General features: G+C 39.8%; 3 protein-coding genes and 2 pseudogenes across 25 annotated transcripts; 2 read left to right on the forward strand and 3 right to left on the reverse strand.

Moving 5' to 3' along the window:
• Window positions 1–11,781: 11,781 nt before the first annotated feature.
• DPY19L4 (dpy-19 like 4) lies at window positions 11,782–82,332 on the reverse strand. 4 transcript variants are annotated; one of them, XM_047726165.1, is made up of 21 exons: window positions 81,879–82,332; window positions 74,639–74,749; window positions 73,976–73,997; window positions 73,723–73,772; window positions 67,874–67,998; window positions 64,799–64,889; window positions 63,866–63,987; window positions 63,616–63,761; window positions 53,984–54,107; window positions 51,155–51,289; window positions 48,238–48,369; window positions 48,044–48,142; window positions 47,436–47,509; window positions 43,068–43,226; window positions 41,789–41,908; window positions 35,783–35,903; window positions 33,678–33,734; window positions 29,362–29,444; window positions 26,252–26,384; window positions 18,794–18,952; window positions 11,782–16,151 (listed from the first exon to the last, which is right to left on the reverse strand). In XM_047726165.1, the coding sequence occupies exons 1-21, from the start codon at window positions 82,315–82,317 to the stop codon at window positions 15,987–15,989; spliced, it is 2,667 nt and encodes an 888-aa protein (XP_047582121.1). In that variant the 5' UTR covers window positions 82,318–82,332; the 3' UTR covers window positions 11,782–15,986. The 4 variants fall into 4 exon arrangements, with proteins under 4 accessions (XP_047582121.1, XP_047582123.1, XP_047582124.1 ...); XM_047726167.1 differs by lacking the exon at window positions 51,155–51,289; XM_047726168.1 differs by lacking the exon at window positions 18,794–18,952.
• A 7,756-nt stretch (window positions 82,333–90,088) lies between these two features.
• On the reverse strand, window positions 90,089–90,265 carry LOC125099356 (uncharacterized; annotated as a pseudogene).
• Window positions 90,266–94,862: 4,597 nt separating this feature from the next.
• Window positions 94,863–153,861, reverse strand: ESRP1 (epithelial splicing regulatory protein 1). 6 transcript variants are annotated; one of them, XM_047727444.1, is made up of 18 exons: window positions 153,726–153,861; window positions 153,110–153,185; window positions 151,916–152,118; window positions 151,275–151,403; window positions 149,915–150,028; window positions 146,553–146,667; window positions 133,123–133,221; window positions 132,931–132,985; window positions 131,552–131,662; window positions 131,306–131,438; window positions 131,169–131,211; window positions 128,906–129,207; window positions 125,226–125,444; window positions 122,854–123,052; window positions 119,114–119,282; window positions 105,265–105,415; window positions 100,488–100,597; window positions 94,863–96,321 (listed from the first exon to the last, which is right to left on the reverse strand). In XM_047727444.1, exons 3-17 carry the CDS (start codon window positions 152,045–152,047, stop codon window positions 100,523–100,525), a joined length of 2,046 nt encoding a protein of 681 aa, XP_047583400.1. In that variant the 5' UTR covers window positions 152,048–152,118; window positions 153,110–153,185; window positions 153,726–153,861; the 3' UTR covers window positions 94,863–96,321; window positions 100,488–100,522. The 6 variants fall into 6 exon arrangements, with proteins under 6 accessions (XP_047583400.1, XP_047583401.1, XP_047583403.1 ...); XM_047727445.1 differs by lacking the exons at window positions 153,110–153,185; window positions 153,726–153,861 and having other exon boundaries at window positions 122,866–123,052; window positions 151,916–152,896; XM_047727447.1 differs by lacking the exons at window positions 100,488–100,597; window positions 153,110–153,185; window positions 153,726–153,861 and having other exon boundaries at window positions 122,866–123,052; window positions 151,916–152,896.
• Window positions 151,469–183,225, forward strand: LOC125098548 (uncharacterized). 15 transcript variants are annotated; one of them, XR_007126869.1, is made up of 7 exons: window positions 151,469–152,055; window positions 154,837–154,904; window positions 156,250–156,313; window positions 157,620–157,678; window positions 165,919–166,125; window positions 177,392–177,530; window positions 178,418–178,567. XR_007126869.1 is itself a non-coding variant. In XM_047727454.1 (4 exons), exons 1-3 carry the CDS (start codon window positions 154,073–154,075, stop codon window positions 157,958–157,960), a joined length of 507 nt encoding a protein of 168 aa, XP_047583410.1. In that variant the 5' UTR covers window positions 154,055–154,072; the 3' UTR covers window positions 157,961–157,964; window positions 158,175–158,628. The 15 variants fall into 15 exon arrangements, 6 of the variants coding, with proteins under 6 accessions (XP_047583410.1, XP_047583411.1, XP_047583406.1 ...); XR_007126866.1 differs by lacking the exon at window positions 156,250–156,313; XR_007126867.1 differs by lacking the exons at window positions 151,469–152,055; window positions 156,250–156,313 and adding an exon at window positions 154,246–154,308.
• LOC125098549 (small nuclear ribonucleoprotein G-like) lies at window positions 156,340–157,466 on the forward strand (annotated as a pseudogene).
• Window positions 183,226–216,777: the final 33,552 nt, after the last annotated feature.

Consider the following 216,777-nt stretch of genomic DNA (forward strand, 5'->3'; position numbering starts at 1 on the left):
CCCCTTGCTTGTGTGCTCTCTCTCTGAAAAATAAATAAATAAAATCTTAAAAATGAAACAAACAAAAACAAAACAGATGTTTCAAGAAAGATAATGAATCCTGTAGCTATCAGACTTAACTTCCTGGGGCATCTGGCTGGCTCAAGCCAGTAAAGCATGCTAACTCCTGATCTCGGGGTCATGAGTTTGAGCTTCCTGTTGGGTGTAGAGTTTACTAAAAAAAAGAAATAATAATAATAAAGATACTTCCAAACTTAAAAAAAAAATTGCTTCCGGGGCGCCTGGGTGGCTCAGTGGGTTAAGCCGCTGCCTTCGGCTCAGGTCATGATCTCAGGGTCCTGGGATCGGGCCCCGCATCGGGCTCTCTGCTCAGCAGGGAGCCTGCTTCCTCCTCTCTCTCTGCCTGCCTCTCTGCCTGCTTGTGATCTCTCTCTGTCAAATAAATGAATAAAAAAAAAAAAGTTTAAAAAAAAATTGCTTCCTTACACATATATTTAATTTCTCCAGGGCCTTCCCTTGACTCCTTGAACTGATAGGCACCCTGTTACATGCTGCCATAGCACTCAGCATCAGCATCCAGGCCCTCACCTCACCTGCTTGCAATTAATTAGCAGCCTAACTTCCCTGCTAGACTCCAAGCTCTTAGGTGTGTGGTGGGGAGGAGCAGGATAGTGGTTGTATTGTTTACCTAGTACAGTCCTTGGTACATAAGAGGCACCCAATAAATATTTGCTAACTCAATAAATTGTTTGATTGAACATGTAGTACCTACATGCAAACAGTAGAAACCAGAGCTACAAACCTTAATCTCTCCTTTATCTGACCTACACCTTTACTAAATTGCTCCTAAAATGATTCACTGATGTGTTCCAGGCTTTACAAGCAGCAATGAACTTAAAGCTCATATAAGGCAGTGTTCATGTTGTAAACTTCTGTCTTTGTATTACTCCTACGTAATTTCTAGTTGAATGGATAGCTGCCTGTGTGCCCTATTTACTTAAGAAAGGGAACAGGCAGGGCTGCCTGGGTAGCTCAGTGGGTTAAGCCTCTGCCTTCAGCTCAGGTTATGATCTCAGGATCCTCGGATCGAGTCCCACATGGGGCTCTCTGCTAGGCCGGGAGCCTGCTTCCTTCTCTCTCTTTCTCTACTTGTGATCTCTCTCTGTCAAATAAATAAAATCTTAAAAAAAAAAAAAAAAAAGGGAACAGGCATATGCTGGCCACAACGAAGCCAGAGCTGAGTTCCCCCAAGGTCTTTCCGCCTTCACCTGGCCTGCTTCTCCCTCTCCCACTCCCCCTGCTTGTGTTCCCTCTCTCGCTGTGTCTCTGTCAAATAAACAAATAAAATCTTTAAAAAAACAACAACAAAACCAGTCCTTCACTGCAGATGGTTCGAGAAGCACTGTGCCAGCACTCACATGAAAGGTATTCTCGGCCACAGTTAACAAGCTTGAAGTTCAGCTGTGGCCAATAAACAACAAAATCCACAAAGGACTTCTACGGAAGAAGAGTAATTCAGTTTGTTATTCTGGCCAACCCAGAACAGACACTGTTCCTTCAGACGCTTCTACTACTTTAAAAAAATATATTTTATTAATATTTTTTAATATTTTATTTTTTTAATATTTTATTTATTTGACAGAGAGATCACAAGTAGGCAGAGAGGCAGGCCGGGGGGCGGGGGCTCGCTGCTGAGCAGAGAGCACTGAGCCATCCAGGTGCCCCAATTTTTCTACTTTTTAAAGCAAGCTCTGCTCCTTCAACCACTTCTTTGGGAGCCACATTGCCTGGGGCTGGAGGCAGGGTTAGCAGGGCTGTGGGAAAGAGGAGAGCTCTGCGCCGCATGCTGGAGCTTTCTCCACAAGGCCGCAGAGGGAAGGGGATTTGGTGGGGCCCACGGAGGCGCAGCAGCCTGTGTGACGTCCGCCGGCCCATGGCGACAGCAAACCCCAAATTCTTACTGTCCAGAGGCAAGCTCTTCCATGGAGCTGCCCACCAAGCTGAAACCTAGGTGACAGGAGAAAAACATGGGACTAGGGAGGAGGAGCCACCAGCCAGCCTGTCTCAGGGAACGGGAAACCGACATGCTAGAATGATGCCAGCCCAGCAGCACTATCACCAAGAGCCACGTCTCCTGGGCAAACATGCAGGGAGCCCAGCTCTTGGCTCCAACTAGGAATGAAGCCCTCGCTCTTTTGGTGGCTTCATCTGTTCTGAGAAGGGAAGGGGTCATTTCTGGGACGCTGCTACCCTCTACTGGGATAGCTGCAGTGGTGGACCGCCTCCCGAGAGCTCCCAGGAGAGCAGGAACCATGGGCTCCTCAAAGGCAAACAGCCCATTGGCCCTGCCCGAAGGCCGTGACTTCTGCCACATGCCTTCCATGGACACCCTACGAGGCTCAGAGACTAATGCCAGCTTGTGGAGGGCATTGAACCTGGAGGATCGTAAGGACTAGGGCTTGGAAGCAGTCATCTGTAGGCAGAAGAAGCGGGTCCACAGAGGTAAAAGAAGGGAGCAGACATGGTAAGAGAAGCAGAGATAAGGGACCAAGTTTAGCTCCAGTGAGACAGAGAGCAGCTAACTGCTCGAAGATTTTTTTTTAAGTTTAAGTAATGTCTACACCCAACATGGGGCTTGAACTCACAATCCCAGGATCAAGAGTCACCTGCTCTTTCAAGTGAGCCAGCCAGGCGCCCCTTGAAGATTTTGTTAGTATCTGTTTCAGGCCTGTTGCTGGGCACAGAATTAGAGATTCTAAGCAGTGTTGTTCCTATCCCGAGTTTCCTGTTTTCAGATTCCTGGCGATTTGTTTCTGTCCATGACCATGACCATTTCTTTATAATCCCTAAAACTTGGCATACCTCACTGTTGCCAACTGCCAGCGTGGGAAACTGCCTCACGAGAACACTTTGTCCCTGTAATATGTCAGTCATCCATTTCCACAAGGCGTTCATTGCACAATGCTGCATGCCACAGTGCCCCTCAGCACAACATGTCCCAGCCCATGGACTGGATGGTCTTGCCTCTGAGGACTGAAAAGAAACATTTCTGGCTTTCAAGAGTCTATTTTTTCACTGAACACAAGGCTCATCTTATTGCCACAACATAATTTCGGTTTCTAAATGATTATATATTGAACTTAATTAGATAGTATTAACATTACAACAACAAAATTCCCGTAGAAATTCCTAGAACAACATAGTGGAGTGCCTAATTTTTTTTTACTTAAAGATTTTATTTATTTATTTATTTGATGGAGGGAGAGAGATCACAAGCAGGCAGAGCAGCAGGCAGAGAGAGGGGGGAAGCAGGCTCCCTCCTGAGCAGAGAGCCCGATTCGGGACTTGACCCCAGGACCCTGAGATCATGACCTGAGCCAAAGGCAGTGGCCTAACCCACTGAGCCATCCAGGCGCCCAAAGGAGTGCCTAATCTTGACCAAAGGAAAATTCACAGTACAATTTACAATTCTACCATAGAAAGAGAAAGACATTTTTTTTAAGAATTTATTTGAAAAAAAAAAAAAAAGAATTTATTTGCGAGAGAGAGAGGAAGAGAGAGCACAAGCGGCGGGGCGGGGCGGGGGCGGATAGGGGGAGGAGAACCAGACTCCCCACTAAGCATGGAGCCCGATGTGGTCATTCCCAGGACCCTGGGATCATGACCTGAGCTGAAGGCAGGTTAACGACTGAGCCACCTAGGTGCCCTTAATGGGGATTTTCAAATATTTATAACTATAGCAAATTGTACAGTTTTATTCTTCTAAAATATTTATACTGTTTTGTTGCTTTTTAAATTACATAATCCATGTTTATGAAATTAAATTTAGGAAATACAAAAAGAATAAATTACAAATTGCCAATAATTCTACCACCTTACCATTATCAATATTTTGGTATATAAGCAGTCTTTGCTTTGTATAGTAGTGCAGAACCATAGACATGACCATGCAAGCTGAAATGATGCAAAAATGATCTTGATCATCAATGGAAACTATTACTATTGTTCCATGATTTTTAAATTAAAAAAAATTTTTTTTTAAAGATTTTATTTATTTGACAGAGAGAGAGAGAGAGATCACAAGTAGGCAGAGAGGCAGGGAGAGAGAAGGGGGAAAGCAGGCTCCCTCTTGAACAGAAAGCCTGATGCGGGGCTTGATCCCAAGACTCTGAGATCATGACCTGAGCAGAGGCTTAACCCACTGAGCCATCCAGGTGCCCCTAAATTAAAAAAAAAATTTTTTTTAAAGATTTGATTTATTTGGGCGCCTGGGTGGCTCAGTGGTTAAAGCCTCTGCCTTCGGCCCAGGTCATGATCTCAGGGTCCTGGGATCGAGTCCCGCATCGGGCTCTCTGCTCAGCAGGGAGCCTGCCTCCTCCTCCTGTCTCTCTCTGCCTGCCTCTCTGCCTACTTGTAATCTGTCTGTCAAATAAATTTTTAAAAAAATCTTAAAAAAAAAAGATTTTATTTATTTGACAGACAGAGATCACAAGTAGGCAGAGAGGCAGGCAGAGAGAGAGGTGGAGGCAGGCTTCCTGCAGAGCAGAGAGCCCGATGCGGGGCTCGATCCCAGGACCCTGGGATCATGACCTGAGATGAAGGCAGAGGCTTAACCCACTGAGCCACCCAGGCGCCCCTAAATTTTAAAAATTTTAAAAAAATATTTGAGAGAGAGAGGGTGTGTGCGTGCAAGAGTTGGGGGAGAGACTCTTCAAAGAGACTCCCTGCTGAGCATAGAGCCCGACGTGGGTCTTAATCTCACAACCCGTGAGATCATAACCGGAGCTTAAGAGTCAGAAGCTTAACCAACTGAGTCCCCCAGGCACCTCTAAATTTTAAAACTTTGAAAAATTTTGTCAAAACATTACATAACTCTTTAACTGGCAGTTATAAGTGAACATGGAAGTAAAAGAATGGAAGAAGTGATATTTAGTATAATTTAAACACTAAAAACTTGGGGTATTAAAGTATTTTATTTCTCCATAAAAAACTTATTAAAAGTAGTTTCAACAGTGCTTGACGTCTTCTCCTCATATAACTCGTGATACAGAGCAAGCATGTGTTCTCTGTTTTGGCAAATTCTCATAACCCTTTCTAAGCTCAGATCAGCTTTCATAATTTTATCTTTTGTGTTTTCAATGTCATGAAATATCTCTGAGAATTCCTTTAATCCTAAGTTTTTTTGTTTGTGTGACTTCCTCTGGGACATCTTTTATCTTTTCTCATATCAGTACATTCACACGGCTCCTTTGAAGGCATCTCTAGAATCTCCCAGCAGTGGCAGTGTTGATATATATCCCCATCAGGTATTCATTGTCTAACTTTATTTACATTTGGTTCAACATTCATTCAAACATTATCACTTTTTTTTTTCCCCCTTGGTGTACTTTTATCTTTGTTTGGCTAATTCCCTCTTTCAGTTCACCCATTTTTGTAAAATGTCACTCAGGTTTATCACTCACTGGGAGACACGGAGGTGACATCACCACCTGCTTTGCGGTCTGTGAACTGGAAAACAGATGTGCAGTTAGTTACCAATCACAAATTGCGAAAGAGGTGCAGGACATGTATCTGTTACGTGCATCGTCCCTTGTGCACTGAAGAGCTGACAGTGAAGCTTGTACTTGTGAGTACAGTTACTACTGTACGATGGTAACTGAAATTTGAACTGTGCTGCTGGAGGACTGCTGTTTACTAACCCATGGTAGCTGACGTCAGTGTATGTCGAAGCAAGGAAAGCCTACATATCCTTCCGGTCTTTTTTCTATTCAACTGTTATGCATAATTTTTAAAAACTGGATCATCCTTGTGGCGTATATAATAAACTGGCTCATCATCACTCATTCCAGTGGTTTCTTTTCTGCAGGAAAGCTGAAGTCTACATTCTCCGATTCCCATCTAGAGCTCTGCAGGTGACTTAAGGTAGTAAGATTTGTTCTAAGTAGGTTCAGGGTGTGATTCTTGTTTTTCCTGGCTATTTTTCTCAGTCTTCCTGAAAGCCCCTTAAACTATAAAGCTACAGTAGTTAAGAGAGGTTGGTATTGATCAAAGAATAGATGAATAGATCAATGGGATAGAATGGAGACCCACATGTATACAGTCAACTGATCTTTGACAAAGGAGCAAAGACAATTCAATAGAGCAGAGACAGTTCATCAAATGGTGCTGGAACATTCACATGCAACAAACCAACAAAAACCCAAGTCTACACATTGAACTTACATACTTCACAAAAATTAACTTGAAATGGATCATAGGCCCACGTGTAAAACACAAAATTATAAAACATCTAGAAGATAACATAGGATACTATCTAGATGACCTTGGATATGACTTTTTAGATAAAATACCAAAGGCATGATCCATGAAAGTAATAGCTGATAAGGTGAACTTCACCGAAATTAAAAACTTTTGTTCTGTGAAAGGCAATGCCAAGAAAATGAGAAGACAAGCCACAGACTGGGAGAAAATATTTGCAAAAGCTGTGATGGATGAAGCACTGCTATCCAACATTATACAAAGAATTCTGCCCTAAAGAGAAACTATTTAACTAGAGCTTAACAGCTAGGGCTTCATCAGAGCCTAACTACCTAGGAGAAGGTAAATATTCAACACTAGCCCATGCTAGCCATCCTGTCCCACCTACAGGGAGAAGAATGAGGAGACTTGTGAAGTTCACAGTCTAGAGGTACGGGCTAAGAGTGCAGGCCCCGATCACAGCACTATAGCATGTTTCTCCTTCCTCCACGCCTTACCACTACATTACTAAAAGCCTATTTATAGCAATTCCTTTAACCCAGAGTATGCCTGCCTCTCAAGAAAAAATCACATACTAAAAGGCAAACGACACAATTTGAAGAGACAGAGCAAGCATCAGAACCAGACATAGCAGGGATATTGGAATTATCTATAATTTAAAGGAATTTAAAACAACTATGATTAATATGCTAAGGGCTCTAATGGATAGATCGCATGCAAGAAAAGATGAGCTATGTAAGCAGAGATGGAAATCCTAAGAAAAAAAAACAAAAGAAGTACTAGAGATAAAAAATACTGTAACAAAAATGGAGAATGTCTTTGATGGATTATTTTTGCTATTTTGTCCAATATACTTAGATTTCACTTAATAAGCCGACCCTTGGGTAACTCTTTTGCAGAATTAGTTTCTTATGTAATAGTCAATGATCTTATTTTATTTTCAAAAAGATTTTATTTGAGAGAGAGGACGAGCAGGGGAAGGGGCAGAGGGAGAAGCAGACTCGCCACCCACCCACCCTCGAGCCAGGAGCCCAACATGAGGCTCGATCCTAGGACCCAGAGATCATGACCTGAGCCAAAGGCAGACGCTTAACCCACTGAGCCACCCAGGCACCCCTAGTGATTTTAGAAGATAACACTTAATAGGAGCTGTGAAAGTGCTAACATTGCTATGTACCAGGCATCAGACCAGAACTTGGTATTTGGATAATAAAAGCTTAAATTTACAAAACACTTGCTTCCTGGTAGGAATTGAAAATGTTTTACTTAGTATCAAATTTTTATTTCTCACCAATTACACTATGGGGTAAACATTATCTTAATTTCACTGTATTTTATCACTGTGGTTATAAAAAACACAAAACAGGATTATAACTGAATATTTGCAGCAGTTTCTTGAGCCTATTTTTCATTGCTTTGACATTTAGTTTATCAGGTTGACAAATAGCCAGTCCTTCATTTCGATAGCCCTAGTCATAATTTTTCAGGTAAGTAATAACTGTTGATTAATTTTATTTCCTTACCAATGATACTAGCAAAAAGAGAGCCAATTAGGAACTACTGTAAATGATCTGCTACGTTTTTCTCCAGTCATCAACAGCCGTGAAGTCCGTGTGGGCAGTCCCACATCTGGAACGGCAGTGTGAGAAGCTCCCATGAAACAAGCCTAACTGGTGACGATTATTTTTTTTTTTTAAACCACCATTTAAAAATATCTGGGAATTGACCTAAGGTCATATGGTGAGTGAAGAAATATTTATTCAAAGAAATCTACTAAAACTCGGGGAGAACAGCCACAGTCTGTAGCACTTGAACCCATGTGGCACTGGAACCACTATCCACCCCGTTGCCCCCCACCCCAGCTCAGCATGATGGCAAATTCACTTCAGGTAGGTACAGCTACAAATGTAGCTGTTGAGGGCTACGGTACCTTCCTGGGAGAGGCAGGCCACCAGAATTTCCCATTTCTGCTAGCCATGTGTTGCGAAGGCTAAAATCCCAAGCAAGTGAGGCCAAGAGGTGAGAGGTTACCTTTTTTCACCTGTCAACACAATTTGAACAAACCTCTCAGAATCTCTAACAGGAAAAAAGAGAGTTCTATTAGAGCCCAAGTTAGGACAGCTGCCCAGGAAACACTCTTCACAGAGAAAAATTGTGTGCTGGGGGGCACCTGGCTGTTCAGTCAGTGGAATGTGCAACTCTTGATCATCCGGGTTGTGGATTCGAGCCCCAAGCTGGGTGTAGAAATTACTTAAATTCTTAAAAAAAAAAAAAAAAAAGTGTTCTTGAAATGAACAATTTTCACAGGGTTATACACTTCTTTACATCTTATAAAAGCTGAAAAGATGATAGATTCCCATATGGTCAGGAATCACAAGTTTTATCATAAAGGAATGCAGGGACTATAAACATTGATCAGTAGATTATCTCAAGAACAAGGTGGTTTTCCTTTATGCTACTCATTCACAAAGCAGATGTACAATGCATATGTACTGGGTGACAAATCAGGCTTTTGGTTTGAACAAAGTTTATATACAGTCACGTTGACTTAGAAAGAAATCTGAAATCATTTCCCGTGTGTACTTTAAAGAGTTTTTCTCTCTTTAAAGTGTTTTTCTCTCATCACAACCAGCTCCCACTATTAAAAGGAGAGACTCTATCTCAGGCATGGCACATGGGTAATTCTTATCCCAGCTAATTTGTAGAGGGAAGGTGGCAAATTGAGAGAGCCATGGCAGAGGCTTTCATCTCTACCCAGAAGCCTGCTCCTAACACAGAAGGACCACTTAGACACATAACTCTGCCTCTACTTCCAGCTCCAGAGGTATGGCTCAGTGATTTTTGCCTACAGAGAAAACCAGGATGTAAAACAAAGAGCTCCACAGCTATCTCCAAAAGAATTGCCTTCATTTGAAACAGAGTGTAAGGAAGTTCAAGCTTAAGAGTACTCAAAACAACAAAGATTTTGGTGGAAAGCAATTATGAAAAAGCTGGTAACTTCATAGAAGATGCAAGCTAAATGATAGCCCACATAGTTTACCAGAGGCAAGCTGGGAAAGAGACAGCAAAAAAGAGCCCTCTTGGCACTGGAACAAACCACAATCATTGCCCCCACCCCTACCCACATACCAATACCCATTCAAAGTAGACAGAATTTAATTGGATCAGGTTGTGGAGCAATTTATGCTCAGGGGATTGCTGACTAGTAGAGTTTCACAGCTGAGTAAGATCAAGGAAAGACAGTAGTTAAAACTGCAGTCTTCTGGGAACCTCTGTGAAACACAAGGACAAGCTGTCCTTTTTAAAGTCATTGTCTACTGGACTTCTCCATAGTGTAAGTGGTCAAAGAAACTACGAACTCCTTTTCTTAAGAAAGAGCAATAGGATCACTTCCAGGATTTGGTCTTTTAAGAGAAGAGATGAACAAAAAAGAACGTCAAGGCTCTAGCTAGAAGCCAAAGCATTTGCTCTTCATTGCATCAAACTGTGCCTTCATGATTTGTATCTGAGTGTGGGCAACGCCTTTCAACACCCCTTTTCACTTGTATGCCAATGTTAAAACGTTTTTTATAAAATTACAATGTGTGTCATTACTTCTAGATTTTAATTTTCTAAGTATTTATTTCACTTTTCTGTGACTACTGGAACAATTACCACAAATTAGGTGGGTTAAAACAACAGAAATCTGTTCTTAGAAAAAAAAAAAAAAAATGTGCTAAAACCCACTGTCACCCCAGGGTGTCTGTGTACATGCTCAAGGGAGTGATGTCTGAGGACCAACATCAGAGGCTCCATAATGTGGAGGAAACAGACATCACTACAATAGTCCAGACAAAACTAAGGAAATAAACAAGCCAACTATAATAACAAGCTCCAGGGAATGGGAGGGAGACCAATATCCAGTTACTATAAACAGAGAGTATCAATAGAGATAAAAATGGTACAGGCACACACACACACACACACACATACAAATGGAAATTCAGAAAGGCTCAAAAGAAGATTTGGACTGACAAAATTAGCAAACTTGAAGACAGACTGAGATTATGCAATTCAAAGAACAAAGAAAAAAAATGAAGAAAATTAGAGCCTCAGAGAAATGTGAGTCACCATTAAACACACCAACATACAGGTGTGGATAGGAATACAAGGAGTTGCAAATTTGATTTAAAGAAAATTCTTAATGTGTATAACTAGGCAGCTCAACAAACTCCAAGTAGGATACATGTCAATCTATTCAAACACATCATAGTAAAAATGCTGTATCGGGGAGCCTGGGTGGCTCAGTCAGTTGAGCATCCAACTCTTGATTTCAGCTCAGGTCATTATCTCAGGGTCCTGAGGTCAAGCCCTGCATTGGGCTGTGCTCAGCAGACAGTCTGCACGAGATCTTCTCTCTCTCCCCCTCTCTCTTGGCCCCTCCTCCTCTGCTCTCTAAAATAAATATTTTTTTAAAACTAAATATTTTTTTAAATCAATAACATCAAGTACAATCAAAATTAAAAGCATTTGTGCTTCAAAGGACACTATCAAGGAAATGAAGCAAACCCAAAGAATGGAAGGAAATATTTTCAAATCATATATCTTATGAGTGACTTATAGCTAGAATCTACAATCTTATATCAAGAATATACAAAGACCTTTACAATTCAATAGTAAAAAGACAACACAATTTTTTTAAATAGACAAAGAATTTGAATGAACATTATTCCAAAGAAAATACACAAATAAAATACACATAAAAAGATGTTCCACATCATTAGCCATAATGGAAATGTGGATTAAAACCACAATAATATACCACTCACATCCACTAGGATGGCTACAATCAAGAAGCAAGGTAATAAGCAAGTGCTGACAAGGACAGGGAGAAATTGGAAACCTCATACACTGTTGCACGAATTGTTAAAGTGGTACAGAAAAAAAAAAAGATACATACAACAACATGAATGAACTTTAAAAGCATCATGCTAAATGAAAAAAAAAACAGTCACAAAAGACCATATATCATGATTCCATCTATGTGAAATGTCCAGAATAGGCAAATAGAGACACAGAACTATATTAGTAAGAGTTGCCTAAGGATATAGTGGTTATGGATGACAGCCAAAAGGTATGGGGTTTCTTTTCCCCTTTTTTAGTATTTTATTTATTTATTTATCTGACAGAGAGAGAGAGAGAGAGAGAGAGTGAGTGGGTGAAAGGGAACACAAGCAGAGGGAGTGGGAGAGGAAGCAGGAGGTTTCCTGCTGAGCAGGGAGCCTGATGCGGGGCTCCATGCCTAGACCCTGGGATCATGACCTGAGCCGAAGGCAGACACTTAATGACTGAGCCCTCCAGGCACCCCAGATATGGGGTTTCTTTCTGGGGTGATAAAAATTTTCTAAAATTAATCTAAAATGTGATAACTGCATAACTCAATATACTAAAAACTGTCAAACTGTACACTTTAAATGGGTAAACTGAATGTATAGAAATTATGTCTCATTAACAAAAAAGATACATATATAAATAAAAGACAACTTAAAATTCTAAAAAGTTTTATTATAGAAACAAAACAAGGAGTGTCATTAAGCATTAAATAAATAATTTCATTCTTGATAAAAGTACATTTAATGTTACAAAATCTGAAGTAAACTAGTTTATAACCCAACTCTTAAAGGATTTCTATTTCTTCAAATTAACTTTTATTCTTTTGCAAAGATGTAACTTTAGTACAGGAGAAACACATTTAATTTGTTATGCATTGTTACAGATACAATTCAGAAGTCAACATACATAAAAGCAGCTATATTATTCATTTTTGCTAAATAGCTGTACAAAGCTATTAACTTACAATATAAAAAAAGTTGTTCATGAGATATTTCAAACTAGAAGTTTGGAATGCATGTTTCTATCTGATACCATTAATCCACTAACTAACTAACTGCCAGATGTTCAGTGTATTTCTCATAGAACTGCACGTAAAATTACAGAAGTCAGGTAAAATGTTGCAAATTTTAAGGGACATAAGCAAATAATCAAAGATGATTTTATGGTAAATTTGGCAAATCTGGGCTTAAATGTCCCTTTTTATTACAGAAAACAAGGAAGTCTAATGTTTAGAAACCTTAATGGATGGAAAATAGTTGAGTCAAATATATTCTCTGCAAGTTCCACATCTAATTTTATTTAAAGTGTTAACTCTGAACAATGAAAAAGTTAATGAGTTATTATTTTAATAAGAAATTGACCAATTTTACTTGCAACTTTTCAAAAGTATAATTTTAATACATATTGGGATCTAAAACAACTAGTAAATAGCAACAACAGAGACTATATATTTTAAAAAGTGGACAAATGAAGAGAGAATATATTGGGATGTAAATCAGGAATTAGTTATTTGCTTTACAAAAGGTTCTTAAATATACACAGTAATTCATAACACGTGATCTTTAAGTATTCATGCATTTAAAATAAACTTAGCAGAAAGATCGACTTACAAGTTTTAGAAACCCCATGAATTTATAAAGAGAGGCACTACTTTTTATCTATTCACTAAAGGCAATAAAATGTTTTAAACAGTTCAAAAATAGAAAGGGCCAAAAAAAGGTGATTTTTCAAAAACAAAACAGTTTAGTAAGATGGCTATTCACCGTGCCCTTCAAGAAATTCATAACCTACTTTTATAAAGCATATTTTTGAGCCTCAACTTGTGACACACTTTGACCACCATTTCTGCTTCTCCTTGAATCGATCTGGAGTATATGGAAGAGGGCCACAACAGTGAGGCTACTGGAGGTTTAGGTTAACGTCCTGAAAAAACATGCTGTCTATATACACAAAAAGTAATGAAAAAAAAAAAGTTAGTTCTGAAGTACAACGCCTATTCCCTAGGCTGTAAAACCCTACTAGTCTAACAAAAAGCACCAAGTTATAGGCGCCAAAGTTGGAAAAAAAATAGAGTCACTATCATACACCTTATCAATTAAGTTTTATTTATTGGTCTGTTTGGCATTTGGAAAGCTAAATAATTTAGCAGGCTAGAAATCCCATTAGTACCCTTGCCAAAGACTTGCTTATTAACGAATTAAAGTTAATACTGAAAACAGCATAGTGAGGAGTCTTCCTCTGTGCTTAATGACGTGGAAAGATACTAAAATCTTCTTACAGAAAGGAAAAAGGTCCATAATATTTTTTGAAAAATAAAAAGTAAATGGAAGTTAAGGCACTTATTTCAATGGTTCTGCAACATCAAGGGCAAAGTATGTTTTGTATTTCTTTGAGAAATTCCTTCCATCCTAAAACCATATCTTTGCTCCTTTCATAGATTTTTATTGTCAAATCTAACAACTGTAAGTTACCCAAATGGAATTACTTACAGAATTTTTAATCACTTGTTTTTCTACAAATAAGCAAGAAAATCAATTGTTCCTCAAAGTTTTCTACTACTTCTGTTTTAACTGTAGTTAAAACAGAAGCAAGTAAGCTAATCTCTCATATCCAATATTACTACTTCTGTAATAAAGCTTACATTTTCCTTTTCAACTGATGCTGACTGAAAAATTTATCATTTAAAGAATTAAAAGTTTCTCCAAATCTATTTAAGAAATAAGCTGACAGAAGCAAAAGCAACTAATACGTATATGTTAAAAGCTAAAAACAAAAAACACACATCAAAACTAATTCAGCATATGTGATAATATAAATCAGTAAAAAGTGAATTAAATATTTCATGCTACACAGATTATTCTATTTTCCTTTCAAAATATGCAAGCTGACTTTGAAATTGCATTGTTTTACATGCTCTGATCACAAGGACTACCAGGTGACTATTTGTTGTATACTTAGGTAACCACAGTAATATATTCTTTTAAGATTTTATTTATTTATTTGAGAGAGAGCACAAGCAGGGGGAGAGGCACAGGGAGATGGAACAGACTCCCCGCTGAGCAAGGAGACCCATGAACGGCTTGATCCCAAGACCCTGGGGTCATGACCTGAGCCGAAGGCAGACGCTTAACCACCCAGGTGCTCCCACAGGAATATTTTCTTAAGGCTTGAAGCTAAATACTAGTGATTCACTAATTAAGATGTATAGAGAACCTGAAATGCCCTGTCTTTAACTATGTTAATTGTTAAAACTATATAAAAAGCATGAAATGAGAACCAATAAAACTAGTGCATCAGATATGTGACACTGCCATCAAACAATTATTCTGAAGCTCCAAAAAACCAAAACATCCTAGAGCTAGTATAAGAATGCATGTGCTTTTGTACTTAAAAAAAAAAACAAACTATATATATATATTTTTATATATATATATATATCTTATATATATATATATAAAACAGAAAATAAAGTTAATGAAAAGATGCTCCCTTCTAATGTAGTAATTCAGAGTACTGAAATTGTACTTTTTACAGCACTCTAACAAGTGAAAATTTTAAAGATCTGTTCACTAAACATGTGTAAGGTAAAACTAAACATGCATCCTGTCTTATTAAAATGATACATCTATCCCAAATCTCTTTATACAGCCCAACTAATCATTTAAGAACATCTTTTCATAAATGATTAAAAATATGAAAACACTTAACCTAAAGGAGCGTAGCATTTAGGTTGTGAAACTGTGTTGTGAATTTTATAAGAATTGTCATTTTGTTCTTAACGTTGAAGACTATACCATAGTTTCATAAATAACAGCATTTGTGTTTTATAACAAACATACCTGTATACAGAATTGTTTTTAATAGCATCTGCCCCATCTCCAGAAATTGTTCATTTTAGTGTTATGTCATTTTAGTCATTAATGTCAGAATATTCTTGTTCTGATAAAGATTTAATTTTTCACTTAATACTTCAGTAGAAAATATGTGAATAGACTGTATACCCCATTCCATATATTTTAAAAACCTGAACAACATTCTTTTTAAATATCTGTTTTAAAAAATATTTAGGTAACAAGAGTGACTGTTTTATCATGATTAAACTGGTATTAAATTTACAGGCATAAGTAAAAAAAGTTAATCACTTAATATTGTAAAATAATAAAATGCAACATCATGTATGTATTTTACTAAGAAAGTGCACAGTTATACAAGCAGCAGATGATGAGAGCCGTATCATGGAACATCTGGATATATCTCTATGTATATCCTTCAAAATCACATTCCTTTATACAATTTACAAATTTTAATTTAAATGTCACATATTCTCAGCTAACATTTAAATTAGTTTTTACTGTACTATTTCAATTCTATTATAAACCGTGAAATACCTTCAGAAACTGCCGTGAGGGTAAGAAGAGTTCCCTTCTTTTGAGTCTATAATTATATGACATTAAATGAAATATTTATTAAATGTTCTATTTGAGAAATATACTCTCACCTTGAACATTTTCAAATTCAAGACCTATGTCACTACAGAATGAAGATTTATGAGGACAATTTTATAATAGTTGAGAAGATAATGAGAAGATAAAGTTTGTAAAGACCATGTAATAATGTTAAGGAAAACACCTGACCAGAATATGACAGACTGGTAGATTTGACATTTTACCAAAGGACAGTAATGTTTGATGTTCTATTCCCTATAGAACTCTGAATCCAGTTAACAGCAGGAGGGAAAAAGCAGCAGCATTTCAAATATCCATACTCTGATTTCTAAAAGACACCGTGTAGGTAAGAAGAAAATCACATTTTCCTTCAAGTGATATAAGTCTTTGAAATGAAGGCTCCGCTATCTTTCAAGACTGAAAGGATATCACAGTGTTGATTTTATATACAAAGTAGGATCTGTTCCAGTATACTCTAGTGAAATAATTCACATATGGAGAATAGTTAATTTTGACCTCATGACAAAATCGCCCATATTTTGAGTAGGTTAACTTGTCACCTTCTTCGCAAACCACCTATCAAAAGATACGAAACAGTATTCAAAAGGTTATGAAGTTTATAGGAAAAATACAATCAATGTACAAGTGACTATTTATATAAAAAATACATTATTGCTATACAAGGACTATCTCACATTGATTAGCAAATCTAGAACCCTCTTTATAAGAGAATCACCATCTCCATTAAGCTCTTCAGCTTCTCCTAGAGATTGAGACTAGTATAAAGTGTTTCCGATTTTTTCTTTTGTTTTTTAAAAGATTTTATTTTATTTTAAAAGATTTTATTTCAGAGAGAGACCTAGCAAGCGAGGGAACATAAGTAGGGGGAGTGGGAGAGGGAGAAATAGGCTTCCTGCCAAGCAGGGAGCCCCACACAGGGCTCGATCCCAGCACCCTGGGATCATACCCTGAGCCGAAGGCAGGCACCTAATGACTGAACCACCCAGGCACTGTTTCTGATTTTCAGAAAGATTTTAAAATCCTCAAATATAGAAGACTGTCTCCTCAGTTAATTATCATTCCTCTGACTTATCTACTGAGAAATGGACATATTTTTTTTTAAAGATTTTATTTATTTATCTGACAGAGAGATCACAAGCAGGCAGAGAGGCAGACAGAGAGAGAGGAGGAAGCAGGCTCCCTGCTGAGCAGAGAGCCCAATGTGGGGCTCGATCCCAGGATCCTGAGATCATGACCTGAGCCGAAGGCAGCGGCTTAACCCACTGAGCCACCCAGGCGCCCCTGGACATATTTTTAATATATGTTCAAATTCTTTTCCTTATATAGAAATGACTCACAATTATCTAATAAGCAAGTTTTTGTGACTTATCCAGTGCAAACCTTTACATTCTCATCTTAATGATGTTCAGTAAGATAGCTTAACTAGCTTGAAGGGTTTTCTACACTAAAACATTAAACATTCTTCTAATGCTTGGAAAGATGTCAGAGACCCAACTTTTAGAGTGAAAGGATGGAGTAGCTTTAAGTCCATGCCTGGTTATTACATGAAAGAAGAAATAATCTGATCTTCAAAATGGAGCAGAAAGATGGCCAAGATCAGAATTAACAGGCTCCAGATAGCAGGCAGCAACACAGCAGTAATTACTGAATACCTGATATTTAATAAAATCCCATTTTGTCACCAATTAAGCCGAAGATCACAGATATCAAGTACCAACAGAGAAATTCAAAATACATGCAGCAGAACACAGAATACATTTATATTGCAGTTATGGGGTCATGATGAAAGACAAAAGTGGAAATCATAAAAACTAATTTCTCACCTCCAAACTGGTCTGGGACAATAAGAGAAAGAACTTATCATTTATGAAAAGACAGAAGAAATCTTGGCTGCAACCCATATAGAACACGCATGTCAATTCAGAATTGGCAACTGAAATTCTTCTAAGGTCCCTCAAACCCAACTTTCCAAGGAGTAAAGACACCCATTCCAGACAACACCCATTCCAGACAACACTAATTACCAGATATACAAACTCCTGTCTTTCTTTTAGTTGTCAGATATATAAGATACATACTGCAGGCTGAGAAGTAAGAAAGCTTGGTAAAACAGCCAAAGGCAATGAAAAATTAAAATACAGCTATAGCTAAATCCTTAAAACCGAGGTAGCTCTGAATACACTGAATACACAGTCAGGGACTGTGATAATTTAGCAAGTGATTTTTCTAGCTATGAATCAAATTATCAGAAAATTCTCAACATAATAATGTAACAACACAACCAGCTGCTCTTTAGATTATAAGTTAAAATAAAATCATCATTCAAATCAAATTATGCCATCTTACTTTTTTTTAAGATTTTATTTATTTATTTGACAGAGCGAGAGAGATAGCGAGAGAGGGAACACAAGCCGAGGAGTGGAAGAGGGAGAAGCAGACTTCCCACTGAGCAGGGAGCCTGATGCAGGGCTTGATCCCAGGACCCTGGGATCATGACCTGAGCCGAAGGCAGATGCTTAACGACTGAGCCACCCAGGTGCCCAAATTATGCCATCTTTTGTATATAAATGTGGAACATAAACAAATACAGGCAATGAATAAGGAATCCAGGTATTGGTAAAATTATTTTTTTCTGCAAACTGCCCAAATTTTCTTTTGTACATTGGAAAAAATGGGGCACCTGGGTGGCTCAGTCATTAGGCGTCTGCCTTTGGCTCAAGTCATGATCCCAGGGTCCTGGGATCAAGTTGCTCACGGAGCTCCCTGCTCAGTGGGTAGTCTGCTTCTCTCTGCCCCTCCCCCTGCTCTCTCTCTCACAAAAATAAAATCTTAAAAAAAAAAAAACAAAACACTTCAAAGTACTTTTAATGTACTCTCCCACTATTAAAGAACTTTTTTTTTTAAAGATTTTATTTATTATTTGAGAGACAGTGAGAGAGAACATGAAAGGGGAGAAGGTTAGAGGGAGAAGCAGACTCCCCATGGAGCTGGGAGCCCGATGAGGGACTCAATCCCGGAACTCCGGGATCATGACTTGAGCCAAAGGCAGTTGCTTAACCAACTGAGCCACCCAGGCGCCCCTGTTAAAGAACTTCTAATTATATTCTTACTTCAGGTCTAGAAATAAAGTTTGATGAGTAAAAGTTTAAAAAGTCAATTTTTCTCAAAAAGATTTAACTTCTCAAATGGTTACTTACGTGGCCATTTGCAATGTCTAATAAATCTTTAACCCTACAGCCTCTCGTGGTTCCCACCTCATTGCAGATAGCATCCTCTACAATTAGGTAATTAGCCTTGTAGGATGTCAGTATTTTATAAATATCCTCAGCAGATCGCTTTGAATAGATTTGATAGATCTGAAAGAATATAATTAAAACAGTAATTTTAAAACATTTAAAACTTGTTATTTGAAACTATACATTGAGCATCTACTATGACTTAGTATTCGGCACTATCTCTGGAAAATAAGGATATTCACTAAGACTTGATTCCTGCCCTTAAGAACCTTATGGTCATAATTCATTCATTGTCCATTCTGTATCTTCTTTGGAGAAATGTCATTCAAGTCCTTTGGCCATTTCCTCCCCAGATTTGTTGAGATATAATCGACATATAACGTTTTGCAAGTTTAAGGTGTATAATGTACTGATTTGACACACTTAAATGTGTTTTTTGTTTTTTTAAGATTTTATTTATTTATTTGACAGAGAGAGAGAGACATCACAAATAGGCAGAGAGGCAGGCAGGGAGAGAGGGGGAAGCAGGCTCCCCTCTGAGCAGAGAGCCCGATGTGGGGCTCGATCCCAAAACCCTGAGATCATGACCTGAGCCGAAGGCAGAGGCTTAACCCGAGCCACCGAGGCGCCCCGACACACTTAAATGTTGCAAAATGATTACCACCATAACATTAGCTGGCATCTCCTTTGTGTCACATAATTACCATTTTTTTTAATGAAAACATTTAAGATTTACTCTCTTAGCAACTTTCAAGTATATAATACAGTACTGTTAACTATAATCACCATACTAACATTATCCCCAGAACTTATTCATCTGATACCTTGAAGTTTGTATACTTTGATTAATATCTCCCCATTCCCCTACCCTCCAGCCCTTGGTAATCACCACTCTATTCTCTGCTTCTATGAGTTTGGCTTCTTCATACCTTTTTTATATCTTCCATATATAAGGGGTATCATATAGTTATTTGTCTTTATCTGACTTCTTTCACTTAGCATAATGCCTTGAAGATTCATCCACATTGCTGCAAATGTGCTTTGCTCAATTCCTAATTGGCCTTTTTATTATTGAGTTATGACAGTTCATATGAGTTTTACTACCATGTACAGAGTATTTTATACTCATTTATACATGAGATAAAATCAGCAAGGTTAAAACATTATTTGACCACTGTCACAAAATACTGAGTGAATAAGAATGCTTAAAACTCATGTCTTGGGGGGCGCCTGGGTGGCTCAGTGGGTTAAAGCCTCTGCCTTCAGCTCAGGTCATGATCCCAGGGTCCTGGGATCGAGCCCCACATCGGGCTCTCTGCTCCGCAGGGAGCCTGCTTCCTCCTCTCTCTCTCTCTGCCTGCCTCTCTGCCTGCTTGTGATCTCTGTCTGTCAAATAAATAAATAAAATCTTAAAAAAAAAAAAAAAAAAAAAAAAAAAAAACTCATGTCTTGGGGCGCCTGGGTGGCTCAGTCAGTTAAGTGTCTGCCTTTGGCTCAGGTCATGATCCCGGGGTCCTGGGACCCAGTCCCATATCCGGCTACCTGCTCAGCAGAGAGCCTGCTTCTCTCTCTCCCTCTGCTGCTCTCCTGCTTGTGCTCTGTCAAATAAATAAATAAAATCTTTATTAAAAACAAATAAATAATCAGGGTGCCTGGGTCACTTAGTTGGTTAAGTGTCTGCTTTCGGCTCGGCTGGTGATCCCACCATCCTAGGATCAGGCCCTGCAATGGGTTCCCTGCTCCTCGGGGACCCTGCTTCTCCTTCTCCTGCCTGCCATGCCCCCTGTTTGTGCTCTCTTTCTCTCCATCACATAAACAAATAAAATCTTTAAAATAAATAAAATAAAATAAAATATTCATGTCTTGGTTCCCTGGTGTTTTTCATTACAATTCTGCTGCTCTTGTAAGATCGTAAGTTCTAGATCTTATTAAATAATAAGGTTTTTCAGTTTTTCTGAAATGCTAACATTGGACTAGCTCTTGCTACCCTTCAGAAAATAATAAAATCACAAATGTTAAGCCCAAAGTACCACATACTATATGCCCTAGAAATACCGAGATTTGAAATCTAGACTGGACAACATCCCAACCTAATTTGATACTCAGCAGCGCCTACTCCATGTTATGGTTGCCGTTCACCCAGCACCTTCAAGTCCAATGTCCACCAACGTGAGAGAGATACTCAACTGAATATTCTGTGATAAACAGAAAGCTAATAAACCAAGAGGAAGTTTCTCCCTCATTTTAATTTTTTTTTTTTAAAGATTTTATTTATTTATTTGACAGACAGAGATCACAAGTAGGCAGAGCAGCAGGCAGAGAGAGAAGGGGAAGCAGGCTCCCTGCTGAGCAGAGAGCCCGATGTGGGGCTCGATCCCAGCACCCTGGGATCATGACCCGAGCAGAAAGCAGAGGCTTTAACCCACTGAGCCACCCAGGCGCCCCTCCCTCATTTTACTTTTATATACATTCCAATGGGAATAGTTCTATCCAGTCTATATCTATTTATTGTTTTTCACATACATTTTTATTTATTTTTAAATTTTGAGAAGCTGTAACATACTCATGGCACATTAAAAGAAAAAAAACACCACCTCTCTGCAATGGCAATAATATTACCGATAGATAGGGTTTCTCGATCTCAGCACTACTGACATTTTACACTAAATAATTCATTGCTGGGACAGAGGAAAACAGTTCTGTGTATTGCTGGATGTTCAGCAGTATCCCTGATTCACCACCCACTAGATGGCTATAGAATTCCTTCTATACTTTTGACAATCAAAATGTCTTCAGACATTGCTGAATGTCCCCCAGGGGCATAAAAGTCCCAGGTTTGAGAATCACTGGCCTAGGAAATTATACAAAGATTAGTCATATGTCATGAGTTATAGATAGCATTTAATTCAAATTATATGGTCTTATTTACAGAGTTTGATTTGAATTTTAATTTAACAACAAATTTATTCAGCAATTACTATGTACTAGACACCATAGAGAAAGACAAAGATTTGAAAAAAAAAAACATGGTTCCTATCCTCATAGTCAAGTCACATAAAACATAAACTCTAAAATGTTTAAATTTAATTAGAACCCAATTAAAAGTCTGACCTAATTATAGGTGATTCTGAAATTCTATATTAGGAAAAGACCAATCATAAGATAACAAAGAAATCCACAAAAAATAAAGTTCAGAAATATGCTACATCCATTCTGTTTAAGTGACTCCACCCTTTCAAAGTACAGCAAATACTAGTCAAAGGCAGCTGCTGTCTCTAAGGTAAATCACTGCCAGGTAGATCTCCTCATCTCTGACCTCTCCCTGCTTCAATCTGTTTTCTGCTCTGACCATAATTAACTCTCTCAAACAGATCTAAGCATTCCATTCCCAGGCTTATTAAAGGTCTTTGATAATTCCCAAATGCCTCAAGGGTGAGGCTAAATTCTTCAGCATGACAGTCTAGGCCCTTCAGAATTTGGCCTCGTATTTTCTAGTTTCATGGCTATACAAATTTCATAGCTCATGTTACTTTTTCAGCCTGAAATCATATGCATTCTTTTTCCAAACAAGTTTCTACTAGTCCTTCAAAGCCCAGATCAGTGGAATGCCCTTTATGAAGACTTGGATTTTTGTAGCCAGAATTGACTGTTCCTCCTTTTGAGCTCTTCTTTGTATATTCTATGTTTCTGTGTGTGTGTGTGTGTGTGTGTGTGTGTGTGTGTGTGTGTGTATGTACAATATTTAGTATTTAAATAACTATTATCTAAGGTCTACTATGTTTTAGGCATGGTGTATTATCTGTAATTCTCACAACTAGGACTAAGAACTTCCTAGATTCAGATTCAGAAACTTCTCAAAATTAAAGAAATCAGGGCGCCTGGGTGGCTCGGTCGTTGAGTGTCTGGCATTGGCTCAGGTCATGATCCCAGGGTCCTGGGACTGAGCCCTGCATCAGGTTCCCTGCTTGGCAGGAAGCCTGCTTTTCCCTCTCCCACTCCCCCTGCTTGTGTTCCCTCACTCGCTGTGCCTCTCTCTGTCAAAAACATAAGTAAGATCTTTTAAAAAAAAATTAAAGAAGACACAGATAAAAGGAAAGATATTCTATGCTCATGGATTCAAAGAATTAATATTGTTTAAATGTACATACTACCTAAAGCAATCTACAGATTCAATGCAATCCCTATCAAAATTCCAATGGCATTATTCACAACAAACAATCCTAATGTTGTATGGAACCACAAAAGACCCTGAAGAGAGAGCAATCTTGAGAAAGAACAAAGCTGGAGGAATCATGCTATCTAACTGCACACTATATTACAAAGCTATATTAATCCAAACAGTAGGGTTTCAGGATAAACAGACACAAAGATAAATGGAACAAAACAGAGAGCCCAGAAATAAACTCACATATACATGTATAGAAAATACATGGTAAATCAATTTACAACAGAGGAGTCAAAAAATACACTTCGAAAAGGACAATCTCTTCAATAAACAATGCTGGGAAAACTGCAAAGCCATATGCAAAAAGAATGGAACTGAACCCCTATCATACACAATACACAAAAATTAACTCAAATGGATTAAAGTCTTGAATGTAAGACCTGAAACCAAAAAACATCTACAAGTAAACATAGGTGGCAAGTTCTCTCTTTTTTTTTTAAGATTTATTTATTTGAGAGAGAAAGAGAAAGAGCAAGGAGAGGGGCAGAAGGAGAGGGAGAAGAGGATCCTCAAGCGGATTCCCCACTGAGCTCGGAACCCACTGCAGGGCTCAATCCCAGGACCTTGAAATCACAACCCCAGCCTAAACCAGGAGCCAGACCCTCAAATGACTGAGCTGCCCAGGTACTCCAGGTGGTAAGCTCTTTGACGTTATTCTTGGCAATGATTTTTTTCAGATTTGACAGCAAAAGTAAAGGCAACAAAAGCAAAAATAAACAAGTGGGACTATATCAAACTAAAAAGCTTCTGCATAGCAAAGAAAACCATCAACAAAATGAAAGGCATCCTAATGAATGAGAGAAAATATCTGCAAATCATATATGTGATCAGAGGTTAATACCTAAAATATATAAAGAACTCATACAGCTCAATTAAAAAAAAAATCTGTGGGGTGGCTCAGTTGGTTGGCCATCTGCCTTCGGCTCGGGTCATGATTCCAGGGTTCTGGGATCGAGCCCTGTGTCATGCTTTTCCCTCTCCCTCTCTCCCTCCCCAATGTTCATACCCCCCCCAAAAATAAATAAAATCTTTAAAAAATCTCATTAAAAAATAGCAAAAGACCTAAGTAGACATTTTTCCAAAGAAGACATACGGATGGCAAACAGGTACACGAAAGGGGGCTCAACATCATTTATCATCAGAGATACACAAATCAAAACCATAATGAGATACTACCTCACATCTGTCAGAATATCAAGTATCAAGAAGGCAAGAAATAAGAAGTGTTGGCGAGACTGTGGAGAAAAGGGAACCCTTGCATTGTGGGAAGGTAAAGTAGTGCAGCCACTAATGGAAAACAGTATGAAGTTTCTTCAAAAAAATTAAAATATATAACTGCCATATCATCCAACAATTCCACTTCTGGGTATTTATCCAAAGGAAATGAAAACACTAATCCAAAAAGATACATGCAAACCCATGTTCACTGCAGCAGTATTTACAATAGCCAAGATATAGAAACAACCTAAATGTCCATCAATGAATGAAGAAAATGTAGTATATATGTGTGTGTATTTATAAATAGGAAATTATTCAGCCACAAAAAAGAAAAAAATTTTGCCATTTACAACAATACGGATGGACCTTGAGGGTATTATGCTAAGTCAAATAAGTCAGAAAGACAAATACTATATAATCTCACTTGTATGTGGAATTTATAAACAAAAACAAAAACATCCAAGCTCACGGATACAGAGAACAAATAGGTGGTTGCAGAGATAAGGGGTTAAATGGGTGAAGGGAGTCTACAAACGTCCAGTTACAAAATAAATGTAAAGCATAATGACTATAGTTAATAACACTGTATTGCACATTTAAAAGTCGCTAAGAGAGTGTATCTTAAAAGTTCTCATTATGGGGCGCCTGGGTGGCTCAGTGGGTTAAGCCTCTGCCTTCGGCTCGGGTCGTGATCCCAGGGTCCTGGGATCGAGCCCCGCATCGGGCTCCCTGCTCAGCGGGGAGCCTGCTTCCTCCTCTTTCTGCCTGCCTCTCTGCCTACTGTGATCTCTGTCTGTCAAATAAATAAATAAAATCTTTAAAAAAAAAAAAAAGTTCTCATTATAAGAAAAAACTTTTTTTATAACTGTACGGTAATGGATGTTAACTAGACTTGTTGTGGTAACCATTTTGAAATATATATAAATACCAAATCATTATATTGTACACATGAAACTAATATACTGTTACATGTCAATTATACCTCCATTTAAAAAAAAAAAAAAAAGAGCTATTGTGGAAATGAAAAAAAAAAGAAAGAAAGAAAGAAAGAAAAGAAAAGCATTCTGGCTGGCTCGGTCAGTAGAGCCTGTGATTTTTGATTTCTTGATCTTGGGGTTGTAAATTTGAGCCCCATGTTGGGTGTAGATATTAGAAGTGCTCAATCACTATATTATACACCTGAAACTGAAACTGGTATTACACTATATGTTAATTAAGAGAATGTAAATAAAAACTTTAAAAAAATCTTAAAAAAAAAAAAAGAAACTTGTTCAAAATCACAGAGCTAGCACATGGCAGAAGTAGCATTTGAGTCCAGGTATTCTAATTCCATAGTCTGCATTCTTACAGTCTAAATTCTATATTACTATACTACCTCCTTAGCTTAGAGCTTGATTAAAAACCATATAAAATTCTCTCCAACTGAAAAACAGAATATTTGGAATTCAGGTTCAGTTAGTCACTGCTCTCAGATATGAAGTTACCATTTATATCCAGACTAAACATTCAAATATATTCTCTGAATAGTAAAAAATTAGATTATCATCCTAATATTATACTAAGTTATTAGTAACAGCCCATACCAAAAAATAAACCACAATGAGATAGAATTTTAGCTTGGAAATACAAAATGCATCAAGATATTAACTGACAGCCTGACTTCCTTCAATAATTTGATTGAGAACAAAGATATTTTTGAAAGAGGACACATTAGTGTCCTCTTGAAACTTTGTGGAAAATTAAAGGTTTCTCCTAGAAACATCAATACAATTCATAAAATAAAGAAATCATTATTTGAATTTTGGTTCTCCTCTTGCTTAAACATACTACACAGCTTTTTAAAAACTAAAGCAAATTAACTCTTTCTAAAATTGTTTGGATATTCCTAGCTAACCAAGAACATATACATCATTACAGAGCTACACTGAAAATAAAGAGCAATGTTAGATCCAAACGTATAATCTAAAATGACTTACGTTTTCATTTCTTTTGAGAAGATCATCATCATTGTAAAGAGGCAAGCTGGTCACCATCCATCCAGTGCATAATTTAATGGCGCCCATTAACTGTGGACTCCCTGCAAACACGGCTGCAACTGGAGCTTGCCTTCTGTAAAGAGACACACAGATTTACACACTATTTAGATCACTGATTTATACCAACTCTGATATAGCATGCAACTCAACAATGTATTGTACATTTGAGTTTCAATATCAGCTTTTACTTCATTTACAAATTCCTTAAAAAAAAAAACTGCGCACTTACTATGTGCCAGGAACTATTTTGAATGCTGAAAATACAGAAATTTTTTTAAAGCAGGGATAAAGATGAGGTCCCTGTTTTTGAGAGAGACTGTAAGGACAATAAACATATAGGCCAGGTGGTAATAATACCACTAAAAAATATGCAGGGTATATATAATGACAGGAATTGACTACTTTATATAGTGTGGTCAATTCACTGGTGATAATGTGAAATCTCAAATTTATCGTTCTGCGAATATTAACTACCACAGCCCAAATTCTTCCCAATCCATCCACCTTCCTGCTTCTTCCCTACCTTTACCATATACCTGTCTTCAGATAACACATGTAGTTCTCCACTTTGAACCACGATCCAAAGTCCCAGACAGATGCCACTTACAAAACTAAAAGCAGATCCTGAAGGATTGCTCCAATGTCTTTACTTATTTAATCACTTCCTATATTCAACATTAACCTACACAGTATAGGAACAATGCCAAGCTCTGGAAATAAAAGGCAGCATATAACCATTGTCCTCAGGGCATACCCAGTAATAGGGAAACAAACATGAAACAGGATAATTACACCATGGTAATATATATGTCTGACTGCCTGATGCACAATGTTCAATGTTCAGGACCCTGTGCTGGTTTTGAAAATATTGTGATAAATCACAAACCCAGAATCAATTTCCTCTTTTGTTAATAACAATGCAAAGCTATACAGTCAGTGTTCCACAATGGTAAATACAATTCACAGAAAATATTAACGGGCAATAGTTAAGAGTGATCAAAAGAAAACAATTTTTAGACATATGAAGGGTGTATTTACAGCAACAAGACTTTATGATAAGACCAATTCTCATTTCTATAAATCTATTCCTCATTCTAGAAACATTTTTGTCTCCCCCCCATATTTTCCTGGCTATTTTTGATAGTGTTTCATTTTTTTTTTCATGTTTTAGTTTCTTCTTCTATGTCTTAAATAATTTACAATGTAGTTCATTTTATAATGTCTATCCATGGGGTAGACTAGTCACAAAACGCCTGCAATGATTCTTCTCCCATACCTATGCTCTCGGAGCAAATGCTGGTCTTGGTCATGTGACCTGCTTTGGCCAACAGAACAACATAAAGTGAGCAGAGACTTTAAAAATGCTTGACATTGGGGCTCCTGGGTGGCTCAGTGGGTTAAAACCTCTGCCTTTGGCTCAGGTCATGATCCCAGGGTCCTGGGATCGAGCCCTACACCGGGCTCTCTGCTTAGCAGGGAGCCTGCTTCTTCCTCTCTCTCTCTCTGCCTACTTGTGATCTCTGTCTGTCAAATAAATAAATAAAATTTAAAAAAAAAAAATGCTTGACATTGGCATCTGTGTTCTCCTGCTGCTCTCTTGGGAACTTTACAACCACTACCTTGTGAATGAACCCAGGCTACATGGCTGTATGATGAGAGACCCATGACCAAGTCAATTCCATCCCTTCAGCCGATACCTTTAGACACATGAGAGGCCATGCCAGGCTACCCATTCCTAGATCAGCTGGCCCAGACCAGAAGAATCCTCCCCACTTCCCTGACTCAGCTGACTGTCAAAATGGTGCAAAATTACAAATGTTTATCATTTATAGCCACTAAATTTTGTGATAGTCTATTATGCATCAAAAACTGACATAAACAAGTTTTATTATCAGAAATTGCTACAGGTCTGGGGGATCTGGCTGGTGCAGTCAGAAGAGCATGCAACTCTTGATCTCCGGGTCTCATTGTGTGTAGAGATTACTCAAGTAAATACATAAATAAACAAAAAAAATGGCTAGAGGTCTAATTCTGTTGTTGATCTCAAACAACAGCTAATTTTTACTGTATTAGACTGTTTCCTCATGTGTTTTATAATTTGAGAGCTCATCTTCATGAAGTCTTATTTGTAGAAACCTGTGTAGCCTGGGTTGAGAACATTAACAGATACTCCAAACCACCCCAGGACCACTTTTTATGATACTTTCTTGACTGGGGGTTTCCTGGATTAAACAAGTATAACTTCAAACTGCAAACCCATGCGAATTCAGATCCAGTGCTACAAATTCAAAGGAAAAACTTTTTTTGACCAAAAGCTGAAGCCAAGGAAGACAAGCTTTCTAATCATCTGCTTCTAGCACTCCTGTTAGGTTGTTAGTCTATCCTTTCCCTGATACTGTAACCCTCTGAGGGTCCCTTAGTTATGTGCATGTGTTGGGAGAGGGAAAAAGGTGTCTCAATTACAGTTCCCTGTATCCACATATCCACTGGCCCAAGACCACATCTCTGGTCCTATGTGGGCATTAAAATGTGCATGGGTATTAAAACTAAAATTTTAAGTTTTGGTAAAGTTGGTTACCAAGACTAGCAATCCACCACTCATCCACTTCCAACCCAGGGCAAAAGAAGCATCATCTTGACTATTCAAAGGAATATTTGTTCATTTATACTCCACATTTCTAGGTGTTTGATGGCAAGATCTCAAATTTCAAACTTACAATGCTATATTTTCTTTTTTAAGTTTTTTATTTATTTAAGTAATCTCTATACCCAACATGAGGGTTGAACTCACCACCAAGAGATCAAGATTCACATGCTCTTCTGACTGAGTCAGCCAGGTGCCTCACAATGCTGTATTTTCAGTGAAGAATTCAATTAGAAAATTTGAATTATAAGTCAATAAAAAACTAAATATCCCTAAAAGCATGGAGGTAAAATTCTGAGTTTTATGAGAATGGAAAAGCATTAATTTATTATTTCCTCCGAATCAATTAGATAGCATGCAACAATTATTAGTTTAACAACAGTCTTAAAAGCAGTTCAATTCTTACTTTATCCAGGTCATAAGTTCCACTGTATCTGGGTCATAAAATTCTTGTAGTTCCATTAATTCTGTCATTAATCTTGGAAAAAACTAAAATGCAAAACAAAATTTCCAAAATGTATAGATGTATATAATCATGTATATATGCAGAAAGTTTAAAACTGTTACACAGTATTTCAAAAGACTAAGAGACTAACATAAGACAAACAGTATTTAAACATTTTTCCGAGGGGAAAAATGTCATGGATCTTTTTACTTCCTTTCAGTGAGCTGCTCTTCCCTCTCAGTTACAAATAATCTAAATAATCTATTTTAGGGGCATCTGGGTAGTTCAGTCGGTTAAGCATCTGCCTTCGGCTCAGGTCATGATCTCAGGGTCCTGGGATCGAGCCCCGCATCTGGCTCCCTGCTCAGTGAGGAGTCTGCTCCTCCGCCTCCCTCTCCTCTACCCCTGCCCCCCAACTCAGGCTCGCTCTCTCTCAAATAAATAAATTCTTAAAAATAATCTATTTTATGTTTAATTTAATGCCTAGACTCAATAAATAATTTTCTCATTACCAATCATCAGCTATATCTTTCATGCACACACAATTAATTTCAATTAGCTTCATGTTACATTACAATAAACTAAAGGATTTAAAATATTTTATAAATATTTAAATTTGGAGTTGCCAAAATATTTGTTTAAAAATTCCAGTGTAGTTAACATACAGTGTTATATTCATTTCAGGTGTACAATATAGTGATTCAGCAATTTCATATATTACTCAGTGCTCATCAAGTTAAGTATATTCTTAATCCCTTTCACCTATTTCAACCATTCCCTCACCCACCTCCCCTCTGGCAACTGTTCGTTTGTTCTCTATAGTTGAGAATCTGTTTTGTTCTGGTTTCTCTCTTTTCTCTTCCTTTGTTTTATTTCTTAAATTCCACGTATGAATGAAATCATATGGTATTTGTCTTTCTCTGGTTGACTTATTTCACTTACCATTATACTCTCTAGATCCATCAATGTTGTTGAAAATGGCATGATTCCATTCTTTTTATGGCTACATATTATTCCATTGTAAGTGTATGTGTATATGTATATGTATGTGTGTGCATGTATATACATACATGCACCACATTTTCTTTATCCATTCATCTGTCAATGGACCCTTGGGCTGTTTCCATAATTTGGCTATTGTAAATAATGCTGCAATAAACATAGGAGTGCATGTATCCCTTTAAATTAGTGTTTTTGTATTCTTTGGGTAAATACCCAGTAGTCCAACTGCCGGCTCATAACATAGTTCCATTTTTCATTTTTTGAAGAAGCTCCATATTGTCTTCCACAGTGGCTGCACCTGTTTGCATTTTTCTTTTTTTTTAAGTTTTTTTTTTTTTTTTTTTTATTTGACAGAGAGAGAGAGAGCACAAGCAGGGGGAAGAGTAGGCAGAAGGACAGGGAGAAGCAGGCTCCCTACTGAGAAGGGAGCCCAATGTGGGGCCCAATGCCTCAATCCTGGGATCAGGGACCCAGTCAAAAGTAGATGCTCAACCGACTGAGCCACCCAGGTGCCCCACCAGTTTGCATTTCTACTAACAGTGTACAAGAGATTCTATTGAGGGATTCTATTTTTTCACATACTTGCCAACACTTATTTCCTGTGTTTCTGATTTCAGCTCTTCTGACAGGTGTGAGGTGATATCTCCTTATGGTTTTGATTTGCATTTCCCTGATGATGAGTGATGTTGAGCATCTTTTCATGTGTCTGTTGGCCATCTGTACATCCTCTTGGACAATTATGTCTTCTGCCTATCTTTATTAATTTTTAATTTTTTTATTTTAAAGATTTTATTTATTTATTTGACAGGGAGAGAGATCACAAGTAGGCAGAGAGGCAGGCAGACAGAGAGGTGGAAGCAGGCTCCCTGCTGAGCAGAGAGCTCAATGCGGGGCTCGATCCCAGGACCCTGAGATCATGACCTAAGCCGAAGGCAGAGGCTTTAACCCACTGAGCCACCCAGGCGCCTCATATCTTTATTTTTTTTTTAAAGACTTGTTTTTTTAGAGATTGAGCGAGCAAGAGTACAGCGGGGGAGGGGCAGAGGGAGAGAGAGACTCTCAAGCAGACTCCCTACTGAGCTTGGAGCCTGACACAGACTCAATCCCAGGACCCTGAGATCATGACCTGAATTGAAATCAAGAGTCAGATGCTTAACCAACTGAGCCACCCAGGTGCCCCAGTTCTTATATATTTTAGATACTAACCCCTTATCAGATACATCATTTGCAAACATCTTCTCCCATTCAGCAGGCTCTCTTTTTGTTTTGTTGACTGTTTCCTTTGCTGCTCGGAGCGTTTTATTTTGATGTAGTCCCAATAGTTTATTTTTGGTTTTGTTTCCCCTCTCTCAGGAGACATATCTAGAAAAAAGTTGCTATGGCCAATGTCAGAGAAATTACTGCCTGTGTTCTCTTCTAGGATTTTTATGTTTCAGGTCTCACATTTAGGTCCTTAATCCATTTTGTGTTTATTTTTGTGTATGATATAAGAAAGTGCTCCACATTCATTCTTTTAGCTGTCCTGTTTTCTCAACATCATTTGTTGAAGAGACTTTTTCCCATTGCATCTTTTTACCTCTTTTGTTGAAGATTGACTGACCATATAATTTATAATTGTGGGTTTATTTTTGGGCTTCCTATTCTGTTCCATTGGTCTATGTGTCTATTTTTGTGCTAGTGCCATACTGTTTTGATTACTACAGCTTTGTAACATAACGTGAAGTCTGGAATTGTAAGACCGCCAATCTTGTTTTTCAAGATTGCTTTGGCTATTTGGGGTCATTTGCAGTTCCATATAAATTTTAGGATTGTTTGTTCTAATTCTGTTGGTATTTTGGGAAAATGCTGTTGGTATTTTAATAGAGATTGCATTAAATGTGTAGATTATTTTGGGTAGTATAAACATTTTAACAATATTTGTTTTTCCAACCCATGAGCAAGGAAAGTCTTTCCATTTCTTTGCATCATCTTCAATTTCTTTCATCATTGTTTTATAGTTTTCAGAGTACAGGTCTTTCACCTCTTTGGTTAGGCTTATTCCTAGGTATCTTGTTATTTTTGGTGTAATTGTACATGGGACTGTTTTCTTAATTTCTCTTTCTGAGGCTTCATTCATTATTGGTGTATAGAAATGCAATGGATTTCTGTATAGAGATTTTGTAGTCTATGATCTTATTGAATTCAATTATCGGTTCTAGTAGGTTTTTTTATTTTTTTAAGATTTTATTTATTTGAGACAGAGAGAGAGCAAGCATGAGCAGGGGAAGGGTAAAGTGGAGAGGGAGGGAAAGTAGACTCCCTGCTGAGCACAAAGCCATACACAGGACTCAATCCCAGGACCCTCGGATCATGACCTGAGCTGAAGGCAGAGGCTTAACCAACTAAGCCACCCAAGCACCCCAGTTCTAGTAGTTTTTTGGTGGAGTTTTTAGAGTTTTCTATATATACTATCGTGTCATCTGCAAACAGTAAAAATTTTACTTCTTCCTTACCAATTTGGATGTTTTTTTAATTCCTTTCTCTGGTCTGACTGCTATGGCTAGGACTTCCAACTTCCAGGACTATGTTGAATATAAATGGAGAGAGTGGACATCCTTATCTTTTTCCTGATTTTAGAGGAAAACCTCTCAGTTTTTCATCATTGAGTATGATATTAGCTGTGGGTTTTTCATGCCAAAATACTTTTTTTTTTAATTTTTAATTTTTTATAAACATATATTTTTATCCCCAGGGGTACAGGTCTGTGAATCGCCAGGCTTACACACTTCACAGCACTCACCATAGCATATACCCTCTCCTGCCAAAATACTTCTTAATAATATCACCTATTTATTCAGTAATTTCCTTTGACAATTATAAACTGAATTTTAAAAGCATTGGACTACATGCATCACATGGCATTCTAAAAATGTCTTGGCAGGGCACCTGGGTGGCTCAATGGGTTAAAGCCTCTGCCTTCAGCTCAGGTCATGATCCTAGGGTCCTGGGATCGAGCCCCACATCAGGCTCTCTACTCGGTGGGGGGCCTGCTTCCTCCTCTCTCTCTGCCTGCCTCTCTGCCTACTTGTGATCTCTGTCTGTCAAATAAATAAATAAAATCTTTAAAAAAAAGTCTTAGCTCTCTTTTTAAATGTTCCTACTGATAAAAAACTAAGCATACTAATAGCACATTTTATGTTGTTAGAGTAGTGTCTCAATATAAATATGCTACATAGACATAAACTTATCAATACCTTGAAGTACATATTAATAATACAAAAATCTGATTTTCTTACCTCTTTCCATAAGCTGAGACCTATTATAGTGGGAACAGCCATACTCAGAATAAGAGCCTAAAATATTGAAAGAAAAATGATTATGGATAAATACATTTCAGAATGTACTAGAAGTCTTAGACATTGACTCTATGACCAATCACAGATTCTTACAGTTGTAAAAATTTCAGTCAGAGAAATTGAAGTCAGTGTGGAACCTAGTTCACAGAGTGAGAATAGTGAAGACTAATGAATTTAAGACATAAAGTGAGACATACATGTTTACTATATAAAGGCAGAACATAAAAAAGAGTAACATTTATACTATATTTCAAATAACAAATCAAGGGGCGCCTGGGAGGCTCAGTGATTAAAGCCTCTGCCTTCAGCTCAGGTTATGATCTCAGGGTCCTGGGATCGAGCCCCACATTGGGCTTTCTGCTCAGCAGGAAGCCTGCTTCCCCTTCTCTTTCTCTGCCTGCCTCTCTGCCTACCTGTGATCTTTGTCTGTCAAAAAAATAAATAAAATCTTAAAAAAAAAAAAAAAAATCAGGGGCGCCTGGGTGGCTCAGTGGATTAAGCTGCTGCCTTCGGCTTAGGTCATGATCTCAGGGTCCTGAGATTGAGCCCCGAATCGGGCTCTTTGCTCAGCAGGGAGCCTCCTTCCTCCTCTCTCTCTGCCTGACTCTCTGCCTACTTGTGATCTCTCTTTCTCTGTCAAATAAATAAATAAAATCTTTAAAAATATATAAAAATTTTAAAAAAATAAATCAATATTTGACACAGGAATTTAAATTTTAAGAGTTTACAAAGGACACTTAACTGTGCTACCTAAAAAGCTAACAACAAAAAGATAATGAATTAACACAAGAAAAATAGCCAGTATATATCAATAATTATGCTAAAATAAGAACATACAGGGGCGCCTGGGTGACTCAGCAGGTTAAAGCCTCTACCTTTAGCTCAGGTCATGATCCCAGGATCCTGGGATTGAGCCCGGCATTGGGCTCTCTGCTCAGCGGAGAGTCTGTTCCCCCCCACCTCTGCTTCCCTCTCTGCCTGCTTGTGATCTCTGTCTGTCAAATAAATAAATAAAATCTTTAAAAAAAATAAATAAGAACATATAAACTCCTCTGGAAAAAGACTGGCAAAACACAATATGACTATTACAGAAGATTATTATTCATCACCTCCCTGTCAAAACCTGTTCTTTTTTTTTTTTTTTAAAGATTTTATTTATTTGACAGAGATCACAAGTAGGCAGAGAGACAGGCAGAGAGAGAGGAGGAAGCAGGCTCCCTACTGAGCAGAGAGCCCGATGTGGGGCTCGATCCCAAGACCCTGAGATCATGACCTGAGCCGAAGGCAGAGGCTTAACCCTCTGAGCCACCCAGGCGCCCAAAAACCTGTTCTTCTTCCATCGTCTCATGACAACCCCACAATCCGTAGTCAAACAAACTAGAGACCTAGGAAATATCTATGATTTCTCCTTCTTCTTTAGTCTCCATATTTAATGAAGCACCAAGTAACCTTCTTTTGCTATTTTTTTTCACTCCAGTACAGCATAGTATTAAGTAAACGGTCTCTGGAGTCAGAAAAACCTAGGTATAAATCATGGTTTCCACATTTATAAGCCATGAGATCTTAGGCAAGTTATTTAACCAGTTTAAGCCTTAATTTCTTCATCTACAAAATACAGATAATAAAACTTGGCCATTAGGGTCTCTGTAAGCACTGAGTAGCACATGAAATGTTTTATTTCATTGAGTGAACACTCAATATATTGAAGCTTTTATCACTTCCATCCACCATGTCCAGTACCTGGACAACAGCCTCCTTCTTGGCCTGTTTGTCACCCTTAAGTCTATCCTTCAAGAACTAAAAGCATGAACTGAGAGAAAATCTAAGTCTGACTCTCTAATGAGAGAGATGTATTTTACCTGTCTGCATTTAAATGCATTTCCTTTATAATCAGAAATTATATTAAAAAAGAGTTTTTTCACAAGATCTTTTTACCTCAAGTCATAATATGATTTACTCGTGGTATTTCAATTATATACAATGTGCTTTCCACTTATATAACTGAAAGAGAAGCAAGTACTTAACCCAAAGTAACAATGACTCACCAACAATACTGGGTGTACAGTTCGTAATCGAAGCCACTTGAAAAGTGTCATCCAAAGTTCAGGAGAACATACACCAAATGCTGCTAACATGCATACATATGGAGTCCAGAGGTATTTCAAGCTAGAAAAGACAAAAGGAGTAACATATGAAATATCCTGTGAACGTCATTACTATGTCATTTCTTTTTTTTTTTTAGAGATTTTATTTTTTGAATTCATTTCTACACCCAACAATGGGCTCAAACCCTCACCCCCCAAGATCAAGAGCCACAAGCTCCACCGACTGAGCCAGCCATGTGCCCCCAATTTCTCTTTTCTGAGTTCTTTCCTGCTACCTGTGAAAATACCACAATGTTAAAGGAAAATGAAAATCTTAGCCTCTAAGTTTCAGCAACAAACTGTTATTCATTTCTTAAATAATTAAGAAGACATATGGGGGGGGCGCCCGGGTGGCTCAGAGGGTTAAGCCTCTGCCTTCGGCTCAGGTCATGATCTCAGGGTCCTGGGATCGAGCCCTGCATCGGGATCTCTGCTTGGCAGGGAGCCTGCTTCTCCCTCTGTCTGCCTACTTGTGATTTCTGTCAAATAAATAAATAAAATCTTAAAAAAAAAAAAAAGGGGGGCACCTGGGTGGCTCAGTGGGTTAAAGCCTCTGCCTTCGGCTCGGGTCGTGGTCCCAGTGTCCTGGGATCGAGCCCCACATCGGGCTCTCTGCTCTGCAGGGAGCCTGCTTCCACCTCTCTCTCTATCTGTCTGCCTCTCTGCCTACTTGTTATCTCTGTCTGTCAAATAAATAAATAAAATCTTAAAAAAAAAAAAAAAAGACAGGTGGGTTACTAAAATGAGAATGAAATAAGAACACTGATATAGATGAGGGTGTAATAAAATTGTACTCTTGGACAGAATATAAACTGCTACTGTCCAATTTCAGAAGGTGATTGGGCAGAACCTGTAAAAGTTTTAAATACCCCAAAGACACTCCCATTTTTAGTAAGCTAGCCTACAGATATACTAGCGTGTAAGTGTATAAAGATATAAATACAAAAGTTTTAAGTGCAATATGTTGTTTTAATAGCAAGAAAATTAGAAACCTGGCTGTCCTTCAGTAGGTATTAATTAAATAATTATTATTAACAATAATTAATTAATAATTAATTAATTATATAAAGCAAGGAAATGCCAAATTTCAGGTAGTATATACTGTTACACTAGTTTCTTGGTGACTTAAAAAAATGTAGGAGTGGGGCGCCTGGGTGGCTCAGTGGGTTAAAGCCTCTGCCTTCGGCTCAGGTCATGATCCCAGGGTTGTGGGATTGAGCCCCACATTGGGCTCTCTGCTCTGCAGGGAGCCTTGCTTTCTCCTTTCTCTCTCTGCCTGCCTCTCTGCCTACTTGCGATCTCTGACAAATAAATAAATAAAATCTTTAAAAAAAAAAAAAAAAGGTAGGGGTACCTGGCTGGCTCAATCAGAGGAACATGAGGTTCTTAATCACAGGGTTTTAAGTTTGAGCCCCATGTTGGGTGTAGAGATTACTTCAAAATAAATCTTTACGGGTGCCTGGGTGGCATAGTTCATTAAGCATCTGGTTAAGTGTCTGACTCTTGGTTTTGGCTTGGGTTGTGATCTCAGGGTTGTGACACTGAGCCCTACATCAGGCTCCACTCATTGTGGAGTCTGCTTGAGATTCTCTCTCCCTCTGCCCCTCCCGCTCATGCTCACACTCATGCTCGCTCTCTTTCAAACAAATCTTTAAAATATAAAAAATAAAATAAATAAATCTCTTAAAAAATGAATACTACCTTGGACTTTGAGAGAAGTAGTGGCTGTATATAGAACACATGTCGCTAAGACAAAGAAACTACATTAGTTTTCTCTGGTCAACTAGTATCTCCTCCTAACTTCCTCATGGCTGCTATTCTTCAAGTCAGCCAGAATCAAAACTAGAGTCTGGCTTATAACTCTAAGAGACACCATTCACACTGAATTATACATATATAATATGTCCTGGAATATCAACTTTGTGTTCTAGAAATTGGACCATTATGTCCAATCCACTGATTTCTCTGTATCCATCTCATTTTATTGCAATAGCTGCTAATTAACATCTCTATCTTTTAAGTTTGTTTATTTTTTTAGTAATCTCTACACCCAAGTGAGGCTCAAACTTATGACCCTGAGATCAAAAGTCACATATTCTTCCAACTGAGCCAATCAGACACCCTCTACCTTTAAACTCTCCTTCAACCAAAGTCAAATGAATCTTCTTCAAACATAATTACAAAACACGTTCTGTTAAAAAAAATCTTTACTGGTTCCCCAGCATGTGCTGAAATAAATGAAAACTCGTCTAAATGGGTGTCAGGGCCCTCAAAAAACACGGTCTTGATTCACCTTTTCAGTTTTCCCCTATGACTTCCTGAAATATGATTAGTGTTCTAGCCAAAGTTTGCAGAACAAACTGTGTTCCATTCCATAATGCACATAGGCTTCTCCCTCCTGACACAAGGGCGCCCCTGTCCAGTGCTGCCTAACCATTTATACCCCTTTAAAAACTTCTCTTTTGGCTTATGAGTTGCAACTTCTCCTAGAGTCCCTCCATCACAGTCCTTACTGCTACTTATTCAGTTTCCAATTACCAAATATTTTAGTTTTGGCCCTTTCCTCCATCTCCACTGCTACTCCCCCCTCTAGATTCTATTACAATTCTTAACTGGCTTATCTTCCTTAAATCTTTTTTCTGAAAACTTTCTCAATCACTGTTGCCAGAGAGACCTTACTAAAAAGCAAATCTGATATAAAATTTCTACATAAACACTTCACTGGTCCCTGCTTATTTTCCTACACATATTTCTTCCTTCCTTTCTTTCTTTTTTTTTTGAGACACAGAGAGAGAGAGAGACCCAGTGAGGGTGGGAGAGGGGCACAGGGAGGGAAATAAGCAAACTCCCCACTGAGCAGGGAGCCCAAAATGGGGCTCAATCCCAGGACCCTGAGATCATAACATGAGCCAAAAGCAGACACTTTGACTGACTGAGCCACCCAGATGCCCCCAGATGTATCTCTCACACTGACTTCACATTCATTTCACATTATTAGTTCCCAAAGAATACTGTTCTGTCTAGATTATTACACACACACACACACACAAAGGCACATGAGAAAGTGGACAGCCTGGCCAGTCTCTATCTCTGAAGGCTGTCGCCCCATTTAGGAAATCTTCCTTAGGGGCACCTGGGTGGTTCAGTCGTTGGGTATCTGCCTTCGGCCTGGGTCATGATCCCAGGGTGCTGCAATCGAGCCCAGCATCAGGCTCCCTGCTTGGCAGGAAGCCTGCTTCTCCCTCTCCCACGCCCTCTACTTGTGTTCCCTCTCTTGCTGTGTCTCTCTCTGTCAAATAAATAAAACCTTAAAAAATAAATAAATAAATAAATAAATAAAGAGGAAATCTTCCTTAAACTGACTTCCTCTACCCACCCTCTACAATTGAGTTAGTACCTCTCCTCTGAATGACCAAAACACCCTTTGTATACCTTTCTCATAGTACTTCACTTTGCTCTAACTCTTGGTTCACTTATCTATGACAGGAACTCTTCGAAAAGAAAGAGTAGATTTTATATATCTTTAATCCCTACTCTCTACTTAGTAGAGTGCCTGGCACCTTCTGGGTGACTGTGCATCTTATTTGCATGTATAGGTGATCTACAGCATTATAAGCCTAGTGAGTAAATTAAAGAAGGGTGAGGGGGCACCTGGGTGGCTCAGGGGGGGTTAAAGAAGGGTGAATAACAGAATAATGCAGATTACATGTTCAGAAAAAGGATTTTGAATCTAAAATAGTAGACCCAACAATAAAAATGGTGGCAATAACAAAAAGTTTTTCTGCAGAAAGAAATAAAACTGACAGAGTACAATGGGAGAAAAAAAAAGGCAAACTATGGGCCAAAATTCTAACACTACCAGGCAATGAAATGAAAATCAAAGCATGAATCACTTAGAATATTCATGGCTTAATACATTTCTTCATACCACTTATTAGGCATTATGGAATGCTAATTACTAGAGTGAACAACCACTCTTGCTTCACGTTTCAATAAAGAGATTCCCACTAGTCATGGGTTTGGCAGACTGATAAAGTCTTATGTTGTCTTATAAGAAAATGTAAGTGCATAAAATATATAGGCTTACAAAGGAAACCAATTACATTGAAATACTGATATCAAATAATAAAAATAAATTCCTATATAGTACTACTTAATACATTAAATGCAGCTCTAATAAAAACTGTAACTTTGAAGTTGTGATGTGTAAAAACAGTATTTCAAAATAAAAAATTAACAAAATAGCTAAGCTTTCTGTTGAGGAAACACCAACAGAACACCATGGGTGCTATAATGACTGAGATTCAGTATCTATATTCACAATTAATGGAAATTTAACTTGTGAAATCTTATAATAGGATCAATCCTCTTCATCTCTCCCTACTTCTCCTCCTGTCCCTTCACCTCAGTACCTTAATAGCTCCTCCTCATGGCAGTGATTTATCTGATTTGTGTGCAAGAGAAAGAGTTGAGCATACCCAGCTCAAACATTTCTAGGCTTCCACATTTTCTATCTTCCTTTTGCAAGGTGGGTGTAGATAGGGGCATAAACTTACCAAGGCTCTGCCCATTGAAAAGAGATGGCCTGAAGTTTGAGGACCAAGCTCAGTTTGGGGTGGAAAATAGAGCCCTTGGTCACACATGAAGTGTTTGCCAATGCAACCTTTATCAAAATCAGAATCATGAAGATGATCAAATATATTTCTCACATATATCTGGTCTTTGTAAGGCTACTGGCTCACAGCTCCCCAAACTCTTGGAATTCCTAAGTGATGAAATTGGGAAGATGGCTTTTGTTGTTAATGGTAACTTTTGGAAGGTACCAAAGGATGGGGTCAGTTGCCAGTGGAGCCCACCATGTGATTAGGGGGTTGAAACTCTCAGTCCCACCCCAAACCTCTGGGGAGGGAAGAGGGCCTAAAGTTTGAGTTTAATCAGCAATGGTCAATGATTTAATCAATTGTGCCTATGTAATGAGGCTTCCATAAAAACCCAAAAGGACAGCGTTTGGAGAACTTCTGGGTTGGTGACCACATGGAGAGCGGGAGAGAGTGGCATGCGTAGAGAGGTAAAGGGAGCTCCGTAACCGTTCCTACAAACCTTGCCCTATGCCTATCTTCCATCTGGCTATTCTTGAGTTCTATCTTTTTATAAAAAATTGGTGATCTTACTAGTAAGTAAAATATTTCTTTGAGTTCTGTGAGTCGCTCTAGCAAATTAATTGAACCCAAGGAGAGGGTCTTGGGAAGTTCTGATTTGGTCTGAAGCACAAGTAATAACCTGGGTTTGCAACTGGAACCTGAAGGTGGGGTATAGAATCTTGTAGTACTGAACCCTTGGACTGTGGAATCTGATGCTATGTCCAGGTGGAGAGTGCCAGAATTAAGTCAAACTGTAGGACACTCAGCTGGTGCCTGAACGAGGGCTTGTTGTTGGTGTGGGGAAAGCCCTTTCTCCAACTGAAACTGGGTGTTCAAAATCATTTTATACTCATGTCTTATTTTTCATCTGAGTCCAAACTTCAAGAAAAAGGGTATCATTTATTGAACCCTTAGCCTCACAGCATCATTTATTCTACTTCACTTATCAAAGCTGTATTTTTATTTTTGTGTGATTAGTATTTGTTACTTTCATTAGGCCATAAGTCACATAAGGGTCACCACAGTACCTCCAATGCCTAGTACAATGCCTGGCCCTTGGAAGACATTCAATAGTTTTTGAACAAATGAGTAAGTAAATGTCAGTTCATTGTACTATAACAACCTCCATAAACTCCAGTTAGGTTAAGAAAGTCTGTAGATTTTGAGTTTTTATAGTTTCATAAATAAATTCTTGAAAGTTCAACTTACTAGCATTAGAAAGAATAAAAGGTTGTAAAAACAAATAGATCCAATAAAGTACACTTACCCTTCTATAACCATTGCAAGAGAGCCCAATAAAATAGTGTGAATCACATGATAAATTATTTCTGGCCTTCCTCCAATTCGTTCATCTTCAAGAGTAATAGTTTCTTTCAAGGACTTACCACTACACAAAGGAAATATGTTTTTTTACTATTTTGAAAATATATATTTGAAAAATCAAAGATCTTAAGTTTCTTCATAAAAAAATATAGGTGGTCCTTGAAATTTCAAAGTATATTCTTTCAGTCAAATATCTAACTTACACATCTCCAAGTCTCTGAAATGGTTTCTAGAACATAAAGATAATGGACTCTGTGAAGACTAAACATGAAAAGTTCAGGAAATATGACAAAAAAGATTTTTAAGGGGTTCCTGGGTGGCTCTGTCAATTAAGCAGCCGACTCTTGATTTCAACTCAGGTCATGATCTCAGGGTCTTGGGATCAAGCCCAGCCTGGGCGGCTCCATGCTCAGAGGGGAGTCTGTTTTAAGACTATATCTCCCTCTGCCTCCGCTCATTTGTGCTCTCTCTCTCAAATAAATAAATCCTTTTTTTTTTTTTAAGATTTTATCTATTTATTTGAGAGAGAGAGACAGCAAGAGAGGGAACACAAACAGGGGGAGTGGGAGAGGGAGAAGTAGGCTTCCCACAAAGCAGGGAGCAGGAAGCCCAGCACAGGGCTCGATCCCAGGACCCTGGGATCACAACCTGAACCAAAGGCAGACACCCAACAACTGAGCCAGGCGTCCCTCAAATAATAAATCTTAAAAAAAAAAAAAAGATTTTTAGGTTCCTTTTCCAAGATCAATTATCACTCAACTAGTGGTTACTAAATCAATACATTTAAATCATAACTTGAATAGCTAAGTTCTCAAAATTAAAATACTACATACAACCTACTTTTAAACATGACAGAAATATTTTGGAATTCTTCATAATTTAAAATCACTTATACTACTAGCTTCATTTAAGTTATACACAAGAAAATTATTCTTTTTTTTTTTAAGAAAATTATTCTTACATTAAATAAAACTATGACTGAATTAGTAAACAAGTCTGTAATAATTTAACTGAGTATAAATCCTACATTAAATTTGGACATTATATATTTAGATGTATAAATAAATTTGAATTTTATCTGGATGATATTTTAGATGTTGATAACAAGAGAATGACTCTAGAAATTCTAAAACAAATACAAATATTGGAAGGATATTAAAAATTATTTATTTATTTCCATAATGTATTAGTTAGCAATGTGATTGATTCTCATTGGTACTTACCCAATTCTCCTAAAAATAACTTGCATCATAGAAAGAAAACAAATAATTAACACTAAAATATAGAAAGGTAATAAAGAAGACTGTGTCAATCGCAAAAAAAAATCCTGAGATGGTGCCTGCAGGGATTCTTGACATAGGAGCCAATTCATTGTAAAATTCCTACAGAAAACAAAAAGCATGGTATTAAAATCACAGATGATATACCCATAAAAGTATTTTTTATCTCAATAAAAACTAAGACAAAACAAGACACATTTCTTAATCTATTCACTTGTGACAGCAAAGTGTGACTCTCTATAAAGATAATAGCATCAGCAATGCTCCTCAACAAATTGCCCCAATAAATGTAAAACTGCTACTTCTTATTACCCAGTAATATGACCATCTCTAGAACCCAAAATGGTTTCAGTAAGTTTAACTTTCTATTTTTATCTGTAAGACAACAAAAAATTCAGCTGTCCAACCTCCATATCTGCAGTGTCCAATACGGTAGCTACTAGGTACAATGTAGCTATTAGCACTTGAAATGTGGCCAGTACAAATCGATATACTTTAAATACAAAAAACACCCTGGATTTCAAACATAAAAAAGAATGAAATGGACTAAAGAATATAAAATAGCTCATTAATAAATTTTATACTGTTTATATATTAAAATAATATTTTAATATATTGGATTAAATAAAATGTATTATTTAAATTAAATTCCTTTTTTTTTTACTTTTATAAATGTGGCTACTAGAAAATTACACATGTGACTCATGTTATATTATTACTAAACAGTCCTGTTTTATATGGATGAAAGTAATTCAACTAGGACCCATTTTAAAGAGTAATTTAATTATTAAGACAGAAATCATAAAACTCTAAACAAAGATTTTGAGTTATAAGACTCAGGATACACTTTTTTTAAAGCTAAGCTGAAGGTGATCAACAAGACTCTTAGTTATATGTGATTTTATCTGCATTTTCACACCTGATCCATCTCCAACATCCATTTTATCCTTAATCCCTAGCCTGAGAAGGGAGATTAGATCTGGAATGATCTCCAGAAGAGCTCTGGATGGACTATGAATGCCTGCATCCCAGACCACTTTTAGAAAAAAGTTAAAGTTTCACAATGTGTCAAGCAGTAATACAGCTATATCAAAGAAGCTGCCTTCAAAATGTTTTGTACATATGATCATATGATGAATCACATCTTTTTTGTCTACCTACTAAAGTTACCAGTTCTGTAAGATCTAATTCAAATCTCAATTTAATGAATATTCTTCCCATATCCCCCAGTCTCAATCGTTCCTTCCCCGTATCCCCATGGCACTTTACTTATCCCTCTGTTATAGTGCTTAATGCAACTTGCTAGTTTAAGATTATAGTCATTTTTGTATCTCCCAGAATACCTGGCCTAGTATTCTGCACATCCAATAAATACGTACTAACATTTCTTTTTTTTTTTTTTTTAAGATTTTATTTATTTATTTGTCAGAAAGAGAGAGAGAGAAAGCACACAAGCAGGCAGAGAGGCAGGCAGAGGCGGAGAGAGAGGCAGGCTCCCTGCTGAGCAAGGAGCCCGATGCGGGACTCGATCCCAGGAACCTGGGATCATGACCTGAGCCGAAGGCAGCGGCTTAATCCACTGAGCCACCCAGGCGTCCCCGTACTAACATTTCTTTAGTGGTTCTTTTTTTTTAAAGATTTTACTTATTTGTCATAGAGAGAGAAGCGAGAGTGAGCACAGGCAGACAGAGTGGCAGGCAGAGGCAGAGGGAGAAGCAGGCTCGCTGCCAAGCAAGGAGCCCGATGTGGGACTCGATCCCAGGACGCTGGGATCATGACCTGAGCCGAAGGCAGCTGCTTAACCAACTGAGCCACCCAGGCGTCCCTCTTTAGTGGTTCTTGAAAGTCTGTCTCAACAGAAATGTTTCCTGAGATTCTGGTGAACTACAGATCCTAATATCCAGCAGGCACATTTGAACATAAGGCATTAACTGTTTATACCACTCATGCCATTAACAGTATAAAAACTAACTAATGAGGGCACCTGGATGGCTCAGCGGGTTGGGCCTCTGTCTTTGGCTCGGGTTAGATCTCAGGGTCCTGGGATCGAGTCCTGCATCAAGCTCTCTGCTCAGCGGAGAGCCTGCTTCCCCCCTCCCTCTGCCTGCCTGTCTGCCTACTTGTGATTTATTTGTGTGTCAAATAAATAAATGAAATCTAAAAAAAAAAACCACCAAACTAACTAATGAGATGTCAATATTCTTAAGGACAGACATGCCTTATTCTTAAAACACCTAGTGTATTACACTGTGAGGCAAATCTAGTACCTGACATGCTGAGCAAAGGGGCACAACATAACATCAACTAAGAAACGCTAGACAAAAGCAGCCCTTACTCCTATGTGCATTCTAGATAGAGTCTTAAAGATTAAAGAGAAAGTCAGGGGCGCCTGGGTGGCTCAGTGGGTTAAGCCGCTGCCTTCGGCTCAGGTCATGATCTCAGGGTCCTGGGATCGAGCCCCGCATTGGGCTCTCTGCTCAGCAGGGAGCCTGCTTCCTTCTCTCTCTCTGCCTGCCTCTCTGCCTGCTTGTGATCTCTCTCTGTCAAATAAATAAATAAAATCTTTAAAAAAAAAAAAAGATTAAAGAGAAAGTCAGGGGAAAGGCCATCAATTATGGAGTTCTATTACCAATTTTTCTTACTTGCCTGGTAAATACCAGGCCTATATATACACCCGAAAAAGACATGGTCCCTGTCCTTTTGGAACACGTGGCCTCCTAAAGGATCCTTTTACCCAGTAGATATCTATATATGACTTATACTTCAGAAGATTTCTCCAGTGTTTAAACACATTGTTGTGATACATCACAACATGAAATTCCATGCACAGCATCAAAAATCCCATGTAATCACAGCAAATGACAATAAGGTTCTAAGGTATATTATATGAACCAGAAAAATGTGTTTAAATATATATTTTGTTATGTAAGTGGACATTATCACACATAAGTCATTTATTTCACTTTAGATTTAATTATTATTTTTTAAGATATTTATTTATTTATTTGACAGAGAGAGAGAGTGAGTGAGTGAGAGAGAGCACACACAGGCAGAGAGGGAGAAACAGATTCTCCACTGAGCAGGAGCCCGATATGGGGCTTGACCCCAGTACCCTGGGATTAGGACCCAGGCTGAAGGCAAATGCTTAACTGACTAAGCCACCCAGGGGCCCCTCACTTCCGATTTAAAAAGTGCATTTAACTAACAAAAAGCACAACATTACTCGAATTTCAAAAGTCAGCTTCCAGGGGTGCCTGAGTGGCTCAGTTGGTTAAAAAGTCAGCTTCCAATGTAATCCACTGTTATGACCCCAAAATGAGATTCTTTACTATGGAATAGATATCTTACTGCCCACCCCTTTTTAATGCAAGCATTTTGCTGATGTAGTGGTAAAAATTACATTGGTTTTGGGGTGCGTGGGTGGCTCAGTCAGCTAAGCATCTGCCTTGGGCTCAGGGTCCTGGGATTGAGTCCCACATTGGGCTCTCCACTCTGCAGCAAGTCTGCTTCTTCCTCTCCCCCTGTGATCTCTCACTTTCGCTCACTCTTTCAAATAAATAAATAAAATCTTTTTAAAAAAATTACATTGGTTTTTAAATTCATTTAAATCTTTAATTTATTCTGACTTTAGATTGTATCATTGTTCCACATCAAGGGAGAAAGTAACCTTAAAACACTGTGATACTATTAAGGCATCTAATTCATAAATTTATAATTTATTAATTTATAATTTATAAAACACCTAAATGAGATTTTATTTATTTATTTGAGAGAGAGAATGAGAAGGGGAGAAGGTCAGAGGGAGAAGCAGACTCCCCATGGAGCTGGGAGCCCGATGTGGGACTCGATCCCAGGACTCGAGGATCATGACCTGAGCCAAAGGCATTTGCTGCCCCAACTGAGCCACCCAGGCACCCCTAAGTGAAATTTTCTTAAAAAGAGAAAACATATTAATGCTATATTTCTTCTACATATTGTAATATGCTAAATTATTTATTTTCTAAGTGGTAGGTAATTAGGTGTTTACTATTCCTTGGATTTTTTTTTGCTCCTTATCTTTTTTTTTTTTAAGATTTTATTTATTTATTTGACAGAGAGAGATCACAAGTAGGCAGAGAGGCAGGCAGAGAGAGAGAGAGGGAAGCAGGCTCCCTGCTGAGCAGAGCCCGATGAGGGACTCGATCCCAGGACCCTGAGATCATGACCTGAGCCAAAGGCAGAGGCTTAACCCACTGAGCCACCCAGGCACCCTGCTCTTTATCCTCTATGTCATACAGAGTTAGGTAAGTTTATATATAATCTAAAACTTACTTAGTCATATTTAGTCCAAATTTTACTTCAAGGAATTTCAGCATGTGCCCATTTTCTTTGTGTGGGACAAACATCTGGAAGAAAAAAGGACAGTTACAGCAAAGAACTATTAGCTAGGCTCACAGCAATATGTTTCTACCTAGAAATAGGAAACACAGCAAGACTATAAAATAAAAACTACAAACTAAAAATGAATTAAATAATACTTGGTATAACAACTAAGCCAGGAGATCTAGTGACCTAAGTCAATCAAATTACTTTATAGTTAATCATAAAACTATAATGGGGTAGTAAGATTTCCACCTATCCTGCATGACTTAAGTAACTTACCCACTCTTTTCAAAACTTTTACTCATCTCAATTTACTTAATTACTTAATGTTAATTAGGTAATGATGACATTTTAAATGGAAAATAGTGTATCTTTTAAGTATATCTAGAAAAGAATTAGAATCCTATTTTTCCTATAAATATGATCATTGTTCAACTCAAAATTTTACTGTACGAACTCTATTATTATGCTATCTCATTATTCTTATTAAAATTTAGCCCAGTATATTTCATTATTCAACTTGACCTACTACATGAATCTCACATGCAGTTATTTACCTTCATTATAATGTTCAGTGTCACTGTCAGAGTACACACCAAGTAAAAATTAATCACTTTCATTATTTTAGCTATAAAAGTTCCTTTCTTCACATTCAGCTGTGGGGGAGAAATCATGAACAAAGAAGTGAGGTATGAAAAATTAATAATTAAAAGATTCACTGCAAGAATGATAAAAAGGCAATTCTCTTTACCTGAAGGCACTTAGCAAGCATTAAGGCTACTACTAAACTCAATAAAGGAGACACCAATAAAGCTGAATTCTCAAACTGCAGTAAATATCCCAGAAAGAGAGAAAATATATAGATTTTATAAACTTCATGAACCTGTTGGGAGAAAATAAGATAAATGAGAATAAAATGAATTTTATTATACATCTCATTTGTTTCATTTAGAAGATTTGACTCCAATTATAAAATAAATGCTCAATTATAATTTAGGATAGTATCCTACAAACGTTCAACCTGTATTTCTTTAATGTTATAGCATATAATGAATTTATTATTTCTCAGAAATAACTCTCATAAACAAAGTAAAAAGTTTTAAAACCACGGACATCTTAATCATCCTGAATGAACCTGCTTTCACCTTGATTTAATTTTACTTTGCTTGCCCTGTTATTAAAATCCATCTATACAACATCAAACTGCAAAAATCAAAAGTCACAATCTTTAGAAGCAGTTCTGAAAACCTACCTAATGAAAACCTACCGCCATGAAATCTAACACCAGAGACAAGTATTTTTAGATTTGGTCCATTTAACAATAAGCATAAGAAAGTTAAATTCAATGTCCTAATAGAAGATCTCCCAGGAAAGTCACATGTCTTAGAAAGTATCTTTTCTAAAATTCAGTAATATAGTAATTTAACCTCTCATAAGATTAATTCCTTTTGGAAAAGGAAAACTAAGACAAAATATAGGCATTAGTTGGGGGGGGGGGGGAATCGAAGGCAGAGTGCTAAAGAAAAAAAAAAAAAAAAGGAAAGGAAAACAGAATGAACAATATCCCTGAGGCCAGAGCCATTAAGAAAAGAAATACCTTACTGCTGGAAGGCTGAAGCAATGACTGGGAGAGGCCACAATGGGATCTTCTGAGTGCTGAAAATTTTCTTTTTTTAAATATTTTTTTTCAGAGAGAGAAAGAGAAAGAGAGCGAGAGCACACACAAGCAGGGGGAGCGGAGGCAGAGGGAGAAGCAGTTTCCCCACTGAGCAAGTAAGTAGCCCAAAGCAGGACTTGATCCCAGGACCCCAGGATCATGACCTGAGCGGAAGACAGAAGCTTAACCGACTGAGCCACCCAGGTGTCCCTGAAATTTTTCTACTTCCTGATTTTGGATGCTGGCTCTGTGGATACACATATGTGCCAGTTAATGAAGGACTGTCTCTTAGCTCCCAACCTATCCCTCCACCGCCTGCCTTGTAATGCTGGGGCTAGAGACTCTGCAATCTATGTTTCTGCTTTTCCAGCTGGCTCCCTATTAAACTCTCCCCTTGTGGAACGCTCGAGACAGATTACAAGGCTGGAGGAGAATGCGGGAGCTAGTGGCTTCCTGTCTGCTTTGCAGCTCCTGTGAATATCCTATTGGCAGTAATTCTTCACTCCAACAGAGCCATTCCTTCTAGCTGAAGCAGCTGAATGCAGGTGCAGTCTGTCCAGCACTTGAAGAACCAGCTTTGTCACATTCTCTTGCCCCCGTGACCCCAGGGCCAGTTAGCCAGAGCCCCATTCACAGAGGTCTGCGTTGCATTTCCATGGGGCCCTTCCTTCCAGTTTAGAGACACCAGCAAAGCCAGGCAGTGGCCCCTCATTAGCAGCCTGAGTTTCAGCTCCACAGATGTCCCTCTTCTAAGTTTTGAAGTTTTAATTAATTCCAAATTCTCCCCTTTGCTTCCTCAGCTCTGGTAGTGGTACCTGCTTCCTACAAACTGCTACCTCTATGATACTTTCAGGTTCTTACTACCCTTTCAATTAACAAGATAATGACATTATATTTTATATAATTAACAAGATAATGACATTATATTAATGATTCTTTATCTTAAATTCTCTCTATTCAGTTAATCTAAGTGTTTGTATTCATCAGGATTCTGGATCATCTAAACATACAGGATTAAGAAAAGAAAGAGCAAGAAGATCCCCAAATTTCTGTCTTGGACAACATATTAAATACTTAATAAATGTTTATAAATAAAAGAAAGATGAGAAAGGGGTAAAAAAGAAAAAGATAAAGAAAGGAACCAAATGCTGATGGGAACATTTAACCATGGCAGGCACTTACATAAACTGCTATAACCATTCTGGACAAAGGCTTAGTATTTAATTAGGTTGAATATTCACGTATCCTTTGACTTGTAATTCCACTATGAGGTATATACTCGAGAAAAATCTTGCACTTATGTGCCAGGTAAAAACTTTTACAGCAGCACTGGTTATATGGACAATAAACTGGAAAAAAATGAAATGTCCATCAACAATAAAATGTATAAATAAATAAAAATGAATGAAATCTAGCTCTGCACATCATCTCGGGTGAATCTCAAAAGCAAATCAGATAAAAGTAAATAATACATTGTTTACAGTGTATTTTTAAAGGACCAGCTAGATAGGTGATAAAACCCATAAGGAATCAGGGGAAAGGATTAACAAAATCAGGACATCAGCCTCTGTTAGGGAGGGAGCAGGGTGTGACTGGAAACATGAAGAGAGGGACTTCTGGGTATTTCAGTGTTCCATTTCTTGGCCTGGATGGTCAAATACTCATAATTTATTCTATACAGTATATTTACACTGCATAGGTATACTCTTTTGTGCATGTTCTATATGCCACTCTTTTTCTTTTTCAAAGAAATATAAAGGGAAGGCAAAAGGGCTGGAAATAGAGAAGCAGTACATGGTTGACTGGTTAAGTAGACCTTCTTTAAGGGAATTTCACAGTGCTTCTAAAAAGGTGGGAAGAATGAGTTTAGCAATCTTTTGAGTAGAATTATAAATCAGAGCCTACTAAAACATTTCAAAATAAAGCTTACAAGCTAAATGATCTTAAGATACAGCACTATAAAAACATTTATTCTCTGGATTTAAAATCACAATTTCAAAATTCAAAATACCTTGTCACTTTGCTCCAGTGAAAAACTATCTAGCAAGAAAAGAGATATTGCTTGAAGAAATAAGAGATAGTGGCTGTACTCCCACATCATCATAAATGTGTAAGTTGAAGCACTCATCAATAAGTAGCAAAATCTCTAGGGAAAACAAAGAAAGAAACTAAGTATCAGTAGCCTTATTACTATAAAAATCTATGAGGTTGTTACCTCAAAGTTGCAGCTCTATCGCTGGTTATACTTTAAGCTATTTAATTCTAGAAACTTTGTTTTTAAAAGTTGCATAAGTATTACTAAATCCTTATATAAACAGTAAGATCTTAAGTAGAGCACACAGACAGAAATCAACGACTTGTCCTTCAAAGTTCAACATCATATTGAGAATTTCAGGATGACAAAGGGAAAAAATGCAGTACACTTTCAACTCAAAAGAGGTGAAGTAATAAATCTAAGATAATGGTGGCTTTACTAGACTTGGCTGATGGGCTTTTGTTACTGTGAAGGTAACTCCATTCACCCTAGAAAATATGTTCACTTCTGTAGTGCTTCATATTTCCCTAAGAGTTTCCATTTAAATAGTCTGTTTGCATCTCAGCCTATTACACAGTCATGGAAAAAAGCCCATTGCTTTTTTTTTTATTGCTTCTTAGCAGAAGTGTGCCCTTACCTTTCCCCAGTGCTTGTACTGTCAACCACATAAAACTCTCTCTTCCTTTCCTATGGTACTAAACACAAAGATTTCTTGACTGAAAAATACCTGGGTAAAATAATTTCTGTCCTTCCAAATGTCATCTCTCAAATGATCCCTTAGTGGGAAACCAAGTCTGACAAATCCACTGTTTCTCAGCATATTTCTAACAACCTCTACTTGCTCCAGGGACCTACATTTTTATTCCCAATTTCCCCACCAGCCATGGTGTCAAATGACTTGGTTCTGATAAGAACAGCAAAGGAGAAGGGTAATAAGGGTCTAGTCAAACCTGAGAAAACAACCATACTCTCTAAAACTTAATCTTTCAGACTCAGCTGACTATACTCAATGATAAATTTTGGAGTCAGAAATACCTCAGGCCATCAGCAGATACAAGGATTCTTGAGCATCCTGAATAAGATTAAGACCAGAGAACAAAATGTAAGAGATGGAAGAAATCTACCAGTTGGTCAAAGAATAAATACCAACTACCAGGCCCAGAAGAGCTTAGCACTGACAGAACACATAAGCATCTGCTCCTCATATCACCACAGCTATAAGAGAAAGTGTTCTGGAAACTTCTAATGTAGAACAACCAGAACTGTAATAACAAGGCCTGAAATCATCATCCCCAGAGAAACCAGTTCCAGAAATCGATGAAGGCTCAGCTCTAGATCCAGCCTAATTAATCTACTAGACATGTGGATGTTACTTCAAGCATAATAGGAAAAAACTACAGTATAATGAAGCAAATTGCTAATTCCAAGGGTTTATTCTTAAACTATTCTAAAGAAAATGCAGCAAAATAAAAGAAATGTATGTCAAACACAATCTGGATAATTAGCTATGTTTTTCCTTTCTCTGAACATTTTCAAAATTCTGTGCACTCTGGTCTACCCCTTACCTTGTTCACTTCATTTTCAACTATGTCTTTATTGTGAACTATTTTATTATACATATTACTTGACACATTGTGTTTCAGTAATCAACCACAGATGTCTCTAGATAGCTCCAGATAATTGCACAAAATATCTGAGATGCAACTGGGACCACAAGCTCTAGCCTCAACAATGGGAAGCAAACTACAAAATATGTGATTAAAATATACATATTGCTGTAATCCTACTCAGTAATGAAAACAAGCAAACTATTGACAGAATGCAACAACTCACATGGATGTCAAGGGCATTAGGCTAAATGAAAAAAGCCAGTCTTGAAGGAAAACATACTATATAATTCCATTTGTATAAACTTTCAAAATGGCAAAATCATAATGATAGAGAACAGAGCAATGGTTACCAGAAAAATAGAAAATAGGAAGCGCTACCATAAAAGTTACATTTGTAGTCATTCGTGGTTTTTTTTTTAAAGATTTTATTTATTTATTTGACAGAGAGAAAGACAGTGAAAAAGGGAACACAAGCGGGGGGAGTGGGGGAGGGAGAAGCAGGCTTCCCGCTGAACAGGGAGCCTGATGTGGGGCTTGATCCCAGGACCCTGAGATCATGACCTGAGCCAAAGGCAGACACCTAACAACAACTCAGGCGCCCCTGTAGTCACTCTTTGTATCTTCATTAATATTTCCTTAACTTGCAAAGACTAAAAGCCACCAATATTATAGAAAATGGTAAATTAATGAGACAAATTAATTTTCTTTTTTTTTGAGACAAATTAATTTTCAAAATAATATATTCTTCATATATTTGTCAAATAACTGCACCGAAACAATGTATCATCTCCTTTTTCCTTAAAATAATTTACCATCTATCAGACTAGACTAACAGCATTATATAATAGGACTACCTAAATATATTCTTTTTTATGTAGTAATTAGGCTTCACTAATGATTATAACTTAACTGTTAATATGATTAACTTTAGAATTTTACCTGACAGGGGCACCTGGGTGGCTCAGTGGGTTAAGCCTCTGCCTTCCGCTCAGGTCATGATCTCAGGGTCCTGGAATCGAGTTCTTTATCGGGCTCTCTGCTTGGCAGGGAGCCCGCTTCCCTCTTTCGCTCTGCCTGCCTCTCTGCCTACTTGTGATCTCTGTGTCGAATAATAAAATCTTTTTAATAAAATAAAATTTTGTACCACATTTGCAATACACCAAAATTAATTGTGACAAATAAATTTGTACCTTACCTCTCCATAAGTATTTAAGTTGCTTTTTAAATAGCCTGTAAGTGCAGCAATTTGGCATGCGAAATATGGTAGTGCCCAGTTTTCTCTTAAAGGAATGGAGTATTCAATTCTTGTTGTATCTACCCTAAAGTAAGCCATAAATGAAGAGCAAGATAGCAAGATATTATATTTGTGTAACACAGAACTTTTCAAAGCACTTTCACACAATCTCATTGTTCTCTATACCAATCCTGTGAGTTAGGTAGGAACAGACAAAGCCACCACTGTCTATACAGCATCTTTGAGCAAATTAAGCATCTCATCCAGCCCCCATACTCTCCCTTCCAGGAAGACTCAGTGCTGCCATGTACTGCTTGGGGGAGAGATGGGCTTCTAGAAAAATTGAAAAAGACACCCCTGCTCTGAGCAGATAGGCCTCATGCTAAGGCAACATAGCTTGTTGCAGAAGACACTGGATTTCAGCTCCCACGCTCTCTTCCCTTAATGAGATGGCTACCCTTCTCTAGAGTACAATCTGCATTACATAATTAGTAGGCCTGACAAACCCAAAGTTCTTATCCTCCCTTATTTAAAGAATATGAAGCTCAGAGAGGTGATATGACCTAATCAAGGTCATACAGCTAATAGGTGATGCAACTGGGATTACAGTGCATATCTTCTGATATCTTATTTAATAATCTTTTCAATCAGCAGGTTACCTGGAATTACCATTACAGTAGTCCTTCATGTGATATAACCAGAAACTTTTAAAAATTCCCACAATCACAAATATAGCATGTCTTTCCATGCTCTTCCTAAGTTTCTTCTCAATTTGCACTGACAGCAGGTTGTCTCCTGTACATATCCTCACAAGACCTTTCCAATAATCATTAAATTTGGAATTCATACACCCAATGGCTCTTTTCCACACAGAAACAAAGTCTGCTTAAAAATTTTATGAAAATTGCTGTATAACTCTCCTAAACAATGGAGGGGGATATATTTGCATACAATTTAGTTCAATTGAATTATGGTATAGGATATTACATAACAATGAAAATGAATAAACTATTGATATGCCCAACATACATGAATCTCAAAGTAATTATGTTGAGTGGAAAAAAAAAAACAAAAAAGCATATGCTGTATGACTCCATTACATAAAATTCTAGGAAACTAATTATAATGATAGAAACTAGATCATTTCGTTTCCTGAAGACAATGGGACAGTTAATAGAGGTGGGGTAAGAAGAGTAAAGAAGGAAGCATTACCAGGGGAGAACAAAGAAACTTTTGGGATGACAGATGTTTATTGTATTGATTTTGTTGATGGTTTCATGAGTGTGTCTAAATGCCCGAACTGATCAAACCGTATACTTTAAATATACATTTTATGTCAGTTATACCTCAATAAAACTGTTAAAAAGTATTTTAAGAAAACTTGTCTTCTACAAATGTATATGTGATTGAATATATATATATGAAAAAACAGGATCATATGTGAAGATCAAATGAAATAAAAGCTGTAAAGAACTTAGCAGTGTGTCTACAACCTAGTAAACGATATTAGACTGGCTCTTTTATAATTCTGTAATGAACTACTTTCACTTAATGATATATTATGATCATCTTTCCATAACTTATGTATCATTAAGTACACTTAAAGAATATTTAATGGTCATGACACATCATTATATAGATTAATGATAATCTAACCAATTTCTATTGTTATATACTTATACTGTTTCTGATACTACGTTTTACAAAGATTTTCAAAACATGAACCAATGTTTGCAGCTCCTTCCGCCCACAGGTCCTGTCCCTGTGCTTTAATAAAAACACTTTTTTTTAAAAGATTTTATTTGTTTATTTAACAGAGAGGGAACACAAGCAGGGGGAGTGGGACAGGGAGAAGCAGGCTTCCTGCTGAGCAGGGAGCCCGATGCAGGGAGCCCGATCCCAGGACCCCAGGATCATGACCTGAGCTGAAGGCAGCCGCTTAACAACTGAGCCCCCCAGGCGCCCCTATAAAAACACCTTTTGCACCAAAAACACCACAAAAAACATGAACCAATGTTTCTGTATAGTAATTACTGGTTTCACTGTTTACTTTTAATGTTAATCCATTTGGAGTTTATTTTAGTATCTGTATTTTCCAGATGATTGTTCCAATACTATCAACTGAACATCATTTATCCTAAAGACCATCTATTTTCATATAATATCCTTGAAAAATTTATGAAAGTTAACTCTCTACAGACAAATAGGAGATTTCTCGTGTCATGAGGCAGGAAGTAGGGAGGAAGGAGAGAATTATCTATTCTCAATCAGGATTCCACAAGCCACTCCATCAGCCCAGAATTGGGGAAATAGACCTGGCACTCACCTCTCTGAAGGTTCACTCACTACCCTTGTCCAGGTCACAGATCACTGCAAGGAAACTTTTAAAACTCTGCACTGGAGAAAGGAAGTCATTGCAACAAAAACTGAGTAAGATCTCTGTCAGTTATTCTCTTCACCTGGACAGGCCTTCCCAATGCTACTTTCTGAACACCTGAGCTACTCTCTTGCCTTCACCATACTTGGCGGTTGTGAGGACCGGAAGGCTAACAGTAGGAAGCAAGTCAAATTGGGTCAAATGAGACCCAATTTTTCTCCCCAGTGGCAGAGTCTAACAGCAGCACAAACCAGCAGTTCAAGTAACTAAAATCACCTAGGGTTCATAGGCCTATGGATACATTCACAGAGATTAGCAAGCTCTGAGTTTAATTTTGAGGTGTTTTTGTTTTTGTTTTTGTTTTAAAGTAATCTCTACACCCAACATGGGGCTTGAACTCACGACCCCAAGATCAAGAGTCACAGGCTCTACTGAGCAGCCAGGAGCCCCCTGAGCTTTCATTTTAGACACATCATAGTATAAGCATAATCTGGATCATCTGGATGACTACCTTGTAATTCAGTATTGCCAAAAGATTTCAGTGTTCACTTCCATGTCTGTGTTAACAATCTAGCTGGCAACGCAGGACTACTTCAATTGGCTTGAGTTAATCAGGAAAAATAAAGTGATGATTATAATACTAAATGATGTATTGCCAAATAAAAACAAAATGATGTCTTGATCACTGTGGTAAAAAAAGATTTTAGTGGACTGAGGAGAGCAACAGGATGAAAAGTGAGTCCTCTCACAGTACCCACCTGTGCAGGCTTGCCACACTCAAAAGAACCTCCTGGAAGGGTAGCTTATTTATGCTGAGAGTAGAAATCTGGTTCTAGCAAAATATTATTTTCACATTAATCTTTTCAGTTACTATTTTCCTGATTGATTATTTCATTAGTAAATTGTTTTCGGTATTATAATACCATAAGCAGCGTAAGCATTCAGAGAATTACCTAGTTTTATATATAAACAGCATTATAATTCAAATTATTTAAGTAAATACATGGAACCCATGAAAATACAGAACTGAAGTTTGAGAAATGTTGAGTTGGATAACATATAAAACAGTTTGGCATATCAATGCATAACGTGTGAAAGTTAAAAACCATTTACATAGGGGCACCTCGGTGGCTTAGTGGGTTAAGCCTCTGCCTTCAGCTCAGGTCATGATCTCAGGGTCCTGGGATAGAGCCCCGCATCAGGTTCTCTGCTCAGGAGGGAGCCTGCTTCCCCCTCTCTTTCTGCCTGCCTCTCTGCCTACTTGTGATTTCTTTCTCTGTGTAAAATAAATAAATAAAAATCTTAAAAAAAAGGGCGCCTGGGTGGCTCAGTGGGTTAAGCCGCTGCCTTCGGCTCAGGTCATGATCTCAGGGTCCTGGGATCGAGGCCCGCATCGGGCTCTCTGCTCAGCAGGGAGCCTGCTTCCCTCTCTCTCTCTCTCTGCCTGCCTCTCCATCTACTTGTGATCTCTCTCTGTCAAATAAATAAATAAAATCTTTAAAAAAAAAAAAATTTACACAGTATAACTTCTGATGACAGCATATTGCCTTGCACTGATGTATCACAATTTACCTAACCATTCTCTTCTATTTAGATGGTTTTCTAATTTTTTGTATTATTGTCCTTTTCCGGATTACTGCCTTGCAATAAGATAGAATTCCTGGGAAAGACTATCACCTATATTGAAAAAGCTTACGCATGCCTGAGTATTCTGAGTATACCAATAGCATCACAACAGAACCAGCACGGTATGTCACCATTATTTTGTTAGCTATACCTTTAGAACATGTGCATTTCCTCGCATCTTACCTCTTTATTATTACTAACGAAAATTATTTTGGGGTGGGGGCCAAAGACTAACTTTATTTTTTTTTTAAAGATTTTATGTATTTGAGAGAAAGCAGAGGCAGGAGGAGGGGGTAGAGGGAGAGGGAGAAGTAGGCTCCCCACTGAACAGGGTGCCTGATGTGGGGCTTGACCCCAGGACTCTGAGATCATGACCTGAGCAGAAGGCAGACTCTTTACTGACCCAGCTACCCAGGTGCCCCCAAAGACCAACTTTAATATACACTTTTAATCACGCGCTTTTTATCTTTGCCCTTCAAATACAAAGATGTTTCCACTGAAATGATACCCAGATATATATTTGTAGATTAGGAGATCAGCAGGGACTGTTCCATATTGTTCATATGTGAAGCCAGGTCTCAGGTGAGCCCATTGTTGTGATATATCTGTTATAAGGGAGTAAGCTGCTCTTGATTTTTCCCCCCACTACTGTCTACACAGTGTGGTCTCCTAAAATTTCCTCAAATTTTCTAGTATGCCTACATCTTTTGGTTTTACAATCCTGTCCCCTTCTGGTATTAAGGAACATGTAACACAAAATACAATTACCAACACCCATAATATGACGGAATGACTAATATCTTTTTATACTCTTCTAGACATTCGTATATAAACTCTAAAGCTGGTGCATAGGGGTGCCTGGGTGGCTCAGCTCAGGACGTGACCTCAGGGTGTAAGATCAAATCCTGTATTGGGCTCCACACTTAGTGTGGAGTCTGCTTGGGACTCTGTCCCTCTCCCTCTCCACCGTCCCCCAACCTCATTCACATGCATGCACTCTGTCTCTCTCAAATAAATAAATAAATAATCTTAAACAAGAGCTGGTGAATAGAAAAAGCATATCCTCTTCCATAGCATCAAAATATATTTTGCAGCATAAAATATATACCAATGAAAAATGAACAAAGAGCAAAACAAATAAAAACTACTTGCTAAGAATGTTTTAATTGCCAAAGGATACATTTTAGTAGGACATATCAGGTTAATTTTTCTACCTAACTCCAGCTCCAGCTCCCCAGGATACACACTGTACAATGAAATAAGGCAATTTCCTTCTAATTCTAAGTGTCTCTAAAATACTCTATTTGGCAAGGACTCCTATTATTCTTTAATGCTGTTATTCTTACACGGAAAAGTTGCCTGGGCTTCCTCTTCAAACTTCTGATAAAGATAAGTCTAGAAATTAAACAAAATGAACATTAAAAATTCACTACTAGGGTGCCTGGCTGGCTCAGTTGGAAGAGCATGTGACTCTCCATCTCAGGGTCCTCAGTTTAAGCCCCACATGGAGGACATGAAGCCCACCTAAAGAAAAAGAAAGTCTGCTGCCTGTAGTAGCCAGTTTCCAAGATGGTCTGCAACGTTTTAAAATCCTGTGTAGTTACTTCCCACAATGCACCAAAGTCAGTGCATGATCAATAGAACATGGCAGAGTAATGTCCTAACATTTCTGGTATTAGGTTATAAAAAAGATCTCACTTCCATGATGGCACACTCACTCCATACTCTTTTGGATCACTCATGCTAAAGAAAGCCAGTAGCCAAATTGTGAGCAGCTCTATGGTGAGGCTCATGTGATGAGAAACTAAGGCCTTCCAGGCCAACAATCAGCAAGTTACTGAGGCTTCTGGTAAAAAAGTCACATGAATGAGCTTGGAAGTAGACAGTTCAGGCCAGTCAAGCCTTCAGATGACTATAACCCTAAACAACTTTTTTTTTTTTTTAAAGATTTTTTTTTTGAAGATTTTATTTACTTTTTTGGCAGAGAGCAGAAGAGCACAAGCAGAGGGAACAGCAGAGGAAGAGGGAGAAGCAGGCTCCCAGTTGAGCAGGGAGCCCTCTGCAGGGCTTGATCCCAGGACTCGGAGATCAAGTGAAGGCAGACGCTTAACCATCTGAGCCACCCAGGTGCCCCATCCTAAACAACTCTTCACTGTACCCTCAAAAACGGGTCCTGAAACAGGACCACCCAGTTAAGCCACTGTGGATTCCTGACCATCAGAAACTGACATAATAGTTATTGTTTTAAGCTGTTAAGTTTTAGGCTGATGTGATATGCAGCAATAACTAACACATCACATAATCAAGAAAGCAATCCTTCAATTATTGTAAATGCCAGTTTTGTACTAAATAAATTTCATTCTAAAAAGCAAGACTTCCTAGACCTAGTCTATGAGTTCTGAAATACTTTGAGTGGACTATTAAATTTCTAACAATGAATCCTAATAGAATTTTAGAAAAATGCACAGCAACTTAAAATATTCTCTAACAAGCATTTTTCTGATGTAACAAGAAATCATCTTATCCTTGTAGCATCTACACGAGATTCTCTAATATTAGTCTATACTAAAAGGAACTAAAGCTCCGCAGAGAAGTGACTAACTCCAAATCTTTCACAGGGAATGTATAAGCTGATCCTGCTTACCTTGTTGAGCCAGAAAACAATAGAGCTTTCAAAAATTAATGAAGATGTGTTAAAAGAACAGCAGTTAGCCTGAAAGGACTTGTATTAACCAAAGTTGTAACAACTTGAACAACAAAAACAACGGTGGTAATGGATTTAGCACTACTCAATCAATGAAAATCCCAACATAGAAAAACATGCTTAAAAAAGAGAATACCAATGCTCAAAAAAAAAGAAGACACACTGGCTCAGTCAGTAGAGCACACAACTCTAAATCTCAAGGTTGTGAGTTCAAGCCACATGTTGAGGGTAGAGCCTACTTTAAAATATATATATATACACACACACACATATATACATGTATATATATATATAACTTATTAAATATATAACTATATTAAAAATATATTTTTTAAAGAATACCAGAAAGTTTGCTTTATCACTATATGAGGCAGCCATTAAACAATTTCCTAGAAATGGGTAAAGTGAAATTAAGCATTTTTATGACTTTCTAATAGTAACTGAATTTAAAGGTAACCAAAGAACCCTGGTTAATTAAGAAATACTCTAGGGATGAATACTCTAGGGACACCCGGGTGGCTCAGTCAGTAGAGCATCCAACTTTTTTTTTTTTTTTTTTAAAGATTTTATTTATTTGACAGACAGAGATCACAAGTAGGTGGAGAGGCAGGCAGAGAGAGAGGAGGAAACAGGCTCCCGGCTGAGCAGCGAGCCCGATGCGGAACTCGATCCCAGGACCCTGAGATCATGACCTGAGCCAGAGGCAGAGACTTTAACCCACTGAGCCACCCAGGCGCCCCGAGCATCCAACTCTTGATCTTAGGATTGTGAGTTCATGCCGTGTTCTGGGGATGGAGCCTACTTAAAAAAAAAAAAAGAAAAAAGAAAATAAAGAAAAACTCTACCTTTTAAGAATGAAGAATATAGCTAATGAAAACAGAAAAATGTAATTTAAGGGGCACCTGGTTGGCTCAGTTGGTTAAGCATCCAACTCTTGTTTTTGGCTCAGGTCATGATCTTGGGGTCCTGGAATTGAGCCCTAAGTTGGGCTCCCTGCTCGGCAGGGAGTCTGCTTCCCCTCTCTCTCTCCCCCCTCCCCCTCTTATTTGCACTCTCTCTCTCTAAAATAAATAAATCTTTAAAAAAAGAAAAATATAATTCAATAAACCCTGATGTAATCACTTATTTCAGCAAAGATTAGCAACTGGAGTTACAACTCTTAGGTAAATGGTTAATGTTAAAAAGGACATTCATGTGGTACCCCAAAGCACCATACAAATTATATTCTAGTCATGAAGAGATCTGTCATCCCCCAAACCAGCAGTCAATCTCAGACTCTCTAGAAGTAGGCCACATAAATACCATGTAACTTTTAATATCATGGAACATGAAAAACCCATCATCTATGATTTTTTTTATCTATGATACATTCTAACTAGAATTGTTCTCTTGAATTCATCAAGCCTTTGATATAACTTCCAGATTATAGAAACACAAAGAGGAAAGAGCTAGGTGACACCACAAGAAAGCAAAAAGAGAAATCCCTAAGGTGGGACATTCTGTAGGACAACTAACTGGTCTCTTCAATTAAAAAAAAAAAAAAAAGGATTATGGAGGGCTTAAAGAGAATTAAGGAGGGGCACCTGCTGGCTCAGTCAATAGAGCACTGGATTCTTGATCACAGTCTTGAGTTCAAGTCTCACATTGGGCATACAGCTTACTTAAAAAAAATTGGGCAGGAGCACAGTCTGAAGCAGGGCTCAATCTCATGACCCTGAAATCACGACCTGAGCTGAAATCAAGAGTCAGACGATTAACCGACTGAGCCATCCCGGTGCCCTTAAAGATTTTTTAAAAATCCTTTATATCAAATTACTGGCAACATGTGACTCTAAATATAAACAAAGCCCAGTAAGAGCTATAGATCTTAATGCTGAGTCTCAATAATTTGAAAAAAGTGTATTTATTATTTAGCAATTGCCAAAAGAAAATGTTGTAACGGAATGTTTCATTTTTAAAAATTTAGTCATGATAAGTATTAGGGGAGAAAAGTATAATGGAAAGAAAGAATATCCATCCTTTAAAACTAAACTTTGGACACTGACCAATGCCAAGAAAATTTTTATGTCTCAAATCAGCCCTCCATTTCTAAACACCCACTGCCTACTCTCTTTTTATTCACAATTAAAGAAAGGGGGATGCTTTGATTACCAAAAGGGATGGGTTTATTCATTCAGAGTACTCTGTGATAGATTAATATAGAATCCTTATCTGTGGTGATTAACTTAATAGTGATATATGTGATGTCTCTCCTTTTCACAAAATCATGTCATCAGTTTTAAATAAAAGAGGAAAGAAAAGGCACATCCATGTATACCAATGTCACTATGTCTGATAAAAGAGAGATGTAAAGTAGATGTATTATACTTCAGTTGTTGCATGACAAATGACCACACAAGTATAGACTTAAAACAACATAAATTTATTAGCTCACAAACCTATCCCAGTATTTCTGAATATTCTGCTCAGGGTCTCCCTAAGCTAAAATCAAAACATCAGTCAGGGCTGCTGTTCTCATCCCAGGGCTCGTGGTCCTTCCCAGGGTCACTGGTTATTAGCAAAATTCATTTCCTCCTCACTTCACAGCAACAGCGCAGCAATCCATCTCATGCTTCAAATATCTCTGACTTGCCCTTCGGCACCAGATGTAAAAAGATCTCCACTTTAAGGGCTCATATGGTTGATTAGATCAGGTCCACTAGGAAATCTTCCTACCTTAAGATCAACTGTGCCATTTAACATAACAATCACAGGAATGATATCTCATCTTATGCACAGGTGGGGATTAGGGTGTGGAATATTTGGGGGGGGTGACATTTTTAGAACCAAATACCACAGCCATAAAAAAATAAAACTGTAAAACTTAATTTAAAAACCATTTCTTACCTGTTAATAATGAACCATGCAACAGTAAGCATTCCTGCTAGCCATGTTCCACTCATAAGCCAACTTGTAACAAATAAAGCAGTAACATATATTCCTTGCAATCCAAAAACAATGCCAATATAGAAATAAACTGGCTCAATAATCTCCTAATTGGGGGGGAAAAAAGAGGAGATAATACAGTGACATTACATAATTTTAATTATTTGCAAATATGTAAGAAAATAAATATTAAAGTCAAAAGAAAACATACATTGCTACCAGTTGCTTGATATAAAACACTGGCAATAAGTTCTGGATACAGAGACATTTGCTGCACTGCATTTATAGTCTTCAGAGATACAGTTTTGTTATTGTGTGTCAATTCATAAACACCTAAAGACAGAAAAATTTTTCTCCAGATTATTTATTCTGTTTTACAATAATTAAACATGTCATTCAGAGATCATTAAATATTTTAAATATTTAATAATTACCAATAAAAATCTCAAAGTAAAGTACACTTGAGTGTGCCTCATTTTTCCAATGCTTTTATTAAGTATAAGAAAGAATAATACTTGTACTCTAATACAAATCTCCAAATTCAAGGGTTCCCACATAGTAGAACAATGTTTTATTTTAGAGAAGTGTTGTTAATAAAAATATAAATGTGTAGGGGGCGCCTGGGTGGCTCAATGGGTTAAAGCCGCTGCCTTCGGCTCAGGTCATGATCCCAGGGTCCTGGGATCGATCCCGCATTGGGCTCTCTGCTCAGCGGGGAGCCTGCTTCCTCCTCTCTCTCTGCATACTTGTGATCTCTGTCTGCCATATAAATAAATAAAATCTTTAAAAAAAAAAAAAATATATATATATATATATATATAAATAAAAATGTGTAGGGGCACCTGAGTGGCTCAGCTGGTTAAGTGACTGCCTTCAGCTCAGGTCATGATCCTGGAGTCCCAGGATGGAGTCCAGAAATTGTACCCCTGCTCAGCAGAGAAGTCTGCCTCTCCCTCCAACCCACTCCCATCCTGTGCTCTCTCTCTCTAAAATAAAATAAAATCTTAAAAAAAAAAAAAAAAATGTCGGGGGTACATAGCTGGTTCAGTCGGTAGAACATGAGACTCTTGACCTCAGGGTCCTGAGCTTAAGCCCCATGTTGGTACAGTTAAAAAAAAAAAAAATACAAATGTGGTTATCATACCTCTTTCAAATGAGGGCGCTTTTAACATATCTTTATAATAAGAGTAATAAATGGCACTGTCACCTTGAAATGTGATTTCTCGTTCAAGTTCCTAAAAGAAAATGAAATGATTATTTAAATACCAGTATCCTAAATTTCACCTGCAATCTTCTTTCTCTTCATCTTCTAAATTAATGCTATTTATTTATCCTTTTATTCAAAGAAACATGCTTGAATTTTCCTTTAATCACTAGTGGCCACATTAAGGAGTTAAACTTTTCAATAATTTTTGACAATTATTTTAATGAAACACCTAAGGTTTGGGGCACCTGGGTGGCTCAGTCAGTTAAGTGTCCAACTCTTGATTTGGGCTTGGGTCATGATCTCAGAATCCTGAGACTAAGCCCTGCATCAGGCTCTGTGCTCAGAGCCTGAGCTCTTTGCCCTCTCTTTGCCCTTCTCCCTGCTCACATGCTCTCTCTCAAATAAACCAATCTTTAAAAAAAAAAAAAAAAAGAAAGAAACACCTAAGGTTTAAAATGGATTGTAGCTCATAAGGCATTTACCTTATTATATATAAGGAAAATCTAGAAGGAAAACCAGAAAAAATGCCCTAAGGACAGCAAGAATAGTAAGGCAGGTAATACAAAATGATGGTTGAGGGGCGCCTGGGTAGCTCAGTGGGTTGGACCCTCTGCCTTCCGCTCAGGTCATGGTCCCGGGGTCCTGGGATCAAGCCCCGAATCAGGCTCTCCGCTCAGCGGGGAGCCTGCTTCCTCCTGTCTCTCTCTCTGCCTGCCTCTCTGCCTACTTGAGATCTCTGTCAAATAAATAAATAAAATCCTAAAAAAAAAAAAAAAAAAGATGGTTGAAGTGTTAAAGTCCATAATAAAAAAGAAAAATTTAAGAAGAAATCAGTATTTTCTATTGCTTTTCCACTTCCTTAAATATCCAGAACAATAAGCCCTTAACTCTTTTCTACAGCAAGAACTAATCAGTGCTTTTCAAAAGAAATGCCAGAAATAGAGGCAAATCTTAAGTTCCTATAATTGAGTTACACAGGGTGCCAGAGTGGCTTGGTCAGTTAAGCATCTGAATCTTGATTTCAGCCAAGGTCCTGAGAAGGCTCATGACCTCTTAGGGTCGTGAGATTGAGCCCAGCTCCACATCAGACTCCACGCTCGGCAGGGAGTCTGTGATTCTCACCCTTGCCCCATCCCCCAACTCATGTTCTCTCTTGCTCTCTAAAAATAAATAAACCTTTTAAAAACTTATTATTAAAAAATTGGGCTATATAGGTAATTCAAAAACCATGAAAAACCTTGTGCATTTCATGATAAATCAAGCTTTTGTAAATCTATAGTCTCTAAAATGAAACTCCTTTATTTTCATGCATAACATTTATCAATTAATGTAAAAGATATCAGAGCAGTTTTCTCTAAGTTTGGCTAACAGAATTTCCTGAGATATAAATGGGTATTACCCAAAGAGTTCTATAGTTAAATAAGTTGTGCAAAGGCAGCATTCAAGAAAATGGGTTTCTTTAAGACTTCCCAGAGTATCAGTATACCTTATGCAACTGTGAATCTCTAGGAAGAAATCTTTTCTAGATCTATTTGACCAGTGACTTTTTTCCCCATTTAGAACTTATTAATCAAAATAAATTTCCTTAACAACAAAAATCAGATAAATTTCCTTAAAATGATTCTTTATGAATGGAAACAGATTTGTTTCTAAGATTTCAAAGATATAAACTTTAGATCACTGCTTCTCAAATTTAATGTGCATATGAGTTTCAGATATCTTATTAAAAGATCTCCGATTAGCGGCGACTGGGTTGCTTTGTGGGTTAAGTGGCTGCCTTCGGCTTGGGTCATGATCCTGGGGTCCTGGGATCGAGCCCCGCATGGTGCTCCCTGCTCAGTGGAGAGCCTGCTTCTCCCTCTCCCTCACCACTCTGCATGCTTGTGCTCTGTCGCTACCTCTCTGCTAAATAAAAAAAATCTTTAAAAAAAAAAAAAAAGTCTCCGATTAGATTTTGATTCTAAAGTGGGGCCTGAGAATCTACAATTCTAAAAAAGCTCCCAGGTAAAGTCAATGTTCCTAACTCATACAGTCTTATAAAAAAAACACAGTATTTTTTGATGCATGCCTTCTATATTTTCAAATCTTTGGTTGTTCTCAATGCTGCTTACCCAATAGAATTGCTTGGACATATTTTAAAACACTGATCCTAGACACTTCCTGCTACCCCACCTAAGAATATGTGAACTTTTTAAAAGCTCATCAGATGGTTCTATTGTACGTCCAGTATTATCAAGGAAATAGGATATGCTACAGTAATAGCTTTTGTCAAATCAATACAGGCAATTATTCAGCTAAATGTTTTGGTGGGATGAGGTCAATGGCTGCTCAAAAATAAGAACAACAACAAAATAGTTTGGACGAAAAAAGAAAACAAAACTCTTTAGAGTCAAGTGGTAACTCTGTGAACCTTATCAATCCATGAAAGGTATACCTGATTGTGAAGGAAAGTCTGAGAACAAATTTACTCAAAGGCTAAATTATGAATTATGTAAGTAATTACAGTGACTAAAGGGTCTGTGGAATACACATGATTTAAAACCAGACATTAAACATACTAATATGAAGAGACATCTTAATAAATACTGTCATGCATGTTAATTATTTCCACGCCCCCAAAACATTCTAAACATGTAATCTAAAAATTAAAATATTTTACTGCTGAAATGTTTTTGAAATGTAAACTACCAAAACTAGTAAAAGTATGACTAAACTTGGTAACATTTCACTGTCATTAAAAGCCCCTGATAGATTAGTAGCACGATAAATAAAAAGCATCCTCATAGTTTTTATTCCATGGCCTGGAAACACATTGTATTACATTTTTCAAGGTTGATGTTTTGACTGTGTTCTCAAAATAGCTCCTACACCATTTTGTGTCTAATGACTGTACATAAGAAAGCACTTGTCATACTTATCACACATATAGTTTGGCTCCCTGAAAAACACAATATTTAGATTAAAGTTAAATACTCAAACAACTTCCATATGCTCAAAATTCTTTCTTCTTACCTGCCTGTTGGAAAACCAGAATTTCCGTTCATGGTATGCTGATAAATAGAGAGCATACATCATACCACTAGTAACTGCTGCAAGACAGCCAATGAAAATCTTTGCAAAGCGCTGAAATAATACATCTGAAAAAGCATATTAAAAGTAATCAGATGTAGATGATATTTATATTAATGCACTTCTATTTTTAAAAAGTAATTAAAAGGTAGTATGTACCACCCTTGATGTGAGGAAAATGGCATTCTAACTCTGTGTTCTTCCTCCCCAAAACCTATATCCCCAGTTTAATGAGAAAAAAAAACAGACAAATTCCAAAAGAAAGACATCCTAAATATACCTGACCAGTATTCCTCAAAACTGTCAAGGTCACTGAAAACAAGGAAAACCTAAAAAACTGCCCCACCCAAAAGAGTCTAAGGAGACATGCAGACTAAATGTCATGTGGGATCCTGGAACTGCAAAAGGACATTTGGTAATTAAGCAAATCTGAATAAAGTATGGATCTTTTTTAAAAATAGTGTATTATGGAATACTATGCAGCCATCAAGAGATAGGAAATCTTGCCATTTGCAATTACATGGATAGAACTAGAGGGTATTATGCTAAGTGAAATAAGTCAATCAGAGAAAGACAACTATCATATGATCTCTCTGATATGAGGAATTTGAGAGGCAGGGTGGGGGGTCATGGGGGTTAGGGAGGGAAAAAATGAAAAAACATGGGTTGGGAGGGAGACAATCCATAAGAGACTCAATCTCATGAAACAAACTGAGGGTTGCTGGAGGGTAGGGCGGTAGGGACAGGGTGGGTGGCTGGGTAATGGACATTGAGGAGGGGGATGTGCTATGGTGAGTGCGTTGCAATGTGTAAGCCTGATGAGTCACAGACCTGAACCCCTGGGGAAATAATACATTATATGTTAATAAAAAAAATAAAAAATAAAAATAGTGTTTTAATACTGGTTCCTTAACTGTACCAAAAATACCACACTAATACAAAATGTTAATAAAAGGGCATGTGTGGGCATATAATAAATTATATTTATTATACGTTAATAAAATGTTAATATTATACATGTTATATACATGTATATACATGTTATATACATGTTATTAAATGTTATATGTTAATAAAAGGGCATATGTGTGGGCAGAGGGAGGGTGTAAGAAGGGAACTCTGCACTATCTGTCCAGTTCTATAAACCAAAAAAGATTTCAAAAATTAAAGCCTATTACTCAAGGAAAATAATAAAAGGTATGTACTACCAAACATCTAAAGAAAAAAATACAGGTTCATTCAGAATTACTATCAATAGCTGTTTCCTTATCAAGGAATTTTTTTCTTTCCTGAGGAATAACTTACATACTACAGATTACAGCCATTTAAAATATATGTAATTCAATCATTTTTAATGTTTATATATTTAAAACATCATATGCAACTATTATATATATATGTAACTATTTCTTGATGAATTAACATAAGACACATGTGAATTTTCTACACACAGGACGATTTAATCCTGCTCTACCCTAGCTTTTAGGTATAACAAGCACAGGCCTAAGGGCCCAAAGCCCAATGTTTGATTACTAAATGACTGACAGATCTGTAAAACTCAACTTGCTGATTTATGAAGTTAACTAAACTAAAATCTTAGCCATTTTCAAAATATTATTTAATAAATATTAGTTTTCATGGAACACTAGAGACATTAATAGACAAAGCGGTTAGATATGACTAAGTCAATAAGAATTACTCTCAAGGGCGCCTGGGTGGCTCAGAGGGTTGAGCCTCTGCCTTCGGCTCAGGTCATGGTCTCAGGGTCTTGGGATCGAGCCCCACATCAGGCTCTCTGCTCAGCAGGGAGCCTGCTTCCTCCTCTCTCTCTGCCTGTCTCTCTGCCTACTTGTGATCTCTGTCTGTCAAATAAATAAATAAAATCTTAAAAAAAAAAAAAAAGAATTACTCTCAAAATGCTTGAAAAACACTACCCAATAAATCAAATATTAGTATCAATAGGATACAATTGTTTTAAAATTACTGATTTCAAAAGCATGTGTAAGACATTTGGCCTAGCACATAGTAAGAGCTCAGCAAATACTACTATTGTTGAGATACAGAAGTATACATGCAAAAATATATAAGATGGTTAATTAAAGCAATGTTAACACAATATGAACTATAAAAAGCTGGTTAAAAAAAACATCAATGGTGGAAGTTTGGAAAAAGTGCTTCAAAGCTTCTGAACATATGTCCTGGTTTGGTTTTTTTTCCCCCCATTAATTCTTTGGAATAATTTTTTGCTCATTAATTCTTTAGATAATGGCAAGTTAATCCTAATTGTCAGGGGTTATTATAAAAAGTATGCAAACCATATCCTACATATAAATGCCTTACCTTAATACTAAATATGGTGTTTTCAAAGTTTATTGTGAAGAGTCAAATATGGAATAAGAAAAAAAGAGCACTAAATAAACATCAGTATCAACAATACAGGGCATAGTTAGGTAACATTTAAAGCAAAGGAAAAAGCTAAGGACATGTTAGGAAAAGAAATGTAGGATTCCATTTCACAAAAAGTAAAAAAAAAAAAAAAAAAAGAAGAAAAGTATAAGGGCACAGAAAAAAATGTAAGTAATATGCCAAAACTTTTGTTCTATCTACTGGAATTATTTATACATTTTATTTTATAACACATTTCTCTATTTTCCACATCTCTAGAAATAAAAAAATATGTTTTTGTATTCAGGGGGAAAATACTATTTTACGGTAGTTAGCTCTAGATTGTTTAATTATCTTTCTTGTATTTTCCAAAATGTTTTAAATGACCGCTCTATTAGTAAGCTTTTCTATGATTTAAAAAAAATTTTTTTTACCCCAAACCACTAGTGGCTTACAAAATACAGGTTTATTTCTCACTTATGCTACTTGTGGGTTTGGGGCCCATAGTGACTCTCCACCCAATTCCACACTTTAGATTAGCTGTGGCTCTTCTTGTATCTTCTTCAGAGTCCCAGATTGGGGTCAGTGGCTATTCACATGAAAGAGGGTAAGAGCAGGAGAACTGGACGCCTGGATGGCCCATTCATTTAAGCATCTGCCTTCAGCTTAGGTAATAATCCCAGGGTCCTGGGATGGAGCCCCACATCAGGCTCCCTGCTCTGCGGGGAGCCTGCTTCTCTCTCTCCCTCTGCCTGCCACTCCCCTTGCTTCAGCTCTCTCTCTCTCTCTCTCTTTTTCAGTCAAATGAATAAATAAAATCTTAAAAAAAAAAAAAAGAGCAGGAAAACAGGCAGAGAATACAATGCCTCTTACAGTTTCTGGTCAAAACTAAAACATGCTACTTCCACAGACAGTCCATTGGTCCAGGCGAGTCACATCAGTAAGCCTGACAACGAGGGAACAAAGTATACACTGCCTCAGAGATGCACTCCAAATGACATGGCAATGGGAAGAAATGGATAATTCACTTTAGGAAAAGGAGAAAACACTTGCAAATAAAAGAGTCTATCAGGGTCTGCCCCATTTGTCACAAATAATCACTCCCCTCCAAAGGCAAACCACTCACTCCTTCTCAAGAAAGACACCCTAAGAACAGCTTATTCAGCCTGTTTCCTGCATGTATATATCATTTTAAGACCTCAATAGTTATATCCTTTTTAATCCAGGCTGAGAGTTCTTTTAACGGTACATCTCTCCCAAAAGCTTAGCAGGCAATTCTCTTCAATATTCACTTAACAGAAATAAAAACAAACGCCCACAAAATGATCTGTAGAATTGTGGTCACAGAAGCCTTATTCTTAATAGCTAAATACTGAAAATTAGGGCACCTGGGTGGCTCAGTCGTTAAGCGTCTGCCTTCGGCTCAGGTCATGATTCCAGGGTCCTCGGATCAAGTCCCACATCATGCTCATTGCTCAGCAAGAGCCTGCTTCTCCCTCTGCCTGCTGCTCCCCCTACGTGTCTGCCCTCTTTCTCTCTCTCTGACAAATAAAATCCTCAAAAAATTTAAAAATTTTTTTAAAAAATGGGCCTTCAACTCTCTACTCAGCGGGAAGCATGAGAAGGCTTTCAGCCTCTAAGGATGGCATGTTCTCCAGAGCCATCTTCATACACAGTTCAGTTGTTTAATAGAAAAGGAAGGACCGGGATGCCTGGGTGGCTCAGTGGGTTGAAGCCTCTGCCCTTGGCTCAGGTCATGATCTCAGGGTCCTGAGATCGAGCCCCGCATGGGACTCTCTGCTCAGCAGGGAGCCTGCTTCCTCCTCTCTTGCTCTCTCTGCCTGCCTCTCTGCCTACTTGTGATCTCTGTCAAATAAATAAAATAAATAAATAAATAAAAATCTAAAAAAAAAAAAAAAAAAAAGAAAAGGAAGGACCTCCAGAGGGTGGAGTCAAGGACCACAGAGAACACTGAACTAGGAAGCTACTTCCAAGGAAAACAACCAGGGCTTAATAAAGAAACATCCCTAGGGGCGCCTGGGTGGCTCAGTGGGTTAAAGCCTCTGCCTTCAGCTCAGGTCATGATCCCAGGGTCCTGGGATCAAGCCCCGCATCGGGCTCTCTGCTCAGCGGAGAGCCTGCTTCCCTTCCTCTTTGCCTACTTGTGATCTCTGTCTGTCAAATAAATAAAATCTTAAAAATAAAGAAAGAAAGGAAGAAAGAAAGAAAAACATCCCTACCCCGGGATAAGGAGCCCTCATATTTATCCATAGCAGTTATGAAATTTCGTAACTGCTATAGACCAGTGACTGATATCTCTCTCACTCTTCTTCTTTCTGAATGGAAGCATTTATTTTGCTTATCCTGTCCCTGTCCAACAATATATCCTGGGAGGGGGACATGTGCAGAAAAGCTAACACAGCAGCCCTGCAACTGCCTTATGGAGAAAGGCCTGCTTGCAAGGTAGGGCCTTTGTTGGAATCTGGGAACTTGGACTTCAGGAAGGTTCCCACCATTCTCTTATCAGTTAGTTTACTGTACCTGACCTATCTGTACAAACGATGTGGTTTATGCTGGCTACTTTCCTTCTGGGAATCCAGTTTTGGTATGTGGTAGGTAAAGGGTACATGACCAGCCACCAATAAAAACTCTGTGCAGGGGGTGCCTAGGTCGCTCAGCGGGTTAAAGCCTCTGCCTTCAGCTCAGGTCATGGTCTCAGGGTCCTGGGATTAAGCCCTGCATCGGGCTCTCTGTTGAGCAGGGAGCCTGCTTCCTCCTCTCTCTCTGCCTACTTGTGATTTCTGTCTGTCAAATAAATTAATAAAATCTTAAGAAAAAAAAACAAACAACTCTGTGCAGGGGTGCCTGGGTGGCTCAGATGGTTCAGTCTCTGCCTTCAGCTCATGTCGTGATCTCAGCGTCCTAGGATCAAGCCCTGCATTGGGTCCCCGACTCAGTGGGGAGTCTACTTCTCAGTCTCCCTCTCCCTCTGCATCTCCGCCAGCTCATGCTCTCTCTCACTAAATGAATAAATAAAATCTTAAAAACAAACAAACAAACAAAAAAACAACTCCGTGCCGTCATTAATAAGCTTCCCTGGTAGACAAAACTTGACAAATGTCCCAATTTGACGCTGAAGGAGTTAAGTACAACCTGTGTGAATCCATTAGTAAAATAATCAGTGAAGCTTATGCCTACTTTCTTACAGACTTTAGCCCTAGGCTTTTTCCTTTTGCTGATTTTCTTTTATAATGTTCACTGTAATAAATCATAGCTGTAACTATTCTGAGACCTATGAGTCCTTCTAGCTAATCACCAAACATGGGGGGTGGTCTTGGAGACCCCTCACACAGAGCACATAACTTACCTTTTTAATTCATAGATATCTGGATCAGAATGATTGATACCTGGCCCTGATGTAGATAGGATGACCTTGGGCCTCAAGACTGCTTCCAGGGGACACCTAGGTGGCTCAGTTGGTTAAGCAGCTGCCTTCGGCTCAGGTCATGATCCCAGCGTCCTGGGATTGAGTCCCACATCGGGCTCCTTGCTTGGCGGGGAGCCTGCTTCTCCCTCTGCCTCTGCCTGCCATTCTGTCTGCCTGTGCTTGCTCTCTCTTCCTCTCTCTCTGACAAAAAAAAAAAAAAGACTGCTTCCAGGACTAGTAAGACTGAGTATCTTCCTTGGGGTCAGAGAGGTAGTGAGTGTATTTTGTTTGAGGGAGAAAAGTAAATATTTATGACCAAAAGAAAAGAATGTGATAGTTATATTATTATTCCTACTTATTTTGTCCTTTCTTACAAAATGATTATTGATCTCTCTCCCCACTACCATGTGACTTGCAATGCCTCCCTGTAGTCAGGGTATACTTCTCCATCTCTTTCCTGTAGTCAGGGTATACTTCTCCATTTCACTGTCTGGATTGTTTATATGCTTCCTTGGGTCAACAGAATCTGAGTACAAGTGACTGAATGTCAGTTCAGTAGAAAATTTAAGAGACATTGCATGACTCTACCTATTCTCCTGCTCTTTTCCTCTGTCTTAAAAAAAATATTCCAACTAGGGGCTGTTCCTTCACGACACATGAAGCTACACCAGCCAACCTGAAGCCACAACATGGAACATTAGTCAGAAATAAGCATTTTTTGTAAACCAGTGAGATTTAGGGTTTGTTCTACAGCAAAACCAAAGTTGACTAATAATACCATGTAATTAATCTCAAAACAGGTATACACATTTAAAATATTAATATAAAATATAATACCTAGCATACAAAAAGCCATTGTTATGGTAGCACAAAAACTCCAAATTTATCTAACTTACGTTTTGGAGCTCTTTCAGGAATTGGAGTGTCACTGATTTTCTCTTCTTTGACAGATTCCTTATTTTCTGAAGACTTCAGCTTTTTTCTTTGGCGCAGTTCTACTGTTGGTCCTTAAAAAATTTAAGATGTTATTGCAAAATGTGTACCAAGTTGTTCTAATCTATAACCCAAACCAATCCACTTTTATTATACTAAGGCAAAAGTCACATGGAGACCTTTTAGTACCAAAGATAACTTTTTTCACAATTAAATAAATTATTCATTTAGACAGACTGTCTTTCATACAGAAAGAAATTTAGGTTCTGCCTTCCACCTGAGCCTTCAGAGTCCTACTGATAAATCAACAAGCTCTAATAATGTTATTTTCAAAATATTCCAAAATAAGTAAACCCCCTTCCAGAATGACTAGGGAACATGATGTTATTTAACATATTAACATAGGGGTGCCTGGGTGGCTCAGTTGTTAAGCATCTGCCTTGGGCTCAGGTTGTGATCCAAGGATCCTGGGATCAAGTCCCAAGTCAGGATCCCTGCTTGGCGGGGCGCCTGCTTTTCCCTTCCCACTCCCCCTGCTTGTATTCCCTCTCTGACTGTCTCTCTATAAAATAAATAAATAAAATATTTTGAAAAAATACATTAGCATATTATTCTAGTTACCTGAGTACCACACTCATCATTCAAGGATTAACAATTTTTTTTAAATCTGAATATAACAAAATATATTGATCATAAAACTATACTTCATTTTTAAAACAATCCTGCAAAGGGGTGCCAGGGTGGCTTAGTCGTTGGGCATCTGCCCTTGGCTCAGGTCATGATCCCAGGATCCTGGGATTGAGTCCGTATGCAGGAAGCCTGCTTCTCCCTCTTCCATTCCCCCTACTTGTGTTCCCTCTCTCACTGTGTCTCTCTGTCAGATAAATAAACAAAATCTTAAAAAAATAAAGTAAAATGAAAAAAAAAAAAGTCTTGCAAATTCTGCAGAATTTCACAGTGCTGTAGTTTTATCACTGTATAGTCTTATAGATTTAGATATTTGAAATAGGCATATCCTTATATGTGGAAAACTGTCAGAAAATTTCCCAGTATTAGACTATCATTTTATGTCTGATAAAAAATATAAAAGCAGAAAGTAGCTCCAAACCAGTAAACTAAATTCCAAATGAAACAGAAATTTATATATTCGGGCACCTGGGTGGCTCAGTGGGTTAAGCCTCTGCTTTCAGCTCAGGTCATGATCTCAGAGTCCTGGGATCGAGTCCCCCATCAGGCTCTCTGCTCAGCGGAGAGCCTGCTTCCCCCCTCTCTCTGCCTGCCTCTCTGCCTAGCTGTGATTTCTCTCTCTGTGTGTCAAATAAATAAATAAAAATCTTTTTAAAAAATTTATATATTCACGGGACTGGAAGAGATTATGCTGAGTGAAATAAGTCAAGCAGAGAGAGTCAATTATCATATGGTTTCACTTATTTGTGGAGCATAACAAATAGCATGGAGGACAAGGGGAGATGGAGAGGAGAAGGGAGTTGAGGGAAATTGGAAGGGGAGGTGAACCATGAGAGACTATGGACTCTGAAAAACGATCTGAGAATTTTGAAGGGGTGGGGGGTGAGAGGTTGGGGGCACCAGGTGGTGGGTATTGTAGAGGGCATGGATTGCATGGAGCACTGGGTGTGGTGCAAAAATAATGAATACTGTTATGCTGAAAAAATAAAAAATTAATTAAAAAAATTATATATTCAACCTAACTACTTTTCTTTCCTAGAGTTAATTATCTCTTTTTAAAAAAATATTTTATTTATTTATTTGACAGAGAGAGAAAGCAGAAGCAGGGAGAGCAGCAGAGGGAGAAGCAGGCTCCCCACTAAGCAGGAAGCCCAATGTGGGGCTCAATCCCAGGACCCCAGGATCATAACCTGAGCCAAAGGCAGATGCTTAACCAACTGAGCCACCCAGGTGCTCCCTCTTTTTATTTTTTTTATTTTTTTTAATTAATTTTTTATTTTTTCAGCATAACAGTATTCATTATTTTTGCACCACACCCAGTGCTCCATGCAATCCGTGCCCTCTACAATACCCACCACCTGGTGCCCCCAACCTCCCACCCCCCCCTCTTTTTATTTTTAAGTAGACTCCACACCCATCATGAAGCCCAATACAGGGGCTGAACTCATGACCCCGAAATTAATACCTGAGCTGAGATCAAGAGTCAGATGCTTAACCAACTGAGCCACCCAGGTGCCCCCAGAATTAATTATTTTATAAGGTAGACTATGACTGTCTTGTTGATACAAACTGTCCAACCAAGCTTATAAGGTGGTTCAAGAATTTATTTCCTCCTTACTAGAGTGGTGGAGAGTTTTCTTTTTTCTCTTAGGGATGACCTTAGGCTATGAATTGAGTCTAAAAAGAGGAGTCAATAAAGGAGAATGAACCTGCTGCTGCTGATCAGATGAAGGATTCTAGGTTTATTGTGGAAAATGAAAAACAAATATATATTTTTTTAATTTTTTTTGTAATATCTACAACCAGTGTGGGGCTCAAACTCATGACTATCAAGAACAAGAGTCACATGTTCTTTCAACTGAGCCAGCCAGGCTCCCCCCGCAAAAGTATATATTTTTAAATAGCTTCAAAGCAAATTCAAGTTTGCTAAAGTATCTTTAAAACTGGCATCAAGGTTTTAAAAAAAAAAAACTGTATATTTAGTGGATTCCATACATTTCTATAATATCATTTATTTTGTACTTAAGTACTAAAGCCAGGGAACAGATTAGAAAAATGACATTATTATTAGAAGAGCCATACCTCAGATTTTGAGGGTTTTTTAACTTCAGAGAGAGAGAGAGAGAGAGCGTATGCACACACATTGGGGGACTGGCAGTGAATCTCAAGCGGACTCCATGTTGAATATGACTCAATTCCATGACCCTGAGATCACAACCCCAGCCAAAACCAAGAGTTGGACGCCCAACTGACTGTGCCATCCAAACGCCCCAGATTTTCAGTATTTCTGCACATAAATCTGGGTCAATTAATAGATATTACTATATTTCTTTTTCATGACACTTTTTAACTTTTCTCTGCTTTGGAATAAAGCAAAAGTTAAAAGTACCCAACAGGGGCGCCTGGGTGGCTCAGTGGGTTAAGCCGCTGCCTTCGGCTCAGGTCGTGATCTCAGAGTCCTGGGATCAAGCCCCGCATCAGGCTCTCTGCTCGGCGGGGAGCCTGTTTCCTCCTCTCTCTCTGCCTGCCTCTCTGCCTGCTTGTGATCTCTCTGTCAAATAAATAAAAATTAAAAAAATAAAAAATAAATAAAAAATAAAAATAAAAGTACCCAACAAAAATGAAGATTTAGGGGCACATGCATCCCAATAATTATCACAGCAATGTCTACAACAGCCAAAATATGGAAAAAGCCCAGATATCCATTTATGGATGGATAAAGAAGATGTGGTATATATATATACACAATGGAGTATCACTCAACTATTAAAAGAATGAAATCTTGCCATTTGCAATGACATGAACAGAATGACAGGGTATTATGCTAAGCAAAATAAGTCAGTCAGGGAAAGACAAATATCATATGATTTCACTCACATGTGGAATTTAAGAAACAAGAGATGAACACAGGGGAATGGAAGGAAAAAATAAGATGAAATCAGACAGGGAGATACATCTTAGACTCTTAACTACAGGAAACTAACTGAGGATTGCTGGAAGGGAGATGGGAGGAAGGATACAGTAACTGCGTGATATAACTCCAAGTTTATTTAGTTATTACACTTGTAAGATAAACACATTGACAGTATTAAATTTTTTCTGAAAATTTAAATGGATAATTTCAGAAAACAAGCTAACAAATCTATTAAGGTAGTTTACAAATGGGTTAGGTAGGTCTTTTTTATTAGAGGAAGGCTAAAAGCACACATTTAAGATAAAGATAGACTGGGAGGGGGTATCACACAAAAAGTGACCTTTATAAAAAGTTATCATTTTCCTTTTTAAAAAATTTCCTCATAAATAACCACTTTACAGAGACATTAAATTAGTCTTAGTACATATAAATGGATTTTATTTACAGTAGAGCTTATACAAAAATTTTGCACAGATTCCCAAATGATGCATAAAGTCATTTTTTTAAGAATCTGTATTAGGAACAACAAAGGGCCATACAAATAAATTATCTATAAAGGATCTATAACACTATAACTTCTTGGTTCTAAGATGGTATACGTTTTAAGATACTGAGCAGGTACCTTGGGAGTTTTGGTTTGTTTATTTGTTTGTTTTTAAAGATTTTATTTATTTGAGAGAGAGAGAACAAGCAGGAAGGGAGGGCAGAGGGAAAGGAAGAAGCAGACTCCCTGCTTGATCCTAAGACCCTGAGATCATGACCTGAGCAGAAGGCAACACCTCAATGAACTAAGCCACCCAGGCACCATTTGTTTGTTTTTTTAAGTAGGATCCATGTCCAGTGTGATAGGAAAACTCTAGGATAGAATTTAAGTTTCCTTTTCTTTCTTACATCTTTAGCATTATAAAGAAAAAGTCAAACTAAATGAAAATGATAACATAGCCACAAAAATAACCTGCCATTTCAGGCTCTGGTCCAGTGATCTTCACATGAGATAGCTAGCAGAGCTACAAAGAGGCCTGCAAATGTCCATCCAGACAACACACAGCAATTTCCAAATGAAGTATTAATGCTGCTCTACTCAAAGTTGTCACTTCTCTCTGCTCTAACATTTATTTCAAGAAGGATAAGTATGAAAAACCTGACCCTCTGCTGCAACAATGAAGACACTTTTTGTAAGATGAGATTCTCAAAAAATTATTTACCTGGGGCAACAGCAGGACAATGAAAAGGACCCAAGTGAATGTGAATGGTGAGCAAAAAGGGGGTATAGGGAACATCTAGATACAACTAAAATACACCATTTAGTCTAATTTTAAGATAATATGTATTTTGTGGGTTTTTTTTTTAAGCTTTTATTTATTTATTTGACAGAGGGAGAGAGCACATGTGTACAGGCAGGGGGAACAGCAGGCAGAGGGAGAGGGGAAATTGGGCTTCCCGCTGAGCAAGGAGCCCGATGCAGGGCTGTCTTCCAGGACCCTGGAATGGTGACCTGAGCCAAAGGCAGACGCTTAACTGACTGAGCCACCCAGGAGCCCCGGATAATATGTATTTTAAAAAAAATTTATAGAGTGCCAAATAAATGCAAAGCATTCAGAATCGTGCCTAGTACACAGATATGTTTGCTATAAATATTATTACTAGCATTATTATAATAAGTAAGACTATAATTACTCATTTATTGTTGATTATTATATCCCAGCACCTAATACAGCAGGCACCCAAATGTTTATGGAATTAAAAAGCTGCCAAATGAAACTATATTTTAACAAAACTTCAATACATTAATTGTTCCATATAAGATATATTTGCTTTTGGATTATCAGTAATTCTACAACCAAAAATCACTTTTCATTTTATACCCCATCAATAAATTTTACAAAATGGTATGGCCTTTTTAATTAGTTCCACATCACACTAATTTAATTAAGTGTAACAATAATCTCCTAAAACAATCTCTCATTTTGCATGATGTACAATATTAAAGACTTTTAGTATCGCGCTATTAATTTTTCATGCTTTAGCTTAAGCGTGAAAGTGTTCATGCAAACACACAAGCTAGTTTATCAACCTACTCCACAGATTTGCAACTACTCAGAAAAAGAAAAAATATAAAGAAATGTCTTAAACTACTGCAACAGAAGATAAAACCAAGGTAACAAGTGGAATTACACTCTTCCTTACCAACTAAAAACAGCGTTGTTTTGACCTTTTTAGGTAGAGTGTCTTTAGATAGACTTTAACACTCTGAAAACTCAAGAAAGAGGAGTCAAATATGAAACCAGTGTGAGCATAGGGACAAGGCAGCAAACCAAAGAGCAGAAAACAGTTTTTAAAAAATTGCTTTCCACTGCATTCTTGAAATTCCCTCTTTGCATTCTTGGTTCAATAAGATTTAAATCTAGGGTCGCCAGGGTGGCTCAGTCCTTAAGCATCTGCCTTCAGCTCAGGTCACGGTCCCCGGTTCCTGGGCTGGAGCCCCACCCCCATCGGGGCTCGCAGGTTGGCAGGAAGCCTACTTCTCCCTTTCCCACTCCCCCTCTTGTGCTCCCTCTCTCACTGTGTCTCTCTCTGTCAAATAAATAAAATCTTAAAAAAAAAAAAAAGGTTTAAATCTAAATGAGATCACATTCACAACTGCACTCAAGAAGGTAAAAAGTTATTTTTCCCACCAGAATTCAAAATCTAACTGCTCTGTCAAGCAACACTACCATATATATCTGTTCCTAAAACTAGCACGGGTATCAATGATGAAGTTATTATGCCATGAATGTTTCCTGTAATATCTACCATTAGCTGCTAAGTTCCTACAACTCCCCATTTTTCTCTCATACCTATCATTTTCTATGAATAAATATTACCGAAGAAATTAATTTTCTTAGCACGGGCCGTGTGCGGGCATGGGAAGCTTTCTCCAGCTCACCCACTTTCACTCTCAAAGCACTCCTGGCTTCCTAATCCTCCCAAACTTCCTACATCGCTCAGCCCTTTGCCATCTCCTCCTAACCTATAAACGAACTGGCCTTCTTCAGTTTCCCCTCCCAATTCATCTTACCTCGTTAACCCCAAATTCCTGCCTCTTTCCATACCTTCCGCGTGAGGCTGCTCCCCCCACCCCACCCCCGGACCTCGTATTTGTCAGTATCCCCAGACCCCTGAAGAAGGCACTCAGAGTGAGGGCATTTGGTTAAACACTATCACTTTCAAATATGCACTCCAGCACCTAAGCCTCCATCTTCTAACCCAAACTGCGCCTCCCACCCCATTGACTGTCTGCTAGAAGCCCTCCCCCTCGGGAGTACCCCCTTCCCTCCGCAACACACGAACACAGCTTTTTCTCTCCCTACCTCATTCCCAACTTTAAGCTCCACCTTTGCTTCCCACTGAGGCGGACAAAACTTCGGGCCATTCACTCCGCTCCCAAATGTCCCCGCGCCGCCCCCGCCCCGCTCCTTCACCGCCCCCACGCAGCCACCCCTCGCGCAGCCGCGGCCACTGACCGTCCGCAGCCCAGGCCTCTGGGCCCCTCGCGCCCCCGCCTCCCTTTCCCGAGACCACGAGCGACAGTTGGCGTCCCTCCCTTTCCCGAGAGCCCTCACCTTCTTCCTCCGCCATGGTCTCCGCGGAGGCCCGGGTGCCCCTCCGGGTCCCGCGCGGCCCGGAGTCTCCGGCCCTCCGCGTCGCCGAACCCCTCCGCAGCCCCAAGACCGCTCCCGGCCGCCGCGCCCCCACTTCCTGACCCGCCCCCCTTCGGTGTCGCGGCCAACCGCGTCCCGCCCGGCGGCCCAGGAACCAGAGAGCCGGGAGCGGAGGGCGGCCGGAGCGTTTTGCTGGCGCGCCCAGGCCTGCCTGGGCAGGAAGACAACTCGACTGCGCGGGTGGCCCCGCCCACGGCCGGCACTCCCGGCCTCCTCTTCCCCGCCTCCTCCTCCCGGCTCCCGGCACCCTCCCCCTTCGTCCGACCCTTCCGAAGGCTGGGCGCCCAGCGGGGGTTCCGCGGCGTTCGTCCTTCGACTCAGAGAAAATCATCAGTTTCATCTTCCAGACCCAGACCACATCCACGCCCCGTTTGACCGAGAGGAAGCTAAGGTCTGGCGAGGTGTCAGACACAAAGCTGGCGCGAGCTAGCGCTGGAGCGCACGGCTCGGGGCTCCCCTCGGTGCTTGCGCGCTCGGCGGTTTCACGGAGCGGCGGAATGCTCGCGGTTGGCGCTGTGGTTTAGTGGGCCACCTTAGATGACACAAGCATTCCACGAAGGAAGCTTCTACTTGGCACTCAGTGTTTATAACGTCCCAGACTGGTTAAACACAGACATTCGCATTTCGTGATACTATTTTTAAAAAAGATTAAAATGCGGGAGCGGAATGTATTTAGATATTCCACGGTGGCCGACCATAGTTTCCACTTACTGCGCTATGTGTACCCGATCTTGTGCTATTACATCGGGCATTCTCCAACAAACACCAGAACTTTCCCCCAACAGTATTCGGAAGTAGATTTAGGAACTGACAAAATGCTCATGTTATTTTATTTTTTTTTAAGGTTTTATTTATTTGACAGAGATCACAAGTAGGCAGAGAGGCAGGCAGAGAGAGAGGGAGGTGAAGCAGGCTCCCCGCCGAACAGAGAGCCCCATGTGGGGCTCGATCCCAGGACCTTGGGATCATGACCCGAGCGGAAGGCAGAGGCTTTAACCCACTGAGCCACCCAGGCGCCCCCAAAATGCTCATTTTAGAGAGAGAGAAAAAAAGCACCAGAACTCGCTGAAGTCATGGGGTAATTATGGACGTCCCATTCTTAGCAGGCAGCAAGATTCTCCTAATAGCACCTTTGTCAAGTTAGGATATTTGGAGAGAAGCTATCGCTTTTCAGTGCTGCGCAAAAAACAGTTCAAGGAATGCTTTTTATGCCTTTGATTGCCTGTAACTATGTCTCACCCTTAAACAACACTGCACCCGGAGTTAGAAACACAGTGGAGGTTGCCAGTAGACCAGAAAAGACCCGGATCAACGCAGAGCAGGAACAGAATGTGTGGACCTTGAAAACCACAAGATATGCGAGGACCCAGTGTAATGGGCAGTAGATAGCAGAGTATCCTTATCAGATGACCCTTACTGCAAGGGCCCCACCTCCTGGGGAACAATACAGTGGCCACTGAGGCCCACTGTTTTCCTACTCAAGAGTCTTAAGGTGATGCCCACTCCTCCTATAGTTCCTTCATTATCACCTCAGGGTGACTGATGGGCTTAATTGCCAATGTGCCTGCTCTAATGGGCAGAGAGGAAAAACAGCCTCTTAAACTGTAAAGGGAATCATGAAAAGAGAAAGATCGTTATTCAATCTTTACATAGAAATCAATGGAATCATGATTGTGTTCCATAGTAGAAACACTGTTCTTCCCTTGAACCCTGAACACTCCACATAAGGATAATGAGAGTGGAACATTTTATTTCCCCTCAATCTCTCATTTTGCTCTGAGAGAAATAGGCCCTTTTTTTCTTTTCCAAAATGTATACATGATCTCAAAAGATAGAATCCTAAGTGCTCAAGATGTTGCCTTGCAGCAGGCATTATACCTGAGTTTTCAGTTTCCATAATTCCCTAATGATGGTCCAAATGCATGGTCCAAAGATCACTTCTGATGATAACTTGATTATTTTACCACTGCAGTCATGGACTGCTAGTTTCCAGTCCAAAATCTGAAGGTTTGTTTCATCGAAGTTTGCCTCACCTTGACCTAAAGACCTCTTATTTTCTTAAATGGTCTCTCTCTCTTTTTTTTTAAGATTTTATTTATTTATTTGACAAAGAGAGATCACAAGTAGGCATAGAGGCAGGCAGAGAGAGAGCAAGGGAAGCAGGCTCCCTGCCGAGAAGAGAGCCCGATTCGGGGCTCCATCCCAGGACCCTGGGATCATGACCTGAGCCGAAGACAGGCGCCCCTCTTAAATGGTCTTTTACTTGCAATATGCTCCCAAAGAAACAGTATGATTTTCTGCCACCTCTGGAAGTTTGAGGATCCCTTCTGTATGCAATGGATGTTAGGGAGTGATATAAAATGTTCTTTGTTTTAAGAAGTTAAGTCATGGAAATGGAGCTTAGGAGGCTACAGTAGTAAATTGGGTGAGGAATAAAGACTTGGAATAAGGGCATGGAAATAAAAATGTTCAAGAAGAATGGACTCAAAGGATGCTGGAGAGAAAATCTATAGCACCTGGTGACAAATTGGATGTGATACATGATGAGCTGAAGATGATTCCTGAGATTTCTATCTTGAAATTAATCATGTGCTTTTTATATGCTGCCAAGGTATGAGAAGAATAGAAGATAAAAGCCCCTGATGACTTACGTACTTGAAATAAAATGCAGGCAAAGTCTATTTTTAAAAAATTCTATCAAATCTTTCATCTTATTATTAGTAACAGAACAGAATTAGTAAATCTTTGCATCAGTTCAGCTTTTCTTCTATTAAATATTGGGAATTTTAAAAAAGTGATTTATTTATTTTTTAAATTTATTTGACAGAGAGAGAGATCACAACTAAGCAGAGCAACAAGCAGAGAGAGGGGAGAAGCAGGCCCCCTGCTGAACAGAGAGCCCAATGTGGGGCTCCATCCCAGGACCCTGAGATCATGACCTGGGCTGAAGGCAGAGGCTTAACCCACTGAGCCACCCAGGTGCCCCTAAAGGTAGGGAATTTTTTATCTTCATTATGTAATAAAGCCTTAGTTATCCATTGGTTAAAAACACATTTATAGGGGTGCCTGGGTGACTCAGTGGGTTAAAGTGCTGAGCAGAGAGCCTGCTTCCCCTCCTCTCTCTGCCTACTTGTGATCTCTGTCAAATAAATAAATAAAATCTTTTAAAAAAAACATATTTATATTATTCTCAAACACCATCTCCTTTGTGAAGTCCAAACCATATATGATCAATTTGTTTTTGAAAACATGTGACGCACTTACTGCCATTATATTCTGGCTTGTATTTTGGTCATGTTTGATCCTCACACTTTCAAGTCTTTGAAAACAGACAAACACTGTAGACAGATATTTTGAGAATTGACTTAAAAGTTGATGATAATAGCAAGTATTAGCTGTAGGTGGGACTTAGAAGACCAACATAAATCTTATATTCTGTACTACCATCAGAACTATCCCTTGATTTGAAGCTATTTTGTTCACTAATTCTGGTTGTGATTTTGGATTAATGTGGGATTTTCTTCCCTTTACCTTTTCTTTAAAAGAGGAATCAAGGTTTAGACTGTCAGTTGCAACTGCAGTTGCTTCTCAACTTGTTCCTCACTGTTCCTCATTGTTTGAAGCTGAGCTTCCATGCCTACTGAATACATTTTCCCTATTGTCACTCATCGTAAGGACTTACTGTCCTTTTCCACTGACTGGGAGAGCAACAATCATGCAAACCAACAAGGTCAAACTGTGAAATGTATAATCCTCCCAAGTGGGATAGACTAAACAATGTATGTTCTAGTTAGGGGCTCTTGGGTGGCTCAGTTAAGCATCTGTCTTTGACTCAGATCATGATCCCAGGGTCCTGTGATCAAGCCCCACAGTTGAGCTCCATGTTGGGGCCTCCCCGCTTAGCAGGGAGCCTGCTTCTCCCTCTCCCCCTCCACCTGTTTTTGCTCTCTCCCTCTCTCTCTAATAGATACAATCTTTTTTTAAAAAAATGTATTCTAGGGGCGCCTGGGTGGCCCAGTGGATTAAAGCCTCTGCCTTTGGCTCAGGTCATGATCTCAGGGTCCTGGGATGGAGCCCCGAATTGGGCTCTCTGCTCAGTGGGGAGCCTGCTTCCCCCTTTCTCTCTGCTTGCCTCTCTGTCTGCTTGTGATCTCTGTCAAATAAATAAATAATATCTTTTTTAAAAAATGTGTTCTATTTAAATATTTTTAAAATTGAACATATTAGACATCTTAGGAGATTTTCTTTTTTTTTTTTCTTTAAAGATTTTATTTATTTATTTGACAGAGATCACAAGCAGGCAGAGAGGCAGGGAGAGAGAGAGGAAGGGAAGATGGCTCCCTGCTGAGCAGAGAGCCCAATGCAGGGCTCCATCCCAGGACCCTGGGATCATGACCTGAGCTGAAGGCAGAGGCTTTAACCCACTGGGCCACCCAGGTGCCCCTAGGTGCCCCTAGGAGATTTTCTAAAGTTCAGTTCTTTTCTAGAGTTAAAACTCCTCTAGAAAGAGATGTTTGACCTAATGGGTCATGTGAGACAATATACTCATTAATAAAAGCAAAATGGGTGTCTGGGTGGCTAGATCGGTTGAGTGGCTGCCTTCAGTTGAGGTCATGATCCTGGGGGTCCTAGGATGAAGCCCGGCATGCGGGTCCCTGCTCCGTGGAGAGTCTACTTCTTCTTCTCCCTCTACCTCTTCCCACTCCCCCACCCCCCATGTAAAATCTTAAGAAAAATAAAAGCAAAACTTTATTGGAACATAGTGGTCTATTATCGAGATTTTCCCAGCAAAGAGATTTTAGTAAAGACACAGGTTGCTGACGTTGTCCCAAGATTGTTTCCTCTCTTCTTTCAGATAGTAAGCCCTCTAAATATTTGTGAAGTTGAATTGATTTGAATTACATTAGAGTTGCCAGATAAAATACAGGACGCTTTAGTATAACTATGTCCCATATAATATTCAGCCATATTTAATACTAAAAATTATCTGTTGTTTGCCTGAAATTTCCATTTAATTGAGTATTTGTTTTATTCTTCAGTTTGGCTTAGTGTTTTGTTCATTTTTGCTAACTCTGGCAGCTCTATTTATATGAATTCAGACTGCCTCATTCAAAGCCACCCAACACTGATTGCTTTCAAGCCTTCTGGGAACATGTAATTAACACATTAAATTCTTTCTTATGATAGAGGGGAGGCTGTTAGATAGCAGGCAGACTCTGAGTACATCAGTTGCACAAATTCAGGAACAAAATCTGTCATTTCTAAAACCCTAATGTATGAAGTTGTTTCTGCTGTTTTGCCATGCTGTAAAGGGCTCGGGCCAGACCTGCATTGGCCCAGTACAGCCTCGGAGTGACCACTGAATAACTTCTCAAATCATAATTTATCAGACAGGGGCGCCTGGGTGGCTCAGTGGGTTAAAGCCTTTGCCATTGGCAAGGTCATGATCCCAGGGTCCTGGGATCGAGCCCCGCATCAGGCTCTCTGCTCAGCAGGGAGCCTGCTTCCTCCTCTCTCTCTGCCTGCTTCTCTGCCTACTTGTGATCTCCGTCTGTCAAATAAATAAATAAAATCTTTAAAAAATAATAATAATAACTTATCAGACATATCTAGACCTGCCATGTTGAGAACTAATCACACTTGCAAATTATAGGGATCTTAAAACCAAAAGAGCATAATGATTTGGGTGGGGGGGGATTGTTTCCCACCAAAATTGTGACTTAGCAATGTAACAATTTATGTGTAATAGGGGAATTGGCATAACATTTATTTTTAAAAATACAGTAAAAAATCAATTATGACATGACTTAGATATAGATAAAATTTTAAAATCCTATTGGAATTTTAGATATCTAATCTAAGCTGGAATCTTAGAATAGGACCCTGATGAGCCAGTAGCACTACATGCCCAGTAGATGGCAGAAGCAGCCAAAATCGTGATGCGTAGGTAAATTTTATACCAAACTGTCTCCTTGGATGTGTTTTTCAGTGTAAAAAGCATACCATTAATAACTGCACTAATGCATTTTAACATCTTTAAAATATTTTTATTTATTTGAGAGAGAGAGCAAGCACAAGGTGGGCGCACAGGGAAAAGCAGACTTCCCAATGAGCAGGTAGCCCAATGCAGGGCTTGATCCCACCACCCTAAGATCATGACCCTAGCCAAAGGCAGACGCTTAATTAACTTAGCCACCCAGGTGCTCCTCATTTTAACATTTTTAATGGTGTTAAAGAAAAACAATTTTTTCTGTTTAGCAACATTAAAATTTATGAAAATTCTGAAAGCTGTATGTAATTACTTTTTTTTTTTTTAGAATCACATTAGTTTTCCCCTTCAGGAATGAACATAAACTTGTTCATTCAACAAACAGGTATTATGTATATATATCCCAAGCAGGGGCTAGTCACTAAGGATACAGTGGGGAAGGAGTTACACATTGCTCTGATGAAAGTTAGAATAGCTAGGAAGCTGATTATAGGGAGATCTAGGGAATCGGAAAGACCTTCCTCAGGCAATTATTTCTGTGTAGCAATTGGTCAGTGAAGAGAGGAATAAGAGGGGAAAAAAAGTTGTTTCAGACAAAGATGGCAAAGGACTAGAAAAAGTACAACAAAATGTAGTATATGAGATGAGTGTCTTGGAAAAAGCTCAGCAAGTAGTGGGAGGCAGTCCATGTAGTATCACGTGGCCATACGTGGGAGGGGTTTTTCCTGCAGCAAATGGGAACCTTCAAAAGATTTTTTTTTCCTTCAAAAAGATTTTTAAGAACATGTAATCATTATGTGTGTTATTAACGCACACATATGAAAAACAAAGAGGCCAGGAGGAAACTTTTGGAGGGGATGAATGTTTGTGGCATTGATTGTGGTGATGGTTTTCACCTGTGTAAACTTAACTCAAACTTACCGAGTTGTATATGTTAAATATGTGCCTCTTTTTGTATTTCAGTCAGACCTCAATAACTTTTTTTTTTTTTAAGAACATACAGGGGTGCCTGGGTGGCTCAGTCGTTGAGCATCGGCCTTCCACTCAGGTCAAGCCTGGGATCGAGCCCTGCTTTGGGCTCCCAGCTGGGCAGGAAGCCTGCTTCTCCCTCTCCCCCTCCCCCTCCTTGCTATCTCTCGCTGTCAAATAAACAAATAAATAAAATCATTTAAAAAAAAAAAGAAAGAACAGGGCACCTGGGTGCCTCAGTTGTTGAGTGTCTGCCTTGGGCTCAGGTTGTGATCCCAGGGTCTCGAGATCGAGTCCCACATCGGGTTCCCTGCTCAGCAGGAAGCCTGCTTCTCCCTCCCCCACTCTCCCTGCTGTGCTCCCTCTCTCGCTGTCTCTCACTCTGTCAAATAAATAAATTCTTAAAAAAATAAAATAAAATAAAAAAAGAAAGAACATAATTGGGGGCTCCTGGGTGGTTCAGTTGATTCGATGTCTCACTCTTGATTTCGATTCAAGTCATGATCTCATGGTCATGGAATTGAGCCCCACGTCTGGCTCCATGAACAGTGCAAGTCTGCTTGAAATCTTCTGTTTCTCCCTCTATCCCTCCCTGTCGTCCCCTCACCCTGCACAGCTCGCACTCTGTCTCTCTCTCTAAAATAAATAAATAAAATCCTTAAAGACCATGTAATCAGATCTGTGGTAATTAAAAAAGGGTTTTTAAAAAGCATTTTGGCAAGAGAAGAAAGCAGAATTTGATAAAGAGTCCAGCATTGAGGCAAAAACATGTGAAAGAGGAAGTTAAAGAATGACTTTCTTAACTTTGGCATCCAGGGGTATGTGGCACTGCTTCCTGAAGTAAACGGAACACAAGGAGTAGCAGATCACAGAGATCATAGAGAAGTTCTATTTTAAGCATGTTGAATTTGAATTGCCAGGGGAGATGTCCAGTTGGAAATGTCCATTCTAGTGTTAGGTACGGAAGTCTGTAGCTCCAGCAGAGGAGTGTGGAAGGAAATGAGTTTGTCCAGAGACTGAAAAGAAGTAAAAGGTAGCTGAAGAAGGAACTGGGAGAAATAACATCAAGTAGGGAAGATGACTCACCAGGGAGGCTAGAAGCAGAAAAACTAAGAATTTCACATGGATTTTTTTTTTCCTACTGTCGCCCTAGAGGGGGTGTACGGTTCCTAGAAGTGCTGCAGTACCAGGCTGATGTGTGGAGTGGATGGAACAAACTATTGCCTTCTCTGAAAGTCCGTTTAACATTGTCCTTGGACAAAGACAGCAGATATTAAACTGATAGGAGCAGATACTATGCTTGATCTTAGCCAAATGGCTGAGAAGCGGTTCACACTGATTTTAATTTTTTAAAAAAGATTTTATTATTTATTTGACAGAGAGAGATCACAAGTAGCCAGAGAGGCAGGCAGAGAGAGACAGAGAGCAGGCTCCCCAAGGAGCAGAGAGCCTGATGCGGGGCTCGATCCCAGGACCCTGAGATCATGACCTGAGACGAAGGCAGAGGTTTAACACACTGAGCCACCCAGGTGCCCCTGGTTTTAATTTTTTAAAGATTTTATTTAGTTATTTGAGAGAGAGGGAAGAGAGGAAGAGAGAGAGAGAGAGGGAGAGAGAATCTCATGCAGACTCCACACTGAGTGCAGAGCCATCTCAGCGGGGCTCGATCTCACAACCCATGAGATCATGACCTGAGCCAAAATCAAGACTTGGACACAACCAACTGAGCCATCCAGGTGGCCCCACATTGATTTTTTTTTTTTAAGTTTATTTATTTAAGAAATCTCTGCACCCAGAGGCTTGAACTCCACTGGGTGGAGTTCGCGGAACTTGCAAGTTCGAACTTGCACATTCCACTGACTGAGCCAAACAGGAGCCCCTATGTTAATTTTTTAAAATGTGTTTTTGGTGGGGGCGCCTGGGTGGCTCAGTGGGTTAAAGCCTCTGCCTTCAGCTCAGGTCGTGATCTCAGGTCCTGGGATCGAGTCCTACATTGGGTTCCCTGCTGAGCGGGGAGCCTGCTTCCTCCTCTCTTTCTGCCTGCCTCTCTGCCTACTTGTGATCTCTCTCTCTATGACATATAAATAAAATCTTTTAAAAAATGTGTTTTTGGTGTTTAATTCTACTATCATACAGGTTTGGGTTATAAAACATTGGCTCAAATTCAAATGTGTAGCCAGAAGCTTTGTTACCCATTTATCTACATTCACTTTTTTTTTTTTAAAGATTTTATTTATTTATTTGACAGAAAGAAATCACAAGTAGGCAGAGAGGCAGGCAGAGAGAGAGGAGGAGGCAGGCTCCCTGCTGAGCAGAAAGCCCGATGCGGGGCTTGAACCCAGGACCTGGGATCATGACCTGAGCCGAAGGCAGCGGCTTAACCCACTGAGCCACCCAGGCGCCCCTCTACATTCACTTTTAGAACAGAAACAATATGCAGCTACTGAATAATTCAGGGGCTGAATTAGAGGCATGCTGGCAATAAAGTAGAAAGGCAGACCCAAGCAACACTCTGAAGCCCTACTTTGTGACATTGTAAACAACAAACAGTATTTGTGCTGTGCTCAGAAAAAGAGCCAAGTGGATAAAGGAGCAACTAGGAGAGTATCAACCACATCACCCAGTCTCCGAATCTTATTTTCCAGGTCCCTCCCTTTACTTTCTGTGCAGCTGTGTTTTGTTTTTTTTTTTAAGATTTTATTTATTTATTTGACAGACAGAGATCACAAGTAGGCAGAGAGGCAGGCAGAGAGAGAGGGAGGAGGAAGCAGGCTCCCTGCAGAGCAGAGAGCCCGATGTGGGGCTCGATCCCAGGACCCTGGGATCATGACCCGAGCCGAAGGCAGAGGCTTTAACCCACTGAGCCACCCAGGCGCCCCCAGCTGTGAGGTTTTACTTGACCGATGCTTCCATTTTCTAGTCATAATGGCAGTACCTACTATATAATAGGTTGTTGTGACGATTCATTTAACCAATATAATGCTTATTACTGTTGGACATACATGTTCTCGGTGGTGGTTTTGTTGTCGTTCACAGTATATTCTTCCCATGTAATGAGTTCCAGCTTGGTTTTTGGCTCCACATATCTCTCCACATTCCACATAATGGAATTGTGTTGGACTACAGTGAAATTAGGACAAAATTTAAGTCTAAGATAGGGGCAAGTCAAGTAATTTGCTTCTGAACCTTTTTTCCCTAGGCCCACACATTGGGGTCTTGGCTTTTACTATGTCACTCAGCACAAAGGAAGCAGTGTAGAAAAAAGTTTTCTATTTTTTTCACTTTTCTATTTTTTTCAGTGTAGAAAAAAGTTTTCTCCCTAAGGCACCCACGTAGTGCACTTATTCCTGAATTTCATCCTGATGGCCTTTGGTTTTCGAAGTTTTCTTATTTATTTGTTAGAAACAGAGAGAGAGAGAGAGAGAGCACAAGCAGGGGGAGCAACAGGCAGAGGGAGAGGCAAGCTCCCCACTGAGAAAGAAGTCCAATGCAGGACTTGATTCCAGGGTCTCGGGATCAGGACCTGAGCGAAAGGCAGATGCTTAACTAATTGAGCCACCCAGGCGTCCCTGGTCTTCAAAGTTTGGATCATCTCCTGCCTAGTCTGTGTTTCCTTGCATTAGCACATAAGACTACAGCATGAACAGATCAGATTTAACCTTGAACTAAAAGCATCCATAGACAGAGAATTTCCAATAGTCCATTTTTTTTTTTTTTACTTGGGACTCAATCCCAGGACCCTGGGATCATGACCTCAACAGAAGGCAGGGGCTTAATCAACTGTACCACCCAAGCACCCTTACCAATTTAGTTTTATTCTTCTACTCTTCTCAAGAACATCACCTACTATAGTGGCCTAATTTTTTTTAAAGATTTTATTTATTTGACAGACACCAAGAAAGGGAATACAAGCAGGGGGAATGGGAGAGGGAGAAGCAGGCTTCCCACTTAGCAGGCAGCCGGATGTGGGGCTCGATCCCAACACCCTGGGATCTTGACCTGAGCTGAAGGCAGAGGCTTAATGACTGAGCCACCCAGGCGCCCTAGTGGTTTAATTTTAAACTTGGAGATCTCTTTATTTGTTTTATTTAGTCATATCTACACCTAACACAAGGCTCAAACTCACGACCAAGATTGAGCGTCTCACGCTCTTCAGACTGAGCCAGCCAAGCACCGGAGGATCCATTTTAGACTTGACCCGAAGGATTTGGTTCAAAATAATACAATGGGGAAAATGTTAAGAGATATAAAGCAAGATGGGCCTGGAGTTCATCATTGTTGAAGCTAGGTAAAGGGTGCAAAGTGTTCATCATTCTACTTTCATATGTCCCCAATAGCTGGGGAAAGTAGGGCAAAGAGAAATTGTGCAATCAGCTATAAACCTGAGAGACGGAACTTTAATGTCTTATACATATTCTGGTCCTCTTTGTGCTCATTTTTTTCCCTTCCTTTACTCCACACCCAGTTTTTTTTTCTGCCATGAGATCAGCTACATGTGCACCATCTCAGGGAGGTAAATAGAAAAACGAGTTTAGCACGGGCAACTTTTTGGTTACAGCAAGGAATAGCCCGGGCAATGTTAAAAGCCTGCCAGGGACAGAATGGGGGTCAGAATCTCAGTTTGCCAGAGATCTCTGCCAGCTCCTTGCAGATGATAGCAGACACCCTAAGGTGAAGTACAAACCGCAAAGGACTGCATTTTTGTAAATGACATTAAGGACTGGGACTGAAAGAATTTCCCAGGTGAATTAAACTTCCTATCCCATGAATGCTTCACAAGGGCTGAGTGACTGCAAATGTGCTGGACAGAGAAAATACAGGTATACTTCTTATCCGTGAGGTTATAATCCAAATTCAGAATTGACATACTCGAGCTCTGTAACAAGATTATGTATGCCAAGTGATCCTGACAATATAGGACAGCTCTGAAATAGAACTCAGCCAAGCCTTGACTGTACTCCTGAGGAACAGATAAAATTCAGATTTGAGGATATTGTGGAAATCCATATGGGCAAAGAGCAATTGGAATAGAAGACTGTGTGGAATTCAGAAACAGAATGCTCCATCTTCTCAGTTTTCTGTGGCTTATGCAGGTTTTTAGATTGTCAAGTAGAGCACCAGTAATAAAATGCAAGGACAGGGGCGCCTGGGTGGCTCAGTGGGTTAAGCCGCTGCCTTCATCTCAGGTCATGATCTCAGGGTCCTCGGATCGAGCCCCGCATCGGGCTCTCTGCTCAGCAAGGAGCCTGCTTCCTCCTCTCTCTCTGCCTGCTTGTGATCTGTCTGTCAAATAAATAAATAAAATCTTAAAAAAAAAAATGCAAGGACAAAATGATCTCACTGCTGTCACAGTTAAACATTTCAGAACGAAAGTTTCAGTGATTAATGCTTTAAAGGATGGCTGTTTGGGAGGCACCTGGGTGGCTCAATCAGTTAAGCAGCTGCCTTCAGTTCAGGTCATGATCCCAGGGTCCTGGGATGGAGCTTGCTTCTCCCTCTCCCTTTCCCTGCTGCCAAATAAGTAAGTAAATAAATAAATAAATAAGATTTTTAAAAGATTTTATTTATTTGACAGAGATCACAAGTAGGCAGAGAGGCAGGCAGAGCAAGAGAGAGAGAGAGGGAAGCAGGCTCCCCACCAAGCAGAGAGCCCAATGCGGGACTCGATCCCAGGACCCCTGAGATCATCACCTGAGCCGAAGGCAGGGGCTTAACCCACTGAGCCACCCAGGCACCCAATAAATAAATCTTTTTAAAAAGGGAGTAGGGTTGTTTGACCTGTACCTGGAGTGCACTTATCCTTGGTGGCTTTTACAAACCCTTATGGCAACCAGGGAAAAAACTTACCACTTTGGAAAAACCTGGCTTACCCATGCTCTCCCATCACGACCCTAACTCTTCCAGGAATAAAAAAAAAGCACACATGCTTTGAGATTAAACAGGCGAGTTTTATTATCAAATGTAACAATTCTACGAAAACTCTAGTACCGTGGTTAAGTATTACTTTCTATCTTAAAGACTCTCAGAACTTTGGGCCGACAGCATCTTAAGGCATCAAGTATAAACAACTCTTTTTCTGATCTTAAGTGCCAGTTGTCACCAATTTTCAGACCAAATGTTGTGTTTTGTTTTTTCCTACTGCAGTTAGAGGGCCATTGCTGGTCAGATGAAGAGGGAATGTTTGGCTCTCCATTCAAGGTGTTAATCAAAATAATGCAAAGGAAATAAAAATAGCAGCCACAGAAGCCTGCAGGGCACCGCATCCGAACCAAGGACAATAGGAGTAACTTAAAGACACATGAGCACTTAATCAAATCCTGTTTTCCTCTTTGGAGTTGCACAAGGCAGCAGTACTAGCTAGCTAGTGTCTAATATTGCACTTTTTAGCATAAACACAGCTAAACACACAGTGCTAAACACTGACAGCATCAGTACCTGCTCTAGTGGCTTCAGTGTTTACCTCTCAGTCCAGCATGCTGACTATAATCCTAGGCTTTTAAAAAGTTTTAATTATTTGACAGTTAAGGCATTAGAGAGAAAGTTTTAAGGCTCTATCTTAATATATACAAGCATTCACTTCAGTTAGTATATTGCTTTCTAGAATACACTGTTCAAATATTCTCATTTTACGATATTAAAAACTATGGAATTTCTCTTATTAAAGTCCAAACCATCAGTAATGGGCAAAGTACAATATAAAATAATACATATGAAGCCACAATGTTCAGTTACAATTTAAACTAGAAATTACTAACTACAGATAGCTGCTTCATTTTTGGTTTCGCATTTTGGCCCCTAGTTCATTCTTATTTACAACTGGTACCTGCTGAGAAAAAAAGGTGAAACTTTGAAGCTAGGAGTGTTTGGTGGTGGGTGCAAGAGGTCTTCTGATTTATCCCAAGGTGTTTAAAAAGGCAGTTGCGTTGGTTTAACAGTAAGACTTAAGGATTCCAAGACCTTATTCTTGAATTAGTAAGAGGGCACACTTGTGCAGAAGACATGGAGAAAGAGAATGAAAAATAGAAACAGCTTCCATGACACAGTTCCTGATGGAGATGGTAGACACTAGTAATTTTTGTCCAAGACTTAAAACTTAGGAAACACTTACGATGCCACATTAGCTGGAAGTAATGGAGTCACCTGATTTCAAATTCACATTTTAAATGCCTATTTGCAATCAGCAAGGAGCCAGGCGTGCTGCTTGCTATAAGGATTTGGCTTCACTGGCTCAAGTTTTTTTTTACTCTACCAAATGATTGGGCAAAAGCCCACTGTCCAATCATGTTTGCTGAAAATACTGCAGCCTGAGCGTAGACAAACTTCCCCTGAAGTTGCTAGAAGTTGTCATATCTGACGGCTTCAGGATCACCATACATCTTTTAAACACTGAAACAAACAAACAAAAAACAATGAAAGGAAATATTATAGTCTCCAAATTTTTCAATTATTGGCAGCTATAAAAAATTATTTTGAATGACACAAGGTCTTAAATTTAAAAAAAGCCTTAAGGTAGTCCAAATTTTTATTTTACACAAACATAGCTGGCTTTTACATGGCAAGTTTTCAGGGAATACAATGCTGGCAAATGAAGTGTCTGTGGTAACTGGCATTTCCACAACTCCCTGCCCTGTGTATTACGATGCATGATCATGTGCGTGCTGTCACCTCCACACTTCACTCAGCTCCCTTGTGGAGAGTCCGTTTTACAATGCCAATAAGCACACTGTCATTCCTTAGTCTGGGTTCCCAAGTTACCACAGCATTCTTCTGATATTAGAGGCTCAATACCATTGTTAAAACCATGAAGACAATTTTTAAAAATTAAATTCTAACATAAGAAATTTCAAATAAGGTGAAGCAAAAATATCCGAGTAAGAAGCAATGAGGCATGACATTATAGGAAACATGAACCCTACATGTCAGTGACTAGCTGATGAACAACCTTGATGTGGATTAATTCATTTATCCACACAACCATCCTGTAAGATTACCATGTTATCCCCATTATACAGATAGGGAAATGGAGGCATAGAGCAATTAAACCAGTAATAAGCAGGTCCAAAATTTGAACACAGATTGGTACTACTATGCTATTTCACTTAATTTCACTTATACACCATACTTGGGCTCCATGCTCAGTGGGAAGTCTGCTTGAGATTCTCCCTCTCCCGCTTCCCCTGCTTATGGAGAGCGCTTTCTCTCTCTCTCTCTCTCTCTCTCTCTCTCTCAAATAAATAAATAAAACTTAAAAAATGACTACGGGATGCCTGGGTGGCTCAGTTGGTTAAATATCTGCTTTTGGCTCAGGTCATGGTCCCACGTTGCTGGGATCAAGTCCTGCTTTGGGCTCCTTGCTCAGTATGGAGCTTGCTTCTCTATCTGCCTTTCCCTCTGCTTGTGCTCTCTCTCTGACAAATAAGTAAATAAAATCTTTAAAAAAAAATTACGACAATTTGAAAAAAAAATTACAACCATATGAGAAAAAATTACAATTTGGTGGCTTAAAACAACAGAAACTTATTCTCTCACAATTCTAGCAGCCACAAGTCAGAAATCAAGGTTATCATCCAGGATGCACACTCTCCAGAGGCTCTTGGGAACACTCTTTGCCTCTTCCAGCTCCTGATGGCTGCAGGTGCTCCTTGGCTTATGTTGGCATCATTCCAGTCTCTGCCTCCATGCCTGTACCGCCCCCTCTCCTTCTGCCTCTTTTGTAACTGCTGTAAGGGCCCACCCAGATAATCCAGGATAAACTCCTTCTCTCAAGATCCTTAATTTACATTTTTGGCCAGGTAAGGTAATAGTCACCGGTTCCAGGGATTGGGACACATATTTCGGACCACCATTCAGCCTACTACAAGTACTTACTCTGCCATGCTCTTATTTGCTCAATGGAAAAGAGTATGAAGATTGAAACTAGAAGTGATGAATCTTTTGTTCAGCCTGGTCATAAGCTGTAGGACTCTGAAAATTACCCAGCTTCCTGGGTTTCATTTTCTTATCTGTCAGATGGAGCCATGGGGACACCCACCCCGATGCCCCACAGTGCTGTGAGAAGACTCACATGGCATTGGAGGTATAAAATGCTTAAACAGCATAAGGTCATCTACAGGTGTAAGAGATGACTGGTTTTGATAAATCCGACTAGTAATATAGATGAGCTGAAAACAATATATAGTCACACTATAAGGTTAAGGGGAAAAGAAACTAGGTCCAAACTGCATGAGGGCATACACAAAAGAAGCTGAAAGGAGACATTCGTTGTGGTTATTTCTGGAGGGTGGAATTACTAGAGACTTCTTTGTACCTGTCTATATGTTCCAAAATCTCTAAAATGAGCAAATAATACTTTTGTGATCCTTATATCCCAGGGTTGCTGAGATCATTAAATATCTTATAACTTAGGCCAAGTGTTTCACACAGTAACTCCACGTGACTTTAAAAAAAAAAAATCTCAATATAAAAAGCATATTAATCTGATATTATAATAAAATGCAAAAATCTGGGTTTTGACAGAGCAACTGATTTGCTATTCTATCCTGACTCCAAGCATAAGATAGAATCAAAACTGAGTAGTGGCTATAGTCAATTTAGGATATTTCTAATGTAATAGCAAAAAGTTTCATTTCTAATTTAATATGTCCCTTTTTCTATATAGATCTTTATTAAGTTCATAAACAGCATTTAGAGGTTGAACAAAGAACATTTCAAATTACAAAGTATGGACCAAAAAGAGTATCATAAAGTTAGATTAATGTCTCCCATCATTGTGAACTAAACTAGAAAACACCCCACTTCCCACTGCAAAGTATCTGGGCATGATACTCTTTGGTACCCAAGAGATCTTGAAACCTCACAGAAAATGGCAGAGAATCATCACCTCCACCCCAAAACTGAGGTTTCTAAAACTTCAGAAGGAGAGCTAAGAACCCAACTGTCATTTTTCAAGGACAACAGCATACTATTGGTAACCATATTTTCCAATTTAGAATCCATATGGTTAAGGCCCATAGGCTCCTCAGCCATAAAAATGGTAACAAAATCTAAAGATGGTATGCCAGGAAAACCAATTTTAAATTGGTTAAACTCAATAATTAAATTAAAATTAAATTAATTAATTTAAATTATAAATTATTATATATATTATAATATATACAATATATATTATATATAATATATATAATATTATATATTATAAATTATAAATAAATTAAATTAATTAAATTAAACTCAATAATTAAAAAATGAAGAAATTAAGCCACACCAATTCCTGACCATGTCCCCAAAATATATTCTCTTCAGTCTCACAAAGAAGTCAATATCCTTTAAGAAAAGGTTATCAATTAAAAAACTAAACTATCAGGTTTCCTTCCCTCCAGACTTAAGACAATGAAACTTAAAAACATTATGTTAACAGAAATAAGCTAATTATGAGAGACAAATATTGTGTTATTTATGAGGTACTGAGAACAGTCAAATGCGTAGAAACAGGAAGTAGAAAGGTAGTTGCCAGGGGCTGAGGGAAGAGAGAAATGGGGAGACCCAGTTAGAGAAGATGAAGCTAGATGGTGGTAATGGTTACATAATCATGTGAATGTATTTAATGCCACTAAACTGTACACCTAAAAATATTTTATGTTATGTATAGTTACCACCATTAAAAAAAAAAAAAAAAAAAAAAAGGAAATGGTAAAAAGTACACCCAACTCAACAGAATTACCATAGGACTCAGTGATTCCACTCCTAGAAACATGCCGAAGAGAATTAAAAACAGGTACTCATAAATATTCATATCAGCACTATTTAAATAGCAAGAAGGTGGAAATAACCCAAACGTCTATCAGTAGAGAAATCAACAGATGTGGTATATCCATACAATGGGGTAGCTCAGCCACAAACAGGAACAAAGTACTGAGACATACCACATCAAGGATGAACTTCAAAGACACGTGAAGTGAAAAGCAGTCAGACACGAAAGAGTCACATGTTGTAGGATCCCATTCATATGAAATATCCAGTATAGGCAAATGCATGCAGACGGGAAACATACTGGTTGCCAGGGTCAATGGGGAAGGAAAATAAGGAGATACTGCTTAAAGGGCATGAAGTTTCCTTTTGGGGTGATTAAGAGGTTTTGGAACTAGATAGAGATGGTTGCACATGTTGTGAATACACTAAATGCCACTGAATTGTAGACTTAAAAACGATGGATTCTGTTATGTGACTTTTACTGCAGTTAAAGCAAAACCAAAAAAAAGCATACCCAACCTGCATTCCACACAAAATACAGCAAATGGATTTCCAAATGGAAAAGTTTTCCCTTAGCCCAAAATAACATAAAACTATTATCCATAAATGTTGCTTAGATACTGTCTTTTTGAATGACACACTGAACTCCAGTCTCCCATTTCTTCCAGGATTTCTGACCCTCCTACAATCACACCGAAGAAAAGGGGAAATCTCTCACCCAGCTCATAAGAAACACTTTCGAATTCTTGATCTCTATTCGTTTTGGCCCTTTATGATTAAGCTTTCACATCATAGTGCCTTACCTTCTTTTCTGAGGATGGTCTAACTGCTGGGGCCCTTAAATACAAACCCATTCTTTGGGTAGAGTCCTGGCCTGGTCATTTGTGTGTACAAGTCCATCATCGGCTGCATACTAAAATGCAAGTTAGAACAAACAGGATCAAAAGATGGACAAACTGCCACTATGGATTATTAGTATTTCAACTGACTAGATCTACCAACAGTATTACACTCTATTTAGACTGGAGGAAACAAGTTAAAACTCTTGGTATAAGCCACATACATAACCACAAATCTCAAGTTACTACATCCTATTTAATATGTCTAAATACCATAAAACTTCCTTTTTTTTTTATTAAGCAGTTTAAAACTTCCTTTTTAGGAAATTTCCTTCCTTCCTTCCTTCCTTCCTTCCTTCCTTCCTTCCTTCCTTCCTTCTTTAGGAAGGAAGTTTAATTGAACACAGGGAGAAGAAAAGAAGACTCTGACACAGTCAACACCAAACATTTCAGATCTTGCTAACGGTACAGTTTCCATGATACCACAGGCGCGACTAGATACAAAGGAGTTGAGTATCAACTATTTGCAAGGTACTGTACAATAAGCCCAGTGTCTGCAAACAACTCTGTGAACTTTAAATATTAGCTGTTACTTGGAAGATCAGCCTAATTCTTCAGGTGGACAAGTAAAAATATCAGCCATGAGAGGCCCAGAGATACTGATTAAAGCCAGTATTTTTAGAGGAAACAAAAACTAGCACTATGGAAACTGCAAAGCCTTTAACAGTAAAGGGTAAAGCACAGAGCAAATACAGTTAAAGGAATTATGTAAGAATACCAGAGTCCAGAATAAGAGGCCCATCAACTAAAATATAGATATGGGCTTATTTTTATTTTTTTTTAATTAAAAATTTTTAAAGGTTTTATTTATTTATTTGACAGAGATCACAAGTGAGCAGAGAGGCAGGCAGAGAGAGAGGGAGAGGCTCCCCACAGCTCCACGCTGAGCTGAAAGCCCGATGTGGGACTCGATCCCAGGACCCTGAGATCATGACCTGACCCGAAGGCAGGGGCTTAACCCACTGAGCCACCCAGGTGCCCCTAGATATGGGTTTATTTTCACAACCAGGACATTCTCCTGACCAAATATTTTCATGGTAGCTTGTCTTCATATCATCAGTTCTCATTCTATTAATCTCACTCATCAAAATGGACCCAACCCAGGCACTTTAACTTTGTAAAATTACTGAATTTTTCTTATGTATATTTTTTATTATCTACACCCTATGTGGGACTCAAACTCATGACCCGAAGATCAAGAGTCACGTGCTCTTCCAACTAAGCCAGCCAGGTGCCCCTACAAATTAAAGATTGATAGCAGAAAACATTTCCTGCATTGTGTTTTAGCCACAAGAATTCTTCCCTTTTTGTAAATCCTTGCCCTTTCTGGCTTCACACCCCCTCTCCAAGTATAAAGTATAGAAAAATTAAATTGAAGTACAAGGAATTTTCCTAATGGTAGGAAAAACATACATCTAAAAATAATATTTAAATATAATGTTTATAGAAAATGACACAGGCCATTATTACCTCGACATTTTTTAAAGGCAGAATCAGAAACTATCAAGCGATTTCCTTCGCTCAACCAATTATTACCACGTATTTGCTTAATTATGACTATATTACATAACCATATAATCATAAATAATCAGAAAAATAAATGAAAACCTCCCATTAAATAAAAAATAGCAAGAAATACACCATAAATAAAGACAAACACAGAATTCACAGTTTTTAATCATCCTTCACTGATTTTGTCTTATGGTAAAGCTATACTTAAACAATCTGAAATCCTGTAAGTGGCTTATTATCAAAATAATGGAGTATGGGGTCCGCGGGGAAAAAGACGATATGGACTCTCAAAGCCAGAAAACATGAGCCTTTATGGAAGAGTGATACAAAAGATTTCGGATGCATGCATGTTACTGCCTTAAAGCTAAAATTACTGAAGACACTGGAATAATCTGATATACTCAATTGGATAAGTGAGGTTCCTATGTAATCTTTAAGTATAAGCTTTAGGCCCAACATGAGGCTTGAACTCACACTCTGAGATCAAGAGTTGCATGGTCTCCCAACTGAGCCAGCCAAGCGTCCCAGGTTCCTACATAATCCTAATTCATTGATCTACTTCATAAACTTCAAGCACTTCAGCAGTGAAGGTCAAATGCCTTGCGATGAAGTAATTTGCACAATCTTCTTACTTCTGATTATATCAGAAACTCTAACCTTTAATGATTCTCAAGAAGCTAACAGAAAATAAACTACTACAAACTTATCTGATCTCAACTCCGAAGCAGGTCAATCTTTTAGCTATCAATCTAGAAATAACTGCTTTTATTTGTTACTGGTAGAATAAATACCTACAAAAGTCAGCCATAGAACTCTTCATAATAAGAGCAAATTTGCTTGGGACACCTAAGTGGCTCAGTAGGATGAATGTCTGACTTTGGCTCAGGTCATGATCCCAGGGTCCTGGGATCAAGTCCTGCATCAGGCTTCTTAGTGGGGAGCCTGCTTCTCCTGCCTGCAGCTCCCTCTGCTTGTGTTCTCTGCCAGTCTCTCTCAAATAAAATCTTAAAGGAAAAAAAAAAAAAAGAGCAATTTTGCTTCATGTCAAAACTGCTTCATGCAGTTTCTCTATATATGACCACTTAATTCTATTCAGTGTAAAGGTGAAAAGTTGATTAGTCAAAACAAAAAATTAAACTAACTCGGCTGACCCCTAAAACCTGACACTTTGCTTGTAGCTTTCTAGAACTGGGGAACATCGGGAGAAAAATAAAAACTCCAATGTTTATCTTGGTCACATTAAATAATTTCTTCAATTGCTTTCACTGAAAGTCTCTATTCCTTTCATAACCTCACGAATCTCACTATGAAGTTTAGAAAGTAACTTTGTTTAGCCCTGCAAGAGCTCCCAATAGGTAGTATAATAGCTTAGGAAAGAAGCAAAGCATCTCCAATAGTCCCCCTTACCAGGAGTTTCAGTTACCCTCCACGGGAAGCAGAGGGTCCTAATGCGACATCACTATCCCTAAGTCTTTCCCCTCACTTCCTCTCACCACACAGGCATTTTGTCTTCTCACACCATCTCATCACAACAAGGGTGAGGGCAGTACAGTAAGATATTTAGGGAGAGAATGACCACATTTACATCTCTTTCATTACAGTTGTACTTTATTATTGTTGTTAATGTCTCACTGTGCCTAACCTATAAATTAACATAGGCACGCAGGAATAAGAAAAAAAAAAAAGCATATATAGGGTTTGATACTATCTGCAATTTCAGGCATCCACTGGGGGTCTCAGACTGTTTCTCCCATAAGGGGGAGAAGAAGCATGAGACTGTGGACTCTGAGAAACAAACTGAGGGTTTTGGAGGGGAGGGTGATGGGAGGGGTTGGGTGAGCCTGGTGGTGGGTATTAAGGTGGGCATATGTTGCATGGAGGACTGGGTATGGTACATAAACAATGAATCTTGGAACACTGAAAAAAGAAAATAAAGTTAAAAAAAAAAAAAGAATGTTTTTCCCATAGATAATGGGGGAAGACTCACTGATTTCTGAAAAATATCTTACCTCTAGTAAGAATGTATTAAACCAGGCAGTAATAAAAAACAACTCTGTCCAACCTTCATCGGATTTTCTTCATTTGTCAGAAAATATTCTATGTTAAAAGCTCTTAAGACCATTAGATTAACTTGGTGGGTTTGTGGTATCTCCACTGAGATTATTTTAGCTGAGCTCCACAATCCTCCATGATTCATGGATGCCAAGCTTGTAAACCCATTCTAAGAGCGAAATCAGCCTCTGTAGGCACAACCTGTACAACACTGTACCGTAAACGTTCAAGGCCTATTTTAAGATTTGACAATTATGTCTATAAACACTTTTCAACTCTGGAGAATCAAGCAAAGCTCAGCTCCAAGAAGAAAGATAATTTTTGCTATTGATGCAATAAAACAGCTTCAGGATATTGATTTTTAGACAATGCAGCAAAGGAATTTGGGTTCTAGGTACTTATGTCATTTGTGGAAGGAAAGGTTGCTCAGATGTGATGGCATTGAGGAGACTTTGCTTCCTGCTAAAGAGCTCTTATCGAGAAACGTGTCATTTTTCAGCTTAAGTCAGAAGACAACTGATGGACATCAGCAGTGGTAGAAAAATCCAGTAAGACTGAATATTCTTTTTACAAGAATTACAGCAGATCATTTCATAAAAAGCTAATTATCCTACAGCTCATTTTAATAAGTTAGCCTCTAAAGATTCCTTGAGTCTCCTTTGTTTTTTTCCAGGTTAGGCAGAGAGGCCTCTAACCACTTTTAAGATACTCAACTTCATGTTTAAGAACTTTTTTTTTTCTTGTTTATCAAGAATTTGAGGAAAACTCCTCAGCAGCCAACCCTATTCTACATGAAAGACCCACAATGCTGTGTGGTCTAAAGAGCTTTCCCAAAGGAGCCCAATTTTCAAAAAGAGCACCAACAGACTATGTTGAGACAATTAGAACAGCACAGAAAAGCCCTCATCTTGTCAAAGGGGTGAGTCTGAAGTGAGCACTCACATAACTAGTCCCTCTGACTTTGCCTTGGGTTCTTTTTGCCTCTGTTCAGCAAATCTATCAGCACACATACACACGAGGTTCTGAGAATCTGCTTCTTTCCTGGCTGCTGCATTTTTCAAGAAAATCAACTTAAGTAATAAGGGCACTGTGTATTTTTCTTCTTCAAGCTACTGACCTGGTAACCTTGGAAGAAGTTAAGAATTTCCTTAACTCCAGTATTGTAGGCCAGGCCCTGCATTCTGACCACCGTGCCAGGCTGTGGAGGGACACCGCTAAGATTAGCAGCTGTAGGGAAGTAGCCAAGACTATTGGGCGAACCTGGGGGGCTAAAGGGAGAGAAAGCACAGTGAACCAACAGGAATAGACAATGTCCAATATTTACTCTAAAAACATTAGTTATTTAAGGAAACTTTCTTAAGATGATCTTAGAATTCTCACTCATCTCTCCCAAGACAGGGAAGAACACCATAGCTGATCTGTCCCACACTTCCAGGAAAGTCAAAAGTTGAAAAGTAGAACAATTAATATAGAGTTAAATGCAAGACTTCCCCAGAGATCCAGGTCTGAGATTCTTATTTTTTTTTTTAAAGATTTTATTTATTTATTTGTCAGAGAGAGGGAGAGAGAGCGAGCACAGGCAGACAGAGTGGCAGGCAGAGGGAGAAGCAGGCTCCCTGCTGAGCAAGGAGCCCGATGTGGGACTCGATCCCAGAACGCCCCAGAACGCCGGGATCATGACCTGAGCCGAAGGCAGCTGCTTAACCAACTGAGCCACCCAGGCGTCCCCCAGGTCTGAGATTCTTAAAGGGACAGTCAGGAGAGAATTAAAGCTTCATAGTCACACAACCACAAAGCACCACTTCCAAAGCCCAGCTTGCTGATGATTAACTGGCTAGTTGCCAGAATAGTAAAGCATGAAATTCAAAGGACTTCTAGGAACCACAGCCACAGTGACCAAAAATATCCAAAGTTATTGCTCCAAAGAATACACTGTTCTACCCATATGTACAAGCAACTGTATAGCACAAAACACAAAGTACCATAGCACTCATGAGTTAGTTCTTCCAACCTGACTAGAAAAAAAAAAAAAAAAAAAAAGGTATTGAAGTGGATAAACTGGAAGGCACACATAACAAATTTAAATCAATCACCATTAACACAAGGGGAAAATTTGATGCTTGTGTCCTCTTGTTCATCTGCAGCAATTACCTCCAAGGAGAAAGCCAAGTGAATACATAATCATTCTTCATGTGGCAGCTCAAGTGATTACCATATTGTGAAATTAGTTTCACCCTGTCTCCCACCCAGTTGGTTTTCTATCACAATTAGTGGCCAGATACTCATACTTGAAAATACATAGGTGGAAATTTTTTAAGGACCTTATTAGCTTAAAGAGGAATAAAGGCCCCACAGTTACAGATTATTAAATCTTATAAATCTAGGTAATTATCTGATTTCAAAGACCAGTAAACATATAACGGAAGGGACTAAAAATCTTTGAAATTATTTATCCTATATAATCCTAACTGATGGGTTAATGGGAATGGCGCCAGACATGCAAACAGTTCCAGGTTCCTTTTTTTTTTTTAATTAGCACAGTAACTTTGCGTAAGTCACTTAGTTTCTCGGAACTTCAATTTCATCATTTACAAAATGGGCATAACAGCACCTTTTTAGTTTCACAGAATTGTTCTTCAGTTCAATGATACAACATACCAAATTACTCCATAAATCACAAAATGAAGTAATTTATGCTATTTCCATAACCATCATTCCATTTCATCATTTTTAAAATATCAGAGCCTGAAAATATTACTTGACATCAAGCTGCCCTTAACCTTTTAGGAGCGTATAAAGCAGGGATCCTCAACTTGTTTGCATAGTAGAGTCACACACGAGATGTTTACTACTCTGTATGATTAGAACCTATTTAGAGACTAACAGTCAATCTATGTGCAACTAGGAGAGCAGAGTCCGAGGTAATGCTGAATTTTACACCTGAGGAGAAATTTAGCCATCACTCAGACACACCTCATTTTTACAGAAGTAGAAACAGAAACTAAGAGTTGAATAATTTCCCAAAGTTCATACAACCAGTTAGTTTTTCACCAAACCAGAACCACCCAGATGTTTCAGCCACCATTCATCATTCAGAGACCATATTTTGCTCATGTCAAATGCCTGATAGATACTCTAATTCTCAAGGACCACCAAGCTTTCTCTGTGTATCTGTGTTACTAGGTTTCCAAACTGACTATGAGCTTCAGATTGTTTCCACAGGATAGAGCTTACTACCATGATTCTGTCCTGGCACATTCTAGTCCTTCAGCTAAAGATCTCTTAGAAATTAAATCTAGGTGTCTAGTACATTCAAAATACAAACAAGAGGGGCGCCTGGGTGGCTCAGCGGGTTAAAGCCTCTGCCTTCAGCTCAGGTCATGATCCCAGTGTCCTGGGATCGAGTCCTGCCTCGGGCTCTCTGCTCAGCGGGGAGCCTGCTTCCTCCTCTCTCTCTGCCTTCCTCTCTGCCTACTTGTGATCTCTGTCTGTCAAATAAATAAAATCTTTAAAAAAAAAATACAAACAAGACAAAACAGAAAAATAAAAGTTACCAACTGGAAATGTAAGGTTTTAAGTGACAATTATGTTCGGCATCTATAAGGTAGCACCTATTCCCATGAAGCCTAAACGTGGATCATATCCTTGTTTTTTTGCACCAGGATTCCTGCTATACACAAGGCATCTTAAGGAAAATTAAACAATTGTGTATCTACCTGACAGGACACAAGAATAAGAATTTTCTAAACCTAAATGCCAAAGTCTTTCAGATTATTGAAATAGGAATCAAGAAAAAGAATTTATAAAAGTGACAAGATATAGACAAGGTAAACCTCTAAGTAGAAAATAAATTACTAAAAAAAAAAAGCTAAAATCAAAAAACCAGTTAAGTATAATTTTTTTTTTTAAAGATTTCATTTACTCATTTGTCAGAGAGAAGGAGAGAACACAAGGAGGCAGAGTGGCAGGCAAAGGCAGAGAGAGAAGCAGGCTTTCCACTGGGTAAGAAGCCTGATGCAGGGCTGGATCCCAGGTCCCTGGGATCATAACCTGAGCCAAAGGCAGACACTTAACTGACTGAGCCACCCAGGCGTCCCCAGTTAAGTATAACTTATAAGTGGGGCACCTGGGTGGCTCAGTGAGTTAAGGCCTCTGCCTTCGGCTCGGGTCATGATCCCAGGGTCCTGGGATCGAGCCCCGAGTTGGGCTCTCTGCTCAGCGGGGAGCCTGCTTCCCTTCCTCTCTCTGCCTGCCTCTCTGCCTACTTGTGATCTCTGTCTGTCAAATAATTAAATAAAATCTTTAAAAAAAAAAGTATAGTTTATAAGATCCATACATAAAATAGATCAATTTCATTTTTATACACTACAGTGAAAATACAAATGACATTAAGAAAGTAATTCCGGAGCGCCTGGGTGGCTCAGTGGGTTAAAGCCTCTGCCTTCAGCTCAGGTCATGATCCCAGAGTCCTGGGATCGAGCCCACCTTAGGGCTCTCTGCTCAGCAGGGAGCCTGCTCCCCTTCCTCTCTGCCTGCCACTCTGCCTACTTGTGATCTCTATCTGTCAAATAAATAAATAAAATCTTTAAAAAAAAAAGTAATTCCATTTACAACAGCATAAAAAAAAACCCACTTAGAAATAAATAAACATAGAAATAGCTAGATCTGTACACTGAGAGTTAAGACATTGCTCAAAAATAAAAGTCTAAATACAAGGAAAGACAGCCCACGTTCATAAACAGACTTAATATTGTTAAAATGACAATATGTCTAAATTCACCTAAAGATTCAATTCAATAGTATCAAAATTCCAACTGGTTTGTTACAAGAATCAAAAACCTGAACCTAAAACGTACAAGGAAATGCAAAGGACTCAGAAGAGCCACACTCCCTTGAATAAGAACAAAGAGTTACACTTGCTAAATTTAAAACTTACTATAAAACTACAGTAATCGGGGCACCTGGGTGGCTCAGTGGGTTAGCCTCAGGTCATGATCCCAGGGTCCTGGGACGAGACTCACATTAGGCTCTCAGCTCAGTGGGGAGCCTGCTTCTCGCCCCCCCCACCCCCCGCCTGACTCTCTACTTGTGATCTCTGTCAAATAAATAAAATCTAAAAAAAAAACAACAAAAACACTACAGTAATCAAGATAGTGTGGTACTTCCATAAAGATTGGTAATGATCAGTGGAACAGAACTGAGTAGCCAGAGATAAACCCTAACATTTATGGTTCATTTGAGTTTTGACAAGGATTCTAAGACAATTCAATGAAGAAAGAATACAAAAGCAAACCTTGGAGATGTGGGTTTCCAGACCACTGCAATAAAGTGAGTAACACAATACAGCAAATCCAATGAAGTTTCTGGTTTCCCAGTGCACATACAGCATTTGTTTAGACTATACTGTAATCTCCTAAGTGAGCAAAAGCTGTAGGCCCAAAAACACAGTGGATACACCTTAAAAATGTTTTATGTTAAAAATGCTAAGTGCCACTTAAACTTTCAGCTAGTTATAATTACTGATCACGGATCATAACAAAATAAAAAACTATGAAATATTTCAAAAATTGCCCAAATGTGAGAGAGAAAAGGAGTAAATGGGGGCGTCTGAGTGGCTCAGTGGGTTAGGCCTCTGCCTTTGGCTCAGGTCATGGTCTCAGGATCCTGGGATCGAGCCCCACATCTGGCTTTCTGCTCAGCAGGGAGTCTGCTTCTCCTTCTCTCTCTTCCTGCCTCTCTGCCTACTCGTGATCTGTCAAATAAATAAATAAAATCTTAAAAAAAAAAAAGAAATGAAGTAAACGCTGTGAAAAAGATGGTGCAGGATTGTCATAAACCTTCGATTTGAAACAAACAAACAAAAACCCAAAAAACCCCCCAAAAACCCAGTATCTACAAAGTGCAGTAAAGCAAAGCACAATAAAACAAGGTGTGCCTGTTATCTTTTCCATAAATAATGCTGGGATATTGTACAAATGCCAAAAGAATGAATTTAGACTTCTATCTCATTGTTGGTTAGAAATGTAAAATCAGGGCACCTGGGTGGCTCAGTGGGTTGGGCCGCTGCCTTCGGCTCAGGTCATGATCTCAGGGTCCTGGGATCGAGCCCCGCATCGGGCTCTCTGCTCAGCAGGGAGCCTGCTTCCTCCTCTCTCTCTGCCTGCCTCTCTGCCTACTTGTGATCTCTGTCAAATAAATAAATAAAAATCTTAAAAAAAAAAAAAAAAAGAAATGTAAAATGGAGGGGTGCCTAGCTTGCTCAGTCAGTAGAACATGTGACTCTTGGTCTCTGGGTTGTGGATTCCAGCCCCATGCTGGGTATAGAGATTGCTTAAAAATAAAATCTTCAAGAGGCACCTGATGGCTCAGTCAGCTGAGTGAGTGTGACTCTTGGCTTCAGCTGAGGTCATGATCTCAGAGTCAAGAGACCCTCACGCTCCAAGCTGGACAGAGAGCCTACTTGGGATTCTCTCTATGCCCCTCCCCAGCCCAACTCTCTCACTCTCTCTCTCATTCTTTAAAAAAAAAAAAAAAAAAAAAAAAAAAAAATTGCCGAACAAAGAAAGATATATGGTAATACTGGGGGCCAAGGTGCCTACCATATCAGACCACTCATTATACACATTATTGAAAACATGCCTTGTAATATACTTCCTTCATGTATTAATTACAAACTACTAAACATTGGTAATACTAATTAATGTTATCAATGACATTCAACACAGAGGTAGTCGTAGTGTGACGATATTCATAATTTGAAGACTTACCATATTTCTCTGGGAAAAAGAGAATCAAAGTATTATCTAAGCTAAAGAAATAGGTTAGGTGAAAAGATTAGAGAACTACATTCTCCCCTCTGATGAGTTACAACACATTAACTTAGGAAACACTGCCTTGCAAAATTATTGCAGACTGTTTGTATTAACATTCATAACACCATAGTGTTACAAAGACTATGTGTTTGGAAAGTGACTGGAAAAACACTGTTTGAATCCCAGTTAAGTGTAAAGGCTGGAGTCAATTTTCATGTAGGAACTTTTTTAAAAAGATTTTATTTATTGGGGCACCTGGGTGGCTCAGTGGGTTATTAAGCCTCTGCCTTTGGCCTTTCAGCGCAGGTCATGATCTCAGGGTTCTTCCCCCTGCCCCCTACCGGCTGCTCTGCCTACTTGTGATCTCTCTGTCAAATTAATAAATAAAATTTTTTTAAAGATTTTATTTATTAATTTGACAGACAGAGATCACAAGTGGGCAAAGACGCAGGGAGAGGGAGAAGGGGAAGCAGGCTCCCTGCTGAGCAGAGAGACCAATGCAAGGCTCTATCCCAGAACCCTGAGATCATGACCTATGCCAAAGGCAGAGGCTTAACCACTGAGCCACCCAGGTGCCCCGAATTTTTTTTTTCTAAAGCAGTTTTTTTTCCCTAAGCTCAGGGGGCTCAACATGGGGCATGAACACATGACCCTGAAATCAAGAGTCAGTGCTTAACAAACTAAGTCACTCAGGTGCCCTTAGAAACTATTTTGAAAGTAATCTTGTTGCTTAATTGAAAGCACAAAATAACAACATAACTGATCCTCTTAGATGTTTTTAAAGTTTTTGAGAGAGTGTGTGTGCAAGAGAAAGTACAGGGTGACTGGGTGGTGGGACGGGTTGTAGAGGGGAGAGGGGCAGAGGGAGGGGCAGAAGTGGGTTCCTCACAGAGCAGGAGTCCAACTGGGGGCTGCATCCCAGAACTCTGGGATCATGACCTGAGCTGAAGGTAGATACTTAATGATTGACCCACCTAGGCACCCCAGAAGAAAAAAAATTTGAGGGGTGACTTGCTGAGGGACATCTGTCAGTAGAGCATGTGACCCCTGATTCAGGGTTTTGAGTTTGAGCCCCATGGTGGTATAGAGATTACTTAAAAATATTTAAATAAATAAAAGAACTCATAAGGAGAAGTCAAAATAAGTCACTAACCTAAAATGTTAAAATTCATAGACAAATGTCAATTCTTCCTTTAGGCCTCCTTCAGTGTAATCTCTCAAACATATACCATGGAAATGTTTAAGGCAATAAAGGTAAAAAAGGGTTATTTTATCAACACTGACATATGTGTTTTACTAAATTCTCCTGCTTTACAGTCAGTAGTGTTTTGAGAATAAGGTGCTTAAAGTTATATTTGGCACACAAATAGTAGCAGGTGAAAGAAATGACCTCTAGGTTTTCTACTATAAAATGTTTGGGGGGGGGGGGGGGCGGCAGGGAAGGTTAGGGTATGTGGCTGGCCAGCTCAGTGGGTAGAGTGTGCAACCTACTTAAAAGAAAAAAAAATATATATTTTTTAATATTTTGTTTATTTATTTGACAGAGAGATCACAAGTAGAGAGAGAGGCAAGCAGAGAGAGAGGAAAGGAAGCAGGTTCCCTGCTGAGCAGAGAGCCCGATGCGGGGCTCGATCCCAGGACCCTGAGACCATGACCTGAGCTGAAGGCAGAGGCTTAACCCACTGAGCCACCCAGGTGCCTCAAAGAAAATATATTTTTAAAAAATTCCAGGATAGGAGTATAGCAGGGTAAACTGAAACAGATGAAATAATATTGTCACAAGTAGGGAGAAGATGCTCTCTTGACTTTGAAAATTTCTATAATAGAGCTTTCTTAATGCTATGCTTGAAAGTAACAGGATACAAATTTTTTAAGAAAAAATTCTTAGAAAAACAAATTTACAAATCAGAACAAATTGTATCAGGTGTTTTGAATGGTTATTTTTCCTTGATGTTCACCACACTATAATTTTCTGCCATGCTAAAGAGATTGTTTTTTTTTTGTTTTTTTTTAAAGATTTTTTATTTATTTATTTGACAGACAGAAATCACAAGTAGGCAGAGAGGCAGGCAGAGAGAGAGAGGGAGAAGCAGGCTTCCCGCTGAGGAGAGAGCCCGATGCGGGGCTCGATCCCAGAACCCTGGGATCATGACCTGAGCCGAAGGCAGAGGCTTTAACCCACTGAGCCACCCAGGCGCCCCGCTAAAGAGATTGTTAAGCACATTTGCGCTTTAAATCCCTGAACTGCTCATTACATGAATGAAGTCTTCAGCCTAGCTGATTACTACTTCGGCTTTATTACTCTGAAAGCTATACTGAACTGTCACGGACAGTAGAGTTAACTGCCCACAGCAGTTCTTGCTTATGTGACTTAGAACTGTCATCCAAACTGAAAAACTTTAGTTATAATCATTCCCACCAACAAAAATTATCTGACGCTTCTCCATTATTACAACATTGCTTGATACTCTATTACTACAGTATCCTGGTATCACTTCATTGTATGCTGAATTACAGCTTGTATTTGTAGCACTAAATATTTAAGTTATAAAAAATTATTTTAATAACCAAGAAAAATAGAACCCCATACTAAAGATACATTTTATCTTTTTTCCTAGTCTTTTGGAAAACTTTCACCAAATAAATTAGAAAGTAAACTGGCTGCCAAATGTTACTATTGGGAGAAACCTGGTTAAGTGTACAGGAGATCTCTCTCCACTATATGTTACAATTGCAGAGGAATGAAATTATACTTAACTCAAAAGCTAGGCACTGAAAATATAAAATATAGGCATCTCTCAGAGGGTTGGTATTTTTTTGGTTCAAATGTGAAGAATTTCAAAACAGAATACAGTAATGCTATACAACAAACCAAACAGTGCAGAATGCCTCAATATTACTACATATACATATTCATTGCTTAGGTAGAATAAGCTGATTGAATGATGAATGGAAACGAAGCACACTCATGAATAAAATATCGCTTGCCCTCTTTCTTGATTCAAGGTGGTATATTACTTATTTAGTGTCCTACCAAAGGTAAGGTGATGCATAGAAATACATGTATGTGAATCTGGCTTTCCTTAAATTGGATGGCACAGAACTGAAAAATCAACGTGTTTCACCTATGCCACAGGTTTGGTGCAAAGGAGAATATACATTTCTAGGAAAAATGAAAGGGGAGAATAAAAGGTAGGACTCTCCTTTTGAGGAGAAAAGGTGTGACAGATAAAATGGAGTTCTCAGTGATAAGCAGGATGGGCATAAATGTATCTGCCCTTCTAATTCCTTTGTATCCTAGGCTAAGCGCTAGGATATTGGGTAACTCAAACTGTCTTCCAAAAGGGAGAAGAAAGTCCATAAGCAGAAAATGAAACCACATATGCTTTTATTTCACTTACTCTTCAAAATGTTATTGTCACAGCCACACATTTTGGCTGCTAAAAACTCCTTTAATAATAAATGGTTCAAAAAATAAAATAAATAAATGGTTCACGTTTTCTCCTTAAATGTTCCTCAAGTAACCCAAATCCTTACGATAAAAGATGTCGTATCTCAGAGCAGTAGCCACTGGAGAGTTTATCTTCAAATTTTTAAATAGACCAAATTAGAGATAAAATAAGGACAAATGCCCTCCAGCTGAAGAAGACCTCTGATGTCACTGACTTAGCACAGGGTCACACATGCATTCTGTCAGCCACTCTATACTAGGAAGAGTCTATGTTTTATGAATCGTATTCCCAATAGATCTCACATTTGCTCATTTAAACTGGAAGTTAAAAACAGTTAAAACTGGGGTGCCTGGCTGGCTCAGTCAGTAGCGCATGTGACTCTTGACCTCAGGGTGGTGGGTTTATTAAGCGCCATGCTGGGGATAGAGATTATTTTAAAAAAATAAATAAAATATTTTTTTAAAAAAGTTAATCACTTCTTTTCGAGGTGACATGCTTTAAAAAAGGGCGGGGGAGGGTGCCTGGGTGGCTCAAATGGTTAAGCACCGGCCTTCAGTTCAGGTCATGATCTCAGAGTCCTAGGATGGAACCACACATTGGGTTCCCTGTTCGCTGAGTGGGGCGCCTGATTCTCCTTCTCCCTCTGCTGCTCCCCCTGCTTGTGCTCTCTCACTCTCTCTGTCCAATAAATAAGTAAATCTAAAAAACAAAACAAAACAGAAAAAACTGCAAAATAGGGACACCTGGGTGGCTGGGTCAGTTAAGTGGCAGCATTCAGCTCAGCTTATGATCTATCTCAGGGTCCTGGGATGGAGACCTGCATCCTAGGGCTCTGCATTCAGCAGGGAGTCTGTCTCCCTTTCCCTTGGCCCCTCACCCCCTACTGGTGCTCTTGCTCTTTATCAAATAAATAAAATCTTTCAAAAAAAAAAATCTGCAAAATACATTAGCATTTTAACCTCTTAAAGAACACACTGAATTAATCTCAAGTTAAACTGACATATTTCATTAAAAAGGAGGGAATTTTAAATCCTTTAATCTTAAAAGAGACAAAAACTCTAGCGTGTCTGATTAATATCCTTTTTTTTTTTTGCCTCACAGACACTCTCTTAAGTCTTCCCCATTATGAGGGAATATGGTCAAAATATACTTGAAAACTTATACAGGAATTTTTCTTTTTTTTTTTAAAGATTTTATTTATTTGTCAGAGAGAGAGAGGGAGAGAGAGCAAGCACAGGCAGACAGACTGGCAGGCAGAGGCAGAGGGAGAAGCAGGCTCGCTGCCAAGCAAGGAGCCCGATGTGGGACTCGATCCCAGGATGCTGGGATCATGACCTGAGCGGAAGGCAGCTGCTTAACCAACTGAGCCACCCAGGCGTCCCTATACAGGAATTTTTCAATAGCCTCAAATGCCTTTTAGTCAGGTCAGGTTAGAAAATTAGTGGTATTCTGCTATTTTACAGTTTGGAATTTGTTTTTAAATTATTCTAGATTTTGCAGTATAAGAAGATATTCCCATGTTTAAACGCTTTGTGTGGATAATCTTACTACAATTAGGGAATGTCAATTAAAATAATGAAATATGTTAGGGGTTATTTGAAAGTATTAATTTTTAATTTAATACACATAACCTCCAATTACAATTTTCATTTCTGGGGCACCTGGGTGGCTCTGTCGGCTAAGCAACCTGACTCTGGATTCCGGGTCAGGTCATGATCTCAGGGTCATGAGACTGAGTGCCACATTGGGCTCCATACTCAGCGGGGACTCTGGATCTCCCTCCCCCTACTTGCACTCTCTAAAAATAAGTATTTTTTGGGACGCCTGGGTGGCTCAGTTGGTTGGGCAGCTGCCTTCGGCTCAGGTCATGATCCCAGCGTCGTGGGATCGAGTCCCGCATCGGGCTCCTTGCTTGGCGGGGAGCCTGCTTCTGCCTCTGCCTGCCATTCTGTCTGCCTGTGCTCGCTCGCTCTCCTCTCTCTCTGACAAATAAATAAAATCTTTAAAAAAAAAAAAAATAGGGGCGCCTGGGTGGCTCAGTGGGTTAAGCCGCTGCCTTCGGCTCAGGTCATGATCTCAGGGTCCTGGGATCGAGTCCCACATCGGGCTCTCTGCTCAGCAGGAAGCCTGCTTCCCTCTCTCTCTCTCTCTCTGCCTGCCTCTCCGTCTACTTGTGATCTCTCTCTGTCAAATAAATAAATAAAATCTTTAAAAAAAAAAAAAAGTATTTTTTAAAAATCCCTTTCTGTGAAATTGTCCACAGAAATATAAGTACTTAAAGATCAATATGAGCTTTGTTTAGTAGAGAAAAACTTTTTTTAAAATTAGAGGTCTAAAAATAAAGGAATTGTTAAATTCTGATGTATTTTCAACCTTGTGACATCATGTGGAAGTTACAAGAATGAGGTGAATATATATTCCTTAGGGAAGATGTCGATGAAAAAAAAAAAAAAAAACACACAAAACAAAAGGGACAAGTGAGCAGTACATGTTAAGTATGCCACATTATTCAGAAGTACACATGTATGTCTTTATTACCAAACCAGTAAAAGCTACTGCTTCTAGACTTAGAGGTGTATAAAATGGCAATCTGCTTTTACTCATTACACTTTTTTCCCCCCAAATTTATTTATTTGACAGAGACACAGCGAGAGAGGGAACACAAGAAGGGGAGTGGGAGAGGGAGAAGCAGGCTACCCAGGCAAGTAGCCAGATGTGGGGCTTAATCCCCATGACCTGAGAGAAAGGCAGATGCCTAATGACTGAGCCACTCAGCCACCCTTCACTATACTTCTATACTCTTATATGGAACAACGATGACCTTAAAAACTTTAAGACTACTAGAAAATATTAACCTATAGCCAAGGGCCCAAAATGATAGGAGCTGTTAAACCATAAATGTTAGTTCCTCTTGACTTTGGGGCTTCAAGACTGGAATTCACATCTTACCATGTTAGCTGGCTATTTCTAAGGGATTCCTTCTTTTTTCTTTTCATTTCATTTTTTTTTTTAAGATTTTATTTATTTGACAGACAGAGATCACAAGTAGGCAGAGAGGTAGGCAGAGAGAGAGGGGGAAGCAGGCTCCCCAAAGAGAACCCGATGAGGGGCTCAATCCCAGAGTCCTGGGATCATGACCTGAGACGAAGGCAGAGGCTTTAACCTGCTGAGCCACCCAGGAACCCCCAAGGGATTCCTTCTTTTCATAGGGTCTATATTACAAGGCAGCGATGGAGTTGGATATTCAGAAAATGTATTCTTGAGTGGAAAAACAGCACCAGGCACCCAGAGGATCAATGCATTTCACTCCTGACATCCTGAGGTATAACAAGGGTAATCAAAGATCTTTCTTAAACCAGAGCCCACAAGTAGCAAGTGACTGTCACAGGGTCCAGAGTAGGTGACAGACTGGAACTGGTCCAGATGCTTGACAGAGTGCTCAACATGAAAAATGATTCATGCTTCTGAGCCTTTACAAACCTTCAAAATATGGCCAACTGACGATTATTGTGGCCTTCTCCCTATTCTTCCCCAGGAGAATAAAGAATATGTACAACAGCATTTAGGAATGTTTTAAAAATATGTAACAAAGTAACAAATGTAATTAACAGAGGCCTCAAGCTTCACTACTACTGAGATTTTACAGTTTCTGCTCCCTTCTAGAAAACTAGAGGGAGAGGGGGAAAAAAAGCTACAATGTGATATAGCAACTGTGGTGACTGGATAGATTACTTCCAGATTACTCATCAAAAAACCTCACTTGCATATTGGTGGATGTACTCAAAACATGTAGTCAAAATAGTTGGGGTAGGAAAAATAAGGCCTGGTGTAATTTTTAAAAATTTGAGCAATACTGCTTGCACCAAAGTAAAATTGTGTTTTAATAAAAATGCATCTTAATAAAGTTTGAATTTTAATAAAATAAGTTTTTATTTTAATAATGAACCAGTCACTGGCTAAACAGATCTTTTTGAAAAGCAAATTTGAAAATGAGGGCATTCTACATCCAAGTTAGAATTACAAGCAATCAGACCTAGAAGGGACTTCCAAAAATTTGGCCAATCTCCTCATTTTGTAAGAACCAGAAAGGTTAGGTGACTTGTCCCAGTTAGACTACGAGCTCAGAGTAAATCTCAGGTCTCCCAACTTTCAGACCAACAGCTTTCTCTCCATCATACCTATTGCTTTCCAGAAATTGAGCACAACCAGAAAGAATAAATCAGATTGAAAATATGTTGATTCTAACAAAGTACTGAATAATCTCATCTTGGACATGTTAGAACTGATTTGGGGGGGGAAGCATGGAAGTTCTATAAAATTTAAAACAGTATTTATTATGGGTGAACATGTGAATTGATGCGACTTTAGACTATAATGGCTCTTATGGATTTTCCTGTTTTATAATCTGTTCACAGGATATTGCCACGCTGTTACGATGCCTACTTATGGCCCTGTGGACAGGAGAAGGAAAAAAAGAAAGTTGTATACATATGTAACCTAAGAGATTCTGCTGTCCAGATATGGTTAAAAAACAAACTTATTTTGGTCCTGAAACAGCCTTCTTGGTCAGAGAGGTAGGACAGAAGCAAGATTGCCATCCGAATCTTCAGTGGCAGACAGTATTCTTTTGTGAACTCAGGTACTGCCTATCAAAGGAGTCCTTTGTTTCTGTCCCCCATTTCCACTTCCATCAGAGCCTTACCTGGGATAGTACGCAGTGTAGTTCATGAAGAGCTGAGTGCCCGCTGGGTAGTAGGCTGTAGTGGGCTGCAGTGCTCGTGGATTCAAAAGCACAGAGGGCTGATAAATGGCAGCTTCGGTAGGAATTACTGCTGCAGGAGCTGGAAATGTGTAGGAGGGAGGAGACAGGCCTAAATAAGCAAAGAGAGAGACTTTGAGATATACTGTTCCCAAAGGACAATTTTTGCTAGCTCTCAAGTCATGACGTCACAGCTCCACACACACATACATTTTAAAAAGACACTAGTTCTTTATCATCCCAAACAACTTCTCTTTATTGTCTATAATTAGTACTTTCTGAAATTTTTGTAACAATGTGAAATTTCTCAAATGTAATCTTAAAAGTTTGAAGACAATTTTTTTTAATAGTGGGTAATTTTTTGGTGAATTTTCGATTGATCAATCATTGAATCCTAATCTTCCATATGATATTTGATTAAAATTTCCAAGCAACTTCCTTTGATTATATAGATTAACACCTAAATATAATCTCAAAACCTGAAGACCTAGAAATTGGGGAAAAAACCATTTTCGTGACATGTGATTTTTTGTTTTCTACTCCTAAGTGCCAGTTACCATAAACTAACCCTTTGAGGAAAGAAACACAGGACTGACATTTAGTATAACTTCACACTAAAAGCTGGGTGGTTTGTTGCTTTTTTGAGAGCTATGCTTCTCTTTCACCTTGTTATCTACTCTGTAGTACAATGTAAGATGAAAATGGTAAGGATAAAAATGATTTCACGAGTTCTATGCCAAAGCATAGATGGGTGCCAGAGTGAACTGACCTAAGAGTAGATTAACTCTGCATTATTTCCACCTAAATGAACCCTAGAAGATGGGCTCTGAAGCTTAGCTCCATCTTTGGACCTGTTCTGAGAAACAACAGCCAAAAAAACCCCACTACCCAGCCTGAAAAATAACTAAAGAAAAACATGCTCAAGCCTTCCTAAGAGTCGGCTGATAAAAAGCTGACTGCGGTTGAAGAGAAAACAGAAAGGATGAAATTCTATTATCTTCTAGTTATTCAACATCTTCCAGGCCCCCTAACTCTTTAAGTCATACTAGTTACTGCTCAATAGCTATAACACGTGGGATGAACACAACTTTCCAGGCCATCTGCGTTCAACAGAACAGAACAGATAACGGAATGGTTGCCTGAATTTAGAATTCTTCAATTTCTTTTTTAAAAGATTTTATTTATTTATTTTACAGACAGAGATTATAAGTAGGCAGAGAGGCAGTCAGAGAGAGGGGGAAGCAGGCTCCCTGCCAAGCAGAGAGCCCGATGTGGGGCTCGATCCCGGGAACCTGGGATCATGACCTGAGCCAAAGGCAGAGGCTTTAACCCACTGAGCCACCCAGGCGCCCCGAATTCTTCAATTTTTTTTTTACCTAGAACTATCTAATATATTTTGCAAATAGCAGAGGCCCAAGGGATACCTTTTCACAGGAAAATCTCTACTGTCTCATGTGTTTCTTAGGAGTTTCTACATATGTATGGAGATGAGTGAGAGAGTCTGCTGCACAGGGCTACATAAACCAAAGACCAACACAGTAATCTCATATTCAACTTTTAGGTATCTCCTTCATAATTCACCAAATTCACCAAAAACTGTGCTGCATGTTCGATACTTAATGTAGATAAGTTTTAAAATGAAAATTCCTGAGCTTAAAGACTCCACAAAAGGGCAAGCAGAGCAAACTGAGGCACCTAAGTCATACAGAAAATTATAAAGCCTATGCCTGTACCTTGCTTTTAAAACTATCAAGTAATTTGTTACAGGACAATATAAAGAAAGGTTGAAATTTTTGATAATAGATTAGGCTGCCCACGTTTGGATACTCCTCAAATGAAAGGACAGCTATTCTTATACTCTTAAAGAATCAGATGTATATATTTGTAGATTACTTTAGAAAAGTAGAGTTTACCTTCAAATGTTCAACTTTTTGAAAAAGTTAAAATTTCAATAAACAAAGTTTAAAACTTTGAAAAACACTGAGACTACTGCAGCATTTCTTTCCCAGATTTAATAAGAAACTCCTCAGGGGGGATTAAGCAATTGCTCTTTTAACTTTTTTAGTTGTTGAGAGTAGATTAAATATGCAATTTCTCTAAGTTTTTTGGTTGCTGTAAAAATGGGAAATCACCTCAAGTGAGTTCATAGGTTAAAAAAAAAAAAAAAAAGCCCAGTTAAATACACATAATATTAACATGTGTCAATTGGAATTCTGACTTTTTTAAAAATGAGTGAATTCTTCTGCTAAAATAGCAAGCAGTCATTTTGATTAAGATTTTTGGGGGATATTAAAATACATGGACATCTATTTTTGTGTGGAAAAGCATTTTAAGTTTTTTCTATTACCTTAGGGTTTGTGAGAGGAAAGGGGAAAAAAATGAAAGTCTTGTGAAGAAAGTCTGTAATGATCAGTTTTCACCAGGAAGAGACAGAGGTAAAAGAATACCATAGCAGAATAATTTGGGTTACACAGCATTAAGAAATTCCCTTATCTCACAATGCTTGATAAGATTATCACTCAAGGAAATCATAAATGTTACTGATATTATCAGTTGTTTATGGACAGAATACATAGGACTAAGATCACTCTAAGACACCACTTAAACCCAATCATAAGTTTCCAGAACTTGACATTCATTAGTCATAAACTCTTATTCACCAACAGCAAGCAGCAGATGAATGGAATTATTAGCATCTAGGAAGTCCAAGGGGAAAAAAAAAGGATTAAGCCCCACTGAATGTTCTATATGAAAAATACTTTATCAATAGTTTTATTGCTATAGATTCCTCTTTACAGAAAGTGATGTCCTAACACACTCCATTTTATTGGGATCAAATACATAATCCAGTTAGCTTTCTCCATTATCTTTGGACTATATCCCAAGTGCTATATTCTTTAAACATAGCCAGCATTGCTCCTAACAAGGTATGTCTTACTCAAAAGTGAAAATTGTGTCAAAAAGATTCAAGTTTTAACATCAGATCCACAAATGTTCCTTAGTCACAAACCACAACATAGTGTCCAGACTAAAGGGCTTATTCCTCTCACACAGGATTCCAGATGGCTTGCACCCAGGTGCCAGTGAGCAAGAGCATGGCTTGAAATTAAGCACTGATCCTGCGATCCAATGGAAACTTTGGCTAATTTATTTACGCATTTGTATTTTATTACTAACTAGCTCTTTCAAGATATCCTGGAGAACAAGAGAAGTGCTCCCCAGATTGTCCTCTCCAAAGAAATACTTAATGCTCAAAAAATTAAAAATGCAAAATGGATAGCAAATCACCCTTCCAAAAAAAAAAAAAAAAAAAAAAAAAGGAAAAGAAAAATGATCTAGCCATACTTATTTTACCTTTAAATGCGTATTAAAATATCTACATAGCCAGGTTGCCTCCCAGAGTCAGTGCTTATCTTGAGCACACTAAGCTTCAGAAATCAAGTGCTTATCACTGGAAAAGCAAGAATATAATTTGAAAGGAGATATTCGTAGCATCTCTAATTATGGGTGTCCACAACCAAGGTCTTAAATGATTACCAGATACTACCGATTTCAGATGGGAAAGCCTTATATAACCCCTCACCTGCCTGAGAAAGAACCAGGGGCACAGAAAGTTATGAAAGCAGCTTAAGCACCTACCAGCATACAGCGTAGAAGAGCGCCAAGACCCAAGAAAAACTTACATGGTAACTTACATGGCGGTGGGGATAAGCCATTTCGATTTAAAGTGCCCCCCATTAACACAAAGTTCATCTCCTCAGCTGAACACTGAAAGACTTCAACATATCTGTCCTTCATGGTTTTTTTATGACACTTCTGTGCAGCCATAAATGCTCTGTCCGCAGACTTCATCTGGATAAAGGCATCTCCTGATGGGCGGCCCTGAGCGTGTGGGGGAAGAATAAAAACAAAAGGAGACTGTCTCCTTCAACAAGGAAATGGTTGCTTACAAAACATGCAAAGTGACAATCACCCACAGTACAGACATTTTAGCCACAAAATCTGGGTGACAAGTGTAGTCTACGGATATCTAACTTGCATTTTATCACCTAATCACCAGAACCGCCCACAAAACTCTGGAGAGAGTTTTGAGAGCTCATAGCTGAAAACAATCCTTTCTCATTTCTGCTAATTAGTATCAGATTTACAGGGTTTTGAAAGGGTCTCCTTAGAACTGGTTTCAAAGTATAGGACTGTAGATTGGGTTTTGACTTTCTGAAAAATCCAATTAAATTTTATTTGATTGACAAGTAGGAACACCAGGATAAGAGTTTTATGTATTCTCCTACATGAAGCTGAATAAACCAGTGTTCTGTGTTGGCTCTCAGCTGTCCGTCACTGACCTATAAGATCCCTTTCCCTTCTCCCTGAAGCCTAGATTGGGATGTGGGCGTAGGAACAGAGAAGAGGGAGAAGGAAATGGGAACTGCAAAGCACAGTGAGGGTAGGTGAAAGCTGTATCATCAGCCTTGCTTAGGAGTCCTCCTCTCACCTCTTCCCTGGGACCTCCACCTTAAACCTTAGCCAGACAGGTGTTTATAGACATTTCCTCTATTACTAATTGCTTGCTAAAAATCCTGTTTAAAACCAAGCTGACAGACCTCTGTTTCACAGAATCAGAACATGTTGGTTTTCTTTAACATGGACATTTTATGGGGGAGAAAAAGACATGATCAGCTTTTAAGACTCCTTTCCTTTTTTTATGGATTTCTTTAAAAGTCTCTAAGGGACTATTTTGTGCAAATTATAACCATGCAAGTTACCATAAGAGTTACCATACCAGGGAAATCAGGGATACCAGGGAAACCCAATCCAAGATGGAAACCTAACATCTTCAAGGTAGCTAAAAGCTCGTCCATCATTCAAGAAGTATTTCTCCCAAATGCAATCACAATAGGTCACGTGGGTCAATAACAGGCAAATATGTCCACTGTGGTTAATCAAAGAACAAAAATAGCCCCTAGATTATTAGAAATGGTGCTCAAAGAGAAACCAAACAATTTCCTGGCAATGCTGAATTGTAGGGAAGTTTTATTCAAAAGGACTCCCACCAGTGAAGCATGCTGAGAGGGTACATAGATTAAAAGTTGCAGAGTTTAATACTGACATGAGAGTTAGAACGAGCATGTGCTGGTGTGGAAAACCAAGCCAGGGACTCAGGAGGTTTGCTGGTTCCTCATACCCAGACTAGTAATTTAGAAAAATGTTGGTATTTTCAATACACACCTATATCCAACCCATAACGCTCAGAGAAAACTTTTAAAAATTAATGCAACCTTGCTTTTAAGAGTTCCAAAATTTTAATTGGACTCCCTGTGGTTTACAGGTTTTTAAAAATTCTTGTCCGCTCACCACAGCATACAATGCTGGTGACTTATTTAGTATGTAATAGGATTGATTTCATTTAACCAAAAATCAGGAGACACCAAGACAGAGCTACTTTTTATACGCTTAGAATACATACTTGTATACCATTAGAATTTGGTTCTCCCTTGATGGAGGCTTCCCAACAATTCATTAACACGTTCGAGCATCTGTTACGATCACCTACTGTTTCAGGTGGTACAGATACAAATCCTAACTAAGTCTGTACTCTACTAAATATCACTTAATATCATATATATAAAATAAGCGAGTTCTAACCAATCTATAAGTAAAAAAGACTCTGGACCACAGACACGCTCTTTGGTTTATATATGGTCTAAAATCACTTTCAAGCTACAACAGCGAAGCTCAGTGGGTGCAACAGTAAAAATGTCGTATTAGACAGATAATGTGTTTGTATCGTTCCTGAGACTACAGAGAACCTGGTGGATACAAGTGATGGTGCAATCAGAGCTGAATTTAAATTACCATGCCGATGATAGCACTCTTTTCTTTCAGCATTCATCTGAAAGACCTCAGGCATCTACAGTTAAAGCTTTCCTTTAAGGAAAGGTATTCCTTACGATACCACTGACGAATACCTGTACATTTTTTTTCTCTTTTTTAAACTGGAAGAGGGCCTTTGCCCCTCAGAACAAGCAAATCAGTTTTCTAGTAAATTACTCCTTACCTGGTGATTCAATACCATGTGAACCCCATGAGTTCGAATATCTGTGGAAAACTCCCCCAGAAAGTCCAGGATGTCCTCAATTGTGGCCGCATAGGGAAGACCTCGAAGGCGTATACAGTCTCTAACATTTGTAGGGGGCACAAATTGCTGAGGTAGTACTGGAATAATGGGAGGGGTTGGAAGTGGAATAAGAGGGGCCGAGGAGAACCGATTCAGGACCTGCACTCGAAGCAAAAGAGAAGTGATTTAGAGCCCTGCTCCTCCAATGCAATTTGCAAACCAGAACACAGCACTGTGCAGCTTGTTAGACATGCAATGTCTCAGTTCTGTCCCAGACCTAGGAAACATGAACCTGCATTTTAACAAGAGCCCCAGGTAATTCATAAGCATATTCAAGCTTGAGACGCTCCTATGGGGAAAGGTTTCCTACTGTTCAGTGGGGGAAGGAGACCCCCCACTTTTGTCAACTGCAGCCTGAGGCACATGCCACACACAATACAATGAGCTCCGATCAAGGACTGGTCTACTGGACAAGCATCTCACGGTCTCAGGACAACTATCCTGAGAAATATGCTGCATGTGTAACCCTCCGGACATATGGCTAAATGTGAACTTTTGTAGCAATCTATTAGATTTCATCTCAAGAAGCATGGTGTTCCCCTTAATATTATCACATTCTACCTCCAAACCCAAGCAAGAGAATGACACTGTAAAGGAACCAGAGGTCAAACAGTGACTCTGGATTATACTAGAATACAATGCTACATTTATAACAATGTATAAAGCCCAAGACTGAATGGTTGGTAATGTAAGAATGAAAAAAACTATTTGGTGACCACAGAATAATCAGTCTTGATGTGAATTTGAGATAGTGGAAAGACAGAGCAACTTGACTGGTTTTTTTTTTTTTTTAAAGTCCTGGAATTCCACTATCTTGAAAATGAATGAGAGGTTCGGTATACTTAGGAGAAAGGATTACTCCCAGGCAAAACTCTATTATAAATTTCGGGTCTATTTTCATAAAAAATAAAAAATTGAAAAAATTCTAAAGGGGCACCTGGGTGGCTCAACTGGTTAAGTGTCTGCCTTTGGCTCAGGTCATGATCCCAGAGTCCTGGGATTGAGCCCTACATAGGGGATGAGGGAGGGTTCTCCTTCTCCCTCTTCCTTTGCGCCCCCCCTCGCCCTCATTCATACTCATTCTTTCTCTCAAATAAATCTTTAAAAAATATATATAAGGTTCCGGTCTACTTTTGCCTTAGTGTAGAACATACCTACCAGTTTATACTACTAGGAGGTCCTTGTGCAGACAGCATGTATGACAACCCTAAGTTTTCTGAACTTACTTCTGTAACCTTAATCATGCCATAAACTGAAAATACAGAATCAAAACCCTCCCCCAAAACTGCCCTAATTTCCTCACTCCCACCCTGTTCAGTTGCTAAGTAAGAGGTAACAGAAATCAAAGAACAAATATAACACAGCCAAAGAAACCTAAGAGACAGCAAGATTTTTTTTAAAAAATTATATAAATAATCCAGACACAGCACAAACATTATGGAATGAACATGGAACGGAAAATAAGTGTTGCTGTAGACAAACAGCACAGAAATGGTCAAGCACCTTCCGATACCTGCCAAATAGGACATGAGCAGGGAGTTATAGAATGAAATAATTATTACGAACAAAAAGATGACAGTGTAGAGCATGTGATTCAGCATTTCTTTTTTTTTTTTTTTTTTAAAGATTGTATTTATTTATTTGACAGACAGAGATCACAAGTAGACAGAGAGGCAGGGAGAGAGAGAAGCAGGCTCCCTGCTGAGCAGAGAGCCCGATGCGGGACTTGATCCCAGGACCCCGAGATCATGACCTGAGCCGAAGGCAGCGACTTAACCCACTGAGCCACCCAGGCACCCTGATTCAGCATTTCTTAAATAAATCAGTAGGATGGGGGCTGGAATGGGAGTTCATCTATCACCCAAACCTCACTGCGGTGAAGTCACATAGCGGCAGCATACGCTATACCTAAACCAAATCAAAACACAGTAGCCAGGGCCCTGAAGTAGTCTGTTCTGGGCCAAGTTTCCATAAAACTGTTCTTCCAGTTAAAGATCTAAGATTTTATTTTCCTCTCCTCTGGTTTGGCACTGATGTGTTTAATGTTTGAAGCCTCAAGCATGTTTAGCATATTTTAGAAATTCAGAATTTATGATACTAATTTTTTTTTAAGATTTTGTTTATTTCAGAGAGAGAGAGTGAGAGAAAGCATGAGAGGGGAGAGGGTCAGAGGGAGAAGCAGACTCCCCACTGAGCAGGGAACCTGATGTGGAACTCTATCCCAGGACTCCAGGATCATGACCTGAGCCAAAGGCAGTCATCCAACCAACTCAGCCACCCAGGTACCCATATGATACTCATTTTCAACAAGGTAGAGAATTGTTTAAATTCTAAGGATGTTCACAGTTTAGGGTTCAAGAGCACTAGTACATCAGGATGCAGAACTAGCTTAAAATGTCAAGTATGTTTATTCAAGGTATAAAAATCATGTCGGTATCCTACCAGGTGAGAGATTCTTTTCAACTCTGAGCAATTGTTTCAAATCACAATACACAATGGGCTTTGCAGAAAGAAGCTAGACAAAATCATTTTATGAACTCATAGGAATGATAGTCAAGTCAGTGTCCTAAACTGCTTTTAAAAAAAGAAATGTATCATTAAAGTTGCTCTATTCTACTAGGGAACCCAAACAGATTAAGCTGGATGAGCCGCATGAGAAGCAGACTGCATGATTTCAGATACAAAAGAAAAATGTAGAACCTTAAAGGCCCTTCAGCTGGTAAGTCAAGAATAGCCAAAAGGCTTGAAACCCTACAGATGGCTTTATGTCTGGATCATTTTGGGCCAACTGATTGTCCCACCTGTGCATCAAAAGCTTTTCTGAATTCTGAGAGAGTAACAGGACAAAAGGACACTTTATACCATTACCAGCAGTATAGAACTGATCAGGCCTTTTGGGAAATAACTTTGCTAAGATATTAAAAACCTTAAAAGCTCACTCCATCCAGTTCTAAAGACTCAATCAGAAATTGAGAGTTTCATAAGCATGTTTATCTAGAAATTTCTTATAGATGAAAAAAGGCCAATTTAAATGCATAAAAGAGGGACGCCTGGGTGGCTCAGTTGGTTAAGCAGCTGCCTTCGGCTCAGGTCATGATCCCAGCATCCTGGGATCGAGTTCCACATCGGGCTCCTTGCTCATCGGGGAGCCTGCTTCTCCCTCTGCCTCTGCCTGCCATTCTGTCTGCCTGTGCTTGCTCTCTCTCTCTGACAAATAAATAAATAAAATAAAATAAAAATAAATGTATAATAGAATTTCTCAGTAAATTATGTACGTAACATTAAAAATGAAATTTTTTAGACATGGTTAAACTTGCAAGATACATTGTTTTAAAAAATATAAAATGTATCTATAGTAACAGTCTAATTACATAAAAACAAATACATTTTCTCTGGATGCATAGAAAATAACAGTGGCTATCTTCTAATTACAGAATGAAATTTTTCTAAATGCACCTATACTTTCTGTATTCTTTAAGTTTTAACACCATAATGTAGGGTTGTTCTTGGAAATAAACAGAAAATCACCCAGAGCCACCAAAATGCGCTTAAAAACCAACCTGCTGTACTTCAGCTGCTGTGCTCCTGAAGAGTTCAATGTATCTTTTACCCAACAAGTCCTTATGCTTCCTCAATGCATTCTGTGCATATTCTTCACAGGCAAAAAGGACAAAAGCATCCCCTGTTGGCCTACCATCTGGGTAAGTAACAAAGAGGATGCCTTCCTTCCCCCCAGTAATGGGGCAATGCTGTCCAAAGAAGGCCACCACTTCATCTGCTGTGGCTGTGAAAGGGAGCCCCCGCATGCGGACAATGACTTGATTTTCCTTGGAGAGAAACTGGGCTACTTCATTGGATGTACCTAGGGAACACAAATACCAGGAAGCATGGGGAGAAATGGTTAAGACATCAACTTCACCCAGCTTAAAATGGTAAAATTCTTGGCAATGTCTTGAATTTATCATTAAAACTCATACTCCCACTGAATTCATGGAAACATTCCAGGAATCGGATTTCTCTCCACACAAATTCGAACCCCGGCCCCCGACAATTTCATAAAACACCTAACTTGGGAAGGTGGCCAGACAATTAAATCATGGACCAATCACTGTACTCTTCTTATGGAGAGGCAGTAAATCATCATGCTAGGTAAGAGCACAGGTCAAGGACCGAGAATGCCTGGGTCCAATCTTGACTTTGCCATTTACTAGGCTATGACTTTAGTCAAGTTTAACCTCTATATTTTAGTGTCCTCATCTGTAAAATGGGAGTAAAACTACCTACCTCCCAGATTTATGATAAGTTACTACACACAAAGCACTTTGGCAATTTATTATTTTCCTGATTACTTTTTATTAAGAAAGTTTCAAATGTAAGGGGAGTATAATGAACATGGCAGCCAGTTTTGAGATTCATTACCATTCTATCATCAAGCATTTGTATAATATTGCCACGTAGCAAATATTCAGAAGCATATCCTTCAAGCTCATATACTCAACATTTTCTTTATTATTTTTAAGTAGCTTTACCGCTAACATGGGGCTTGAACTCACAAACCCTAGATCAAGAGTTGCATGTTTTACCTACTGAGCCAGCCAGATGCCCCCGTAACATTTTCCTTCAAGAAGCAAACTCTCATACTACCCACATACTATGAAATCCCAGGATTAATGCAGGAGTTAACTTTGCCATCTATCATGGAACCTCAGAACCATAGCAACTCCAAATATATTTCATCCCCAACCAATATCAAACATCACTTTATGATTTTGGAAGCAATCTTGAAGCTGTACAAATTTGGAAGCCTTCATATCTAACGAATTAAGTGTCAAAACAGAAATATACCAGCAAATTGTGCAAACAAGATGTTTTTGCTACAAGTTCAACAGTTCCAGGGATTTTAACCAGGGCTATGTATTACCAAGATACAAATGTTCTCTACAGTTAAGGTGAAAGTCACCCTAGCATATATTTGGCAATAGTATATTTTCAAAAGTCTGTTAGAAGGTCTACCTGCATTCTTAGATTTAGCTATCCTAATTTTAGAGTTATCCTAATGAGTGGCACTTACAGAAATACAAGAATATTCACTGCAACATATTTAGGGTGAAAAATTGGAAATGAGTTGTAAATGTCCAACAGGGTGTTTAAAAAATGTATGATACATAATACTGTATATTAATTAACATTTAAGAAAATTTGGTTACATGGGAAAATATTCATAATATACTAAAAAGCTGTATAACAGCAATAGAAACTTACAAGATAGTTTTATGTATAGAAAAAAAAACCTTTCAAACCATAATCAACATTTATTATGCATCTGTTCCTTATAGGTTTTAAAGTAACAAATCACTCAATAATGAGATAAAAACAGTATCTGGTCCCATTTTTTTCTGACCTTATTACGCAAACACTATGTACTCAAATATGTTAGAGCCAGAAAACTACTGTGTTCCTGGCCATTGAATGAGGAGTTACAGAAGCTTGAGAGAAAACCTACAAGCACATAGCCAACAATTCCAGGTACTCTGGTGAGGCTGTTTGAAAGTAGTTTTCAGACAATTTAACTTCTTTCAAGAACTACTCTCTCCCATTGTACATGATTTTAAAGGACCCTTTCACCTTTGTACGGTTTTATACACACACACACACACACACACACACACACACACACGTATATGTATACATACTTTTTTTAATTAAAAAGTCAACTCCTATGTTTCTTTAGGTAATAAAAATTATTCACACCCCACTTATCTACCCTGGTATATAAATACATTTCAGATTCTTCTTAAGCTGCATTATATAAAAAGCACTCACCACCAGCAATTTTAAGAAAATCTTCACCTGTTGCTTTGTAAACCTAAGAAAAGAAAGAGAAAGTAAGTACAGTTTCTGAGCCTTTCAACATGAATACTCATTCAAGATGTCAAAGATCTCAGGGTGTGAGGACATACCTCAATGTACCGGGTCCCCATGTGATGTTTGTGCCTCTGTAATGCTAGATCCCTGTGTTCCTCGCTTACAAACCTAACCAGAGCTTCTCCATTCCTTCGACCCTGGGCATTCAGACAAAGTGCTGCACCTCCCCTTTGAAAAGGACAGATAGCAGTGGGGGGAAAAAAGTACAGTGAGGAAAAATGATAGGACACCCATTATCCCTTTGGGATTACTAAGTAAAATAGAGATTAAAGAAAACCAACTTGGCAATGTTGAGTCCTTTGAAGAATCTTGCAATATCTTGATCTGAAGACTGCCATGGTAAACCCCGTGCACGGACTATGGTGTTGTCATCAATAAGCTCCATCTTGCTGCTATGGGTCAAGCAAAACTTCATGTTGCCTCATTAGCCTTAGAGGATCTGACCCTATTCCAAGCTACCACTTTCCTAGTTACATATAAGGTATCATTTGGTATCCAGACAGACTTGTAATACTGCCTGATTTATTTCATAACCTCAAAGATTACCTAGGCACAGTTCGAATTATTCTTTAGGTAGTTCACTATAGAAAGCCAAGCTGAGGTCACTCAGCAAACCATCCATCAGCTGAGCTGCTGCTTGCTGGGCATACACTCAAAAGGACCCAGGATCAGCTCATAGGAGGCAAAGTTCTCCCAATACCCTGACAGCCAGTAAATTCCCAGAACTAAGAAGGAAAGGTTTATATTTATTCTCAGATCCGGCCAGTATACCAGTGGAATTGAAATCCAGTTTGACAGCAAAACTTAAGATATGCATAAAGCTGGCAATTAACCCATGTCAGGAATATATGCATGCAGTCAGGACTCTGCCATTAAAATATCTTCCCTATCAAACAGGGGAGCCATCACAGAGTGTTTATGGAAATGCACAGGAGTTCCCACACCTTAATGAGTCACTTGCAAATCACCTAGTATATATTTTGACATCATTATATATTTATATTAATATTTATATATATTTATATAACATTATTTATATTTAATATTATATATTTTGATGTTCTGTTCCTCCCATATTCTTATTTCCAGAAGTCCTAGGACACTTCCTAAATGAATCACTTTCTCCCCAACTAAACAGATCCAAAGTCTCTCTATGGGCAATGAAGTCAGAAGTTTCTGCTCACTTCAGGCACCAGGCAGTCTCAGGAATTCACTGCAGTGATTACAAGCAAACAGGTCTACCTGTGATCACAGAGATACCACCATTTCATACTTCTTACCACTTATTTCCTTTGCTTTAAAGTAGAAGCTGACAGAACATACTTTAAATTATCTTAGTAAAAATCTTGTGAACTCTTAAAGCCTACGATTTTTCCTTTCTAAGTTTTCCTGTGAGAGGATGAATAGTTCAGAGAGGCGAAAAGAAGCAGACAGGATGCCTAAGGGTCATAGTGACTGAAGTTGCAAGTATTAAGTTTCATTAAGTTTAACCCCCAACGTCCAAGCTCACTTTAAGATATAACCTTCTTTTATAAATAACCTAATATTTAAAAAATGGATAGCCAAAAGGTTTAGTGAAGTTATTGAAATACAAAGGGAGTTAAGTATCACAATATGAATAAAACAAAAGACTCAAATGGAATACCACTCTATGACTTACCAAGTGCCACTTTCAAATTTGTAATTTACTCTCTCTGGATCTGAAAACCTGTGATCTAAAAATGAGAACACAGAAGTCATCATTTTAGCTATTAGGGAGAGAAAGCTGTGGGAGGACATTCAAAAGTGTGTATAAGGTAAACACGGCAAGACCAAATTCTAGGTCCACAACTGTTAAAACAGCAATACTTACTATAAGGCTCAGAAATCATTGCTAGAATTATATTCCCCATATCTTCAACTTGAGAGGCTCCATACCGGGAGACTGAACTAGTCTTCTCAAAGTTTAAGCCTGGGATATTAAGTTAAGGAAACATTTTGAGGAAGTAAAAGGAGGTGCTTCTAGCCCAAGATTAAACTCACACAGAGCCAACAAGCCAGGTAAAATGCATCTAAGGTTGCAAATTATTTCAAATCACAGAATAGTTGCTTCCTGTCGCTCTGGACTTCACCCATACTTCCTGGAGTCTCCAATTACCCTCTTGGGTAAATATATAGTAAAATGGCCCAAACAATTCTGTCCTGAGGCACTACCAATAATAAAATTTATTGAGTAGTAGCAAATGCATGAATACTAAACACTTTCATTTAGTGTCAAACCATGAAGTATACACCAGAATTAGTAAATTCCTTCACCCTATTACCTTTACAGCATATGCAAGGCAATGAATATGTGGACTGAAAGACATATAGTCAAGACCATGAGGTATCTATCAAATGGCTTTTTTAGGCTGTTTGAAAAAAGACACTTCATACTACTGATGACACTATTTCTACGATGCCACTTTTAGGGGGAACTTCCCTACTAGGAAATTTTTGGAGCCCCTGTAGTATAGCGGTCTTAGATGGCAGCAAATGCTTGTCCTTTGAGAGTCAATTTGTAGAAACAATTCAAAGGCTCAGAGCTAACAATGGCCAATATGGCTCTGGATCAAGTGAATACATGCTTTGGGTAAGCCAGGAAACAGGGCTTTTAAGAAATAGTGCCTTATGGGGCGCCTAGGTGGCTCAGTGGGTTAAAGCCTCTGCCTTCAGCTCAGGTCATGATCCCAGGGTCCTGGGATCAAGCCCCACATCTTTTAAAAAAAGAAAGAAAGAAAGAAAGAAAGAAAGAAAGAAAGAAATAGTGCCTTAAACTGTGATACAGGGTGAGACCAGAAAAGATTTCCATCAAGTTTTACAGATTTACCAGCTTTTTTTTTTTTTTAAGACTTTATTTATTTATTTGACAGACAGAGATCACAAGTAGGCAAAGAGGCAGGCAGAGAGAGAGGAGGAAGCAGGCTCCCCACTGAGCAGAGAGCCCGATGTGGGGCTCGATCCTAGGACCCTGGGATCATGGCCTGAGCCGAAGGCAGAGGCTTTAACCCACTGAGCCACCCAGGCACCCCATTTACCATCTTTCTAAAATAAACTTTTATCTTTGTCAAGAAGTTAACAGCTACTACAATGGCTAATTTTGTTATGTTTAAGTTTCAATACTATAGTCACACTAGGTATTATGCATAAATTTGCGCAGATTTCATAATGCAGTATGATGCGTATAATAGATAACACTACGCTACTCTGTCTTTTCTGGAGCTTAAAATGAAAACAGCCATCTGGTGGGTGGTTATTAGAATGTTTGCCTTTAGTTTTCTAACTGGTATTTTGTAATAAGGGTGAAAAATGAAGACAGACATTAAGTTCAAAGCACTACTTCACTGCAATCAAAGAGGATACAATGTTAAAATAGTTCAGAGAGCTCCGTCCACAAAGTATCAAAACCAATCATCTGAAGAGCTAATTCAATGAGCAATATCCTTCTCCATTCAATCCAAAATCCCTTTTCATTTCATTCCTACACACCCTCCCCTCCCCCTTCTTTCTCCACTAAGGAGATACTGTTTCTCACTATGCTGGATAATTTCATTTCCTGCTGTCCCTCACCCAGCTACATTTCTCAGCCCTTAAACATAGCACATGTAGAAATGCAGCCATATGTTCCTTGGCAAATTACTCAACCCCACTGAACTTCAGCTTATCTGAAAAGCCAAAGCTGTGATAATCTCTGCCTCCCTGGACATTTTTGTGAAGATTAAAGGAGATAAAACAAGTCCAGGGCACAAAGCAGGCATTATAAAAAGTGATGTCCTCCCCTTCTTCCTAGAGCCCTGGGGTGGCCAACTTTCATAACCCACACACTTTGAGGGTCATTCACCACATGCTAATTTGTATACAAACAGGATAATAACCAAGCTGAAATGATAGATAATTTCTGCACTTCCCCACCCCCCAGTCCAACCCTTTACATCATCTAGTGATGAAATAAATGCCCTGCCCACTGAGAGATTAGAGAAACAATCCCAGGAGATGCTCAAGCAACAAGAGCAATGATTATTGGGGGGGCATTGCTGGCTCAGTCAGTAGAGCATGTGATTTGATCTCAGGGTTATAAGTTCAAGTCTTACAGTGGGTGTAGAGATTACTCAAAAAATAGTCTTAGGGGTGCCTGGGTGGCTCAGTCAGTTAAGCATCTGCCTTCAAGTCATGATCCCAGTGTCCTGGGATGGAGCCCCGCATAAATCTTTAAAAAATAAATAAATAAATAAATAAAATGAAATGATTATCCATGGAAAGTACACAATAAAGTATTAATCGAGTGGTTTTTTTTTAATCTTTTTTTTTTAAGATTTTATTTATTTATTTGACAGACAGAGATCACAAGTTGGCAGAGAGGCAGGCAGAGAGAGAGAAAGGGAAGCAGGCTCCCTGCCCGGCAGAGAGTGTGGGCGGCGAAGCTTGATCCCAGGACTCTGGGATCATGATCTGAGCTGAAGGCAGAGACCTTAACCCACTGAGCCACGCAGGCGTCCCTCGAGTGTTGTTTTCAAGGAATATGATGACAGGACAGAAAAACAAGAGTCAAATGATGAAAATACCGTGGGAAGACAACTGCCCTAAATTTTCTGGGAAGGCAGGGGTGGAGGTGGGAGGACTTTAAGAATCCTTACAGAACTAAGAAGGATTAGCTATGACTAGCCATAGTTTATCACAAACTCTGCCAGTAAACAGTCCTCTGGAATGCTGCAATTCTAATAATGCCTTTAGCCTTGTCAGGGGCTAGGTACAATGGAGTCAAGAGAAAAGCATTCAAGAAATGGAGACCAATCCCATTGTATAAATCACTGTTTTTCAACCTTGCCGCTACTGACCAATAGGCCAGATAATTCTTTGTTGAGGGTGAGGATGGGAGCGGTAGTCCTGAGTACTATAGGATTTTTACTAGCATACTGGCCTCTATCCACCTCAGTTCTGACTTAAAGTATCTCTGGGCAATGCCAAATGTCTCCGAATGGGAAAAAATCAACTCAGGTTGAGAACCACCAGCATAGGCTAAGAGTTCCCAATTGTTCCAACTTCACCCCTTACTATCTACTGAACCATCAGAAAAAGCTCTTATATACGAGACCATTATGAAACAGATTTTCAAGAAAACTGGCCAAAGAAACACCACTTATGAACCCAGTTCAGTGCTGTGTCAAAACCCATATCAACAGACACACACACACAATCTAAATTATTGACCACCTGGCCCTTTACTCAAAGTTTGCTGACCTCTGGCCTAAAGGAAGAGAGATCGCTTAGAGGTGGCCAAAACCAGAATGCCACACGGGAATGTTTACCACGTCCTGTCCCCAAACAGAATATTGGAGGGAAATTAAGCTTTGGAGGAGTAGGAGGGAGAAAGTATATTCCACTCTAACCACTGTTTTCTCTCCTCTACACATAAGAGGTTTTGAGCTTTCTCACCTTTGCTCAGGTAATTCCTCTATGAAGTTTATCTTCGTAATCCCTTAACCAAATGAGACCATAGGTAACTCCTACCCATCCATCACCAATACCTTTCTGGTTGCTCTAGGCTGCAACCATCAATTTAAGAGTTGATTAGATATTACTATTCCTATAAAATATTACTCTCTCAATGATACTATACATTTCCTAAACATGTAGATACCTCTGCTATCTATGACAGCACCTATCATTTCTCAGAATCTACTGACATAAATGATGGCATTAAACACCATTTCATGGCAAACACCATCTGTTTCCTTCTATTTTCACAGCAGCCCCACCAGGCAGATAATGGTAAAACCAAATGGATGAAGAAACCAGGATTTAGGTAAGTTCCGTAACTCACCCAGGCTCCCAGCTGGTAGGTAAGAGCCGGAATTACAATACAGCTCTGATTTGACTAAGTGTATATAATTCCCTGCACCAAGATAAGCTTTGCTTAATTCATTTTGATAATACTTTATCAGAGGATTTCTAAATGTATATATAAAAGTCAAGTGGAAAAGACTGAAAGTGGGGCACCTGGATGGCTCAGTGTGTTAAAGCCTCTGCCTTCGGCTCAGGTCTTGATCTCAGGGTCCTGGGATCAAGCACCGCATCGGGCTCTCTGCCTACTTGTGATCTCTGTCAAATAAATAAATAAAATCTTTAAAAAAATTTAAAAAAGTAAAAGACAAAGTAAAGATGGAAAGTATCCTGTCTGGACAGACATGGATTAGTAGATGAAGAATTATTTACTGAATTCTGCTTTTAAAGTAGGAATATGTTCTAGACATTTGGCTAACTTGGTTCCACAGGACACGTCCCAACACGTTTCCCTTCAAGACATCACACACTAAGGATCAGCGGCTCTGAGCTCCTGACAACTTTCAAAAGTCACCCAACCTCCTGCATGCCCAAACCAAAACCAAAACTTACACACATTTACACACACACACACACACACACACACACACACACACACACACCCTCTTCAGAAGGCATGTTCAATTCATAATCCTTAACCAGAATTTAACATGAGTAACAAAGGAGGGTAAAAAAAAAAAAAAAGTTTAGTACCAATTCTTTCCCCTATCAATTTTAATTACATATTGAATGGCTTGCTGCACGTCTGATCTTGAGGGAAGGAAAGATGAGTCTATGCCTCCTGATTTATGGCTCATCACGCAACTTACTCATTCTACCCTCGAGGCAGCCACAACAGCACGAACAGGCTTAGCCAGCTTTACAGTGAGAAATGCCATGAGGAAATGAGAAAGGGTAAAGCCAGACATGGTGGGAACAACACTAACATCTGAAGCTACAATTGAGCAAAGTGCCACATTTATACCAAACTTAGAAGTCCAGACTTTGCCATTATTTGAATAGGAGGAACATTTCCTTAGTGCTTCCTTCAGTGAAACGATTTCAGGATTTAGCCCAAAATGTGTATTAGCTGAAGGTGAAATTTAGAGAGCAAGATTTTACAGAGTCCATTTATAGGAGCTCACCATCTCAAAAACAAACAAATAAATAAATAACCACCTTTAAACAAAGCTCGCCACTATTAGCTCATCCACTTAAAAAAGATGAGCCTAAAAATGGACACATTTGATTATAAATTTTCACTTGTAAGTAACATCTTTTTTAAACTAAATCTGTAGTTTACATTAGGAGAATTACATATATAAAACAAATACATAGTGGAATGATTAAGTTTAAGCTCCATTATAACTGCATCCCAATTAAAAATTCTAACCCCAAGCCATTTTTCCCTGCCACAGACCCTTCAGCAGACAAATCTGTTTCCTCCCCTTCTACTCTGCTCTTTTATTTAAAACACAATGGCTTAACGGTCAGACATACTACAACAAAATGCCTATGCTAATGAACAAAGGGATAGCCAACAGCATATGGAAAGAGAGAAGTGGAATTAGTACCCCAAGGAAGAATTCAAGTTTCCTACAAGTCTGTGAAGGAAAGAAGGGAAAGAAGTGATAAATCACCCTTAAATGACTTGCATAATTTAAAAAACAGATTCTCTAAATAACCTTCTATATTTTATTTATTTATTTATTTGTTTATTTATTTATTTATTTTAAGGTTTTATTTATTTATTTGACAGACAGAGATACAAGTAGGCAGAGAGGCAGGCAGAGAGAGAGGAGGAAGCAGGCTCTCCGTGGAGCAGAGAGCCCTATGTGGGACTCGATCCCAGGGTCCTGGGATCATGACCTGAGCCAAAGGCAGAGGCTTTAACCCACTGAGCCACTCAGATGCCCCACCTTCTATATTTTAAAGTAAGCTCTGAAATAAACAAATCAAGAACGCCACTATAAAATATAACTAGGAGTCAAGACAACAACAACTTTTTCATACTAGGAATAAAAAAAAAAAAATCCAAAACCACAGTTTTAACTCTATTCCAAGAGGGCTTACTCCTTCCAAGAGGGAAAACAATAAGACCCATCCTAACAAATATTACCTCAGGAGATATTATTGTTAACAAAAAACAGACCTGACAAATCAATTATACTGTCAAAGAAATAAGACAGACTTACGTAATTCAACAAAAGAGTGAAAGTGAGTATTTTTACTTTAGGAAAAGACACTTGGGTGGGATAAGCAAATTAGGAAAGGGAGACTATGAAAACAAGTCTCAGTCCTTCTAAAATAAACCAAAAAATTACCCTGAAATTCCCAAACTCACATTTTGAAATTATTTTATAACTCAGTGGGTTAAGCCTCTGCTTTCGGCTCAGGTCATGATCTTGGGGTCCTGGGATCAGGCCCCACACTGGGCTCTCTGCTCAGCAGGGAGCCTGCCCCCCCCCCCCCCCCCCCCGCCTAACTCTGCCTACTTGTGATCTCTCTCTGTCAAATAAATAAATATTTTTAAAAAAATATTTTATAATTAAAATAAACCACAAAAAATTAACATAACTGAGTGCTGGCCAAGAATATACAATATTTCTAGTCACCCATTACAGACCACAAACCAGAGTATTTACAGATTTGGCTCATATCATGCCAACCTGATGCCAAAGATAATTTCTTCCCCCCCTCTAGCTAACAAGGTCAACTACTAACCTAGCTTAACTGTACAGCTGAAGATATTTAAAATCCCTTTCATACGCAGAAAAGGTACCAAGGAGGATTCAGCACTTCCCTCCCCTTTTTAAGCAAGGCAATGAAGGTTTATGGAATTGTAAAGGCCCCGTTCAGTTTATCAGAAGAAGTACGGAAGTGCAGAATTAACTACACATACAATTTTACAAATGGAAAGCAAAATTAACCTTGAAGATTAGCTGTACTAACACAGCTAATACTAAAGTGTTTTAGTGTACTAAAACACTTGATGTTTAAAAGGTCTATATCCAGGGGCACCTGGGTGGCTCAGTGGGTTAAGCCGCTGCCTTCGGCTCAGGTCATGATCTCAGGGTCCTGGGATCGCCCCGCATCGGGCTCTCTGCTCAGCAGGGAGCCTGCTTCCTCCTCTCTCTCTGCCTGCTTGTGATCTCTCTGTCAAATAAATAAATAAAATCTTTAAAAAAAAAATAAAAAAAAAAATAAAAAAAAAAGTCTATATCCAATCTCAAAGTAAAAAAAAAAAAAAAAAGAAAAAGTCTTAAGTGTAAAATAGTTTAAATAAGTTCTTAAATCAGTAATCAAGTCCTTTTTAAGTCCTTGGAAGCTATTTTTCTTCATCTGAGGACCACCCCCGCCCCCAACCTGGTAAAGCTCAAAGGATCATAGTCAACACAGAAAAGTGTATGGAAGGCCAGGTACTGGCTAAGTGGTTGAATATAGTATCTTATTATTCCTTACAATAGGCATGCCCATTTTAAGATAGGGAAACTGAAGCTGAGGGGTACACTAAATTCACCCCCAATAAATCTGACTCCAAAGCTCCTGTTCTTAACCATTCTGCTGTTAAGGTTTTTGTCTCTCTCTCTCTCTTTTTTTTTTTTTAAGATTTTATTCATGAGAGAGAGAGAGAGAGAGAGAAAGGCAGAGGCAGAGAGAGAAGCAGGCTCCCCGCTGAGCAGGAAACCCGAGGCGGGGCTCAATCCCAGGACCCTGGGATCACAACCTGAGCTGAAGGCAGATGCTTAACCCACTGAGCCACCCAGGCACGCATCTCCATCTTTAATATATGGGAAAAAATAGGCAAATGTCACTGTATTAGCACATGCACACACATAAATCCTTCACCCCATCAAGAAGTGGTGAGACAGACACACACACACCTCTACTAACCCTTGGATGGGCGGACAGGAGTGGTTTAGTGATTGTTGCTTTCATCCTGACAGTGGAAAACTGCACTAGTGAAATGGTATTTGCTAATAATAAACAGCACATATGGATGGAACTGGATAAGAAATTTTACGAAGTTACTTCCTCTTTCTTGCTGAACAGTTCAGTATGTGCTCAGGAAATGGGAACGTAAACCTAGAAGGGACATAATCTATTATAAATAGCCAATCTCACCCTCAAATGGCTTTATAAATTCTAGAGTATTATCCCCTAGTTAAGGAGACGATTTTTACATGAGAATGACTTGGGCTAAAGTGCTGGCGCCTCTAGCTAAAACCTCTAAGTCTCAGTCTTCCCAGCTGTAAAGGGGTGACACTCCTCCACTGGTTGTGAGGGGCCTGCTGGTGGAATACATGTAAGCACTTAACTCACAAACCTTCTTTTACCTGCTTGCCCTACAAGGCCAGACTTTATTAAAAAGCTCTTATTAGGGACGCCCGGATGGCTAGGTCATTAGGCGTTTGCTTTGGGCTCAGGTCACGATCCCAGGATCCTGGGTTGGAGCCCCGCATCAGGCTCCCTGTTCAGCGGAAGGCCTGCTCCTTCCTCTCCCACTCCCCTTGCTTGTGTTTCCTCTCTCACTGTCTCTCTCTCAAATAAATAAAATCTTTAAAAAAAAAGTTCTTATTAAAGGCTTGGCAAAGTAAAGTAAACACAATGGACAAGGTCTTGGTTAATGAGAATAAATTAGTTCATGAATAACAAAGCTAAGAAAATACAGGTTAAGAAACCGGGAGGAAGGGGCACCTGGGTGGCTCAGTGGGTTAAGCCGCTGCCTTCGGCTCAGGTCATGATCTCAGGGTCCTGGGATCGAGTCCCGCATCGGGCTCTCTGCTCAGCAGGGAGCCTGCTTCTCTCTCTCTGTCTACTTGTGATCTCTGTCTGTCAAATAAATAAAATCTTAAAAAAAAAAAAGAAAAAGAAAAAAGAAACCGGGAAGAATTCCATCCACCATTGGGGAAAAAATAGGGTTGCTCTTTTTTTTTTTTTTTTTTTTAAGATTTTTTATTTATTTATCTGACAGAGAGAGATCACAAGCAGGCAGAGAGGCAGGTAGAGAGAGAGGAGGAAGCAGGCTCCCTGCCGAGCAGAGAGCCCGATGCGGGGCTCGATCCCAGGACCCTGAGATCATGACCTGAGCCGAAGGCAGCGGCTTAACCCACTGAGCCACCCAGGTGCCCCAGGGTTGCTCTTTTTAAAAATGGATAAAAGAAGTCATTTATATAAACAGTCCCATAATCAAAATGTCTTTTTCACAGGAGAAAGCTTATATTAATTTCCTCTAAAAATCTAAGATAATCTCCCCACAACTGCACCCCAAAAAAATCAGAGGACTCGATTCCTATTTTCACACTCTTACCACCTCACCTGATTCAATAAAAAGCTTACAAAATGCTTACCCATAGTTCACCTGCAAAATGAGGTCTTCTCTTCTGAGACTGCATACTTTAAAAGGCAGGTAGCAAAACTACAACTTGAAGAACTCAGAAAGGTTCAACACTAACACCAGAAGTGGTCTCAGAACCAACACAAAGACAAAAGAGGGAAGTAAGTGCTAAAATAAGGACCAGAACTGTGTTCAAGAATTCCTAAACCCTTTATTTTATCAAAGTAGTCCTACTTTTTCATTTACACTGCTCCTGGTACTTTACAAAGCTTTCACGTAGAACACCTGAGATAAAAGGTGAGGCTTAGAAAACGCAAGTAACTTTCCCAGGAAAGTGAAGTTGGATATTCCCTTACTTGTTCCTTTCCAAGGGCTGGCAAGAGCCTCTCTCCCTCCCCTGGTTTACCTGGTTGGACAGGTAATCCCTCAGGAGCAAATGACTCCCCATCTACTTGGCAAAACCATCAAGGATGTGTAATGACCATCTTTAGGTTTCCAAATTCAGTGTCATTTCCTTTCGAGAAAGGGAAATACTTAGTGATCTGAAAGAACACAACTCTTCAGACATTGTGGAAAGCCTCTGCATAGATAAGGACAAGTACATAGTCAAATCTGGTATGACTGTTTTTGACCTGAGGACTTATGTGGCCCAGTAAAGCCAATGATGTTTCCTCCCAATAGGAGTCATAAAATAACTGATCACAGCTTCAGTGTAAAAAACCACTGTCAGGAAAGCTTAAGATTTCTTACCTATTGTTATTTTTTGAAATTGTATTTATTTGACAGAGAGAAAGAGAGCACAAGCAGGTGGAGTAGCAGGTAGAGGGAGAGGGAGAAGCAGGCTCCCAGCTGAGCAACGAGCCCACTGCGGGGCTCAATCCCAGGACCCTAGGATCATGACCTGAGCCGGAGGCAGTCGCTTAACCAACTGAGCCACTCAGGCGCACCAGATTTCTTACCTATTAAATGGTAAGGAAATATGCAGATAGAACATTAATAAAAACAGTTAAGAGGGGCGCCTGGGTGGCTCAGTGGGTTAAGCCGCTGCCTTCGGCTCAGGTCATGATCTCAGGGTCCTGGGATCGAGTCCCACATCCGGCTCTCTACTCAGCAAGAAGCCTGCTTCCCTCTCTCTCTCTCTCTGCCTGCCTCTCCATCTACTTGTGATCTCTCTCTGTCAAATAAATAAATAAAAATAAAATCTTTTAAAAAATAAATAAATAAATAAATAAATAAAAATAAAAACAGTTAAGATTAAAATTCTACTTTCTAACTGGGAAGAAAACTACAAACCTAAGACTTTTCCAATGTAAGCCAAAGAAAGTAGGATATAATCAAGATTTTTAAGAAATAGAAAATACCCTAGTTATTCCAATGAATGCATTACTAGATGGCCATGAACTTCTTCATATTTCAAGTGCCCTGTGTCTGAAATGGAGCCCAAGTTAGCTTTATTCACAATTCATTTGTTTACTACAGTCAAATATTTCTGATTTTCATCTTCATGGAACTTGAAAAAAGAACCACCAACAAGGGGCACCTGGGTGGCTCAGTCATTAGGCGTCTGCCTTTGGCTTGGGTCTTGGTCCCAGGGTCCTGGGATTGAGTCCCCACATCAGGCTCCCACGGAGCCTGATTCTCTTCCTTCCTCTGCCCTTACTCCTGGTCATGCTCTCTCTCTCAAATAAATAAATTTTAGAGCTAGGATTAAAGTGAATGACAAAAAATAATCAGCAAAGCATCCTATTTCTTCACTTAAATGTCAGATAGTTCAATTTTTTATTTTAAAAAATACTATATACTGGTATGTAGGTAATAAAGCACAAACCAAGTAAAAAAATCCAGATTACCACACTGATAATGTTTACTAATAACCCCAAATTTTATATACATGAAGGTCTCAAGAAGAAACCAAGGGGAAAAAAGAAAACCAATGAACTTCTAGTAAGTTTTCCCTGAACTATCAATACATTGAGAAACCTGAAAAACCCAAACATAAGAACCTCTTGCTTATAGCTAGGGAAACTTACTAGCATGTGACCTATCATCACTAGGGGAAGATTGTCTTTGCCAAAAGAGGATACTGAATAGTCAAAAATAAACAGTTCTTAATATACTGCCTTTTTTACTCAAATTGTCTTTTTCTAAATTAGGTAACTTTAAATTAGACTTTCCCTCATCTTTTTTTTTTTTTTTTACAGACTTCTTTGGTTCTCTATTTTGTCTACCTTAGACTTCCCAGACTCCATATCTATGAGCAAGTTATATTTCTGTTGTTTAAGCCACATAGTCTAATATATTTGTTATGATAGTCCTAGCAGACTAGTACAACTTTCAAACCAACAGAACAATTAGTAACAATTTTTCTGCTGTCCCAAACTTTTTAATTCTTACAAGAATTCCCTTAAAATAAACTTACTGCATGCCTACCTCCCAGCACTAGTGGTAATGTGAAAGCAAATTTCTAGCTAACTACTTCTAGAAAGAAGGCAGATACAATGGGTTTTCCCTGCTTATAAGGGGTTAGGAAAAACGTGCAAACATTTTCCAATAAGGAAGTGAAATTTTGAAATAAAATAAGAATCAGGCTTTAACTCTTGAAAAGAATGAGAAAAGAAAAAGAATAAACATCTACAACACATTAAGTTCCTGAAAGTAACTTAAATCTGACTTCAAGTTGGCTCTCATAGTGGCTTTGGGTCAGTTGCCCAACTCTTCTATTACTCAATTTCACATCTGATGTTAGCACATGACTACTTATTAGTTAGCACTTTAAAGTCTTACTGGATGAAAGATGATGCGTCAGTCATGACTACAAGATTTGTGATTATAAAATTTACTTTTACAATACACAGTGCATCAAAGATACAATCTTGGTAATGAAAGAATGGGGGTAAAGTCCCAACATCATTTTATCATCTCAAAAGATGACTTATTATCATCACCACAATCTCAGATGTATTTGAGAAACACAAGAAGGGTTAAAAAGGGTACCAATGTTTGTAAAGGTGTACCTGGGTGGCTCGAGCAGTTAAGCATCTGCCTTTGGGTCAGCTCATGATCCCAGGGTCCTGGGATTGAGTCCCGCATCAGACTCCCTGCTCTGCAGGGAGCCTGCTTCTCCCTCTAATCCTCCCCACTGCTTGTGCTCTCTCTCACACATACTGCCAAATAAATAAATAAAATCTTAAATATATATACATATATATATATATATATATATATATATATAAAGATATGTTCGTAAAGAGCAAATACCGCTACTGAAAAAAATTCTCATCCATTCAAAAGATGTAGAATTCCTAAAACCAAGATAATCAAGAACAAGTGGCCTTAGAATCAGTATCAAAGGTAGTCTTCCCATTCTTCAACCAAAAAAATCCAGACACTCCCAATAATGTGAACCTGAATTCTATTTTATATGTGCTCAGCTCATAAAAATCCAATTCTAGGTCCATCTAATTAAGTCAGTACTCAAATTCAGTAAATCATAACTACTTCGAGAAAGTTGCCTGTAATTATACTATTAGTTCTTCCTAGTACAATAAACAAATTTTGGAGAAGTAAATTTCGTTCATACACTAACAAAGTTAAAAGTATTTTAGGGGTGGGGTACCTGGGTGGCTCAGTCGGTTAAGCGACTGACTCTTGATCTCAGCTTAGGTCATCATCTCAGGGTTCTGAGAAGCAGCCCTACATCTGGCTCTGCACTCAGTCAGGAGTTGGCTTGAGATCCTCTCTTGCCCTCTTCCTCTGCTCCTACCCCTGCTCACACACACTCTCTCAAATAAATGTCTTTTTATTAAAAATAAATCTTAAAAAAAATTTAGATGTGCCTGAGTGGCTCAGTTGGTTGAACCTCCAACTCTTGGTTTCGGTGTGGTTCATGACATCATGGTCATGGGATTAAGGCTTGCGTAGGCTCCCTGCTCTGTAGGGAGTCTGCTGAAGATTCTCTCCCTCTGCCCCTCCCCCCACCCTCATGCTCGCAAGCTCTCGCTCTCAAATAAGTAAATCTTTTTAAAAATACTTTAAACTTTCTTGAATTGCCATTTTATCCAGAGCTACCTTTTCAAATGATTCTTGGGTAATCACTTAAAGGATACACTCTGTCATTGCTGCAACATCCAGTTTATCAATATCAGGTGAACCAGGACAACACTTCTTGAATTCTTTTCGAAGGTCAAAAAAGGAATAGAAGCATTCAGGCAATAATACATTCTGAGGAAGGACAAAAGTAGACACTGTTAACTAGATGAATTTAGTTCAATGCTTCTCTAATAATTAGAAACCTAAGAACTTAATGGCAGTATATTTTACCACAACTGAATTTTTAAAATCAAATATAAGAGTGACTTTATTTTCTGGTACAGTATTACATCCTATATACAAGTGTCATGGAAAAAATACCTTATTTTAAGGTAACAGATTACATTTGTGTTCCATATGCATTCCATTTAAAACACTTTTGAAGTTATAATACATTTGGGCTGTCATGTATTTTCTGAGTGATAAAACTACACTCTTTTCAACCATAATCATTTCAGACCACCAGTATTTTCAGGAAGCAATATTAGCCCTTTTAGTTCTCATAAAGATGCCTTTGTTTACAGTATCTACCTAGACATAGGACTCAGTTACAAAACACAGTATTTTTAAATACTGGTTTCATATAATAAATATTTTCTGTACTGAAATCAGAGTAAGATAGTAAATTCCTGATTGCCTAAAAAGGATGATTTTTGTGCCAAGTTATAGTCCCATGTTAGTTTTCCTGGCCAAGATTCTGGCTATACCAGAGGAACTCAAATTAGACTTTTTTTTTTTTTTTAAAGGAAAGAAAAGAAAAATCACAAATCTCAAGAGCATGGGAGAAATAGTTACCTGCTGTTCTTAGCTACTAGCACCACTCTTGTGGTTATTAAGCTAGTTCAACTGTCTGGGAAAATACTACACACTATCATGTTTTTGTTTCCCATGGGGCAGGGGAACCCACATTGAATAGCTTTGAAAGATGATTTTTTTTAAAAACTGAACTTAGGGGGGGCACCTGGGTGGCTCAGTGGGTTAAGCCTCTGCCTTTGGCTCTGGTCATGATCTCAGGGTCCTGGGATTGAGCTCCGCATTGGGCTCTCTGCTCAGGAGGGAGCCTGCTTCCTATATTCTCTCTCCCTGCCTCTCTGAGTATGTGTGATCTGTCTGTCAAATAAATAAATAAAATCTTAAAAAAAAACAAAACAAAACTGAATTTAGATTTTTCTTACAATCTCAAAATAGTTTCTCTTTACTCACTGGGAATTTATACTCATTTACACATTAGAAAGTCTAGGAAATAAAAGACTATTCAGTGTTTGTAACCTATATAACATTTATGCAATGATTTCTCTTTCTATCCAGATTTCCTAACTGGGTTCTATTAGATATAGACCTGCTCCTGCTGTATTTAAAATAGGTATCCGGGCACTGGCTGGCTCAGTCAGTAAAGCATGTGACTCTTGATCTCAGGGTTGTGAGTTCCAGCCCCATGTTGGGTGTTGGAATTACTACAAAATCTTTCAAAAATAAATAAATAAAATAGATATCATTGTACCACAGTCAGTTTCTTAAACAGTTACTAAGAAAATGGTGGATCAAGATTACCTACAAGAATGTTCATTTAAAAGCTAATGATGATGAGAATAACTTACATGTTCAAAAATAAAAGATTTAAATAGTTGTATTCACTTAAAATACAGAACATTTAAGTCTTAAAAAAGATACTGTTGTTATACTAAACTATAAAGTAGGCTAAAAAGTGTGGTATGAGTGCTCTTTGTAAAAATGGGCTTTTCTACAAATACCTGGAAGAATATTTTCAAATATATTCATATTAGAGAAAAACACTTCAATGTAGTTTTCTGAATGGCAAGAGTATTTTATGATTTTCTCTGTTTTTTTTAGTAAACAGAATTACCTTATGATACTAAATTAGTTTAAGAATACTAAATTGTTTTAGGTTTCTTTATCTAAATCCTAGCAGTAATGACTCAGAAAAATGTCTCAATTATTCTCTGGAGGTTTTCCCACATTTAAAGCAGTATATCTGAAATAAAACAGCTGTTTTCCCTCAGCACAACAGAAAAAGGATTAAGTTTTATCCCTCTCTATAGGAGTTTGAGGGGAAGAAAAATATCCTCATATATCTATTTCTGGATCAAGGGTGTAGCAATTGGTTTAGCATCTATTAATGAAAACCACTGCCCCTTTTTAATTGAATAATTACTAAAGTTGCTATAAAAGGAGTGGTTTCTCAAGACTCTTAAGATAGAGGAACTTGAATTTCTCTTTCAGACTTTTGAAACTGTCATTACATATTTAATCTGTATTTTCCATTTCTTCCCTAGTGAGGTAAAAAGAAAAATTTGCACTGCCTAGCCACTATACTTGTGACATCAACGTCAGTCTAAATCTTTCTTTGAAAACTTGTCTCATCTACTTTCTTTAAAAAAGTATTTCATCTTTTCAAGTTCAGTATTTGCCTACCACAATAAAAAGTTACAGCTCAAACTAATTAAGTTGATAAGATCAACTATATTAGCAATGATTGGCTACACTGGGTCTGCCCTCTACACTCTCCATTTTCCCTCAGCCCCTCAGTATTCTTCCCAGGGAGAGAAATCACGTATCTACAGTTAGGCTGTATTTTTCTCACACCATATGTTTTTCCATATCAGAAAGACCAGCAAAGGTATAAGATGAGGCTGAACCTACTGTTATGATACAAAATTTAATCAGTTTTGAACATTTACTTTAAGTCAAAGTGCAGTATGCTATAATTAATGTTTCACTAGTTATATGGCTCTCTTTACACAGTACAAAGCTCTTAAATGAAATCAGTTACAATTAAAAGGGTTTAATTCAACCTTATTCTTTGCTCCTTCCTAAGATAAAGCATTTTCCACACAGATGAAAATACCACAATGTCTTAAAATTTAAAAGTAAATGTTTTCTCCTGCTTACTGCTGTTCATTTAAAAAAGTCTAAAATTCAGCTAATGTACTTTGGAAAAGGGAGAATGTTAACCATCTCAAAAACTTAACAAACAAAAAGAGAAACTTTTATTAAGTCATCAGAGAGTATCTATAAAATTACTGCTATGTCAAACACCTCTACTGAAGGGTCATGATTTTTCTTTTTTGTAGTAAAATACACATAGCACGGTATTTACCATTTTAACAGGTAAGTGTACAGTTCAGTGGCATTAAGTACTTTCACATTGTTGTGAAACCATCACCACCCTTCCTTTGTCATCTTCTCAAGCTGAAATTTTGCCATCAAATAGTAACTCCCGACAGGCATCTTTTTAAAAATGGAGAAACTTGGATAAACCATTAAAAAAAGAAAAAAAAAAAAACCAAAAACCAAAAAACAAAAACAGCCTCCAGTCACCCCCAAAGGTCCAAACATTCTGAGAAGCCAGCACTCTTACCTTCTTGGAAGCCTCAGGATGCAGGATTTGTCTGACATGCAGCTGCCCATCAGTACAGAGACAGAAGGAGGTTCCAACCCCAATATTCAGTTCATTGCTTACTGACTGGTTAAACTGAAAACAAGACACAGGGAGGCAACTGATGCAGGAATTCCAAACTCTGGCAAAGTGGCCCCACGTGTTGATAACCAAGTAAAACCAAAAGGCCATATAAGGGGACACCAGTGCTGGAGCAATATTAGAAAGGCTACTATCTAGACTCCTTTAGATAGGAAAGCTTTCCAATCAACCCACATTTCACAGACAGGAGAATTTAGTATATACATTCTTCCTTCCATTCCCTCTCCTATTTTTGCAATAAATCCACATTCAAGACTTTTTAAGTCGGGTCTCATTTCATCAGCAGGTTGCCTTCAGATTACATCATTCCCTGGTGTTACTTTATGTTTGGATGTGTTAAGATTAAGAAAGATGCCAGTTTATGATAAACAAATGTGGTTAATGGGTATAAGGACCTCTGGAAAGTCTGGCAACACGTTTCCTGGAACAGAACCCAAAAATGGTAACTTACCCCTATTAATTCGCACCTTGTGTGCTAGGGCAGGGCCTTGAGAGCTCTGACCCTCACCTGCGCACAGGTGTGTAGCGCCCCGCTCTATCCCTGATCCAGTACCCGTCAGAACCACAAAGCAGCCGGTTTTTGGGTCACCTCAATTCCATTAAGAAGATTCCACCAGTTTCGCAGTGACCCAACGAGCAGCCCTACATGTTCCGGCCTGCAAACCCTCCCCGGCGGTACGACCAAGGCCACTGAAGAAGAAAGAAGGCAACCAGAACCCGGCCTGTCCTAGTCCAGAAGCCTGAAACCAAGTAGGCACCGTCAGGTCCCCACCAAACTGGGCCACCTCTACTACGCCGCGCGGGGACCACCCGCTCCTCTACACCACAGCCACAGCTCCCTCTGTCCTAAGGCTGAACCACAGACCCAAACCCCCTCAAAGATCAGGAGCGTCTGGGGTCTAGCCCTGGGGACTGGGGCGCTAGGATTCAAACTCCGCTTATCATTCAATTGGTAAAACCCGACTGATTCCGAGACCCCAGGAATATCTCGAGAACTAGGAACTTTAGGCCCACGAACTAGGCGCTGGGAAGCTTGGAGGAGCAGCGACCTCCTCCCAAAAGGTCCACCGGGGCCCCCAGGCCGGGTTTCCACCCACGCGGCCGGGCGTCTCGCCACCCTGCCCGGGGATGCGCGTGGACCCGCCGGCAAGGGCGTGGGACCTGGTATGGCTGCCTTGTGGGGTGGGGGGACACCTGAGCGGCCTGCATAAGGGTGGGGGGCACGGCCCAGGGCTGTCACCTGTCGGAGGGCTTGGTCCAGCTGCGGAGCGGAGGACAGACTTTCCGCGTCGATCTTAGTTTCTTCTTTACAATCCTCCGTCAGCTCCAACTGATCCGGTCTAACTAGTACTTCATGCAACTGTCCCACCTCCAGAGGGGAAAGAAGCTGGGGTCAGTTTTCCCCTTCCTCAATTTGGAAGCCTCCATATTCACCCTCCTCCCTCGCTCCCCGCCCCGGCGGCCCGCGCCTCTCGGGGGGTCTGGCCGCAGAATCAAAGCTCACTTGTCGCGAGCGGCTCCAGTGGCAGAGAGGTCGGCACGGCCCTGCCTCCGGCCCCACCCCCACCCGGATCAGGTCGGAAAGGCCCTGAAGTGGGAACCCGGGCTCCAGGGATTCCACCCCGGCTCCGCCGGGCGTCCCCCGACGGGCAGAGAACCCGGCTCGGCTGCGCCCGGCCTCCCCACCTGAGCCAGATTTCGGATTAGTGAAACGGTTCCAAAGCCGGTGGCCACCGCGTTTGGTTTTACTCTGGATTCCGTAGGCCTCGGGTCCAGCCTCACAAGTGGCCAAACAAGAACACTTGTTTACCGACTCCCCAAACTTCTACAACAAACTTCTTGCCCCATTCCTATCATTTGGACAGGAACCTGGAGAAATACCTTCTTGTTGGCCAGATCCACGACTTTCCACAACAGCAGGATCAGCTCCTTCTCATCCGAGCCCAGCTTGGCCCCGGTGGCCCCAGCAGTGATCCCAAAAAGCACCACCAAGTAATCCGGAGACGCCGTCATGACGATAGGTGGGGAGGGGGAGAGGGGGGTTGGGAGGCGGTGAAGTGGGGTGGAAGTGAGAACGAGAAAACCTGTGCTAAAAATCTCTTCTAAGAGAAAAAGAAAGGGTGCCCACCCCCCCTCCTCGCCGCCGCTGGTGCAAAAGGCGGCAACCTACCACCCAAGCCCACACCTGGCCGGTGCTCCCCACCCTGGGCTGCAAGGGGGGTGGGAAGGAGGGCGCCGGAGGCCTGCCCTTTTTGTATTCAATGGCCGGTGCGTCTATGCAAAAAGCCAGGAGCAGGGCTGCACCCCGGGTGGAGCGCGCAATGGCTGAAAGCTTTTCTGTTTTGGGATGTGGCTCTACCTGCCCGCCCCTTCCCCCTCCCCCACGTGGTGCAGGTAAGAGACACCTGGCGGCGCCGGCCCATTGGCTCCTTCAAACCACGACGTGGCAGCGGTGGGGGAGGAGGCCGCCTGGGGAAAGGGGAGGAGGGGGCGGGAGACAATGGCTGGATGAATGAATAGGGGAGGGCGAGAAAGAAGGAGGGGGAGACGTGAGGGGCGGGGAAGAGACGGTTGCCACCTGAAGGGTGGTAGCCCAGGCCAGACGGGAAAAGGGTGAGGGGGTGAAAGGCGCGGAGGGCAGTGCGGGAGTCGCTGGTGGTGGTGGTGGTGGTGGTGGTGGTGGTGGGCTGGGGGGGGGTCACCCCTTCTTTGTAGGTAATGGAGAGGGATGGAGGGGCAGGGAAAAACGCCGGCTGTGGGGAGCAACGCCGAAGGTTCTTTTAAAGGGTCAAGGGAAAAGGCCTGGCGCCGGGAAGCGAAAGGAGGCCAGAGGTGAAGGCCTGGGTGCGGAGCTACTCAGGGCGCGGCGCCCGGGCAGGGCGAATCGCGGGGGGGAGCCACCGGCCAACGGCAACCGGGAGGTGGCGGGGGCAGATGCCAAACACCGGAAAAACCGCTCCCGACCCCAACACACCTTTAAGTGCAAACTGTAAGCGAAACCCCGTGGGCCCTCCGCCTCTCCCGGCCGGAGCCCAGGCGCACGCTCCCTGCTCCAAACCCCGGGACGCTGCCCACCTTCAGGAGACAGAGCCAGGCGCCCGGGGATCACACTCAGCCGCCAAGTTTCGCTCAAAGACGCAGGTGCAGCGCGCTACGAGGAAATTGAGGCACAATGGACCCCACTTCCTTGTCTCCCAACTACTCCCTTAAACTGCTATGTCTTGTTCGGTCCTGGCTGCTAGTTGGGGACTAGAACCTTCTCCATGGCTAGGCCCACTTCCTTTGGTTTGCCCGAGGCTCTAAAGAAAACGTACACACTAATGCTTTCCTGAACAGGCCAAAGCAAATGTTTTCCTCAGTTCCCGCTCTGACCCCACGCCCCCTACTCATACCGTCTCCTTTGTACTTCTGTGTCTGCTTGGCCAACCCGCAAGCACTCCCCCTCCTCTAGCTAAGCTACGTCTGCACCGAGGCTTAGACGCCCACCATGACCCCCCCAGCCACCAGGTCGGAAGGTGAGGTGGTAGGGCCTTTAGACGTGTGAGAGAAAAGCTCCAGAGGTGACGTTTCCTCGAGTTTTAGGTTTCAAACGTATCTACTCTCGGAAACCGAAATCCGTCTGAGGTACTACTAGTCGGGCCCCAGGTATCCACCCTTTATATTCATGGTGTGAAATCAGGCAAGCACACACACCGCAGGAACCCAGCCGGGTGCGAATCTTGAGAACCTGTCAGGATGCGCGTCTGGGGAGGATGAAGATCGCGCTTCCCCCACCGGGAGCAAGCGCAGGCGGAGCGGGCAGCCGCAGAGGATTCGGGCGGCGGGAGGGGGCGGGGCGGAGTTGGAGGAGCCCAGGGACTAGCCGCGGCGCTTCCCGGCCGGACCGTGCGGGCGGAGGACCTCGCGTCCCGGGAGAGCGGGAGGAGGCTGGGCTCTGGCGGGGCCGGGCAGCGCTCAAGGTACCACGAGGGTGCTCGGTACCATCCTCGTCTGCAGCTCGAGCTCCAGCGGCGCGTGCTTTCCGCACCCGGGCTTCGGATGCGGGGTGGGAAAGGGGCCCCCGCGGTCCAGCGGCCGCCTCGCCCCCCACCCCCGGTCCGCGTGCGACGCTCCCCGGCCCGCAGGCGCCGCGGGGGCAGGGACTGGGCGCGGAGCGAGGTTGGGAGGGACCTGGAAAAACCACCCAGATTGCATTGCAGTGGGCGAGGCCGCCCGGAGGAGCCGGTTCCCCAGAGCCGCCACCCCGCGGGGCGTTCGCGGAGCGAGGTTCCCAGGTGCTTGGATTTGCCTGGGCCGGGAGGTTCCGCCTGGCGGGGACGCGAGGCTCTGTTGCGTGGTGGCCCACGCCCGGCGGATCAAGCGCTCGCGACGACTGCGAGGAGGGTCAACGCCCGGCGGCCGACGGTGGCTGAGAAAGTGGTTACAGCCGCTCGGGAAGTCCTGCGTCGCCAGTCCTCTGTGGCCTCTGGTACTTGGATTAATCATTTGTGCAGTGCGTTTGGATCAACTGAGAACTTTATTTTCCGCTCGTTTATCAGGGATCCCGCGGCGCTGTCCCTGTTAGAATCCAACCCCAGAGCCGCTCCTTTTCAGAGACTCGTCTTCCTGTTTAAGGAAGTCGGATCCCCGGGTTCTGAGGTTTTTCATTTAAATTTGAATGTGTACAACTAGGTTACAAGGACAGGGATTTTGTTTTGTTCCGTAACGTATTCCCAGGGTTGGAACAGAGCCGGACGTACACTAGGCACTCAACAAATATTTGTTGAAAGATTTTAATGAGTAACACCCACCCATTTTTGCAGCTCTTGTTTCCTAGCGAGGGCAGAGTTCATCACTGAGAAGGCAAAATTCTGAAAATGGGAGTCTACAGGTAATTTAAGTCTCAAGTGTTTAAAAAGAGAGGTGCTAATTTTTCGACGCACAAACCTAGTTTTGTTAAATAAACTCGTAAAATGCAAGAATGCCAAGGATGGGGGAATCTATGCAACACTGCAGTTCTGAATACAAAAATGATTTACTGTCTATCCCACCATTTAGAATAATTCTAACATTTAAATATGTGATTCACAAAATAATAATTCTGGGAGGGACCTTGAAGGATGTGGGTCACTCTACCTATGGTCTTCACTCAAGATCACACTTAAAACTCCCCTAACGAATGAGAATCTTTTTGTGGTGTGTGTGGGTGTGCTTAGCAGCGGAGACCCAGTTGTGGGACACGCTATGGAATATCTTGCCTGTATTCATGAAAATTAAGGTTATGAAGGACAAAGACTGAAGAACTGTTCTATAGGAAAGGACTTTATGAGACATGACCACTAAATGCAGCATGAATCCTGGACCCGGAACTTTTATTCCCCCACCCCACCCCCCGTCGTTTAATGGACATTATTGAGGCGCGCCTTGGTGGCTCAGTGGGTGCAGCGTCTGCCTTCTACTCAGGTCTTGATCCCAGGGCCCTGGGATGGAGCCCCTAATCCGGAACCCTGCTCAGTGGGGAGTCTGCTTCTCCCTCTGCCCCTCACTCTGCTTGCGCGCGCTCTCTCTCTCTCTCTCAAATAAATAAGATCTTTTTTTAAAAAATGGACATTGTTAAAATAATAGGAAAATTTGACTAAGGTCTGTAGATTAAATAATAGCATTGTCTTAGTGTTAATTTCCTGATTTTTATATTACTGTGGTTTAGCAGGAGAATATCCTTTGTGTTAGGAAATACCCACTGTTTAGGGATAAAGGGAATTATGTATAAATTCTGCTCTCAAATGATTATAAATATATATATGCATATATATATATGAGAGAAAGTGATAAAGCAAGTGTGACAAAATGTTAACATTGGTGAATCTGAGTGAAGGAATTTTTTAAACTATAATTTGCAACTTTTAGAAGCTTTTAAAAAAATTTTAGAGGACTTTTTGCTGCCACAACCATTTGGCTTTTAACAAGGCTCTGTCTGGTGATTTTCTATGCTAACCTAACCCTTCTTCCTTTAGAATGAATAAATTTTTTTTGTCTTTTCCTTGCTGAAAGAAGGAAATAAATAAAAGTCATCACATTTTTTGGTATAACAATCCTCTTGAATCCTTTAAAGTTGCACTTAAATAACTTTCCTAGACTAAATTACTGCAAGATCCTGAAGCTTTCGTTGTGAACCTTTTCTACTTTTAATTATCTTCATTACACTCCTTGGACCCTTTTCTTTTTGTCACTTTTAGAGAACAGCTCTTGAACTGGACAAAATTCAGATGTCTCTACCATGGCCTGACCATTGACACAGTGGTATCTCTATGAGGGAGAAAGAGAATCTGAAGCCAACTCTGCCAACTGTGGAGCCCAAAGTGGGGCTTGATCTCACAATGGTGAGATCATGACCTCAGATGAAACCAAGATTCAGATACCTAACTGACTGAGCACCCAGGCACTGCTCTATGGCACTTTCTTATAACTTGTAATGCAGTTCCCTTTTTAAAGACTATAGTAGTAGCACTACGTTTGCTGGCTCCAGTTTTGTTTGAGATCTCTAGATCTTTCTTGGAGTTCTCAATTGCACACACATACCTAGCTATTCTCTTATACTCGTAAGAAAAGAGTTTTCAGGGGATGCCTGGCTCATTAAGCATCTGCCTTCTGCTAGGGTCATAATCCCAGGGTCCTAGGATCAAGCCCCATGTCACGCTCCCTGCTCAGTGGGGAGCCTGCTTCTCCCTCTTGTCTGCTGCTCCCCCTGCTTGTGCCCTCTCTCTCTGACAAATAAATAATAAATTGTTTTTAAAAGGACTTAAAAAGTAAATTGAAGTTTGGGTCTTTGAACTCTGAATAGACATCATGAGCAAATCTCACCCTCCTGAGTTGAAAAAAATTTATGGACAAGAAATTATCATTGAGATTAAATGGTGGCAGACATGTCCAGTGAATATTGTGGGGATTCGACCCCTTTATAAATCTTGTGATGTAAGTGTGGTGATGGCAACTCATGGGGGAACAAGAATATTGGAATAGTGGTAATACAGTGAAATAATATCATTGTATTAGAAGCCTCGGAACAGGTATAAGCAATGGGTGTGTTCACTGGAAGAAATCAGCTGCTGCCGCATGTCCCCTCTACATAGCACCTGTTTTACTGCAAAATAAAAACCAGGTCATGTGCCTTTTTATATTGAACTTTTTTGTTAAATCAACTTTAGTAATAAAGTGAATTGAATGTTCTTGAATTAGAGTGGCAATGGTTAGTGGTGAATGTACTAAAAACCACTGAATTGTACACTTGAAAAGGATGAATCATACACTTGAAAAAGGTGAATGAGAATTAGATCAATTTTTTTAAAAAAGCGAATCAATGGGGACGCCTGGGTGGTTCAGTTGGTTAAGCGGCTGCCTTCGGCTCAAGTCATGATCCCGGGGTCCTGGGATCGAGTCCCACATGGGGCTCCTTGCTTGGTGGGGAGCCTGCTTCTCTCTCTCCCTCTGCCTGCTTGTGCCCTCTCTCTGTCAAATAAATAAAATCTTAAAAAAAAAAAAAGTGAATCAACGTAAAATCCTGTGTTCTGAGGCTGCCACAAGCCGTTGATATTTCTTGTTGTTTTAGATGTGGTTGTCAAAGAGATCACATTTACTACTCGCTGGACAAATCCAACCTCTCTGAAGGTAAGGGGAGGTGATGGTCAGGATAACTAAATGCATTATAATTTTCTGTGGATTACTGTGTGCAATCACATATTTAAACAAATTGCTGGTCTGAACCTTTATTATAGCAATTATTATGGATGGTCTGGAAAAAGTATGGATTTATTAATCAGTCTTGCCATTTGCTACCTCATGGCCTTGAATGCGTCCCTTAACTTCACAAGAATTCAGTTTTTCACCTGTAAAAATGGGGATGATGACAATGTATATGTCATTGGTTTTCAGGGGAGAAGAAATGCATAAAGAAGTATCTTCCTGGGGCGCCTGCATGGCTCAGTGGGTTAAAGCCTCTGCCTTCAGCTCAGGTCATGATCTCAGGGTTCTGGGATCGAGCCCCGCATCGGGCTCTCTGCTCGGCAGGGAGCTTGCCCCCCCCACCCCCTACCTGCCTCTCCGCCTGCTTGTGATGTCTGTCTGTCAAATAAATAAATAAATAAATTATTAAAAAAAAAAAAAAGTATCTTCCTTAAAGAAAACAAACCTGAGAACTAGAAAGTTTACTATTCTAGAGCAGTTTCCAGGTGGGGAGGGGGTCTCTTCGGACAACCACAAAGGCCTAACCCTCTGACCTTAGTTAGCTTAGACTAAAGACACCATCAAGGCAGGCTGAAACATTTAATTAAGACTTAAATATCATGTCATAGGGAAATATACAGAAAAATTACATATAGGGAAATGCTGCATGAATCGGACAAGATACACCTTCTCCTTGGGAACTACAGATGTACTTCATTTAACATACAGGAAATGATTCCACCCAGAGAATTCCTCCTTCCTTATTCCTGGCCTCGTGCCTTTGCCCAGGAGTACATCCCTGCCTATCCCAAAATCCAGTTAGAGAGGGAAGCACAGCAGCAAACCTTATCTTTTCAGTCAAGGTGGGTTGACAGGCATGGTGTTTAAAGATTTTATTTTTTAGTAATCTCTACACCCAACATGGGACTTGAACTTAAAACCCTGAGATCAAGAGTCATACACTCCACTGACTGAGCCAGGCAGGTACCCCTCCATGTTGTCCTTTTTTTGTCTCATTCAGTCTCCCATTGGAAAAAAAAAAAAAATCAGAATTCTTGAAGCCACTGCCTTAATCCCTTCCAAAAATTTTAACAAATTGATTTCCCTGAGACTCACTCGTGTTTTTAAAATTCATATATATTTGGGTGCCTGGGTGGCTCCATCAGTTGGGCCATTGACTCCTGATTTTAGCTTAGGTCATGATCTTATAGGTAATGGGATTGGGCTCTGCTCTCAGCAGGGATTCAGCCCCTCTGCCCCTCCCCCCACTCATGCTCTTGTGCATGCTCTCTCTCAAATAAATAAATCTTAAAAATAAAATTAATATATATTTACTTAAAGTAGTACAAGTATGTCATCTTATAAGTCTAATTATTCTACATGTTTTATAATAAAAAACTGCAGTTACCTGTCTCTCCCCTGAATTCTGATTCCTGCTTCCCAGAGGCATCTACCCACTTTCTGCTATTTTCCGTTCTTATAACCTCCTCATCTGCAACTAACATGCATTTACTAACATTGCCTACCTCAATCTTTTTTCTTTGGTAAAAGTGCATCTCACAGGTACATGTGTCTGTGCCACAAAGGAAACAACACTTTTACAAGGCTGCAGCGATGCTCCATGTCCCCATCCAACAGAACTTGCTGAAATTTCCAGCCAGGCTGACATTCCATCTGGTGTGCACTCCAAGTAAAGCTGGTTAAAGATGATTGTGCAGGGGCACCTGGGTGGCTCAGTTGTTGGGCGTCTGCCTTAGGCTCAGGTCATGATCCTAGGGTTCTGGAATGGAGCCCCTCGTTGGGCTCCCTGCTCAGCAGGGAGTCTGCCTCTCCCTCTCCCACTCCCCCTGCTTGTGTTCCCTCTCTCACTGTGTCTCTCTCTGTCAAATAATAATAAAAATTTTAAAAAAAAAGTCACCGTGCACAAGTGCAGGACTCGAAGCTTTCAAAGCTTGACTTTTTAAAATCAGCACTCCTCATTTTATAAAACATGAAGCCCATCAGCCCCATTCTTACCCAAATCTCATGCTAAACTTGGGTATAGTGGGATTTCATGGGGATCCAAACACTTTTTTTTTAATTTTATTTTTTTATAAACATATAATATATTTTTATCCCCAGGGGTACAGGTCTGTGAATCTCCAGGTTTACACACTTCACAGCACTCACCATAGCACATACCCTCCCCAATGTCCATAACCCCACCCCCCCCAAACCCCTCCCCCCATCAACCCTCAGTTTGTTTTGTGAGATTAAGAGTCACTTATGGTTTGTCTCCCTCCCAATCCCATCTTGTTTCATTTATTCTTCTCCTACCCCCTCAACCCCCCATGTTGCATCTCCTCTCCCTCATATCAGAGAGATCATATGATAGTTGTCTTTCTCCGATTGACTTATTTCGCTAAGCATGATACCCTCTAGTTCCATCCACGTCGTTGCAAATGGCAAGATTTCATTTCTTTTGATGGCTGCATAGTATTCCATTGTGTATATATACCACATCTTCTTTATCCATTCGTCTGTTGATGGACATCTAGGTTCTTTCCATAGTTTGGCTATTATAGACATTGCTGCTATAAACATTCGGGTGCACGTGCCCCTTCAGATCACTTCCAAACACTTTTAATAAGGCTTTGAAGCATCTCAGCACAGCATCACCAACTAAGCCTGCCCTGACTCACACGGCCAATTACTCAGAAAGGTTCAAGCCTACTTTAGTCTTGTTCCTTTTTTCAAATTGAATTGGAAGGATGCAATAAATTATATATTCTTTAGCTGAAATCTCAAATCCATCTATGATGTTTCCCAGAGCCTCAGTGATTACCACTATAGACTATGTACTTAAAATGCTTCCCTGTATTACTTATTTCAAATAGGCAACAGCTTTCTTTTCTTAAAATTCTAGACTCTCAATTAATGGTCACTTTATGGTTGCTTTTGTTAAACTATGTGCACTTTATTTTTTTTTTAAGTTTATTTATTTTTTGCAGTAATCTCTACACCCAACGTGAGACTCAAACTTGGGACCCGGAGATCAAGAGTCACAAGCTCTTTCAACGCAGCCAGCCAGTCACATCCGTGACTCCAGTTCACCCTGGTTGAACTTTGACAACCAGTAGTACTTACTCATGCTTAGAGCTTGGGAAAGAGGTTGGGTGAGGGTATCCATCAATTACACTGATTGTAGAGGGAAGAATAATATTTCCAAAATAGAACTGCTCCCGGTAATAGGACATCCCTTTCTGGTTCGAGCCTGTATCCCTGCTTTAGAATCTAATTTGAATCGGCATCCATTTCTGCAAACAATATTTTGACTCAGAGCATCATTCTGAAAGGCATCCCCCCAAAACCATTGGCACTTCCTGTACAGTGTGGTCCATCGAGTTGATGAGAGAGAGAGCAGAAGGGAGATCTTTCTCTTTATAAACATAAATAACAATGATAAAATAGATTTTATTTATTAAATCAACACTACACATATCTCATGTGATTCTCACAACAACCAAATCAGGTAAAAATATTTTAACCCCCGCTTTACAACCGATGAAACCAGAGGTTAAGAATAACTTGGTGACAATAGCAGCAAAGGCACTGGCAGAGCAGGGCTTTATACCTAGGGAGTCCGACTCCAGAGACTATGCAGCCACTATGCAGTACTTAACATGAACCATGTTTAGACTCTAGAAATCTTACTAATCAACGAAAACAGGGCAGACTGTCACAAAGCAAAACCTATCTCCCTGTGAGAGGTGGGTTACACATACACATGACCAATAATAAGCCACAAAAGCAGGCTACAGTAAGCTGATTTAATAGTTCTAGTAATGGCACACCTTAAATTTTATCAAGTAGCCTGCATTTTATACCACAGCTTGCTTACAAGATAACCATGAATTATGAGGTATCCTTGAGACCCATGAAGGATATAAGATTCTACAACATACCGTAAATAACACGGCAGTCAAAAAAATAAGCATTAAATCTGTCATCAAAGATTAAGATGATCATATTTGGTAGAGAATTTTGTACACATTTTATTCCAGCTCCTTCTTTTCACAAGAGGCCAAAGAAATAAGTGACTTGCCCAAACCAGGTGCCCTGGCTAATTAGCAGCAGGGCTGTTCTCAGAGCTCTGGTCTCCTGGCTCCTATCCCAATGCTCTTTCCCTGTTGTGTCCATGACTACGCAGAAAGTGTGCTCCCTCTGAGAGTGCGACAGCCTTCCTACATGAGACTCAGAGAAGCCTGGGTGACTGGTTTTGGTGAAAATGACTTCTTGTTAAGGTTTCGGTAGGGAAAAGACATCTTGGTTGAGAGCTCTTCCTCATGCAATGTACAGGACAGAAAGGACTTGAGCGTCCCCCTCTAATGCTGACCCATTTCTTCTTGCTATCCCGGAGTCTGACTCCACAGCTACTGCCTGACGCACTGAGAACGCAAAAGAGTTTTGGTATGGAGGCAGCAGGTGGGGGGTGGAATTTGGATGAGCCATTCTTAAAACTGTCCAAAGAAATTTTAATGGGGGCATGCTTTTGATATTGGTAAATCTGTCTGTGGAATATACAGATACACAGAACACGAACTCTGCTGTTAAGGAGCTTGAACTGTGATGACAGAGGCAGAGCTCCAACAGCTCAGCTGACTGGTGTGGTGTGGACCTATTAAGAGCATGGCTTTGACCCAGAGCAAACATAAGAAAAATGATATGGCAAATAGTCTAGGCAAGAACATTTTTCTTTTTCTTCCTATTTATTTATTTATTTATTTTTAAGATTTTATTATTTATTTGAGAGAGAACAAAAGCGAGAGATATCACAGATGGAGAGGAAGAAGCAGACTCCACTGAGCAGGGAGCCTGACTTGAGGCTCTATCCCAGCACCCGGGGATCATGACCTGAGCCAAATGCAGACCATCTGGGCCACCCAGTCACCCCTCCTTTTTCTTTTTAAAGATTTTATTTTATTTTATTTTTTAAAAGATTTTATTTATTTACTTGACAGACAGAGATCACAAATAGGCAGAGACGCAGGCAGCGAGAGAGGGGGAAGCAGGCTCCCCGCAGAGCAGAGAGCCTGATGTGGGGCTCGATCCCAGGACCCTGGGATCATGACCTGACCTGAAGGCAGAGGCTTTAACCCACTGAGCCACCTGGGTTCCCCTAAAGAATTTATTTTTAAGTAATCTCTGCCCCCAATGTGGGGCTTGAACTTATGACCCCAAGATCAAAAGTTGCATGCTCCACCCATGGAGCCAGACAGGTGCCCCAGGAATGCTTTTCTTTCCTTCCTTTTTAAATTTTTAAAAATTTATTTATTTATTTATTTATTTATTTATTGGGGGAGAGAGAGAGAGAGAGCAGAAGGAGGGTCAGAGGGAGAGACTCTCCAGCAAACTCCCTGGGGAGCCTGACTTGGAGCTCAGTCTCATGACCCTGGGATCATGACTTGAATTGAAATCAATAGTTGGACGCCTAACTGAATGAGCCATACAGGTGTTCCCCCAGGAGCTTTTAGAATTTAAGAGCATTTAGAATGCTTTTCTAAACCCCTGGGTCACCAATATGGCTAGCCCATTTTCTATGCTTTGTTATCTCCTCCAGCTTGTTGTACCTACTCCATCAGCTCCCCACCTTCCTTATTGGACACATAGGTTTCAGCTACATTCTTCACCCTGAAGTGTCATCTTTACTGACTGAGAGTTGGCTAGCAAAATTCCTCCCATAGTTTGGTCAGTGGCTCTGTTATTCTTTGGCATAAAGCCCTTCTTTACCTTTGCTATTCTCAAAATGATAGCAGCAACTACCACATAGAAGAAAAAGCAGATTATATAAATCAAATTGAGTACCTGGGTGACTCGGTTGGTTGAGTATTTGATTCTTGGTCTCAGCTCAGGTTTTGATCTCAGGGTCATGACTTCAAGCTGTACCCAACATGGAGCCTATAAGAAGGAAGGAAGGAAGGAAAGAAGGAAGGGAGGGAAGGAAGGAAGGAGGAAAGAAAGAAAGGAAGGAAGGAAGGAAGGAAGAAAGAAAGAAAGAAAGAGGCAAGCAAGTAGAATCCAGCAATATATTAAATAGATTATACACTGTGACCAAGTGGAACTTATCCCAGGAATTCAGGGTTGGCTCAACACTTAAAAAAAATCAGTGTAATGTATAATTATTAATAGAGTTAAGGACTAGAACCACATGATCATCTCAATTAACATGGAAAAAGCATTTGGCAGAATCCCAGACTGTTTATGATGAAAACAAAATCAACCAGATATAGAAGGAATTTTCTCAACCCAATAAAGAGTATCTGTTGAAAACCCCCCGGCTCCCCTCATACTTAGTGATGAAAGACTAAAAACTAAACAGGGACGTCTCATCTTGCTATTTCTATTCAACACTATACTGGAAGTTCTAGCCTAAGAAATTAGACAAGAAAACTCAAGGCACCTAGAGGGGAAAAGAAGAAATAAAACTATTCACAGATGATACGATATTATACTCGGAAAATCCTAAGGAAGCCATCAAAAATTTTGGAAAAATTAGCAAGGTTGAAGGATGCAAGATTAACATACAAAAATCAATCATATTTCTCTGCATTAGCAATGAACAAAATGAAATTTAAAACAATTGAATTTGGGGCATCTGGGTGGCTTAGTTGGTTAAGCTTCTGACTCTTGGTTTTAGCTCAGGTCATGATCTTGGGGTCATGAGATTGAATCCCACATCAAGCTCCACACTTAGTGGGGAGTCTGCTTGGGATTCTTTCCTTCTCCCTCTCCGTCTGCCACTCATGCTCTCTCTCTCTCAATCTAAAAGTAAATAAATAAATAAAATCTTTAAGAAGTCAATTGAGGGTGCCTGGGTGGCTCAGTGGGTTAAAGCCTCTGCCTTCAGCTCAGGTCATGATCTCAGGGTCCTGGGATCGAGCCCCGAATCGGGCTCTCTGCTCAGCAGGGAGCCTGCTTCCTCCTCTCTCTCTCTGCCTGCCTCTCTGCCTGCTTGTGATCTCTGTCAAATAAATAAATAAAATCTTTTAAAAAAAAGCCAATTGAATTTATAAACATATCACAAAGAATAATTAGGAATTAACAGAAGAAGTGCAAGATTAGTACATTGAAAACTGTAACACATTGTTGAAATAGATTAAAGAAGACTTAATGGAAAGACATTTCATATTCATGGATTGGAAGATTCATATTGTTTAAATGGTAATACTCCTCAGGTTGATTTATGGACTCAATCCCTATCAAAGTTCCAGTGGCCGTTTTTTGCAGAAACCGACAGGCTGATTCTATAATTCATCTGGAATGCCAAGGAACCATAACAGTTAAAACAATCTTGAAGAAGAAGAAAATAGTTTGAATACTTTCATTTCCTGGATTCAGAACCTGCTACAAAGCTATAATAATCAAGACAATGTGGTACTGGTATATGGATAGACATATAGATCCATAGAATTGAGAATTTTAAAAAATCCTTTAGTTTATGATGAATTTATCTTTTACAAGAGTATCAAGATCATTCAATAGGGAAAGAATGGTCTTTTCAGAAATGGTGCTGGGACAATGGGATAGCCATATGCAAAAGAATGAAGTTAGACCTCTTCCATACACTACAGAAAAATTAACTCAAAATGGATCATAGACCTAACTGTAGGAAATGTGGTATGTTCATACTTTGGAAAGTTACTCAGCTATAAAAAGGAATGGAATACTGGTACATGCCACAACCTAGATAAAATATGAAAACATTATGTTAAATGAAAGTAGCCAGTCAAAAAAGACCACATATTATATAATTCAGTTTATATGAAATGTCCAGAATAGGCAAATCCATAGAGACACAAGGTAGCTAGTGGTTGCCATGGGCTGGGAAAGAGAGGGGAATTTTTGTTAATGAACATGGCATTTCAAAAAAAAAAAAAAACAAAACGCAACCCAAACCAAAAAAATATATAGTTTCTTTTGAGGATGATGAAATTTAGATAGGAGTGTTGGTTTTATAACTCTGTGATATACTAAAACCCACTGAACTGTACACTGTGAAAGGATAAAATTTACAGTGTGTGAATTATATGTCAATAAAGCTGTTATATAAAAAAACCCATCATACAGCTTTAAAATTATGCATTTGTGTGTATTTCTCCTCCTACTAGAATTAGACTATGAATTTTCTTCATCCTTACTTATTGTAGGTACTCAGTGAACACAATAAATACCTGTTGAACCAATAATTCATTTCTTGACATCCTTAAAAGAAGTTTAAGACCTTGACAGGCAGCTGGAATGAAAGATTATTGGTAGCTGAGCAGAGGCATGGACAAGGAAAAACACCAGGTTTGAGCGACCTACAATTCCCATCTGGCTAGGAGACACAGAAGAGGAAGCAGTCCAGATGGGAGGTAAGAGTGGTACTACCTACTAAAAGCATGTGCCATTTTTAATTGTCATTAAATATTTTGGTGAATTGATGGTGTCTTGCTAACTAAAAGTATTATCAGACAAAGATGCTGATTCAACCTCTCTCCCCTATGCCTTTTCTTCGTCTTTTCTTTCCTTTTTTTACTATTTTTAATAACAAGGTTTATAGAAATAAGTTGTTTAAAACCAAAGGCCGATTCTTAGGTCTCATTTAGTTGTTCTCTATGTCTTTTTGTACCCCATTATTTTACTCAAAAGCTACAAGAGAGGGTGCTCCAATTGGAACAAAACAGAGGAGGAAAACAATTCCATCTTTCACTGCTCCAACCAGCTCTGTCCACTCTGGAAACCCTGCTTTGAAAGCCTAAGGTGATCATCATGCTTCATTCACACAACCACTCTGCTCTACTTCCACACAGTTCGAAAGCCAAAAAACCCACTGTTTGCACCTACCTGCCCAACTTCCTTCCTTCCTTCATTCAGCAAATATTAATCAAGCGTTTACTTTTTGCCAGGTACGGTTGTAGCAATGAGTGCTTTTAATATGTGTCATAGCAACCAGTGATGGGTTAAAGCATTTCCACTGGACTGTTAGCAGCAACTTTTAGAAAGCTGTTACACCAGGTTCCAGTGAATGTGAGAATACTGTCTTACACTTGAATAGAACTATATGATATTCAAGGACTTTGCATGCAATACTCCATTTGATACTCAAATCTATTAAAAAGAAAAAAGGGCAGGGCAAGTATTATCTTCATGTCACAGATGAGAAAAATGAGATTTGGGTAGGTTAGATGATTTCTTCAAGTTCACACAGATCGTAAGCAGCAAGGCTGGCTTTGGGAACTCAACTCTTCCTTCCGACTGATTGCTTTTTCTATTACTTCTTACTGATACAGGAAGGGTTGACTTCTTTTTTTTTTTTTTAAAGATTTTATTTATTTGACAGAGATCACAAGTAGGCAGAGAGGCAGGCAGAGAGAGAGGAGGAAGCAAGCTCCCCGCCGAGTAGAGAGCCCGATGTAGGGCTCAATCCCAGAACCCCAGGATCATGACCTGAGCCGAAGGCAGAGGCTTTAACCCACTGAGCCACCCAGGCGCCCCGGAAGGGTTGACTTCTTAAGAGGCAGCTCTCTCACTCTGTGTGTAAATAAGGCAGTAGAGAACTGTTCTGTTTGCACTTTTAAAATTCTTCTTAAAGCTTATTCATTTAAGTAATCTCTACACTCAGTGTGTAGCTCACCTGGAGCTCATGACCCCAAGATCAGGAACGGCATGCTATTCCGACTGATCCAGCCAGATGTCTCTCTTTTAAAGTGTTTAATAAACTATCACTGTGCTTATTGTCAATTTTATAAACAGGCAGCCATCAAGAAGCGGACCTGAACCTTGTGAAAATATGTTTTTGTAAGACTTGTAATTGCATAATTAATGAGAACAGAAATCAAATCCTAGCTAAGTATGTAGTTCCTGACCCAAGTTCTCTCTTGGAGATTTTCTGTTTACCTCAACTGTTAGCCTCTTTGGGAATAATTTCCAAAGTCAATTCAACAAATGTGATGGGAGTGACAAAATGCCTGGTGCACTGAGAATATGATCAGGAGTGGGCCCCCACCCCAAATCACAGAGCCCCTTGTCTGTGCTAGGGAAAATTCGAACACAATGTAAATACATGCCACAATGGGCAAGTGCTATAATGATATGGAAGTTTCCTTAAGAAACAAAATTAGGAAACATTTACTTCTATTTAAAAATAATTCTACCTTGAAATCTTAAATCTTTCTGACAACCTCCAAGCTTTCCAGCTCTCCTAATGAAAATAATATTTTTAATGACTAGCTGTTATGTAGTGAACACTGGGCTGCTTTATAGAAAGTATATCTCATCTAATCCTCCCAATAACGCCGTGATTATTTTTCATTTTACACATGGGGAATCTGAGGCTCAGAGAAGTTAAGTGACCCGTTTCAGGTCTCACAGCTGGTAAGTGGATAGAGCCAGTTTGGGTTCCCAAGTGCATCCTCTGAATCAAGACCTCACGGAGCCTTTTTTCTTCCTAAAGTGACCGTTCTTTGATCTTACTGAACTCTCAGAAGCCTTGATTTCCTTTTTCTCCCCTTCTCCTGGCCATCACTTTTCCTTTCTTTACTCTCTATCCTCCAGCCATGCCAAACCCTTCACATTAACCCAACTGGTGGGTCATATGGCACTTCTTTGTACTCATTGTTCCCACTGCCTGGCTGAGCCAAATCCGCAGAGCCACCAAACCCATTTTGAAATATGACAGAGTGAAAGGTAAAGAGGAGCCATAATAGGAAAGTATATTTGAAAAGTTAAAACGTCACTCCCGTAATACCCAAAAGAATTAAGGAAATGATAAAGCTAGAAAATTCATGGTAGACTTTACATGTGAAAAGATCTTACTGGTAGAATTTGGGGAACACACTCTCAAGACATTATTTTCCCTACATGGCATTCTTTGACAATGGCAAAACAAAATTTTAAATACATTCTTAATGTAATATGTTTTAAAATAAATACATGAACATATGTGTCTATATATATGTACCACACATATACTCTTTTAACCTTTTTTTTTTTTAAGTAATCTCTACCCCTAAAATGGGTAGGACCCCATGACCAAGAGATTGAGTCACATCGTCTACTCACTGTGCTAGCCACGCATCCCACACATACTCTTAAATAAAACCTAAGTCATAAAACAAACCCAGGGATGCCTGGGTGGCTCAGTCAGTTAAGCCTCCGACTCTTGATTTTAGCTCAGGTCATGGTCTCAGGGTCCCAAGATGGAGCCCTATGTGAAGCCCCCTGCTGAGCGTGGAGCCTGCTTGGGATTCTCACTGCCCCTCTCCCTCTGCCTCTCCACCGCCACCCACTTGTGTCTGCTCTCTCTCTTTCTCTCTCTCTAAAAAAATAAAAATAAAAAATAATATAAATAAAGCAAATCCTTGGGGCTCCTGGGTGGGTTCAATTAGTTAAGCATCTGACTTTGGCTTGGGTCATGATCTCAGGGTTCTGGGATTGAGCCCTGCATTGGGCTTTTCACTCAGTAGGGAGTCTGCTTGGCCTTCTCCCTCTTCTTCTACCTCTCCCCTTGCTCATGCTCTCTCTCTCAAATAAATAAATAAAATCTTTAAGGTTTTTTTTTTAAAATAAAGCAAATCCAGCTCACAATATCATCAGTTTTCTTTCTTTTTTTTTTTTTTTTAATTTTTTTGTTTAGAGAAAGAGAGAGAGCACACATGCATGCAAATGGGATTGGGAGAGGGACAGAGGGAGAGAAAGAATCCTAAGCAGCCTCCACAGGGTTCAATTTCACAACCCTGAGATCATGACCTGAGCAGAAATCTGAAGTTGGAGGCTTAACCAACTGACCCACCCAGGTACACCATCATGTTTTCTAAACAAAAATTAAAATATACATATCAGATCCTATTAAGTCAGTATTTAGAGGAAAATCTCTTTGCTCTTAAATGCTCATAGTAGTAAAAAAAATTATTTTTAAGAAAGAGTCATGGTAAATTAAGTCTCTAAGGATTATGGAAAGAAAGTATTTCTTTTACAGCCTAGTTAGTTCTGTCATCCTTAATATTTTGTCATATTTTATATAAAATTGGAGATTTGAAAAATCAGTTTTGTTTGTTTTTAAAGAACTATATTGGTTTTCTCATCAATTCTATTTTTGTCTTTATTTTATTTTAAAGATTTCATTTGTAAGTAATCTGTACATCCAAGGTGGGGCTCCAACTCACAACCCCGAAATAAATAGTTATATGTTCTACCAACTGAGTCAGCCAGGTGCCCCTTGTCTTTATTTTATAACTGATGAAGTATCAGGGTGCCTGGGTGGCTTGGTTGGTTAAGCATCTGACTCGTGGTTTCAGCTCGGGTCATGATTTCCTGGCTGTGGGATCAAGCCCAGGTCAGGCTCTATGCTCAGCCAGGAGTCTGCTTCAGATTCTGTCTCTCCCCTCTGCCCCTCCCCCTACTTATTCTCTGAATGAATGAATAAAATCTATAACTGATGACAAATCAACAGTTTGCCTTGGGAAAAAAAAATTGAGAAGCCACTAGCTGAGTTAATAAAAGACATTCAAATTGACAGAATCGTGGACAGAAGAAAGATAAGGTAACTCGAAGATGTTTTTAATGACAGAAACATTATATTAAGCCACAAGCTTATAAAATGTGCTAAAGGGGCACCTGAGTGGCTCAGTTGTTAAGCATCTGCCTTTGGCTCAGGTCATCATCCCAGAGTCCTGGCACTGAGTTCTGCATCAAGCTGTGTGCTCGGTGGGAAGCCTGCTTCTCCCTCTCCCTCTCCCACTCCCACTCCCCCTGCTTGTGTTCCCTCCCTCACTGTCTCTGTCAGATAAATAAATAAAATCTTTTTTTAAAAAAGTGTGCTAAAGAAGAAAACACCTGCTTACGATAGTGTAAGGATATCAAACTCCAGGTAACCAAAGAGAGAAACCATGATTATATATGTAGCAAAGAAAGAAATATGTAATTTACAACTGATTAATAGAACAACAACAAGAAAGAAAGTGAACACTTCAAGCACTATTGCTGGGAGTGTAAAGCAGTAGAATTTTTTTTCTGGAGTGCCATTTAGAAACATCAAGGTCTTTTTATGGCTACCATTTGACCCATCATTGAACTTTAGATATTTTTGCTAAGGAGGTGTTTAATTTTTTTAAATATTTATTTATTTTAGAGAGAGAGGAAAAGAGCATATGAATAGAGGGAGGGGAAGAAGGAGCGGGAGAAAGAATATCAAGCAGGCCTCCCTGCTGTGGCATGGAGCCCAGCGTGGCTCCATCTCCTGACCTTGAGATCATGACCTGAGGCAAAACCGAGTCTGACACTTAGCTGACTTAGGCACCCAGGTGCCCCTAAAGAAGTGTTTAAATGTGAATGTTCCAAAAGTGAGAGATTGTTCACCACAGATTATTTTTATTTTTTATTTTTTAAAAATATTTTGTTTTTAAAATCTCTCTACACCCAACACAGGGTTGGAACTAACCCTGACATCAAGATCTGTACCCTCCACCAACTGAGCCAGCCAGGAGCCCCTCACCACAAAATATATATTTTTTTCCAATTAAAAAATTTTTTTATTTAATTTTATTTTTTTTTCAGTGTTCCAAAATTCATTGTTTTTTTTTTAAAGATTTTTTTTTAATTTATTTGACACAGAGAGAGAAATAACAAGTAGGCAGAGAGGCAGGCAGAGAGAGAGAGGAGGAAGCAGGCTCCCCGCTGAGCAGAGAGCCCTAAGCTGGGCTCGATCCCAGGACCCTTGAGATCATGACCTGAGCCGAAGGCAGAGGCTTTAACCCACTGAGCCACCCAGGCACCCCTCCAAAATTCTTTGTTTATGCTCCACACGCAGTGCTCCATGCAATGCATGCCCTCCCCTCCTTAATACCCACCACCAGGCTTCCCCAACCCCCAACCCCTTCCCCTCCAAAACTTCAGTTTGTTTCTCAGAGTCCACAGTCTCTCATGGTTTGTCTCCCCCTCCGATTTCCCCCAACTCCCTTCTCCTCTCCATATCCCAATGTCCACAAGTAAGTGAAACCATATGATAATTGACTCTCTCTGCTTGGCTTATTTCACTCAACATAATCTCTTCTAGTCCCGTCCATGTTGATACAAAAGTTGGGTATTCAGCCTTTCTGATGGAGGCATAATACTCAATTGTGTATGGATCATATCTTCTTTATCCATTCGTCCATTGAAGGGCATCTTGGTTCTTTCCACAGTTTGGCAACTGTGGCCATTGCTGCTATGAACATTGGGGTACAGATGGACCTTCTTTTCACTACATCTGTATCTTTGGGGTAAATACCCAGTAGTGCAATTGCAGGGTCATAAGGTAGCTCTATGTTTAATTTCTTAAGGAACATCCACACTGTTTTCCAAAGTGGCTGTACCAACTTGCATTCCCACCAACAGTGTAAGAAGGTTCCCCTTTTTCCACATCCTCACCAACACTTGTTGTTTACTGTCTTGTTAATTTTGGCCATTCTCACTGGTGTAAGGTGGTATCTCAATGTGGTTTTGATTTGAATCTCCCTGATGGCTAATGACGAACATTTTTTCATGTGTCTGTTAGCCGTTTGTATGTCTTCTTTGGAGAAGTGTCTGTTCATGTCTTCTGCCCATTTTTTGACATGATTATCTGTTTTGTGTGCATTGAGTTTAAGGGTTTTTTTATAGATCTTGGATATCAGCCCTTTGTCAGTAGTGTCATTTGCAAATATCTTCTCCCATTCTGTGGGTTGCCTCTTTGTTTTGTGGACTGTTTCCTTTGCTGTGCAGAAGCTTTTGATCTTGATGAAATCCCAAAAGTACATTTTCGCTTTTGTTTCCTTTGCCTTTGGAGACATATCTCGAAAGAAGTTGCTGTGGCCTATGTCGAAGAGGTTACTGTGTATGTTCTCCTCTAGGATTTTGATAGATTCCTGCCTCACATTGAGGTCTTTTATCCATTTTGAGTTTTTCTTTGTGTATGGTGTAAGAGAATGTTCAAGTTTCATTCTTCTACACATAGCCGTCCAATTTTCCCAGCACCACTTATTGAAGAGACTGTCTTTTTTCCACTGTATATTTTTTCCTGCTTGTAGAAGATTATTTGACCTTAGGTTTGAGGATCCATATCTGGGCTCTCTATTCTGTTCCACTGGTCTATGTGTCTGTTTTTGTGCCAGTACCATGCTGTCTTGGTGATCACAACCTTATAGTAAAGCTTGAAAAAATATATTTTTTTAAGATTTTATTTTATTCATTTTAGAGAGAGTGTGTGTGTGTGCACGGGGTGGGGGTGGGGCAGAAGGAAGGAGAATTTCAAGCAGACTCCTTGCTCAACGTGGAGTCCGACACAAGGTTCCATCCCACCACCCAGAGACCATGACCCCAACTGAAACCAAGAGTTGGCATCTAAACTGCATGAGCCACCCAGATTCCCCTCACCACAGACTATTTCTTTTTAATATTTTATTTATTTATTTGTCAGAGAGAGAGAGAGAGTGCGTAAGCAGGAGGAGAGGCAGGCAGAGGGAGAAGCAGGCTCCTCATTGGGCAAGGAGCCTGATATGGGATTCAATCCCAGAACCCTGGGATCATGACCTGAGCCGAAGGCAGATGCTTAACTGACTGAGCCACCCAGGTGTCCCTCACCACACAATATTTTAAGAATAAAAATTTAGAAGCTGTCTAAATTTGATGGGGCATAGAAACAGTATAATTTTCTATGTGTGACATAAATGATGGCCAAAATCTATTGATGAAAGAAAAATGCAGCTTATGGAAGGTATGTATATGCAATCCAATTTAAAAAGAAAAAAAAGTCTTGGGAGATGCATATGAAGCTGTTTAACAGTGTTTCTAGTGGATAAAATAAGAATTAAATCTTTCCTTTTACTTAAAACATTTCTAATTGATTTTTTTTTTACAATAACTAAAATTGGTAAAATTAATGAAGATACTTCTGTTTGGGGGAAATGGTTACTTGAAATATTCTTAGAAGAATTTGCCAGACTTCCAAAAACTGTACAATCCCCATATTACATTATATTATACTACTATCTTAAAAAAAAAAGATAGGGATATGTTTTACAGTTTTGCTTATTTTATGAGATTAATGTGTTTATTTTTTCTAGTTATATTGAGGTATGATTGAGAAATAAAAACTGTGTATATTTAAGGTGTACAATGTGATGATTTGATACGCATATACATGTGAAATGATACCACAATTAAGCTAATAACCTAACCTCACATGATTATTATTGTGTGTGTGTGTGTGTAGTGAAAACACTTGAGATCTACTCTTAATAAATTTCAAGTATATAATGTATTATTATTACCATAGACACCATGCTATAAACTCTTCATCTTATAAATGAAAGTCTGTACCCTTTGGTCAGTATGAGGCTTATGTGGTTTTAATTCTAAAAGCTTGAGAAGAATAAGCAGAAAGAAAAATATGTACAGGTTAATCCTGTTTTTGAATATGGGTGTAACCCAGCTCTGCTAGACAGACAGAACCAAGCCCTCCCCACCCTCTTAAGCAGGTTTGTACTGTAGACATCACAAAAGGCAAAGGGCCATGGCACTTAAGGAGTAAAAGTAAATCAGATCATTATCTCAGGGGAATCTAAGAAGGCAGGTAACAATATCCACCATTTGAAAACTCAAGCATGACATGGTTACTTTTTTAAACATAGAATGTACAATATGTATGTAAAATGTGGCAAAACCTTAAGATATGACCAAGGTGGGTGGAGAATGCCTTGACGTTCATTACATCATTGTACTTTTCAGCATGCTTAAGTGATTTCAAGATATAAAAGATTAGATGACTAAATTTATATATATACATATATAAACATATATATATATATTTTTTTTTTTAATTGTCTTTTCAAACCTTCCCCCTTGTTAAGGAAACCTTTTCATGGGCTCTCCTCAAGGTAAAGCCTTGTTTTTTTCCTGCTCTTCTAAGCCACTACCTCAAAAAAAAAAAAAAAAAAAAAATAGTATCTTCCTCTTCTTTTCCCAGTCCCTCTTTCCACTTGGCAATCATCTTGTAGCTTTAGGTACCCACACGTTGCTGAAACTTACCCTGGCAAAGGTCACCAATGAGAAGTTGTTCAGTGCCATGGCCACTGTTTTGTCCCTGCCTACATAGTATCTCACAGGTGTATCGCTGATTTCTGCTTGGTTTCTCAGGAAACAGTTGGTCCTGATTTTCCTCCTGGATCTCTGACCAGGTGGTCTCTACGGCCTGCATGGATTCCTTCTCCTCAGAACACTGACTCCCTCCATCGCCATGGCTCTAGCGATAGCCTGTTTTGTCAATGGCTGCCAAATCTCTGGTCTTCATGGAGACCTCTCCTCACAGTATCCTCTAGTTCAGAAGCTGGGCTTCAGTCCTAACCCCACCACCTCCCTTAGACCATTTATTTAATCCAGTCATTCTTTGTCTCATCTGAAAACAAGAGCACCTCTCCAGAAGAATTGAGAAACAAGGTTAGTAAAGCCCTTCCCACAATATCTAGTATATTTGGCTGATACACGTTAGCTACTTGGCATCTTCACTTGGCTGTTCCAAATACATGGAAAAAAAATTCCCTATGTTCCAAACAAAACTGATTATTTTCTACCTACAAAGCCACTCATGTTTCTAAACTCCCAGCTGGGCCACGCTAGTTAGAATCCTGCACCATGCTAGAGCTTTCTCCTTCCCTGTCACCCCTCTCATTCAGTGTATCACCAGGCCCTGCAGATTCTTGTCCCTCAAAATCTCCTGTCCAGCCCCTCCTTTTTATCTCTGCTTCCTCTTGCCCCATTCAAGCCCTCGATGCTCATCTCAATCACTCCAGGGGCCTCTGCATTGACCTCAGTGGTTCCTGGGTTGCTTTCTTAAATCCCTCCTTCACTCCTCTCCAGTGACCCCCCCACCCCCAAACACCACTCTGGGCTAGTTTGTCTCTAAATCCCACAGTGCTTTTGAATTAACAAGGAAACTGAGCAAAGGGAAGGCTCTACCCCCAAGAACTCTGAAGACTTCTTGCTCAGTTCTCTTCCTCCACAATGAAAGGCACTTTTATTAGTTCTAGACAGTGACACTTAAAAGTAATTCAATTCTTTCTGATTAACTTCATGCTCCCTATCACTCTCTTTTAAATTGCAAACATTGCAGGAAGGGATAATAAAAGCAAACCCACACGTACAGATTTCGAGAGAGAAGGCCATTGTGTGGGACTCCCTGAATGTGTGAAGGATTTATAAGAACCTGGTATTTCCCGATTGGACTCCCTGCTCCACAGACATTGGGTCTTAGGTGGCCCTTCTGCCACGTACTAGAAGGGCTCCCAGTTGCCAACTCAATGCCACCCGGCAGATCCTAGGCACTTGAATCACATCTCCCAACAGCTACGACCAGCACATTCATCAGGCGATGAAACTCAAGCTTGGAACCCTGTTCTGCTCTTCGGAGTGAACGATTTGTGAGCTGCTCAAGACCTACTGTGATTTCTGGGTGTGGGATTTTATTTTATTTTATTTTATTTTTTAAAAGATCTTACTTATCTGTTTGACAGAGATCACAAGTAGGCAGAGAAACAGGCAGAGAGAGGGAGAAGCAGGCTCCCTGCCGAGCGGAGCCTGACTCGGGGCTCAATCCCAGGACCCTGGGATCATGACCTGAGCCAAAGGCAGAGGCCCAACCCTCCGAGCCACCCAGGCGCCCCTGGGTGTGGGATTTTAAAACAAGTGCTCTTTCACCTTTCAACCCCTTCCCCACCTCAGGGCTAGTGGTTCTCAAAGCATGGTCCCCAGTTCAGTAGCATCACCATCACTTTGGGAACTTGTGAGAAAAGCAAATTCTCAGCCTCTACTTTCATTATGGAGGGAAGATAGAGAAGATGATAGCTGAGAGACTGGGACAAAGAAGAGGCTAAGGTCTGGAGGTCTCCCTAAGATCAAAGAACAGTTGTTTTAGGAGGAAAAGAGACCCTGGAGGGTCTTGACTAAGAGGATGCTTTTGGGAGCCCGAACTGACTCTGTCCACTGAGCAGCAGTGGGACCTGGAACACTCCACTTAGCCTCTGAGCCTCGGACTCTTCATCTGTAAGATGAAAAATAATCACAGGGTTGTTGTGGGGAGGCAAAGAGACACGCTACCCATAAAGCAGCTCGTATTAATGTTCAGCACGTGATAGGGACTCCATAAAAATGTGATTTTCATTAAGGCAGCTGGAAAGTGTGAAGGTGGTCCGAAAGGTTTAAGATTTCAGGGGGGATGGGGCCCAGGAAACTGTGTTGTAACATACCCTCCAGTTGATTCTGAAGCAAGAGCTCGAGTCTTGCAAACCACGCTGGGATCACCTGGAGTGTCTGTGAATTCCCAGGCCCAGACTGTACCTTACACCTCTTAAACCAGAATCTCGGGGGCGGGTGGAGCCAGTGCAGGCCCCTGCATTTTTAGAGCTACCCAGGTGGTTCCAGTGGGCAACCAAGCTGGAGAACCCCTGCTTGGGCTCACACTAATATAATTTAATAGCTTTCATTTATGAAGCATCTGTAATGTGCTAAGCATGGAGCTTCTCATTTATTTACATATAATTCCCAGAACAACTCTAGAACTTTAATAGTATTACTCCCGCTTTAAAGAAATAAATATTGAGCTTCGTGAAGTTTTCGTCTCACCCACAGTCACCAAGTCCGTGGAGTCAGGATGCACATTCAGGATTTTCTGACTAAAGACCTGGGCCAGAGCTCCCCGCCCCCATCCCCACAATACAGCATTCCTGGAGCTATCATTAGCATACGGACGAGTGTGGCCAGCGGCAAGGTGAGATTGGGGACTTCCGGATGGGTAGTAGCTCAGCAGCGGCTAAAAGTACTTAAAAAGAAGCATTCATGGGGCGCCTGGGTGGCTCAGTGGGTTAAGTCGCTGCCTTCGGCTCAGGTCATGATCCCAGGTCCTGGGTTCGAGCCCCGCATCGGGCTTTCTGCTCAGCGGGGAGCCTGCTTCCTCCTCTCTCTCTGCCTGCTTGTGATTTCTCTCTGTCAAATAAATAAATAAAATCTTTAAAAAAAAAAAAAAAAAGAAGCATTCACCAGTTCTGGGCGTTTAGATTTAGGACTCAGACAACCCAGCTTCCATGGTGGCTCTGTGCAAGGTCCCACGTTGTGACTTAACCTCCATTAAGTGTCCATTTCCTCAGGTATGAAATGGTGATATTAACACCTTGTTAGGTTGCAGTGAAGATTAAATGAGGCAGCACCCATGAAAGTGCCTGGCACATACTAAGAGCACAATAAATGTATGTCCTGGTGTTGCCATGGGACTCGACCTTGGAAGTGGCAGTTTCTTTCTTCAGTATTTTCCACTGCTTGACTCTATTTACATTTTCTTTCTTTTTTTGTTTTTAAGATTTTATTTATTTATTTGAGAGACAGAGAGAGAGAGAGAGAGAGAGTATAAGCCAGGGTGAAAGGCATAAGGAGAAACAGGCTCCCCATGGAGCAGGGAGCCCGGTCCCAAGACCCTGGGATCATGACCTGAGATGAAGGCAGATGCTTAATGGACTGAGCCACCCAGGCACCCCTATTTACATTTTCTATGCTTCCCTCTGTCCCTAATGAGAGCCGATTCTTTCTTCTCCCTGCCATTGTTTGAATCACCCTACCTAAACCTTTATCCATTTGCCTGAAACAAAACACCTCCCTTTCTAGTCTGACAGTCATCCTGCTCAAGTCAGATTCCTCATCTTCTCCGGATTAACCGCCCCCTCTCTGTGGTCCGATGCCTACACGCCTTGCCTGCTGCTGAGGCTAAGTGGAATTACAGCCTCGGGTTGATGGCACATGGTTGGATCACGACTTCCTGGCACATGGTTGGATCACGACTTCCTGGCCCACAGGAATACCCAGCCTCTGGGAAGGGCTCCAAATGAAGCAACCTTCCAAAGCCTCACTCTCTACCTACATTCACCAGTCTTTTTTCAGCGCTCCGTCACGCCTGGCCAGGAAGGCTTGTTTCTCTAAACTCAGAAAAAACTTTGAGGGATTTAGAGAAGAAATTCTGAGTCCATCCCTTTGGTTTTGTAGCTGAGGAAATGAAGTGTTGTAGGTCAAGTGGCAAGTCACCGGTGGAGCCCAGGCTGGGACTTGGGTTTTTTTTTACCCTCAACAAAACACTCCTGCACCCGGAAGCTGTTTCTGCAGTGGAGACGCTTGTGGACGAGCGTGAAAGCCATGTGACCTTTGTACTAGCTGTCAGTGTCTTTCTTGCTACTGTTTGTTTAATATTTTAAAATTGCGGGGGCGCCTGGGTGGCTCAGTGGGTTAAGCCGCTGCCTTCGGCTCAGGTCATGATCTCAGGGTCCTGGGATCGAGCCCCGCATCGGGCTCTCTGCTCAGCAGGGAGCCTGCTTCCTCCTCTCTCTCTGCCTGCTTGTGATCTCTCTGTCAAATAAATAAAAATAAAATCTTAAAAAAAAAAAATTGGGGCGCCTGGGTGGCTCAGTGGGTTAAGCCGCTGCCTTCGGCTCAGGTCATGATCCCAGGTCCTGGGTTCGAGCCCCGCGTCGGGCTTTCTGCTCAGCAGGGAGCCTGCTTCCTCCTCTCTCTCTGCCTGCCTCTCTGCTTACTTGTGATTTCTCTCTGTCAAATAAATAAATAAAATCTAAAAAAATAAAATAAAATAAAATAAAATTGCATATTGGGGCACCTGGGTGTCTTGGTTGATTAAGCCTCTGACTGCTCATTTTGGCTCAGGGCCTGATCTCAGGGTCAAGAGGTCAACCCACTCATCAGGCTCCACACTCAGTGTGGAGTCTGCTTGAAGATTGTCTCTCCCTCACCCTCTGCCCCACCTTCCCACTGGCGAGCGCACACTCTGTCTCTAAACAAATAAATAAATCTTTAAAAAAAAACCCAAAACTGTGTGTTAATTAAAATGTGGTCATAGTAGAAAAATATAGCAAAAAAGAAGAAAAAGGAAAAATCAAGAAAAAGTGACAAAAGACAGCAGGGGGAAGGCACAGCAGGATAGAAAGAAACAGCTGAAATTAAGCAACAGGAGAAGGAAAGGGTAAATAAAATCTGAGGCCTGGAATAGGTAGACATCAGAGGCCCACCCTTCCCTTTGGGCTCCATTGTACACATAATCACAGAGAGAATATCACCATCCTCACCATAACCCCCACTGTCCCACCCCCCACATCTAAGGCTCTGTCACTGATCCCTCCTTTCTCTACTCTTAACATTGTCCTGCACCAGCAGCTGAGCCCAAAAAGTCAGGGAGAACTCAAGAGTGTGTGTGCACTGATATAACTGGCTCAGATAAATTAAAACATTGCAGTGCTTGGTACAGAATTTGGGTTGCTTGATGTAGGAAACACTCTGGGAGTTTAATCATTCTGGGGAAACTATTTCCTTGCCTAATGTAAGAATCAGGGTAAAATTTGGATATACCCCCATGGCCAACTCAGTCACTCAGGGTACTGAATCAAACTGGGGATTCCAAAAACAAGGTCATGTGTCATTCCATTCCTCTTTGGGGAGGTAAATAATGCACAGGCAAGAAACAGACACACCCTGACTCATTCACTTTTTTAAGTGCAAGTTTTTATTGAGATAATTATAGATTCATGTGCAGTGGTAAGAAATTAAACAGAGAGATCCTGTCTACCCTTTACCTGGTTTCTCCCAGTGGTAACATTTTGCAAAACGATTATAAAATTTTATAACCAGGATGTTGACAGTGATGGAGCCCATTTATCTAGATTTCTCCTGTTTTACTTGTTCTCATGTGCGTGTATATTTAGATCTATGCATTTTTCTTACACGTGAAGTTTCCATATCCACCATCACGGTGTAGATATTGAACAACTTTGTCACCACAAAAATCCCTTGTGTTGTTTTATAACCACACCCACCTTCCTCCTGCCCTACCTCGTTCCAGCATACTTAACCCCTGGCAACCACTATTGTGTTTCTTAAACTTAGTCATTTCAAAAATTTTATATAAATGAAATCATAGGGTAAACTTTAGGGGTTGGCTTTTTTCACCCTCATAATTCCCTAGGGAGTCATCCCAATTGTTCCAAGTATCAGTAGTCTGTTCCTTTTCATTGCTGAGTTCATAGACTTTTTTACTCTGTGACTGTGAGCAAGTCACTTAGAAGTTTGTACTTTTTTACCTGATGGATCTTGGAAAGGGTCTTAACCCTTCTATGCCTTCATTTATTCATCTGTTTTGCTTTGTTTTGTCTTAATCGTGGGAAGTTGGTAAGAGCATAGTTTCTTCCAGGAGTGATAATAAAGATCAAATGAAGTAATAAACATAACAATGTATTGTGAACTGTAAAGGGACATATACAGGTAAGACATTATTATAATTGCCTCTTGGAAGGAAGCTTCTATTTTAAATTTTGTTTTTCCTGCTTCCAGACATATCAAATTACTCCCATTTTGGGATTTTTCTTCCTGCCAGCCGAACTCAAAGGGGACTCAAGTTTAGCTTTCAGGGCTCCCTTGAGGAAATTAATAATCTGAGCAGAGAGGGAAAGAGGTGGTGGGGTGGGGAGGGAGCTAGGGAGAGAGGAAGGAAGAGGAGGAAGGACAGAGGGAGAAGTTTAATAAGAGAGGAAGAGGGACAGGGAGAGTGAATGAAGCTTTCAAGGCTTTTCTCAAGCATTCTCAAACTTGTTCTGATGGTAAAGTAAGTGCCTAAAAGTCTACTTGCAATTTACATAACACTGTCAAAATTGCTAAAAACAGCTCCACTATCTAGTACAGAACCCAATTTCAATGTCCGAAAAAAATACCTCTAATCACAGTCATGAGCCCTCCTATCCATGAAAAGGAACAGGATGTCTAAGCTTGGAAGTCTGTTTCTGAGTTTTTCTGTTAATATTAATTTTGTGGGGGCACTTCAGTGGCTCAGTTGGTTAGATGTCTGCCTTCAACTCAGGTCCTGGGATGGAGTCCCACATCAGGCTTTCTGCTCAGCAGGGAGTCTGCTTCTCCTTCTCACTCCTCTGTGTTCTCCCTCTCTCTGTCTCAAATGAATACATAAAATCTTTAAAAAAAATATTCAGTTTGTGTTCTACTGAAGTTCAGCAGAAGACAAGTGATAGCAAGCTCTAAAGGCTGACAAAAACATTTAGGGGAGATAAACATAGAACTTGAAATTTCTGCCTCCCCCGACTCAAACCAGAAGATACTTCTTCTATTTTGGTGGGACTATTCCTGCCCAGCTCACCTTCTTGTCTCATTAGCTAAATCAGAATTACTGATGGAGCTTTTATATTTTTTTAATTTTAATTTTTTAAAGATTTTATTTATTTCTTTGTCAGAGAGAGAGAGCGTGCACAAGCAGGCAGAGTGGCAGGCAGAGGCAGAGAGAGAAGCAGGCTCCCCACTGAGCAAGGAGCCCGATGCGGGACTTGATCCCTGGACCCTAGGATCAGGACCTGAGCTGAAAGCTGCAGCTTAACCCACTGAGCCACTCAGGCATCCCTGATGGAGCTTCTTAAAAAAATATAGATTCCATTGTCAATTATACCTCTATAAAGAACATTTTTTTATAAAATACATAGATTCCATTAGTAAAAACTAAATTCAAAACTAATGAAATCAAAAATAATTTACATACATGTATTCGAATTCCCATGCCTACAAGTTCAGTAAATCTGGGAGGGGCCCAGAAACTTGTTCTATTTTTTTAAGTTCCTAGGTGATTCTGACATTCAGCCAGGTTGGGAACCTCTTCTATTTCTAGTGCCCTTGATGGACTTTTTCTGACATTTCTGGGTATTCCTCTCTTTCCTGGAAGATCTGTCCTCGTGAGTTTTCCTTTTTGTCAAAAGCTGGTTTCTGGTGGGTTTTCAACCTCACTTCCCAGAACTACATTTATCAAGGTCATTGTCACTTCTCTCTCTTACTCAACAACTCAGCAGCTTTAGACTTGGCGGCACACCCTCTTGGCTTGAAATACTTTCACCTCTTGATTTCGGCAACGTTGGGCTGTCCAACCTCTCAGATTCTTCCAACTCAGCTCCTTTGCAGGCTCCACCTCCCATGCCTCACTCCTCAAGTCCCCTTGCTGGAGCCCCCACTGGGCTTCCTTCTCTGTCTGGGCTACGTTCAGTCTCTCCGTGATCCTATTGAGGCAGGTAGCTTTCAATACCATTCATATGGTGTGTTCCCCTTGCAGCACAAATACTAGTAGCCCATGGCATCTGCAGCTCCACATCCGACCTTCTTCCAGAACTGCCTGCTCCATACCTCCATTGGATATCTACTAGGCATCTGAACCTTAACATGTCCAAAATAGAACTCTTGACCACCACCTATGCCATCAGCTCTTCTGCAGCCTTCCTCCTTTCATGTTCCAGCCCTGCCACCCATGCGGTTGCTCAAGCGAATCATCTGGCAGTCATCTGTGCTTCTGCTCACCTCATCCACCTATAAAACAGCTTTGGAACAAGATGGGATCGGGAGGGAGACAAACCATTAGAGACTCTTAATCTCACAAAACAAACTGAGGGTTGCTGGGGGGAGGGGGGTAGGGAGAGGGTGGGGGGGTTATAGACATTGGGGAAGGTATGTGCTATGGGGAGTGCTGTGAAGTGTGTAAACCTGGCGATTCACAGACCTGTACCCCTGGGGCTAATAATACATTATATGTTAATAAAATATTAAAAAAAAAAAACCACCTTTGGAGCCTCTCCACTTTTTACTGTCTCTCAGCTGCTTCCTGACCATGTCACCATGATCTCTCTCATCAGAAATGATTGCAGTGGCTCCCCAATTGGTCTCTCTGCTTCCATTCTTGCCTCCTTAGAGTTGACGTTCCACTGAACACTATTACAAATGTAAATGAGGGGATGCCTTGGTGGCTCAGTCGGTTAAGTGTGTCTGCCTTTCAGGTCATGATCCCAGGGTCCTGGGATGGAGTCTTTGGGGTTCCTTGCTCAGTGGGGATCCTGCTTCTCCCTCTGCCTGCTGCTCCCCTTGCTTGTGCTCTCTTTCTCTCTCATTCTTTCTCTCTGACAAATAAAATCTTTAAAAAAGATAAATGAGCTCAGACCACTCTCTTGTTTATTTTTTTTTTATTTTTTAAAGATTTTATTTGTTTATTTGACAGAGAGGGAGCACAAGACAGTTTTCTGAGGATTTTCAACCTGCCTGATCTTTCTCTTTGTTGTTAGCTGACATCTTTTCTCCCATTGCCTTTTCACTATCTGAAATTTTATCTATGTGTTTACTTGTTTACTGCTGGTCCAGCTCCGTTGGAATGCAAGCTCTAGCACCATAAAGTAGATGTTCAATTAACATTTGCCTAATAAATCACTTATTCATACCACAATATAAATGATTGATAGGTACTCCAAGTATTTCTTTTTTCTTGGGCATTACATTTTAATTGGGATGAAAGCTTTAGGATCAGGAAAAAGCAAGCTGGAAAGATTTTAATCATCAATTTACTGACCGAGGAGAATTTCTTCACCACTCCCCTGAAAAATCATACCTCTATTTTTATAGGCCACCCCCATTTTCTGTCTGAACTTGCTTCTGGATCCCCTCCAACTTTCCTGGGAGGTTCCCTCAGAAATCTGTTCTTCCCTAGTTGAATCCACCCCCTCCCCCCAACCTTAATAAATGTTTGAACATCTGGGCTTACAGATTCTTGTTTGCAGAAACTACACCTTGGCAACTCTTGTCAGAGGCAAAGTCAGGTTCTGGGGGTCGAGGAAGCCCTACTCAGCCTGCGTCTCAGTGGTTTTCAGTAGCCTGCTGCCACCTCAGCGTTACGCTCCTGGCCTGTCCACACCCTCATTCTTGTCTACCAGCTCTGCTGAGCCCATATTTCCTGTGCCTTTTCTGGCCTGTACCTTTGCTTGGCTTTCTGCTGGCTGGATGCCTAATTTTGCCTCCTGCTTCTCCATTTCTGGAAACACTCCACCGTTACCGCCGCTGCAATTCTGCCCCCTAGTAGCTGAAACTGGAAACACATCTCTGATTGGAACCATAGCACTCGGATTTCTACTGCAGCTAGCTTCCATCATTCCCAGAAGGACACAGGTGCTGGAGAATCTCTCCACTCATAGGGGCTTCAGGAGAACTGGCTGTCTCCGTGGCATGGTGACAAGGTGACAGTCAAGATATTTCTGTGAAAAATCAAAGATATTTCTGTATTCAAGTCACACTATCCCCATTATCCCATCAATGGTATGTTCTCCCTTTTTTCCTCCCTGTCCCTTGTTCACGACAAGGATGGCAGTTTCTCTCAGGGCATGAGGCTGGCATGAGAATTTGGTAACTCTTCAAATTAATGGATATTCTGTAAGTGTCCAACGTTTACTAAGTGAGGGTGGAAAGAAACTAGTTTTCTTTTAATAAAAATTACTCAAACTAAGGGATTTATAACATGTAATTTCCTAAACCAGAAAACGTCCTGGGAAGGATAATTTTCTTCATGCTCCAGCAATAACCACAATTTTGACTATGACCACAGATTAGATTTGCCTGTTGTTGAACTTCGAATAACTGGAATTATACAATATGTATGGGGGTGGGGTCTGGCTTCTTTCATTCAGCATTTTTCTTTTTCTTCTTCTTTTTTTTTTTTTTGTAACCTCTACACCCAATGTGGGGCTTGAACCTACAACCCAGAGATCAGGTGTCACACACTCCACCAACTGAGCCGGTTAAGTGCCCCTCATTCTGCATATTTTTTGCTTGTTTGGTTTGTTTGTTTGTTGTTTGTTTAAGAGAGGTAAGTGGGGGAGGGGCAGAGGAAGAAAGAGAGAGAGAGAGAGAATCTTAAGCAGGCTCCACACCCAGCATGGAGCCCCATGTGGGGCTCAATCTCACATCCCTGAGATCATGACCTGAGCCAAAATCAAGAGTCAGACACTTAACAGACTGAGCCACCCAGGCTCCCTTCATTCAGCATGTTTTCAACATTTATCCATGTTATTGCATCTAATTGTTCTTTTTCTTGCTGAATAGAATTCCATTGTATAGATGTAGCATAATTTGTTTATCCATTCTCCTATTGTTCATACTGTTCCCAGATCTTTCCAGGCTGTTGTGAATGAAGCCACTCTTTGTGTACAACTTTTCATGGATAGTATGTTTTAATTTTTCTTGGGAAATTACTTAGAATTCGCTGAGTCACAGGGCATATATTTGAGTTTACTAAAAACTGCCCGTTTTCCAGGTGGTTTTGTCACTTTACATTTTAGGAGACGTATAAACCTATAAAATGCAGGTAACAAAATAACTTACCCTCACTATCTTTTTCTCGAAGGAGAAGTTCATCAGCTGGGGCATTGAACTCCAGGAAACATCAGCTGGAAAGTCTTGGAGCTGGAGGCTCATCTTTTAGTTGTTAAGCACAAGTTGCACAATCACAAAATTAGTGATTGTGACTAATCACAAAATTAGTCACTCCAGATTGGTCGGTTCTAGCAAGGCATGACTATTTATTTATTTATTTATTTATTTTTAATTTTTTAAAGATTTTATTTATTTATTTGACAGACAGAGATCACAAGTAGGCAGAGAGGCAGGCAGAGAGAGAGAGGAAGCAGGCTCCCTGCTGAGCAGAGAGCCCGATGCGGGGCTTGATCCCAGGACCCTGAGATCATGACCTGAGCCAAAGGCAGAGGCTTTAGCCCACTGAGCCACCCAGGCGCCACATGATTTTTTATTTAAAAAAAAAAAAAATGCTGTGTGCTTTTCGTCAGTTCCATAAAGGTGAAATCCCAAGTTAAGTGGTAATATTTCAGATTTATTCCAGTGATGTTTTCAGTGTCCCCTCTCGATCACCGCTGGGAACATTCAGATCACATGGTTGTGTTTCTCATATTGTTCTTCTTGTTCTAGGAGATGGGGATGCAGACACCTTTACTGCATCACCTGAAATGTATAATACTTTTTAGTTATAACAGATTTTTTTAAAAGCATAAAACTAATCCACAGTTTAATACATGATTATAAGGCAAACACTGCAGTAATCACCCTCCATGAAAAAAGTCAGTACCTCGCCAGTCACTCCAGAAGCCATTTGTAGGCCCTTCTTAAACACAAATCGTCTCCCTCACTACAAAGTATAACTACTCTTGACTTTTACATTCATTGTTACCTTCTTTTTTTTTTTTTAAGATTTTATTTATTTATTTGACAGCGAGAGAGGGAACACAACCAGGGGGAACGGCAGAGGGAGAGGGAGAAGCAGGCCCCATGCTAAGTAGGGAGCCTGACATAGGGGTCCATCCCAGCATCCTGGGATCATGACCTGAGCCAAAGGCAGACGCTTGACCAACTGAGCCACCCAGGCGCCCAATTGTTACCTTCTTTTATTTGCAGTTTTATTGTGCAACTATGCGTCCTTAAACACAATAGGTTTTATTTTTTTGTAAAATATGTCTTTCAGTTCTTTATTTTTTTAATTTTTTTAAAAGATTTTGTTTATTTACTTGACAGACAGAGATCACAAGTAGGCAGAGAGGCAGGCAGAGAGAGAGGGGAAAGCAGGCTCCCCACTGAGGAGAGAGCCTGATGCGGGGCTTGATCCCAGGACCTTGGGATCATGACCTGAGCCAAAGGCAGAGGCTTTAACCCACTGAGCCACCCAGGCTTCCCATCTTTCCTTCCTTTTTTGATAAAATATTTCCTGAGTCATACTGATACTTTCTTTCTTTTTTTTTTTTTTTTAAGATTTTATTTATTTATTTATTTGACAGAGATCACAAGTAGACAGAGAGGCAGGCAGAGAGAGAGAGAGAAGCAGGCTCCCCGCTGAGCAGAGAGCCCGATGCGGGACTCGATCCCAGGACCCTGAGATCATGACCTGAGCCGAAGGCAGCGGCTCAACCCACTGAGCCACCCAGGCACTCCCCAAGATACTTTCAACTCAAATTCAGAGCTATAAGATTTTTACATGACTTCTAATATATCTCTTCTACGTGATACATTCCTTTCGTACGACCTTCTAACTACATCTGTACCTTATTTTCCCCTCACTAAAATTCTGCTTCACAAGGACACTGGAGATAATAGAACTAGAATATCACATAGTTTCTCATTTGTTTTATTCCTCTTTTTAACTTTTTAAGTCAGGTTTATTGAAGTGTATTTAACATACAGTAAAATTTACCCTTTTTAGGTGTACTATCTGATGAGTTTTGGCAAATGTGTGTTGTTGTGTAGCTATCCTCACAATCAAGCGATGGAACACCACCCGTTCAGAGTCAGTGTGAGAAGGACTAGACAAGGGCGTGAAGAGTGGGAGGTGTGGTTCCTTGGGGTCATCTTTGACGGCTTGCTACACATCACATCAAGCTTCCATCGAGGCCCTCTTCTCATTACACATACTCTCCCAGGCAATTTCATCTAGTTCTTTTCCTTTAATTACTGGCTCATGAGGACTCCCACATCCATATCTCTTGAGCTCTAGGCCTAACATACAGAGATTACCTCCTGGAGGAGCCACATTATCTTTTCCCAAACCTGCCTCTTCCCTCCATGCCCTAGCTTGGTTATTACCAGTTACCACTGATTGGTTCTTCATCTCAGACCATCACCCTCACCCCTCTCTCAATTCCTACCGACAACAGATTTCAAGTCTATCAATTACCTTTTGAAATATGTCTGCCCTAGGTCCTTCCTGCTGCAGTTTGCTGAGTTTGTGCTTTTTGTTTCTCTAGCCTCTGCTTCCAGTCCAATACTTCCCTCCTCCCCCTCGCTGCCCTCCGCCTCACACACTTTCACCTTCTCATCTCTTACCTTCTTCCACTCTATCCTCAATAGTGTGCAGAGTTATATTTCTTTTTTTAAAAAGATTTTATTTATTTATTTGACAGAGATCACAAGTAGGCAGAGAGGCAGGCAGAGAGAGAGAGAGAGGAGGAAGCAGGCTCTCTGCTGAGCAGAGAGCCCGATGTGGGGCTTGATCGAAGGACCCTGAGATCATGACCTGAGCTGAAGGCAGAGGCTTTAACCCACTGAGCCACCTAGGCGCCCCTGCAGAGTTATGTTTCTAAATATAAATCAGGCCATATTATTCTGCTAGCTAAAATTCGTGAATGACCTGTCACCATTTATAGGATAAATTCCAAACATATCTGAATCCTATATGGTCTTTTCCACATTCCAAAATATACTTGCACTTCCCCCAAAGAAGCATGATTTTTCCTTCTTTTCTTGGTACGTCCTTCCACACTTCTCTATCCATAAATTTCTACTTCTTCAGGAGAAAGAGCAAGAGTTTCTCTTCTCTGGAGCCTGCCTTGATCTTCTCAGACTGACTTAGGATTGTTCTCCATATGCTCTCATTTTATCTTTTATGTAACTCAGTTATATTGATTGATATAATCCTCACTACTCCCTGTATCTATTCTGGAAAAAAGGCTTCCTTAGGAAAAAGAACCACATCTTATTGATTGCTTGACTGATTTTAAGAACCACATCTTTTTTAGTTGTGCATTTTCATTGCTAACAAAGAAACTGGCTATATTGGTTAGAGTCTTCTGTCGACAGTGGAAGACTGACATCCGATCAACTTAAACCAAAGGGGATTTAGAGAAGGTATATCAGTTCATAGACCCAATGGGAAGAATGGCGAGACTAGAAGTAGGAAGGGCACAGGGCTATCCTTGAGAGACAGGAAACAGAAGTGGAGAGAAAATCTCAAAGCTGGAACAAATGGAATGAAGTTCAACTATTTTCTGTCTCTTTGGGCAGAGTTCAAGGAATATCCAATTATAGCTATGCCCCTGCCTAGCCATGACAGCAAGGCCCCTGATAAGTCCCATATAACCTGCCAATGGAAGTGAGGTAATTTCTTTTTTTTTTTTAAAGACTTATTTATTTTAGACAGAGAGGGGAGGCATGCACAGAGAGCAGGGTGGAGGGACAGAGGGAGAGAGAGAGAATCTCAAGCAGACTCCCCCACTAAGCACAGAGCCTGACAGGGTGCTCAATCTCAAGACCCCAAGATCATGACTTGAGCCAAAACCAAGAGTTAGGTTCTTTTTTCTTTTTTCTTTTTTTTTTTTTTTAAGATTTTATTTATTTATCTGACAGACAGAGATCACAAGTAGGCAGAGAGGCAGGCAGAAAGAGAGGAGGAAGCAGGCTCAGAGCAGAGAGCCCGATGCGGGGCTTGATCCCAGAACCCTGGGATCATGACCCCAGCCGAAGGCAGAGGCTTTAACTCACTGAGCCACCCAGGCGCCCCAAGAGTTAGGTTCTTAACCTACTGAGCCAGCCAGGTGCTCCTTAACCATTTTTTTAAATTAGTTTTTTAAATGTTAATTGTTTTTATTAACATATAATGTATTATTTGCCCCAGGGGTACAGGTCTGCCAATCGTCGGACTTGTATACCTCAAAACACTCACCATGTCACATACCCTCCCCAATGTCCATAACCCAACCACCCTCTCCATACCCCCTTCCCCTCAGCAACCCTCAGTTTGTTTTGTGAGATTAAGAGTCTCTTATGGTTTGTCTCCCTCCCGATCCCATCTTGTTTCATTTTTTTCCTTCCCTACCCCCCAAACCCCCCATGTTGCCTCTCAACGTCCTCATATCAGGGAGATCATATGATAATTGTCTTTCTCTGATTTACTTATTTCGCTCAAAATAATATCTTCTAGCTCCATCCACGTTGTTGCAAATGGCAAGATTTCATTTCTTTTGATGGATGTATAGTATTCCATTGTATATATATACACCACAGCTTCTTTATCCATTCATCTGTTGATGGACATCTAGGTTCTTTCCATAGTTTGGTATTGTGGACATTGCTGCTATAAACATTTGGGTGCATGTGCCCCTTCGGATCACTACATTTGTATCTTTAGGGTAAATACCAAATAGTGCAATTGCTGGGTAGTAGGGTAGCTCTATTTTCAACTTTTTGAGGAAGCTCCATGCTGTTTTTCAGAGTGGCTGCACCAGCTTGCATTCCCACCAACAGCGTAGGAGGGATCCCCTTTCTCTGCATCCTCTCCAACATCTGTCATTTCCTGACTTGTTAATTTTAGCCAATCTGACTGGTGTGAGGTGGTATCTCATTGTGGTTTTGTTTTGTAGTTCCCTGATGAAAGTGAGGTAATTTCTTGAAAGGAATACAATGATGTTAGGAAGGGAAAATGGATACCTGGTAGCTAAAAAGATATTCATTGCACTAGCACATAGGAAATGCTCAATAAATATATTAATTTAAATTATTAATTTAAGGGCGCCTGGGTGGCTCAGTGGGTTAAGCCGCTGCCTTCGGCTCAGGTCATGATCTCAGGGTCCTGGGATCGAGTCCTGCATCGGGCTCTCTGCTCAGCAGGGAGCCTGCTTCCCTCTCTCTCTCTGCCTGCTTCTCTGTCTACTTGTGATCTCTCTCTGTCAAATAAATAATAAAATAAAATCTTTTAAAAAATTATTAATTTAAATTAATAATTTAATTTAAAACATTAATTTAAATATTAATTCAAATATTTATTAATGTAAGCTCTTGTTCTTAATATTAATCTAATATTAATTCAGAATATTAATAAATATTAATTAATAAAATTAAAATATTCATTTAAACTTTTAAAGAATATTAAACTATTAATTTAAACTATTAACTTAAAATATTTTAGGGGCACCTGGGTGGCTCAGTTGTTAGGTGTCTGCCTTCAGCTCAGGTCGTGATCCCAGGGTCCTGGGATCGAGCCTTGCATCAGGCTTCCTGCTCAGGGGGACACCTGCTTCTCCCTTTCCTACTCCCCCTGCTTGTGTTTCTTCTCTCACTGTCTCTCTCTCTCTGTCAAATAAATAAGTAAAATCTTTAAAAAAATAAAAAATAAAATATTTTAAATTAAAAATTAAATTAAAATTAATTAAATTAAAAATTAAATATTTAAATTAAAAATTAAATTAAAATTAAAATTAATTAAAATTTAAATTAAAAATTAAAAATTAATTAAAATTTAAAATAAAACAATTAAAAAGAAATATAATTAATCAATAAATATATTGAATCAATGAATGCATACTTGAACCTTTACTTCCTGCCATACTAAACTGCAGCCATTCACCAAATGTCTGAGACAACCTCTTATTTCCCCGCCTTTCAAGGGCTGCCACCTCTTTTCGGATGGCTTCTCTCCTCTTGTCTGCCTACGAATGGGTTTGTTCTCTACAAGTCACCTTAAGTGAAACAACCTCTTAGGAATGTTCTATGTCCTTTCCCCAACTTGTGCTCTTCTAGTATATTTTGTGTTCCTCTGTCTCACTGCTTCACTGATTGTATTCTGTTATATATCAGGCTCCCCCAGAGTTGGTTCCTGTTGTTTGTACCAAAAGTATCCTTATGGATACTTTTCCCCTCTCCTACACTTTACATTTTATTTATTTAAGAATCCGATTATTTTAATTTAAGTTTATACCCCCCCTTTTTTTTCCAGTAAGCACTATCCCCAATGTGGGCCTCAAACTCACGACCCCAAGATCAAGAGTCACACGCTGTACAGACTGAGCCAGCCAGGTACCCCTACATAGTTTGTTTTTTTTCCTTAAGATTTATTTATTTATTTGAGAGAGACAGAGAGCACGGGGTGGGGAAGAGGTAGAGGGAGAGAGAAGCTGAAGCAGACTCTCCACTGAGCGCTGAGGGGGGAGCCCCACATGGGGTTCAATCCCAGACCCTGAGATCATGACCTGAGCAGAAATCAAGAGTCAATGCTTAACCACTGAGCCACCTAGGCATCATGGGAGACCTCTATAGTCTTAAAATTCAATTTCCAGGGGTGCCTGGGTGGCTTAGCGGTTTGGGCCACTGCATTCGGCTCAGGTCATGATCTCAGGGCCATGGGATCAAGACCCACAATGGGCTCTCTTCTTGGCAGGGAGCTTGCTTCCCCCTCTCCATCTGCCGCCTCTCTGCCTACTTGTGATCTCTCTCTCTCTGTCAAATAAATAAATAAAATATTAAAAAAATATTCAAATTCCAGTGCTGTGGGTTTGGCTACTACACTCCCATTTTTACCAGTTTGGCCATTGAACAATCAATTTTATTTATTTTATTTATTTTTTTAAAGGATTTTATTTTTGAGTAATCTCTACACCCAACATGGGGCTTGGACTCACAGTCCCAAAATCAAGAGTTGCATGCTCTAGTGACTGAGCCAGCCATGTGGCCATGAACTACCGATTGGAAATCTTGTGCTGAGTCCCTAAAACTAACTATTAAACTATAGAACCTCATGATATTGTAAGTTGTGGCCCATCTCTTTATACATATCCACAAATATTTCTTGCATTAAGAGGGCTCCATGGAAGAATAAAACCAGCTTTCTGGATAATTTTTATTCCTATCCTCAGGAATTTACATGTAGATTCTATTTGGAGAGACAAGCATTTAAATAATTACAACAGAAGCCAAAACATGCATACACAAACACAGGCTACGTAGCTCTTGTGAAACATTGTTAAAAAGTCACTTCTCAGGGGCGCCTGGGTGGCTCAGTGGGTTAAAGCCTCTGCCTTCGGCTCAGGTCATGATCCCGGGGTCCTGGGATTGAGCCCCGCATCAGGCTCCTCAGTGGGGAGCCTGCTTCCCTTCCTCTCTCTGCCTGCCTCTCTGCCTACTTGTCATCTCTGTCAAATAAATAAATAAAAATCTTTAAAAAAAAAGTCACTTCTCTAAGCACCAAAAATACGCCTTCTCTCATTTCCAATTCTCACGATGTCTGTCAGTGTGATGTTCATGAAAGGGGCTTGATAAACAGTGTTTAGTAATACTCTGGTATAGAGAAATTGGTTGATGATATCAAAAAGGACCCTAGGAGAGATTAAGAAAGAGAAAATGAGTTGTAAATAAATATGTTGTGAAATGTCACATACTAATCGATGAGATAATGCTTACTTGACACCTTAAAATTTCAGCTTGAGATTATGCCTTATCTGTGTTTTTAAGTATAAACAATATTGTCCCAGTGCTGACTCAGAGGGATTTTTGTCTTACTAAATCACCTATATTATGTCCTTGAGCATACTAGGTTTTCCTGAATGTCTCCAAGGATGTCCAGTTTGTCATGCCTAGAAATTAAATTAGCTTGGGAATGTAGCATAAGAGATTAGGGTTCCATTTAGAATTTTTCTATTTCTTTATTTAGTTTTTTAAGATTTTGTTTATTTATTTGAGAGAGAGAGAGAGAGAGAGAGAGAGATCGAGTGGACCAGTGGGGGTAAGGGCAGAGGGCAAAGCAGACTCCCTGCTTAGCAGGGAGCCTGACCCAGGACCCTGGGATCATGATCTGAGCTGAAGGCAGGTGCTTAACCAACTTAGCTACCCAGGCACGCCTTTATTTAGTTTTTTTTTTTTTTTAAATGACAAACATTTCAAGAGAATTAAACATATTTTTCAGGAAGAATGTTTTTCATTAAGTGTTTTAAGATTTAAAAAATCTCTTTTGGGGCGCCTGGATGGCTCAGTCCTTAAGTATCTGTCTTCAGCTCAGGTCATGATCCCAGGGTTCTGGGATCTAGCCCTGCATCTGGCTCCCTGCTTGGCGGGAAGACTGCTTCTCCCTCTCCCACTCCCGCTGCTTGTGTTCCCTCTCTTGCTGTCTCTCTTGCTCTGTCATAAATAAATAAAATCTTTAAAAAATAAAAAAATCTCTTTTAAGCCCACCAAATTCAGGTGTGAAATAGAGGAAACGAGTCATTGGGAAAAGGAGATAATTTTTGCAACAAAAAGTGTTACATATACTTCTAATTTATTTGAGGTTTAGAAATTAACTCTTTCTTCTTTTAAGTAAATCTCTACACCCAACTTGGGGCTCAAACTCCTGACCCCAAGATCAAAGTCTCATGCTATACAGACTGAGCCAGCCAGGTGCCCCAGAAGTTCCTTCTTTGTAGTTAAAATAGAAGGCTTCTATTAAAATCTAACATCTAGCAAAAAATAGGAAATTAAAAAAATGTTTAAATCTTTTAAAATGTAAGGTGTGTCATTGATGGACAAAATGCTTTTGTGGGATAGAATGGCATAGGAGACATACAAGTCTGATAATTACCTGACTGCACACACCCAGACATCTGTTTTTGAAAACTGGTGGAAGGAGTTTCACTGCAGATGCCTGAATAATTTTGTGATTATGTAATGCCCTGGTTAATTTCAGAAATCACTCAAAGCAGGGTAGGGGATTAACAAAGTAACCAAAAAAGATCAAAATGTAAAAGGGTCATGCCCAAATATGCTTTTTAATGCTCAAATCTGAAAACTTTGACTTTTATCCTCTCCTCTTTCTAAGCTGCCAAACTGGCTTTTCTGGAGGCAGGCCTGGTCCAGGTGAGTGACAGTTAGTGATATTTCTTTTCTTTTCTTTCTTTTTTTTTTAAAAAGATTTTATTTATTTATTTGACAGACGGAGATCATAAGTAGGCAGAGAGGCAGGCAGAGAGAGAGGAGGAAGCAGGCTCCCTACGGAGCAGAGAGCCCGATGCGGGGTTGGATTCCAGGACCCTGGGATCATGACCTGAGCTGAAGGCAGAGGCTTTAACCCACTGAGCCACCCAGGCGCCCCAGTTAGTGATATTTCTGTTTGGGTAAAATCTCCTTTGATTTTTGGTCTCCTTGCTCCACCCTCCTTAACTCTGTAATCTTTCTCTTTTCTTCTTTTTTTATCTTTTATGTTCATACTGTGTCCTTTTGCCTTTCTTGGTTCCTCTGGGCTCCATGTTTGCTCTCTTCCATGTTTCCCTTCAACTCTTTTTGTCCCCACTTGTCACTTTTCCCATGGCTGGCTAATTCCACTCCTGTTTTCCTACACAAAGTGTTTAGGAGGCGTCCTCGTGTGGGAAAGTAAACAGCAAACTTGGCTTTTCAACTTCCCTGGGCCAAATATTACTTAGTGTGACAAATCTTAACAAACAAGCATAATTATTTGTTGGTAGTGTGTCTTCTAAGGATACATAGGACATATAAAATGTGGGTGGCTCTCACACCCAGTGGGGTCACGATAATGAAAGGAAAAAAGCAAAGCAAAAATGGAAAACAACAAGTGTTGGCAAAGGTGTGGAGAAATTGGAACCCTCATGCATTGCTGGTGGGAATATAAAATGGCACAGCTGCTATGGAAAATAGTTTGGCAGTTCCTCAAAAAGTTAAACACAGAATTACCCTATGACTCAGCAATTCCACTCCTAGGTATATACCCCAGAGAATTAAAAGTAGAGACTTGAACAGATTCTTGTACACCAATGTTTGTAATAGTATTAGTCACAATGACCCAGCGGAGGAAACCAAAATGTTCATCAATCGATGAATGGATAAACAAAATGTGGTATATACATACAATGGGATATTACTTAGCCACAAAAAGGAAGGAAATTCTGACACATGCTACCACATGGATGAACCTTGAAAACATTATGCTAAGAGAAATAAGTCATACACAAAAGGACAAATATTATATGATTCCATTTACACGAGTAATCAACTCATGGAGAGAGAAAGTAGAAAAGTGGTTGCCAGGGGTGGGGATAGCAGTGTGCAGGGCCAGAAGGGGAACCAAGAAGGTAGTGTTTAATAGGAATAGAGTTTCTGTTGGGGATAATGGAAAAGTTCCAGAAACAGATAGTGGTGATGGTTGCACAACATTGTTAAGGTACTTAATGCCATTGAATTGCATACTTAAAAATTATTGCAGTGGTAGGGGCACGTAGGTGGCTCAGTCAGTTAGGCAACTGACTCTTGATTTTGGCTTAGGTCATGATGTCAGGGTTGTGAAGTCAGGCTCCACATGGGGCATGGACCCTGCTTAAGATTCTTTTTCTCCATCTGCCCCTACCCTCCTCTTAAAAAATGATTACAATGGCAAATTTCATGTTATGTCTATTTTACCACACATACACAAATGTAGGTGGTTTGTGGCCAGCCCAGAATGGGCTCCACTAAAGTACCTTTTCCTAATGAGGGCCAACTTAGGGCCCAGAACTGGCTCTGTGTCTGCTTCAATTCCAAAGACCTGGAGGAGGTTGAATCTCTCTTCCCAAACCTCTGCCTGAAGTGGGAATTACTATCATCACTTGGTTATTTTCATAGAGCAGTCCCAAGAAAGTACTATTTAATAAGACTTAGGACTTTGGGAAAAACGCAAAGTTATGCATTGTACAATACAATGTATGGGATTTCCATAGGGTTAATAAGATTTTATTTATTTATTTGACAGAGAGAGATCACAAGTAGACGGAGAGGCAGGCAGAGAGAGAGAGAGAGGGAAGCAGGCCTCTCGCTGAGCAGAGAGCCTGATGTGGGACTCGATCCCAGGACCCTGAGATCATGACCTGAGCCGAAGGCAGCGGCTTAACCCACCGAGCCACCCAGGCGCCCTTCCATAGGGTTAATATATTGGAGAATTAAATTTTTTAAAACTTTAAAATTTTAAAAACCCAAACTTTCACTTTTATTACCAAAATACCACCTGGTTGTTATAGAAATTTTAGAAAATAAAGGTAACGAGGAAATAAAAATCACTTATAACCCCATCATCCAAAGAGAGACAACTGTAACATTTTGGTAATATCCTTTCAATAATTTACATTTCATCTATATCATATATATGTATGTATCTATGTATAGTATATAGATATATATGTACTTATGTTTGTGTATAAACTGTTTTGTGTGTATATATATATGTATATGTGTATGTATATATATATGAAATATATATATATATATAATGAAATTTTATAACCTCCTCTTTGAATTTAACAATGTCTTCATACAAGTAGTGATTAAAATTTGGATTTGCAGGACGTTACTTTTGTTTAGATGCTCACTTTGTCACATTAGTCCCTTAGCTGCTTTGTGGAGCAGTAAATAAATAGAAAAGGCTCCCAGGCATTATATTATGTGAGGAAAACAGGACTGTTTGGCAATTTGGTTCCCTCATTCAGATACATGTTTAGGTTAGAGCAAGTCAAAGACATATATGACTCCTTGAGAAAAAATGGTAGATGGAGCCTCAGCGGTTTGTCTCGGTCTGGTGGCCGTGTGCAGCCCGTAGAGTCATTTGCAGAATTACCAGTCAGCCCTCAGGGCCTTTTGTTCAAGTTCCTTAAAATAGACATCCCTATTGGGGAATTCTTCACACTAAGAAAATAGAGATTGTTTCAGGCTTTTGCTTTTCTTTTGGTAATTTTGTCTTAAACGTGAGAATAATGTCTACAGCTCAATTTGAATTTTCCTCCATAGGAAAGCGGACTGTTGGAAAGCCCTGACCAAACTCAAGTGTGGAAGCATAGCAGCAGGGGCAGGGGAAGAGTCAGAGCGAAGGTGATTTTCATGGCAGCTTTCTTTGTTTGATGTACGTAATCAGTGAGTGTGGCTGGAGCTGTGCACACATTGGGACAGGAGCTGGTCCAAGGTGGATGACGTCTCACCACGGAAGTCCTCTGTGGGGAAATGAGTTGGCTTTCTTTGGAGAATGTGTACCTTGAGGAAGCAATCCGTGGCTGCCACAGATTGACCTCACTCTGTGTGCATTCAGTTCAACCCTCCTACAGATATTCCCCCTCCGTAACATTTTTTCCTCACCCTTCACAGCACTGGTTCCCTATCTTTCTTTTCTTTTTTTTAAGGATTTTTTTTATTTATTTGACAGAGAGAGATCACAAGTAGGCAGAGAGGCAGAGTGAGGGGCGGGGGCAGCAGGCTCACCGCTGAGCAGAGAGCCCGATGTGGGGCTCGATCCCAGGACGCTGGGATCATGACCTGAGCCGAAGGCAGAGGCTTTAACCCACTGAGCCACCCAGGCGCCCCTGGTTCCCTATCTTTCAAGGCTCAGCTTAAGGGCTACCTTCTTCCTCAGGGTTTCCCTGACCATCATATCTGTTCTCCATCGTGGACCCTATTTGTTTCCTTCCTTGAACTCACAACCCCAAGTTTAAGAGTCCTATGCTTCTCTAGCTCAGCCAGCCAGGCTCCTCTGGGGAATTTTTTTTTCCAAATCTAGAAACTTTTTATTTTTTATTTTAATAAGTAAATAAATAAATGAATTTATTTATGACAGGGAGAGAAAAGGAGAGAGGAAGGGGGAGGGAGAGAGAGAGAGAGAATCTCAAGCAGGCTCCACACCCAACGCAGAGCCTGACATGGGGTTTGATCTCACATCCCTGAGATCATGACCTGAGCTGAAATAAAAAGTTGGACCCTTAACCGACTGAGCCACTCAGGCACTCCTATTTTATTTTATTATTTGTTATAAGTAGGCTCCACACCTAGCATGGAGCCCAAGTTGGGGCTTGAACTCACAACCCTAAGATCAAGATCTGAGGAGACCAAGGGTCAGATGCTTAGCTGACTGAGCCACCAGGTGCCCTTAATCTAGAAGCTTTTTTTTTTTTTTAAAGAAATGAATAATATAGGGGGCCAGGGGCCCCTCATTGCAACTTTCTTATTCTCGGTTGAATTTTTCTTGACCCTGCGTACTCTTCAGTCACCCTCACGTCGCCAGTTGTTGTGCACTCAGGGAAGGTGTGCTATTTAATCTGTGTTTCCTCCACCACTTCTTTTCATCTCCTTTTCTCCTTTTCTTTTCTGGTCTATTACCTGCTCTGCTTGCTTCTATGGTTATTCTCTTTAATGCCTTCCCCTTCATTTTTCTTGGACTCACTCTATGATATATTTAAAATGTCTTGATTCCAAAAATAAAATAAAATAAAATAAAATAAAATAAAATGTCTTGATTCCAAAGATATTAGAAAGCATAACAAAATACACACGAGTGCACATATGTGCTGCTGTACCTATAGACACAAATTGACTCATAAACTGGGACGGAAGGAAAGCTGGCACGGAGGCATCCACTTCCTCATGGAGCCCATCTCACCAAGTCTATAACCATCTCCAGTTGGGCATTCTAAGGCCCCAGAAGTTCTTGCTTTACTTGCCATGGGCTGAATATGCCCCGTGATTAAAGCTACCTCTTCTATCAACTCCCATTAAGGACAAAGGCAGAATTCACTACAAGGGACAGTGTACTAGTCTGCTAAGGCTGCCATACAAAATACCACAGGCTACATGGTTTAAACAGCAGAAAATTATTCCCAGTAGTTCTGGAGGCTGGGGAGTCCAAGACCAAGTTGCCCACAAATTCAGTCCTGGTGAGAGCACTTTTCCTGCTTTGCAGACAGCTGCCTTCTTCCTATGTCCTCACACGGGCTTTTCTTGGTTTATGTGTGTGGAGAGACATCATCTCTCTCTTCTCCTCATCCAATCCTATGGATGAGGACTCCATCCTTATGACCTTATTTGACCTTAATTACATCCTTATAGGCCTTGTCTCCAAATGCAATTACTTTGGAGGTTAGGGCTTTGACATATGAATTTGCAGGGGTGGGGGAATACACAATTCAGCCCACAGTGGGCATGAACTGGCTATGACTGTGTGCTGTGCACTTTAGGGATTTTGTAGATCATGTTCTCTGGTTGTGCATATTCTACTTGATTTCTCAATTGTCGCTTTTAAGTCTTTTTAAAAGATTATTTATTTATTTATTTATACGACAGACAGAGATCACAAGTAGGCGGCAGGCAGAGAGAGAGGAGGAAGCAGGCTCCCTGCTGTGCAGAGAGCCCAATGCAGAGCTCGATCCCAGGACCCCGGGATCATGACCCGAGCCAAAGGCAGAGGCTTTAACCCACTGAGCCACCCAGGCGCCCCGCTTTTAAGTCTTTAGTAAAGACTTTATAGTGAATAGCAAATTTAACTGTAGAACAGAGCAAACAAGTTGAAATTTTATTATTAATATTTCTTTTTGTAATAAAGGAGTGTGTAGTCTGCATTTTTAAATAAGTAAATCCTATGCCCAATATGGGGCTTGAGCTCATGACCCCAAGATCAAAGGTCACATACTCTACTGACTGGGCCAGCCACAGGTACCCCTGTAGTCTGTATTTTTTAAAGATTTTATTTATTTATTTGAGAGAAAGAGAGCACAAGTGGAGGGGAGGGGCAGAGGGAGAAGGAGAAGCAGACTCCCCACTGAGCAGGAAGCCCCATGTGGGTCTGTATCTCAGGATCCTGGAATCATGACCTAAGCTGAAGGCTTAAGTGAAGACACTTAACTGAGCCACTCAGATGTCCCTGTAGTCTGCATTTTTAAAACAAAAATAAAATTGACTAAATGTGGCTTGATTTTCACTATCATTATGTGCCAGTAATTCTGAACAACGCAAGCAATAACCTACTCATCTAAAAAGTCTTTAGTTGCTCTTGGTTCTAAAGATTTGCCGTGGTTACTGGTGAAAGATTTTAATAGCCTCAAACTGACACATTTTTATTAGTTATCCTTTAATAAACCTGGTATTCTACATCGAGGTAAAATGGTAGAATTCAGAGATGCAGCGGACTCCTAGAACACATGGACTCAGCTATACACATTCATTTCAGGAGTAAGTTCATAGAGGCTCAGAATGATCTTAGCTCCCTTCTCGCTCAGTTCATGTCTCCAACCTTTGTGTTATTACATATTCTGTGTTCAAACAGTAGATTTTAAATAAATAATAATAATACTTTATAGATAGTAATAATTATATAGACAAACAGAATTTGAATTACTTCATTTCTGCATTTGAATCACTTCATTCTCCCTTTTGCAGGTGGTTCAATTTTATTAAAATTTACTCAGTTACTGGATAATTATTTACACAAAATATTATTATGTTAAGGTATAATCAAGGGATCAAAGTTCAGGTTGGTAGGTATGTATAAAATCTTTCAAATAAACGGTTGTGATTTTCCTTTTTGTACTGTAATATTTATCTTATTTAATTTTTAATTTTTTATTTATAGGAACGCATATATAAAGTTCAGTAGAGAAAATTTGTTATTGTCTCTTTCTTTTTTTTTTTTTAAGATTTTATTTATTTATTTGACAGACAGAGATCACAAGTAGGTAGAGAGGCAGGCAGAGAGAGAGGAAGGGAAGCAGGCTCCCTGCTGAGCAGAGAGCCGGATGCGGGACTCGATCCCAGGACCCTGAGATCATGACCTGAGCCGAAGGCAGCGGCTTAACCCACTGAGCCACCCAGGCGCCCCTATTGTCTCTTTCTTTTCTGGTCATTATTGTCATTCAATTTCTTGACTGTAAAAAAATGATCCATTTGTGGTTTCAAAAATGCCCACCCCAACTCTTGTCTCCTAATTTTCTTCCCACTTCTCCCTGATCTTTTGTCCCTAATTCACTCACTCCTGCCATTTTTTTGTTTACTTTTTTTTTTTTTTTTAGTAATCTCTACCCCCCAGTGTGAGTCTCAAACTCTTGACCCTGAGATGAAGAGTCACATGTTTCGCCACCTGAGCCAGCCAGGTGTTCCAAATTCTTGCCATTTCTTGAGCACAGAAATTTAGCTACCTTTGTGAATAAAAGAAAGGCATCTGTGAGTGTCACAGAGTTAAAAGGAGGGGAGGAGTACACCTGTGAAGGGGTCAGAATTTTCAAGGAGTGATCCCAAAGGCCAGCACTGAAGATATTCAAGGGACAATGACGTGGGGTAAACAAGACTAGGAGACCCACCTGCCCTTTTCCTGTTGGTAGTTTTCATCCTTTGTCAAACCTAGGCTAGATTCTGTGAGGGAGATAGAAGCTTCCTTCTAATCCAGTTATCCCAAACCCCTTGGAGAGCTGTATGTGTAAGTTTCACTTTCTTGTGTCCTCAGGAACTCGTCTCCTAGGGCATTGTTTTAGGCTGAACCTGGGTTTTTCAGGTCAAAAAATGTCAAACAGTTGCAATTTCATGGTTTCAAGTGTTCCTTGTTATTGGTCATGATGGTTATGATGAAGACTATCTTTTGATTCTCTAATACCAGGATATTCTTTCAATAGGTAGGTCCAGCAGGTTTATGGCCCTGGACACAGACTCAACAGTGGGCCTCACCCTTCGCAATGGGAATGATCTCTATAGAGATACATGGTTATAAGGAAAAAGGAAGTTCATTGTGTAACTTTAAATTCCTTTCCTATTACCAGACCATGCAGTTTATGGAATATTACAAATACTTCTTAAATAAGTTCCCTAATTATTTTGTGTTATAATTAATTATATTGTATCCTATATTTTGTATTTAAAAAGCATTCATGTGGGGTGCCTAGGTGGCTCAGTGGGTTAAAGCCTCTGCCTTCGGCTCAGGTCATGATCTCAGAGTCCTGGGATAGAGCCCCGCATGGGGCTCTCTGCTCAGCAGGGAGCCTGCTTCCTCCTCTCTCTCTGCCTGCCTCTCTGCCTGCTTGTGATCTCTCTGTCAAATAAATAAAAAAATAAAATCTTTAAAAAAAAAAAAGCATTCATGTGGGGTGCCTAGGTGGCTCAGTGGGTTAAAGCCTCTGCTTTGGGCTCAGGTCATGATCCCAGGGTCCTGGGATCGAGCTCTGCATCAGGCTCTCTGCATAGCAGGGAGCCTGCTTCCTCCTCTCTCTCTGCCTGCTTCTCTGCCTACTTGTGATCTCTGTCTGTCGTATAAATAAATAAAAATCTTAAAAAAATAATTAATGTATTAAATACAAGCATTGAAAATATACTACAATTCTTACAATGCTTTTTTTTTTTAAAAGATTTTATTTATTTATTTGTCAGAGAGAGAGAGAGAGAGAGAGAGCGCGCACAGGCAGACAGAGTGGCAGCAGAGGCAGAGGGAGAAGCAGGCTCCCTCCCAAGCAAGGAGCCTGATGTGGGACTCGATCCCAGGACGCTGGAATCATGACCTGAGCTGAAGGCAGCAGCTTAACCAACTTGAGCCACCCAGGCGTCCCTCTTACAATGCTTTTTTTGACATTTCTTCAATTCTTACTGTATCAGCAGCTGCCCCAGATCCAAGTGACCTAGGTCTTTCTTTACCTGGGAGAGGTTCTGGCCAAGGTTCATTTTCTCTTGTTTGTGTGTGCCCTTAAAACTCATTGTTCATTTAACAAATGCTAATTAGATACCAACTAACCACCTAATTGTATTAACTCTAGGAGAGGAATACAAAAACTTCTTTTCTTTTCTTTATTTATTAAGGAAGCTCTGTGCCCAATGTGGGGCTTGAACTCAGGACCCTAAGATCAAGAGTTGCATGCTGTACTGACAGAGCCAGCCAGGGACACACCCAAATATCTTTTCTCATCAAAATCATAGTCTAGTGAAACATAAAGACAAATGTAGAAGTGGTACTCAATAATTCAGCAATAACTTTATCATTTGTGGGTTTTTTATATGGATAAAGTAGTAATTTCAGTCTCAATACCCCTCTTAATGTTTAGAACATTTTGCATAAAAGATTTAATATTCTGTGATCCTTTCTGGCCAAAATAGCCTCTTTATCCTTTTTTCAAAAAAGATTTTATTTTTTAAGTAATCTCTACACCTAGTGTGGGGCTCAAACTCACAACCCTGAGATGGAGAGTCACATGTTCTACCAACTAAGCCAGCCAGGCATCCCACAGAACAGCTTATTTATCCTAATGGTGACACAGCCCATAAAGACTTTTTAAAGATTTATTTATTTATTTGAGAGAGAGAGAGAGATATAGGTGGTGCAGAGGGAGAGGGAGAGAGAGAATCTCAGACAGACTTCCACTGAGTACAGAGCCCAATGCAGGGCTCCATCCCATGATCCTGAGATCATGACATGAGCTGAAATCAAAAGCCGGATGCTCAACTGACTGAGCCACCCAGGTGCCCCACAGCACCTTTTACTTTTTTTTAAAAAGGTAAAAATTTAACTAAAAGGAAGTCTTTTCTGGTTTTACTAACAGCTCAAAGGAAAAAAGATTAAATCATATCATGCTTAATATGTATTTTGAAAGATCGATTTCATATATATTTTATCTAGTTTTGTAATTTGATCAGTCACTTAAAAAATTCTTTTTAAATTTGTAGTTTTAATTTTTCTTTGAATTTTCTCGGGTTTTTGAACTAGTGGTGGGTTTTTTTTTTTTAATAGATTTTATTTATTTATTTGTCAGAGAGAGAGAGAGTGTACAAGCAGTGGGAACAGCAGGCAGAGGGAGAAGCAATCTCCCTGCTGAGCAAGGAGCCCAATGCAGGCTTGATCCCAAGACCCTGGGATTATGACCTGAACCAAAGGCAGATGCTTAACAGACTGAGACACCCAGGCATCCCACATGCGATTTTTTTTTTTTTTTAATTCCAGAGTGCATTAGAGATATTACATAAATTTATGCTTGTTACATAAAGGATATGATTGAGACATATGCTAAAAATACTAAATGCATTAAATAATTAGAATTTTAGTATCTGAAACTGTTCATCATGCATATTGGGATTCTAGACAATATTTTCAAAAATATGCAAAATACAGCAAGAATATGTATACTGCTAAATAAAAGAAACTGGAAGGTCTGCCTAACGTGATCATCTTTGCTCTTTCTGGATCACAGGGATGTGAATAAGAATACAGATTTTAAAGGATTGTTTCAATCAATTAAAAAACTAAAGCCAGATGGCTTATCAACTCAGCCATATTTAGTGCAGGAAATAAACAAATCAGCAGCTGTCATGTAAAAGGCTGTATACCTAGCTGGGGACTTGAGGATGGGCCTACTGTGATACATTTTGAAGTCTCTGAAACCAGAGTTTAGTGTGAAATTGGGCATTTTATATGAATATACAACTGAAGATATCATGATGTTGGGGATTGAAGGCAGGAAGAGTATAAATAACCCTATAATGCTGTAGAGCCATTTAGGTTATGAACCACCATCACACTGGGAAACTGACACCATTCAACTCTTCACTGGATATTCAAAGGGAATTTTGTCTGTGTCTACATTTCTTCTGCTTTTTGATGGAGAATCATAGTTTTCACATTTCTTTTATACGTTACTCACTTTTGGATTTTTTTCTCTAATGCCCTCTAAATCAGTGAGATATTTTGGGAAGAAGTTTCCAAATAGTAATGGCATATGTTTAAAAAAAAAAAAATAGACAACAGGCTCAAAATGGAGTCACTTGTGCCAAGACCATGTCACCAAACTGAAACTTAATACCTAACCTAGCAGTTTCAACCTCCCCCAGGAATATAATCTTTAACTGGTCAGTCTGGAATTTACTGGTCAGCAGTAGTGAGGTAATTCACTTGAGAGACCCCTCCAACACCCCCCTCCCCAAAGAAAGATGAGGTAATCCATTCTTTCCTTGCCCCTGCCCCCTTCTGTCTGTAGAAGTCCCCTATTTTGTATAACAATTTGGAGCTTCTTTCTATTTGCTTTCTATTTCTTTCTATTTGCTTCTTTCAATTTCTATCAGGCAGGGATGCTGCCTGATTCATGCATAAAGCCAGTGTGATCCTTAAGTTTATTCAGCTGAATTTTGCTTTTTAACACACATTAAGCTTAATTTTACAGAGATATTCCCACAAGATTTCTTACAGAGACATGCATGAGACCTCTTCGTTTTGTGAAATAGGGATAGGGTGAAGTAAAGAGTTTTTAATAGCGAACACTTTTTGGGACTCTCAGGAAGTCTGGGTGTCATTCTCTTGTGATTTTGGAACTCTTTTACTTTTAGAGTCTAAAATTTACACTGACAACTGACAGTGCCCTCAACAGTTTGCCATTCCCAGAGAGAGCTATATATTTATTTATTTTAAAATTTAAATTCAATTACTTAACATATAGTGTATTATTAGTTTCAGAAGTAGAGTTCAGTGATTCATCAGTCTTATATAACACCCAGTGCTCATTACAACACGTGCCCTCCTTAATGTCCATCACCTACTTATCCCATCCTCCCATCCTCCAGAGATAATTATTTAATGTTCATTCATTTCTTTCCAACCACAGTATCAAAACAAGACACAAAAAGATTTGGCATGGCAATCTCTGGCAGACAAAAGGCTAGTGAAATTATGAAACAATCATCTCATGTTGCTAAAATATTGTAAAAGAACATTTAATCTTATGGTTGCTAAATTCACTCCTGGCTCTATACTTGCTTTTTTTGTTTCTTGGTCTTTACATATTTTTTTCTTTAAATTTGAGTATATTTAATACACAATGATATGACATCATATGGTTCTGTAATTGACTTGGTAACTAAGTACATACCAACTGCAGCCACTGAAGACAGCCAAGTCTGAAGACATCAGATGTTTACCTTGACACAATCTTTTCCACAATATGTTCCATGGCTGTTAAAGGTGTTCTTTGGAAGAAGGTTTCTTCAGTCAAAGAAGGTTGTGGAACACTTGACCAAACAAAATTCAACAGCCTTCCCGCTGAAGCATTTCTCAAAGCCTTCAATATATTTACATACAATGAGAACCTCTAAGAGGAGGTTACAATATATACTATTTGTCAAATGTATTTGCTCATAGGACTTTTTAAAAAAAGATTTATTTATTTATTTATTTGACAGAGAAAGAGAAAGAGAGAGATCACAAGTAGGCAGAGCTGCAGGCAGAGGCGCGGGGGGTGGGTGGGTGGGTGGTGTGAAGCAGGGAGCCCGATGCGGGGCTTGATTCCAGGACCCCAAGACCATGACCTGAACCGAAGGCAGAGGCTTAACCTACTCAGCCAGCCAGCCAGCCAGCCAGCCAGCCTTCTTTTTTTTTTTTTTTTGAGGAGCACCCATAAGACTAATATTTAAACCACAAAAGTAAGATGGATTTTACAATGTAATTTTGAGGCACTTTTGTCAGTTGCTTTCCCAGCAACCTTTTCCTCTTCTCCCCTCTTCTAATCCTCAGTTTCCATTTTGAGAACTTATAAGGTTCTAGGGATGCTGATTTTGCCCCTCAACCCAGGGATGAAACATATGACCTAGGCTAAGCCATTCATTGTGTTCCATCCAACCGACTTTGGTGATTGGTTGGAGGGGGCAGATATCAGAGCCCAGTCCAATCAGAGTTCTTCCTGGAAATGCATATGGGAGAACTGTGCTGGCTTCTTCCTGGGGATATTGGTGAGCAAGCAAGCCAGCCTAGGAACTTTAGGCTACCCTTCTGGAAATGCAAAGAGAGCCAGTTTTATCAGGAAGGCAGTAACAAAGAAGGCAGAAGGTATGGTGAGAAACCAGTCCTCAGGGAGCTTGGAGCAAGCTCTCCCTGTGGACATTTTATGTGATACCCCGTAAATTTCCTTTATTGTTAAGCCAGTTGAGTTCAGTTTTCTTTTTAAAGGATTTTATTTATTTATTTATTTATTTATTTACTTGAGAGACAGTGCATGCGGGTGTGTGGGAGCTGGAGGAGGGGTAGAGGGAGAGACAGAATCTCAAGCAGACCCCACTGACTGAAGGCTGAAGAGGGGCTCAATCCCACAACACTAAGATCATGACCTGAGCTGAAATCAAGATTCAGATGCCCAACTAAGTGAGGCACCCAGGTGCCCCTTAAGTTTTTTTTTTTTTAAGATTTTATTTATTTATTTGACAGAAAGAGAGATCACAAGTAGGCAGAGAAGCAGGCAGAGAGAGAGGGGGAAGCAGTCTCCCCGCTGAGCAGGAAGCCCAATATGGGATCCCAGCACCTTGGGATCATGACTCAAGCTGAAGACAAAGGCTTAACCCACTGAGGAATTCAGGTGCCCCTTACGTTTGGTTTTCTATTATTAGATAGTTTGCTTCCACAGTGAGACACACACTATAAAGGATTACCACCCCTTTTAAGAAAATAAATATCTATTTAACTGTAAAAGGAAGATTTACTCCTCTCTTTCCTCTCTGCAGTCGACTTTCAGTTTTACTTTCCACTGGGATCTGTAATTGTTTATTGTTGCTATGACAACAATGTTCCAAAAGTGTGCTGTTCTCATTTTTACACTCCTGTACAAGTGTCATCAAAACACCCTGCTCCAACTTCATCAAATCAGCAACAAATCAACCTACTCTGTACCAGGCAAGAAGGGTTCCAAGTTAGGATAGTTCTTGATTCTGAAGAAGCTAATAGTCTAAGTTTCAAATTTTCCAAATAATTTTACTCAAAATTGTGGGAAATAGATATAGAAGTTGGAAACATTATAGATGCCTGTTTTACAAAGACATTTCCACAGTTAGCACAGCTAATCTGTCCTTATTCCCCCTGTCCTGTGATATTTTCATTCTAGCTCCAAAGAGTTGGACCAAAGCAGCCTGTCTAGGTGCCTCACCTCCTGTCTGCTTCCTTCTCTCTCCATGGAAGAAGCTACCTTCATTCAATACCCAGAAGCAATTTCCTAGGCATTTTGGTTTTATTTATTTATTTAGGCAAAATTCACATAATATAAAATTAATTACTTTAAAGTGAAGAATTCAGTGGTTTTTGGTACATTTACAATGTTACACAACCACATTTTACTACCCTCAAAACATTTTCATCATCCCTCAAAAAACTTTGTCCGCATGAAGCAGTCATTCGCCTTCCCCTGGCGATTACCTCAATCCCTGGCAGCTACCAGTTTGTTTTCTGATTTTTATGGATTTACCTATTCTGGATATTTCATACCAATGGCATCATTTAGTATATGGTTTTTCTGTCTGGCTTCTTTCACTTAGCATAATGTTTTCTTTCTTTTTTTTTAATACAGCAATGAGTCAAGAGCATTCACACTTTCATAGTGCTTCCAAATTTCTAACAGATATCTTCATGACTCAGGAAAAAAAAAAACAGAAATTCTCAAATCATAAGTAATTAGTATTTTTTCAAAAAGATTATTTATTTATTTATATATTTGAGAGGAGACAAAGCATGAACAGGTGTGGGGGGGAGGGGCAGAAGGAGAGGGACAACTGGACTCCCTGCTGAGCAGAGAGCTTGCCAGGGGGCTCTGTCACAGGACTCTGAGATCATGATCTGAACAGAAGGCAGATGCTTAAACAACTGAGCCACCCAAGCACCCCCTTATAGCTAATATTCTGACACAGATTCAGAAGCACAGGGTCTTATTTGGAAATATCAAAGAGAAAAGATGAAAATATTCTGTAAATTAGTAAGAACAAAAATATAAAGCAATACACATACTCTCTCTCCACCTTCAGGAGTGCTTAGGTAGAAAAAAAGGAATGAATGTTTATTGAATACATAGTATTTGTTAGGGACTTTGTGGCATTTTATGAGACTGACAAGCTGCCTAATACACTAAGGAGGCCAGTTAACACCATATGGGATTTTAGTAATTCACCATAAAGAATGGTTGGTTAGAATATAGAAAAAAAACAAAATAAAATGATATTCATAGTCAAACAACCCTCACATTTGGTATATTTCTTTCTAAGTTTTTTTTTAATATGTATGGATTGTTAACATTTTGTTTAGTTTTATATAGTTGTAATAATTCATTTACATGGGGAGCCTGGGTGGCTCAGTGGGTTAAAGCCTCTGCCTTTGGCTCAGGTCATGATCTCAGGGTCGTGGGATCGAGCCCCGCATCAGGCTCTATCGGGCTCTCTGCTTGGCGGGGAGCCTGCTTTCCCCTCTCTCTCTGCCTGCCTCTCTGCCTACTTGTGATCTGTCTCTGTCAAAGAAATAAATAAAATCTTAAAAAATAATAATAGTTCATTTACATGACTTTTTCCAAAGCAAACACACTTTCCCATGTGATTCTAAGTTATTCATGATATCATTTTGATGGCTATAAAATACTTCATTTTATGATTGCAGCATCATTTATAATTACTATTTTATTGGACATTTATATTATCTCCAATTTCTTGTTTTACCAATGATGTGATACATGTTTTGTAAATAAAGCTGTTTCACATTTTTTGATTATTTCATTAAGAAAAACTTCCAAAATGAGAAGTATTGGGTCAAAGGGCATGAATAGATTAAGGATATGCCTCTAGATCCAATATTACCAATATTAACCTATCAATATTCACTTAAATGTATGATCACTCCAGTGTATTTTAAAACATATTACTACAACACAGCAAAAGTAAACACTTTATGGTACTGAATTAAAAAATTTTTTAAAGATTTTATTTATTTATTTGACAGAGAGAAAAGAGAGATCGAGCATGAGCAGGGGAGAGGGACAGAAGGAGAGGGAGAAGCGAGCTCTCCTCTGAGCAGGGAGACCGACATGGGCTTGATCCTAGGACCCAGGACCATGACCTTAGTTGAAAGCAGGTGCTTAACCAACTGACCCACCCAGGCTCCCTGAATCAAAATTTTTTAAAAATCAAATTGTTGGGGCACCTGGGTGGTATGCAGTCGGTTAAGCATCTGACTCTTCGTTTTGGCTCAGGTCCTGATCTCAGGGTGGTGAGATCCAGCCCTGGGTTGGGCTCTGGGCTCAGTTCGATGTCTGCTTGAGTTTCTCTCTCCCTGTCCTTCTGCTCCTCCCCATCCCCTACCCCTGGCACACACACACTCTCTCTGTCTCTCTCAAATAAATAAATAAATCTTTTAAAAAATCAACTTGTAGAACAAAACGGATGTCTGGTACAAACAAAAGAAAAACATCCTTACTTTTCAACAAGTTTTTGTTCTCCATTATTTTTTACAGTATTGTGAAAGTAACTAGCAAACTTCAACTCTTTCAATCTTCGAAGTGAGGGAATCTAAGGAAATCCTAAAACTATTCACACAAATAGAATGAAAATGGGATAAGGCATCATGCCTGATCAACCAGTCACAAATTCACAGGGCTCCTTGAGCTGGGAGTGATACAGCAATTGGGGTATATAATGAAGAATTGAAACCTCTATTACCATTCAGATGCTTGATACGTAGATGACTACATAATGTTAATTATAACATTTGTAGGTTTCACAATTATGAGATGATAGTCTTCCCTCTGCCAGCAGGTGGCAGTAGATACTGCAACTAGGTCTTGGAGTCCAAAATGTAAAACCGTTTGTCTGAGATTTCAATTTTCAGCATGACTTTTTATATTTAAATAATAATAGTAGTACCCTGTAGGAAAACAGATGAATTCGTTATGTCACAATCTTGCTTCATCTTTATTTCTGTCATTGGTACCAACCAGAATTTCTGAATGTGAAGTAATCAGTAAACGTTAAGTAGCATGCACTTACATGCTAATCATTAGAGACCATCATTTTAACAAATTTTTATAACGACTTCCTTTTTTTTTTAAAGATTTTTTTTTTTAAAGATTTTATTTATTTATTTGACAGAGAGAGATCACAAGTAGGCAGACAGGCAGGCAGAGAGAGAAGGGGAAGCAGACTCCCTGCTGAGCAGAGAGCCCAATGCAGGGCTTGATCCCAGGACTCTGGGATCATGACCTGAGCTGAAGGCGGAGGCTTTAACCCACTGAGCCACCCAGGCACCCCTATAACTACTTTCTTTTAAAGTCTCTTTTCATTCTTTTCCGTTCCTTATCTCCTGCCAACAATCCAAGTCTTTTAACCACCTCAGATGATTTATTTTGGTAACTTTCTTAATGACTTTTTTGCCTTTACTATCCTCTTATTTCAATTAACTGTAAACACCACAAGAAGACTAATCTTTCTAATACATCTTTTGTATAATTCTCTTTTCAAAGAGGAGTAGTGTAAGAGCAGTCAGAAGTCTATTGTAGCTCAGTGGACAAATGTGGAGGAACTCAGAGCAGGTAGGACATGGGATGGAGAGGAGGAGCTCCATATAAATGTCATTATGGCTGTGAGCCCATCAGGACTGACTGGATGGGATGGGAATAAAGAGAATAAAATGTGATTGCCAAGTCCTCTGCCTTAAGGAAGAAAATGGAGAGTGGTAGGAGAAGTGAATGGTGGCCTGGTGGTCCCCATTTCTTGGGGGGTACGCTGAACTAAGGTTCACTGAGCCTAAGTCACTCTCCAAAGACAGAGAGATCAGTGTGTAAGGAAAGAGACTGAGGAAAGCATGTTCCCCAGCATTTTCCATGCAGAGCTCAAGTTTTATCAGAGATTGAATTCCTCTAGACTGGTGTTTTTCAAACTATCAGTGGTGAATGATTTTTTTTTAATTTTTAAAATTTTATTTATTTATTTGATGGACAGAAATCACAAGTAGGTAGAGAGGCAGGCAGAGAAAGAGGGGGAAGCAGGCTCCCTGCTGAGCAGAGAGCCCAATGCAGACTCGATTCCAGGACCCTGAGACCATGACCTGAGCCGAAGGCAGAGGCTTTAACACACTGACCACCCAGGCACCCCTGAATGATCTTTTTATTTATTTATTTATTTTAAAGATTTTATTTATTTATTTGACAGAGAGAGATCACAAGTAGACAGAGAGGCAGGCAGAGAGAGAGAGAGGAGGAAGCAGGCTCCCCGCTGAGCAGAGAGCCTGATGCGGGACTCGATCCCAGGACCCTGAGATCATGACCTGAGCCGAAGGCAGCGGCTTAACCCACCGAGCCACCCAGGCGCCCTGAATGATCTTTTTAAATTACCATCCCACCACTGACCAATACTTTTTAAAAAATAACAAAATGAATTACTAGAAAAGTGAAATTAAAAAACCCAAAGACCTATAAAATGTATTCCCCAGGTTTTATATTGTTTGATTCAACAAACATTAGTCTTAAATAGGCATAGGAGTTTCTAAACACCCACTCTCAAATTCTGTTCTTATTTCTTCTTAGATGGTAATGAATAGTTTGTAGACTCCTGGCCCCAAATTTACGGCTATAGTTCAGATGATTTCCTATGAAGTCTCCTCTCTGTACTCCTTCAGCCTTAGGGTGATAAGGGCTTCTCAGGATTGCATGTCCATAAATGTTTTACTCTTGACTTTGCTCACACCTCAATAAACCGTTCCTTCATTAAATATCCTTTAAAAAAGATTTATTAATTTATTTTAGGAGACAGAGGGAGAGGAGGAGAGAAACTTAAGCAGACTCTGTGCTTGTGACCCTGAGGTTATGACCTGAGCCAAGACCAAGAGTCAGATGCTTAACAGACTGTGCTACCCAGGTGACCCAAGCATCCTTTTTTTTTTTTTTTTAAGTTTTATTGAAGCATAACTCACATTCAGTAAACTGCACCTATTTAAAGTGTATAGCTTGCTGAGTTCTGACAATTTACACTGTATACCATCACGGTGATCAATAACCATCCTTACTACCTCAAAAGTTTCATTGAACGTTCTTTGTTTCTTTTTAAAAATATCATTAAACATTCATTCTTTTTTTTTTAATTCTTTTTTTTTTTTAAGTAAGTTTATGCCCAACGTGGTACATGAAATCAGTACTCCCAGGTCAAGGGTCATATGCTCTACCAACTGAGCCATCCAGGTGCCCCATATCATTAAAAACTTTTGAATTAAACATTTGAATGTGCCATCTCTTCCCTATCAAAACTCTGACAGAGTCCTGGGTCTCAAAAATTCAGTTTTTTTTACTCTAAGTCCAGTGATCTCTTTATATTATAGTCTATAATTTTATGAACAGTGTTAGATGATCAGTTATCTTTCTAACATTTGTTTTATTTCTGTTACTCTATTGTTAGTTCAACTAAGGTCATTGCCATATTTCTTTTTGTTGCATACATTCCACTGATTGCAGAAGAACACTTGCTAAGTAGCTGTTTCAATGTAGAATTGTTTGCAAGAGCGATGCCTGGGCGGTTCATTCAGTTGAGTGTCCCACTCTTGGTTTCCTCTCAGGTCATGATCTCAGGGTGATGAGATGTAGCCCAGTGTGAGTCTCCACGCTCAGTGGGGAGTCTGCTGGAGGATTCTCTCTCTCTCTTTGCCCCTCCTCCTGCTCATGCTTGCTCTCTCTCAAATAAATAAATAAATCTTAAAAAAAGAAAAGAACAGTTTGCAAGAAATAGAGACCCACTCAAACTATTTAAATGGAAGGGGATTACAGTAAGAAGCATTAATTTCAAACAAGAGCAGTGATATGGCTGGGCCTAGCTCCGCCCTGGGACCTCAGCACAGGTGACCATCAATGCTTGTTCCAGTTTAATCCTTTGTCAGTAAATTGGCTTAGCTCTGCTCCATGAATGTGCATCCTTCTGTCTCACTGCCGGCTGGTAATTTTACTCCAATCTCTTATCTTTTTGAGTCAGGCCACATAAGTCAGAGAGATTGCTGCCAATCGATGACTCTCTACAACCTACCTTGTGCCAGGTGACCATCCTTGGTCAAATTAACTGGGAGACCAGATTATGGTTACTGCACAAACTGAGGAAGATTTAGATGGGGCAGAATCTCTGATGTGGGGGTGTAAGTGGTTCTAGAGAGAGAGGAAAGTAATATTTATTCATCAACTAATATAAAGTTCTTATATAAAAGTAAGTTTTTAGCCAATTCCTTTCATTCTACCAGCCATTTTCAAATCCTCCTAGCCTTTGTACTTAGGCTTTTATTAGAAAGTGCTGAAAGAAAGAATAATCCATAAGGCTGATGTCACTAGCTCTTAAGGGTATAGAATCTGTTGATATTGTTAAGAGCAAGTTTAGACTAAGCTGTAAGTGCTAATTGTTAAGTCCTAAAAAGTTAGAAAAGTTTCTTCTTTGTGTAGTTCTTAGAGCTTAAAATATGCATGTTGAAATGCTAAGAGGGAGACAGGGTATACAGAACTTCTCAAATTATTATTTTTTTTTAAAGCTTTTATTTATTTATTTGACAGAGAGAGACCACAAGTAGACGGAGAGGCAGGCAGAGAGAGAGAGAGAGAGAGGGAAGCAGGCTCCCCGCTGAGCAGAGAGCCCGATGCGGGACTCGATCCCAGGACCCCGAGATCACGACCCGAGCCGAAGGCAGCGGCTTAACCCACTGAGCCACCCAGGCGCCCTCAAATTATTTTTGATCACAGAGACCTTTTTTCCATAGGCTTCTTTTTTTTTAAAGATTTTTATTTATTTATTTGTCAGAGAGAGAGAGAGAGAGTGAGCACAGGCAGACAGAGTGGCAGAGGGAGAAGCAGACTCCCTGTGGAGCAAGGAGCCCGATGTGGGACTCGATCCCGGGACGCTGGGATCATGACCTGAGCTGAAGGCAGCCGCTTAACCAACTGAGCCACCCAGGCGTCCCTTCCATAGGCTTCTTAAGGGAACACGCTTTGAGAGACTGTGGATCTGCTAAACATAGTAGAGCAATTAAAAAAAGAAAAAAAAAAAAAAAAAAGAAGTGCCTCATACATGGCTTATATTCTACATAGTGTAGACAATGTACCCAAGGGTAGAACTAAACCACAAACTTCTGGCTGCTTGCCAGTCTTTAAAACAGGCAGTACCCACAGTGTTATGCCTTTATGAAGCTGCAAAAAAAAGTTGAAAAAAAAAAAAGCTGGGGTCATTAAATCTTTCAGAACAATTGGCACTAATCGGTGTGCTTATTTCGGGATAGTTTGTGTACATAATAGTTTACAATCCATGTTTCTCAAATTCGTAGGTAGTCTCTGGACTACATTTTGAAGAATGATATGGAAGTTTCACAGCAAGCCCTTGGCTGTGGGGAATTACCATAATCAAGTCTCATGGAGAAAGGGTGGCAGCTGTTACTTTTAATCAGTGTGCTCGGAGAGGGAGGAAAATGAAGGCTCTTTGTTTTCCTGCTGGTGGATGGATGGCTGGTAGTTGGCAGTTTGCCAGATTACCAAATCAGTTTTTCTTGATACACTTGGTCTCTGGAGAGGTTGAAATGCTTGGCAGCTCCCGCAGATCCTCAGCCTGCTCTGTATACTTGTGTATATGTCAGTGAGCTCAGAAAGGAGCTCATCTGTTACCAAATAAATGCAACATTGAGTTGTCCTGGGCTGGTTAGTTCTCTCCCACCTCTTTGCCTCTCTGTCAAGTTCCTCCTGGAAAGCACTCAGATTCACATAAATTGCTTTTCACATTAAAGGCAATTTTTGCTTTTCTTCAAGTTGCTCTGTTTGCTGCAGGGTGGTGGAAATTAAAGAAGGAAAGACACTATGGCTGGTCAAATAGCAGTAGCTACAGATGGACTGTTTACAGAGCCCTGTTGGGGGTGGGGGCAGGAGTTGATAATCTGATGAGCAAGACAGATAAAAATGAGAGTATGGGACGCCTGGGTGGCTCAGTAGGCTAAGCATCGCCTTCAGCTCAGGTTATGATCCCAGGGTCCTGGGGTCAAGTCTCACACGGGGCTCCTTGTTCTACAGGGAGCCTGCTTCTCTCTCTGCCTGCTGTTCCCT

The sequence above is a fragment of the Lutra lutra genome, chromosome 4 (genome assembly GCF_902655055.1).
Source record: "Lutra lutra chromosome 4, mLutLut1.2, whole genome shotgun sequence".
In the NCBI taxonomy this organism is placed as follows: domain Eukaryota; kingdom Metazoa; phylum Chordata; class Mammalia; order Carnivora; family Mustelidae; genus Lutra; species Lutra lutra.

What these genes read in the sequence shown, in the direction of transcription:
- LOC125098548 (XM_047727450.1), top strand. Translation starts at nt 154,073, where the DNA reads ATGCGGGGTGGGAAAGGGGCCCCCGCGGTCCAGCGGCCGCCTCGCCCC. An exon ending in CCAGTCCTCTGTGGCCTCTG is followed by an intron (nt 154,503 to 157,619) that starts GTACTTGGATTA and finishes TTGTTGTTTTAG; the next exon opens with ATGTGGTTGTCAAAGAGATC. An exon ending in CAAATCCAACCTCTCTGAAG is followed by an intron (nt 157,679 to 159,283) that starts GTAAGGGGAGGT and finishes CTTTGGTAAAAG; the next exon opens with TGCATCTCACAGGTACATGT.
- ESRP1 (XM_047727444.1), bottom strand. Translation starts at nt 152,047, where the DNA reads ATGACGGCGTCTCCGGATTACTTGGTGGTGCTTTTTGGGATCACTGCT. An exon ending in ATCCTGAGGCTTCCAAGAAG is followed by an intron (nt 146,668 to 149,914) that starts GTAAGAGTGCTG and finishes GTCCTTCCTCAG; the next exon opens with AATGTATTATTGCCTGAATG. An exon ending in AATGATTTCTGAGCCTTATA is followed by an intron (nt 132,986 to 133,122) that starts GTAAGTATTGCT and finishes TCTCATTTTTAG; the next exon opens with ATCACAGGTTTTCAGATCCA.
- DPY19L4 (XM_047726165.1), bottom strand. Translation starts at nt 82,317, where the DNA reads ATGAAACTGATGATTTTCTCTGAGTCGAAGGACGAACGCCGCGGAACC. An exon ending in ACTTAAATACTTATGGAGAG is followed by an intron (nt 51,290 to 53,983) that starts GTAAGGTACAAA and finishes TGTTTTCCCTAG; the next exon opens with AGATTTTGCTACTTATTGAT. An exon ending in TTTGGACTAAATATGACTAA is followed by an intron (nt 43,227 to 47,435) that starts GTAAGTTTTAGA and finishes TGTTTTCTGTAG; the next exon opens with GAATTTTACAATGAATTGGC.